The 288358-nt window shown below is 38.7% G+C and overlaps 1 protein-coding gene, 2 long non-coding RNA genes, 1 other non-coding gene and 1 pseudogene across 5 annotated transcripts; 4 read left to right on the forward strand and 1 right to left on the reverse strand.

Annotated features, from left to right (window-relative positions):
* The first annotated feature begins 3652 nt into the window (after positions 1-3652).
* Positions 3653-31988, forward strand: LOC125964330 (uncharacterized). The gene is made up of 5 exons (XR_007477268.1): positions 3653-3868; positions 4507-4601; positions 5546-5619; positions 10801-10892; positions 31053-31988. It is a non-coding gene; the product is annotated as an uncharacterized LOC125964330 (long non-coding RNA).
* Positions 27814-234358, reverse strand: PRDM5 (PR/SET domain 5). 2 transcript variants are annotated; one of them, XM_004265090.4, is made up of 16 exons: positions 233827-234358; positions 215665-215748; positions 167089-167211; positions 142051-142225; positions 139471-139645; positions 138210-138302; positions 137828-137949; positions 133882-133961; positions 129474-129558; positions 128072-128229; positions 113832-113925; positions 110291-110451; positions 107018-107111; positions 74013-74098; positions 42243-42347; positions 27814-28312 (listed from the first exon to the last, which is right to left on the reverse strand). In XM_004265090.4, the coding sequence occupies exons 1-16, from the start codon at positions 233917-233919 to the stop codon at positions 28148-28150; spliced, it is 1893 nt and encodes a 630-aa protein (XP_004265138.1). In that variant the 5' UTR covers positions 233920-234358; the 3' UTR covers positions 27814-28147. The 2 variants fall into 2 exon arrangements, with proteins under 2 accessions (XP_004265138.1, XP_004265139.1); XM_004265091.3 differs by lacking the exon at positions 138210-138302.
* LOC117199590 (uncharacterized) lies at positions 65474-65556 on the forward strand (annotated as a pseudogene).
* Positions 81416-82378, forward strand: LOC125964336 (uncharacterized). Its single transcript, XR_007477273.1, has 3 exons — positions 81416-81442; positions 81963-82025; positions 82278-82378. It is a non-coding gene; the product is annotated as an uncharacterized LOC125964336 (long non-coding RNA).
* Positions 132287-132393, forward strand: LOC117199592 (U6 spliceosomal RNA). The gene has a single exon (XR_004480867.1). It is a non-coding gene; the product is annotated as a U6 spliceosomal RNA (small nuclear RNA).
* Positions 234359-288358: the final 54000 nt, after the last annotated feature.

Genomic DNA, 288358 nt, shown 5'->3' on the forward strand with positions numbered 1-288358 from the left:
TACATTTGTTTTTATTATACTGAGTGTTTTAAATGTGCTTTTTCTTTAAATCTTCACAACAGTCCTATATGAATAAATAATTATTCGTACTTATCAGTGAGAAAACTGAAGGATAAGTAACCTGCCTAGAATCAGGATGCAAATCCTAGACAGTTCAGAACTTATGCTCCCTCCACAGGACTCTGGGCCATATTCAGAGGCCATAAGAATTGAACAAAAACAAAAACCACCACCATAATATGTAACTCGAGTAAAAGAGTATTTTAAAAAATATCACAAGAGTACAATGTAAGCCAAAATTGAAAATACTTAATTCTAGATCTCTGTAAATTCGTGGATAAAATTCACTGAATGTGGGCCTTTCAGACTGTTTCCATTTAGTTCCCGTTTGCTGGTGCCCCGAGGGAGCGCATGGCAGCCTGCTGGGGAGTCTGGCACTGACTTTTCCATGTTGCTGCCTTAGAGGAAGATGTCTTAATATGCCATTTATAAGACAAACACTTCTGAGCCTCGGATGCTCTCACTGCTGTTTTAGCCTAAAGAGTCAGTGGAAGTCACATTTGGTGTGCTTATTTTGATGCTCACCCAGATCCCTGTGGAGCTTAAAAAGATTAAGCCCTTCTGATACCCAGATTGTTGGTATTTAATGCTCCACTACTCACCATTCTGCGGGGGCTCAGAAGGCAGGCTGACAGCAAGTTATGCAGACACAGTCCAGTTGTGATGCTCTCCAGTGTCAAGTGTGTCAGAGTGACTCCTGAATAGGAAACGTGCTTTCCAGCAAATGTGATGTGGAAAAGTCCATACATTCGCTTTGTCTTAATGTTATGTTTGGCCATTACTGGATCAAAGGCCAGATGATTTTCAAAAGCACTGCACCACGTACCCTTTCTCAAACCAAATGCTGGCAGTAAGTATTTCTGGTGGTGTTGGCAGGCAATTCTCCATGCATCTCCTGCATTTCCACATGTCTTATGAACAGAGGCACTGACTCCCTTTGTTCTGGAATATCTCTTCAAGGATATTAGTGTAGCAAACAGCCTTGGAAGAGAGAAATTGTGCTCCCTCCTGAGGAAAGGGCAGGGTTTTGATTACTGTCCGGTACAATAAAAACAATGTTACTGCCTGTTGTGAAAGATTTGGTTCCCCTAAACTCAGGGATCCTCTTTCCTAATACAGCTTAGTGCACATGCAGAAGAAGGTGTCATCTGGCCTTCTTCGCATTGTCCCATATGACTTGGGGGTCAGGAATTGGTGCAAAAATTGTGATACTTTGGCTATCGCTATTACTATGAGTAATAAACTATCTTTTGTTTCTGACCCAGGAGTCTTGGCTCTTCTGCCAGCATCCATGAAACTGGTAGGTTAATTTGTTACCTTGCAAGTAGAGTAAAATTTTAGAGCCCTCGAAGTTCTTGACAGATAGTTTTTAGTCCTTATGATTTTATAAAGGCATATGTGTTACATGTTTGAATGTGTGTATATATTATGTATTAACCTACCTGTATGTATGTGTAATAAAACTATACTGTTATGTATAAATGTGTATAGAAAAATCTTGTATAATTTTTAATATGACAACTGCATCCTCATAACTTGAAAAAAAGTGCCTACTTTTTTAGAGCTATTTATAAAGGCAGAACACAGAATCACATTCAGTCCTTTAACAAATGTCTTTACCTGCTCTAGGTGCCTTTATTCCTAATTATCATGGCAATAACTAGTTCCTGAGCTTCAAAGAGAAGGAAACAATGAACTTTTTTGTCAAAACTACATAGCAAATGAATACCCTTTTAAATTGTGAATTAGCCAATCCATTATCATTTTGTCTTAGGCTATTTTTGTATATTGGTGTGAGTGGTTATAATAATAAATATAATAATAAACATAATCCCCCTTAGCTCCAGAAAACTTTGAAGCTTCAAAAAAGGTTTTGTGGGATAAAATTATAGTATCATAGAGTGAGGACAGTGAAAACAACATCTATTCCTCAGCCCCATCCAACATCTGAATCCCCCTCTAGAAAAATCACTAAATAGAAATTATCCATCACATCCATCCCTAGAAAGAAAAAAGTCATTCTCTGGGAGCACCCCCATTCGAATATTAGACAAAGTTCTTTTGAACTCTGTCATATTGAAGGAATATTTGTTTCCCTGAATTTCACATCTGCTTCTGCTTCTGATGGAACGAAATTTCTAATAATGGATTCCAATATTTTGCTGACATTTATTGGCTTGTGAAATCTATCATTTTAACATCAGTTTCTTCATTCTTCATCTGTATAATGCACTCAGTAGTGGCCACTTCCTTGTCTAATGTGAGGGTAAAATGAGCTTTAACATTAGAAAGTGCCCAGGAGGTAGAGGTTACAGCTACCACTCACCTTCACTTTATGGCATGCTTGCAGGTGACAGCATTGTTATTTCCCAGTGATGAAGTTAGGGTGATAGTTTGGTCCAGTGGACACCACGTTACAATGTATCTCACTCCATTCCTAGATCACATCCACCCAAGTTCACATTAAAAGGCTTGGTTTTAATATTCTGTTGATTATAGATTTTGGTTTAGTTTTGGTTTGAAGATAGTATGAAGTTTCTGTGTGGAAAATGGGGTCCTTCCTCTACTCTTAGATAAGTTATTAAGTTAATGTTAAGACCCTCCACTAGTGATTACCTGTGTTCAATCTGACTATCCTTATAAAGTATCTTAGGTTTCCAAGCTTGAAAAAAAGAAAAACCACTTAATTGTAATTAGGTTTAAATTTTTACTAAAAAAAAAATATAACTTTAGAACTATACACCTTGAGTAATTAGAATCTCACCAATTTTTCATACTTGACTACACTTTATTTTGAATATGAAAAAAATCTATATTGAATGTGCCCTCAATCTCTTAAACTTTTTTTTTTTTTTTTTTGCGGTTCGCGGGCCTCTCACTGTTGTGGCCTCTCCCGTTGTCGAGCACAGGCTCCGGACACGCAGGCTCAGCGGCCATGGCTCACGGGCCCCGCCGCTCTGCGGCATGTGGGATCTTCCTGGAACGGGGCACGAAACCGTGTCCCCTGCATCGGCAGGTGGACTCTCAACCACTGTGCCACCAGGGAAGCCCCCTCTCTTAAACATTTTTAATATGTATACTCAATACACTTTCATTCATTCACAAAACACATACATATCCTACCATATTAATATATATATTATAAAACATATGAAAATATGAATCTTAAAAAGTTTGAAATATAGTATTTAAACTTTAATTTATTAACTATAGTTAATGACAGTAGATGTAAATCCTGATTTCAAATAGTCTTCTTGAATATTTCAAATTGCTGTGGCCACTATCTCAGATCTGATTAGATAATCATTGTTCTTATCTTGTTATGTGGTTGACAAAGATAATAGTAGAAATAGGCATTAGCATTCCTGTTTCCTTGTTGGTTGTTTCTACTTGCATTATTGATATTATTGTTAATCCGTGATTTATTTATAGAACTTTTTTAAGGCACGTGTTTATTTTGTGAAGTACAGTAATCAAAACTAGGTAATCCATCGATCTGTTTAACTACAATGCCTGGCAATATGCTAAAAGCAAATGTGTGAGAATCCAAGGATAATCTCTCCAGGATGTGGAACTCTCACCTTACCTACTTTATGTGATGGGACTTGCCCATATATGAACAGAGTAAGGAGACTAGTGTCAGCCTCTGTACTGAAAATGAATTAGGCTTTTTCTTTTTTACAGTTAAGATCAGCTATCAATAGAAATCGTAATATTTTCTTGCAACCCCAGTGAATCATGTTTCTTACATTTGTGCTTGCTCTGGAGATCTTGTACTGCATTACACAGGGCTCTCTGCCTTACTGAGGTAAGGAACGTGGAGGTGTACTGTCTACGTATAAGCTCCCACCTTTTATGGGAAGGAAAATGCCTGACCAATAGTTACACCATCATTCGAGGGGAGGCCACACGTCAAAGAGCAGAGGCTTCCAGTCCTATGGCTGCAGAGCCAGTGAAAGGAATACATACGCCATCAGATTTTTCTAAGACAGGCAACTAGTTTAGACATTTCAACCTAACAAATAAACCTCCTAGAGATCTAATTGATTTATGAAGGCTGTCTACGTTGGCAAAATGCACTGCATTGGCACGATCATCTTTTATTTGGAGACCGTGCTTATTACAGTAGGTGATACAACCCTGCATGTGGTGAGAAGCCAGAATAATGGATTTGGGGGATGTCTTATGGTATGGGATTTGTCCTGGAAACTCTGACTGTGAAGTGCCCTTCTGAGTAGCAATTTATAACATACATTAATTCAGTAGTAGCTGGGCAAAAATGAAAAAGATTTCCCAGGGCGCTGAAGTTCCAGATTGTTTCTCTAAGGGCCACATAAATTATTGTCATTTTTTGTCAGCTGTGAACCATGATTAATTAGAGCAATCCAAATTTCTGCATGTCTTATGTTACACACTTCTTTGCTTTTCCGTCTGTTTTGTCCAAAGTGTTGACCGACCAACAAGCCTCACTGGCTGTACCTCATCAAAGCTAGAGTAAACGTCTCACCATGGGCTGGAAAGAAACACCGAAGATGGCAGAAGTATGACATATAAGCAAGTGGCAAAAACAGTGATTTAGTAAAGAGACAAGCTGTGAAGCATGCGAAAGGGAGACCTAATTAAGTTCTGTTCTCTTCAGTAGTATATAAAATGCAAAGATCTACTAGCTCGAACCTATTTACATGTCAATGCTGAATCCTGTACCCACCAGAATCAGAAGAATGTAGATTGCTTTACCTTTAAAAGAAACTGACAACTAATAGACAAAATAAGATAAAAACATCAGTGGAAATTAAAAATTGATGTATGGAGGAGAATAATGGGAGTTTATTCACTGACGGGAAGCCTCTTAGAATGGAACCTTTTTATTTGCATCTTTTTGAAACAAGAAAAGCCCACATTATCCAGCAGATGTTGCATGCAGAATTATTGTCCATCCCAGGCTTTTTGAGGTTTCAAGTCACTTAATACTCTTAACTAACTTCCGTCAAACATTTCCACAGATGAAATCCTTTCTAAGCCACCTAAATTCTTGTTGGAAAATGGAAGGTTTATAAAAAATAGATAAAGATCTTATACTTTGCAGCCCGGTGTAGATGTTTACTGTTGCCAACGTGAGTATCCAGAGCCCTCCAAGACCACCCCATGGCCTAGGCATGGGTGACTTCACGCTATAGGGAACCTTTGTGTTTTGCTAGGTGTTTGTGCTATTTTCAGAACTGGTGGTGCCCCCTTAAGATGCAACAAATGTCCTTCTCAGCAATAAAACTTATTTCTCAGGATTTTTGTGGATTTGGTTTGATTGAATCTGGTTATTGTACTGAAATGACAAAGAAATAGTGAAAATGGTTCTCAAAGATTTTTCAGGATGGAAAATAAGGTAATCAGAATAATTATAGTTGATATTCAAGCTGATACAGTTGCTATTCTAGGGGAAATTTTATTTGAAACACACAAGTTTGTTAATGATTCTGACTTCCTGCAGTAGGCAGCTGGACAAATTGCAACTGACCATGGGCTTGTAGCAGGAAGAGGCTGAGGACAAACTCTCCACAACATGTGAGTAGATGAATTACAATGAAAGCTAGTAAATCAAATTTAATAAGGCTCTACATCTTAGTCGTACGAAGCCTTCCCGTTATTTTGAAATGTGCTGTCTTTAGTGGAAGAGAGAAATACTGTCTCCCTGCAGTTTTCCTGCAGGGAGATTAACCCAGAGCTATGGCTCAGGATCAGCAATAATTTCTCCTACAGCTTATATTTTAGAGGAGAGGTAAGTTTGGGGAGTCTTGGATATTTAGTTGAATCTCCCAGAGCAAAATATACCCCTGAATAAATGGATGAGATTTGAAGCATTTCACCCTTTCCTTTGAGAAAGTTTAAAATTAAAAATGGAAAGGGTGTGACAAGAGGTTAAAATTCAAAAGCAGCCCTTATTTAGTTCATTCAATAACTCTTTATTGAATGTACATTATGGACCAGACACTATTCTAACTGAGCCTAATTTCATCTCATATATAAATATAAATCGTTTTGCATAGTTTTAATACATACTGAATTTTCCAGGAACATAGCTGCTACCATTTGAGATATGATTGTTTCATTTTGTTCTTTGTTCTGAAGTTTTCCAGGAGTTGCTCACCATTTCTCAAAATCAGATTGAAGATGGCAGTGCTGTTCATGGCCTTTCAGTCACCAGCACAGCACATCTCTGGCCCGGGCTGCATTTGTGCTCCCACTCAACATGAGTCTATGTGGGTATCCAATTGTTCTAGTGCTATTTGATGAAAAGACAACCCTTTCTTCGCTGAATTTCCTTTTCACCTTTATTGGAAAGCAATTGTCCATATATTTGTGCCCTTTCTTTTTTCTGTTGATCTAACACTTACGTCAAAACTGTACTGTCTTAACTACTATAGCTTGAAATTAGGGTAAGTCTTCCATTTTTTAACTTTTTTTTCAAGAATATTCCAACTATTCTTGATCATTTGCATTTCTATATGAATTTTAGAATCACCTTATTGACTTCTAAAAAAAACCCTACTGAAACTTTTGTATGGATTGTGTTGAATCTATAGATCAATTTAGGAAGAACTGCCATTTTAGCAATGTTGAGCCTTCCAACTCATGAACAAAGCATATTTCTTCATTTATTGGGGTATTTAAGATTTCTCTAGCAGTGTTTCAGTTTTCAGATCTTGCACATCTTTTATTAGGTTTATCCCAAAGTACTTTGTATTTTTGATACTGTTTTAAATGATTTTGTTTAGTTTTATTTCAGTTTCTGGTTATTCGTTCTTAGTGTGTGGAAATAGAATTGATTTTTGTGTAATGATCTTGTATCCTACAACCTTGCTAAGCGCACTTATTAGTGAGTTGTTTTTTTGTAGATTCTATCAGATTTTCTATATAGATGACCATACTGTCCGCGAATAACACTGACTAGAACCTCCAATACAGTGTTGACTAGAAGCGTTTAGACATTCTATCTTCTTGCTAATCTCAGGGGAAAGCATTCTGTCTTTCACCATGAAGTATGATGCTAGCTGTTGATTTTTGCTTATGATCTGTAACAGGTTGAGGAACTCTCCTTCTCTTTCTAGTTTGCCAAGAATTTTATCAGATATTGATGTTGAATTTTGTCAGATGCTTTGCTGTGTCTACTGAAATGATCATATCATTTTTTTTTACTTGTTAATATTGTGAATTTCATTGATTTTCGAATGTTAAGCCAAACTTGCATCCTTGGCACCAGTCCCACCACTGACTCTGAGGTCTGAGAGACAGAAGAGAAAAAGCATCCATCATTTGAGACATGTTTCAGCAAAATTGGAAGGTGAAGTAAACACTCAGAGAAAACTGGATGCTACAGGAGAGCATGCTGACAACAAAGAGGCAGTGTCAGAAGATATAGGAGAAAGGTTAGGGCAGTACACGGCAGAGCCTAGGGGTGGTTGTTGGTGAGTGACATGGACTGTATTAGGAAAAAGAAAGTTGAGAGCACCTTAGGGATGAAAATATCGTAGAGTATTTAGTTGTTTGGAAAACTTGCACCAGGGGCATTGTCTAAAAATGCATGACACGGATGCTCTGAGGGTCCATGAACCAAAAGAATCATCCCTTGGAAGGTGTCAGTTGCAGCAACTGCAGTATCTACAACATTTGACAGCTGAATGTTCTGAACAACAGTTCAGACACTGGTCTCCACGTGTGCAAGTTCTTAGGATGTAGCAGGTCCCAGAGACTGTGATATCTGGCATGTCCTAGGCTAGAGATTAGCACAGAGTCTCAAGCCTGATATGATATCTGTTGAATCTAAAGTAGTGAACTCCTGTTCTTGTCTCATTTTAGCAGGACATTGTCTACACGACCTTACAGTCCTTGCTACCTTAGCTGCTGATATCCCATCCCTGAACCTTAACTCAGCATCTGGGGATCTGCTCCTTCCATTCCCACTGAAGTTAATTTTGCTGTATCCAATTGCATCCAAAGATAGAAATTTACATTGCAAAACGTAAAGGTCTTTTTTTGGTTAAATTTGTTTTTTAACATCTTTATTGGGGTATAATTGCTTTACAATGGTGTGTTTGTTAGTTTCTGCTTTATAACAAAGTGAATCAGTTATACATATACATATGTTCCCATTATCTCTTCCCTCTTGCGTCTCCCTCCCTCCCACCCTCCCTATCCCACCCCTCCAGGCGGTCACAAAGCACCTAGCTGATCTCCCTGTGCTATGCGGCTGCTTCCCACTACCTATCTACCTTACGTTTGGTAGTGTATATATGTCCATGCCTCTCTCTCGCTTTGTCACAGCTCACCCTTCCCCCTCCCCATATCCTCAAGTCCGTTCTCCACTAGGTCTGTGTCTTTATTCCTGTCTTACCCCTAGGTTCTTCATGACATTTTTTTTCCCCTTAAATTCCATATATATGTGTTAGCATACGGTATTTGTCTTTCTCTTTCTGACTTACTTCATTCTGTATGACAGAATCTAGGTCTATCCACCTCATTACAAATAGCTCAATTTCGTTTCTTTTTATGGCTGAGTAATATTCCATTGTATATATGTGCCACACCTTCTTTATTCATTCATCCTGATGATGGGCACTTAGGTTGTTTCCACCTCCGGGCTATTGTAAATAGAGCTGCAATGAACATTTTGGTACATGACTCTTTTTGAATTATGGTTTCCTCAGGGTATATGCCCAGTAGTGGGATTGCTGGGTCATATGGTAGTTCTATTTGTAGTTTTTTAAGGAACTTCCGTACTGTTCTCCATAGTGGCTGTACCAATTCACATTCCCACCAGCAGTGCAGGAGTGTTCCCTTTTCTCCACACCCTCTCCAGCATTTATTGTTTCTAGATTTTTTGATGATGGCCATTCTGACTGGTGTGAGATGATATCTCATTGTAGTTTTGATTTGCATTTCCCTAATGATTAATGATGTTGAGCATTCTTTCATGTGTTTGTTGGCAATCTGTATGTCTTCTTTGGAGAAATGTCTATTTAGGTCTTCTGCCCATTTTTGGATTGGGTTGTTTGTTTTTTTGTTATTGAGCTGCATGAACTGCTTGTAAATTAATCCTTTGTCAGTTGCTTCATTTGCAAATATTTTCTCCCAATCATCTGAGGGTTGTCTTTTGGTCTTGTTTATGGTTTCCTTTGCTGTGCAAATCTTTGACGTTTCATTAGGTCCCATTTGTTTATTTTTGTTTTTATTTCCGTTTCTCTAGGAGGTGGGTCAAACAGGATCTTGCTGTGATTTATGTCATAGAGTGTTCTGCCTATGTTTTCCTCTTAAGAGTTTGATAGTTTCTGGCCTTACATCTTGGTTAAATTTTTATTGGAGTATAGTTGCTTTACAATGTTGTGTTAGTTTCTACTGTACAGCAAAGTGAATCAGCTATACATATACATATATCCCTCTTTTTTGGATTTTCTTCCCATTTGGGTCACCACAGAGCACTGAGTAAAGTTCCCTGTGCTATACGGTAGGTTCTCATTAGTTATCTGTTTTATACATAGTATCAATAGTGTATATATGTCTATCCCAATCTCCCAATTCATCCTACCCTGCCTTTCCCCCTTGGGATCCATACGTTTGTTCTCTACATCTGCATCTCTATTTCTGCTTTGTAAATAAGATCATCTATAACAATTTTTTTCAGATTCCATATATATGTGTTAGCGTACGGTATTTGTTCTTTCTCTTTCTTACTTCACTCTGTATGACTCTCTCTAGGTCCACCCACATCTCTACAAATGACCCAATTTTGTTCCTTTTTATGGCTGAGTAATATTCCATTGTATATATGTACCACATCTTCTTTATCCATTCCTCTGTTCATGGACATTTAGATTGTTTCCATGTCCTTGCTATTGTAAATAGTGCTGCAGTGAACATTAGGGTCCATTTATCTATTTTGAATTATGGTTTTCTCTGGGTATATGCCCAGGAGTGGGATTGCTGGGTCATATGGTAGTTCTATTTTTAGTTTTTTAAGGAACCTCCATGCTGTTCTCCATAGTGGCTGTATCAATCAACATTCCCACCAACAGTGCAAGAGGGTTCCCATTTCTCCACACCCTCTCCAGCATTTATTGTTTGTAGATTTTTTGATGATGGCCATTCTGACCATTGTGAGGTGATATCTCATTATAGTTTTGATTTGCATTTCTCTAATAATTAGTGATGTTGAGCATTTTTTTCATGTGGCAAAATGTAAAGGTCTTTTTGAATTTATTATTTTGGAAATCTCTGCCACTGCTCTCTCCCATTGTTAACACTGCATACCTATATGATAATAACATTATACTCATTCACACGTATATCTAAATAGATATATTTAAGTCACACTTGAGGAATTAAGGTTAGTCCAGAGTAAAATGGAACTAGTTTAACTTCCATTTTGGTCACAACCAGGTCTTTGGCACATAAAGGAAAGTAGAGAAAGAGAAATATAAGCACTAATGAGTATGATCCATTTCAGCATCAAATGCCAAGTCCAGATGGGACACAACTGGAGCACTACACACTATAGCTCTGCACTAGGCAAAACCTCCATGGCTAACAGACCATTTGGGATTTCTTGACTTCTTCAAACTGCAGGTTATCCCCCAAACTGCCAGTCATACTTGCAAGGATCTCTTAGTCACTAATTAAATAGTTATTGTTTAAAAACTATAAAACTTACAAATGGAGTATCACAGAAGTTTGTAATTTGTGTATATTCAGGTTGATAGATCAGCAGGAAGTCTTGGACAAGTCTGTGCTGAAGATTATCCTGTGGACATGGGGATAAAGCAATTGCTCAACTCACAGGCAAGGTGAGCTGCATGGCGCTAGTTGCTCTAGAACTTAGTATGTTTTCTTTGGAACCTCCATATTAGAAGTCAGTGATTCCCTGAAGACCTCTTTCTCTTTACTAATTAATTGGTAAATTAAGTAAAACATTTTGACTTTAGCATTTGGAATTTTCTTGGTGAGAAACAGTTAAGGGCTTCCTCTTTTAAACATCGCAAGATAAATTTTCCTTACCCAAATTCTCACAAGCTGTAAAATCTACTGTCATATAGCACATGGAAAGGATATTAAAAATAGTTTGAGCCAGCCTCTTTAGGCTGGGCCTCATCAGTTGTTTTAAAAGATACTTTTAAACCTTCAGTTCTCTGAAATAACAGTAAGTGAAATTCATTTTGAGAATATTATAATTTTTCCAGGGATAAGAACCTAAGAAAATGGTTATACTTATTTAAAACTCTCTTAGGACATGTCTGTATAAAACTTTCCAAGTGCACACACACATACACACACAGTCACACACATGCACAGCTAGAGGACATACCTCCAGACTGAAGTCCAGCTGTGGAGTCACCTTTGTAAATTTTCAATAAAATAATAAAGACTTAAACACTCACTGGAGGATAAAAATTTTGGAAAACCCGTAATACGTTTTGTTCTTACTTTATATTTGTGGTTCTTCTCAATGTTGTCAAGGGGACAGTGTTGGTCATCTATTGCTGCATAACACACCACCCAAAACAGAATATCTTAAAAAAAAGAAACTACTGTTTATTATTTCTGACAATTTTGTGGTTAGTCTGAGGTGTTTCTGCCGCTGGACTTGTGTGGGCTCAACCATGTGACCACCAGTAGCTGACAGGTTGGCTAGGGGTTGGATTCATCTGAGTCAGTTGGGTCTCTCTACATGTTTTCATTTTTTAATTTTATATTATAGTTGATTTACAATTTTGTGTTAATTTCAGTTGTACAGCAAAGTGATGTAGTTATACATATACACATATCCATTCTTTTCCCATAGATTATAACAGAATATTGAGTAGAGTTCCCTGTGCTACACAGTAGTCCCTTGTTGATTATCTATTTTATATAAAGTAGTGTGTACATGTTAATACCAAACTCCTAATTTATCCCTCCCTATCCCATTTCCCTTTGGTAACCATAAGTTTGTTTTCAACGTCCGTGAGTCTGTTTCTGTTTTGTAAATAAGTTCATTTGTATCATTTTTTTTTCTTGGCCATGCCATGTGGCCTGTGGGATCTTAGTTCCCCAACCAGAGACTGAACCCAGGCCCTCAGCACTGGAAGCACAGAGTCCTAACCACTAGACAGCCAGGGAATTCCCATTTGTGTCATTTTTCTAGATTCCACGTATAAGAGGTATCATATGAAATTTCCTTTCTCTGTCTGACTTACTTCCACTTAGTATGGTAATCTCTAGGTCCATCCATGTTGCTGCAAATGGCATTATTTCATTCTTTTTTATGGCTGAGTAATATTCCATTGTATATATGTACCATATCTTCTTTATCCATTCATCTGTTGATGGCCATTTAGGTTGTATCCATGTCTTTGCTATTGTAAATAGTGCTGCAATCAACATTGGGGTGCATGTATTTTTCCGAATTATGGTTTTCTCCACAGATATGCCCAGGAATGGGATTGCTGAATCATATGGTAGTTCTGTTTTTAGTTTCTTGAGAAACCTCCATACTGTTTTCCAAAATGGTCGTACCAATTTACATTCCCACCAACAATGTAGTAGGGTTCCCTATTCTACACACCCTCTCCAGAATTTATTGTTTGTAGACTTTTTCATGATGACCATTCTGACCAGTGTGAGGTGATACCTCATTGTGGTTTTGGTTTGCATTTCTCTAATAATTAGCGATCTTGAGCGTCTTTTCATGGGCTTTTTGGTCATCTGTATGTCTTCTTTGTAGAAATGTGTATTTAGAACTTCTGCCCATTTTTTGATTGAGTTGTTTTGTTGATATTAAGCTGCATGAACTGTTAGTATATTTTGGAGATTAATCCCTTGGTTGCTTCATTTGCAAGTGTTTTCTCTCATTCGGTGGGCTGTCTTTTCATTTATTTTATGGTTTCCTTTGCTGTGCAAAAGCTTTTAAATATAATTAGGTCCCATTTGTTTATTTTTGTTTTTATTTCCATTACTCTAGGAGACTGATCAAAAAAGATAATGCTGTGATTTATGTCAGGGAGTGTTCTGCCTATGTTTTCCTCTAAGAGTTTTATAGTACCTCGTCTTAGATTTAGGTCTTTAATCTATTTTGAGTTTATGTTTGTGTACGGTGTTAGGAGTGTTCTAATGTCATTCTTTTACATGTAGCTGTCTAGTTTTCCTAGCACCACTTATTGAAGAGACTGTCTTCTCCATTGTGTATTCTTGCCTCCTTTGTCATAGATTAATTGACCATAGGTGCTTGGGTTATTTTTGGGCTTTCTATCCTGTTCTATTAATTTATATTTGTTTTTGTGCCACTACCATACTGTTTTGATGACTGTAGTTTGTGGTACAGTCTGAAGTCAGGGAGCCTAATTCCTCCAGCTCCATTTTTCATCCTCAGGATTGCTTTGGCTATTCAGGGTCTTTTGTGCTTCCATACAAATATAACAATTTTTTGTTCTAGTCCTGTGAAAAATGCCCTTGGTAATTTAATAGGGATTGCACTGAATCTGTAGATTGCCTTGGGTAGTATAGTCATTTTGACAATACTGATTCTTCCAATACAAAAACATGGTATATCTTTCCATCTATTTGTGTCATCTTTGATTTTTTTCATCAGCATCTTAAAGTTTTCAGAGTACAGGTCTTTTGCCTCCTTAGGTAGGTTTATACCTAGGTATTTTATTCTTTTTGATGTGATGGTAAATGAGATTGTTTCCTAAATTTCTCTTTCTGATCTTTCATTGTTAGTGTATAGAAATGCAAGAGATTTCTGTGTATTTATTTTCTATCCTGCAGCATTACTGAGTTTATTGATGAGCTCTAGTAGTTTTCTGGTGGCATCTTTAGGATTTTCTATGTATAGGATCATGTCATCTGCAAACAGTGACAGTTTTACTTCTTTTTCAATTTGAATTCTTTTTATTTCTTTTTCTTCTCTGATTGCTGTGGCTAGGACTTCCAAAACTATGTTGAATAATAGTGGCAAGGGTGCACATCCTTGTCTTGTTCCTGTTCTTGGAGGAAATGCTTTCAGGCTTTCACCATTGAGTATGATGTTAGCTGTGGGTTTGTCATATATGGCCTTTATTATGTTGATGTATGCTCCCTCTATGCCAACTTTCTGGAGAGTTTTTATCATAAATAAATGGTGTTGAATTTTGTCAAAAGCTTTTTCTGTATCTATTGAGATGATCATATGGTTTTAATTCTTCAGTTTGTTAATGTGGTATATCACACTGATGGATTTGCAGTTATTGAAAAATCCTTGCATTTCTAGGATAAATCCCATTTGATCATGTTGTATGAGCATTTTAATATATTGTTGGATTCCGTTTGCTAGTATTTTGTTCAGGATTTTTGCAACTATGTTCATCAGTGATACTGGCCTGTAATTTTCTTTTTTTGTGTGGTATTTTGTCTAGTTTGGTATCAGGGTGATGGTGGCCTCACAGAATGAGTTTGGGAGTTTTATTTCCTCTGCAATTTTTTGGAACTGTTTCAGAAGGATAGGCATTAGCTATTCTCTAAATATTTGATAAAAATTCACCTGTGAAGCCATCTGGTCCTGGACTTTTGTTTATTGGGAGTTTTTAAATCACAGTTTCAGTCTCATACTTGTGATTGGTTTGTTCATATTTTCTGTTTCTTTCTGATTCAGTCTTAGGAGATTGTACCTTTCTAAGAATTTGTCCGTTTCTTCCAGGTTGTCCATTTTATTGGCATATAGTTGCTTGTAGTAATCTCTTATGATCCTTTGTGTTGTCAATTGTAAGTTCTTTATTCATTTCTAATTTTATTGATTTGAGTCGTCTCCCTTTTTTTCTTGATTGAGTCTGCCTGAAGGTTTATCAATTTTGCTTATCTTCTCAAAGAACCAGTTTTTAGTTTCATTGATCTTTTCTATTATTTGTTTCATTTATTTCTGCTCTGATCTTTATGATTTCTTTCCTTCTGCTAAGTTTGGGTTTTGCTTGTACTTCTTTCTCTAGGTGCTTTAGGTGTAGTAAGGTTGAGATTTTTCTTTCCTGAGGGAAGAAAGACTGTATTGCTGTAAACTTCCCTCTTAGGACTGCTTTTGCTGCATCCCGTAGGTTTAGGATCCATCGTGTTTTCGTTTTCATTTGTCTCTAGGTATTTTTTGATTTCCTCTTTGATTTCTTTGGTGATCCATTGGTTGTTTAGTAACATATTGTTTATCCTCCACGTGTTTGTGTTTTTTTACATACAGTTATTTTTTCCTTGTAGTTGATTTCCAACCTCATAGGGTTGTGGTCAGAAAAGATGTTTGATACGTTTTGTTTTCTTAAATTTACTGAGGCTTGATTTGTGGCCCAGTGTGTGAGCAATCCTGGAGAATGTTCCATGTGCACTTGAGAAGAATGTGTACTCTGCTGCTTTTGGTCTATAAATATCAAAGTCCATCTGGTCTAAGGTGTCATTTAAGGCCTGTGTTTCCTTATTGATTTTTCTGTTTGGATGATCTGTCCTTTGATGATAGTGGGGTGTTAAATTCCCCAACCATTATTGTGTTACTGTCGACTTTTCCTTTTAATTTCCACCTGCATGGAATAGCTTTTTCCATCCCCTCACTTTCCGTCTGTATCTGTCCCTAGATCTGAAGTGGGTCTCTTGTAGACAGCATATATGCATGGAAATCAAAAGATAGCTGGAGTAACAATACTCATATCAGACAAAATAGAGTTTAAAATAAAGACTGTTACAACAAAGAAGGACACTACATAATGATCAAGGGATTAATCCAAAAAGAAGGTACAACTGTAAATACATATGGACCCAACATAGAAGCACTTCAATATATGAGGCAAATACTATAACAGGCTAACAAGGAGAAAGAGTCAGACAGTAACGCAATAATAGTTGGGGAATTTAACACCCCACTATCATCAATGGACAGATCGTCCAGACAGAAAAATCGATAAGGAAACACAGGCCTTAAACGACACATTAGATGGACTTCACTGCTATTTATAGAGCATTCCATCCCAAAGCAGCAGAGTACACATTCTTCTCAAGTGCACATGGAACATTCTACAGAATTGCTCACATGCTGGGCCACAAATCAAGCCTCGGTAATTTAAGAAAACTGAAATCATATGAAGCTTTTTTTTTTTTTTTTTTTGGCAGTATGTGGGCCTCTCACTGTTGTGGCCTCTCCCATTGCGGAGCACAGGCTCTGAACGCGCAGGCTCAGCGGCCATGGCTCACAGGCCCAGCTGCTCCGCGGCATGTGGGATCCTCCCGAACCGGGGCACGAACTCATGTCCCCTGCATCGGCAGGTGGATTCTCAACCACTGCGCCACCAGGGAAGCCCTGAAGCATCTTTTTTGACCACAACCCTATGAGGTTAGGAATCAACTGCAAGAAAAAAAAAACTGTAAAAAACACAAACACATGGAGGGTAAACAATATGTTACTAAACTAAACAACCAATGGATCACCAAAGAAATCAAAGAGGAAATCAAAAAAATACCTAGAGACAAATGAAAATGAAAACACGAAGATCCTAAACCTATAGGATACAGCAAAAGCAGTTCTAAGAGGGAAGTATATAACAATACATTTGAACCTCAGGAAACAAACAAGAATAATCTCAAATAATCAACCTAACCTTACAGCTAAAGCAAATAGAGAAAGAAGAACAAACAAAACCCAAAGTTAATAGAAGGAAATCATAAGATCAGAGCAGAAATAAATGAAATAGAAATAAAACAATAGAAAAGATCAATGAAACTAAAAGCTGGTTCATTGAAAAGATAAACAAAATTGATAACCCTTTAGCCAGACTCAAAACCTTCTGCACAGCAAAGCAAACCATAAATAAAATGAAAAGACAACCCACAGAATGGGAGAAAATATTTGCAAGCAAACAATGTAACCAACAAGGGATTAATCTCCAAAATTAAAAAGAAAAAAACAGCTCATGTGGCTCAATATAAAAAAAAGAAAAAACCCAATCAAAAAATGTGCAGAAGACCTGTATAGCCATTTTATCCAAAGAAGACATACAGATGGCCAACAGGCACATGAAAAGATGCTCAACATCGCTAACTAACTATTAGAGAAATGCAACTCAAAACTACACACCAGTCAGATGGCTATCATCAAAAAGTCTACAAACAGTAAATGTTAGAGAGGGTGTGGAGAAAAAGGAAACCTCCTACACTGTTGGTGGTAATGTAAATTGGTATAGTCACTATGGAGTAGTTCGGAGGTTCCTTAAGAAACTAAAAATAAAGCTACCATATGATCCAGCAATCCCACTGTTGGGCATGTATACAGAGAAAAAGATAGTTGGAAAGGACACATGCACCCTAATATTCATTGCAGCACTGTTTACAGTAGCCAAGACATGGAAGCAACCTAAATGTCCATCGATGGATGAATGGATAAAGAATATGTGGTACATATATACAATGGAATATTACTCAGCCATTTTTTAAAAAATGAAATAATGCCATTTGCAGCAACATGGATGGACCTGGAGATTATCATACTAAGTGAAATAAGTCTGACAGAGAAAGATAAATATCATATGATATTATTTATATGCAGAATCTTAAAAAAATGATACAAATGAACTTATTTATAAAACAAAAAGAGACTCAACAGATACAGAGGATGAACTTTTAGTTACCTGGGGGGAAGGGTGGGGGGAGGGACAGATTTGGAATTTGGGATTGACATGTACACACTGCTATATTTAAAACAGATTACCAACAGGGAACTAGTGTATAGCACAGGGAACTTTGCTCAATACTCTGTTATAACCTAAATGGGAAAGAATTTGAAAAAGAATAGATAAATGTGTATGTATAACTGAATCACTTTAGTGTACACCTGTAAGTTACATATTGTTAATCAACTATACTCCATTATAACATAAAAATAAAAAATACACAGAGTGGCAGATTGCATTAAAAAACAAGAGCATATGATATGCTGCCTACAAGAGACACACTTTAGGGTGAAGGACACAGGTTGAAAGTGACAGGTTGGAAAAAGACAGTTCATGCAAATGGAAATAACAAGAAAGCAGGGCACAATACTCAGACAAAACAGACTTTGAAACAAAGGCCATAAAGAAGGACACTACATAATGATAAAAGGATCAACACAAGAGGAGGATTTTACAATCTTCAACATATATGCACCTAATATTGGAGCACCCAAATACAAAAAACAAATACTAACAGACATAAAGGGAGAAATTGAGAGGAATACAATAATAGTAGGAGGCTTTAACACCACACTCACATCAACGGACAGATCTTGTAGACAGAAAATCAACAAGGCAACAGAGATCCTAAATGATACAATAGAACAGACTTAATTGATATTTTCAGGACATTACATCCCAAAAAGAACAACAAAAAAAAAAAACCCCAAAATACACATTCTTTTCAAGTGCACATGGAATGTTCTCTAAGACTGACCACATACCAGGGAACAAAACAGGACTCAACAAATTTAAGAGTACAGAAATTATCTCAAGCATCTTTTCTGAACACAACCACAGAACAAGAAATGAGAAAAAAAAAGTTACCTGGAGACTAAACAACATGCTACTGAAAAACCAATGGGTCAACAATGAAATCAAAGAAGAAATTAAAAGATACCTTGAGACAAATGACAATGAAAACACAACCATACAAAATCTATGGGATGCAGCGCAAGCAGTTCTTGGAAGTTCATAGCAATAGAGGCCTTCCTCAAAAAACAAGAAAAATCTCAAGTAAACAACCTAACCTACCACTTAAAAGAATTAGAAAAAGAAGAACAAACAAAACCTAAAATCAGAAAAGAGGAAATAAATAAAATAGATTTTAAAAAATAGAAAAAAATCAATAAAGCCAAGAGCTGGTTCTTTGAAAGAGTAAAGAAGATTGACAAACTCTGGCCATGCTCACCAAGAAAAGAGAGAGAATCCAAATAAAATAAGAAATGAAAAAGGAACATAATAACTGATAACGAGAGATAGAAAACATAAGGGACTACTATGAACAATTTATATGCCAACAAATTTGACAACCTAGAAGAAATGGACAGGTTTCTGGAAACACAGAGCCCACCAAAATTGAATCAGGAAGAAACAGATACTTTTTGTTTTTCTTTTTGCGGTACACGGGCCTCTCCCGTTGTGGAGCACAGGCTCCAGACACGCAGGCTCAGCGGCCATGGCTCACAGGCCCAGCCGCTCCGCGGCATGTGGGATCTTCCTGGACCGGGGCACGAACCGTGTCCCCTGCATCGGCAGGTGGACTCTCAACCACTGCACCACCTGGGAAGCCCCAGATACAGGTATTTTGAACAGACCAATCACTAGAAGTGAAATAGAATCTGTAATTTAAAAATTATCTACAAACAAAACTCCAGGACCAGATGGCTTCACAGATGAATTCTACCAAACATAGAAAGAACTTGTACCAATCCTTCTCAAACTCTTCCAAAAAACTGAAGAGGAGGGAACACTCCCAAAGACATTCTATGAAGCCACCATCACCCTGATACCAAAACCAAAGACACCACCAAAAAAATTAGAGGCCAATATCTTTGATGAATATAGATGCAAAAATTCTCAACAAAATATTAGGAAACCGAATCCAACAACACATAAAAAATATCATACACCATGATCAAGTGGGATTCATCCCACATTCACAAGGATGGTTCAACATCTGCAAATCAGTCAATGTGATACACCACATAAACAAAAGACAAAAATCACATGTTCATCTCAATAGGTGCAGAAAAAGCATTTGATAGAACTCAACATCTATTCATGATAAAAATTCTTACCAAAGGAAGTATAGAGAGACCATATCTCAACATAATAAAAGCTATTTATGACAAACCCACAGCTAACATCACAGTCAATGGTGAAAAGCTGACAGCCTTCTTACTAAAATCTGGAACAAGACAAGGATGCCCAGTCTCATCACTTCCATTCAACATAGTATTGGAAGTCCTAGCCACAGCAATCAGACAAGAGAAAGAAAAAATGGTATTCAAATTGGAAGGGAAGAGATAAAATTGTCATTTTATACAGATGACATGATACTATATAGAGAGAACCCCAAAAACTCCACACAAAAACTACTAGAACTGATAAATTCAACAGGGTAGCAGGACACAAGATTAACATGCAGAAATTGGTTGACTTTCTTTACACTAACAATGAGATATCAGAAAGGGAATGTAAAAAACAATACCTTTTAAAATCCCACCCCTGTAAGTAAAATACTTAGGAGTAAAGCTGACTAAGGAGGTGAAAGACTTATACACTGAGAACTATAAAACATTAATAAAGGAAACTGAAGATGACTCAAAGAAATGGAAAGATATCCCATGCTCTTGGACTGGAAGAATATTGTTAAAATGGCCATACTACTGAAAGCAATCTACAGATTTAATGTGATTCTTATCAAATTACTCATGGTATTTTTCACAGAACTAGAACAAATAATCCTAAAATTTATATGGAATCAGCCAGTTTTTGTCACTTGATATTATAGCAGAGTTTCATTTTGATGTGCACTATGGCATTTAAAATATGAACAATATAATAGGGTTGTTCCCCTTTGAACACTTGGGTACTACTACTTTGTTAGTGGAGAGGTAGGTAGCTCAAGTATAAAATCAAAATTATTGATTAGATTGTGCTTTAAGGCAATAGTAAAATGTAGTTTAAGCAGAATAAAAAAACCCCTGATAATCCAGGAATTAACAAAAATCTTATTTTTATGCTTAAGTTAAAAGAACAGGTCACTTCTAAAAGTATGATATTCTAAACTGGCATAGTATTTAAGAATTTTCGAAAACATTCCTAAATGAAATGCTTCTGTCACCATAATTATGTCAGTGATACACAATTTAAAACTTGTCTAATTTGGCTCGTGACAAGTTTGCTTCAAGGTATGAGCTGGAATGTTGGGGAGTAGTGGAAGTTTCTGAATAGCATATATATAAGGGATTTACCTGGAGGAATACTAGGGTAATATTATTTATTTGAACTCCAGTTAGGATGCCAGGCACCCTTTGCAGAAATATATGCATTTTCTGACTTACTTCTCACAACAAAACCAACAAGCAGATACTAATAAAGCCATTTTACTGTTAAGGAAATTGACATAATTCAGCTGATAAATGTTAGTTTATCATCTTTCCAAATTTATGATCCTTCAACCCTTTTTCTTATGTCCATCCTTCCCTTTCAAATGGGAAAACAGTTGTTTTCACCTCTTGATTTTTTTCCTTGTCTAAAATAGGTTTAATCCCTTTCTATCCTTTCTCCCTTCCCTTCTCCTTTCCTCTTTCCTTCCCTCTTTTTAAGTATGAGAGAATTATGGATTTATATAACTTCGAATTTCAGGTAAAATATATTTTGTAACTAAATTCTCAGTGATTTGTTACACCATACCTTTGTTAAAGTACTTCCTCACTCAAAGCAGGAGTGTATAGGGTATTTTGTGGCTGTAACTTATCTTATTGTCTGATTAAAACATGAAATTTGGTTATGTACTGTTCATTTCAATTTCGTATGTGTATTTTAAATTCCCATGATATGTGTGTGCATTTGCAATAGACCATCCAGGAAACAAGCTAAAAATATTACTGATAAAGAAGGTGAAATATACATGAAATGTGGAAATATGCTATTAATTTAATACTTAAATAAGCTGTGGAAAATTTGTCTCTAATTATTAACTATATGTAACACTCATCTCAAATTCAATGACTTTTGTCCCCCTCCCCAAAATATATTTTCCTTATTTTTCTGACTCAGCTAATTTTGGTCTAACTGAACATTGGTTTTAACTTACTCATTGAATATCAATATAAATATGCACCATCATAGGTATGTACATAAGTTATAAATAACTCCTTTAAAGGAGTACTTAAATGTGTCAGGCGTTTAGAAGATCCCATCTTTTTCTACATATGTGTAAAACTCAGACTCAGAGTGGTGTTGTGTAAGTGTGATGTGATTGATCTTCAGTAAGAGAAGAAAGAGAAGGCATGAGATGGAGGGTTGATCTAAACTTTATCATATATAAGCCTTAGGAAAGACATTTGAGTTCTTACATTGCAATACTCTTACCTGAAATTTTATTTCGAACCTACCCATTTTTAGAAGGGGATTGTTGTACTCCCGTCTGTAGGACATACATGTGGAATTCCTCTTTTATCCTCATGACTCTCTCTCAGTATCTGTAGTCGAAACAAGACGCATGCCCTTTACAGAGCCGGCACAATTAGGGGTAACATCTGCAACTTAGCAAACTATGGAATAGTGTTTCTCAGTATAAAGCCAATTGGCTCAATTCACATACTTAGTCTAATAATACCTTAATCAACTAAATTCGTCTGCCCCAATTTCATATTTTATAGTCAGGACAGAAAGGATACAACTTAATATCCTAAATATCATAATTTGAGTCTGGGAACAATACCAACTTGTCACTCTCAGGACCCAGCTGACGGTGAAACTGGAGACTACACGAAGTTATGCAGCAGCTGAAACTGCACAAGAAATGGATTCCACGTGAGAAGAGCAGAAAAGGCTGAAAGTGACACTGAAGGGTGTTGCACTGGACACTGCTTTACTTTGTTACATTCTGGAGAAAGTGGTGTATTTACCGGGTAGAACGGGACCTGCCAACAGTTATTATGTGCTAAACCTGACTACCAGAAAGTAACGTCAGAAGATTTCCTACATTTCAATAATAAAACTAGATTTAAGACAGTCAAAAGTAGTGACTGGTTAATTTCCACAAAATTTAATTTTTCAGAATTTCTAATTACTATATGTAATATTCCATAAAAGACTCATCAATTTGCCAATTTAAATAAAAGTTTTAGAATCAATTAAGTGTGATTTTGTTCCCCATGCTTTTATGTTCCTACTTAGCATAGGAAACTGTACGGTTTGCTTCAATTTCATAAAAATTAGTTTCAGACTTTCTTTTGTTCATCAAAGACAGTTTCAGCTCTCCAGGTGCTAATACTTACTTTAGAAAGGAAAAACAAATATCGAGTTGGAGGTCAACGTACTTCCCTTTTGATGGGTTGCTTTATCAAAGATTAAAAAATGAACAAAGGACGTATTGTTTCAACAACTAAATCCCAATAATGGTGGTGTATTCATTCAGATTTCAGCAGTATACTTGTGTCCATGGTATCAAAGCCCCAGGAATACTTTTTCAGGAATCTCTTTTGTTGCAAGTTGTGCATCAGCAGCTACCATGGGTCAGCAAGAACCATACAAAGGAGGGTCTTGAATTATGTCTACAATGTCAGGCTTTTATCAGATTTACACATTGGTGATGATGAATTTCATATGTTAGGTGTAAAGAACAAACTTCTCCCTAAGTACAGACTCCAATACAAGCCCAGTGTGCCATATGAAGGCTAGATGAGACTAGAAAAGGCAGGACAGATTCATCATCACAGAATGAAAAGCACACAGCAATTTCAGAGGATAAAAATGTGAAATCTTACCGTAAGTCCTTTATTAGAAACACATCCAAAATGTACATATACTCTAAGAATAGTCTGTAGTAGAAGAATGGGGGGAAAAGGTATGCCAGTCAAAACATTATGTAAAAGATGTCACATGAAATTAACTTTAAGGAATAGAGCATTATTCGATGTTCTCCAAGAAGACAAAATTTTAAAATGAGGTGTCCACGACAAGCTGGAATTCTTTTCATTTCTATATTATTTTGCAGAGGCAAATGCGTGTTGTGTGTGTGTGCTTACTACGTAATTAATTCCTAGTAAGTCTACAGTGTTTCTTGTCAGAAACAGTGATATTCTATATAAACTCCTTTACGTTAATTTAGATCAAGTTTCAGTGGTCCCATGTCCCTTCTCAATTTTCAGCACAAGAATGGTCAATATTACCTAAAATCTTAGTTTCCTTTTGCTATGGAATATGCCAAGGTGGCATAAAAACTTACTCTAAGTGTCTAAATGTTTGCAGGGTTAGGAAGTTAATTAAATATACCAAGTATTTAGGAAGCCTATTTTGTAACAAATATAAACATTTTTATATATGCTGTTTTACAGTATTGTGTTAAGCATTTTTTTTTAAAAACGTAGAAAGTAAACTTTGACACTGGAACAGCAGCACCATTCTGGGATAAGATCCCCTTTGCATTCTGTACTAGTCCATGGGCCTAGGAAATCTAGAATATTCTCACATGGCCCAGACTGAAGGCTCCAAAGTTAGTTTTTTATTCTGTCATACAACAAATTAACAACCAGCAGTGATAACACAGTTTTGAGCCCAAGATAGTTAAGGCTATGAAAATTCCAAAGAACTAGTACCTCAGCTAGTTAAATGAATTCTGACAGATCAAAGTTAAATGAATGTATCATTTCTAAATCTGCTACTTGGAGAATCACCATGATGATGATGATTTTTTTTGTATCAGGGAAACCTCACAAGATTGAGACAACACCAAAATGATGAAACACCACTTTTAAAAAAAGGAACACCTAAAACATTAGCCATAACTTTAATCATCCTTAAATTATATTTGTGAATATCAGAAATAATATTATAAGTCAAGTTTCTTTTATTAGTAGTAATGTTGCTTTTCACACGGTGTTTACGTTTGACCAAGAATAAGATGAGAATTAAAGACAGTGGTCTCTCTTGTGGCCCTGAAATCAACTCGGCTTAACTGTAGAGATACTTTCCAGATCTAGAAACGCTTAGAAATAAACTATAAAACAGGAGGTCTGGGCGTAATGGAAATTATGTTTTCTTCCTCAGAAACAACTTTAAAATGTTCATTTGGATTTTACGACAGAACTCTGCTAGTTACAGTCCTGTAGTAAAAGACAATGCTAACACCAACTGTGGTAGTGATTATATAGCTTACAGACATAATAAAATAAAAGTGCTATTGAAGTTCTGCTATATTCACAAATACTGCATTTATATATGTACATGCAAATAAACCTCATCATTAATGATAAAATCTTAGGGTTTTAAATAGACACATTTCCTCCTACCTACCCATCTCCATATATTCACAACCCCAAGATGAGTTTTCACAAGCAACATTTAGATTTGTGAAGGAAAAAGTGAATATTTCCAGTACCTATCCTCTTTTCCTCCCTCCCTTTCAGCTTTGGGAGAGGCAGCAGCACATAAAATTGAATGCAAAACCTAAGGTTATAAGACCTTCTGTGATCCATATTCACACTTATCCAATGAGTTGGCTGCCAAATAGGTCAGAAGAGTTTTGAACAAAGTAATGTATTTGCATATAAGCATTTCATAAAAGTGGTCCTCTGCACACACACACACACACACACACACAACGGATATAGAAAATGTTTCTTAGAAGTAGCATTTTAACTATCCTGTGTAAACCCAAGAATGAATCACCAATGAATACATTTATGCTGCAACTGTTAATCATGATTAATCAACAAAGTGTTCGGTATAGCCAACAACTACCTCCCCCTACCAAAAAAAAAAAAAAAAAGGGAATGGAAAAAAATATAATAGAAGCCAGTGATTGTAAAGCAAAAAGAAATTCTAGATATACAAATATCTTGAATGTTAATATACAAAGATATAAAAGCATATCTGAACCTACCTGTATTATTGAATACCTTTCAAAATTATTTAGGCCTGACTTCAGGGTAAGAGTTTGGCCTTTTCCCAGGATAGTACAGGAGCCATAACCTTCTACAGCAGAAAAGAAGAGAAAGATACTTCCAAGTGAGTACCTGCACTCCAGCTTGCCTCTTAAGTCTTTCCCTCTATGATTGTCTTATTCATGCTCTTAATTTCTCAATTAAACCAAATCACTTCTTATCTTTTTGTTATTGCTAAGGGATTTAAAAGTTCCAGGATACAAATACTAATATATCTGAAATGCTTATAAATAATCAATCATCTTTTGGATAAAAGGTGACAGCACGCAAAGAGTCTTTTAAGGACCTGTTTTGGTTTCAGTGCTTTCAAAAGAAAGGATGATGTACCAGTAGGTCTCTCCACACCATTTTCTAAAGTTTCGCTTGACTACAAACCTTCAGCCTGATCAGGTCCAGCACCTCATCGTCATCAGCTCACTCCGCAGCATGGACATGACATGGTTTTGAGGGTAATTTCCTCAGCAGCCCTGTAAATTGTGAGTCACTGAGATTATACAAAATTGGTATTTGGCTTCCTTTCAAGTTTCACATTCATCACATAATCGGGCTATGAAGCATCCCATACAGAGAAGGCGGCATCCAAAGCAATGAGCAGATCGTGTTTAAATAATACACACTACTAAATTTTACAGCTGTCCTTTTATAGTCAAATGATATTAAGCACACTGTCATGTTAAATTGAAAACACTTTAGATCTAAAAATATACTACTGAAACAAATGACACAGTGAGAAGAAACAAGACCAAAATCTATTTGTATAAAATACAGTCTATAATTTCAGAACAGATGCTACATATAGCCATACTTATTAGATATCTTCTAAATTATCATCTGGGCATTTATATCTTTTAAAATTGTCTCTGGCGAGTCTCAAATTTAGTATTTTCACAGAGTTTAAAACATCTATAACGAATCTTTATGTTTCTTTTTAAAACTGCAACTGAGCATAAATATAATTCTAAAACAAGATTCCTGACTTCAAAGAACTGTCTTCAGGTAACCTTTCTCCAGAAATCAGTAAAACTAAAAATCTTCCTTAAAATTATACTTCCTCTCTCTTTTGAATGGTCTCCAAATAGGAAAGTTCATGAATTGGACTTCATTTTAATTTTTTTCTGGTTTTTGGATTCTTCTACACTGCTTTGACAACACTATTACATTTTATCTTCTCTTCTCCCAAAACAAGCTGTTCATTGTATGTTGCTCTCAAGTATTTAATTGAAATATAACCTAAAGGAAGAAATTATGCTTCTTGCTTCAATTCCCCTTAAGCATCAGTGATAATTTCAATCATAACAATTGCCAGGTTTATGTTTTTTATTCTGGATTCCTAATTATATAGGATTGAGAGTAATTCAGAAGTGTTTCAGAATCATCTACTGCCAAGATTCTGAAAAATGTCTTTTGTGAAACAGAATGTTAATGCTCTGAGGACTCTGTTATGTCTGCACTAATATGTTCTGTGCACTTTGATGAAATGAGAGGGTAAAGGTCCAGGTGTATCATGACTAATATTGTAATACACCTACTGTCCTGTTACCCTGTCAGTCAACAGATAATGAGAACCTATTTTGTTTCCATTTTTCGTTATATATATTTATATATTGTTAATTTCTAAAGCTCGCTAGTATAAATTCAGGAGGATCAGCCTGATAAATATTTAAGTGTTATGGTCATTTTTTGTGTTGATCTTATCTAGACCATGAATGTCAGCATATGACTGATGAGAGGAAATAATGTTTCCTGAGAATTGTCTAAAATGCGCAACATTTCAATCAATGTTTCAGTTCTTAAATACCTCTTTATTTTAAACTGATCTGTTATAAGGAGCTATTTATTAACTAAGATCAACTTTTGGCCTGTTTTAGCAAGTTTTAGCAAGTTTTATCCCGTTATCATGCTTGAGACTTTGCAAACTCTTGCCCCTTATCCTTTATCTGCAGTGAAATATCTTGGAAATCTTAATCTCTTTCTGGCTAAACTAGTAATAACCAGTTGCAATAACCAGCATCACAAATGCACACACACACACACACACACACAAGGATAACAATAAAATAAAAAATGCCTAATACGGAGCATGTTAATAAACTTCACTATAGAGAGATGGCCAAGCAGAGCCATGGCTCCTTTTTCCACTTTTATAAGACACAACACAAGTAGTATTTTGGGAGGCTACAAAGTTATTTTTTTCCATTTGTACCACTTCTTGACAGAAGTAGGATTTTTTTTTTTTTTTTTGCATATGTATCTACAGACTCTAAAGGTAGGCAAATAAGAACTATGAGACCAGTGAATTACTTTTCGCTACTTCTGCTATGCTAATCAGCTGAGAGAAATCTGGGTTTCGTATTAGGAGCCCTTCTGAATGGCTTAATTCCTTTACAGCTACCATTAGCTGTCAGCCTCTCCGTGGATATTGTCCATGTGCACTTTGAGGTAGTCATTCCTTGTAAACTTCTTATGGCAAAACTGGCATTCTGCCAGTGGACGATTAGGATTATGAGTCATCTTGTGTCGGATCAGCATTTTCTTCAGGCTAAAAGCCAAGTCACAAACCTAGAGAAGACCCAAAGATACCAATCACATTATATTGAAAAATCTGAAGATATACCAAGTTATCACTTACACAAAATACAATATGCAAATTCCTATTATCAAGTATATACTGACAGGCTTAAGAACAAAAGTGCTCTGGAAATAAATGGAACTTAACATCCAAGGTAAAAGGTAAAGAAAATTAATTATAGTTCCAAGAGTTGTTTGCATTTAATGTGTGTCCTCTGCATCCCAACCACTCTCCCTTCCCCCAGCTACTATATTTTTAAACATCTCTAAAGACACAACTCCCTGGAAACAGTATCTTTCTCCCCATAATTCAGTGTATTAACAATTTCACGTTAAACCTCTTAAAACAAAATGCCTTGATCTAGAGGGCATCTTTTTAGTATATGGCATAAATAGCACAAGACATGTCTCACCAGTGATCCCTTCAATCTGGACCCATGTGTGAAGTAAAAGGTTAACACTGCTTTAAGCATCCTAAGCAGAAGTTCGTTATCCACTATTCCAGTTCTTTATTTCCAATTAAAAATACTTCACATTTTCTTCATGTAAGCTCTGCGACATTGCCACCTGACTCAACAGACATTAAACAGCCCAATAATTTAAAATATTAAATTAACCCAGAAGATGTGAGGCATAGTTATTCAAAAGTAAAACTGAAATGGAATTCTTTTATAATACCAAATTTTCATTCAAAGTTTGCTGTTATTCACAAAAATTCCATTTACATGAAATTCTTCAAAAGCACATGCACGATAAAATAAAATACTTAAATAATGTGAAAATTCCCTGAAAAACATAGTGAATATAATGGGAGAGGTAAAGCCTTGTAAAAATACTGGAAAGAAAGCTGAAGTTCTGAATGAGGTGAAGCATGTGAAAATACAAAAGCAAATAAAAAATTCACTCTCTCTTTATGAGAGAAGCAGGATTTTACATGCTCAGCAACAAGAAACACAGAAGGGCAAGCCCCCAGTTTGGTGACGAGAGGGAGTAATCCAATAATAATGTATTTTGAATTACACATTAGTAGCATAGTGTGACATAAAATAAGTTTTAGAGTTTGCTATGGACTGAATGTTTGTGTCCTTTGCTATGGACTGAATGTTTGTGTCCCCTCAAAATTCATGAGTTAAAGCCCTAATCCTTAATGTGATGGTGTTTGAGGTGCAGCCACTGTGAGATAATTAGGGTTAGATGAGCTCATGAGGATGGAGTGATGGGATTAATGCCCTTATAAAAACGGGAAGAGACACAGATTCTCTCTCTCTCTCTCTCTCTGCATGCACACACCAAGGCAGGCCATGTGAGGCATAACCAGGAAGAAGGCCCTCACTAAAGACCCAACTACTCTGGCACCCTGACCTCAGATCCATGAAGGCAGAGAATCTTCATATATTTTATTCACTCACATATCCTAAGGGATAAGACAGTGCCTATAGAGTAGCACTAAATAAGTATTTGTTGAATTAACTAACCAAGTTTCAACCTGATTCTATCACTTCCTAAGGAAGTTTAAATGAACAAACTATGCCTTTTAACTTCAGTTCCCTCACCTATAAGATGATCACAATGATCATTATCTCACAGAATTAATACTAAGATTAAATGAGGTAATCTATGCAAATGGATGTTGTACTGAAGACACTCAATAAATGTTAGTGCCTAGTTTTTCTCTTTCATCTTCTCTGGCAAAAAGAATCATCAGCAGGTTGGAAAGAAGAGACTACAACAGCTACCACATGTGGGGTCCGAGAGAGAACACAGCTACTATAAAGAGTAGCAGCTCCCTGCAATATACAAATGATTTTAAAGCAAACAATAATTTTCCATGATAAACATAATGCTTCCAATCAATCTGAGGAAAGGACGTTCTTCTTATGAAATACCTTTGTAAACGTAAGTTTTACAATCACAATTTAAAACAGACTATATACCTTTAAAGTCACTGAAAAACAAAGCCAGGTAAGTTCATGTCATGCAGTAAAAATCGGGATAAAAAAGAAAGACCCAGGAACATGAAAGAGCATAAAATACAATGACAGACTATATAATACATGAGTTATGATAAGTGATATAAAATACTGAGTACCCTTAAAGGCTCTGAAATTAGGGTAAAATGGAAAATGCAAACACATGCTATTTTCAAGAAATGTACTTAAAACAACACACACACCCAAACATAATTTTACAAGGGGGATTGGAATGTGCCTAAGTGTAGAAAATGGTGCTGATGACAGTGCAACCGTACTGAGTAGCCCTTCCTCAAAAGCACCTTGGACGGACAGAGGTTATTAGTATTAGTATTTTCACAAGCCTTAAAAGAGCCAGGAGTACTACCAGTATGATAGCTCCTAGTCAAAGATGTATATATAAGATGTTCATCCCAGAATTATTTATAAAAGTGGAGTATTACAAATAACTTATTTGCCCAAAGCTAATGAGTATATTCATTTTGATATAACGAGAAGAAGAGATACTTCTCAGCTGTTAAAAAAAGATCATACTTCAAAAAATATGTAAAAAAAGGCAAGGGAAAATGTAAAGGGAAGAAAACAATAAAATTAATGCACAATTTACAATACTGAAATAAAGATGGTAACTGTATCTGTATAAATAAGTATTGGAAGAAAATATCAAGAGATTAATGTTAATATTAGTTGACATCAGTTGAGAAATTTGGAATCATTTCATTTCTGTCTTTATTCCCTTCTGTATTTCCTAATTTTTCTAGAACAAAAAAGGAAACAAACTTCCAAATGTTACTTTGGAATGCAAAATATACCGCTGGCTGAGTGAAGGTTCTACATCCTCATCTTCCATGCGTGCCTCAAGCCCACTGCCATCACACTGATACGTCAAGTGCTGTAACTCCCTAAACAGCTTTGATAGGTCACCAACCACCTCCACATGGCTAAATGGAATGGGGACTCCTGGATCCTCATTTTACATGAAGTTTCAGTATCATTTGACATACCTGGCCACTTCCCTCCTGCCTTTCATTTAGTTTCCATTAGGACCTGTTCTCCTTGTTTTCCTTCTATTTTTCTGGCCTTTCCCCCCCCCCCCATTTTCCTGTACAGGCTCCTCCTCCACCCTAACCTTGAAGTCTGGATCTCAGTACCTGTTCCTTAGCCCACTTCTTCATTCATTAGGTGTTTTCTCCCCTGGCGACCTTAATCATAGTCATGCTCTTTGTTACTGTTTATATGGAGATACTCGCCAATATCTTATCTCTGATCCAAGTCCTCTCTCCTGATCTGCACAGTGGAGGATCTAAATGCCTGCTGGATAGCTCACTGGTGCTGCAAACTCAGTAAGTCTAAAGTTGAACTGGAATTGAAAAAATACAACAAACTAGTGAATATGACGAAAGAGAAGCAGACTCACAGAGAACAAACTACTGGTTACCAGTGGGGAGAGGGAAGGAGAGAGGGGCAATATAGTGGTAAGGGATTAAGAGGTACAAATTATAGGGTATAAATTAAGCTACAGGGCTTCCCTGGTGGCGCAGTGGCTGAGAGTCCACCTGCCGATGCGGGGGACGCGGGTTTGTGCCCCGGTCCGGGAAGATCCCACATGTCGTGGAGCGGCTGGGCCCGTGAGCCATGGCCGCTGAGCCTGCGCGTCCGGAGCCTGTGCTCCGCAACGGGAGAGGCCACAACGGTGAGAGGCCCGCGTACCGCAAAAAAAAAAAAAAAAAAAGCTACAAAGATATTCTATACAACACAGGAAATATCGCAAATATTTTTATAATAACTACAAATGTAATATAAGCTTTAAAAATTGTGAATCACTGTATTGTACACCTGTAACTTATATAACATTGTATATCAACTATACTTCAATTAAAAAAAAGACTCTTTGTCTCCCAAATCTAATTCTCAAAACAAAAATGTGCCATCCATCTGACACTTGCTGGAAATCTGGCAGTCAGCCTTAATCCAATGTCTCCCTCATCCCCACCTCATTTAGTCAATTACCACTTCTTCCCTGTACACATTTCTAGAAGACATTTAATTGTCGCCATCTGTGCTGCCACAACCCGAGTGAAAACCATTACCTGCCTAGACCAGTGATTCTCCAGCAATAAGAAAACGTTTCCGCATGCACCTATTATCTGTATTTTTAAATAAAATATACCAAGTGTACTAAGGTATTTATAAATGATATTATTAGAGACAAACTTTTAAGAGAATTTGAAAAAAGATGAAATAAACGTTTTTGTATTAATAATTATGACTTCATATTTTCATTAGGCAACATCTAAGATATGATATTTAGGGTCATTTTTAAGAAAAATGTAGACAAAAACATATTTCAAATGTCTTCTGGATAATTTCAGTGTTTTGGTTTACTTTTTTCCAGATATGATGGTGTCATTTGTTTAATCTAAATTTGCTGCTGACTGGTAATATTAACTCTGTTGTTTTCTTTTTGTTGCCTTGTGCCTGTATTATTAATATTATTTTCAATCTGTAGTTTCTGTAGAGGACTCTTTTGTACAAGATTATTTTGTTTAAAAACAGATAACAGAATCCATATCTCCACTTAACTGGGAACACATAAATCGCAATCCTTGCAAGCACGGAAAACAAACAAGTGACAACCTGCATCACCATGGAATTGCCACTCTTGCCTCAGATCACATTTAGTACTGTACCTCACAAGAAACCAGCCGTTAACAAGGGCACCAAAGTAACAAAGGGCACCAAAGTCAAGCCCCGCTATTCAATGATAATAAAGTTTAATTTCTTGTTTTAAGTTCTTTGAAGTTCTTTGTTTTAAAATACACAATAAGCAGGGATCACAACTGTAATCTTTCCTTCCCGTTTCCCAATGGATGTCTCCTAGGCCTCCTGGGATATGCAGCTCCTCACTCTGGAAACCAAAGCCTAGATTATTGCAATAGCCAGTGTCAGTGGTTCTCAAAGAGGTGGTACAGTTTCCCCTCCCCTCAGGAAATGTTTGGAACTAGAGGAGGTGTGTAACTGTCCTGAAGAATGGGGGTTGCTCCATGCATTTTATATAGGAGAGGAGATGCAAATTCCCTGTAATGTATGGACAATTTTACACTGTCAAAAGGACCCAGGTGATAAATACTATCTGAATCTCTCTGCATCCATCCTTATCCCCTTCTGTCCATGCTCCACCCAGCAGGTGGAGGGATTTTTAAAACTATAAATGTCATTTTACTACATAAAACTGTTCCATGGGTCCTTACTGGATCCTTACTTACTTTAAGGGAAACTCCTAAACTCTAGCCCAACTAATCAGCTTTAGTGTAGGCTGTTGAAGACACCACAGCCTTCCTGCCTCAGTACTTTCTCACTTCTCTTTTTCTAGCTGCCTCCTATGCATTCCTCAGGGAGGCCTGTATGATCTTTCTGACAGAAGTCTTCTGTTAAATGCTCTCATAGTAGCCTTTACTTTTCCTTTATAACACTTACCTCGAGTGTAATTAATTATTTGTGTGCTTTTTAATGTCTCTCCTTACTAGTCCTAAGGAACAGGAAGGCAAGAGTAGTCATTCCATTAATATTTGTTGAACTGAAGAAAGAAAGAAAGGGAAAGGTAGATAGGTGATTGATAGATACCATCCCTGTGAGCAACATAAGCAACCCAAAGGCTGTGGAATAATTCTGGAGAAACCAAAGAAGGTGTCTTTAGAAATTATTTTCAAGTAAAAGAAACTCTAAATTGTTTTTATAAGTATAAATGAACATTTGTGATCGTACGTAAGACAGAATTAAAACTGATTCCCTATTTTCTATTTCCCTGGCTCCTTCTCTAAACCTCACGTCAAAAGAACAATAGATACCACTCTTCAATGGCTTCCTGTTGAAATCAGATTCAAAATAAATTCCTTAATGTGGCTGAAAGGCTACCAGTTTGCTCTCCAACTTCACCTTGCACCCCCCTCTTCCTCTCTCCCCAGGCTCCAGCTCCCCCTGCCTTTTTACTTCCCCTAACACTGCATGCTCTTTCCCACTCACAAGCCTTGATTTATTCTGTTCCCTGAGCCTAGAATGCTCTTTCCCCCATGGCTACTCTTCATCTTCTAGGTTACTCAGAGACACTTTCTCAGAGAATTCTTCCCTAACTACTCTTTCACAGCCCACCCCATTTTTTCCTTTCCCAACCTTTTTCATAAAATGCAATGAGACATCTATTCAGGTTTATTTGTTTAAGTCTGTACTCCACAAGAATGTGAGTTCTATGAGGGCAGGGGACATGGCGTCTTGTTCACTGTTTTATTACAGTTATTTATTTCTGGCACAGGGACTAGGTTTAAGGGCTGACATCAGATTTCACCGTGTGCCGGGAATGACCCTTGGCAATTTCTAACCATTAGCTGGTTCAAACTTCACAAACCACCCTTTTAGGTATCATCCCCATTTCACAGAAGGAAACTGACACACACACTTCTGTCTCAAGCAGGTTACCCAAGGTCACAGAATGAGGAAGTGGTTTCCAGCATTTAAACCCAGACAGTCTGGGTTCAGAGTCTATACCACCCCCCAAGGGCCAACTATTAAAAAAGTCTCTCACTTCAAACAGAGACATGTGAGCCCACTACACTTTCTTCCATTTGCCTGGCTGACACCATTTTTAAGGAATAAACATCTCTTTGAAAAAATAAAGGAGGTTCTCAGACAGTTCAGCTCACCAGTGTGTTGTGAGGGATACGAAGTTCAAGTCCATTTACATAGTCACCATGGGAAAATTACGGCAGCGGCAAGCTGGAGAAATGGAAAGGAAGTTGGGCAGGATGCCCAAGTCATTGATGACGGCTCAGAATTAAGGAGTTCGAGAAGCTCCAATAGGACACGGGATTGGAACAATCCAACAGACTGCTGAACGAGGGGCCAAGGCAGAGGATTAAATGTCAGCAGAGAGTAGCTGATGTCACGGTTGTGAAACTGACTACCTAGACATTAAAAGCTGTGTTCTCATGAACTTAAATGCAGTCATTAAGAGACTTCAAACTGATGCTCTGTATAAATCAGCCAAATGTAAGGTCTTTTATAGTCATTTTAAAAATAGGGAAGAGCAAGGAGTTCCAACAGTGCAACAGAGATGCTTCCTTTTCTTTCTTTCCACATGTGATTCTCATACAATCCTTCAGCCTACTCCAACTTAGTATTAATTCACATTCCCCAAAAATGGGAAAATATTTTATTCCTTCTCTAGGCTAGAGGTAAACTGATTTTGTCTTAAGATAAAGGGAAACAGCATGTTTAATAGAAAGTCCTTGGAGATAATGTTAGAATTGTATACAGACATCTTCAGTTAACAAATATTTATCGCATACAACGTGTCTACCACTTCAGTAAGGAGAACAGTGACAAAGAGCAGCTCTGCCCCGCCTCAGTGGAGTCCACAGCGTTAGGAGAAATACTTGCAATGCCATGAACATAATGCCAAGAGAGGCACACGGGAGGGTGCGATGACTCTTCCTGGATGCACAGGGGTTATCACGTCCTAAGTTGGGGAGTGACGTTCCAGGGAGAAGGAAGGAGATGTACAAAGGTACAGAGGAGTGAACAGCAAGGCTCAGGTGGGGAACGAAAACTGTTCACTAAGGCTGAAGATGAGACACTGTTAGGGGAACAACTTGAAAAGGAAGTTAGAAGGCTGGAACCAAATCCTAGAGACCCTGATAATCGTAAGAAACTGGAAGGATGTATATTCTGCAAGCGGTGGGACTTGAAGAAGAGACTGAAACTGAAGTATAATTTAGTTAGCAAGCTAGAGAGTACACAACTGGAATCAGGGAGGCCAAAACAATGTTCCACACCAAGCCAGAAATGATTTGGACATAAACTAAGACAGTGGTCATTGATGCATTTGTTCATTCCTTTAAAATATTCTTTGACTGCTTCTCATACGCCAAGCATTGTTCTAGGGCTGGGAATACAGCAATAAACAATAACGAAAAACTCTGTTGTCATGGAGCTTATAATAAATGATAAATAATTAAACAAACAAATACGTAATATTTCAGGTGGATGTAAGTACAGTGAAGGAGAAGGTGACTATGGGGTGAGGGTTAAGAAAGTAATGGAAGTAAGAGAGAAAGAAATTTGAGCAGAGAACTGACAGAAGCACAGGAACAGATCATAAAGATACCTGAGAAGGGCGTTCCAGGCTGGGGAAACGGCAAATACAAAGACCTATTCACAGGAGTGAGCTCAGTGCGTCTGAAAGAACAGCAAAGAAGCCATGTGGCTGGAGTGAGGCAGAGGGGGCGGTGAAGCCAGAGAGGCTGGGGCACAAGGGCGGGGGGTGCAGGTCACGTGGCCACTTCCAGACTCTGGTACAGCTCTGGTTTTCACTCTAAATGAGATGTACGGTCGTTGAGGGTTTGAGCCAATGAGAGTAATGTAACACGTATGTAATCTACACACACATACAGTAAAATCTGACTCGGGTTTTAGAAAGATCACTGTGGGTGGCCAGTTGAGGACAGACTGTAAAGAGCAAAGATGGAAGGAGGGAGATCAATTAAAAAGCGATTGTGTTGTTCCAGGAGACTAGGTTGTTAGTTGTGGAGGTGTAAGAAGTGTTCACATTCTCAACTTACATACAAAGCCAATCAGATTTGCTACTGCACTGGATGCAGGGGGTGACAGAAAGAAGTGAAGGTGGCAATGGAAACTTAGACAAGGTGATAGGTTTGAGAAATACAGACAAGCAAAGAGGGTCAGGAATTACTGGGGCTGAAAGGAAGCTGCATGGGTTTGATCCCTGGAATCCTGATTTGGCCAGTTATAAGCAGTGAATGATAGGCAAGTCATTCAACCCCAGGGAGCCTCAATTGCTTCCTATAAGTGGAAACAGCACCTACATATTTCTGGACTGTAGTGAAATCAGAGACTATATACAAACCATGGATCACTGTGTCTTTCTAACTACAGAAGCTCAACTAGATGATGCTATTGGTCACGGCTCAGGGAAAGAGAGGTGTCTGGCATGAGGCTCCGACCTTTGGCTTGGGCTATTTGGAGACAGTGGAGTTCTCAGAGAGATGGGTAGTTAAAGGAAACATGCTGAGAGCTTGAGAAGGCTGGGAGATCATGATTTCAGTCTGGAATACAGGGGAGATGTCTCACAGGCACCTCACAATATCTGTCCAGAGTTCAAAGAGAAATCTAGGCAGGGAAAGAAAGATTTGGAAGTCATCTACCATATGTGTAGTAGCTAAAGATATTCAAAGTTGAATAGGTATGGCATGCTGGGGGAGCTGCAGAGCATGGAACGACTGGGCCTAAGGTGTTAGAGTGGTGTTGATGAGTGAGGTGGCATTTGAGCGAAATTGTAAAGAACTGAAGTGGATACGTATCAGTTTCTTCTTTACAATTTTGCTCAGATGCCACTCAAATGTCATATATATATGGTAGACAGTGGGAACGGGAGCAGAAAAAGACTTTCTAGGCAGAGGGAACAGTGTATGCAAGGTACCTGGAACAAGAGACAGATATGAAACAGTATCACTGCTTCAGGAAACTCTAAGTGTTAGTGCAAAGAAACTGCAGAATACTGACAGATAAGATTATTAAGACATAAAATAGTAAAATTGAGAAAGACCATAATAATCTTTCAGTCAAGCAGGAAGGCAGATTTTACCTTATAGGTTGTGAGAAGCCGTCATAGAGAAGCACATGACTGAGTTTACATTAAAAATGTCACATTTTGATATTACTACCAAACCCAAAGAAATAAAAACGATTATAAGAGAATACTATGAACTGTATGCCAACAAATTAGATAACCTAGTTGTCATGGATAAATTCCTAGAAATCACAAATTACCAAAACAGACTCAAGAAGAAACAGAAAAATTCAGAAGACCTATAACAAGTACAGAAATTGAATCAAAAAACCTCCCAACAAAGAAAAGTCCAGAACTCAATGGTTTCATTGATGAATTCTAACAAACATTTAAAGAAGAATTAACACCAATCCTCTCAAACTCTTCCCAAAAATAGAAAAGGAGGGAACACTTCCTAATTCTGTGATGCCAGCACGGCCTTGATACCAAAGCCAGACAAAGATATTACAATGAAAGAAAACTACAGACTAATACCCCTATGAATATATAGGAAAAAATCTTCAAATGAACAAACAAAAAAAAAACAAGACAAAACAAAACAAAAAACTCTAACAGGGGGTTCCCTGGTGGCGCAGTGATCTAGAGTCCGCCTGCCGATGCAGGGGATACGGGTTCATGCCCCGGTCCGGGAAGATCCCACATGCCACGGAGCGGCTGGGCCCGTGAGCCATGGCCGCTGAGCTTGCGCATCCGGAGCCTGTTGCTCTGCAACGGGAGAGGCCACAACAGCGAGAGGCCTGCGTACCGCAAAAAAAAAAAAAAAAAAAAAAAAAACCTCTAACAAGCTGAATCCAAGATCATGTTAAGAGGATTATAAGCCATGAACAAGTGGCTGTATCCCAGGACTGTAACAGTAGTTCAACATAAAAAGAAATCAAACGATGTACCACACCACATTAACAGGACAAAAGGGAAAAAATGATAATTTCAAGTGATTCAGAAAAGCATTTGACAAGATTCAGAACCCTGTCTTGATAAAAATATTCAGAGAACTAGAAGAGAACCTCCTCAACACAATAAAGGACATTCATAAAAAACTCACACCTACCATCATATTCAATGGTGAAAGACTGAAAAAATGCAAAAGAATGGACCTCTAACTCACACCATATACAAAAATTCAACTCAAAAAGGATCAAAGGCCTAAATGTAAGAGCTAAAACTATAAAGCTCTTAGAAAAAAATATAAGGGTAAATCTTTATGACCTCGAATTTGGCAATAGATTCTTAGATATGACACCAAATGCATGAAGAGAAGGAGAAAATGGGTAAATTAAACTTCATCAAGACTGAAAAGTTTTGTGCATCAAAGGACATTATCAAGAAAGCAAAAAGAGAACATATAGAATGAAAGAAAATATTTGCAATCATATCTGATAAGGGTCTAGTATCCAGTATCTCACACTCAACAACAGAGACAATCAACACAATTTTAAAATGGGCAAAGGACTTGAATAGACATTTCTCCAAAGCTGATACACAAATGGCTGACAAACAAGTACATGGAGAGATGTTCAACATCACTAATCCTGTGGGAAATGTAAATCAAAATGACAATGATATACCACTTCATGTCCATTAAGATGACTATAATTTTAAAAAAACAGAAAATAATAAGTGTTTACAAGGATGAGGAGAAATTGGAATCCTTGTGCATTCCTGGTGGGAATATAAAATGGTACAGCTACTGTGAAAAGCAGTATGGCAGTTCCTCAAAAAGTCAAACATAGGGCTTCCCTGGTGGCACAGTGGTTGAGAGTCCACCTGTCAATGCAGAGGATACGGGTTCGTGCCCTGGTCCGGGAAGATCCCACATTCCGCAGAGCGGCTAGGCCCGTGAGCCATGGCCGCTGAGCCTGCGCGTCTGGGAGCCTGTGCTCCGCCACAGGAGAGGCCACAACAGTGAGAGGCCCGCATACCGCAAAAAAAAAGAAAAAAAAAAAGTTAAACATAGAATCACTATATGGGCACAGCAATTCCACTCCTAGGTATATACCCAAAAGAACTGAAAACTGGTACTTAAAACTTGTATACACACGTTTGTCTCAGCACTGTTCACAACAGCCACGAGGTAGAAACAACCCAAATGTTCATCAGCTGATGAACAGATAAACTGTGTTGTATACATAAAATGGAGTATCATTCAGCCATGAAAAGTAATGGTGCACTGATACAAGCTGCAATGTAGATTATCCTTGAAAACGCTGTGCTAAGTGAAAGAAGCCAGTCACAAAAGGTCACATATTGTATGATTCATTTATATTAAATATCCAGAGTAGGTAAACCTACAGAAATGAAAGCAGGCTGGTGCCCGCCAGGGTCTGGGGAGAGCGAGGGGTAACTGTTTAACGGGTATGGACTTTATTTGGGGGTGACAAAAATGTTCTGGAATCAGAGGTGATGGCTGCACATCACCGTCAATGTACTAAAGGCCACTGAATTGTTCACTTGAAAATGGTTAATTTTATGTTGTGTGAATTTCATTTCGATTTTTAAAAAATCACCTTGGTGGGGGATTATTACCTCTATAGGAGGTAATAAGAAACGTAATAAGATAGGATGTGATAAGAAATAGTAAGGTGAGGGTCCAGGCTACGCATTGCTAGTGGGAATGGAAACTGAGAGTAAGTAATGGATCTGAGAACCATTTAGGAAGGAGATAGACTGGAAGTGGGGTGAGAAAGGAGGACTTCTATCTGGATAGGTTAAGAGAATAAGATTTTGGAACAGACAGCCAGTTCCCTGACCAGGCTGCATTTCAGGGAAGTTTTGGAGGCATTAAACTTGGATCTCTCCTCAACAGACCAGTCCGGACTGCAGAAAAGGCTCAGAGAGATTTGAACATCTGACAGAAGTAAATGGGATAGAAGTAGATAGAAAAAATCATGCTTGTAACATAATTTTTAAAAAATAACATCATGGTCCAGTCTGTGTAAGGAAGCAGTCCACAAAAATATTCAGCATAAATAAAAGTCAGGTAGAGCGTGATAGAAGGAAGATGTCCATACACAGTTAATATTTAATTTCTATTTTCCATCACTTATTTGTGTAGTTGTGCAATTAAATAATCCAAAAAAAGTTTTGCTTTTATGAAAATGCTTCCAATAAAAGCACCAATGGATTGAACGTTCAATCCATTAAATTATGAAACTGGCTGTACCTCCAGTCCAGGATAGAGCTCTCCATGTGTACATTTCTTTCTCTACAAGTAGTTCTCTCCTTAAAGAAGTTCACTGTTGATAAAGGTATTTTTATGAGTAGGTCCACTGGGAGTACGTTGTTGCCTTAACCTTACCACCAAAGTTTCATGGAAAGACAAGGAAAACATCTTATGTTTGTGAGTTTCCTTTCATATGGACTGCTTACTCCATCCTTTATCCTTTGGGATATGCCAAGGGGACTGAGTACTCAAGTTTCCCTCAACATTTAAAGAGAACTATGTACTGTGCAATTTCACAGATTACAACTTTAATGTTTCTTCTTACATTGAGCTACATTAATACTTTTTTTTTTTTTTGCTATTTTTGTGTTAGAAATAAGAACAAGAAGTAAGTGCTTTCCCTAACACCTGTGTCGATTTTCTGTCAACTGTCAATCTTACACAGAATGGTGATGCTGTTCATCGATGAACCATTTTTCTCTAGATTAATCAATGATCCAATTAATTTTACTGACAATGGTAGTATTTCTGTCCTTTCATTAATAATGTGAACTATGTCGATAATTTCATTTCACTTCAAATGTCATAAGCAGAAAATCTAAACAATTGGCAGTGGCGTTTTTTAAACAAAGGAGTTTATGCATGTTTTAGAAATTGTTTGGCTTTAACAAAATAAATAATATCTATAACCAGTTAAATTTCTGGTTTAACTATCATTAACCTGTCAAAGACTTGGACAGACACATGAAAGCTGTCTTGAATCATCATGTATTTATACCTTGGAAGAACAACTCAATTGCATTAAAACAGGGTACAGGCATGTCTTAAAGAAAATCAGAGTTCATTTGCTGCCAGTAAACTAGGATAAAAAACATTGCTACAACGTGGTTACATGGATTATGCAATCAAAAGGTATAAAGAGCACAAGACATTAATAGACACAGATCAGCACTGTAAAGCGCGCGCACACACACACACACACACACACACACACACTCTCTCTCTCTCTCTCTCTCTCTCTCTCTCTCTCTCTCTCTCTCTCATACATGCACAAATAGATGCATGGATACACCCACACACACATACATATCTCCTGTTACCGGAGGTTACTGGAGGACACTAGGGAAAGAAAAGGGAAGCCAAACTCACATCACACTGAAAAGGCTTTTCTCCGGTGTGCGTCCTCTTGTGCTCATCCAGGCCTCGCTTCTGGCTGAAGGCCTTGCTGCAGTCTGAGCACTTGTATGGTTTCTCCTGCAGTCAGTGAAAAGAGACCATGAATTTGAGTGAATGCAGAGCCCTCCTTTTGAAGGTGTACGTGGGAGGGTGTTTTATCTAGTTCTGCAAGGTGCTGGCAGCACATTCATAGTGGTGTCATGAATTATTTTAAATTTTCAGGGGAAAACAGGAGTACTCAAAATCTCTTGGGCAGTCTTAAAACTACCAGGTGGTTCACAGTTCCAACACTAGATCGCACAACATTTCTTTCGATGCAGTCCTATCTGTGCAAAGGAAGATTCTGCATGATTGCTGTGATCTAACTACTTACTGAACTGAACTTACGTTTTCTTTTGGTTTCGGAGTGCATGCCACAAAGGTTTCGTGGAGCAAGACAGTTTGGGACCCCTGGTTTACATGGTGCAAACTGTTCACTGTCTCAAAGGGATTCCTGGGAATGAAAGCTCAGAACCAAATGCTCAACAGATTTTGGGGGTAAATTTAAGAAGTTAGAGCTCAACTGTGCTTTAAGTATTTTCATTTCCTTTTTTTTTTTAACATCTTTATTGGAGTGTAATTGCTTTACAATGGTGTGTTAGTTTCTGCTTTATAACAAAGTGAATCAGCTATACATATACATATATCCCCATATCTCCTCCCTCTTGCATCTCCCTCCCTCCCACCCTCCCTATCCCACCCCTCTAGGTGGTCACAAAGCACTGAGGTGGTCTCCCTGTGCCTTGTGGCTGCTTCCCACTAGCTATCTATTTTACATTTGGTAGTGTATATATGTCCATGCCACTCTCTCACTTCGTCCCAGCTTCCCCTTCCCCCTCCCCGTGTCCTCAAGTCCATTCTCTACCTCTGCGTCTTTATTCCTGTCCTGCCCCTAGGTTCTTCAGAAACTTTTTTTTTTTTAGATTCCATATATATGTGTTAGCATTTCTATCGTCCAATCTTTTTTCCTAGGTAGGAGATGTTCTTTTATAAAATCGAAATTACTTTTTAAAATGAGGCATTTTTTTACAGCTGGTCATAGACTCTTAAGGAAAAGAAATATATCCATAGACAAAGGAAAAAATTATCCACATTCCTTAGCCATCTTTGATACCAGGAACTTACATCACCATCTTTTTAGCTTGGAATAAATTGCAAAATAAATTAATTAACATTGTTTCATCAAAACAGCAGGCCACTAATTACTAAATAGTGCACTGATAAACAGATTTGTTTAAAGTAAAATTGCAGTGTTTTTTCAAATATAGCTTCAAAAATACTGTTACAGACACTTTTTGAATTGAGGTAGTGTGTATATATGTTTTCTATTTCATGTTAATGTAGACAAGTTCTATCTATATTTTCTCCTTGGTATTTAAAAGACATTATGAAAATTTTCAGGCCTACAAAACGGTATGTAAACAATCGCACACACACATGTGTACCCATCGGCCAGCTTAAGACATGGAACATTCTTGTGAACGTGAGCGCCGGTTCATTCATTCTTAGTGAGTATAGTATTACATTCAATGGCTACATTCTCCAGTGATGGATAGTTACGTTTTTCCCAAGTTTTCACTCTTACAAATAATGTTGTTCTGAATATTCTTGTAAATGTATACTTGAACACAGATGAGCATAATTCCCTACGGCATGTATATCTAGAAGTGGAACTGCACCTTCAACTTTTCTAGGAATGGCCAAGTAGCTCTACAAAGTGAATAAACCATTTTACACTCCAATATCCAGTATATCCTTATAATTTTATCACTGTAGTTTACAAATTTTGAAACTCTCATTAGGTACACGGTGAGTATATGTAAGTTTAAAACTATTCTACTCCTGGAAAATAGGACTTTTTATCATTTTGAAATGACCTTCTTCTTCTGTAATCATCCTTTTTACCTTAAAATTAATTTGGTATTAATATAGCTATAAAAGCTTTTTAAAATTAGTATCTGCTGGAGTTTGGGAGACTTGTTGAGATGTTGGTCAAAGGGTACAAATTTGCAGTTAGAAGATGAGTGAGTTCTGGAGATCTAATGCACAGCATTGTGAATATAGTCAACTGCACTGTAGTATGCAGTTGCTAAAAGTTGCTAAAAGCCTAGATCCTAAATGTTCTCACTGCAAAAAAAGAAATGATAATTACATGACATGATGAAGGTGTTAGCTAACACTATGATGTAATCATACTATAATATACAAATGTATCAAATCAACAGGTTGCATGCCTTAAACTTATACAGTGTTATATGTCAACTATATGTCAGTTTAAAAAAAGAGGCAAAAAATAAAATTAGGATTTGCATGTTATATTCATCTTTTTACTTTCAAACAGTCTATATATCCTTAGGTATGATAAGCGTCTGTTGTAAACAGCATATGACTCAATTTTTTTAACCCAAACCAATGGCACTTTTCTTAAGATAGTGAACTTTGCTTTTTAATATTTATTATCATTTAAAAATTATATTGTTATAATAGAATTTAATTGCCATTATAATAAATAAAATACAATAGTATCATATTTATCATTATTAATAATATATTTAAATATATTTCTAACATTTAATTTTGTGTACATAAATTTCTAACATTTTATTTTGTGTACTGCTTTTATCTTGCTTGTTTTCTAAGGTTTTTCCCCCTATATTTTCTTTCATGTTTTGGATTTCCTTTCCCCCCCTGCATTATTATAGAACTTACAAACTCTATTTCTATCCTTTTACTGGTTATCCTTAAAATTTCTTTTACCATGTGCATTTAACACAATTAAAGTTATTTATTTTACCTCGTATTAATTAACATGCCCTGTAGAATGCTCTGTCTTACATGTTATATGTAGCAGTATTTCATTTGTATCTTGATTTTTAATGCCCGGTATGGAATCATTATTATTTTATACAATCAGTGTGGTTTAGCCCGACACACTTTAACAATTTCTTTACTTTTCATGCTTTCTGACATATTTGAATTTCCAAGGATCTGTTGATAGTAAATTCTGATTTTGATTGAAAGTGGCTTTGCTTCTCATTTGTCATTGAATGAAAGCCTACAACCCCAATTAGATCTTTCTATTTTTCATGTCTCTTAACCTGCCTTTGCCATTTCCATCTCTTTGTATTGCACTCTATGTAATTTCTTTAGGATCAGTTGATCAATTCAATTCAGGTATGAATAACTTGCTACCTAATAGGATCACTTTGAGTTTTTAATTTCCTATACTGTAGTTTTAATTTCTAGAACTTTTTATTTGGTTCAATTATGCTTAAATTTTTGATACAATCTTACTTTCTATTCATGCTGCTTATGCCTATTTAAAAATATTCTAGGCATTTATACAACTTTCTTCATCTGATAAATCATTATCTTATGTGCTCTGTGGAAGTCTAGTTCTGCTATTTGTGGTTTCTCCTGTCTCGTGCTCATGGCTCTTGTTTCCTTGGGTGTTTCTGGAATTTGAAATCATGAACTCATGTTTGGTGGTCTTTATCTGTTAAACTCCTGTGACCCCCAGGTTGAGGGTAAGTCCCTCCAGACAGCATTTGTGTTTGCTTCTGCCAGGCACTCCAGGATGCTATCAATCAGAGACCATTTTAGGTTTACTTCTTGCCCGAGGGTTTTCTGGTCAGGCAAGCATTTTAAGGCTGAACTCCAAACACACTTGAGGGAAGGACTGTGGTTACAAACTCTAAGGAGAACTCTTTCTCTAGCCAGCAATTACTTCAAGACAGTTAAACATCCCGAGCATTTCTGTTTGCCAAAAGTAGATTATTTCTAGCCTCTGATTTCATTTTGAGCATAGTCTTTCTGGGGTCCCAGAATTATGGGGGGATGTGGTTCCATCTTGCCCTTTAACCTGAACCCAGAGCTTGTCCCTTTTCCATCACCATTAAAAACCAAGTCTTGAGTTTACCGAAACTGTAAACACCCTGCAAGGTGCTGCATCCTCAACTTGACCTCACCACTCTGGAGTTGGGTTTCAGTTTTGTTTGTTGGGTCCTGGAGATCACTTTTACTTTTTTTTTTTTTTACACAATCAGATATTTGCTGTTTGCTTTATTTTATCCAGCATTTGATAGCATTGTACAGGGTATCTTTTCCAGGAAATGGAGTCTACCATATTGCCAGAAATGGAAGTAACCATATGTATAATTTTCAGGACATGAAAAATGTATTTTAATTTGACTGTTCACAATCAACAGGAAAAAAGTAACTGCGTTTTACTGGCAGTCTACGAAATACGATGTTTATGGCCTTTCCCTCTAGTCTGAATAAACACAACCTCTTTTCACATGTTGCATTATTCTTAGCCTCTATTATTTCTTCAAATACTGCCTAGTTAAAAAAAAAATCTTTAAAAGGAAAATGTAGTTCTAAGTATTTAGATCAGGAATTTTCTGGGAATTCCTGTGACTGTTTATTAGCTTTTATTATATCCAAATGTTTCATGTAACTTAATGTTTTAAAGCATATAAAACATATCAATACAATGTATATGAGAAGGAAAAAAAAAGGAAAGCTTTTCTCCCTGCAATTTATCTGTAAAATGAGATCTTGTAAAGGAGTGAGAGGCACATCACTGTGGCAGCTGCCAATGACAGGTAAATGTCTGGCAGAGAACAACCTAAGACAGGACCAACTAGCTGAATGACATCCTAAGAGAAGTTTCAGGGAAGAGAAGGCAGTGAAAAGCAAGTTCTGAGCATCACTGATTAAGACCATCCCTCCCACTCATTCCTAAATTTCCTCATAGGAGATACTGTCTAGGTCAGCATCCTAGAGGCGGCCCTATGGATACTGAGAGGTTCCCAGCCAGTATATGGAGATTCTGGTGGGTCACAGGGGCTTTGCAGTTATCACCAGAGGTTTGAAGTCTCAAATATGTTATGCATTGGCTTGGATTGAATAAATAATGTCTTATACACACACATACACTCACCCACATAGTGATATTTTCAAATGTTTACAGATCCTACTGGTGATTAACTCAATATATTCATTTACGAATGCCACTGAATTATATCACTTTCACTTAATTCTTTTCTCCTGTAAGACACTAAAAGTGCAACAGCCATCATGTGTTTCTATGTGTATGCTGGCAGGAAAGTGGGGGGTGAAATTTATAATGTCAGAAAGGTCCCTCCACTTCAGAAAGTTTGAGAATCACCGTTGGAAGAGGGACCCGTTTGATTAAGTAGCTCTGTATTCGCCTGGACTCTCTCTTCTTTACCGAGAACCATTTGTAGCCAGGAATTCCCTGGGGTTTTTGCTCTCAGATAAGCTCACAAAGGACCCCAAAATCACATTTCCCTGTCAGTCTAGAAAGAAGCGTTCTCCGAGTGCTTAGGCCATAGCAAAGAAGAAACTATGTTTATCCCTCAAAGGCCTGTCTGTCTCCTTCATTCCTAGTTCTTATTCAAAGAGTCCATACTTTCCCTGAAGATCCTGAAAGGAGGAGTATAATTCGTGACACGTATTGGTCAGACTGCCTTGCAGTGCTTCTTGGGAGGACCTTTAATGCCCACCCTGGAAGGGATTCCGATTTACAGTGAATGTTGCCAAATCAAGTATTAGAGAATTCCTGCTCCAGAAAAAGCTTTTATGCCAGAGGAAGAGCCAGGAGGTCACGGGTCACTCATCTCAAGTTTAAGAATATCAAATGAACTGAAATAGGAGGAAATACATGCATTTTCTTTCTCAGAACAGAAACTCTCATCCCCCTTCCTTACTAATTTCTTCCATTACTCCTAATCAGCCATGTTAAAGAAATAGCACCCTTCACATGGTAAACACAGTCGGGCACAGAGAGTAAGCTGAGTGGTACAGAGCATATTATTACAAAGACACCTGCACCTGTTCCTGTTCCTTTCTCTGAAAATTGTGAAAAAATCTTTGCTGCCTCTAGAACATTCCTGAGTATACTCAGTCATAACTTAGCAATCCAGAAGAATCCATGCTTGTGCACAAGGGTTCACGAGAGCTTCAGCTCTGATCTTCACTGCCTATCCTTGCATTAAGGTTCACTGAAGATGACGGTGGTTAGGTAATTAGTGACTGACACAGCAAGGGACCACGTGACAGAGAAAGCTCCGGAAGCCATATAGACTTCTTACTGCGGCTGAGCTATCGACTACCTTCCCAAGGACACACTGGGAAACAGCCTGCAGGCCGCTGTGGCTGGACTGCAAGCATGTCTGGATACTGCTGGACTTCCAAAGCCTCAACACCCCTCCTCCACAAAGAGCACAACAATATCGTCATCTTAACATGAATCGCATCCTAACTTCATTACTTCTCTTCTGCTATCTTTCCCTCCATTATGAAATCTTTAAACTGGGCACAAAATCTGTTTCAATGAAGTATCATGGAAATTGTCTGTAACTGTTTCAGATGGAATGCATAGTATAAATTACACATTTTAACTCATTAGCTGGATTTAACTAGAGACAAAATGATTAGGTTCTTGATGAATTCTGTTTCTGAATGATTATACAGTTTAACTGACAAATAGCTTGTCCTTTGTCATCATAACTGGGGAGCCATTACGGAATGGAGGCAATCTATTTGTCAGTTAAACTGTGTAATCTACCAAAGGCAGAATTCATCAGCAGTCTAATCAGCCTAGCTTTAATCAAACAGCGTTTGGCAGAATTCATTCAGAAGGTAGGATTTATAGAGCTCTTATGCCCTGCACCTTGTGATGTAGCTAATAAAAAGTCATATTTTTGTGCTAGCGCCCATCTATTAAAGGAACAGAAACTTCAAATGTTATATTTCTTGCCAACATAAACTGAATAACTAAATTTCAAAATCATTTCAGAGGGCTCTATAGAAAAAAAATCACATTGTTTATAAATCTTGGAGGGGTCTAAATGTTGAAATTCTATGAAATAGAAATGTATTGGAGGCTTTCTCGTAGTCTAGTTAAGAATTGCTTGCCAGGAGGTAAAGAAGCACGTCCCCCGTTACACAGACTCCCAAAGACAAGGATGGATCATGGGCAGATTATCCACATGCTGTGGACACATGATCCACAGATTCCCTATGAGGGTTAAAGGACATTGCCCAAAATCCTTTAAAAATATAAAAATATAATGTAGCCCTTTTAGTTACAAGTTACCCATTTCACCTCTGCCAAAGTCTACAGTATGTCCAACAGGAGAAAGTCAACCACTACTGTAGCAGCTGAGAAAATGGGAAACTGAGAAAATGAGTGTTTTCGTGCTAGGCCACAATCAAATAGAAAAAGAAAATATCACAAATGAGCATTTTCCCGTGTAGTCAGAGGTCAGTGTAAATGGTGTCAGGAAGTCATGGAATGATGGTTAATAAATGTTCTTTCACGGCAGTGGTAGCCTGGCCTCAATACAGTTAAGAAAGGAAAATTAGTAAAGCAATTAAAAGAACACAGGCAGGCTAGTGAGTATGGTAATAAAGACTGTCAGAGCCTGTGGTATTCTGAATATACATAGACACGGTTTGCTTATGAGTGGGTTCAACCTGTGAGTGAAACACTTGGCTATTATAACTTAAATGAAAGTTTGTTCACTTGATGGACAAACCTTTTTTCTATTTGTCTTGCTCAAAGCTGTAACGAGACCAAGAGTGTCTGTGCTGTTAATGAAATAATTTCCATGTGAGCAACCTGGGTATCAAGTACAATTTGAGAGAAGAAACTCACTAAAGAGGAAACAGATGTAGACACAAGTGTCTCTGACACTCCCTCTCTCACACACACACAAGTGTGTTAGCATTAAAAGTTATCTTTTGGTACAAATTAATTTCACTTGATTATGTTTTCTAGATTAAGGTTATTTTATAGCTATTAATATTTACCCTATTAGAGTTCAGAAAAACAAAGCCTTTTACTAGATAATCATTTCCTATTTCTAAGGTTAAAAGAAAATCCAAAACACCTCATGAAGCAGAGGTTCATGAATTTCTTAAACACGAGCTATGAGTCTCTTAAATGCATGAATTTCATTTTGTTAAGTTATACATTTCTTAAATATGAAATTTCTAAATAAACAAAAATTTTGTAAGGTTTCAGTTTCCCATTTTCTCAGCTGCTACAGTAGTGGTTGACTTTCTCCTGTTGGACCTACTACAAACTTCGGCAGAGATGAAATGGGCAACTTGTAACTTAAAAGGGCTACATTATATTTTTCCGTTTTTAAAGGATTGGGGCAATGTCCTTTAACCCTCGGACTTTTCCATCTGCAGAGTGTCTCACTAATTTCCAAAGTGGACTATGGCACGTCAAGTGCAAGGCAAGATCATATACAGACAGTCTTAGCCTCTTTCTAGTCTGCACCTCGGCAAGACTCATTTGCCAAACGTCCCTGAGACAAGGCACAGAGCTCCGCTGTGACCCGGAGCAGGGTTCCTCAGCCTCAGTACTACGATATCTAGGGCCAGATCATTCTTTGTCTGGTTGGGAGGGGGGCTATCCCGTGCACCCAGTAGGTATCGATAGCACCTCCACTCAAGCTGTGACTACTCAAAATATCTCCGCATGTTACCAAATGTACCCTGAGTGGCAAAACGGCAAAAGCACTGTACAGAAGAGTGCTTCTGGAACCATCTGTAGTGAAAGACTGTGTTTTTCTCAATGTGCTGCTGACTGATGCTTTTCTAAAATATATTTAAAATGAATTACTAAAAAAAAAAAATGGTCGTGCATTTAGATGTGCAGCAAAGTCAGAATGCTATAAAAGTTCTAAACACTTCCTCACAATTTTCATACTTATTTCATCACAGACCAGAAACAAAGAGTCTGTGGGCTGGTACTGTTTTTTCAGCCATACTTTGAATAGCACTGGTCTAGAATAAAAATGTCTGATCACAGGATGTCCATGATTCAGTTTCATCATCATCTAGGTGAACAAATTCTAAAATATAATTACACCTAAACCTTGAATTAAATATCATTTTAATATTACATATAAAAATTCCAAGTTTCATGGCTGGGAGGTAGGGAGGTTATAAATGGAGGAAGAATGAATACTTGTTTGAACCTGGGTGAGGGTACATGGAGATTCATTATCCTATTCTCTCTGCTTCTGTAGGTTTGAAATTTTTTTAATAAAAAGTAAAAAGATTTTTTAAAAATTGCTTTGTTATTATTATTTTTTTTTTGCTTTCATGTTATTTTAAAACTTAAAACATCACCATTCTGCTTGAAAGATCCTGTCTTTCTTTTAGAGGGGCCCTTTTTGATATCAGGACGATGGACTTGGTAAAAATTAAGCCATCTCAGATGTCAGAAACACTGTCTCAGAAATGGCTTCTCAGAGGTGACCCGGGGCTCCTGGGACCGGCCCTGCTGTAAGCCCCGAGATGCGGCCTGGCCAGCAGCAGAGTCCCGAAACCCAGCTCCTCTCTCCCAGCCCAGCATGCCCAGCTTGTTCACTCAAATGTGCCTCCAGAGAAGAGGGTGTCTTGTGTAACTGGGTTAGCATCTGACCTCACGTGGGACTCCACATGACAGATCCTCTGAGAGAAAAAGAAAGCTCCAGGCAGTGTCGTGCAGTGGCCCTGACCACTGACCAGGGCTCAGCCTTGACGTGTGCTTCTCAGTGTGGCAGAGACTGTGAAGCCCATGCTGAAATTTCCAGATTTTTCCTAGGAGCCAACTAATTCTCTTGGTAACGTTGGCTTTGTGACCAAAAGATGGCAACCTGTTTCTAGAAAGCATCCACTTGGCAACAGAATTCCGGGTGGCATTTAGAGGAGGGCTTGTGAGGGTGGCCCCATGGGCTGCTGTTACACACAGCCCAGCGGACAGATCTACGGCCCACAGGACGGCAGGCCATATATCTGACAGCTCCCCCTAATGGCCCCATTTCTGAAAGTGCACGTGCCACCAGCTGCACACCATCAAAAGGCACTGAGTTTCCCTCTGACGAGCAGCCTCGCCTAGAAAACTTCTTTTACAGATGTTTATAGCTTTTATGGCTTTTTATTCACCGTCTTATTTTTATAGCCGGTGTGATCTTTCAACATATGACAAAACATACCCAAGGCCTAGTAAACAACGCACCTAAAAATTCTAACTCTTAGGGAAGCCTACAGAAAGCTAGGAGAAAATTTAGAGCAGGTTTCTACACAAGACGTCCATAAATGGTCTTGCATTGTAGCTAATGCAAAACACACATTGTGTAAACTAGGAAAATGTACTGCACAATTCACATTCAGAAAACTAAAAGCAAGCCCAGTAAATAGAATTTTTAAATTTAAGGGATGTATACAGACTTTAAATAGAAACAAGGAAGCACTCAGTCACTTGTTAGTTAATCCACTCTTGAGGCCCATAGAATAATGTGTGTAAGTGGCATGGCTGGAAGAAAGTCCTATCACTGAGAGCACAGAGGTGATAGAAGAGCCTGTCTGGCATAAACCAAGCAAAGAATTGCCCAAACTAGCTCAAAAACCTTGTTTTCTTGCGGCCACAGGAGTGACACAAACTGGTCCATTTGGAACAGTCAGATAAACCAACCTAACTAAAATCTTCCTCATACTTTCACTCTCCTAAGCTCTAGCCCAGTGGATTTCATACCTGCCTGCACATTCAAATCACCTGGGAATCTTTTTAAAAATATTGATGATAGGTCCCACCCCACAGAGACTGATTTATCTGGTCTAGGTGTGGCCAGGCATTGGTGTTTCTTAAAAGCTCCCAAGGTGCTTCTTCTAATGTACAACCAGAACAGATCAGTAAGAACTTATGATCTGGTCCACCATCCTCTCAAGTAATAACTGCAATAGTAATAATTACGACAACAGCAGCAATAACTTCTATCTCCCCTTCTCTTACTATTACTTATGCTTTACCACCAGGGCACTCTGGTGCATGTTTACAGACTGCCTACTTCATGGCTGGCAAAGTGCTAGGAACTTTTAAGGATTTTTTTTTTCCCCATTTAATTGTTAAGCAATGCTGCAAATTGGTATGGTTATTCTCACTTAGCAGACGAAGAAACATTAATTTAAAAATATTTCCAAGGTTTATACAATCAGGTAGAGAGGGCAGAACTCAAAATAAGGCACTCGTACTCCAGGGCTGGGGTCTGTGGTGACCTATGGCTTCCTCCCCATGCACACCCCTCCCTTGGTCAAGCACTCTGGAACAGGTGACTCCAGAGCCCAGACAAGAGAGGGAACCTTGATCAGGCCCAGCCTTGGCCTCCAAACCTGCCTGCCCATGGAATCACCTGGGGAGCTTCAGAAACTGCTCATGCCGGTGACCCAGCCCCCAGAGAGTGTCACTGCACTGCTCTGGGGTGTGGCCTGGGATTCTCCAGGAGATTCTAATATGCAGACCCATTTAGAAACTGCTAGGCTAAGCCAATGATGGAAACTCCATTTCTTCTGCAGTGGTGGGTTTAGACTGGAGCACATGACATGTCTGTGGTTACTGAAGAGAAAGTAAGTCCACAGGGCATTCGGGAAAAGGCCTCCTCTGCCTGGTGAGGCCGACCACGGACAGAGGTGATGCCCGAGCGGCGGCCGAGGAGCTGACTGAGGACCGCAGGAGAGATGAAAGGACCTGGGCCACGGAAGACCCCGTTGAGCCACTGCATAACCAACCCCAGGCTGGCCCTACCTCTGAAAGTCCTGTTATGGGACTTAATAAATACCACAGTTTAAGCCCTTTTAAGTTAGGCTTTCAGTTACGGAGAGTGAAAGCATTCTGCTTTCTACATCTTCCCGACCATCACGTCATATTCCGGCAGCTCTATTCTAGTGACAGAGAGTACGTCTAGCTCAGACTGAAGCATAACACTATATAACTACATAATAATGAACAAGAAACTCGAAGTCAGTGGCTGGCTATTAAAAATGATACTGTTCAACACAGTCTAAGAACCCCCAGCTCTAAAAATGGAAGTGAGTGTTCTTTTAGACAGCAGTGTTTTTCTTATGCACATGAAGGGAGCTCAAAAGGAGCTGAAAATATATTTGCTGATAAGAATTCTGAGAACAATATGAGATCTGTGCATTGTAAGAATCTTTAGAAGAAAAGAATGCTGGTTAAGTGAAAGAGTGTTATTGTTTAAATTATCTAAAGGGAAACTCTTTCTCTGCATAATAACTGTTTAGCTTTTTTCCCCTCAAAAATCATGTAAAAGAAGACTAATCGTATGAACAGGAAAATTTTATAATAAGGAAAAACTTATAAACTTTAAGATTATAATGCAAAAATAAAGGAAAGAAATAGAAGAGAAATAAATATGATAAAAAATATAGGGGATATATATACATACATACACACACACAGACAAGTCATAAATACAATGTCCAAGGCAAAAATGCTGAGTTTTAAATAACAATCCAAATGGAAGCCAATTATGAGAAACAAATTGTCAGTTATGAGAGCACAGGCTGGTAATGCAACTGCCTTACTCGTTTGTCACATATTGTCTTCAACATTTTTGTTTGTTTGTATCCCAAAAATTTGCTACTGAAAATCAAAGTAAGTCTTACAAGTCTAAGACAGCCTAATTCTGTTTTTGCATGTTCCAGGGATCTCTATTTACCAATGTTCCTAAGAAACGTGGGGTCTCAGACACAGTAATCCACCACCAAAGGCAAATTTAGGAAGAAAAATATTCACCACTTCCTCTCAAAAGGTCCTTTCCTACATCTGAACTAGTATTTTAAGCTTACAAACCAATTAATTTAAATGTTTCAAGCTCTATTTACAAGTGAGCTGACAGCAATCAAGACAATTCCCATGATTAGATGATGATGTAATTGAGGGTGAATTTATCAGCAAAAGTCCCCATGCATATTGAGCAAGACATTGTGTTAGGAACTGTGGGAAACACAACAAGGTTTAAAATGCGGTCTTTATCCTCAAGAAGATTCCAACAGGTCGGCAAAGCAAAGACAGGGCAGATGGAGTAGACGGAGTTGAGGTGTACTTGTCCATCAACCTGAGCTTTTGTGGCTACACAACTTGAAATATGGTATTCAGCACATACCAAATATCCCTGTCGATTTAGGGGGCATAACATAGGGGTAAAGAGAATGATGTGAATGAGAACTCAATACAGTCACAGACTACATTTAAGAGGCAGATCCAATCAGTCCACAGAGAATTGATTTAATTCAACTTTCCTACTTCCAAAAATAACAAGCATGCTTTCTGATATACGTGATGGTGGCAAGTGTAATCCATCTTGAATAAAAACCATAAAGTTTATTCAGAGGTCTCTAGAAGAAAGGAATTACATAAATGCAGAGCCTTAGAAAAAGGTATCTAATTCTAAAGGAATAACATACTTATCCCATTACACAATTTTGAAAATAATAAGAACACAGCAGAAAGGTGCTATCACACATGCAACTAATTCACCCATTTCAATAGCCAACAGAGCAGTCATTTCAGCCAAGTTCATGTCAACGGGTGAAACAAACCCAGCAAGGAGTGGGCAGAAGTCAGAGGAAATCATATCATCAATAGAAATTACATCTCTGAATCAACACACTGCACAGATGGCAAGGAGCTAGTAGCATAAACCTGCCCCTTTCAAACCTCAAAGATGCTGGAAAAAACAGCCTGTCTATTTGCACAGGTGAGAATTCCACAGTTGTCCTGGCAGAGATCTTGCTATATCTGAATGTGCTCAAGTCATAAAATGTTTTGACAAAAAGTAGGTCAGCCTAAAATGTTAAAAAAGGAAGAAATTCATAAAATTAGCATCTCCACTCTTTACCCTTTTCATCTGATATAGTTTTGTTCAGTGAGTAAATCTGAGCTCAATCTTCTTTTACAAATGGGTGAGGTTTTTTTGGGGAAAACTTTTTGTCATCTCTGGTGCTACTACATAGACTCCAGCAGGCTGATGTATACTTCATAGCTTCTGCAAAATACCATTCCTACCCCTAAAAATAATAACCTACAGTCATCAACAGTAGTGAGTAACAAATCAGATTCTGCTTTTTTTTGGTAGTAGTGGTGAACTTTGTAACTAATAGTAGCTTCTGATTGTTTTAGGTTCATATGTTCCTTGTGAAGAGACTTCTCAATAACTGATCTCAAGAACCGTGACTAGTATGACCAACTGTCCCCATTTACCCCTGATTAGCCTGGTTTTAGCCCTAAAAGTCCCACATTCCAGGAAACCCCTCACTGTGGGGCAAAGAGCAAGATAATGCCAAGTTGGTTTCTCTATTAACCAGCACCACCTGCATTTAGGAATAACAGCCCATTGTAATGTCCCACTTAGATACCATCTAGGCAACTATATGCATCGTCCCTGTACATTCGCTCAGCCATCACTTGAGAGAGCAACAGACTAAATAGGAAAGAGACTGCTAACACAAGCCCTGCCTAACTCCCCCTCATCCTCTCTCCTGTTCTCTCACCCCATGTATAAAGAGCCACAGTCTACACTCTCATTGGCAGGATGAACTCAGCTACCAGGAAAAGTACTGATGACCCCCACCAAGAAGAGTGGCTTCCATCCCAGCAGGCGTAAGTTAAGGGTACTGGAGGCACAAGGACGAAGAAAAGCAGTACTTCAGGGTGAAGTGCCAAGTTTTTGCTCTGGCCAAACAAAATGCTCTTCCCTCAAGAAGGTAGTTTTTGCTTTATTGTTTTGTTAAAGGAAGAACATTTTGACAGAGATGAACTGTTACTCAGAAATTGTCCAAATCATTCTCTCCGAATATATTAGGTAAAAGAAAAGACTTAATTGAGGCCATTTCCTTGTTTTTACTAAATTCCAAGACACAAGGAACCTGATGGAATCACAGATCTCAATTCTGAGCCATTCTGTTGCATATTGATCTTGCTTTACCGATTTAATTCTTTACATTTACCTCTTGATTTAGAGATACCAGTCCCTTCAGAATATACTGACATGTAAGAACAGAATTGCCAGTCCAATTTCTTAGAAATCTGTTCACTCTCTTAGTGCGGTGGCAATGGTTTTTCTACAGTAGCCAGATATTGTCTAAGTCAAATCAACATAAATAACACACTTGGCAGAAGAGTCAGTTAACATAATTCTTAGTTTGCACAGAAAGGACCTAGGCCACAATGAGGTCCACATGCTCAGGGAGAGTTCAGTGAGTGCATGTGTTTCTTTCCTATCAAATAAAGTACACAACCAATCTCCAAAGACCTCTTTTCAGAAAGGGATGAAAACATACACTGGTCATCCCAAGACACAAAAATGAGGTTGGGGATGGGTAGTAGAGTAGATCCCTGGGGCTCTAAGCCCCGTATTGCATAAGAAGGAACAGACATCTCAGCTCTTAAAATGACAGATGTTGGAGAACTCACTTATGTCCTGCCAATGGGGAAATATAAACAGAATTTAATATTTAAAAAATTCAAAATTCAGGCATTCAGTCATATATCACTTGGTGATAAACTGTCCCGCATGTTGAAGACTGTAGCATAGATGGAATGTCATTTTTTTGGCAATGACTTGGTACACTGCTTGCATGTCTAAAAACACATGTTAATTTTAGTTCCTTCACTTCTGTTGCCTCTACAAAGCCAAATATACACATATAAGATCCAAAGCAGTCAGGCACATCCATTCTAGCAAAATGTTCATTTTAACTTATCCTGGCACAGTGAACCAAATATGTTCCTTCACTGCATACAAGAAGTAGCTGCAACAGCAAACTACATGCATAGGAAAGGTATATGTATATGTGTATAGATACATGATATGTATACATATAGACATGATGTATACGGTAATAACAAAAGTTTGAGTTAAGTGGAATTCAAATTAATACACTGTAATGCTTACTGAGACTAGTCCTGGGAAAACCTCTAGAATTTCCCCCACTGATGTGCTGAGTTTTGGGGCTGGGATCCAGCCTGCCTCTGGTATGAATACTCTGGGATATTTGAGACCTGGGTCAAGTCCAGTACCATAGGCTTTAGGGCTCAGCGTCCAGGCACTCAGAGAGCCTCAAGGGTAGTGCTAAAGCTTAAGAAGGTTCTCAAATGTCTTCACTTTTTGCTGAGGCAGAAAGTACTTTATACTCTGAAAGTACCACTGAGGAACCTCAGACCATCGGTTTTCCATCATTATAAGGATCCGTCCTCAGACGAGTGGTTTATGTCACTCACAACTTGCCCTAGCTCAGCCACTGACCCTGGAGTCAAAGGTTTCAGATCTGATTACCAGTCCCCAAAGCCTCTTGCCCATTCCTCCTGCTTCATGATTTCCAGAACACCAAATCTCAAATCAGTAATCTACACTACGCATCTGTTACAATCCAGCATCAGGGCCACAGGCAATCAGCACCACCATCATCACTATAAATCAGAGTTCTACAAAAGAAAACTTAGGAACATAATCCATTTGTCTGATATGTCTTTACAATCTTATACTATAAACATTAACATATAAACAACATTTAGTGACAAAATTGTACTTGAGAAACTTCTCTCAATTCTGGTTCCTGTTATTTCTATTTACAATCTTGAGCATATAATTATAGAGGAACCTCAATTGAAAAAATATGATATGTTTTTAGGTATCTTATAGATTTCTAGAATTATAAATACCCTATATTTATTTTTATGCATTTATAAAATTATAAAAATTATGTATAATTTATATTTTTATGGATAAGTTATATATTATACAATTATGTAATTATATATTTATATCACATGTAATGTTAAATATATATATTCTTTCTGATTCTGTTTCCATACAATAAAGATTTCAGAGAACACTGAGTTACATTTAATAATGTCCAAATATTCAGAAAAATGAAACAGACCAATTGGCTTTTTTCTTTGAGTTAATGCCTGCTTTCATTTTGCAAGGACATGATATCATAGAACTTGGTAGAGTCACTTCTTTTGTACAAATTCCTCTTTCACTTTCTCACCAAGCAAGATCCACCACCACATACATACTCTGCTCAGTGTTGCATTACAGGCATGGCATTAACCTTTTAATATTTGTACTTAAATACTTCCTAGAAGAACTGAGGTCACAAGAAAGGGAAGCACCCACATTAGACAGATTTCCCATAACAAGGAGATCAACTAAATAGAAGACAGACACAAGAAATAAGATTTGACTGGAAAATAGCCAAATCTGTGACAAAAAATAATTTACAATTGAGAACAGAACTAAAAATGAGATGGGAATTGAAGGGAAAGAATGGAATTTTACATGTTTAAATTAATGTTAAAATGTTCAATAAACAAATGTTAAAGTAGCACATCCAAAGAGTCCTCAAAAGCAGTGGAGCAAAAGCCCACCTAGAAGCTATGCATCTAGGACCCCACAAGGAGGTGATTTTCTCTCTCATGAACCATGATTTATACAGAGCGTAAGGACTCAGTCTTGGGAAAGTGAAAAAGGAGATAGCCAGAGCCTCAATGTTTCTCAGGATAAGCAGGTTTTCACTTGAACATAAATATGGTCTGGGTTAGTCAAATTGTAAATGATGTGTTCTTAGAACCACTAACTGCCTCTTTTAGAGGGAAAAACATCAAAGAACAAAGCTTCTTTTAGGGAGAAAAAGGGAACATACACATGATAATTTAAACTGAATCAAAACCAATAGACTTCTATCCTAAATACTGAAATCAAAGCATTTAAAAAATATTCATAACCTCCTGGAGATGAAAGCAGCACGACTGACCAGCCTGACGGGTCCTCCAAAGCCACAGTTCACATGTCCTGACCGCTGATCTTGTTATCAACTTGCTATATGACCTTGTGAGTCGTTCTTGGCTGAGATGTATCTTCCTGGAAAAATATTATACCTAAAATAGCCATCTTCAAAGATCTGAAAGGTTCTGACATTGAAAATGCTGTTTTAATTTCCAATGATGCAGAGAAACTGCAACATGAGGGATTTACATAAGACGTGAGGAGTAAATCTCCCTACACTAAAATTTCACTTATTTAAATGGATTACGAGGCACGTGAAATATCTCTCCCTGGTGGCTTTCAAAATATTAACAATACTTTCTTGAACATAGTTTAAAATGCAAGTGAAGGGAAAACGCCTATAGAGGTCATACTGGTACTGTTGAATAATTTTCTATGAGGGGTGCCTTTGTGACAGTCATCGTGGAGCATTCTCCAGCAAGACACTATAGCATGAATCCTGGGGACCTTGCAAGGGGGGCTGGGAGGGGAGGAGTCCAGTGGACTTAGGAGCAGCCATGAGTTTTTTCTGAACTGGAGAAGTCAACACCACTATTCTTAGAATTTTTGTAAAAGACTGGTTCATGGAATATGGAACATAATCCTTTAGAACATCTTGGTAGCTATATACGTAGTAATAAAGAATAAGGTCTTTAGCAATAAAGAGATCTGAGTTCCAATCTTCATGCTGCCCACTATTAGTCGTATGACTCTGGACGAGCTGCCTAATCTCTCAAGCCTCACCTCCCACATTTGTAACATGAGATACTATACCTGTTTCATAGGATTTTGCTTATCATAATGCTTAGGAATTCAATGAGGGTATTTTATATATTATATCAACCTGCTTTCTTCTATGTATTATCAAAATATGCTTATGAATAATGTAATTCAAAATTGAAAAAGGCACACAAACCATGACAATATAAATGAGGTGATTTTATAAAGAAAGGAAATTATGTACGAGCCTCAATATGGCATTGTTCTTGAACTCCATTAATGGAACCTTCATATAAATAGACAGTCCTTTATTTCAAGATTCTTATGATACTTTAGTAACTAAAACTCCCTGAATAGAGTGCAAGATGAATATAAAATTCTCTTTCACAGAGAAAACAGTATAGAAATATATTACTTTTCTAAAACCAATGGCCTCATTTCTTTTAAAAATTAATTGTATACTGTCTATCCTAAAAACAAAGAAAAATTTTCTTTACACATTTCTGACAGTATGTACTTTCCTTTAACTCCTGAAGTATGTTATTGAAGTCTAAAGATAATATAGTGGTGGCAAAGCAGCCATCAGCCTAAATGCTAAATATTTATAGAGTTTTATTTTAGCTAAATCTGCAAACTGCTCTACATACACCCCTTGTTGATATACCGAGTTCATGAAGGAGTTCAGCAGACATCCCTGAAACAACTGCATTATTATTACAGAGATGACATTCTCTGACAGCACTCTGCCCCAGCCCAGCCCTCCCAGGCACAGTTCAGGAGGATCCAGGAGCCCTTAGCCAACGTGTCGGGTTTCCACCGTGGGTGCCAGGGGAGAGGAAGAGACAGTTGGACTAAAACGCCACTGACTTAAAGCCCCATGACTTACACTTATGATTAGCTGACACGTAATGATCAGTTCAACAAGTATCTAATGAGTTCCTACTATTTAGAAAGTTTCCCTTTTTACAGAAAAGATATATAAACACCAATAAGGATAAGTAGAAAATTAAAAGACATACAGTTACATTGCTGAATTACTGAATGAATAAATGAACGGCGCGCTAAGGAAAAAAGAAGAAAAGGAAAACTATGACATGAAAGTGAAAAAAACTGATTTAATATAGTATATTAATGTATCAGTAAAGTACGTCCATGGCAGGGGTGGCAGGGAAGGCTGTGGAGAAACTGATGCCTGATCAGGAGTTTTAAGGAGAGCTAAGATCTCCACAGGAAGGGGGGAGAGGCCAGAGGACAGGATTATTTTATTTGTACCCTCAAGAAATATTGAAGCAGATGCAGAAAAACATGGTGAGCTGAGGGAGAAGGACATGCTCTCAATACTGTGTGTCTGTGTACTCAAGGAAAGTGGGGCTGGACAAAGGGCAGGGGGCGCCATGGCCAGGAGGGCACAGGACACCTCAGGCCAGTCTGGGTGCCAGTCTATAGGCAATGAGGAGCCACTGTCGGTTTGTTTTCTTTAGTAACTGAGAAACATCGAAGTTGACCTTTGTAAGTATTACTGTGGCAGCCAATCATGGGATGAATTAGACCAAGATTTCCTAAATAGTGTTTTGTAGAACACAACCCTCCGTGAGATGTAACACACACACACACACACACACACACACACACTCACTGACTCTGCTCAAATTATATTGGTAAATGCTAGGTTAAACAAACAATACATGAAATATCTTTATTGCTGGACTTTCCAACCTGTAGTATGCTGATAGGTCATGGAACTCCAAGGGGAAGATAGGACATGTGATTTCTCCCTGAAATGCTAAATCTCTTCCTCTCCTGGAGCTCTGGTGTCACCTCTTTTCCCCTGGTTCTCCTTCAGCCTCTCTGGCTGCTCCTTCTTGGTTTCCGTTCGGAGAATCTTCTATTGCTCTGCCTTTTTTTTTCATTCCATGGAGTCTTCGTGAGTGAGCTTTCTAGTCCTGCAGACTAAACTCTCATCGATGTTTCTCCTGACACCTTTCCTTGCCCGTACCCTTCTTCCCTGGTGAAGCAGGTACTCCTCCTCTGTGTGTTTATAACACCCTTGGAATACTTCTCTTACAGGGCTTCTTATGCTCTAGCTGATCATCTTTTCCCCCAGAATACTTAAGAGCTAACCCTTTTTCTTAACCCTTCCTTGAATATACAGCACATAACTTAAAAGGGCAACTGAGACTAAATGTATGCTCTTCTAAATCTTAAGAGTTACAATATGAAACATACCACATCTGTCAAAAATTTCTTATTTAATTAGAAGTTCTCTATGCAACAACTGTTTGAAGTCATTGTTAAGAAAAGTTAAATAGAAACTGTCATAGAGTGCTCCAAGATAAATTCTTTTGTTTTCAAGTTTTAAGACATTATGTGAGATAATCAAGAAAGGCCATATGTCATCGTAAGTCTTTGCAACTTAAAACGCAGAGATCTGATTTTACTCCTACTGTTCAGGATAACAGCATTATAAATCAGTTAACCAAATATTCCATAAATAATCCCTTCAGGGCTTCCCTGGTGGCTCAGTGGTTAAGAACCCGCCTGCCAATGCAGGGGACACGGGTTCGAGCCCTGATCTAGGAAGATCCCACATGCCATGGAGCAACTAAGCCCGTGTGCCACAACTACTGAGCCTGTGCTCTAGAGCCCGCGAGCCACAACTACTGAGCCCACGTGCCAGAACTACTGAAGCCCACGTGCCTAGAGCCTGTGCTCTGCCACTGCAAGAGAAGCCACTGCAATGAGAAGCCCACGCACTGCAACGAAGAGCAGCCCTCGCCCGTGCGCAGCAAAAAAGACCCAACATAGCTAAAGATAAAAACAAATAAATAAATTTATTAAAAAAAAATAATAATCCCTTCAAATGAAATTCTGCCTGAATTTTACATTACCCATAAGCTCAAATGATAATGAACTCAAAGCCTCACCAATACCTCAGTTAAAATATCATGTTGATCCTAGCTGTGTTAATAGTCCCTCAGGGTTGGTTATGTGACAGATGGGGGAAAAAAGGCACTCACGTGATATATGTATTTGTGTTACTTTACCCTACTGGAGCAGAAAAGAGTGGATCACTTAAAATGCTGAAAACAGCTCTCCTGTCAGGTTTGGAGGGGGGGGATGGGTGGTAGAGTCATTTGATTTTAGGCAGATGTTTTACTCCTTACTCTAAAGCAGTGGGAAAAAAGGAAGACCAAACGCAGACTCGAAAAAGGTCACTGGAAAAGGCTTTTACTGTTTCTCCAAGGATGGCTTGCCTGGAAGCACCCCCCTGTCCCTGCCCAAAACTCCCTGGGCAAAGTAGTCAAAAGGGATCAGCAGGCTAAGCAGAGTCCCAGGAACCATGACCATGGAACAGAGACCTCGCACATTTAAGACCAAGGGCACCTGACAGTCAGAGCAGGGCTGGTTACTGGCTGGTAATCAGCTATAAACAAAGTACTCAGAAGGGCCTGAAAAAGCCAAAACTCTGAGGCCCTGACCTTTCAGGACTTCTCAACAGCCCTGAGGGTAAATTCTAAATACTTTCATCAAGCATCCAGAGGACCTTCATCATCTGTCCTCTGCTCACGCTGGAAGCCTCTTTTTTTATGACACCCTCTCTATATACCACGATCCATCGCATGAAAGGACCTGAAACTCCTCGGCACCTTGTACTAGACAGTCAACCATGTTATCCCAGGGACCTAGTACAGTCCTGGCACACAGTAGGATTAATAAAGAGTTGCAGAATAAATGAATTATCCTGTATCCTCGGCTCTAAAAGGGACAATCTTTAGATCAACTGGCACAACCTCAAAGCCTTGGCACAGTGATATACTATAGAGAGCGGTAAAGTGATTTCTCATTAATAGTAAAGTACTACAGTTTACAAGTGATCTACTTCCTTTTCTACAAATGAGATGAATTGTAATGTCATCCCCTAATCATGTGATCATTCGTGTCCATACCAGATGCTGTCTTCAGTGAGCAAATAAGCAGCAGGGGCTCAGGCTGGAGCCTGAAGCACTGTACGTAGCCCACACTACGGCCTGAGGTGCACAGCCCACCTGAGCTTCCTCTGCTTCCTCAGGTGTGTCAGGGCAGATAAAAAGGGTGGGAATGGCTCCATCACAGGACCACAGACCTCCAGCTTCCCTCTTCGGCAGACAGACCTCTCAGAATAAAGTCTTTAAAGCCAGATGACAAGGACAGTCCAAGAAGGCAGGCAGGGCAAAGTGGGCCCAGTATACACACAAACAAGGTATGTCAAGCACAGAGCAAAAGGTATACAGGGGTCCATTCCTGCCTAGACAGAGAGAACTGGCTTTTACTCACTGTAATGTGAGCAAACGTGGAGATGCACATGTAACAGAAGAAAACCAACACAATGAAGGAGGACTGCCGTGAGGCAGGAAAGCGCCACACCAAAGATGCCAGGATCTCAGGACCAGGCTTAGCGCCTGCTTACACCCTTGGGACCCAGTATTTCCCTCTCCACCACTTTGCACACTTAACTTTATTAATTCCTTAAAATAAGGTTTTCAGCGTTCATCCTTCCTGATGGACACAGACAGGGCCTGTGACACAGCGGTTTCTGGCACACGATGGGCACATCACAAATATCTGCTGAAGACACTCTTGTCTTCTCGGACCTTCTGAGCATGAGAAGGCATTGCAGATTAAGTAAGAATTACTCTTACTACGATAAACAGACTTCAAGCTCCACTGAGGGTAGGGACAATGTCTAATCTGTTTATTGCTATAGTCTCAGTTTACAGCATGCTGTAGTCACTTAGTAAATATTTGTCGATCGCTTCTCGGCCTTTTGGCTAAGATCAAGTGTAGTAAATGAATGAATGTATTCATATATAATATTTACCTATATATTTTCTGAGTTAATTTGGTAAATTTAATATAGTTTACTATTGCTATAATTTAACTGCATTCATTCAAAAAATTCGATAACCCACTAGCTGTCAGGCACACACAGATGCTGAGGAAAAAGAGGTGTAAGATTCCTGTCCACATGAAAGTGAAGGTCTAGAAAGGAGAAGCGTATAAACAAATTATAACAGTCAATTTGTTAAAACTCAAAAACAGAGGTTTGTGTATTTTAAACAGCTGCAATCAGAAAGTAGCCAAATCAAATAGAAAGTCCTAAACAGGAAATGACGCAAGTAACAGTCTACTCAAGATCATTACCTCTGAACGGAGACCACCCCTAATCGAGTTTGCCAGACCCCAGCCCCAAAGGCAAGAATTACACACCAAAGGCCCCGAAACACGGATCATTCCTGCTTGTAATACGGATAGATAACCTAGTTTTAGACTCTTTGGCTGTCCATTTACCTTTCTAAAAAGTATGGAAGAGAAAATGTTATAATGGCAATGGGTCTCATCACTTCAGCCATCCCACTGCCACACCAATTATAAGGCCTATTAACTGAAAAGAAACCTCTTAATTTAGCTCACTTATACATATTTCAGGGTTACATAAGCAAACTTGCCACCAGACTTTGGATCTATGAATTAAATAGCACATAAGTATCATGAGAGCCTTACAGTTCATGTTTCTAGGTCTCTCAAATCCTTTTTCAGAACAGTGTGTGCCCTTCTGAACAACTGTATCATCTTTTAAACTGAATTTTAAGAATTATATTTTTCCAATTACAAAACATGGCTCCCATTGCTAAATGATGATATTGTGATACAACAGCTAACCTCTGCAAGTGCTCATTTTAACACTTTGTCCAGAAATGTCAATGACCTTAAAATATAGAAGCATACTTCACAATTAAAATTGTACTTATTCAGCATTATGTAATATTTAGCCCTCGCCCAGTTATCTACTGCTGCATAATAAGCTACCTCAAAACTTAAGTGACCCGAAACAAGCTATTATTTCTTATGGCTTTATGGACTGACGGGGGGGTATTTTCTTGTGGGAGTGACTGGGTTTGTGGATTGACTGTTACACAAGCAAAGTTCTCTCTTAGAATCTTTCTTGAAGTTGCGGTCAGTTGGGTGCAGCTGAAGTCACCTAGGTTTCCAAAATGGCTTACTCACATGGCTGGCAGTTCCTGTCGGCTGTTTGCGGAGCGCCCTTCTGTGGCGTCTCCACGTGACCTCGGGTCCTCACAGCATGGTGGTTGGTTCCAAGAGACGTAGGCAAAAACTGCAAGGTTTCTTACCACCTAGTCTCAGAAGTCCTAGAATATCACCTCTGCTGCATTCTATTAGTCAAGCAAGTCATTGTGGCCAACCCAGATTCAAAGGAAGGGAAGTTAGGCTCTACCTGTCGACGTAAAGAGCAGCACATACATATGGGGAGGGAAGAAACTGAGGATAACCATCTCAGAGGCTACCTTACCACACCATTATTCCAACTCATGCACATTATGCTTTAGATGGATAGTCCCAGCTTTTTTTTTTCCTTCTAAAAATCAAGTTAGGCACAAAAATACTCAATGAAAATGTAAGCACTATTAAAAAAAACTCTGCAGAAAAATCACACTTGATGCCTAGGTCCAGTTCAATTCCACACATCAGCGGAACTCTACTCTTATAACCCTAAATACAGTGAAACAGGATTTCATTCCACACAAGACTTTTGTCTATTTTCCTATAGGATAATGTACCCACCCAATAAATGTGTCAAGCGTATGAGATCCAACTTATTTTAAGTTTTCACCTCTTACTCTCAAAACCTAGCGAAATTCAGGGAACCACTCCTCAGATCCTAGAATGCCTGGACCCGAAGTCCTACTTTTAGGACCATCATTTGGCATGCCGAAACAGTATTCCTAACCAAGAAGCTGAAAACGTTCTTTGCTGGTGATTTTAAGAGAGCTGACTAGCTCAAGAGCAGAGCTGCACAGAGAGTAAGAAGGGGAGGCACTCTGCCAAGGGAGTTGATGGCCATCAGGAAGAATTTCCACAGAGAAAAAGGGGAAAGAAAGGGCGAAAAGGACGATGTCAGTCCCTGGAAAGAAAGTTATTTTTCAAATGGTCTGATTTTCCCTTTTACAGAGAAAAGGGAGTTTACTGCGATAGAATAAGCATGTTCCATTTCATGCAGGTATGTCTTCTGAGCCAAAGAAAATACAATGGTATCTTAAAGCCATTTATCTTAAACGATTCATTTGCAGGCCATACAAAATCCCCCAAGCAATATGTGGGTTCTAAAAACAATAAAAGATTTATTAATTCCAAAACAAAATTAAAGATGTTTTCAAATAATGGCAATGCGCCAGATCCTCTTGTCCCTACATCACAAAAGCTGATGAAGTTTAGAAAAACAAAAATGTAAAAAATTCAGTTTTCTCTAAAATTGTAATAAACTTAAAAATTATTGAATTTTTAAAAATCTCTTCCTCTTACCTAGATATAAAAACAGAAATAGCTGAGCATGTTCTTCACATACTTAGCCTGCCCAAGTGTGAACCGGCAACACCTTCCTCTCCTCCACTTGCTCTCTCTAAATCGACTACCTACCCTTCCTGTCTGTGGGAACTCCCCATCCCCCAAAGCGCCCCTTCTAGGATCTCAGGTTCAGCGCCCTCCCTACTTTTCACCACCTACGTGTACTACACGCCCAGACTTTGTCAAGACTCTTTCAAAGCTGTCTCTCATACAAGTTCCCTACTTTCAAATCCCAAGGCTGCCTGGTGTGGGTGCTCTGTCTCGTTCAGCCGCTTCCGGCATGCCTGCGTCGGGGCCCCCGCCTCCAGTCCTGCCTCAATTCACTCTCAAGGATGACTTCAGAGCAACCTTTCCAAAAGAGAGCCGACCATGTGACCCACCCCTCAAAGTAAGACACACAACTCAAAACAAGATATGTTTCCAGGATTCAGACCAACTCCTTGGTCCTAGCCTGTCTCAGCTGCAGTCAGACTTCAATGTGCATCCTCGGACTTGGTCCCAGGGGACAGGCCACCCTACCTGGGTCTGTACGTACTGCTCTCACTTTGTCCATGTGGTTACATGTGCCCAGCATACCCTCCTCCACCATCCTCAGAGCTCAGCTCAAACGCCACCCTCTCTCTCCAGCATTTCTGGAATCAACTCGCCTACCCGCTACCTGATTCAGCAGACTTGCTTCTGCATCTGTCACCTAAGTTTTTTAGGCATGCCTCATAATGTGTTCATGAGGATTCCAAGCTGGCTCTCTTCCTTAAAAGACCTCGTTCTGTTCTTAACCAAGGCTACCTTGAGAATTCTATCCCATGCTCCTGGAGCTAGGGGGCTCCTTCTTGCCTCTTCTTCCCCTTGACATCCGCTGCTCAATCCCCCTCCTCCAACATCTTCACCCATAAGAAATTAACGCTCTTCTTTTTCCTTCAACATCAAGCTTACCTTGCGCCCACATGATTCACCAGCTGGATGCTGTGGTCTGAATTTTTGCATACTTTACAAGTTGCTACAACGCTGTACCACCCCGAAGCCTCCAGATAAATCCAGAACTGCCTGATGCCAAGACACCCACTCCAGTCTGGCCTTGGAGACCCAGGGTCTCACTACAAGGTGTCTAAAGGAAGTGCAATGTGCACACATTTGTAAACCTGCCAAACATCTGAACTGCCTAAGGATCAGGGACAGGAAGCTTCACGAAAGAAAATTAACAAAATATAAAATGACATAAGAGACTGGCCATTAGTTTTAACCACTGGCAATTAATTCCATTTTAATATGTTTAATAACTAATCTGGTTGTTCCTACAAACAAGGCTGGAGACTCAGCTGTCATCCTAGAACCCTGAAACCTGTGTAAGCCAACTGGGTGTTTTAACTGGTGTTCCAAAGGCAAGGTTTCTGGAATAACTTTCTAATTGGTCCAGGTGTTTTCCATGTTGAACATCAAAAGTGATTAAACGAGACATGAAGCTTTCTGTGGTAAAAGGTTACAAAAAACAATTTCTTTGAACTTAATGTTTACAAAACGGATACTTATGAGCACTTATGTTAACTCACTGACAGTCAGTGTTTTGGCTCAATGTGTCTTAACAATATAAACCTGAGGTCCATGATTTTCAGGTGATCTATAGTTCCTAAGTATAATGTACTAAAATGGACTTGAGATATTACACATAAAGAGTTAAGAAATGACATTTATACCTCAGATATAGTTTAGGGTGGTCAAGAAGACCTTTTAGACAAAAGACAACAGAGATGGGGTGGGGGGCGGTGGTCCTGGAACTATGTCTGGAGCATCTCCAAGCCTAAAAGTCCCGGGAAAATTAATATTATCACTGAGGCTGTTTTATAAGTCTTGGTTGAAGCCACAGTGTCCAAACTAAGACAACTGTCCAACCCCAGCCTAAAGAGGCCCTACGCCTTCCCCAAAGCTGTTTCCTTTATCACCCAAGCGAGAAGGTGGTTGAGGAGAGAACCTACAGAGAGAGAAAAGGAACTGCTCACAAGGCCAACACCCTCACTGCAGCTCACCAAGCCCACCCCCTACCCCACTCAGGTCTAGTGCCGAGTAACAAGCACCAGCTGACAGGCAAAGGCAAAGAGCACTTCTGTGGCAAAGACATGCAGGGTCTGCTAAAACCTGATGATGGAGCAGAACTACTGTGGAATCCCCTGGCCCTCCAGGTCTCCCACTGAGATCATGGAAATGGCAGACCACCGGGGGAGGAGATGAAAGCCTACGGTAACTATAGCAACAGCATAACCCAAAGCCAGCGTAACTACTTACTGGATTAGCTCAACCTCTCGTATTAAGGGCCTGACAGAAGAAGAGGTATGCCCACTTCCAGGCATAAACAGTATTTACCTCAGTCTATACTATTCTTTCACGTGCAATAATAGGCACTCAATCAAAATTCTGTGTGACACACAAAAAGCAAACCCTCCCCCAACCCGTTACCAAGAGACAGAATGGAGGACACAATGAGACTGGAAGATGGCCCAGATGGTGGAACCACCTGAGGATTTAAATAACTGTAATTAATACTGTCGAAGAATCCAGTGATAAGGTGAACAACGTGCATGAACAAATGGACAACTGGAACACAGACATGGAAGCTATTTTTAAAAAGCCAAATGGAAATATTAGAAATGAAAAACATGATGATATCAAAGATGAAATCCTTCAATGTGCAGACTGAGCACAGTAGAGGAAAGAATCAGTGAAACTGAAAACACTCCAAGAGAAATTAGAAACACAAAGATACAAAGAGACAAACAGAACAGAACTACCAAGAGCTATGGGACAATATCAAACATTCCAACGTATGTAACTGGCACCTTATTAGAAAAAGAGAAATAGAAAGGGACCAAAGAAATATTTGGGGGAAAAAAGCTGAGAAGTTTCCCCAATTTAGTAATAATAAACCAGAAATATAAGCAGGATGAATGAAGAAGGACATATCTAGTACATCATAGTCTAAGTGCTGGAAACCAAAAATAAAGAGAATATATTGTAGGAAATGAATAAATTACCTGCCCTCGCCTTGAGTCCTGGCCTCTCCGTGAAAGACTAACGATTGTTTAGCCTTTGAGCAAAATTTAGATTTTAGCAAAATCATCTCCCACGCTTGGGGCCCTGCTGGACCCAATAAATAATTCCCAAAGTGAAGGACTTTGTGTTCCTTCCCTAAGGCGTCTGTGCGGTTTCACAGAATGCAAATGGGGGGGGGGGGGGCTGGCGTGGCGTGCAATTTTGCGTTGTCTCACCAAAACTTCTCAAAGACTCAACCTGCTGAATGATACAGTTGTTGTTGTAATGGAATTAAAAGCTTTTGATATAAGGACAAATAAAAATGTCTGGAGCTAGAGCTATCTAAACACTAAATGTAAGGTGAATAAAAGATTGAAACTGAAAAGTGTTACAATCCAAACGTAACGTCATCTTTTGAATTGAGTCTTACAAACCCAAATAATATTGGAAAAATATAAGCTTTCAGAGACTTCCTCTACAATGCTTTTTAAAAAGTCTCTTTTGGTTCTGATGTTAACTTGATTGCATTAGCTAATAACCTTAACTAGCTTTTGAAAAGTTGCTGATATGCTAAGAACATCTGTAATGCTTAGGAAATAGGATTTCAAAATGATGCAGTCTGTATAAATAATGAGTGAAAAAGAAAAATTTAAAAAGGGTTTGAAGCAAAACCCCAAAGGCCTCTTTGTCCCTCTTTACCCTCTTCCTTTGCGAGTACTCTCTACTAATTGTATGGGATTCTGTCTAAAATCTTGGGGCTTCTAGTCGAGGCCTTCTCTGGTGTTCCCTTAGTCACAGGCTGGGATTTGTTTTCTTTTTGTGAAGTCAGTGCCTGAGAGCTGCTAAAAAGATACCATCAGCACCTGGACACCCTGAGGCATTCCGGGATCCTGGACTCAAGGCCCAAATAGTCAAAGGAACATGAGACTTTTAAATAAATTTTAAATGAACTTCTGGGTTCATTACTGCAGTTTGCTTAGTTTGAAAATATACAGGAAAGTATATCAGAGTCAGTGGAATGAGGAAATATTTAGTTGAATAAAAGGCATTGTCGTGTGTGCACAGTAGGTGAGTGGGTGGTCTCTGAAGCCAGACTACCTGGGTTCCAATCTCGACTCTGCTCCTCACTTGCCTGTGCCTCAGTTTCTCATTTTTAAAGAAGAGACCATAATAATACCCACCTCGTAGAGGCTTAAGGGAATTGTTAAATGCATTAACGAATTGTTGTTAGGCTTACATGAATTAATAAATGTGAACTTCTAGAATATAGTACCTGGCATGTGATCAGTGGTCTTTGTATTTAACTATTAGTATTATTCTTATTAATAAACTTTATGTTAAAACAAAGTAAAAGCCAAAATAGGTGAACTGGAAATATCATATCACCCTTTCTTGAGAAAACACAAAAGGTAATTTTTTTCTCTGCAGTAATTTGAACAGCCTCTTCTGAGGTATAATTATAGAGTACCAGATTTTGGTTAACCTCATGAGGTTTGATAAGAGAAACCAGGGCTCCTTTGCCTGTTGGTTGATATCTTCAAAACACATTACTGGCACTACTGTGACAACGGCACACACATAAAACAACCTCCTAAACTAAACTAGCTTAAACCTCTTTAATAGGGCTCGCTGTGAAATAAATATTTTGAGTATGTACATTCAAGTCATGTTGTGAACAGTAACATTTGTCTAATCCTTTATGGTCTATGAAGGAATTTTATATTTAGCCATTACTCCAGTTCCTAATACCCATATACTATGAATATGACATTTTATATCATATGAGAAGCTCAATGTGGACTTGCTCTAATGAGCACAGAAGCCTCCTCTCTCCTCCACCACAAAGAGGAGTATTTTCTTAACAGGACCTCAGAGGTTATCTTTTACGGCCTACAGAACTGAAGTGGAAAGCTAGCATATTATTACACTGGAAAGGTATTATTATTATGTGTTTTCTCTCAAGTTTCATTTTACAGCTCAGGTAAAAAGCGAAATCCAGGAGAAGCCTAAATTAGAATTGCTCTTAAGGGGATTAGGCATGTCTCTTAAAATTTGAAAAAAATATGGCATTTACATACAGACCATAAGGACTTTTAAAAGACCAAGCTGAACAGAGCTGTGTGAAAGGTAATGCGGTGAAAAGAGGGGACAGAGCAAAATCAAGAAGAGCTATTTAAAAACAACATCAAATTTTCAAGTGGAAAGTTCATGTAAAGTATCTAATTGTGTCCTAAACTGAACAGTGAGCTAAGCAATGTAGCTGCATGGAAGGTGAGCCGCTCATTTATTTTTATAACATGTGAGGCAGATGCTTGAGTCTGAAAAAGCCATAAGTAACAGAATGACAAGAGTCCAGCGAGAGGTGCTGACAGCAGAGGCACAAGGGGCATCCTCGGAAAAAAAGAATGAAAGACAGCACCGGGCACGCCCCGTAGAGCAAGAAGCTGTCCTTCCTTGTTTGCCACCTCCCATGATAATTCAAATTATTTTCAACGTCTTTCTTGCAAATATACTTGCTCATATGCATTAATTAATGGTCACATGCTGACAGGCGCACCTCTGTTCAAGAAGTGCTGGCATCTGCATTACTGGCAAACACTCTGCAGACAGCACCCTTATATTTTTCAGTATGAAAATGCTACAGTCTATTTACTTGGCAGTGGTCATTTATAACTCCTATTACTCCTAAAAACTGGTTCACAATTCAAAGAATGGGGATGCTTTGGGAGTTTCAATTTCTGTTTCTTTCATTGTTGTGTCTAAAAAAATTATTCCCAAATGTTCATCATAAATATAAACGTATGATTTTGGATATACCACCTTTCTTTTCTCAGGTAAAGTTAAAACTTTTTAAAATAAGTATGGATTTTATAATAAATATTAAGGAGAGAGAATATAATCTTACCCTGGTGTGAGTACGAATGTGCATCTTCAGCCCGTCATTTTTACTGAATCCTTTTTCACAGTAAGGGCATTGATAGGGACGCTCACCTACAAGATAAAGGAAAGCTTCCCGTCAGAAAAATCGAAAGCAGCAAAGCAGGCACATACCGTCACTCCTCCCGCACCAGATCCTGCCCACCACAACCTCTCCTGCACTGCCAAGAAAAGGCTCAGGCACGGCAGGGCCAACACCTGCGGCAGTTCAGGGTGGCAGACGAGGCTTTCCCTCCTGCAGAGAGGCTGCGAGCCCAGAGCAATTCCAGCGCTCAGAAACAAGCAACGTTCAGGCTCGCTCCATTTTCCTTTTAATATTTGAGCCCAAATTAAATCTAATTTTAAGAACCTGTTAAAAAGATTTCATATCAGTCAATTCGTTCTGTCACTATACTGCACGTTATAGGGATCACTGTTTCACTGATACTTTGTTTTTTAAAAAAGATTTCAGAGGCTAAAGGCTCTTTGGTGGGGCTAATGGCAGACTCCCAGAGGGCTCATGCCAAGGAGTACGTCCCAGAACTTCTGCTGCCAGTGTCCTTGTCCCTGCAGTGAGCCACAGCCATCCCCTGCCTCTGCAGGAGGTCTACCAACACTAGCAGATCACCACGGAGCCCCGAGAAGAGTTCCCTGTGCTATACACCATGTGGCTGACAGGGTCTTGGTGCTCCAGCCAGGTGTCAGGCCTGAGCCTCTGAGGTGGAAGAGCCGAGTTCAGGACACTGGTCCACCAGAGACCTCTCAGATCCACGTAATATAAAACGGTGAAAGCTCTCCCAGAGATCTCCATCTCAATGCTAACAGCCAGCTCCACTCAACGACCAAAAGCTACAGTATTGGATACCCTATGCCAAACAACTAGCAAGACAAGAACACAACACCACCCATTAGCAGAGAGGCTGCCTAAAATCATAATAAGGTCACAGACACCCCAAAACACATCGCCGGACGTGGTTCTGCCCACCAGAAAGACAAGATCCAGCCTCATCCTCCAGAACACAGGCACTAGTCCCCTCCACCAGGAAGCCTACACAACCTACTAAACCAACCTTAGCCACTGGGGACAGACACCAAAAACAATGGGAACTACGAACCTGCAGCCTGTGAAAAGGAGACACCAAACACAGTACGTTAAGCAAAATGAGAAGACAGAAAAACACACAGCAGATGAAGGAGCAAGGTAAAAACCCACCAGACCAAACAAATGAAGAGGAAATAGGCAGTCTACCTGAAAAAGAATTCAGAGTAATGATACTAAAGATGATCCGAAATCTTGGAAACAGAATGGAGAAAATACAAGAAACGTTTAACAAGGACCTAGAAGAACTAAAGAGCAAACAAACAAAGATGAACAACACAATGAATGAAATTAAAAACTCTCCTGAAGGAATCAATAGCAGAATGACTGAGGCAGAAGAATGGATAAGTGACCTGGAAGATAAAATAGTGAAAATAACTATCGCAGAGCAGAATAAAGAAAAAAGAATGAAAAGAACTGAGGACAGTCTCAGAGACCTCTGGGACAACATTAAATGCACCAACATTTGAATTATAGGGGTCCCAGAAGAACAGGGAAAAAAAAAGGAACTGAGAAAATATTTGAAGAGATTATAGTTGAAAACTTCGCCATTATGGGAAATGAAATAGTCAATCAAGTCTAGGAAGCGTAGAGAGTCCCATAGAGGATAAATCCAAAGAGAAACACGCCAAGACATACACTAATCAAACGATCAAAAATTAAATACAAAGAAAAAATATTACAAGCAGCAAGGGAAAAGAAACAAATAATATACAAGGGAATCCCCATTAGGTTAGAGCTGATCTTTGAGGAAAAACTCTGCAAGTCAGGAGGAAGTGGTAGGACATATTTAAAGTGATGAAAGGAGAAAACCTACAACTAACATTACTCTACCCAGCAAGGATCTCATTCAGATCCGATGGAGAAATTAAAACCATTACAGACAAGCAAAAGCAATGAGAATTCAGCACCACCAAACCAGCTTTACACCAAATGCTAAAGGAACTACTCTAAGTGGGAAACACAAGAGAAGGAAAAGACCTACAATAACAAACCCAAAACAATTAAGAAAATGGTAATAGGAACATACATATCAATAACTACCTTAAATGTAAATGGATTAAATGTTCCCACCAAAAGACACAGACTAGCTGAATGGATACAAAAACAAGACCTGTATATATGCTGTCTATAGGAGACCCACTTCAACCTAGGGACACATACAGACAGAAAGTGAGGGGATGAAAAAAGATACTCTATGCAAATGGAAATCAAAAGAAAGCTGGAGCAGCAATTCTCATATTAGACAAAACAGACTTTAAAATAAAGACTATTACAAGAGACAAAGAAGGACACTACATAATGATCAACAGATCAATCCAAGAAGAAGATATAACAATTGTAAATATTTATGAACCCAACATAGGAGCACCTCAATACATAAGCCAAATGTTAACAGCCAAAAAAGGGGAAATCGACAGTAACACAATCATAGTAGGGGACTTTAACACCCCACTTTCACCAATGGACAGATCATTCAAAATGAAAAATAAATAAGGAAACACAAGATTTAAATGATACATTAAACAAGATGGACTTAATTGAGAGTTATAGGATATTCCATTCAAAAACAACAGAATACACTTGCTTCTCAAGTGCTCACGGAACATTCTCCAGGATACATCATATCCTGGGACACAAATCAAGACTAGGTAAATTTAATAATATTGAAATCATATCAAGTATCTTTTCTGACCACAATGCTATGAGACTAGAGATCAATTACAGGAAAAAAACTGTAAAAAATACAAACACATGGACGCCAAACAATACACTACTAAATAACCAAGAGATCACTGAAGAAATCAAAGATGAAATCAAAAAAATACCTAGAAAAAATTAACAATGGAAACATGACAACCCAAAATCTATGGGATGCTGCGAAAGAAGTCTAAGAGGGAAGTTTATAGCAATACAGTCCTACCTCAAGAAACAAGAAACATCACAAATAAACAACCTAACCTTACAGCTAAAGCAGTTAGAGAAAGAAGAATAAGAAAAAACCCCAAAGTTAGCAGAAGGAAAGAAATCATAAAGATCAGATCAGAATTAAATGAAAAATAAATGAAGGAAACGATAGCAAAGATCAATAAAACTAAAAGCTGGGTCTTTGAGAAGATAAACAAAATTGATAACCCATTAGCCAGACTCATCAAGAAAAAGGGAGAAGACTCAAATCAATAGAATGAGAAATGAAAAAGGAGAAGTAACAACTGACACTGCAGAAATATAAAGGATCATGAGAGATTACTACAAGCAACTATATGCCAATAAAATGGACAACCTGGACGAAATGGGCACATTCTTAGAAAAGCACAACCTTCCGAGACTGAACCAGGAAGAAATAGAAAATATAAACAGACCAATCAGAAGCACTGAAATTGAAACTGTGATTAAAAATCTTCCAGCAAACAAAAGCCCAGGACCAGAAGGCTTCACAGGTGAATTCTATCGAACAGTTACAGAAGAGCTGACACTTATCCTTCTCAAACTCTTCCAAATATAGCAGAGGGAAGAACACTCCCAAACTCATTCTATGAGGCCACCATCACCCTGATACCAAAACCAGACAAGGACGTCACAAAGAAAGAAAACTACAGGCCAATATCACTGATGAACATAGATGAAAAAGTCCTCAACAAAATACTAGCAAACAGAATCCAACAGCACATTAAAAGGATCATACACCATGATCAAGTGGGGTTTTTCCCAGGAATACAAGGATTCTTCAATATATGCAAATGAACCAACGTGATATGCCATATTAACAAACTGAAGGAGAAAAACCATATGATAATCTCAATAGATGCAGAAAAACATTTCGACAAAATTCAACATCCATTTATGATAAAAACGAAAAACGGAGCTGGAGGAATCAGGCTGTCTTCAGACTATACTACAAAGCTACAGTAATCAAGACAGTATGGTACTGGCACAAAAACAGAAATGCAGATCAATGGAACAGGATAGAAAGCCCAGAGATAAACCCACGCACATATGGTTACCTTATCTTTGGTAAAGGAGGCAAGAATATCCAATGGAGAAAAGACAGCCTCTTCAGTAAGTGGTGCTGGGAGAACTGGACAGTTACATGTAAAATAATGAAATGAGAACACTCCCTAACACCATACACAAAAATAAACTCCAAATGGATTAAAGACCTAAATGTAAGGCCAGACACTGTAAAACTCTTAGAGGAAAACATAGGCAGAACGCTCTATGACAAAAATCACAGCAAGATCCTTTTTGACCCACCTCTTAGAGGAATGGAAATAAAAACAAATATAAACAAATGGGACCCAACGAAACTTAAAAGCTTTTGCACAGCAAAGGAAACCATGAACAAGACGCAAAGACAACCCTCAGAATGGGAGAAAATATTTGCGAACAAAGCAACTGACAAAGGATTAACCTCCAAAATTTACAAGCAGCTCATGCAGCTCTATGTTAAAAAAACAAATAACCCAATCCAAAAATGGGCAGAGGACCTAAATAGACATTTCTCCAAAGAAGATATACAGATTGCCAACAAATATATGTAAGGATGCTCAACATCACTAATCATTAGAGAAATGCAAATCAAAACTACAATGAGGTATCACTTCACACCGGTCAGAATGGCCATCATCAAAAAAATCTAGAAACAATAAATGCTGGAGAGGGTGTGGAGAAAAGGGAACCCTCTTGCACTGCTGGTGGGAGTGTAAATTGATACAGCCACTATGGAGGACAGTATGGAGGTTCCTTAATATCTAAAAACAGAACTACGATATGACCCAGCAATCCCACTACTGGGCATATACCCTGAGAAAACCATAATTCAAAAAGAGTCATGTACCACATTTTTCATTGTAGCACTAATTACAATAGCCAGGATATGGAAGCAACCTAAGTGTCCATTGACAGATGAATGGATAAAGAAGATGTGGCACATATATACAATGGAATATTACTCAGCCATAAAAAGCAACAAAATGAGTTATTTGTAGTGAGGTGGATGGACCTAGAGCCTGTCACACAGAGTGAAGTAAGTCAGAGAAAAACAAATACCATATGCTAACGCATATATATGGAATCTAAAAAAAAAAAAAAAGGTTCTGAAGAACCTCAGGGCAGGACAGGAATAAAGACGTAGATGTATAGAATGGACTTGAGGACACGGGGAGGGGGAAGGGTAAGCTGGGACGAAGTGAGAAAGTAACATGGACATATATACACTACCACGTGTAAAATAGACAGCTAGTGGGAAGCAGCCGCATAGCACAGGGAGATCAGCTCGGTTCTTTGTGTCCACCTAGAGGGAGATGCAAGAGGGAGGGGATATATGGATATATGTTTACGTATAGCTGATTCTCTTTGTTATACAGTAGAAACTAACACACCACTGTAAAGCAATTAGACTCCAATAAAGACGTTAAAAAAAAAAAGCCATCATCCTAAGTGAAAGAAGCCAGACTCAAAAGGCCACATATTATATGATCCCAATCATATGGAAGTCCAGAATAGGGACAGAAAGTAGATTAGTGGTTGTCTAGGGCTGGGGGTGGAGATGGGAAACACAGGAGTGATAGCTAACGGGTAACGTGTTTCTTTTTAGGGAGATGAAAATGTCCTAAAATTGACTGTAGGGACGGCTGCACATATCTATGAATATACTAAAAACAATATATTACACACTTTAGGTAGATTGTATGATATGTGAATTATACCTCAAAAAAGCTGTTTAAAAAAAAAAGATTTCATAGTCTATCTCAGTTAAGGAGATGAGTTTGAAAAGAACTTCATAAAATTGGTGTATGTTAAACAGAACCATCTTCTGTTATAACTGAGTCGAGGTTATATCTAGAGATTCTTATTTAGAAAACAGCCAAACCATTTTTTTAAAACAAGCAAGCATACTCACACGCGTCACACTTTCTAAAACATTCTACTGTAAGCTGACAAAGATATGACAAAATTTAATCTCCAGGAGGAATCTGAAGCTTCCCACTGGTCAAAGCCTAATTATTCAGAACGGACAGTAACTCAGAATCACTCACTTCCTGACTTTCATTTATTCATTGTTTCATTTATTGGTTCTTTCATTTCCTTCTCCTCAGAGACAGGCCTTTTGACAAGTAGTGTGCCGATCCTCTGTTCTCTCACATCCCATTTGATTCTCATTCTCGTTCAATCACGTATTACTTGAGTTATGCCAGCGAACGCCCCCATCAGGTCAGCAATGAACTCCTAGTGGCTCAATCCAATGGTCACTTTTCATCATGGCCTTCCCTGACCTCTCCCCAGTTGCTTCACAAAATGTCCAGCCACGTTCCTGGGCCTGGAGGCTGCATGGCACAGGGGGCCTTGCCCTGTTCTCTGAACCCTGTGTTGCTGGCAGTAACATCACATGGAAGCAACTGGGGCAGAGCTCCCAGCTCAGCAACTTACCCAGCTGCTCCTTGAGGAACATCCAGGTCACTCCCTTTGAACTCTGTCTGAAGTGGGCACTGTGAGAGAATGACAACCACCCAAGATAGAAAAAACAAAAACCTAAAAATAACAATGGTAACACTAACGAGAACAGGACTCTAATGAATTATCCAGACTTGCCAATTTCTTCTGTGAGACAAAATCAACTTTTGCACTAAGTAAATCAACCTGGATTCTTTACCTTATGGTTGTGAACTGGGAAGGTGTGGCTTTTCACACACACGCAAAATAAAGGCTTAGAGTCCAATTTATTTGAAAAACTATGAAAAGATTTTATTTTAACCTTAAGTCGATAATATGTGTTTATCTTCATTCCAGATCTCTCTGTTGAACCTCTGCCTTGAGATATCCATACACCCACCCGGTATCTTCATTTGGGTATCTCACAAACAACTCAAATTCAGCATTCCTGAGCTTCAGACTCTGATCCTATGTGTCCTGTACATCCTGTCCTGATTAGTTAGACCACGATCATCCAGCTGTCAAAAAAGACACTTAAACAGCCATTCAAGATGCCCTTTATTTTACTCACTTCTCCCTACATCTAACCTCTGAAGTCATATTAATTTCACTTCTCTGATCTTTCTAGAACTTTTTTCCTTGAAGGTGATGGCAAGAATGAAAATAATATTCATAGCATCAGCAGCAGGAGTAGTAGCAGGAACGGTTATTAATTGATTTCTTAATCATTAACCTTCAACCATGCACACACAGAGAAAAAGAACTGGAAGAAAACAGCAAGATGCTAATGCTCATGGGGCTAACTCCTGCATCATCGAAGTCCAGATAATGTTTTATTTTCTTCTTCATAAAGTATGAAAAGCAAAGTAATTTTTTAGATTTTCAAAGTAAGTGTTTTACATTAGTGATAAGAAGGCTAAAATGTTTAATTCCTATTTATCTATTAACAATCTAATCAATCTAGATAATAGATAAAGCATGATAAACAGTAAAGTGGTGGACAGGAAAAGTCGTTTCACAAATTTTTAGCAATCATAAATTAATTTAATATTCACAGCTATTCTCTTTGTATCACAGAGCTTTATATGTGGTATTACTCTCCAAAGACCAATAGAATAGCCAGCACACACAAAAAAATCAAAGATTTACAGTCATCAGATTAGTTATATGTTAATTAAACCTAATGTAGTATATTGAATTATTATTTTCTTTCATGATAGCCAAAATTGATTGAGCAAGGAACGAAATATAGATAATACTAAGGAATTTTAGAGAAGGGAGCATAACAAATTCATTCCCCATTTTACCTGGTGTCGTAATACAGAAATTTCCACTACAGACATGAGCTTTTTCTCCTCTTTTAGAATCTGATTGTTCTGAGTTTGAATAATGCTCATCCTCTCCTAGGTGTAACTCTGGGGAAGTCATGCAACCTCACTGAACCTCTGAAAAATGGGACCAAACATTCAGGTTTGTTTAAAGCAGTCTCTATGCCAGTTACCACACGACAAGTAGCACTCCCTTTCACTTACACGAGTGACCCAACTGGGACAATAAAAACATATGGTCACCTATTATGGATTGAATTGTGTCCCCCAAATTCACATGTTGCAGTCCTAACCCCAGTACCTGAGCATATGACTCTATCTGGAAATAAGGCTGTTGGAAATGTTCCTAGAGTAGTCTGGGTCCCTAATCTTATATGGCTGGTGTCCTTTTAAGAACATGGCCTTGTAGAGACAGACAAACACAGGGAGAATGCCAGGTGAAGAGTGGAGTTATGCTGCCACAGCAAGGAACTACCAGAAGCCGGAAGAAAAGCCTGGAACAGATCCTTCCCTGGAGACTTCAGAGGGAGCACAGTCCTGCTCACACCTAGCGTCCAGAACCGCGGGACAACAAATTTTTGTTGTTTAAGCCACTCTGTGGTACTTTGTTACAGTCCTAGCACACTCATACAATCACCCTGCTCATAATGGAGGCGATTATTATCTTCACTGATAATATCTTCACAGACTGTCTGTCTGTCTGCTGTCTGCGAGGCCTGTGTAGACTGCTCAGGAGAGAAACTGGTGCTCTAGACGGCCAGTGTTTCCACCCCATCCCCACTCCAAGCCTGAGATCCAGCGATACTGAGGTGATAGGTTTGGGAAACTTGCGTTAAGTCCCACTCCACTCATTCATTCCACTACCCCAGGATGTAACTCCAGTTTTAAAGGATGTCACTGGGTAAATGGCTTTAATAAACAGAAGTTATTTGAAAACTAGAGTATGAGGTTTGCAAATCAGCCTAGGCTACATGAAGCTGCTACCCTCTCTACCCTTTTGGCTGGAGCATGTTTAGGGCAAGCCTGCCTCTCTTAGACTCTGAGGACAAAGCTACCTGCTGTCCCACACAATCTAAAGCTGAAGGTTACGTGTATAAGTCAACATGCTGATAAACAGTAAAGTTATTTGTCTAATTTGCATATTAAAGACAAGCTGATATTCTTAGGGTTTTTTTTTTCACATTATGCATGTGATATTTTCCCTCATTAGTGCAAGGTATTGTGATGAGTAAGTTTCCAGGAAATATTTTTGTCTACATATAAAATTATCCTGGTATGAACAGGAATTTTCTTGAGTTAACTCTAAGAACACAGATCTTTTTTCTTGCTTGAACACTGCCAGTACATAGGTTCTGATGTACAATATGGTGCAAATCCAAGTAATGATTACTTTTAAATATCTGGTAGATTTAGATACTGACCGTTTACATTTTGCATAGGCTCATAGCAATGTTCAAATTCTGACTAACATGAAAATTAATCTTAAAATTAGCTTAAAAAATTGAGCTTAAAAACCAATGTAAATGGAAATAATGTAATAGCTGAAACACACAGAGCCTACTAGTAGGCTCTGTTCTATGGTTCAGAATACTTAAGGTATATTAGTAATTTTGTTTCTTGTAACAACATTATGATCTAGGAATTCATATCTCTAGATTACAAATGAGGAAAGCAGGCACAGAAAAGATAAGTGATTTGCTCAAGATGACATAGCTATTAAATAGTGGAATCAGAATTTTAACCCTTAATCTTTAACTCTTATACCATAACATAAATTAGTAATATGGCTAGTATTTTATATAAATTAGGTTAGACTTCCTAAAGTTACTGACAAAAACTCTGCTTCTTGCAATTACAGCTGACATTAACCAGACCTTTCTGACTGGTATACCGAGGCATTCTTTTAGTTACCAAAGCTCATCAGGAAAAAGTCAGGGGCAGGTTAGCAATGTATGTTATATCTCAAAGCAGATCCCAAGCGGATGCAAATACTGACATAATATTAAACTATGCCTTGAGAACTACATACAGGTAACCACCTTCAACATTCAGAAGGGAAAAACAGTACTGCCAAATATCCCATACTACACTATGAGATTTAGCTACCAGTAGTTAGATTCAATAAGCATAGTAACATAAATAATATTGAAGTGTACTTAACAGCAAAATATTTCTCATTTAAGGAAAATAGATGAGTTCTTCACATCTGCTTCTTTCTTTAAATTATGTTCTGACACTGAATATCATTAAAGTCCGCTTGTGTTTTCTTCAAAAACATCAAGGAACATACAGAAACATGATGACAACTGTAAAAGGTTGATTTTAAGCTGACGTTACAAGGTGCCACAAAGTAGGCAGTCCATGAAGCTAATTTATTCATTCATTAAATAGATATTTTTTGGGCACATACCATCTTCTAGTTACTGTCCTGGGCTTTGGGAATGCAGTTGCGAATAGATTCACAAAATCACTGCCTCTTCAATTTTACTAGTGTAAATGAGAAAGACAAGTAAACATTAAGAAAAAAACATAAGATAATTCCAGATACTGACATTGTAGGAAGAAAATAAAACAAGGAGACAGGTTTAAGAAAGACGTCTGGTGGGAGTGCACAGAAGTTTAAGAAAGACCTCTGGTGGGAGTGCACAGGAAAAGGACTTAGGAAAAGGTCATTAGGAAAGGCAAAAGAATTGAATGAATGTAGTACCTAGATGCCAATTCAAGCACACTTTTTTGTAACCCTTAATCATTGAATTGGAAGCATTTTAGCTTTACTGGACTTGAAATAGGTGCCTCCAAATTCTCACTGCGGGCACACCTGAGACAGAAGAAGCTTAGAAGTATCTGAAATATGCAAGAGGGGCTGTGTGGATATTCAGAAAAGAGCTTCAGAAAATTGCAGATGGCCTTCCAAAGGCAGCTGGTGGTAATGAAAGGGGACATCTGGGTGCCACATGTAAGACTTCACCAGAGTCTAGCCTGGTCCCCAAATAAGTTACCTTGAGTCTTTTACAAAGAAAATGCATTATGACCACAACCATCCACTGGCAAGTATGGGCAAAAACAATAGGAAAAAAATCTGATTCTAGTTTAATATATGCCATTAGTATTATAATTTATTGACTTTACCATTATTTTGTGCAATATAATTAAACACATCAGAAGAATTCCAGGCCTCACTAAAGGATTAACATACTAATATTAAAACAATATCTTAAAATGTGTGAAGGGAATTCAGGTTAGCATGAATCTTCAGGATAAAAGGAAAGATCTTAAAGCCACTCAACCACTGAACATCCATCTATTGCCATGTAATCACCCCAACGTCCATCTTGAACAAATCCTTTCTAAAGATCTATGTTTACACAACATGAAATTACTAAAGAAAATATTGCAAACTTTGATATACCTATGTTAGATATCTTGATATTCTTAAATTTAGACCATGGATTTAATTTTAGATATGAACTTGATCACTCTATTAGAAGCTCAGAAATCAAATATCATTTCATACCACTAAACACACTGAATGCAAAAAACTTAGTAATATTGACTGTAATCAATTTTTTAAAGTTTTTTTTGATGTGGTCCATTTTTAAAGTCTTTATTGAATCTGTTACAATATTGCTTCTGTTTTATGTTTTGGTTTTTTGGCCATGAGGCATATGGGATCTTAGCTCCCCGACCAGGGATCGAACCCATACCCCCTGCACTGGAAAGCGAAGTCTTAACCACTGAACCGCCAGGGAAGTCCCTTTACCACAATTTTTTAAAAAGCGTATGGCCAATGAGCCCTATACTTTGAGAGATTTTTAAACAAGTGGAAAAGTTTACTACATAATGTATGTTTTAAGACATTTTGATTAAAATAAAAACAGATTATTTCCAGAAAGCATTTTAATAATTTTAACTTTTATTCTGTTAGTATATTTTTAAAAACCTATATAGATTTCAGGGAACTCCCATAAATCTCTGAAAATATGAAAAAATGTACATACAGAGAAAATGCAATTTAAGATGGAATAAGGTCAAACTCTTATTTTCGATGAATCCAAATTAAATAATGTTTAAATAGTTAAATTACATAATGTTTAAGGATTTTGGAGCCATAGTTCTAATTTTTACTTTGACTTTTCTAAAATTAAGTTTTGGACACGGCCACTTTCAAATGAAAAAGCAAACCTCAGAAGTGTATGTTTCATGAAAAATACTCTAAGATGCTTCCATATGGTTGAACTTCAAAATATATATATTATACGGGAATTGCTTAGAACTTTATATTTGATTTTCACAAATATCATGGGACTGGCTTATTCTGCTATTGTGGACTAAGGAAACTGTTATAAAACATCAAAGTCACTCATTCTAAGTGAAAATTAAACCAAAAATATAATTGTGTAAGCACTACCCAATCATTTTTTCCAATTCCACCATTCCAGACCCCTCAACCTATGGAGCGTCTAATAAATTAGCAGCGCACCACAGAGAGAAGTGAAATGCCATGCTGGCTAATGGGAGCAGCTCAAGTTCATTCTTGGCAACTTGCTATGAAATACTTTTCCTCTGCAGCAAAGAGAGTCACGACACCCCACTGACCTCACTGAACCCCACGTTGTTAGTCTTGGAATACCATTCATCAAATCCTGTGGCATTTCACTTGCCATCTTCAAAAAAGAAAGACAACACAATCTGAACTTTACATTTGATATTCTACTTTTAGAAGTTTAAAGAGTTTACTACTGTAAGGAAGTGGACCATAAAATGTAAAAATCAAAAGGTGACTGAGGGGACCTTTGCTTTGGCCACCTGAATCAAAACAAATTGAGTCTTTTTTAAAAAATGCATGTTTCTATGGAGCTCCAAAACAGTAAAAGATGCATTGTTTTCCTTAAGAGTCTTCAGTTACGGGATCCCACCCTCCTCTCTGAAAAGATGCCACATCAAGTGAGGTGAGGTTCCCTGGGAAGAAGAAAAATAGGAGAGCCACGTGCCCACTAACTTTCTAGTCTGAAATAATAAAGAGCCAGACCTACTTATGGGTGGAGGGCAAAACAAAAAACAGTTTCACTGATGCAGACAAAACAGGATATGAGATGCAGAAAACGAAAGGACAACAGTTAACTAGGAAGAGAAAGTAAAAGTTTTCCTACTCAGGATGCCCTGGCTTGGGCCAACCAGGTATGTAAATGACACCCATTACATGTCATTTTGTCTGAAGGGAGCAAGACATCTTCCTCAGGTCCTTGATATGGGTGCTGATAGAAGCAAAGTGGATTGTTTAATAGGAGAAACCTCAGCACAATCCAGACACTGAGGAAGTTTCAAAGGTTCTGACCAGGAAGAAAAACTCCTACATGAGTTCTCCACACTGCTATGTGAAGAGACACTTCACAGTAAGGTTGGGAAGTAAAATAAGGTAATCACTGATCTGGTTTTGCTGTTAGGGAGTCAGATTTTGGTGGGAAAATCATTAATCTTTTCACCCAGTAGTTTTCCATTTTTAGGAATTTCTACCAGAAGTTTTATTTAACCCAGTATTTACGAGCACAGTTTGTGAAGAGTGGTCATGCAGTGATGAAGCAGTTAAACCTTAGGTGCCTGCACACAGAGGGGTTTTCCTGCTCACAGGGCCAGCAAGGGAGAATCAGAGTATAAAACCGGGAGCAGCAAGAAACCCAGAAAACTAGTTTCTTATCCAAAACCTAGAAAAGCTATAAAACCTTCCCCAGGCCTGAGGCACAATTCAGAACTACAGAAAAACAACACACAGAGAAGCTGTTCTTGGAGGGAAACATGGTAGCAATGGTAGGAGAAAGCACATATCAGAGGCAATCAAACCTCCTTCGGTTTTCCTAAACTAAAAAAAAAAAATTGCTGTGTTCCAGATTTAACAGAGGCAGCTATTGATAATATTAGCTAATAATTTACCAATAAAGCTGCTGAAATACAGTTTCAATAATGAAAATCATTGCACAGGCCACTTCTGTTTTTGAGGATCCCAGCGGATCAAAAAAAGAAATGATAAAAATAGTTACATAAATGATGATATATTTTAAATGATCCATCTTATCATGGTCCCTGTGACTGTACTATTAATTCACTTGATGATTGTTCATCACACTATATTCCAAGACAATGTCACTCCCTCACTCTTCCTTATGTGCCCCATATCCCAGCCTATGACTAACCTTGACATAAGCATTATAATTTTTATATTAAAAAACTAGGGCCTTTGATATTTTCGAAAAAAGTAAAAAAAAAAAAAAAAAGATAATCACATTACCAATGAAAGTCAAAATGAATGTCTCTCCCTCTTAAGTTGTTAAATATGCTTGTTACTAGCCCAAAATCAACCAGGGAAGAGATAAATACAGAAAAGAGGAAAAGATGGTTTATTCCACTGATGTGGTTGATCAGAAATTATCTGAAGTATCAAAATCACACTGAGAAAATAAGAATCATACATAGAGCTCAAGACTCTACCCACGAGTAAGACTTCTTAGGGAAAATCTGAGCTCTCAATCTCAATCTCTGAAGTATGATGCGGGGGTAGAGGAAATCTTTTATTTCTATGCAGATTCTATACTCAACTATTCTGTTAACTCTTAGGATTACCTGTGGGTAAAAGAATATGTGATTTGACCTAACGTTAGTAATTAACCACTTAGAAAATAAAGATAGCAAAATAAATTCCCTCTCAAAATATAGGGGTTATCTAATTATAAAAATGTGAAAAGACATGTTTAAATTTTCATTTGTGTTTACAATGACTGTTAATTGTTTATTTTTGTTTATGACTAATTGTAATTGTTGCCTTATAGTTACTTAGCTACTGTTTTTATTAACTTTGGACAAATATTCTACAAAGAATGAAAAAATTCCTTTAGAAAAACTATTAGAGAAGGAAGAAAAACAGTGGCTAAAATCCAAGTATCATCAAACCATGATATACCAATTCTTTATTTCTAAGATGATCACAGGTAGTTACCAAAAAATTAAATATTTCCTAGGACAGTGATTTATTACTACATTCAAATAACAGTGTGCAAGCAGGCCTAGAACAGAAGGGCCAACACAGCCGGTATCTATTAACACGGAAAGTTGGTTGGAACTGTAGGCAAGTAATTAACCTTCTGGCCCAGAGCTTTAAAACCCCAAAAGCAGTTCCTAGAATTTCTTTCATAATTTATGAACGACTGATGGAATTCATGTCACAGTCCATGGATTCCCTTGTGGAATTAACCCCAGCTCTCACTGACCCTAAGAAGCTATAAACCAACGGGAGAACATGCTCTACTATTTCAGCTGACCCGCAGAGTGCCATCTCTGTCATTCCAACGTAGGAAACTGGATGATAAATTACAGAGCTGCCTGCCAGGCACAGACCTAAACATTCACCTTTACTAACGATGATGGCAACATACAGTCCACGCACCCTCACTCACCCCAGACCAGCCTATTTGACAGCAAACCCTCATCAGTGTTCTAGAGATGATCTACATGCTGCTGCTAAAGGTTATAAAGAAGATGATGATGACGACACTGGGACTAGAGGGTCAGACCTTATATTAAGGGAGTATGAATACCTGTGATTAAATACAAGTAGGAATAACAAAAACAAAACACACAGCACAGCTGGCAGCAACAGCTCACATGATAGCACGCTTACACCATGCTAGGCACCGTGCAGAGTTCTTTGCCTACACTTCAGTTGTTCCTTGAAACAAGGCTACGAAGTTGTTGCTTTTATTACACCTGTTTTTCAGGTGAGGAAACTAAGCCTTGAAGAGGTTAAGCAATTTATGATAGCTCATACAAGGAGGAAATCAATAAAATGGAACTTGAAAACCTGTAATCTGACTCTAGGATCTGACTCTGGATATAAACCAGGTATAAAATAATATGGTATCATAGACGGTTGATCCTGTGGTACAGAAGTTTCTCCATACCTAGAGTTAAAGACCTCAGTTAGACCATAAGTAACAAACTACCTACCCTCAAGCTTCCAAGTCGAGATTATTATCCTCAACTGGTTGTTTATCAACATGATAATATCATCTAACGTTACGCATTATGGAAGGAATTTACAAAATTCTAGGGTGAGTTCGAGAGTAACAGTAAAGGTTAGGAGGCATGGTAAAGAAGAAGAAACAAAAATACCAGCAATGTGATATACTGGAAAAAGTTTAAGCCTTAGTTTAGTTCTAGAAGAACCACATATAAATTATGTAACCTTAGCAAATCATTGTATTTTTCTGGGCATTAGTTCAATTAAAAGGCTTGAACTAGAAAACTTCTGAAGTTCCTTTCTTTTCTAAAAGTGAAGACTATTATATTTTAATAATCTATACAAGCAGATGTCTTGGGCACACTTGCCATGCATGTCCTTATTCTAATCACCTAGTTATGAAGAATGAGTGGACTTTAGAAGGTAGATACAAGGTTTGTGCCAAATAATATTTTCAATGTTAATGGAAAAACCAGAGTTTTGCCATACTTCACCCTTAGCAGTACGATATGGCAGCAATGGGAATAGAAGACAGAGAGGCAGTAGACAAAGAAGAAAGAGGGTGAACCAAGGATACAACTGGTTGGTTATTTAAAGTAGTAAAGGAAAAAAATCAATCAAAACATGAAAGAATTGGAGAGATTTTAAAAATGTAGTTTTTAAACACTATTAACAAAAAAAGACAACAGAAACATAAATAGGAAGATCCCTCCCAGCACTAAAAAACGGGTAGTAATCCAACAGCTAAGTGATCACGCCTTACAGAATGACCACAGCCATGAACCAATAAAATAAAGCCTGCTGTAAGAAAGTTAACACGAAGAAAAGAAAAACACATTTAACACTACACAAAGCAATACTGTCACTATACCAAATAGGACATGATGAGAGATACCAAATGGCAAACTGGAAGAAAGAAACATAAACTGAAATCATATTTCTTCTTCATAAAGCTTAGTGTTATTTGATGTCACAAAAAAGAAAACTGACATCCCCAGATATTGATGTACAGTTTGAATACCATGAAAACAAAGTGAAACTGACTCCTTCAACATAATGGGAAAATGATGAAAAGACTATTTATTACCTCTATAAAAATCTCATCACATTGCAGTGTATTCAAATGTACATCCACCTCACTGAAAGGCTCAACTATCAATTAATAATCATTTCTCAGAAATAAAAGAAGTAATCTGTCCAACCATATGACATTCTGGAAAACAAAAAATTATGCAGAAAGTAAAAAGATCAGTGGTTGCCAGGGGTTGAGAATTGTGAGATGAACACACAAAGCAAAGTGGATTTTTAAAGCAGTGAAAATACTCTGGATGACATAGTAATGGTGGATACATGTCATTACACATTTGTCCAAACCCACAGCATGTGCAACACCAACACTGAACCATAAGGTAAACTATGGACTTTGGGTGATTATAATGTGTCAATGTAGGTTCATCAATTATAGCAAATATACCAGTCTGGTTAGGAATATTGATAGTAGGGGAAATTACACATGCATAGGGGGAGGAAGTAGATGGGGAAAACTCTGTACCTTCCTCTCAATTTTGCCGTGAACCTAAAACTTCCCTAAAAACAAAGTCAATTAAAAAAAAAAAAAGAATCTGGTGAAACTAAACTTAATCATCATTTTCTCTGTATTATTGCCCACTATTAAAATGAGTCAGAAGTAAATGACCAAGTAAATGCTGCTTTAAAAAAAAAAAATCAAAACACCTTTCATTTGGCTCTAAAGCATAAAATTTTCATACTACAGAAATAATATAATACTTTCAGAATTTCACTCATCTTTTATACTGGAAAAGTTATAAAATTTTTGTAATTTTTGTGGTACTAATAATAACTGTGTAGCAGCTATGTAACCATGTAGCAAAAAAAAAAAAAAAAAGAAGAGAACACAAAAATAAAACAGAATTTGAAGTAAAAAGATTTGGATCTTATTACTTTGGATAGGTCATTTGCTTCTCTGAATCTCAGCTTCTTCACCTAGAAAATGAGAATGATATTGGAAACCCATCACACTGACTATGAAAGGATTAACTTAGAAAATATTTGAGAAAGGTTCCCTCCTTCGATTAACGTGATTAAAAACCTGAGCCAGATCTGCCCTGCCCTTCAGCTTAGAATCTAGTGAAGGAACAGATAAAGTAAGTATAATATAACTGAGAAGAGACATTCATATATACCAGACAATGGGAACCCTCAAAATCTCTAGTAGATGAGAGGCTACATAGCGCAAGAGACTATAATATACCACACAACTGTTTGTAATCGTTCTAGTTCCTATAGAATTGATTCATCAGACAAAATGGATGGGCAATTTGTCAGGGCTAGTATTCCTCTCTGTTTTTTCTAATGACAATTTAAAAAACTAGGCAATTCCAAGCTAAAAGGAGTCACAAAGAATGGAAAGAAAAGCAAAAGCTTACTACATTGTGAGTAGGCCCAGCTGATAGATTGGGGAGTTTAGCAATTTTATTCTTTGATGCTAACATTTCTCGAAGTGAATTCCACAAACTCTTGTGGGTATTATATGAAAAAATGGTTCTATTGTCAATTAAATTTGGATTCAGATCTGGGACTTCTCACTATGAAGCCAGTATCCTTCCCACTATCCTACAGGTACTGCAATCTACTTGTAGATACTTTTACTTATTCAAGAAACATTCACTCAGTTCTTTCTCTATGCCAGGTAGTGCTCTGAATAGGATCAGATATGGGCACAGCTCTAAGGAAGCAAGAATCTACAAACTACTGAAGAAGGGCCAGCATCTGAAGGGTGCTGTGTGGAGAGAGGTACACCATAGAGCATGCCAACCTAGTAAGAGGGGAGTGAAGCGATGGGCGGGTAACACATCAGGGAGAAAGTAACATTTAATTGGAGACTGGAGGGGAGTGAAAGAAGCCCAGTAAAGGAGCCTGGGATGTCAAGTGCAAGGGATATTCATTTGCACAAGGTAAGGGGAAACCACTGAAAAGTTTTAAGTAGGAAAATAGCTTGACTAGGTGAGCCTCATCAATTCTTTACACCTTCTTTTATAAAATAATACATACGCTTTCCAAAGTATTTCAAAGAAAACTTCTGAATAATCCATGAGAACTGCAAATTTCATGGAATTCCTTTTTCAAGATGGCTAAGCATGAAGTAACGATACTCTGCTTCTCCAAAAGAATCTGAGTTCTCTCTGAACAGTATAACTGTAAGCAAAAACCAAAACAACAAAAGTCTGTTTTGTTTAAAGAATATAGTCTTCCCTGCTGAAAGAACTAGGCTCTGAGGGAGATGTACACAAGACGTGAGCTATGAAGCTGGATGTTCAGGAGACAGAGCTCAGCTGCACTTGGTTGGCATGTGTGTCCATTCCATTGTTCTTATTGAAATAATACACTCCCACTTTTAATTATGAAAAATTTCAAACATGAAGAAAAATTAGAAAGCTAGTGCAATGAACACTATATACCCTCACTTGGGTTTAATATTACCATACTATTACCATATTGCTTTCTTATTCTCATTTCTCTCTCTTCAACATATATTTTTCTACGTACTTCTTGCTGGCCCATTTGACAGTAAGATGCAAAGACATGTCACACCTAAGTAATTTAGCAGGAAGGTTCTGACAGTAACAGTTACCTGCATAATCATAATATAAGATTAATATACTTTAAATATTTTTATTGTACAAGAAAATTATTATAGAAAAATTAGAAAACAGAAAATCATGAAGAAAATTCAAACTATCCATATTCACAATACACAGAGATAACCAGTTACTAATTTAGTATTTAACCTTTAAGACCTTAATATAACAATGTTTTATCCTTATAAAAATATACTATTTTATTTTTTAACTTATCATTCTCATTTCTTTTCATATTTATATTTATACAATCATTTTTATTGTCTATACAATATCCCAATTTATAGATATACCATAATTTATATAACCAATCTCCTGAATGTTGGATATGCAGGCTCAATCTCCAATTTTTTGCTATTTATAAACAGTTCTTCAAGAAACAGGACAATCTTTTTTAAACAAACCTTACTGCCTTTTTGGACTTAGTAATCAAGCATACTTAGGGTTTATGTCTAATAAAGAAGGTAGTAATAATTTTAAAAGCCAAGGACAAGTTTTCATGTCATATGGTCAATTAATTTGTGAAAGATTATTCTGGAGGTCATTAGGGTTTAATTTCAATAAAGAAAGTAGTGACGCATACAATAGTTCAGATTTTAAAATGCCACCAAAAATAATTTTTCCAACTGAGTTCCCCTTTATTAAATACTTATTAAAAAGAAAGGCTTAATCAGGAACATACCCCTCTACAGTGCATTTTTCCAAAGGTAATATGCTAAGAAAATTCCATGATTATGCCAGACATCATGATGTTAACTTAGTTCCTTATCAACAGTTAATCCAGATTATGTTTATAAACTAAGTTATTAAAGTTCCAGCATATTCAACAATTTAAGATCTTGATAAAGTTGAAAGAAAGAAAAGGAAAGATATTGAACATAAAATTCTCAGTACGATGTCCTGTAAGAAAGAAAAACCAAAGAAAAGGAGGAAGAGATAATATAAGAAACTACATCTTTCAATAAAGCCTTGCCACCCAATGTTAATGAATACAATTCAATGATTCATTTAATTTTGGAAAAGTAGTCTTCAGTGGGAATATTACAGAAGACTTTCAGAGATTATACTTATGACAATTAACTGACCATCTATTAATACTATGAACCAGCAGCACTAAGTATTTTACAGACACGATTCAATTTATTCTCCACAAAGGACTTATGAGGTAAAGTGGATTCAGAGAGGTTAAGTAGTTTGCTCAAAACTGCACAGCTAGTAAGTGGCAGAGGTCAGGATTCGAATTCAAATTAGTTGTTTCTGAAGTGCTGCCCTTTCCATTACCCGAAGCAGACTCCCATGGCAGAGGAAGGTAGAGAAGGAGACACATTGGGACCTGCTTCTACTGAGCAGGACAACTCTCTAGGTGGGGAAAGTTGTACAATCTCACTATCACTCAGATTCCTCCAAACCCCAACTAAAGGATTTCACATAGCAGGAAATAGCTTACTGGTAGGATAACCTTTTAGAAAGGTTCTATCTGCAGGCAAATTTGAGAGGTAACGTCTGCAGTATACCTATAAATATGCCCAAAGTTGGAAAGCTTTAAATGGTTTTCTGTTTACAATCATAAACATATCAACCCAACAGCAAACGGTACCTATAAAAGTGCACCGTTGGCACACCTCCTACTCATCACCTGCCCTTTTAAAATCCAGATTCCAGCAAAGGCAATGACAATGGACATTAACATGTTTCAGTAGCAGTAGCAGTAGAAGCAGCAGCAGCAGCTTAAGAATTTATCTCAAAAGACAGAGTGACAGTTGGAACCAAACCAGTCTGAGCAATCAAATGAGAGAAATGGTGTCAGTTAAATAGGATGGCCTCTGTCAGTTGGATCCTTACCTGCACAGGCAACACATTCTTCTCTGCAACTTCTACCTCACCTGACCCCAAAACACACACACACACACACACACACACACACACACACACTCCTATTTTCCTAGGCATTTATCATTGGCTAGGTGGTCCTTCTAGAGCATTATTTCCCCAAATATGGTCTGTGCACTCCTGGGGATCCCCAAGATTCTTTCACGAGGTCTTCGTGGTCAAAACTACTTTCACAATAATATTATTATGCTATTTTCCTTTTTCACTGTGTTGATTTTGCACTAATGGTACACAAGTAACAGTGGGTAAAACTGCTGGGCCTTGGTGCAGATCAAGACAGTGGCATCTGATGGTACTAGTCATCACTGCATCTTCACAGACACACACTCATAACAGAAATACATGCTGGTTTCATAAACAGAATGTCCTTGATGAAGTAAAAATTATTAATTTTATTAAACCCTAACTCTTGAGTAAGATATTTTAATATTCTTAGTTATAAAATGGGAAATAAGTACTTGTAATGCATATTGATATATTAAAGTTGTCTCAAGGAAAAGCACTTGTGTGATTGAGTCATGAGCTCACCTAACAGCTTTTTCTCATGGAACACCATTTTTACTTGAAACAAAATGATTGACATATAAAATATGGTTATTCAGATTTGGTATCTGGTAAACATTTGGTTTTTGAAAATAAAAGAAGCCTGTCGTTTCAAAAGAAAGAAGGAACGAAGGAAGGGAGGGAGGGAGGGAAGAGTTTCTTACCAAACATAAGCATTAGAGCAGTCAAAGCAAAATTTAGAATTCTGGAAAATCTGTACATGCTACCATGTGCTTGAAGGCTTCCGAATACTTAAGACTTGCCTAATGAGATCGGTGATGACACTAACACATGCGGAGGATCCACGTAACTCAGTGAGCCACTATTTTCCAAGTGATCTGTGCATCATGTTACAGAATCACATATGGGTAAAAGATCATTCAAAGTGCGAGACACACCAATGGATTTTAATGCGACAGAATAAGAGAAGTTCACCGAGATGATTTTAAGTTCCACAACACAAGCCTTAAAAAAAAAACAACCACTTTTTGAGTTTTACTGTAGTAACAAATAATATCTAGAATTATTTACAAAGGCTATTAAGAACTCTCCTCTTCTAACTGCACACCTATGTGAGGCCAGATTTTCTTCAAATTCAGCAATCAAAAGAACATGTTGCAGCAGGATGAATGAAGAAACAGACATGAGAAACTGTCTCCTCTTGAACCAGACATTAAAGAGAGTTTCAGAAATGTAAAACAATGTCTCCCGTCTCACAATATTATTTCTGATTAGAAAAATGTAGCTACTTTCTATAAAAATATGTTGTTTATGTTAACATGTAATGGGTTTCTTATTGTTATTTTTAACAAATTAATAAATATTGTTAAATGTTCTCAGCTTTAATTTCTAATATAGTAAATAGCTATAGACACAACCCACACAAACGAAAGCTTCCCAGGGTCCTCAATTATTTTTGAGATGCTATGGAGTGTTGAGGCCAAAACGTGAGCACCAATGATCCAAAGGGCCCTGTTCCTCAGAGGCCGCATCAGCTGTCTGTCCTGACCCTTCCCACCCCACCTTCACTCAGGGTCCTCGCCACTTCACTGCGTGCTCCCTAACAGTATATAACTAAATGTTTCCTACAGAATAGGCTGTGACCCCATACCTGTGTTACCCTATAGCACAAACACAAATCACTAAACCTAGTGTGGGAAAGGGCTGAATTAAATCACGTGATTTAGAGACGGGCGCGAGTCGCGGCTAAAAGCGCGGACCCCAGAGACGGGCGGGAGACGCTAAGGCTGCTGCTGCCGCCACCAAGGGGCCTGTGTGCGAGCACAGGTCACTCTCCACACCCCTCTTCCGCGGAGCCTCTGCAGCCCGCCACTGCCAGGGTCCCGGGATCCAGGGACAACTTCCCCGGGAGAACGCACGGCGCGCCTCAGGCTGGTGCAACGTAATGCCGGCCTCTGCCGCCGCAGGCTCGCCCCGCACGCAGTGCCCCTCCCTCCTCCTGGCCTGAGTGTGCCAGAGCCCCCCAATCAGCGGCTCCTTTAACCCCGTCCTGTCTGAGCGAAGAACAGACGCCCTCCGGCGACCTACACGCAGAGGCGGGGCCAAATCCAAAGCTGAGCCCCTGGGAGCTGTGAGAACAAAGAAGAGAAAGGGAAATCTCTCCCAGCAGCCTCAGAAGCAGCGGATTAAAGCTCCACAGTCAACTTGATGTACCCTGCATCTGTGGAATGCCTCAATAGACAACGAGTCATCCCAAATTGAGGAGGTGGACTTCGAGAGCAAGATCTATGATTTTTTCCCCTTTTCCTCTTTTTGTGAATGTGTATGTGTATGCTTCTGTGTGAGATCTTGTATGTATAGCTTTGCTTCCACCATTTGTCCTAGGGTTCTATCCGTCCATGGTTTTTTTTAAAATTTTTTTTCTTAATAATTAATTTTGATTTTAATAATTTTATTATACTTTTCTTTCTTTCTTTCTTTCTTTCTTTCTTTCTTTCTTTCCTTCCTTCCTTCCTTTAGACAACGAATCATCCCAAATTGAGGAGGTGGTCTCTCAGAGCAAGATTTATGATTTTTTCCCCTTTACTTCTTTTTGTGACGGTGTATGTGTATGCTTCTGTGTAAGATTTTGTCTGTATAGCTTTGCTTCCAACATTTGTCCTAAGGTTCTATCTGTCCCTTTTTTTTTCTAAATAATTATTTTTTAATTCAATAACTTTATTATACTTTATTTTATTTTACTGTATCTTCTTTCTTTCTGTCATTTTTCCTTCCTTCCCTCCTTCCTTCCTTCCTCCCTCCCTCCTTTCTTTCCTTCTTGCCTTCTTTCCTTCTTTGCTTCTTTCTTTCTTCCTTCCTTCCTTCCCTCCTTTCTTTCTTTCTTCCTTCCTTCCCTCTGTTCTTTCCTTCTTTCTTTCTTTCTTTCTTTCTTTCTCTCTCTCTTTCTTTCTTCATACTTCTACTAATTCTCTCTACTTTTTCTCCCTTTCATGCTGAGCCGTGTGGATGAAAGGCTCTTGGTGCTCCAGCCAGGAGTCAGGGCTCTGCCTCTGAGGTGGGAGACCCAACTTCAGGACACTGGTCAACAAGAGACCTCCCAGCTCCACATAATATCAAACGGTGAAAATCTCCCAGAGACCTCCATCTTAACACCAGCACCCAGCTTCACTCAACGACCAGCAAGCTACAGTGCTGGACAACCTATGCCAAACAACTAGCAAAACAGGAACACAACCCCATCCATTAGCAGAGAGGCTGCCTAAAATCATAATAAGGCCACAGACACCCCAAAACACACCACCAGACGTGAACCTGCCCACTAGAGAGACAAGATCCAGCCTCATCCACCACAACACAGGCACTAATCCCCTCCACCACGAAGCCTACACAACCCACTGAACCAACCTTAGCCACTGGAGACAGACATCAAAAACAGCGGGAACTACGAACCTGCAGCCCGCAAAAAGGAGACCCCAAACACAGTAATATAAGCAAAATGAGAAGACAGAAAAACACACAGCAGATGAAGGAGCAAGATAAAAACCCACCAGACCTAACAAATGAAGAGGAAATAGGCAGTCTACCTGAAAAAGAATTCAGAATAATGATAGTAAGGATGATCCAAAATCTTGGAAATAGAATGGACAAAATGCAAGAAAGAGTTAACAAGGACCTAGAAGAAATAAAGATGAAACAAGCAACGATGAACAACACAATAAATGAAATTAAAAGTACTCTAGATGGGATCAATAGCAGAATAACTGAGGCAGAAGAACGGGTAAGTGACCTGGAAGATAAAATAGTGTAAATAACTACTGCAGAGCAGAATGAAGAAAAAAGGATGAAAAGAACTGAGGACAGTCTCAAAGACATCTGGGACAACATTAAACGCACCAACATTCGAATTATAGGGGTTCCAGAAGAAGAAGACAAAAAGAAAGGGACTGAGAAAATATTTGAAGAGATTATAGTTGAAAACTTCCCTAATATGGGAAAGGAAATAGTTAATCAAGTCCAGGAAGCACAGAGAGTCCCATACAGGATAAATCCAAGGAGAAATATGCCAAGACACATATTAATCAAACTGTCAAAAATTAAACACAAAGAAAGCATATTAAAAGCAGCAAGGGAAAAACAACAAATAACACACAAGGGAATCCCCACAAGGTTAACAGCTGATCTCTCAGCAGAAACCCTACAAGCCAGAAGGGAGTGGCAGGACATACTGAAAGTGATGAAGGAGAAAAACCTGCAACCAAGATTACTGTACCCAGCAAGGATCTCATTCAGATTTGATGGAGAAATTAAAACCTTTACAGACAAGCAAAAGCTGAGGGAGTTCAGCACCACCAAACCAGCTTTACAACAAATGCTAAAGGAACTTCTCTAGACAAGAAACACAAGAGAAGGAAAAGACCTATAATAACGAACCCAAAACAATTTAGAAAATGGGAATAGGAACATACATATCAATAATTACCTTAAATATAAATGGACTAAATGCTCCCACCAAAAGACACAGATTGGCTGAATGGATACAAAAACAAGACCCTTATATATGCTGCCTACAAGAGACCCACTTCAGACCTAGAGACACATACAGACTGAAAGTAAGGGGATGGAAAAAGATATTCCATGCAAATGGAAACCAAAAGAAAGCTGGAGTAGCAATTCTCATATCAGACAAAATAGACTTTAAAATAAAGACTATTAGAAGAGACAAAGAAGGACACCACATAATGATCAAGGGATCGATCCAAGAAGAAGATATAACAATTGTAAATATTTATGAACCCAACATAGGAGCACCTCAATACATAAGGCAAAAACCAACAGCCATAAAAGGGGAAATCAACAGTAACACATTCATAGCAGGGGACTTTAACACCCCACTTTCACCCATGGACAGATCATCCAAAATGAAAATAAATAAGGAAACACAAGCTTTAAATGATACATTAAAAAAGATGGACTTAATTGATATTTATAGGACACTCCATCCAAAAACAACAGAATACACATTTTTCTCAAGTGCTCATGGAACATTCTCCAGGATAGATCATATCTTGGGTCACAAATCAAGCCTTGGTAAATTTAAGAAAATTGAAATTGTATCAAGTATCTTTTCCGACCACAACGCCATGAGACTAGAGATCAATTACAGGAAAAGATCTGTAAAAAATACAAACACATGGAGGCTAAACAATACACTACTTAATAATGAAGTGATCACTGAAGAAATCAAAGAGGAAATAAAAAAAATACCTAGAAACAAATGACAATGGAGACACAACGACCCAAAACCTATGGGATGCAGCAAAAGCAGTTCTAAGGGGGAAGTTTATAGCAATACAAGCCCACTTTAAGAAGCAGGAAACATCTCGAATAAACAACCTAACCTTGCACCTCAAGCAATTAGAGAAAGAAGAACAAGAAAACCACAAAGCTAGCAGAAGGAAAGAAATCATAAAAATCAGATCAGAAATAAATGAAAAAGAAATGAAGGAAACAATAGCAAAGATCAATAAAACTAAAAGCTGGGTCTTTGAGAAGAAAAACAAAATAGATAAACCACTAGCCAGACTCATCAAGAAAAAAATGGAGAAGACTCAAATCAATAGAAAGAGAAATGAAAAAGGAGAAGTAACAACTGACACTGCAGAAATACAAAAGATCATGAGAGATTACTACAAGCAACTATATGCCAATAAAATGGACAACCTGGAAGAAATGGACAAATTCTTAGAAATGCACAACCTGCCAAGACTGAATCAGGAAGAAATAGAAAATATGAACAGACCAATCACAAGCACTGAAATTGAAACTGTGATTAAAAATCTTCCAAAGAACAAAAGCCCAGGACCAGATGGCTTCACAGGTGAATTCTATCGAACAGTTACAGAAGAGCTGACACTTATCCTTCTCAAACTCTTCCAAACTATAGCAGAGGGAGGAACACTCCCAAATTCCTTCTACGAGGCCACCATCACCTTGATACCAAAACCAGACAAGGATGTCACAAAGAAAGAAAACTACAGGCCAATATCACTGATGAACATAGATGCAAAAATCCTCAACAAAATACTAGCAAACAGAATCCAACAGCACATTAAAAGGATCACACACCATGATCAAGTGGGGTTTATTCCAGGAATGCAAGGATTCTTCAATATACGCAAATCTATCAATGTGATAAACCATATTAACAAATTGAAGGAGAAAAACCATATGATCATCTCAATAGATGCAGAGAAAGCTTTTGACAAAATTCAACACCCATTTATGATAAAAACCCTGCAGAAAGTAGGCATAGAGGGAACTTTCCTCAACATAATAAACGCCATATATGACAAGCCCACAGCAAACATCATCCTCAATGGTGAAAAACTGAAAGCATTTCCACGAAGATCAGGAACAAGACAAGGTTGCCCACTCTCACCACTCTTATTCAACATAGTTTTGGAAGTTTTAGGCACAGCAATCAGAGAAAAAAAGGAAATAAAAGGAATCCAAATCGGAAAAGAAGAAGTAAAGCTGTCACTGTCTGCAGATGACATGATATTATACATAGAGAATCCTAAAGATGCTACCAGAAAACTACTGGAGCTAATCAATGAATTTGGTAAAGTAGCAGGATACAAAATTAATGCACAGAAATCTCTGGCATTCCTATATACTAATGATGAAAAATCTGAAAGTGAAATCAAGAAAACACTCCCATTTACCACTGCAACAAAAAGAATAAAATATCTAGGAATAAACCTACCTAAGGAGACAAAAGACCTGTATGCAGAAAATTATAAGACACTGATGAAAGAAATTAAAGATGATACAAATAGATGGAGAGATATACCATGTTCTTGGATTGGAAGAATCAACATTGTGAAAATGACTCTACTACCCAAAGCAATGTACAGATTCAATGCAATCCCTATCAAACTACCACTGGCCTTTTTCACAGAACTAGAACAAAATTTTTCACATTTTGTATGGAACCACAAAAGACCCCAAACAGCCAAAGCAATCTTGAGAAAGAAAAATGGAGCTGGAGGAATCAGGCTCCCTGACTTCAGACTATACTACAAAGCTACAGTAATCAAGACAGTATGGTACTGGCACAAAAACAGAAAAATAGATCAATGGGACAGGATAGAAAGCCCAGAGATAAACCCACACACATATGGACACCTTATCTTTGATAAAGGTGGCAGGAATGTACAGTGGAGAAAGGACAGCCTCTTCAGTAAGTGGTGCTGGGAATACTGGACAGGTACATGTAAAAGTATGAGATTAGATCACTCCCTAACACCATACACAAAAATAAGCTCAAAATGGATTAAAGACCTAAATGTAAGGCCAGAAACTATCAAACTCTTAGAGGAAAACATAGGCAGAACACTGTATGACATAAATCACAGCAGGATCCTTTCTGACCCACCTCCTAGAGAAATGGAAATAAAAACAAAAATAAACAAATGGGACCTAATGAAACTTCAAAGCTTTTGAACAGCAAAGGAAACCATAAACAAGACCAAAAGACAACCCTCAGAATGGGAGAAAATATTTGCAAATGAAGCAACTGATAAAGGATTAATCTCCAAAATTTACAAGCAGCTCATGCAGCTCAATAACAAAAAAACAAACAACCCAATCCAAAAATGGGCAGGAAACCTAAATAGACATTTCTCCAAAGAAGATATACAGACTGCCAACAAACACATGAAAGAATGCTCAACATCATTAATCATTAGAGAAATGCAAATCAAAACTACAATGAGATATCATCTCACACCAGTCAGAATGGCCATCATCAAAAAATCTAGAAACAATAAATGCTGGAGAGGGTGTCGATAAAAGGGAACACTCTTGCACTGCTGGTGGGAATATGAACTGGTAAAGCCACTATGGAGAACAGTATGGAGGTTCCTTAAAAAACTACAAATGGAACTACCATATGACCCAGCAATCCCACTACTGGGCATATACCCTGAGAAAACCATAATTCAAAAAGAGTCATGTACCAAAATGTTCAATGCAGCTCTATTCACAATAGCCCGGAGATGGAAACAACCTAAGTGCCCATCATCGGATGAATGGATAAAGAAGATGTGGCACATATATACAATGGAATATTACTCAGCCATAAAAAGAAACGAAATTGAGCTATTTGTAATGAGGTGGATGGACCTAGAGTCTGTCATACAGAGTGAAGTAAGTCAGAAAGAAAAAGACAAATACCGTATGCTAACACATATATATGGAATCTAAGGAAAAAAATGTCATGAAGGACCTAGGGGTAAGACAGGAATAAAGACACAGACCTACTGGAGAACGGATTTGAGGATATGGGGAGGGGGAAGGGTGAGCTGTGACAGGGCGAGAGAGAGTGATGGACATATATACACTAACAAATGTAAGGTAGATAGCTAGTGGGAAGCAGCCGCATGGCACAGGGATATCGGCTCGGTACTTTGTGACCGCCTGGAGGGGTGTGATAGGGATGGTGGGAGGGAGGGAGACGCAAGAGGGAAGAGATATGGGAACATATGTATATGTATAACTGATTCACTTTGTTATAAAGCAGAAACTAACACACCATTGTAAAGCAATTATACCTCAATACAGATGTTAAAAAAAAGAAGAAAAATGGAACCAGACTGAACATTAAAATATTATAAAGCACAAAAAAAAAAATCACGTGATTTCATAAGAAAAAATAAAGAGAGAAAAAGTGAATGTATAGATCTCAAAATGCGAGCTTTATCATCATAGAAGCAAAAGAAGTACATAAACCCATTTGGTCACTGAGCCAGGTTCCAGCTTGGAAGGGAAAATGGATGCACGTGATTTGGAGGACAGGACAAAGCGAATAAAAGAGAAGCAGGGCTTCCTTGGTGGCGCAGTGCTTGAGAGTCCGCCTGCCGATGCAGGGGACACGGGCTTGTGCCCCGGTCCGGGAAGATCCCACATGCCACGGAGCGGTTAGGCCCGTGAGCCATGGCTGCTGAGCCTGCGCATCCGGAGCCTGTGCTCCGCAACGGGAGAGGCCACAACAGTGAGAGGCCCACGTACCGAAAAAAAAAAAAAAAAAAAAAAAAAAAAAGAGAGGCAAAAGCAGCATTAGTCCATGCAGGAAAAGAAATCCACGCCAGGACTGTTACGGAAGCCCAGATACTGCCAACCCGCCAGGTCTCCGCAGCCACCTCTGTTGCTTGACACCGACCACTTCAAATACAGCCCCAGCCATGCTGCCAGGCAACTGTCACCAAAAACATAGGCTTCACATCAAAATAACTCAAAGAAGAATTGTAAAATGTGAAAATGAAATCAGTCTGATTTTAAACAGAAAAATCCAGTTATAAGTAAATAATAATTGTAAATAAATAATTATACAACTATTTGTGTGGACATACATAAACACATAGGCCACCTTTATATATTTTTACTTTACTTATTTAAATGTATATGCTGGCTGACTGTGCCTTAGCACTGTTGTCTGAATTTAGGTGGCCAGTTTTCTTGATCAGAAACCAATAAACCAGAACCTGTACAACATTTAAATAACCAAATCATATAAAAAAGATTTGAATTTTTAAAAATATTCTTTAGATTACAGATACTATAGAACATAACATGACAACAAAAAAAACTACAAATATTTTTATCACAGAGAATTCTTGGAGCTCAAAAAATCTTATTATTATTGCAACTTTGTAGCAGATAATAATTAAAATTTTAGAAGACATTACTAGTTTAAGTTTATTCTTCTCCACTGCCCTTCCTCTACAAGTAAAATAAAATGTAGGCACATGGAATTCTCAAGGATGGAATTATTTTGAATCATCAAGTGTTCTATGATTGGATTCCTCTTTTCTATGCTGAAATACATGTTTTAATGCATTCTGAACAATAATCACTGCCTTTTGAAAACACACTATATCAACCATAATTCAATTACATGACAATGTCTCAGGGCATTACTCTAAACTTATTACTATGATACACAGAAATAATACACTTTCCCCATCTCCTAGTTGCCCTCCTTCCACATACAAATATACACACAAGCACACACATACAGACATAAAATCTGCGGAGCAAATTATAAGTTACATTTTCAGGGTGGCACAAAGACGTCTTCTAAGAACTACGGATCCAGAATGGAAGGCTGCTGATTTCACTCTCGCCTTTAACCATGTCTGCCACAATTCCGCATGGCCCCCAAAACACAGAAGAGAGTGGTACCCACTGACGTCAAAGACTACACTGTTAGGTTCCGGGGCTGGCCTGGGACTTCAGAGCTCTCTCTCCTCTCTCTTCATCATTTACTTGCCTCGTCTGTACAATCAGGACATGGTGCTAACAGTCTCTGGCACTATTTTAAGTCCACCTGTCCTCAGCATGATTCTCTGCTGCCCTTTTCTTTTTGCTTCTCTCTACTTTTCTTTTTGTTGTGTTCTGTTTCTGCTACACATATTGGACTGTGTCCTGAAAGCCTCACTTTCTGTAGATATTTCTACTCAAGAAGATCTCCTTTCCTTCTTTAGGGCGCCCATTATTCCACAGCCATCATGTATAATGCTTGATCTGTTCTTGGTTATATGTTTCATTTGAAAGCATTTAAGAGGCTATTCTAAGATGACAACTACTAAGTTGACCTACGCTTTTCAGCTTTAGCCAGAAAATTTCCAAAATAAGAAATTATGCTGCATGGCTGTCCTTTTTTTTTTCCACCTTTGTATAATAATCACAGTATTATTCTTTGACCTGCTTAAACTAACATTTCTTCATTCACAACACAGTTATTGTGCTAAACACGGAGCTAGGAGCTAGGGACACAATGATAAAGACAGTCAAATACTACGGCTCTTGAATAAAAAGCTTCAGCAATTTAATCCAGTTACACAGTTTACCAAACACAGTCCAGCTACTGAGAACCACTTAAGATTCACACACAATAATCTGGCTATCAAAATTAAGAGTATTCTTTCAAGTCTTTTCAAGAACTTCTCTACATGACAGATAAAACCCAAACAAAGTTCTTTGAAGAATATTTAGCTGTTCATTCACTAGGGCACAGCCCTCCCTCATGGGAGAAATTACACAGGAAGTTGTAAGAAATGAAGAAAATCCTTTAGGAAGCAATTCATGGCATAACAGATACTATGGTCACATCGCCCTTGCATCCAATAAAATCTTATAGCATTCAAGCCACATTCCAAGGACTTTTTACATTTTAAAAGGCCACATTTGATGCGAGTTACAGGAGGGATTTTTAAGAGGAGGCCCTTAGCCTTCTGTAAAACTGCTACACTCGATTCCATCTATTAGAATAGTATATAAAGTAAATCACAGTTATTTCACAACCAATCAGTTGCCACTTTAGATATTTAACTTAGTTTGGGAAAGTGTACTTATTCAAAATTTTTCTAGAGTAAGAAACCAAATGCTATAAAACTTTACAAGAGAGGAAACAGTCAAGATTAATTCTTAATCTTGGGAGTCATTTTGTAAAATTATAAACTCCTTCTCTTGGAAGAATTTGATTTCTCTATGTTGTTTTTATCTACATACCTGTGTGGCTACGGATATGAACTCTCAGTGTACCACTGCTGGCAAACTTCTGGCCACAATATGGGCAGATTTTCTCCTTTTCTCCTGTATGTGTCTAAACGGAAAGGAATAAAAAAGGTTGAGGACAAATATAAAGAATGAGGTTAAAATGATTAAGTGCCTCTGACAACAGTAAATCCTTTTTTTCCCAGGATTATGTTCCTTTAAAATGATTTAATATCACAATGAGATTTTAAACAATTTATCATGGTTATTCCCACTGGTTCAAAAAAACCTCTTAGAATCATGTGTTAGTGTTAATTTGAAAATAACTCTGCACTTTACATTTTAAGCCTTTATGGAGCCCCCATGTAAAGATGATTAAGTTATACAAAGCCAGTATATGTTAACAAAACCGCATAATCAAAATGGGGCTACAGCTGCCCTTGACTGCTGCCAAGAAACACTTCCTTAGAAGCACTTTTCACATTCTTTGTGTGTTTTTAGTGCTTGAGGACAGAATTAATCTCAATAAAGTAATCTGTTACTTGCATTATGTTTGTCAGACTGGATTGATTTTACTGCAAAGCAAAAAGGAATATAAATCTGATTTGATCTTTAAATTCAGCAGGTGTTAACTGAACAGTCAATTTGAAAGATCACTGCTGCCTTCAATACCTTTAACCTGGACATAAAACCACCACACAAGAAAAGGTGAATGAGTATCACCAAAGCCAGTTTCAATACAATGTTAAGAGAGTTCAAAGAAAAAAAGAGTGACCTCTCCCAAAAAAGGAGGCAGATGAGGTGTTTTAAACTTGTCTCACAATCTCATCAGGCGAGCAGTGTTTCTACCAACATCAAAATAGGTCATTCCAATAAATGAGGTGACAGAGCTACTTTTCAAGTCCCATTGGTTTTCAAACTTAGGAGAAGGGAAAAGGAGAAGGAAGCCATTACTTCAGATACCTGCACATTCTCTCAGACCCTTTTTAGAATTGTTAACTTCAATGATAACCTGAATATGAACAAAAGCATATAGTGGATCATCCGGGTTACCACCACCGTCACAAAACAGAACTTCCAGGGCCTGTGTCTGCCTTTGTTTTTACGCAAATTACTGGCAAATATTATTATTGGAATTGCCATGAGCTAATGTAGAAAGAACAGGAAAGGTTTTTTAAAAGGTGTTTTAAAAAGGTTTTTTAAAAATGATGTGTTCCCAGAAAGGAAAGACAGGCTAGCTGGGATAGAGAAAAAAGGGTGGGGTAATTATGTCAGAACCTGACAACCTCGAGGAAACACTAACTTAGCAAAACATTCTCATCTTCCATATTAAATCAATTGTTAACTTTAATATAATTGGTTTATAACCTTATTGGTTGATATTTAATTTATAAATTTTCATATTTGAATTATAATCTATATTTGGATACACACTATCATATTTGTAATTTTTAAGAGTTATAAATGAAATATCTTAGTCAACTTCAGTGTCCTCTAGATGTTTTTCCCTTGAAAAAGATTTATATTACATTCAAGTTTGAGGAATACAGTCTAGTCAACAGCCCCACTAGCCAATGATACTGTCTACAACAAACATCTCCTTGATTCTTCAATTGGCAGCACTTAACTTTCCATTTTCATTACAAGTTCTTATACAAAACAGTTATACATTCTTTACACCTCAGTAAGAGCTGTTACTCCCATGGTCCACATTATGGTTCAATTTAAAGGAAATGGTATAACATTTTAACATATAACAGATCTGTGTTCTTCTCACTCCCTGACAGAAGGGACAAAATATGGCAATTCTTTCCTGATTAATGTAACGTTGTTTGGGAATGGTATACATCTATTACTACAACATGGGATTATTCCAAACAGGAAGCTACCAAGTTCTTTGAGGTACGTTTATAAAATCCACAGGATTTCTTTTGCTGCTACATAAGTATTTCATTGTTCACCTACTTATATTCAGTTACTTATAGTACTTCAGTAATGTAAGTTTCAAACTAAAGGATACTACGGCAATATTAATTAAAATAATTAAAGTGTTCTTTTTGGCTTAATTCAAAAATATATATTATTATTAGGTACAGAAATTTGACTGGTTGGTATTATAAGATATTGAAAGTATAACACTACAAAATCTTAAATATGGTTAGAAAGCATGGAAACATCACTATGAGAACAATATTGGATAAATGTATGAGACAAAAATGAACAATGCACCACAAAATATATTCTATGATAATCTGTTATTGCAGACAAACAACTATATCTTTCTGGAAAATTCACTATACTTTCCCTCATTGATTAAAACATAATAAAATCTATTAAATTCATGAAAAAGTAATCCAATCAAAGAAAGTTGAAAGATTATTCTATTCAGAGCTTTGAAAAGAGAAGACAGTATCATTATTAATCAGCATTAAAGATACAAGAAAAGAAAGTTACTCAGTCCAGTCCTTTTGAAACAGCTGTATTAAAGACAGGTACCAAAATAAAAGTCATAATGACACAGAATCCACTTCACATTCACTAGGCAGGACACGCTGAGCAGCAGAGACTACCACACTTCAACAGTCATTTCTGAAGTCAACATTAAAACTTTCAACTGCATTAGTTATAATATGAATTTTGCTATTTAAAAAATATACTTAGAATGTATTTAATCAACAAGTAAAAATAACCTGTTGATTCGCTGGAGGTAATTAGCATAACACAAATAAGATAATCTCCAAATCACCATCAGTATGAACATCATTTTATTCAAGTTGAGCAAATACTTATCAAGTCCCTGTTCTGTACCAGGAATTTCCCTGGGTCCTAGGGATGCAAGATAAAGAAGGACCACTCTAATCCTAGAAGAAGTCAGTCTAATAACTTGTCAATAGACAGCTGAGCTAGCTTTGAAAAATAAAACTATTAAAGCTCTACTCAGTATCTTTAAAAAAAGGAACCTATGTTAATCCAAAAATGTATAAAGTCGAAAAGCTCCCGTTCATCGAGTACACTGTAAGACCCACCTATCAGCATCGTTTAGGACTGTGTAGCATCCATACCTGAATCTAGGTTTGCTTTCATATGACAAATATATTCTCTTCTGATAAAATGAAGAAAACAGACATTTGCTAAAGAGCTGCTATCACTCATGGGTTTCGTATTTGTCATTTTGAGTAAATATGTTGATAAATTCATATAAAATTGATTATCACATGATAATTAACATACACGCCTGTATGGTTAAAATACGTAATCCATTCAAACTCACGGAAGGCTTCTACTTACTTTCTTATGACTTCTAAGCACTGAAGGTGTAACAAATGCCTTATTACACAGCTCACATCTGTACTTCTTGTGTCTTTCATGAACCACCTGGACATGAACATTTAAGGTGTCCTTCCTTTTAAAGGTAGCATCACAGTGATGACACTTGAAAGTCCTCTCACCTTAGAAATGAAAAAGCCAGATAAGAGAAACACAGACACAACAGCAGGGTGCTGTTAACTCCCCCTCACATGTACTAGATTTACGGCTGTTTTCTCCAAAAACCCAGCTTTACAGCTCTAACAATTTATCATAACCATAAAAGGTCACTTTTCCAACAACTGTTCAGTTCCATATTTGCTCATTCCCTGTGTGAATCATGTGGGGGGGAGGGAGAGTCCTTTAACCTTCGTAGATTCTCAGTGCCTTTAACTGGAAAATGTGGGGACTGAATTTGCTAATTTTCTGAAGGTCCTATGAATTTTCTTAAAAGTATGTATTTCTAAGGCAGGGGCTTGAGTTTGACAAAAGGTCTCTGTTCTGCAGAGTGAGTTGCCTTTGGGGCCCCTCCTGAACTCCCCTCACCCCACCATTCTCCCTCTGGCCTTCAGGGGCAGAGGCAGAACTGGCTCCCAGGCAGTAAACTGGAGGGAAGCCCCTGAAGGCGGCCGTCAGAGCAGATCCTTCACCCCGGGACAGGAGAGGGCTACAACTCCACTATCTCAGGAACTTGGCCTGGAGGCCCCCTAATGCAGTCCTTGGTCTGCTGTGAAATGGCTAGGGAAGGGCTTCAACTTCCAGGCTCTCAGACTGTTTGGGGGCTGCCTCTCAAAGAGGCAGCTGGATTGGGGCAGGGGGACCCAGAGTGGCAACTGCCCTTTTCTACCCTAGAGCCCCTCAAAGGGCCCCCCAGCTCTAGGGCTGGGGTCTAGGGCTGTACCCTAGAGTCCAGCGGGGGGCCTCCACCACCTGGCCCCTGGCAGTGCCCTCAGGCCCCTTTTCTTTCCTGGGCAGGGGACCCGTGGTGGGACACAGCGTCTTCCGAATGCGTCCCGGAGAGGGTACCTGGGAGGGTTTTCACCTTCCCATCAAATAGCCTCGGCTTGCAGGAAAGCAACTCCAGAAGCTATGTTTAGGGAGTTTATGGGACTTTTTAAACTTTCATACCATGCTATGTCTAAAGTCCATTTTAAATACATTTTAAGTGATCAATGTACACAATTAGAAGATAGTGAATCTCCCAGAAAGATATAAAACATATGTAGCGTGTATAAAGACAGACTAGTATTTGCATATATTTTCCCTTTTTACAGAACAATTATAATAGCACAGATTCAAAAAGTATATTCACTATGAGATAAAATATGCAGGTAACTGTCTACATCTAAAGAAGAGATTACCTCAATTTCAACCAAGCTCTTCTACCTGCCCTCCATCTAACTAACATAAATTTAGAAATGTGAAGATCCTATTATTTCGTCACACCAAATTTAAGGAAGGAATGACAAGAAGAACGAAAATAAAAAGGAAAAGGCAAATTACCCTCCCTTTGTCTTTTCAAACAGAAGTATGGCTCTTTAAATTCTCTTAAAGTCTCTAAGGAAGTTGTTGAGTTGCTGAAATTCGATACTTGAAACCAAGTCACACCAAACCATGCATGAACCGTATAGATTCTGAGAGCTGTGTTTATAGGCTGCCTTTGTGCTTTTTTGTTGCAGGGTGTTATTGTTGTCACCTAGTTTGTCTTCATATATCTTTCTAGATTTATTTAAAATTTTATTGATATTTGTATAAAATGTATAACCAATGAGAGTAAAAGGACAAGTGACATAAAATTGTAAATGTTAATAATACCAAATCTATTCAGGCACTGGAAAAAAATACTCCACGATTGCTCCTATCAAAGTATTTCCATTAAATTATTAAGTGAATCAAAGTATTGGTTCCTGTACAAAAATCTTATTCAAGCTATACCAAGGAAGTCCATACCTTTCCTTTCATATTTTAATTCCAGATTTTTTTGTTTTAAGTTTATCAGAACTTTAAAATTCTGATACGAGATTTTATCAGATTTCTTTACCTTAAATTTATCAGGATTTTTCCCTATCTTAAAAGCAAGAAGCTAGCTAGTAACCTGCCTTTTGGTTTTCAGTGTATTAGGAAATAACAATAATTTCCAAAATAATTATGACATCTTACTTTTCATATTTGGAGACACAGTGCTGATGTAAGTTTCTAAAACAATCCTCATGTTTTGAAGTTAAATGGGTTTTAACTTTCCTATTGTATAAGACAAGATCTAGTCTTTTGTCCTCTCTATTTTAGCCATTTTCTTTATCAAATGACAGTGAAATGGGATGGAAATTCCTGCTGTTACATGACATATTTTATTTCTTAAATGCATAGCTCTTCTTTATAAGGAAAATGGAAAATGGTGCTAACAGCTTCTCCAGAGCTGTAAGGTGAATACAGAATGACATGAGATCTCAGCACTGTCTTTCCTATAGGAAAAGACGCATTTCATCACAATCATTACCACTCAATAAATATAAGAACTTTAGTATCTTTATTATTTTGCATTTTAGATACTTTGACTTGACCAGAGAAAATTTCTTCCAAGATCTGTACAATCAAATGTCAAGACTGTTTTGCTTTTCTCAGATATATTAAAAATTTAATAAGCATTAGAAACTACATGTTAGAGGATGTTCTACTGATTAAACAAGTCAAATTAAAAGGAAGTTATTACTTATGTTATACCATTTTTATTTAACTTTAGATACAGTAAAGTAGTAAATCTCTGGTTGCTTCAACATCTGAACACAGAACCCACTTTAAAACTCTGTTTAGCAATAACAATGTCTTCTCTGAATAAAGTGACATGGCTAAAAACTGTGGTATTCTAAAATCAGCTCTCAGTGTAACTGCTAGACAGACTTCACGGTACGTAGGTGAATAACTTAATTCCCCCCTACCCCCACCAAAAATTCCCTTGCCAAAAGAAGTAAGAAGTCAGAGGCAGTGGAGTAGGCAGGAAAAACACAGGACTAACAGGTTTGGATGCTACCCCCAGTGCTGTGCAACCCTTCTCTGAGTCTCAATTTTCTCAATTCCCCTCCAATGAAGAGGTTAAATTAGATGTTTACTCTGATCCTTTCCAATTTTAAAAGCCTGTGAGCTAATAAAATCATGCCAGATATCTGCATGTTTTAAAGAGTGAGGCATGTTTCCTTAATCATTACATTTAAAAGGGAACAAAAACGTCTGTTTCAGAACAAATTTCAAAGACACTTTACTGAACATGTTTTTATACACAGCTTTTAATAGTGGGAAAAATGATATAAAATAAAATGTCTCATAAAATGATTAATCTTACTGTGGGAAAATAAATCAAGGATAAAGGATGAAAAGGGGAAAGGCAGTTATCGGTCCTTTTTAAGTTTAAAAGCACATTACATAACTACTTATAGGTCCGCTTCTGTGATGCCTACATTCTCAAAGGTTATAAGAACAAAATATGATATAATTCCTTTGGTCCTCAACTGCCTGGATTGTGACTTACTGTTATGTATAAGCAGGTGTCTCTGCAAAGAAAATGGGGTCCGGAACAAAGCTTTACATTCCTCACATTGGAAAGGCCTCTCTTCAGAGTGGGTCTGCAGATGAAAGAAACAGTGAGTCAGGACTCTCTAGAATCAACTAGTCATTACAATAATTGGAGCCTGGATTCATGATGGCGACCAGGAAAGACAGGAAGGTGGACAATATCCTGTTCCTTCTGGTGACATTCTTCCCCCGTAAAATTGGGAACACAAATAGGCTGTGTTCATGGGGAAAAAAATGACTGTATTTTTAACTTCTCAAATTAATTAACTATAAACTTGATAAACAATAAAGGAAACTGCTCCTATAATCTCAAATGCTAATCTCAATACACACTGGGATTTCTCAGAATCTAGTTTGCAGAGTGAAATGATACGCAATTTCTCTAAAGACTAAACCTCCTTTATCAATGGACAAACTTTATGCTGGTACAACATTTTCAACACAGGCAAAGGAAACTGTATAAGGGAGACTGTTTCCACCCTTTTCCTTCAACTTCACTGACTAACTTCAAATAATTTTCAGTCCTAGGTGCTGCTTTTCCCCTAAATTAAACTAGAACATTTACTCATGTTATAATTAACACCAGGTATCATTAATTAAATATTTATTTTGGATCAAATGCTATGCTAAACACTTCACATGAATTATTTCACTTAATTCTAATAGCAATTTGATAAATAAAATACCATTAGTGTCTCCATTTTATAGATGAGAAAACTAAGGCTCAAAAAGTTTCAGTAACTTGCCCAATGTCAAGCGGCATAGATGTAGGAAGCACTATTAATCCGTGACAGACAAAAATATATGTGTAAACAAGAAACAACAGAAATCCACCTGCTAGATCTAAAAATCAAAAACAAAAAACAACAGTAAAAACAGCTTACTCACTTCACCTGTTTTCCATTACACATCAGTATTAACGCATTGGGCACAACTCAGTAAATAAAATTCTATTCTACCAAGGATGGCGAGATAACAATGCTCATAAATGCTAACATGTAAAAAACTGAACTATGTTCTCTTATTAAAATAAAGCAAATCATATAATTGATGGTTATGTTATGATAACTGTGGTATAAAAATAAAAGGAATTATTTAAAGAAAAGTCACTTTATTCACAGCATACAGATTTATACATTTTCTTTGTCTAATGGACACTATAATATTAAAGATATAAATATTACCTATTAACATAATGTTAGTGAGAAAGGGATTATCATGACTGTTTTCAACTGTGAAAAATATAGAAAAAGGATGGGAGGAACAAATATTTAAAACTCAGGATAAACTACAGATATTCAAATGTGTTATTTAGAGATATTAAAATGATAGGTGGGAATAAACATATCAATAAAATAGAACAAAGAGTAGGTTTCTTTCATTACCAAAGATATATGAACATTTAGTATAGGAAAATATGGCATTTCAAATTGGTATAAGAACAGTGGACTGTTTAGTAAATGGTTGTGAGGCAACTGTATCGATATTCAGGAAAAATTAAGTTGTGTCTATTCCCCACCCATTACAAGAGATAAATCCCATTTCAATTCAGCTATATTTTTTTTAATGTGAAGAATAAGACACTAAATATACAAGAAAATATGAGTAAATATTTAAATAATTTTTGAGTAGGAAAAGGCTTTCTAGGCATGGCAGAAAACCGGGTACTCAGATGAGAGAATTAAATTTAAAACTGCAAGGCAAAAATATTCGGTGACACAGAAAATATTTGCAACATACACCAAAAGTTTAAAATTACTAATATAAAGAGTTATAGCAAATTAATAATATAAAAATTCCCCCAAAAGGGCAAAAGGACTCTCCTCCAAATAGCACTCTTAAAATTTCATTGATTATTTATTTTGCGCCAAGTCTATGATATGCACTTCATGCCGCTACATGCCAGTCCTATTTTATATTCTGGGGATATAGTTGTGGGGAAAAAAAGGCAAATGTCTCTGCTATTGTGGAGCTCTTACTCTAGCAGAGAGAGAGGAACAATCAACAAATGATAAAATATCAGATACATGCTACAGAGAAAAATAAAGCAGGGAAAGAGGACAGCAAATGTTTCAGAGAACGGGGTAGCAATTTTATTTTTTATTTATTTATTTTTTGCTGTACGCGGGCCTCTCACTGCTGTGGCCTCTCCCGTTGCGGAGCACAGACTCTGGACGCGCAGGCTCAGCGGCCATGGCTCACGGGCCCAGCCGCTCCGCGGCATGTGGGATCCTCCCAGACCAGGGCACGAACCCGTGTCCCCTGCACTGGCAGGCGGACTCTCAACCACTGTGCCACCAGGGAAGCCCGGGTAGCAATTTTAAACAGGTGGTCAAGGAAATTCTGGCTGAGAAGGTGACAGTTGAGAGAAGATCTGATTGCACTGGGGCAACAAGGGCAGGTTTCCCTCTGGGTGATCTAGGCAGGAAACTCCACGGAGGCCAGTGTGATAGGAACTAAGTGGAAGAGTGGCACAGAAATGGGAGAAGGTGGAGAAATGGGAGAAGCAAATCATGTAGGGCTTGGTTAGCCACTGCAGGAATTTTGTCTTTTACTGAGAGAAATATAAAATCTCCCTAATGGGTTTTAAGCAGATAAGAGGCATGATTCACTTGGCATTTAACAGGACGCTAAGGTGGCTGTGTTGAGAACAGGATATAGGGAGACAAGGGAAAGCAGAGAAACTGAGAAGTAATAGCAATAAACCAAGCAAGAGATGATTAAGACCTATACCAGGGTGGGAGCCACTAATGTGAAGGAAAGTCAGAGGCTTCTGGATCTATTATGAAAGTGAACAGGTTTTGCAGAGAGACCTGGATATGAAGCATAAGACACAGAAAGAAGGAAGCAAGCATGCCTCCAAAATTGTGACCTGAGTAACGGTAGGATGGATTAGCCATTAACTAGTATATGAAAGAGCAAGCAAGAAACAAGTCTGGGTAAAAGATAAGGGCTTCAATTTTGGGCAAGTTCAGATGACTATTAAGAGATGTCAACAGGCAGTTGAATATTTCAAGTCTGGATTACTGGCTCTAAAACTTGGGGATGTCAGATTACGTACAGTATTAATACTTCCAGCCATGAATGCAATTAAAGAATGAAAAATTTAAAACAAAATACTATCTATGGTCTATCAGACTGGCAGAAGTGAAGAAAACAGATATCATTCTGTGTTGTCTGAAGGGTAAGAACATGCAAGCTCACATCTGGTAATTGGGAATGTAAATTTTCTGAGGGCCATGTGGCTCTATATACCAAAATGATAACTGTGCATAGACCTCTTGACTAACCAATTCCTTTTATAGAAATATATCGGACAAATTTTTGCACTTTTTTTTTTTGGTAGCGCTGCACGGCATGTGGGATCTTAGTTCCCCGACCAGGGACTGAACCATGCCCTTGGCAGTGAGAGCATGGAGTCCTAACCACTGGACTGCCAGGGAATTCCCTTGCACAATTTTTTTTAAAAAGTAAAGAATTTTTTTTTTAATTCCCATTGACAGTTATAAACCTAGTTAACTAAATTCTAGCGACTATTAAATATATTTTTTCTTTGATATGGAAAAGTCTCCATAACATATTTTGAGTGTCAAAAGCCGAATGCAAAGCGCTATACAGTAGAATACCATTTATGGCACATTCATACTCACACAGAACAGGGTCTAGGAAGATGTTCTACAAAACACTGAGAAGGGTTTTCACAGTAAAGTGGACAGTGGTATTTGACAGAGTTTTTGCTTTGTTCTCTAGAACTTTCTTTGATGTTTTAATTTCCTACAATTAGTAGATAATATTATAAAAAGAAAGAAACTCTTTCATTTTTAGAGCATCCAAATTGGAACACAGGGTTGCTTTAATCTTCCAAATATATATTCCACCCTAACCCATTCTTTCTCTTTTTCCAAATCTAGGACAAAACAACTTGTGGATATGATTTAGTGGCTTGATGATTAAAGAACTTGGGACAGCATAATGCCTTAGACCTATGTTAACCAAACCAAAGCCACAACTTCTAGATACTGACCTGAAGTCAGTAGCACGTTTCAAGCAGTAAGCTGTTAGTTAGTACATAGCCAGGTGAATAAATACTTTGTCAAAAAGGTTCCAATGCCCAACACCACGGAGGTGTGATGGCATGACCTGTGAAAGTCTCAGCATTCAATCTCATTTAAGTAAGGTGGTAGTGAAATACCTGCAAGTTGTGGATAGAGGACTTCTGTCTCCAAGATATATTTTACAAATACCAAATAAAATTAACCCTCTTAAAGGGTTTCTTATCCTTCCATTTTTCATCTCTACAGGGTTCCAAACTTTCCACTGACTTATTCATCACATTATCCTTGAGCTCCAGAACACCCTCCTTTTAAATGCCAGGCGCTGAGACACCAATATCTGCTGATGTAACAAATGGGCTAGTCCACGAACTGGCACTATGAAATATATCATTTTATGCACCATGTCTGATTATTGTTGCAGATGTAGAAAATACGTAAGAAAATGTGTTGCACTACCTGTAACACCTAGGAAAATGTCTCAAGAATGCTTCAGAAAGTTTACAACATAATTTTTATACAATAGTTAACAAATTATCACATTTCTAGCCAACCAAACCAAATACTAATTTCATGAGAGCAGATTAGCATTTTCCTCAGGCCCATTCACAATTAAAAATAACTTTGACTATCAGTAATATATACAGCTCCACAGTTAGCAATATTACTTGAAATGACATTTCTTCTTTCAGTCATGTGCAAAACAAGAAAACTATGACAAATTCAGGGGAAATAAGTAGAGATAAAATAAAACTGGAAAAATTATTCCAGAGATACATGTGTTAGAACTATTCTTAAAAAAAAAAAATCTCATTATTGAAGTCTGTATAAAAGTATATTGCTATCCCACAGGGTCACATAATAAACCTAAGGTTTTATAAAATGTGTGTCATCTGGCTGTTTACAAGGTCTGTGGATTAAATTTTTACTGTCAGACTTACAACTGGCTTCCTTAAAAGGACTCACAAAAATGAATAGAAACTGGAGAAATACCGAAGAAATCAGTTTCTTTAAGCTCAGTACAGAAAAAGGTAGCTCATGCTACACAGAGAAGTGAAGATGGAGTACAGCCTTGAGTAGCCAGTCCAACCTTTCCATTGCTTGAAAGCCACAACTCATTAGTACAAAACCATAATCTCAAGGGGCCAACTACTGAAGTCCCCACAGCCCTAAGGACACTCCTCCTCCATATCTGTGGGAGACTGGTTTCAGGACCTCAGAGGCTACCAAAATCCAAGGATGCTCTCAGCTAGTGGGAACATACTACAAAGCACACGAGGCTCAGTTCAGTGCTCTGTAACGACCGAGATGAGTGGGATAGGAGGGGGTGGGAGGGAGGTCCAAGAGGGAGGGGATATAGGTATACATATAGCTGATTTACTTCATTATACAACAGAAAATAATACACCATTGTAAAGCAATTATACTCCAAAAACAAAAAAATGGCATAGTATTTGCATATAACCTATGCACATCCTCTCGTATATTTTAAATCACCTCTAGATTACTTATAATACCTAATGCAATGTAAATGGTTGCCAGTGCACAGCAAATTCAAGTTCTGCTGTTTGGAACTTTCTGGAATTTTTCTTCCAAATACTTTGCATTCGCGGTTGGTTGAGTCTGTGGACGTGGAACCCGCAGACACAAAGGGCCAACTGTAATACCCTGATCAAGGCAAAGGGAATTTGCTAAGAGAAGAAATAATCACAGGCTTTCAGATGAAGTCTTCCTTGGAAGGCAACTCAGGGGGCTTTCCCCTCTTCTATACTGCTGAGAGACGGTATCTCATATTTGTAACCAAGGATACCTGTAGCAAACTGTGCTTTCAACACATGACTCTTCAGGCTAGCTGATTTGACCATTAATTTAAAAGTTCTGCCTCTGCATGGCCACTATTTACTACAGCTAGTCTAGAGCCATACAGAACAAGTTTATTCTCGCTTCCAAATGAAGCTCTTTGAATATCTGGAAACAGCAACCATGTCCCCTCACAAACTGTCCAGATAACAGAAACTTGTAGCTTCACTACTGAAGATAAAAGTTTTCAGATGCATCATAATAATGTGAAGCAGAATATTCTGCATAGAAGTAGGCCTCCTAATTTTTATAAGTCATATGTAACACACCATAGCAGCTATACTAGCTCCTTTAGTGGATAACTTGTTTGCTAGGCAAGATGGCGAAATAAATTGGTAATCTTGCAATGAACTTTATGTGCCATCCAAAGAGAAACAAGTGCAGATTCCTAAACTACAAACAGACAAACAAACAACAATGGATCAATTCCAGTCCTATCCAAAAATTACTCTAAAAATTAATACCAGTCCTTCAACAGGAAATAGTTTTCTTATAGTATAAATCCCTAGTAATTAACAGATAATAGGAAATAGGATGAGAATAGGATTCCAAATATTTGGAATAGATAGATATAAAGTAAAATGTCTGTGTATGTATGTGTGTGTGTGTGTATTTAAACCACTACCCAATTATCTAAGTGTCAACATGGCCAGAGGATATTTTCTCAATTGAAACCCTTATAAAAACTAATCTATTTTCAACATAATACAGATGCAAACAAAGTCAAAAGATCAGTCTGATTCTAAACTGATTCTAGTTTCTAATTTTAAATATAAAACACTCAATATGGGATATTAGGTTCAAAGCTTATTTTTTACTGAAAATACTGCACGTCAGCATATTTTAATTATAACATACAATTCTCATTTGTACAGTTCTAGTTTTCATTGGTTCAAGTTTGTGGCATTTTCTAGTTTGATACAAATTGTTATAGAAGAGAGAAGAGTGTCTCTTTTTAAAAAAGTAATAGTTTTCCATTTATTTTAACTTAGCTTCCAAATTTATACTACCTATTCACTAAGGCTGTCAACATCATTTAAAATTCATTACCCTGTCTATTGCGGGTTCACATAAGTACACTTCCTGCCCTCATGCTAAATCTCCCCCATTTGCCATGCTCTATGAGTCACAGTTTATTTCTAAAGTTTTTTGTCTTCTCTGGGTGAAACAAACCATCACCAAGTCTTCTGGCTACAGCTAACCTGAGTTTTTTTTTTTTTTTTTCCCCCCAATCCTCTTTCACTTAGTCTTCTTCTAATAGATCCTCTGGGCTGAGAAACGAGTCAACCAAACTTGGTAGAATTTCAGGTAGAATAGAAATGAAAGGGACAAGGGAAGGATCTCCATGTTATACTAAATACTATGTTTTAATACATGAAAAAAATAAGAAATATACTGATAATGGAGAATTAATTTAATGATAATAGAGGAAAATAAACTGTGTTTATTTCCTGCTTTTTCTATCCTGAACATATCTGAACCAAACCATTCAGAAGAACAAGGGTATATTTGAAGAATTTTTGTGAAGAGGAGCTGTTTTTTAATATATGACACTGATTTCCAGGAAGATAAAAAGGAAGCATTGGGGCGCAGTGGTTGAGAGTCCGCCTGCTGATGCAGGGTATGCGGGTTTGTGCCCCGGTCCGGGAAGATCCCACATGCCGTGGAGCGGCTGGGCCCGTGAGGCATGGCCGCCAAGCCTGCGTGTCTGGAGCCTGTGCTCCGCAATGAGAGAGGCCACAACAGTGAGAGGCCCGCCTACCGCAAAAAAAGGAAAAAAATAAAAAAAGGAAGCAGTGATAAGACATCTGCTTATTAACATTAATCTTCCCAAAACACCATGTGAAAGAATTTTGAAAAAGGAAAACTACAAAGGAGCCCTTGTCCAACAGATATTAAAAAACATTATAAATCGCAACTATTAAAATAGTCTGATATTGCAAGGGAATACAGATTAAATGGAACAGAATGGAGTCCAAAAATAGATTTATACAACTGGCGTTCAATAATGTGATAGCAGTGGTATGAATCAATATTTCAATCCATACCTAAAAATAAATTATTGATGGATTAAAATACCAATTAAAAAAGAAATATAACTTTTAAAAGCATTGACGAGTATTTGCATAATCTTGGAATAAGAAAGTTTTCTAAATAAGACTTAAAACTCAGAAGCTATAAATACTCAGAAGCCATAAAACTCATAATCCATGTCATACTTGAAAACATAAAAATGTAAAACTTCTTTACTCAAAAGATGCAAGTTGATAGATGGGGACAAATATTAGAAACAAAAACAGCAAAGTATTGATATTCATAATATCTATAGAGCTCCTAGAAATCAATAAGAAAACAGCCAAATAGGCCAGCAGAAAAAGGACAAAGAGTACCTACAAGCATTTCTCAGAAGAAAAATGGAAAAAAAAAAACATAAAAAGAATTTCACCCACCATTGCTAAAATGCAATGAAACATCACCTTTCACTTCTCAGACTGAAAAAAAAAAAAAAAAAAGGCTGATAACATAGATGTTTGTGATGGCACGGAGCACTTTCATCACTACTAAGTGAAAATAAGAGCTTTTTCAGAAGGCAGTTGGGCAGGAGCAATCAAAATTTAAAGTGAACTTAATATCTGACCCATAAATTCCATACCTAAGATCTAGTTGCATAAATACTCTTGGCAAAGTTACAAAGTTTTATGTAAAAGGATGTTCACTGAAGTATCAAAATAGTAATGGTCATAAAAAATGAGTAGCTTTATATGAACCTACCTGAAATGCTCTCCAAGTCATAATGTCAAGGCAAAGAAGTAAGTTCCTGAATGACATCTGTGTCATAAAACCATTTACATTTAAATATACTTTTCTCCCAGATGGGTAGCCGAGACCTTGTGTTTTTCTCCAAGCTCCACCCAAAAAGCACATCCTCTTACACACAAACATCAGTGTGGAACGTGGAAGTTCCTGACGATTTACTAGGGTGACTAAGGAGGTGCTCTGTACTTACAGCATTTGAAAGCGCCCCTCCCAACCTAACACTCTGGAGTCTCTTATTACACTCTCTTCTCCATTCCAATGGTCACCATTCCCACCTTCTACCCCCCACCTTCCCAGCTCTGCCACCCAACCACCTCCAGCTCGCACCTTCCCATTTCTAATCTTCCCTATTCCAGCCCATTACAGTGACTTAAAGTATGTCAACGGCATTATGCTGAGGATAAAAACTGAATTTTACTCAGTCTACAAAATATCCTCCAGTTACTAGGATCACCCGCCTTTGAATATAGTAGTAGATGTGGTAATAATGAACAAATAATTTGTACAACAACGTGTACAGTTGTTAATATACTTGGGAAAGCCCAGAGGCTATTCACTGGGAAGGGGCCTAGAAACGTGGTAGGCAGAAGGGAGGGTGGTTGGTGCCGGGGATTCTAACCTAAGCTGCATAACTGACTACCCATGCATTCATGTATGATTTTAGGGATTTGTTTTCATAAGATGTCTACTACAAAGGAAAAAAAAGGAAAACAAAATTAATTAAAAAATAAAGAACATTTCCCTTTGCGGTTTTAAGAAGGCTTACGGTGTGCACTTGATCAGGCGCGTCAAGTAAAGTGAGCTCAACCCCTGGGTTGGGCTGGGCTGGTAAAGAGCAAAGAACAAAGGCAGTATTCTGGAGGTGAGAGCCAGTCTGAGCCTTTAAGTGCAAGGCAAGAGTCAGAGGCTAGAGACCTGGAAGGCAAGGCCCTGTGCCCACAGGAACCGGGGTGAAGAAAGCTCTGAAGAGCAGCAGCAATGCTGTGGTTCAGGGAAACACCAAGGCACAGTCTTTAGTTGACGGCTCTTCAATCATAATCTGGGGAAGCAGAAGCAAGCTGGGAGGCAGGTTCTTCTATTAAAGTTTCTCAGGGGACAAAGGGCCATCACTGATTTGGGAGTAAGTGAGCTACGTGTGAAATATCTAACTCAGAGCCAGGAAAGGGTTCAGAAAATTAGAACTGTGCAGTGTCTTCAAATGAAAGGTTTAAAGAGTTCTTAGCTATCTCGGGCTGATAAACCCAGTGCAGAAGGAACACAACCATGATTTTTCAGTGGATCACTAGATCACTGATATGCTCATAAAGTCAAGAAAGGGAGTGCTCAGAAAGGGAAAAATGCTGCAATACATATGGCAAATAGAGATTTAGAGAAATCGCTCCTTGTATCATAACTACCATTTAACTAAGAACATTAAATCATTTATTTGGGATAATTTTTTCATGCATTTTTATTCATTCGGAAAATGTCTGCCACATTCAAAGCACAATGTGGTCAACAGGTGCCGTGAATTAAAGTACAGCATCTATCTTCAAAGCTTACTGTCTAGTACGAGAAATAAGGTGCTTACATTAGAAACTGTACGATGCCATCCCATCATCCACCGAAGAAAAATAACTGAAACAGGGTAAGCAATTTGCCATTAACTAAATGAGCTTCAGAGGAACATCTGTATCTGTTCCTTTCCTCTGTCAGGTTCAATTCCTACATGCATGCCCCCCTTAGTGCATCTCATCCTTGTGAATGTGCTGCTAGAACACAAAAATAGGCAATTCTGGACGTACAACACCTTAAATGAACCACCCACTACTTCACCTACAACCCACCTGAAGAAGAGAAATCTGATGCAAAGTTGAAGGAAAAAGTGGTTGTGATGGAATTACTGAGCCACTGTCTTTCAATCTACAACTTGGCACCTTTCTTAGAGACTGACAAAGATTTCTTTTATTACGTAAAATTTATGCCATATATTATGGTCTTAGAACCTAATCCCTGATTTCTTTATAGAGAGACCTGTCCTTTTCTTTAAGGTCTAATAAAATCTCACCTGCACAAAGTCTGACCTGCAGTGTCTTTCAAACTGTCTGATCATGACCGAAAAGATAATTTTTATATCAAAATCTAACACATACACACAGACACACACACACGTGTATTATTTCATTAAATGACCCTTACTCTCATACTTTCTATTGTATTTTTTATTCTATTCTATTCTGTTCTGTTCTATTCTATTCTATTCATGACCCAGTTAATTACTTCAAGACCCACAAGGTGGTCATGGCCCAGAATTTGGAAATCACTGGATGAGGTGTTAGTAGAGGACACCCAATGGAATTATTTTAGGAGAGGTTATGACCAGAGTTCCTCATCGGCTTCTAATGTTCATCCCTTGAAGGTCATATAAAGGTCAGGAAAACAGGTCTCTCATTTGAATAGACACAGCTCTTTCCCCCAGGAGCTTGTCTGTGACTTAATCAGGACAAAACCTCTCTGTACTCATTCCCATCATCAAGCAAGTAGTGCCAGCTCCAGGATCCAAGATGGCTCAGCCCATCTAGATACCACACCCGTCACAGGAGTAGAAAGCACTATACACATCTCAGTTTGGCTTTGCTTTAAATCTGACAGGGAGCAAAATGGAGGGTGAAGACTAATTAACTAATTTCTGTTTCCTGCGGTTCTGAAATGTCTGTCCAATTGTGATTTAAAGGATCACAGAATATAGGTGGATCCAGACGAACAATCTTTATTTAACTAGATCCTAAAAATACAACTATGAATCAGGTTAAATGACTCTCAGGAAGGGTTAGGGAAAAGAAAAACTAATTTTGACCAGTTGAGCTTGTATAACTGGCAGGATGACGAAACAAGTAATTAAGTTTAAGAAACAGAAATCACTCCTTCAAAATTTCACGCCCTATTGTCCATCACAATGAAAACATTTCCTTTTCAAGCAAATTTAAATGTTAAAAGAATTGACCCCAAAATAAACCAAAGAAGTATAATAGAAATACGCAAGTTACATAATCAAAAACCCCAAAGAATAATTTATTTAAAATAACAACCTTTGGTCATGCTACATGATGAAGATGGGTGTGACTTTTAGCGGGGTTTTTTCCTGCTTTCCTTGCATATCCTTACTTTTTGGGTTTGGAACTGGCCACTAATGAATAATGAAGGAAGAAAAAGTTGATTTGCTTTTTTCACCATAACTCTTGGAAAATATTTTAAACATTTTCATGTAACCATACCAAATACACGCTAGGATCATAACACAGTGAGAAGCACAACTGTCCACGGCAGAAGGATTGAATGTGCTTTCCATTTTGGAAATTACAGGCATCGTTGTTTCTATCCTTCCCAAGGCATCATTATTACTTTCATATGATTTATGATTAAAGGTATGAGAGATGGTGCAAAGATCCTGTGTCAAATTCCCATATGGCATATAACATAAGTCAAACTGTGAAAAACTCGTAAATGTGGGTAGATCAGTTTCATCAAAGAAAGGAGCAAGAGGGTTCCAGAGACTTAGCAGGAAACTAGCCAGATAATTTTTTATAGGCATGTAATTCCAATGCAGCAGTAATGAATGTGGTCCTGCCTCTGAACATATAATGCCTGAGTTAAACATAAGGGCGGTCAGCAAGAAATCAGGCAGAGATGATTTGGTACACCATCAATCAATCCTGTTTACTCTTTCGTAAATCTGCCTTTTCTTTTCTTTTTAGACTGAAGCTGAAACTGATATCGTAACTTCTTAAATGATTTAAAGAGATAAAATGATGTGTTTGTAAAGTCCCAATAAATACTGAAATAATTATAATTCCAATGGAATATTGCAAATAAAAAGGTAACAAGTTATTTGAAAATGCATTATTTATACGTTGTTTAATAGCATCCTACAATATACCAAAATCAATAAGCAAATATGTATCACATCACAAATTTAAACATACACTTCTAAGACAATGAATATCTTTGCACACATTTTCTGAATTCAATTCAAACATTATTTATTACCTACACAAAGTAGATTAGATAAAACTTTCTTTCTTTCTTTTTTTTTTTTTTTTTGCGGTACGCGGGCCTCTCACTGTTGTGGCCTCTCCCCTTGCGGAGCACAGGCTCCGGACGCCCAGGCCCAGCGGCCATGGCTCACGGGCCCAGCCGCTCTGCGGCATGTGGGATCTTCCCGGACCGGGGCACGAACTCGCGTCCCCTGCATCGGCAGGCGGACTCTCAACCACTGCGCCACCAGAGAAGCCCAAAACTAACTTTCTGATACAAGAACTTGAGTAAAGTGTAGGAAATGCAAACAAAAATCAATAGACGAAACTAAGAGATTGTAACTTGAAGAGAGTCCTGCTAGAAAGGAGGGACGGGAGAAGTTAGAGAGGTCATGCTGAGTTGTTTTTGATATGTCTCATGCAGAAAATAGGAGGATACAAAGCTGGAAAAGGAAGCTGAGGTCATGGTGTAGAGAACTCCGAGTGACAGGGTAAAGCATCATATGTTAATAGGTGCTGGAAATCTACTTATAATATTAGAGTACAAGAGTGATAGAGCTGTGCTTTGGGATGATTTATCTAGTTAGCTGAATAAGTGGGAAGTGATAAGTAACAAGAAGCTGAATGAGATGGGTATTAAAGTGATGAAGATGAGCCATGATCGGGATGTGGAAATGGTAAAGCAATGGATGATTGTGACGGTGATAAGGCAACGTAGAGGGTACAATCTTTAAGAATTAGCTTCTAATTCTAAAAAGGGGCTAATATTACAGAAAGAGACTGGGATATTTAGATGCTTTTGTCCTTAACAGAAACTTCCAAAAGTGAAGTTATCTGGAGCGTGCTAAATTCATTAGGTCAAAAGGTGCCCAGTTATGTATCACACGAGCAGTGGCAAATGTGTGTCTGAGAGCTGGGATTAACAAAATAAATCACTTGGAAATCATCAGTACAGAGTTTGTACCAGAATTCATGGATATAGCGGACATTGAGAACATAGAAGAGGCCTACAGTCAAAGCAGCCGGGATAACCCCCTGGGGGAGGGTTCAGAGAACAAAGAAGCCCTCAGAGAAACTGGCAGAAGACCTAGCAGAGTCACTAAAATGGCGCGATAGATGAAGAGGATTTCCAAAAGGTAACAAGAGCAAGAGTGTCAAACTTTATAGAAAGAAAGAAGAGAAGACTTTGCAGTTACTGCAACGCTGGAAAACACAGGATGACACTCTGCTTGTGAGGAGAACAGTGTCAGTAGAGAATACAGATAGGAAACAAGGCCACAGGGGTTACGGCCTGAGTGAGTGGTTAGAAAACAGAAGCAAGATCTTCTCCAATTATTTCATATGTACAGCATGACTCGGATATCCAGAAACTTCTTTGAAGGTAAACAATTGGTAATTATATCAGGAAATCAGCAAAAATACGTATGTTTATAACAATATTAATAAGCTTTTACCTTCTTGTGATTCTTGTAAACATTTCTGTGGGCAAATCCCTTTCCACAAAGCTTGCATTTGTAAGGTTTGTCTTCACTGTGTATTACTTTGTGAGCACCCACTTGATCGAGCCTCTTGAAAGATTTATTACAAATCTCACAATTATAGGGTCGTTTTTCTGTGAAAAATGAGTGGAGACAATCTCATATCTATATAAAGGTAAAGGATAAAAAGGAAAACAGCCTTACCTTGTATTACTTCTTATGGATAAGTCAACTAAAACATGATCCAAACAACTGAAACCATCTATTACCCAATCCATCTGTTAGATATGTGAGCCTATTCACAAAAGAAACATCAGTTTGTTCTTTTATTGATCTATTTGCAAGCTAAATGTATAAAGTAGCTTAGATATAAAGATGAAGTTTCAATTCAAGGAAGAAATCCTACTTCTAGATGAAAAATCTGCTGATCGGTATGAGTTCAAGTCAGGGTCACAACTCCGAATGCAAAGGGTGAGTGGCCTGACAGTGATGAAGGTAAAGGACAGACCTGCCTCCTGCTGGGCCAACAGACCCCACACAGGCCGAGCTTCCAATTCTCAGCAGAAACTACACATTTAGGTTGCTGGGTAAAATTCACATTTATACAATATTCATGTAATGATGACAACTTTTTCAAGCAAAGCATATCTGAAGGCCACCAGATCTTCTATTTTCGATCCACCATTTTTGATCTTCCATTTTCATTTGCCAAAATATCTATATCTGTCTCCAAATGAAGTAGCTATTCAAAAACATTCTGACTTAAATGGTCTCAAAGTACAGACATTCTAAACTCTAGAAAAGAGACTTCATAAAGCAAAAGTTATTTTCAGAGCTGAATTTTACTAAGTCTGTGTAACTGACCTGTTACTCAAACTTGCTTAAAATGAAACTATAGCTTTAAAAACTTACATTCTCAAAATGTATTTATAAATTTCTCACTAACATTTATTAGTTCCTTAGTTAGAATGTGAAAACACCTAGAAATGTCGGAACTATAATTGCTGAATCGCTCCTAAATATCAGACACTCTGCTAGTGTGGTACATAGATGACTTTGTTTAACCTGAACAGCAATTTTGAAAGGTAGGATATCTTTTCACAGATGAAGAATATAGAAACAGAGGCTCAAGGAGGATTAGGTAACAAATTAAATGGTGAGTTTGAAGATCTTCAATTTCATTTAGTCCAACCACATATGCTTCAGAAACAAACTAAGGTCGAGAAGCTAAGTAACTTGTTCAAAATCACATGGCCGGTCAATGGCCAACCTGGAACTAATAACCAGGTCTCCTGATTACCACTCTCAGAGCTCCTGAAAATGACGAGGTGAATCTTTTGTAGAGATTTCAATACGAATGGAAAAATATGTATTTCACCTGAGTGCGTGATCATATGACGTTTTAGCTGATTAGCTGAAATGAATTTCTTCATACATTCTTGACAATCAAATACCTCATGAATCTGCAAAACGTTAAATTGACAGTTAAGTCAACTATCAAAGCCAAAAACTGTACAGAGCTCAAGTAAAAGTATAAACATGTGGACAGTTGCTACTGCAATATCCAAACTATATATTATAATTCAGCCCTAATTTGTTCACACTATCCTACATAAATTGAAAATGCAATGAACATGTTACCTAGTAGAAACATATTATTAAAAAAATGTAAGACTGCACGTTATTTAAATATGTAAAACAGCTGATCTATTTTTAAAGTGCATAATAAATTTACACTCTCTGTAAAAAATTATACCTAGTATATATTAAGTCTCTGTTATGCACAAATTTAGACTTGGAAATACGTAACTTGCCAGTAAAAATATCCCCTTTATAGTAGTCAACACTCCTTTAAACTTAAATATATGTAGTACAGAACAACACATTAATTAATGTTAGAGACAAGGAGATACATGATTCTGAAAAGCATTTAGCTCACTGCAAAACTCTCACAGGATAGGACGACCACAATAAAAAGCTTTATTAGTTTTATTTTTAAAAAATTATAATAAGGGGGAGGAGCATAACTTTAGCAAACAACCGGCTAAATAAATATTACAGTTTAATATTAAATTTAGTTCTTTCCCTCCCAGAGACTTAATCAGAGAAATTGAATAGGCGGTATGAAAAGCAGAAGCTTAGTTTATTACCAGTAACAATGTACAAAGTTCTAAGAGGAATGTGTTGCAGGAAGCCTTATATTAGAAATGTTGATCACCCCAATGAATAAGAGCATCATACCATTTTGCTGAAGATTCAAAAATGGTTTGGGTGAGGTCCTGTTTTTGTTTCAACGTCATTAAAGGTAGTGCTCACAAAACTAAACCCCAGACAAGCAAAGGTCCTTCTGCAGGAAGCCAAGATACTGTGGTGATCCTTGCAGGATATCTAGCGCCACTACAGAGTGAAAGCCAAGGCAGAAGACCCTGAACTGGTACAGCAATGAGTAAAGAGTGGAGGACTGGTAAACGGCTCCCCTGACCTAAGTGACCGCAGAGGAACTCAAGGCAGGAATGGTGAAAAGACGTCACCAGGAAGGAAAACGGAAGCTGGGGCAAGGCTCACAGATCCCTGGTCTGTAGTCTGTGCCTTAAGCCTATGTCCAGCCACATGACAGGTCTGAGGAAGGCAAGTACCACATAGTACAGCAGGAAAACTTTCAGCCTAAGAAATTTTAAAGGCAACATCTTCAATCATCAAAGACCCTCACAGCAATTATATGAGGTGTAATGTTTATTTAAAGATAATAAGAACAGATTTATATTCTTAAACTCTGTTTCTGTAACATATATCTTTTATAATAAGCTACTCTAAAAAATGATGATGTGCCTTCTGAGACATACATAAATGAAAACATATTTATTTTCATTTTTAATGTTAAATTTTAATTAGTATATACAAATTTTAAATTATCCATATGAAAGTGGCAGCTGTTAAATAAATTACTGCAAAATATATTTGTTCACTTAACTCTCATGGCTTCTGAAACATGAAACATTTTTATTTATTTATTTATTTTTTTTGCGGTACGCGGGCCTCTCACTGTTGTGGCCTCTCCCGTTGTGGAGCACAGGCTCCGGACGCGCAGGCTCAGCGGCCATGGCTCACGGGCCCAGCTGCTCCGCGGCATGTGGGATCTTCCCCGACCGGGGCACGAAGCCGTGTCCCCTGCATCGGCAGGCGGATTCTCAACCACTGCGCCACCAGGGAAGCCCCATGAAACATTTTTAAAGGTTGAATTGAATTGATATTATCAAAATTATAAAAAAGAATATTTACTGCACATGAAAGCATTTTTGTATTGACTATCTTATAGTGGAAAATTCAATCCAAAGCTATTCTCAAAACTCCTAAAAAAGTTTTAATAGAACAATCAGATTTAAAGTGAAAATGACACTAATTAATGCCTAATGCTAAGTAAAGCACCTTTTGTAAAATGTCCAGCTTATTAAATTGACATGGATGGTAATAACTTATCATTTGCAGTCCCAAATTAAATAATTTTCAGGAGGATCATAATATATCTTATTGTAATACAGGGCAGTACACAGTAATGTAAGACACTGTTCTAGACTATAATATAAATTTGACCTATTCATACAGCACCATCTACTGGCAAGGTGCAATACTACAACCAAACTCTATTAGACATTAGACATACCCATCTATAAGAACAGTCAAAAATGGAGTCAGTAAAAGCTGCCTGTGGCTTCAGAAAGGCTGAGTCAGAGGAGTTATGCTGTAATGAAGAGCTGCACTGAGCTACTAAGTTATTAACATTTGCAGAAACAGAATGGCTGTATTCCACCACCACCAGGTAGGATTTACATCTACCAAGATATTCCCTGGGGGAAAAGTTCTTATGTTATGAAGAAAATAAATGGAAAAGAGAACACTTTTCAGAAATATGCCCCACTACCAACTTTGTTGAAATAGTCTATTTGGGAAAATCTGAAATTTGGTAAGATATCTTAAATTTCAACTTCTTAAGATCAGGGAAGGAAATCAAAGAATTATAAAAGTATGAGGATTTTTTTTTTAATGTTTATTCAACTGGATTTAATCTTTTTGTCTCAGACTAGGTTCTGCTTCAGAAACCTTAAGGGTGATGAGAAGGGAGGAAGAGAGACGTAAAAGCAGCAGCATCTGGAATGGAGTTCTGTGCAAAACTTCCCTTAAAAGGTAGCTTCAGTGCTTGCTTCAGCAGCACGTGCACTAAATTTGGGATGATACAGAGAAGATTAGCATGGCCCCTGAACAGGAATTATATGCAAATTCTTGAAGTACTCCATATTTTTAAACAATCTGATAAAATAACCACATGGAAACTGAAAAGAAATAAAAAGTAGTTTCATGGCACTTAAGAGAAGTAATTAAAAGACACTGATCAGTTCAAAAGTCACACTTCATAAATGAGAGAACACAGGCCCAGTGTTACATGGGGGGTTAGGGACAGAAGAAGGTGACATCCACTGTCTTCACTCCTGTCCAGTGCTGTTGCATTATTTCTCCCTAAGGATCATAATCATTCAACATGCAGGATATAACCTCAGACATCTTAACAATTCAACTGTCTTATATGTTACAGGTTAAATCCACAGCACATGCTTGGAGCTACAGCATTGAATATCATATGAGTTTTAAGGCCTGTCAAGTTATTTTGGAATACAGACACACACACAGAGACAAAATTCAACTTACAAACCATAACAAAAGTAAAATTTTACTTTCACTAGTATCATCTCCTCTCTTCTTTAGTATTAAATTACTAAAAGACAATATTATATGCTCCTAGATATTCTGAAAAAATAATATATGAACACAGGAAATAATCATTTATATCTTTGTTATTATAATATAACATAAAATATATTTTTGGACTCTGCCATGATATGAACAAAATCTAAATTTTAATTTAATTCTATTCTGTCGAAAATTCTATTACCTAGTGCTAATGTTGTTAGGGTTAAGAACTGTCATTTACTTTTCAGGATAACTTTCACATTAAGATAGCAACTTAGTAAGTTGAATGCTTATTGCAAAATGTATTAAATTTATTTTCTCCTAACACAGTTGGCCCTTGAGCAACACGGGGGTTTGGGGGTTGGACCCACTGCACCCCACTCCCACCCCCCAACCTCTCCCTGCAGTGAAAAAATCGTGTAACTTTACAGCGGGCCCTCCGCATCTGCATAGTCAACCAACCCCTGATCGTGTAGTACTGGAGTATGTATTTACTGGAAAAATCTGCTAAAAGTGGACCAGCACAGTTCAAACCTCTGTTGTTCAAGGGTCAACAGCATAATCGTTTCTGCTAACAACACTCTGACATTCTTCTACATTATTTTTAGCTCTTCAAAATAATAGAGCTCTTTGTCTTCGTTTTGCCACACTTAACTATAATATGCATCCATTTTAAGCTAAATGTCACTGCAGAGCATATCATAAATACACAAAAATATATGGTTTCCTCAAATATATAGTATTTCCTGAGCAAACAGCAACTGGGAAAGCTTGAAACCAGTATGAGGTGTCAGTCAGACACAATACTGTGTTGGAGAAATATTTCTACTAATTCCGAACAACAATAAACAACTCAAAATATTCTTTTGCGAGAGTTCACTCTTTTGCATATCAGTCTTGCATTTTAGAATATGTTAGTAGTTAAATTAATGACAAAACTCTGTCTTTACAATATAAAAATCAGCTAAAAATTTTCATGGCCGACACTATAAATGACTAAAAGATCTTACACTATGATGAGCATTAGTCTTTATCTTACTGACCTTCCTATGTTCCTGCAGGCTTGATGCTGAAGAACACTTTTTATTGCACACTGAACATACGAGTTTTTTCTTAGGATCCCCTAAACAAAAACAACAAACAAAATAAAATAAAATACCACCATGATTTATATGAGAATATTAAGAGGAGTATTAGATACAGTGTTTCTAGGTGATTTATCATTTCTAAACAGGTATTTCATCTTCTTAACTTACAACTCCAAAATTTTCAGTGTTGCAGATATATCCATTAAACTCAGATAAAGAAGAGGCTACATTTTAAACGCTTTCAAAATCTGAGAAATATTCAGCTTGGTATACCACTTTCTACATATATAAAATGGGCCTTTCACCTTTCCACGTTCTAATTTAGTATTAAAAGAGAAAAGCACACTTCCGTGAAAAATTAAAATTAATCAAATGTGTACATAAAAGAAAACTATTTATTAACTCGTAAGTTGATTTTGCTACTTGCTTTAAATTTTAACAGAATATTTGATTTAATCAGCTGGATTTTTAAAAATGGAATTCAGAGATTATTCTTTTCAGCACTAGACTTGATCAGCCTGCAAGATCTGAGAGTATATGATTTATCATATTAATGTTAAAAACCAGAATAAGGTAAAATCAAGAACAATGAAACATTATATTGGCATTCATATTATTTTACAAATCAAAACAAAGCTCAGTTTTGTCTTCTTATAGAGTGATTATAATTATAGTAGACCATTTCAAATTTCAAATTTCACAGTGGTTATAAAAAACAAAAGACTCAACAAAACAAGATTTTCAAATACGATATAATAACAATATCATCTGCACGATCGTAAGTAACCACAGAATGGTTTTTCAATTTTTAATTGATTGACTACAAATACTCAAAAAGTAAACAAATAATAAAAGGAACCACCATGCAGCCACTGCCTGGCCCCCACATGACTAATCCATGGCTATTCCTGCCAAAACCTCAACCTCATCCACGACCTCACTCCTCTGTTTTCTTGAAAGAAATCTAAAACCAGTAGAAAACACGATTACAAAATAACTTGATTAAAAGACTGTGTTTACAAGACAGCAACACTTTCAGAAAAAGGAAAAGATTAATTTTTGTCTTATCATTCAAGATACGGATTTCATATAATGCACTATTTTTAGCATGCCAAATAGTATAGCCAAGAAAAATTTTCTTGGTGATTGACAAGTAATATGGCTACTAAAGGAGAAAATTCTCCCGAGGAAAATGAATATCCGACAGCATGCATTTGGTCATCAATTCTCCATCCATATCTATTATACATGAGGGGCCACTGAGAAAGAATATTCCCTCTTTTCCAGCTTGCACCAGCAGGCATGTCCCTCCTTTAACCCACAATCCTTTATTTCCCTAGCTTATCCCTCAACTCAGCTGCTCTCTGAGACTAGACCTTATTCTTTCCCAGAAGGTAGGTCAGGCTTGAGGGAGAGAAGAGAAAGAGAAGTGACATTTCCACAACCACCTGTTTCACCTTATCCCAATACTCCTGCCATGGCTCCTCCAGCTAGAATCACAGGCAATACACCAAACCCCCATCCCTACTCTTCAATCTCTTCTCTCCTCCTATAGCTTCTGTTCTTCATCCTAGGACTGGAATCCTAGTTCCTCAGAGAAGAAACATGGGAAAAGTTTATGACTGTTTGCCTGACAATGTAGATAAATGTTATTTCCCATATATACAAAATCTCTATGTCAGCATCTGCAGAATCGAAATCAAAAGAGAAAGATGGTTAAGGTGAATTAAGGAAGTTAGACCCTTCACTGTTTCCTCTTGAGTAACTGGGAAGGTCACCCTACAAGCTTCCCCAGGTTCAAGGACAAGAGCATCTACAAAGCCACAGCTAGACTTTATACCATTTTAGTTTTACTATATTCAGGTTAAGTCTGACATTTGACTTTCTGATTCAGCTTTCAAAAAGACTCAGGAACACATTACTTACAAAGGTAGGAGATGCACTGAAAATTAATACAACTGTACTGAATACGTAGTCACTTAAGTACTGCGAGTTTCAGCACTATGTGCGTTAAGTGTGCTTCTAGGAACTAGTCTGAGAACCTACCCACCATATGTTACAGTTTCTATGGAAAAATGTGATCCATATTTAAAAATTCAGCTTCTCTCTTCTCAGCATCTTCAATTCATATCGTCTAATGAGGAACATTTGTCATTGTTGGTGGTAAAAGCTGCAAGATCTTCTCTTTCCTTGAATACCTTTGTCTTTCTACAGTAAAGCGTTCTACGACCATGTGTAGGAACACTGCTTTTTTCGCTATTCTGAATATGGAATATTCTTTCCCCCAATGTCTGTGTAGCTAACAGATGCAAGGGAAGAAGCAAGAGAGGGGCTATGAATGACCGATTGAGCACCAATTCCAGCAAAAAGTATGCATGGTGGCCTCTGGCTGAAATACAGTAAGTTTCATATTTTATGTGATCCAAACACAGAAAAATAAAAAACTTCCTTTTACGTTATTTCCTACAAAATCACCGTAAGTTTTCAGAATCAGTAACATTTTAATATCCAAGACCAACTACAAGAAGCCTCAAAGAAATTATGCTTCTAGCACAGTCTGAAGACCACATGCCCAATAACAAGAATGCAAGTTTCCAGAGTTTCAGTGTGCATCTGTTTTTTTACTTAGTTCAGCAAAGTTAACTTTAAAAATGACATGAAAGATTTGTTATAATACATTGCAGACAAAGATGGAGAAAATTAAGAACAGCATTTTAAACGTAACAGCTTTAAAAAAACAAAAACTAGGAAGAGACAGGTCTATCAAAAAGTTATGATTGCCTTTTGCAAAGACAGGAAAGGCCCAAGTAGAAAGAATTCAGAAAAATGTCATCTTCTCTATATCCTTCAAAAGGAAAGAAAGAAATCAGAACACTGTGAAGTCCAAGTGATGTGCACCATTCTGAAGCCACATTTCACAAGCCCATACCTTCAGCCACCCTGAGCTTTCAAATATGGCTTGTACTGAGCGTGCAGCCCAAACTGGTGGTGCGAAGTTGTAACTAGCATTAAAAGAGACACTTTTTGGACAATGAACAAGTATAGGAAACAGAAACCCAGTACCGGTTATTATTTTCTCCTGAATGTGAGAATAAACAGGATAGGAGAAAAGAAATAACACTTTCCTCATTTGCAGAAAGACATTTCCACCCAGAAGCCAACGGCAAAAGTAAACACATGAGAAAAATGTAAGTATAGAAGGATAAGAGGAGTGCCATGAACCTCAGCCTCCTTTAAGGAAAAGACACTGAAGAAAGAAAACATTAACTCTGACGATAATCATCTGCTCTACTTAGTGCAACAGATTCAATCCCTAAAGTCAAAATACATTTACCATGTGCAAAGCAGATGAAATCTAAGTGACAAATTTTCTATTTGTCTTATTGTTTAGCTAGCCATTAGGAGGAATTCAAATAGTATCTACTTTATAAATCCAAATATATTCAATTAGCATGTCAAAATGTAGCCAGTAATTTTCTCCAATATAGAAGAAATATAAGGATTTTTAAAAATGGAATTTTACTGTAAAAATATTAAGGCAGAAGGGCATCACTTAACAGTTTTAAAATATATCTACTAAAAGAGAAATTTCACATGCTAAAATATTACAATTATTATTTAAAACATTAATTCTTAATGCGCCTGGCTACCAAGCACAACTAGATTCTAGCTTAGGTTTCCAGTTATGATTAATTCAGAGATAAGAAAAATGACGAATATTGCTGAAATCAAAAAGAAATAGTGCTCAGTGGAAGAAAAAAATGCCATTTCCAGAGCTCTACATCTGTGTGAAATACAATGGAAAAGCAAGCTCTCTCCTCAAGAGTGAGAATTAAAAACAGATCGCTGTGGCCTGGGGAGAGGAAGCCCCTTTAAAAACAACCCTCTGATGAGTTCTCACCGGCGTGGATGTTTTCTTGGTGTCTTCTCAGGGCATCCTTGCTCTTCAGTCTCTTTCCACAGCTGTCAGCCTTACACACAAACCTGGCATCTCCCCGGCAAGTCTCCTGGTGCTGCTCAAAACTACAAGACAACCAGGAATGGGAAACAGGGAGAAGAAATGGTGAAGACACCTACAAACTTCTAACATCCAGGCTGGCTTTTGTAATGCATGCTCCCCAGTAGAGTTTCAGGGCCATTACAAGTGTTACCTAGGCAGGTAGGAAGGAAAGCACTGAAATTCTGCAGCCATATGATACTAAATCACTAAGAAGCATGAAAGCATGCACGCCTACGATGACCCGCAACTATATAACAGCCACCTGACAACTCAGATACAAAACCTTGATGCTGAACTGAAGGAAGAATTGCAAATAGAGCACTGAAAACTTCGTGAAGAATCCTTCAGACTGCTTTTCGCTGAGCACTGAAGAACACTGAGGGGAAATGGACAAAAAACAAACACTGGAAGTCTAAGACAAAGACTTATGAAAATATCTCTACTTTGAATGAAGTCACATTCATGATCTCTCCTTTCATTCTGCCTTTTGCCCTTTAAACTTTTAAGTAGCACCTGCAGTTGAACTATAAGACTCAGCTCAGCAAAAGTATGTTTGGTGTAGAATATGTAATACTAAATTGAATAAAAGCTGACTAGAATGCAGTTTTAAAATCTATTCATTAAAAACTATATAGCCCTTGCTTGGTTTTTTAAAGAGTGTATAAGAGAATTTCCAAGTTTTAAGTTTAAGTTTTGAACAGAAATATTTCATCTGAAATTTCATAAGCAAAAGTGGATGCATATATGAAAACTGTCTTAATATGAAATACAGCATGTTTCAGAATTTTACTTTAATGAATTAAAAAATGAAACATTAAGCCTATGTTAAAGATTTCTTGCTCATATGCAAAGTGACATTCTGTTAAAAATAAGTTTATAAATATATGTATCCACTTTCTCATTTTTAATAATTCACGATACTGTACAATACTTAAGTAAAAGGATAACTTAATATGCTGTTAATATATTTAAAATAATAAAGGGTGCAGAGCAATGATTGGGACCATTTAATTCATTTCATCATCATATCTTGTACATATTCATCTTTAAATTATTTCTCCAACATCGCTAGGAAATAAACAGTGCTTCCCAAAATGGCCCTGTATTCTTCATACTCTGAACTCTCTCCATTTCTTAAACTATTTCTTTTCTTTTTTTTTTTTTTTTTTACAGATTTCAGAGGGAATATCGAATGCAGACCGCTGAAACTTGATCTGCCACCTCAAAGCACTAGCTAAATTATGCATATCAGATTTCAAATTAGTACACCAATGAGCTTAATATTTAATGGCAAGTTATTAAATGGACAAAGATTGATTAGCATAAACAATGTTTACTTGTTAAACTTCATAATCAGAATGTTTCAAAAACCAATGTACTACATATAGTAAGAGAAGTTTATGACAGTGACAATAGAGAATGCTTAATTTCTACACACACACCATCACACACGCACACAGGTTAGAAACTATAAGACAAACGGAATGAAACAGTTAAACAACGTGTCAGCTTATAATTTTAGATATACTCTTGAATGTACGCACTGTCTTTGCAAAGCCTGTTTAACTGGGAATTTCTTCCCACAGCTCTTGCACTTAAATTCTTTCTCCTCTGTGGGTTTCTGGTGCAATGTCTGAAGATGCTCAGCAAGAATTTCCTCACTGGTAAAACTCGATTCACACTGGGGACAGGCATAGTCCTCTTTACAGCCAAAGCGACCTGCGAAGAGCCAAGAACTGCTCAGTTTTGCCCTCATTTTAAAATCAAAATTAATGGTGCTTAATGGTACCAGATTAGTAAATTTTTATTATCTCTATGAGTATGAATAGGTTGCCCATGAAAAATAATAGGAAGTGTTACTAGAATACATTATTTTTTAAATCATTTAACTTGTGTTTCACCAAATTAATACAAATCAAAATCAATTTTTAATTCACCCTGTAACATTAACTTTTCACATCAAAGAGTTATAACAAATGTTGAATTGCAACGGCAAAGTCTTCCCTGAAACGGGTTATCCTGAGTTCACTTTTAGCTGCAAAAAGAGAAAAACTCAACCAAGGGGAACTATGTTGAATTACCAAGGGGAATCTCACATATATATGAAAAAAGGCCAAGGTCATAAAAACAGCACTCATTACAGGAGGCGGAGTGAGGCTCCACTGTCTCTCTGGCTGTCAGTCCTACATGGACTCTCATGGCTCTACCCAAATTTTTCAAAGTGTGCTTCTTAAATTACATATGTTTTCTGGTTATCAAATAAGATTAATTTTTTTAAGATTTTTTTTGGATGTGGACCATTTTTAAAGTCTTTATTGAATTTGTTACCATATTGCTTCTGTTTCACGTTTTAGTTTTTTGGCTGTGAAGCAGATGGGATCTTAGCTCCCCAACCAGGGATTGAACCCGCACCCCCTGTGCTGCAAGGAGAAGTCTTAACCACTGGACCACCAGGGAAGTCCCAAGGTTAGATTTAGATAAAATGCAGAAAATATGAAGAGAATAAAAATCACCAATAACCCCACCATGAAGAGACAACTGCTGTAATCTATTTCCATGCCTGAGTTGTCTTTTGTGCATTCATATTTCATGTGCAGTCTAAGAACCTTTATGATCATACTTTTTATGCAATTTCATGTATTGCTCTTTTTTCCATTTAATATTTTCTCAAGTCAAATTTTTTTTAAACTTAAGGTACCATAATTTACTTATTTAACCAAACTCTCCATTGTTTGACATTTGAGTGGATTCTTTGTTTCTTTTGATCACTGTTTGGTTGGTTTTGCTTCTGTTTTGGGGGGGTTTTGTTTGTTTGTTTTTTGGGTTTTATATTTTGATTTTATAAACAAAACTGAATTCTAAACTGAAAATATCAACAATATCAACAATATAAGCAATATAAGCATTCTTAGAACATATGTTCTAAGAATCTGTGTTTCTGTTGATTCTTCTTACCAAAGTAATAGAAATTGATATTTTGTTAACTAAATAAAGAAAAATCAGGGTAGTAATAAGTAGGAGACTTATTTTTAAGGTAAAATAGTGGACACAGTAATACCGTACCCTGGGGGCAACGCTGAAAATAAATACAAAAATAAAGAAAACACAGAATAGTACAGAAATAATTCCCATCACCCCAAATCTGACATTCCAAACAGCATAATGCATATTTGGAAAGACAAAACAGATAGCCTGTCCTCATCTTCCTTTTAAATACTCCAAATAAAATAAAGAAACAGAAGCATAATCTGGCAATACTGGGAATACTCATACTTTTTCAGCCAATGACATACAGTTAGAATAGAAAATTCATAAAAAAGACATTAATACCACAGTGACTAAAGAAACCAGTGTCACTTCTGAAGTGGCTTTGTTAAGCAAAATGGAAAAATTCTCTATAGTAAGTATCAACCCTTTACAAAATGTGAACACCCTTAACACCATTCAAATTTCCCTCAAAGCCCATCAGGAGTAAAACACAACAAAACAGAAACAAGCCCTAATAACAATTGATTATTCCCTGGCAGATGACAAACAAGTGACATCTATCTCCTAGATTGCAGGGCTGATTTAAGCAAGTCTACCTATGGTCATCATACATTTTTGGTTACCCTACTAGAACAACCCAGCAATGCTGTAGGCCTCTATGATCAGAACAAAGAAAGATCTCCAGATGCTCCAGATTCTCAAAGGATCTTAAGAGTGAAGCCCAGGAATAATCCCACAGGGCCCAGCAGGACCCCTGCACTCACCTTTCCCCATGTGCAGATGAGAAAGTAAAGTCTCAGAGTTAGTGACTTGCCTGGTTATAACATGCATGAATGGCAGACTCGGGGCTGGAGTACAAAAATCCTCCTTACTGGCTACCCACCAGTGAGAGCAGTGAAAGCTGGGAGCTGCCGCTGACCTTGGCAGTCCTACAGGGCACGTCCATCACCCACCCCAGCCCATCATTCCCTTCCTGCTGGAAGAGAGGCACACAACTGAATATCCTCCGAGAGTTCTGACAACAACTAACTTTATTTTGAGAACACCCTATTATATTGCAATTATAATCAAGCACAGTTCAAACTTTATTTCTCCTACAATTTTCATTCTCTCGGACCATCAATTAGAGGTAATACCTTTTCTGCCAGCTGTTGATTGTCCTTTAGAATTTTTACCTTCCTCTTCTTTGATCATTGTCATAATTTGCTGTTCTTCTTCATCGGCCTCCATGTCACTATCCAGGTAGCCAATCAGAAGCTCTGTATCTGTTTCTATATCTTCAATTGCCAAATAGAAAATGTTTTCTCCTTCCTGAGACAAAATTAAAAATATGTGTTGTTATATGACCAATATATCTCAATAATAAAAAAAGCTAAATCATTCATTTTTGATAGTAACTAAGAAAATCATTTTTAAGATACACTGAGTATCATGGGCTCATGAAAAGTTACTGCTCCGTTTTTTATATCTCCACTTGATCTGAACACTGAAAAAGGAAACTGACAATATTTAGTCACCTGGCAAATAAACTACAAATATATATTAAAGATACTGATATTTATACCTACCAAATGAAATAAGGATAATTATTTAAATTTCTAAAAGTTAAATTTTGCATCATTAATTGGCTTTATGCAGTAACACCTTGTGGAGGTCCATAAATGCAGTAGAAAATAAATTTGTTAAGTAATGGTGTCATTTCTGAACCCAAACAGAGAGCAATGAGATATCAATGACTTAATTATGATTAATATAAAATGCAAAACTGAAAGAAGAAAACTTTCAAGTTATAACACAAACCAGAAGAACTGCAAATGAACCCTGAAAGAATTTCCAAGAAGCTGGACCGGGAATAGAAAAAACACTAGGTACCTGGGAGGTTCAAAACATTGACTGGGTCATCACATGTACCTAAATCCCACTAAAATGACAGAAGAAAGAAGAAAGCAAGTTCCACCCTTAACATACCACCATTTTTTAGAAAATTCTAGAAGAAGAAATTAGCCAGGGTTGCTAACGCAGAAGAAATCTCAACCCATAACAGACTGAGAAGAGGAATGCAGCAAAGAATAACCCAAGGAAACCCCAGAGAAACTTCATACTTGGAACCAACGATACAAAAAGCCCCTCTGGGGCTTCCCTGGTGGCGCAGTGATTGAGAGTCCGCCTGCCGATGCAGGGGACACGGGTTCGTGCCCCGGTCCAGGAAGATCCCACATGCCGCGGAGCGGCTGGGCCCGTGAGCCATGGCCACTGAGCCTGCGCGTCCGGAGCCTGTGCTCCGCAACGGGAGAGGCCACAACAGTGAGAGGCCCGCATACCGAAGGAAAAAAAAAAAAAGCCCCTCTAGGCCTGGGGCCAATTACCAGGGAAGCCAGAATTGGGGCTGCTTAGCCGGCAGTCCCCAGGAGAAACACCCTGAATTGATGTCTTTTACACAGCTGAGGATTTGTTCTGGGAGGGCTCCTAGCTTGGCTGCTGAGGATAAAGAGAAGCAAAGCATAACCTGAATTGCGGTGGGCAAGTGAGGGAAAGAAGAAGGACAATAAGCTCCACCCAGGAGTGAAATCCAATAAAGCGAAGAACACAGAACAAAGCCTCCTCTCCTCTGGCAATACCATAGCACCTAGGTGAGGGAGGGGGAGACAGAGGAGGAGGAGAAATCTGTAATGAATGTATGCGTGTATATATATGTATGGATATACAAGCAGAACCCCATGAACAACTGGAAAATATGCATCAAACTGTTATGAAGTTATCATTTTGAGGCTGGGAGAAGTAGGAGTCTATATTGAATACTGTTTTAGTTTCTTCTTACAACAAAGATTACTTTGCAATTTAAAAATGCAATTTTAAAAACAATAAATATTAGAAAATTCCATGGATGAGGCAGAAATTATGATCACATTTATCAAATACTGTGTAAGGGAGGACTGACTCAGAAGTTCAAAGCAATGAAGCACATTAACCATTAGCTGCAGTTGATTAAATGAAGTTCCTGTAATATTTTACAGCATTCTTGGAAGTTCATGAATTTCATACCTCCAGAAACACAGAAAGTTATTTCTAATTAAGAACACAGTTAACTTCTATACAACTGTTACTTTTAATGCAACAAAAACAAACAAAAACTAATGTGGACACTCAGCAAAAGAAAGATTTCTTTTTCAATTAACTCAGAAGCGGCACTTTCCAGGTTTTGGAAACTACTTGCTAAAAGAGTCACCAAAGCAACAAAGGGCTCACCTAATGAAGATTTCAGAAAATAATCATAAACCTTAGTGGTTATCTGATCAATATCCAAGAAAGTTAACTGAAATGTCTTTCCAGCATATTAGTCATTCATTTTATAATGAATGACCTTCATAGCACCAAGAGAAGATAATCATTTTTAATTGTAAAACATGATAGCATTAACTTAAACAGCAATCGTAAGACACAACATGCCTATTTAGGGGTTCTGTAATAAAAGAAAATTTTAACATACCAGTTAAAACTTCAATTTAACAAAAGTAATGGCTGCATTACAAGCTCCAAGGATCAAGTACATGTTCTATCTGTATGCCAAACATGTGATAAGAGGAATGTCATGACAGGTATTGCTCCAATCTATTTATTTAATGCAGATAGATATCTAGATATCTCTCTACATATAATTCCTACCACTACCCAGACCAAGAGCCTCTTCCTTTTCATTTGCCACCACAATAAAATTATTGTAAGAAGTATCCTGTTAAATTGCTTCCTTACTGATTTAATCACTCAACAACCTTTCATTATATTATTCTCCTTCTTCAAAACCTCTGATTGTTAGAACCTACCAGATTTCTAATCCCTGGAGCGCTCTCAAACTCTCTGGGGTGATTTTCCCCACCTGTAGGTTCATCCCAGGCCCAATCTCCGGCCCTTTGGCAAGAAGGATTTAAACAGCGTTGACCTAACACTACGGGACTGAGCATCAACTCCCAGTGGTCATCAGGCTGGCCATGACCTCCAGCTTTGATAACTGTTTTAATATTCTGATCCTTAAATTTACTTCTCTTTATTTCAGCTATGGTTTCTGGTCACTGGGTTTGTGGCTTATTCCCCTGAACACAGTTCCTCCTAGCAGAGTCACTCCTTGCATTTACATTTTAGGGATTAAGCGCCTGCCTGGGACTTTGCCTGGGGGCTGGGGTCCTGCTTATGGTTCCTGTCATGAGCTCTAGGTGACTTCGCTGAAAATTCAACTTTAATTGAAAGAAAGCTGTTCAACATCATGGTGTGTTCAGAAGCAAATATTCCTTAGTCACTGGTTTTCCCTGTATTGGTGATCCGGATACAACAGAGAGAGCGATTTTACAACTGTTATGCATCTCCTGCATTATTGTCCATCATTATGAATTTTTTGTGTTCTTCAGTCTTGTTTCATTTTGCTTTATTTTATTTGTATAACGTCTTCAGCTAATTATGTCTACTATAAGCTGTCTGTAATATCAAAAAGTTACAACAGCCTAAACATCCAACAAAATAAGTTGAAAAAGAATAAATGTCTAACAATTGGCTTTAAAAGATTTATCAAATGCCATTTGTATAGAAAAAAACATATATCAATGTGCCCCCCAAAAAAAAGATATGAACAAAGGTGTCAACAGACTTTGTTTCTAAACAGAGGAAACTGTATTTTGCATAGTCTCCTGCTAGCCCACATGTTTCAATTTTTCTAGAGTTAACAAGTATTACTTTTGTAGTAAAAGGAAAAAGTAAATAATAAACAAACCGGGTTCCTTGACACCAGGAATTGGTACTAAATAGTAACTAAGAGCTTTGGGATGGCCACGGTTCAAGTCTCCTTCTATGACTAATGAGCTGTGGAACTGAGCAAACAGCTTCATCTCTCAAACCACCAGTTTCCTCATCTATAAAATGGAGAAAATAATGCTGCCTATCTCATAGGCTGGTTGTGAGGATTAAAGGTGAGAATATTTGTAAAATCTAGCAAGGTGCCTGGCACAAGTTAAGTATTCATTAATGATAAGTATTGCTATCATTATTAGTATTACTATTAAACAAAACTTGAAAGTCAGTGATTAAAATATTTATTTTTCAAAATTTGTGTCCATTAGACTGTCACATAAGCTAAGTTGCTATGACGATGCTCAATTTCATTTGGCTGAAATGGTGTCAGCCAACATATAATTCAACTCCACGGCCTGCCTACCAGAGCTCTGAACTGCTCTGGATTTCTGATTGTCATGCTCTGTTCACTTGCTAACGTGCTAATGTTTTACTCTGGTTTGGACCTCAGGTACCAATTGCTCGTCTGATCTATACTATACCTTAAGTGACCAACCATCTACTTTCCCTGAGGGGTTTCCATGACATGCGGTTTTCAGTGCTGAAACTGAGAGAGTCCTGGGCAGGCCAGGACAGTGAGTCACTCTAGCTACACCCATCATGCTCTCCAAAGCACACTCTAAGCTCTCCTTAAGATTTCCTGGGACTTCCCTGGTGGCGCAGTGGTTGGGAATCCGCCTGTCAGTGCAGGGGACACGGGTTCCTGGTCTGGGAGGATCCCACATGCCGCGGAGCAACTGAGCCCGTGCACCACAACTACTGAAGCCTGTGGCGCCTAGAGTCTGTGCTCCGCGGCGGGGGAGGCCACTGCAATGAGAAGCCTGCAACAAAGAGTGGTCCCCACTCACCACAACTAGAAAAAGCCTGTGTGCAGCAACAAAGACCCAATGCAACCAAAACAAACAAATAAATAAAAACAAACAAACAAACAGATTTCCTGGGACTTCTCTGGCGTCCAGTGGTTAAAACTCCGTGCTTCCACTGCAGGGGGCACGGGTTCAAACCCTGGTTGGGGAACTAAGATCCCACAGGGCACGTGGTGCAGCCAAAAAAAAAAAAGATTTCCTGACAATAATATTTGCTGCTCCCCCCACAGTATCCAACAGCTCAGAATTCTCAATATGTGGTACCAGTCCTGTCCCAAATACGGCTCCAATGGCTTACCAATTGGTAATCTAAACCCACACTTCATCCTTTCATCCCCAACTATCCTTCAAGTTAACCTGCCTTCTGTTCTTCAGTCCAACTGGAACACCTCCTCTCAGAAAACACTGAACTCATTCCTCCTCAGTACAACTGCAAAGATGCCACCTGGCCTCCCGGCTACGACTTCTCAACAGCGTCTGAGCCACAGCTCACGTTCACCCTCCATGAAACCTTTTCTAATCTACTAAATTCATGTAGGTTCCAGGAGTTCTTCAACTGGACACTTACCTGTAATTTATTTCTGTGGTTTTCATCATTTAATTCATGTGATCAACGACATTCATGTGTTCCTCTTGTCTCCCTAAACAAAGATGGTTTCCTCAAGGAAGTGAACAAGAATTGCCATGTATCCCCACAGCACAAGCTATACTCATAAGAGTTGCTCAATATGTTACAAATATGCATAGTAAAAGAGAACACTAATATGCTTGTGTCTACAGAAGAAAAGCACTTGCTAGTAAAAAGTTCAGTGATATCTGCCTTCATTTACTTTTGGTGGGAGGCTATTACAGTAGTCCAGGTCACGGACAGGGGTGACATGGGAGGATTATGGCAGGGAAACGGTGGCGATGGTGAGAAGTAATCAGATTCTGAGTATGATCTGAAAAGAAGCTGACAGCATTTCCTGACAGACTGTATATGGAGTGTGGGAGGAGGAGAAGGGTCAAGGAGGAGAACAAGGTGATGAAGTTTTCCCTCAAGAGTTCACAGATGTTACTCCATTTAATAATAATTCTTCCTAAGGATTCAAACTAAAACACCAACTACACATTTTTGCTTTAAACATGTATCTTCTCTGTATGTATAAATGTATTTTCATGTGGTCCTTCACTCAGGGGCCTAAGAGTATTAGTCAATTCAGCCGTTTTAAAGCTAATTACTATTCTTTCTTTCTTTCTTTTCTTTTGTGGCCATACCGCTCAGCCTGCGGGATCCTAGCTCCCAGACCAGGGATCGAACCCAGGCCCTCGGCAGTGAAAGCGCACAGTCCCAACCACTGGACCGCCAGGGAATTCCCTAAAGTTAATTTCTATTCTTCGACAAGTCTGCAAAGTAAGAGTCATTCAAAATCCCCAATGGAAAAAAATTTATTTTAGATAATAAACTACTTGCAAAGCTCTTCCTCTGGACAGCCAATGCATTCTGATAACAAAAGCATAGAATTCTGATGTTTCTTAGGAAAGCTGAAAAAAATAGTGGTGGCTTGGATTTTATTAGTCATCACTGTGATAACATCACATATTATGGAATTCAGATTTACATGCAAATTTACACACACAAAAACGTCTCTGAGAATTCTGAGTGTCAGAGTTTCCGAAACAAACTTATGTAATGAAGACAAACAAATCCAGAAAAAAGCAATAATCTGACTGGGATGATTCAACAGGAAAGTCAGAGGTAGTGCCATGTGGTACGGCCACTACAGAGCATTCTCTTGAGGCAGGGGGCTCCACCGAAGTTTGTATGCACTGAAAGAATCATTTCTGAATTCAGAAATTATAGGAGAATAGCCCTACGAACAGACGTATTCAACTGTCATGAATTCTGAATGTGTTAACTTAGTGTAAATAAAAATACTGTCATCAGGGCTTCCCTGGTGGCGCAGTGGTTGAGAGTCTGCCTGCCGATGCGGGGGGCGCGGGTTCGTGCCCCGGTCCGGGAGGATCCCACATGCCGCGGAGCGGCTGGGCCCGTGAGCCGTGGCCGCTGGGCCTGCGCGTCCAGAGCCTGCGCTCCGCAACAGGAGAGGCCACAACAGTGAAAGGCCCGAGTACCGCAAAAAAAAAAAAATACTATCATCAATACCAATATCTCATACCACACTAGGAACCTATTCTTCGCTTACCAGGGTACCTGAGCACACTGACAGGGAAGTTCCACCACAGGAATCAGTCCGTGGGCAAAGGAATCCCAGCCCCCGCTCCAGAGCAAGAACCCAGGCCTAGGGAGGAGGCCGAGGATAGTGGGATCTAGGAACTGATCCTATTCTGCCACTCTCCGGCTATGCGGGCATCTCCCTTATCCCTGTGGGCCTCAACTTCCTCAACCATAAAGCAGAAAAAAATAATACCCCGTCAAAAGACAGCTTTGGCTTTCACTCTTGGGCTCTTTCCCCTTAGGCAAGTCTCCTATTATGTCTGGAAAATGACTGAGGTGAACTTTATTCTCTCATTCCTTCCAGAGCTGGATTCAAGCACAAGTGAAATAAACTCATCTTCATGAGAACCGAGTTAATGAATATGAAGGGAAAAGTACGCCTATGTGCTAATGTGATCACGGCTTTTCCTCTCGGGCCTCACTCCACCGGAAGGAATGGAATGGAGAGACCCATTTAACTGGGCTGTCAAGGAAAAGCTGGAATATACAACCTTGTGAGGTCAGAGGGCCCCTCCTTGGAAATTACATCAGATAATGTAAGCCACCACTTGGTAAGATTTTGTCAATGTGACTGCTTCTGTACTGTGACCACAGTTAGGACCAAATAAACTAAACATGCCTTCCAGTCTCATCCTTTCTGATTCTACCACTATTTCAAAACATTTACTCCTGGATATCTAGGAGATGTAACTAAATTTCCTATCTCCCTTCGACATCCGACATTATGTATAAACCTCAACTTTCTCTGACAATTTGCCCATTGTCCCTTCTGAAGTACCACACCTCACTAGGATAGATTTCCTGAACTCATGCATTTGAGGTTCAGTTCTGCTATTTCTAAACAGCAAAAGTAACTGTCTCTTGTTTTGCAAAGAAATACTAATCCTCACTGTGTGCAAATAAACATAACTCCAGAAGAGGCCATGGGTGACTTGGTATTTCAGCTGCATCTGTCTGTAACTTAACTTGGTATTTGTTTATTTTTTTGGCAGACTGCTGTCCACATGTGGACTATGTAAGAAAAACCACGATTTTTAAATTGGCAAAGGCCCAATTCACTGTACTGAAAAGGTAGTAAGCTGCGAAAATCCAGATTATCTAGCTAAGACGACTAATGGGTAATCAGCACAAAAGGAAGTATCTTCAAAACAATGCTTGGTCTTACAAATTCAAACAATCTATACCCGTGTGGGGCGGGGGAAGTTTGGACTTCTACTCAATAATCAATAGAAGTAGGAGACAAGTGACGAAGGTGGAGAAAAGAAAATATAATGAAATAGTGAAAATTCCGTATTTAATACGCTGTCACTTAACTTCTCCTTACTAAAATCCTGAATCAGTCTCAACATCACGTCTATAGAGCTCCATACACAAAACTAAAACAATCAGGAAAAAAAAATCATTTCCGCAGCAAAGTTCACCGACTGTATCTATTAATTTTGAACTAACAATAAAACCCAAAATCCTTAAAATGAGACATAACTATGACAGATCATAGCACTCCAGTTTATCCACCACTCCCCTCCCAGTAGGAGGACGGTGGTAAGCAGCCATGTGGCTCAGAGTGCAGCAGGTGGGGGGCATGCTGTATCAGGTTTGACCAGGTGACTTGCACTGACCCATGAGATGTGATTAGAAGCAAAGTGAACCATGTCCAAGGGAAAGCTTTCAGAGCCATCACATGTTTGGGTCACCGCTCTTTCCCCTCTGTCAGGAAAATGCATGTCCCTGATAAGGGCTGTTCCTTCAGACATCAAGTGGAATGGAGCTGTGGACAGAATCGCAGCTTCCAGCAGCCCATACTTGTGTGCACAAGAAATAAATCTTCACTGCTATAAACCACTAAGAGTTTAAGGTTGTTTGTTAGAGCAGTCTTCTTGGCAAAAGTGAACTGATACAATAATTTAAGCAAAATAACATTTTTAAAAATTATTTTGAGAGTAAGAAGAAAACATCTCGCAATCAAGGAAAACAGTATTTAAAACAGTGAAGAGTGCAGGATAAGCTAATTTCATGTTTAAAGTGCATTCAAGTTCCTGTAAGAAAAATGAAGACAAATGCAAATAACATTGTCTCTTTTCTAATCACAACTCATAATTAGCCACATAGCAAGAAAAAAATTCAATATGATTCCTAGGAACGGGATACTATATGAAACAAAAAGTCAAATCTATAAGCAAAGAATATCAATTACAAATCACTAACACATATACGTATCTCTCTTTGAGGAGTTCAAGCAAAGATAGTAATGTCTGAAGCATCATAAGAAACAAATCTGACATCATAGAGAAAAAAGTCAAGAGAAAAAATGAGAAGAATAAAAAGAAAAATTTGCTATATAGAAAAGAAGTGATGTGATCCTAAGAAACTGGCTCTTCACAGAAAAAAAAAAAAACTACTATACCTCAGCTACTTTATTTAAAGGTAAGTTACCAATAATGACAGGCCAAAAAATTCTAGAATAAGATAATGCTATGGAGAATAGGGTAGCTATTTTATATACAAGGGATTAGAAGGCATATTGTGTTCCTACAGTACGGTTGCTCTATTTTTTATATACAATGTTTAAAGGTTACTTTCCATTTACAGTTATTATAAAATATTGGCTATATTTCCCATGTTGTACAATACATCCTGGAGCCAATCTTACACCCAACAGTTTATACTTCCTAATCCCCCATCCCTCCCCTTCTCTCCCCACCGGTAACCACCAGGTTTGTGGTTTATCTGTTGAGTCTGCTTCTTTTTTGTTATATTCACTGGTTTGTTGTATTTTTTTTCAATTCCACGTATAAGTGATAACATGCAGTGTCTGTCTTTCTCTGCCTGACTTATTTCACTTAGCATAATGCCCTCCAAGTCCACCCATGTTACTGCAAATGGCAACATTTCATTCCCTTTTTTGCTCTATTTTATATTGGAAATGATTTTTTTTTTTTTTTTTTTTTTTTTTTTTTTTTTTGCAGTACGCGGGCCTCCCACTGTTGTGGCCTCTCCCGTTGCGGAGCACAGGCTCCGGACGCGCAGGCTCAGCGGCCATGGCTCACGGGCCCAGCCGCTCCGCAGCACGTGGGATCTTCCCAGACCGGGGCACGAACCCGTGTCCCCTGCATCAGCAGGCGGATTCTCAACCACTGCGCCACCAGGGAAGCCCTGGAAATGCTTTTAACTGACCTTCAATTAACTGATTCCCAGATTTACCTGACATATCCTAAAATCTGCCGAATGACGGCCAAGGCCACATACTCTCAGTCAGCAGCCTGCTCCCTGGTTTGCCTGCACACTCCTGTCCTCATCACTTGACTTGCTTGCTTGAGTCCCAAGGGTCAGCTGTGTTTGTTCCCACACCGGTTTATGCCACTGGTACAAGTTACTGTAATTATGTAACTTAGCTAAACACTACATAAAGCAAAAATATATGAGTCAGAAAAAATTCAGTAGTTTCTAAGAAGATCAACTGAAGGTTTTGGAAAGACTTGCAAAGCAACCTGAGGGTAGAATCCTTCTATTTTTATGATTTCCTCCCACCTTTTATAATTGCTTTGCTTTGTGTAATTTGACAGCTTTTTTAAAGCCTTACCTTTGTGTCTTTTAGTAAAACTGGATACTAATACTGGTTATGAAAAAAAATACGGTAGCAAACTCTAGTGAGAGAACCTAAATGCAGAATCAAAAAGAATTTGGTCACAGATCAAAAACTTGGCAAATAAATGTATATTTCTAAAACAAGTTAAAATGCAATGGTTGAAATATCAATTCTATGATAATTCTTTTTCTATTAATTGACCAACTACTGGTCCATATCACATCAGAAAACAGGGTCTCACCCAAATTATTATATAAGCAAGCCAGAGCTATAGGTCCCCCAAACGTTCCTCCCTAACCATCTGGCTGGTCCTCTCAAAGTATTTACCCTTGATCTGTATTTATTTAGCTGTAGCCCCAAATGGGCTGTAAAGTGCACGGGGAAGGGTCTATTTACCTGTATTATATATAAATTATCATTCACCAAACAGTCATCATTCTAAACTGCATAAGCCTTAGCTAAGCACACTCCCTTCTCCTGTCTCCTCCCTTCCCCAAAGACTCCCAGCTCCCTGAGGGCAGGCACTCTAGTATATTCCTCTTTGTATGAATCTCAATACTGATGCAACACCTTGCTCACGGAAGGGTGTCAACCAAGGATCCGCTGAATTGAACTAAGTAAGAGGGAAACAAATGCAATTTCCTTTTGAATTAATAAGACAGTAAAAGCAAGAATGTCATTCAGGGAAGTGAAACTCACTACAAAAAGAGTTCTAGAATCCATTTCCCAACCCTAACAAATTCTTAAGAATTCAAATGTTAGCCAACACTTGGGAATACTTCAACCAACTGGAAATAAGGGAACAAATTAGACAAGCAGATGTGCTCCCTAGAAAGAAGACCAGAGTCAGGCCAAGCACACCCCACTCAACATACCTAGAGTTAATTCAAACACCTGTTAAAGAAACTGAATATTCATTCAACACATTTATTGTAGCACATAATGTGCACAGTACTGCAGAATACTCACATTCACAAGAATACCCATATCTGTTCCTGTCCTGAAGCACTTGAAATGCTCTCAGTGGAAACAGAACAAAATGGTTAAATTACAATAAAGTGCAAACAGGGTCAAGACAGTTGCACAGAGAGTAGCAGCTGTAGAATTTTGGGAGGTAATTTCACAACAGTGGTTGAAATTCACAAGCTGGATGGGTTTTGCACAAGATAAGATCATGAGAAAATGGGTTTATTAAAGTAGGGAGAACGACATCAGCAAAGTCACAGCATCACAGAGGGTATATTTGCCCTATGAAAAGAACAAACCTAGCTAGAACATTGGGCATTACAGAAAAGTTGCAGAAAACTAGACAGAAAAAGCAGCTTCAACACATGGAAGTACTGAAAAGTTAGGCATAGATTAAACATGCCCTGTGAATTACAGCATTTGAGGAAAATTACAAGGCAACCACAAGAGGCTGACGTGACAGAAAAAAGACTGAAAGTAGAAAACTGTAAGATATTTTTAAATTTGATCAATGTGATGGTATAGTTCATGTGTCAACTTGGCTGGACCACAGGGTTTCCAGATATGTGGTCAAACATTATTCTGGGTGTGTCAGTGTGAGTGTTGCTGGATGACCTTAACATGTGAGTCAGTAGACTGAGTAAAGCAGACTGCCCTGCACAGCGTGGGTGGGCCTCATCTAATCAGTTGAAGGCTTGAACAGAATAAAGGCTGACCTGTCAGGGAGTAAAAGCAATTTCCTTCTGCCTGACTGCCTTCAAAGTGGGACATTGGCTTTTTCCCGACTTTGGACTCAAGCTGAAACATCGGCTCTTCCTGTGTCTCAAGCCTAAGGGCCTTCAGACTTGAACTACACCACTGATTATCCTGGTTCTCAGACCTTCAGACTTAGACCGGAACTAGGTCTCCAGCTTGCTGACTCATCCTGCAGCTCTTGGGACTTGTCAGCCTCCACAATCACGTAAGCCAGTTCCTTATAAGGAATCTCTTTATGTATATATACACACATACACACACATACATCCTATTCATTGTTTCCCTGGAGAACCCTAGCTAATAAAATCAAACTTAAAATTTAAGATGTTTGTTATACTGTTACAATAGAATCTATATGCAAAACTAAAGTACATTTGAAATACCTTCTGGTGAAAGAAAACATATTAACCTAGATATGAGTTCTTATTTTAACTAAAATGAAACTTCTGATAGAGATAAGTAATTCATTTGAAAAAAGAATTTTTTGAGCACTTTACGTACCAAGAACTATGCAAGGACTAAGTATAATGTAGTGAAATAAAACAGATACAGTGCCTACCTTCAAAGAGCTTACAGACTGGGAGTGGAGTCTGCCATGAATCAACCACCAGAGAAATGGAAAATGACTTGATAAGTTTGAGAGCAGAGAGGGACACGGTGCTACTGGAGCATGTAGCGGAGAAAGCTCACCTCCTCCAGCATTAAGGGACGGCTTCCTGGTAATGTGATAACTTAGCTTGGATTCCAAGGACACAAATAAGAAGAACCCAGCAAAGGGAAAATGCATGTGCGAAGCAATGGAAGGGACTCAGACATTTAATAGCTGGCAAAAAGTATAAGGTGCAAAAAAAAAAAGAAAGAAAGAAAGAAAAAGGCTGGCTAGGATGGTAGGTGGATTCGGAGAAGCCAAAGGAAGAGATGTTTCAGGACGGAGGCACTTGTCAGCAACACCTAATGCTGCTGCAAAGATCTAGCAAAAAGCCTTGAGTGGCTTAGTGACCTGGAGAGCAGTGGTGACCTGAGAGAGAACAACTGGAAGGCTGAGGGAGGAAGAAGCCTGGTCAGTGTGGGCACTGGTGGTGAGAAAAATGGAGCATATGGACAACTCAGGGAAGGAGAAAGGGTCCCTGCTGGAAAGGAATATGGAATCAAGAGGGAAAGACTTTGAATAGAAAGAGAAACTTGATGTTTAAAACCAATGAAAAGAATCCTGTTGAGTGTGAGAGGGTAAATATCAAACGGAGAAAAGGGATAACCTACATTGTAAGTGTCCACCAGGAGGAGATACACGGGTGGAAGGCCTGCTCTTAGGAAAGAGGAGGGACCCTTCTCTGTGTGGGAGAAAGGAGAGAGAAGAGGTGCGGCTGTAAGTAGGTGTGCATGTTTGATGTCAGAAGTTGCAGAATCTGTAAGTATTATTTTTATCACTTTTCTTAACATTCACCAAAATAAATGAAAAATGTATCTTCTTAGAACATCTTTTTAATTTTCAAGTATTTACACACATTAAAACAGGCTACTTATATTCTTTTATAGAAGCATACTCCTGACTACTGAACCCCCAAATCAAGTGTACCCAAATAACTTTTGCCTGTGATTTCTCCTGTAAGTCTCACAGTTACATATTTCACTAATTTTGGCAATAGGTCAATTGTAAACATCTCTGCAATTTCATTTATTAAAAATGTATTTAATGACTAAATGGGTAAAGGTGGTCAAAAGGTATGAACTTCCAGTTACGAAATAAGTCTTAGGGATATAATGTACAGCACGGTGAACAAAAAGAAATACTATTTGAAGTATATATTCATCACTGCTTTAAAATGTACATGTATTCCTCTGAGTCTTCTAGATAAAAATTGGGCTCAGCGTCCCTCTCTCTCTGGGAGAACCTGGATACCAAAATGGCATGTCCGACTAACGGGGTCAGAAAGCTCTGCTCTACCACTTCTAGGCTTTATAAACTTGAGCTCAGCTTTTTCATCTACAGAATGGGTATAATACTACTACTTTTGGGGGGAACTGTTGGAATTAAATGAAATAATGCTGATGCAAAAATTCTACAAATTTTTATAATGGGCCAAAGTCGCACAGTTTGAAATCTCATTTCATAAGCATGGATAATCTGTTTTCATTTGTTTTGTTTTCACTTACTGATTGACTTTCTAGAGGTAAAAATATCGTGGGGTTTCCTATGGGTTTTAGATGATGTCAAGAGAGTATTAACATATGTGTTACCTGACAGCAAGGTGCAAAGTATTTCAAGGGATTATTATGAATCTCCCTTATGTACAACATGATATTGGTCCTACTGAATTGAAACAAAGCAGTATATATTTATAGAAGTTTAACAGAAGCATATAAATGCTTGATAATAAGCATTTTAAATCTGAAAAAGTAGAAAAATAAAAGCTACATATAAGCACACTACATTCCAAAGTCTAGAAGTGGGCACAGAATTAAGTCACAAAGGGAAAGCTCTCAAAAGCCGAGCTGGCTATACATGCTATTGCTTGAAGAAAAGTAGGGTAAATTCTCAGCAAGAATGACCATGTGCCTTTTTGTTCCTGTCTCCTGTCTGAAAAACTAATAGAACAGACAGATGTGTAAACCACCATAAAGTGTACACAACTATATCTCAAAGGACTTACTTAACCACAGGAAAAGAAACCAGGAAATGCTGCTTTAATCTCTGCGCACTGAGGTGAATTTAATAAAAATGTTCACTAAATACCAACTTAAGAAATCACAGACACATTAGTCAATTGATTACCCATTTAATTAAGTACAGTAGGCCCTCCGTATCCCACATCCATGGGTTCTGCACCTGAGGATACACAGAGCTGACTATACTACACCATTTTATACATAAGGGATTTGAGCACCCACAGATTTCAGTATATATAAGGGTCCTGGAACCAATCTCCCACGGATACTGAAGGATGACCCTGTAATAAAAAGTGTGTATAGTTTTGACATAAATCAGTCATGATAATGATACATTTAATTACTTTCTAGACTCCTGTTAAACAAAGTTCCAAGTGAAAGGAAAGGCCATACTCAAGCTCAGAACTCCTCCTCCACTGGACTCTGCTCCTTCTTGATGCAATGAAGCACCACAGACAGTGGCCTACAACCCAGTAAGCAGTCGTCCTTTCTCCTTTCCCCAACCTGTCTTTTTTGAATCATGTGAGATTTCCAAAGAGGACTAAGACACAGTTATTGAAGATTAGATTCGGTTCTAAGGTAACATTTCTCCTAAGGCTTTGTGAGCCAATTTCCTCAAAAACTTGAATTTAACATACTTAGCTGAATACAGTGTAACTTGGTTGTGCAGCTTACATCAATTGAAAGACACATAAATTGTAAGAGAAATGGTACACCTTCTTTTGAATACTTTATCAGTTCAATGATGGAATGTGGAACTTCACATTTTACTATTTATTGCCTAGTAGTGGCTGAACCTTTTATGAGAATCTGTTCATGAAATGGATAGAGTCGTTTTCTCTAAATAGAAATTTCCATAGAAAACCCAACTGTCACTGATAAATAAATAAATGTGGCTAATTCTAGTGTTTTCTGTTATATGCATTACATTGATTGCACTTTGAAGTTTATTACCTATTTTAATACCAATCATTAAAAACTAAATCTAAAACGCATCATAAAATATATCTCCAATTTTGAAAAACAAAAACAAATCATTTCCTTCTTTATGTTCACACACAAAAAAATCTTGCCTGGCAACAAGTAGTATGTATACTTAATTTTAGGTGTCTAGATTTTAGTTTTAACACTTAAAAATAAATTTCATACATAATATATATGTAATATATATATAATATATATATTTATTAGTTTAATTTCTTCCTCTGATAAATGGGGTATTCATGTTGCTTGCTTCACTGCATCAATAACAACTGTCTCTTCTTTTCACTATATTTTTTAGCAACTAAAAGATTTTAAACTTTCTTCTTTTTAATTTCTACCATACCTCTTCTTAAACTTCGTAATGGCATAGGCTGGTTCCAGTGTATTTAATGCAATGTTGATTAATTCTCAAATACTAATCTTTCATTATTACATTTGTTAAATGTAATTTGAAAGAACCCTACCACTTCACAGCAAAGACCTCCTATCCCATTAACCTTTGCTATTTCATTCCTCTATATCCCAGGTTTCTGAGTCCAGACTGGACTGTCTAGCTATTACTCAACAGAGTACCTGAATTTAAGACTCGGATTGTCTGTGGTTATGTCTGTAAAAGGACTTGACATAATGATGAGGTGCTATTGGCCACACAGTCGTCTGGCTAAGAGATAAAAATGGCTACACTGTAGACTGAGATGTGTACACATGTACCATACATACTCAGCAGGGACAGAGTGAAAGTGTCCCTGCCTGACCAAATACTCACATGCACGCAAACTGCAGGCCAGAGTTCAAGTGGAAGCATTTGCTCTCGGTCATTTCAAAGGAAATAGACATAAGGGTTTTCCAAGTTGACAAGGCGCATGCAACTAGGTGTACCAGTTCCGGAAAAAGTCAGCAGAGGAGTCACGTGAGCAAGCACCCACTGGGCCCCACGAGACGCATCCATGCAGGGTGGGCAGTGTGAAAACCAACAAAACTGACACAGACTGTTCTTGAGGAACTCCGACTAGTGACAGAAATTCATAGGTAAATAAATCATTTCTCTAAGTGAGACCATCGATATATTACGTGGTTTGGGTTTCTGCTGTGGTGGTGTGGGGAATATTTTTAATTAAATATTTTTTAAGTTTTAAATTTTAAGTTTTAAATCCAATATTAAATAGAATTTAATTCTAAATGAAAATAATAAATTTAAATTCAATATTAAAAGACTCAGCACCTTTTCCTCCACAAAGAATCATTTCACAGAATTTCTATTTTCAATTCTATTTCATACATTCACTATCTCTAACACCCTGTTACCAAAGGCCCCAAATCAATTAGGAAACACACACTCTTCAGCCCTCTGGCTTCCTTTCGGTTAATGCTTTGCTGGGTTACAAAATGATGAGCCTTTGAAGTGATTTCTAGGGATGCGCCCCACTAGTACCCAGCATTCACTGAAAGACAGCTGAGAGCAGGCAGAATGTAGACATGTTCTTTAGGAAACAACCAACCTGCACAAAACCTGCTTCTTTGAAAAAGCTGAAAAGTGGCTTAGCACAAACATCACAATGATCCCAAACCTATCTCTAAGGTTGCCAAACCACTGCCTCTAGTAAAGGTCTCTGCACAGCACAAGACATCATCTACGTCAGGACATTTCTTGCGTCTACAAAGTCCTAATTATCTTTCCAGAGGGAAGATAGGCCACACAGCCACAGCCAGCAAAGTCACGGTAAACAGTGGTCAAGTGCCCTGAGCAGTCGCCTGTGTCCCTGTGCATCCAACAACCGAGGTGCCCAGGGGCCGGGATCCAGGCGTCTGCAGCCACAGTCAGGGGTGGGCCCCTTATGGTTCCATCATTCCATCCAGCAGGTTGTCCTGTCAGTGGTGAATGTTTACTGAGAAGTCTTCTACATGCTTAGAATTATATTAGCTACCTTGAGAGGAATTTAGAGGAAATAAAACAGATTTCGTTCTGTTTTACATAGAGACAAAACTATAAAGACAACAACTATGGACATGGCAGGGGTAGTGATAATGCAAATACTTGCTAACATATATTGGCACATACAGGGGTCAGGGGTTTTGCATATGTTATCTCATTTAATATAATCCTCACAAAAATCCAGTGAGGTAGGTATTATTACCACTAATTCACAAAGAGGAACAGAGTTTTAAAGATTATTTTTACTGCTATGAAAACAGGAACTAGATCATCTTTTTAACTATAATATCTCCAATGTTGAGCACAGGCCCTGGCACACAGCAGATGCTTGGGAGCTATCGGTTGACTGAACGAGTTAAATAAATTGCTCAGCCAGTGAGGTTAAGGGTCAGGAACCTACTGCTTGAAATGGCCTTCCTTAACAGTATCCGAAATGGGCTGGGTTCTGCATTCCTTCTGATTCTATATCAAGGCCTCGTTTTGTCACTGATTCTAACCTTACCCCATCCTTCTATAAAGCGCATTCCCCCCACTGATCACTGCTGTAGCCAGCCTTGAAGACAGCCTCCGGTGACGACCCACCTCCTGGTATCCACACTCCTGTGAAGTCTCCTCCTGCACTGTGCCATGCTGGTCTGCATCTGTGTGACTAACAGCACGCTACAGAAATGATGGTATGGTAGGTCATTTCCAAAATTAGGTTATAAAAGACTGCTGCTTTCTCTCTCTCACATCACTCTCAGAGAAGCAAGCTGTTTCTCTCTGTCGTGAGGAGTCCTAGGGAAGGTTTACACCGTGAAGAACTGAAGCCTCCTGCTGATAGCTATGTGAGTGAACTTGGAAGTGGAATCTAATAAAGTCTTCCGAGACCAAACAGCCCCAGCTGACTACCTGACTGCAACCTCGTGACAGTCCTGGAGCCAGAACTCCAGAACCACCCAGCTAAGTTGCTCCTGAATTCCTGACCCTCAGCAAAGGTATGAATGATAAATGTTTGTTGTTTTAAGCTGTTAAAATGTGGGTGAAATTTGTTACACAGCAAATATGTAACTAACGTAACCACAAATACATAGAGATAATATAGGCTAGATAAAAATCGTTCTGAAAAATATCATATGATATCACTTACATGTGGAATCTTAAAAAAAAAAAGGGTACAAATGAACTTATTTACAAAACAGAAGTAGAGGCATGGATGTAGAAGACAAACTTACGGTTACCAGGGGACAGCGGGCGGGGTGGGGGAGGATAAATTGGGAGTTTGGGACTGACATAGACACATTACTATATATAAAATAGATAACTAATAAGAACCTGCTGTAGAGCACAGGGAATTCCACTCAATACTCTGTAATGGCCTATATGGGAAAAGAATCTAAAAAAAATAAAAGAGTGGATACATGTATATGTCTAACTGATTCACTTTGCTGTACATGTGAAAACTAACACAACATTGTAAATCAACTATACTCCAATAAAAATTTTTAAAATAAGAAATGAAATAAATGTTTGTCAATGCAAAAAAAAAATAGCTCAAAAGTCAAGCTCCAATAAAACTCTAAAGTGATTCATAGAACCCTTGGATGAGTCAAAAGGCAACAACACATCCTACTTTATTGCTGGGTGACACAAGGACACTGGGAAGCAGGATGGTCTTCAATTGAGGTAGTTGAGAAAACTACCTGTATGGTTTCTGGATTGACAGACAAAGAAAATCCTACCTACTCGAAAATTTCCCCTCTACCTAACCTGACATGCTCTGATTCTGAAATTTTACTTTTTTTAATTTCAAGAGATCTAAATGTTAACTTTATCTCATTTTTAACACATTAGCTAGCAGCTGAGACAAAAAGAAAGGAACCAAAGGGGAAAAGAGGTCAGGACAGATATTGCCTAGACATCACCTTTATATGAAAAGAAGAAAGTGCAATGCTTTGTAATGAATTATGGGTAGTTGGGGAACTTAAAAAAGATCAAGGAGTATGTGATGTAAATAACTTTAAAATATATTTTTAAAAATTAAATTGTTCTGCAAATTTTCAGCAGTTTCAAAATATGTAAATAGCAAGTTCAGACATATGGAAGTTTTTTTTTTTTAATTGTTATTGGAGTATAGTTAGTTGATTTACAATGTTGTGTTATAGTTTCAGGTGTACAGCAAAGTGAATCAGTTATACATATACATAGACCTACTCTTTTTTAGATTCTTTTCCCATATAGGTCATTGCAGAGTATTGAGTAGCGTTCCCTGTGCTATGCAGTTGGGCCTTATTAGTTAACTATTTTATATATAGCAGTGTGTACATGTCAATCGCAATCTCCCAATTTATCCCTCCCCCGGAAGGTTTTTAAATCTGACTTTACTCCTTTATAATTTATCTCAACTCTAAGGTATTAGAGCACAGAGGTTCAGAGAGTAGACAGGGGAGATAACTCACCAGGGTTCAAATCCTATCCAGCTACCCCCAGGCTGTGTGGCTCAGACAAGTCACTTAGAGTCTCTGTGTGCTAGTATCCTCATGTGACAAAGGGAAATGATAATTATAGTGTCACAGTAAGTATTAAGGTTTTAATACATATCACCATTTACTGGCGTATAGTAAGCATGCAGAAAGGGTTAGCTGCCAACATCATCATTATTAAGGATTAACTCATCCTTCAAGGTATCACTATGTATCTTAAAGATCTCTCTATACATATTCATTTTTCCTACCAATAAACTACAACCTCATTGAAAATAATAAACTGATAAATAATAAAATTCCCCCACTCCCTGTAGGAACATACGGCAACAGTAGGGTTGGTATTTAAAACCTCATAGGACCAATTACTTGTGATTTTAATTTAGTTTAAATTTTTACCCTAGTGAAAGACAAATATGTACCTTACTGGAAGATAACCCATTAAAAGACAGACCTGCAAGTTATTTAACTGATATTTTATTGAAGGAAATCGCCAGAGAGCTGCACCTTACAATTCTGTAACATACAAAGTCTAGAAAATATTGTAGAAATACCATTTGTATAAATCTGATAGGAAAAAAATAGAAATAGGGAAGAAACAGAATTAGAGGAAACTATGTATAATTTTGGCTATAAGTGATAAATCCTTTTAATATTTCTTTTGGTTGGCTGCTTGGCTGGTACCATTCTGCATCAACACTATTTGATAAGCCTGTTGACCTTGGTGGCTTGATGACAATGGAGAAAGTACTATTTGGGCTCTAAAAACACGCAAGTTGCTGCTCTCCTTGGAGAGCCACATTTGATCTCCCACTTCTTCATACTGAAATGCCATGTGTCACCAGAAAAGACTCTGGGATAAACTGTCTAAGATTGTCCATCCTCTCACAAGGCACAGGTAGGAGAGCAAATAATATGTAATAAAATAGCTTTCCCGGTAATGGGGAAACCAAACTGACATCGGAATCGGGGTGGAGCTGTTTTGATACCACAAGCTCAGCTCAAAGCCCAGTGCCCTCTAGACTTAGTTAGACCACCCCATCCCCTGGCACCCCTCACGGAGTAGTGGACCAAGACCCAAATATTCTTCCATATGCTCCTTTTTTTTTTTTTTTTTTTTAGAACAACAAGCCATCTTTCATTACGTTGATAAGATAATATACTGTGAAAAGTCCCAGGAAAGGTATGTCTGGACACATGTCTTAAGAACATGAGATACAATACTCTAGCTCTGAAATGACTAAAGAATTCCAAGTTTTAACTTTAAATGACATAATTCTGTATTTAAACAAATAGTTTTCTACCAAAAGATCAGAAATTTTCAAAAGCCTGCAAAACACTAAGTAGTTCAATTACTTTTCAAATATTACATATTTTTTTCCTTTAGTATAATAAAATTAGCATTTAATAAGAATCACCCGTTCCTTACGGAGCTTAAGAATTCTCTTGGTTAATTTTAAGCCAAATCTTTCATGTTTAGAATTTTCTGGTTTAGTTAGAAATAGTTTTCACGGGTCTGAACATCCAGTTCAACTGATTATTCTGAAATGTGCGCATGTGGGAGGAATTGTTAGCCTATGAGACCCTTCTTCAGTAATTCAGATATTTAAATCATCATTTCCAAAGCAAGTCTTCCAAAATCCAATAAATTGCAAAACTAGAAGTATAACTGAGTCTCCAAAAAAGAGTTCCCATCCTCTGCCAAAACAGACCTTGAATTCTTAATCCCTTGTCCAAAAAAACTGGACCAAGTATTGACGTTTTCCACCAAGCAAGCCACATAGCCACAAATGTTTCTCATTTACTTCACTCCTGGGACACACAGCTCAAATAAAAAATTTCCTGAATACCCTGAATTTCAGATGCAACTTGGAAGGCAAGTGATTCATAACGCTTTGCAGGAAACATTATGATCTTCTCTTACCAATTCAGTGTTTCTGGAACGCAGTCCTCAGGAGATAATCCCAACTAATCAGAAGGATGATATCACTGTCAGCCATGTGACCCAAATATTAAGCTCTCTGCCTCTAGCTCAGATGTGATTTTGAACCCTGAGCAATCCACTTCTCCAGCTACTGTTCAAGTAAGAAAGACGTTACCTCAAGGGAGCTAGCAAAGATGCATACTGTGCTCCATGGCAAGAAACATGGTAGCACCGCACTCAACCCCCCCTTAGGAAAGGCCAAAACCACGTTAAAAGGAATTAAAGGCACTGTCATCACTTCTGCACCCAAAGACTCTCACAGTGGCCTCTGAACAGTCATAGATTCTAATTAAATTCAAGTGTGAAACTTCACATAGCCTCCAGCTAGTTTATGAGTCCTACTCTACTGCCACTCCCACTTCACCCCCTATTAGCAAGTCAAACAATAACATCTTGGAGTACCAAAGTTGCAACAGTCATCTTTTGTAGATTCCTATTTGCTTTCAAGGAAAGAAACACAGTTGAAATAGAGGAAGAAAAGTACTGCACTGAATACACCGAATTAACATGAAAACTGTGTAAGTCTTAGAAATCCTGGTTACCAAAAAGGAGAGAAGTGTAGGTGGCTACAATATGATGAAATAAACAGGGCATAGAGTAGCAAATCTGGGTAGTGAAAGATGGAGACAAACACTTACTGACAGTAATCCGTTAACTAAAGCATTCAGTATAAGCAAAATGTACAGCTGAAGGGAACCCTTCAACAAGGATAAACCTGATGAGAGATTCTGGGGCAAAACTCAAAGCTGAGCATATTACACCTTGAAAATTTGGGCAAATGGAGAGAGCTACTGATGCTACAGAAATAACAGCCAATAGGAAGAAATGCCCAAAAAGGAATTTGAGAACAGCTTAAAATCATTATTTAAGCATAAGAAGAAAAGAATCTAGTTTAAACAGAATAATATTCTCTAAAACACAATAATGAAGAACCTACAAAACAATGGGTTTGCCTAAATTAGGTTTCATGGTTCCACAGGCAATTTTGATATTGTTAACATTTACAAAGGAACACTTAAACTGAGTCTGTAAATTAAAATTAGGATATAACTGAAGATCCCGTGAGATAAGTATGCCTCAGAAAACCATAAAAAAATATAAAATACTTGAAAAAAAATAATGTCTACAAATTAAAAAAAAGAGATCAACTTCAATGTGTGATTGGATCAACGCATGTCATGAACAATCTAAAAAGTGGCTTGAATACAGCTGGCTGCCAAAACATCCTATTTTGCATCCCCCACGTGGCCCTTTGGTAAGTCATCACTCATTTATCCATACCAAAAGAAACAGTAATCACACTGGTGATCCACTACTTTTTACTGAAGAAATCTGGTGAGCTAATAACATCAGGAAATGAAATATTCTAAATGACTGTGTTTTCTGGTTACTTTAAAACCTAATTCTGTGCATTTTCCCCTCTTGCTCCTGTTGGTTTTAGACTTGGAATTGAGTGAAATCAGCATAAGCTCTCAGAGTTTTGAATAAATGACATAATATATATGAAGCTTCTAGAATAGTGCACATGGGTAAATACTCAAAGCACTGTTAGTTCCCTTATTCTTTCCCCTTCCCTCTTGCTTCTGCCAACCATAGCTTTGCTTCCTCTTCTGCAGTTTAGGATTCAGAAGCTGAGTTTTCACAAGTGATAAGTTAATTCCCCAACAGAATGTAATGTTTCTTTATTCTCTTAATGATCTGTCCAGTGAGTTTTAATTATAGAGCCCCTCTAAAAACTCCTTGCCTTGACCTTTTCTCTTCTTCCCTTAATTTCCACCGAGGGATCACTGAAGTTCAACTCACAGTCTGTATTAGAGACTAATGTTGTGTGTAGCACTATACTAAGATATAGGGATACAGAATTCAGGAAAACATTGATCCCACCTGGCAGAGTTAATTTTATGTGCCAGCTTGACTGGGCCACAGGGCACCCAGTCTTTCAAACACTACTCTGGGTTTTTCTGTGAGGGTGCTTTTGAATGAGATTAACGTTTTAATGCATGAATTTGAGTAAAGGAGATTGCCCTCCACAATGTAGGTGGGTCTCAGCCAATCAGCTGAAGTCCTGACAAGAACAAAAGGGTCTCCTTCCCCCAGGTAAAAGAGAATTCTTTTGCCTGATGGCCTTTAAACTGGAATATCCACGCTTCAGGCCTGACAGCCTTTCAAGTGGGACACTAGCTCTTGCTGATTCTACAGCAGCCTTCCAGTCAGCAGACTTGAACTAGACCATCCATCAGCTGTTCCTTGTTCTACAGCAGCCTGTTGCCTCTGGACTCAAAGTGGGACATCGGCTCTGCAGATTTTGGACTTGCCAGCCTCCAATTCCTTACAATGAGCCTCTTTCTCAGTCTCTTTCTTTCTCTCTCTGGATGGATGGATGGATGGGCTGACAGGTAGATAGCTATACATCATAGATATAGATATACAGATATAGATACACAGATCCTATTGGTTCTGTTTCTCTGAAAACCCTGAGTAATACAATACCCTCAAGAAGCTCAGAGTACAGTCACAGGGATATACCCAAATAAACTTTCTCCATGAAGCCTTTCCCAAACAATAACACAGAATATGGTGCTATGAGCCAAATAAACCATCAAACAGAAAAACTATCAATAAACATTCACTGAGTGAATTAAAAGTACTTGAAAGCAGAATCCGCCAAGGACAATATCAGCCCATGTAATTCATTCCCTCAAGGATTCTCATAAAGTGAGTGATCTGGTGTCAATTTACAGCTAGGCTTGCCCTTTCCTGCACATGCTGCCTAGATAAGATTTCTCTGCTTTTATGAGTTAGTTACTGTTATTTGAAGTAGGTCATTGGGAAATAAATTTAAAACAGGGAGTACAGTTATAAATTAGTTCATTCCCCTCGCAGTACAGAGTACAAATAAGAAGCAAATAAGCTCACCTGAATGGCAGCCAAGTTCTTCTGCTCCTGAGATGGTGCCTCATGGACAAAGCGAAGCCAGTTGGAGTGCCGTGGGTTGGTAGCATCCAATATGTACAGAACTTCTCCCTTACTCCCACGAACCTGAAACATAAAAGCTCCTGAATTTGTACTTGAAGTTAATACTAACCATACTAAATAGATTACCCATACTAAAAATAACATGATATTTTTTATAAGTATTACCTTTCTTATTAACAGGTGTTGAATAGATGCTGGATTAACATCCGTTCTTCCCTTTAAACATATGTACAAACAGAGCCTACTTTAATTTGGCAGATGTCTAGATGACTCACAATTGCAATCAACTCTCAGAAACATCCTGTGTTGATAGCTCTTTTCTGGTCAAGATTATTTATTTGTAGGTGTATTTCAATATATGTGTCACAAATGCAATTGTTCAGGGGATAACTATAATTGCAAACCATCCCCTTTCTTTCCACCCAAGACGGCAGGGCTGCTTGGTTCCCCAAGTGGGAGGGGTGGAGCTGGATAAATCCTTTCAATTTCTCTCTCCACCTGCCTACGGAATCATTTCCATATGCGGAGAATTTGCTAATCTAACCAGTGGAATCTGACATCCCCTGGGCCACAATTCACATTTTTAACTAGTGGATGAATAAAACAAGTTCAATTTTGTCTTTTCATGGCCTGCTCATGTCTTGCTGAGAACGACGGTGGGCTCTCTGTTTTTTGTTTCCTGCCATATACCCTCCCGGTCAGATTTACTCAACTCTCAATCAGGGGAGGAGGGTAACTGCCAAAGGAGCAAGTACTCCACTGGGCATTCTTGAATCCAAGTTGCTTCGAATCTAGCTTCTCAAAACCTCTGCATTGTAGGGTACTGGGCACTTGTTCAGTTTAATAAAACATATACCAATCTCTACCCAATGTTCATTGTGTGTTTATATTCAACTGGAATTGAGGAGAGGAGAGGGGAAGCAATGAGTGATTAGCACTCCACATCTCTAACACCAAGTAACACAAATATAAACACTATACCTTCACTGACTTGGAGTGGGAAAAAACAAATTCCAGACCTCCAAACTTTTATAAAGTAAAGCACAACTAGCCTAATAAGGTACGTATTTTCATGATACATTTGGACAATCATTCATTCACTGAACAAATACTGACTGAGTCCCTACCATGGTGCCAAGTACTGCTAATGCACTGGGAATCTTTCAGTGAACAAGACAGATAGATGAAGCCTGACCTCACAGCACTTAAGAGCAAACAAGCACAGAATATAACTTCAGGTAAAGGTAAGTGCTATGAAGACAACTAAAGGATAAGAGGAGGATACAGAGTGAGGGGAGAAGGGCTCTTCCAGATGAGCTGGTCAGGCAAAGCCTCTCTGATGAGATGACCTGAAAAGAGTCCTAAATGAAGGGAGAGCGCAGCCCAGGGGAGAGCTCAGGAGAGTGAGGTTCCAGGCTAGAGGGAACAGCAAGTAAAGGGCAAACAGAAAGGCCCTGAGTTGGAAACAAATTAAGAACAGCAAGAAGGTCATGAGGCTGGAACAGAAGGAGCACTAAGACAATGGTGGGCGTTGAGATCAGACAGGCTGCCATAGGCCATGGTGGGCGTTGAGATCAGACAGGCTGGCATAGGCCATGGTGGGCGTTGAGATCAGACAGGCTGCCATAGGCCAGATCGTGCACTGACCTGGAAACCAAGAAGCCACCCCTACAGGTCAAGTTACCCAAAAGCTGCTGTGTAAGAACATCTGCTGCATGCACTGCAAGGACTGATATTCAAGATTCTAATACATGTTGTCTGGGAAAAACTACAGTTAGCCTGCCCCTGGTATCTTATATCTGCCATGTTTCTCAAACAATCCCTGTTTTCTTAAGGGCCCAAGGATCCTCAATAATCATTTAAAAATCTCTCTAATAAATGGCAGACCCTCACTGGAAAGCAGGGATTTAATTTTCAATACTGTAATCGCTAAAAGAACGTAAGACTATAAATACATCATATTTACATCTCGTATGTTTAGGTGTGAAGCTATGGGAATTTCTCACTAAATAACAATCTCACGCTGAGATCTGCTTTGGGAGGCCCTTGAAAACTGTCCTGCCTTCCTGCTTACCCGTTAACTCAGAACCCTCACTGCCCACTGGGTGATGCCAAAAATGTCCAGCCACACTGCTGGGAAAAATAGGACACTCTACAACCCCTCTTCAAAGAGGACACCAGTTCACATGTGTTTAAGTAGAGTAAAAAGGTAATTCTAAATATCTGGGTATAAAATCTCCTTTCCAGGCTCCTCCACAGCTACAGTAACAAAACTGTTTATATTGACAAACAACTAAATTAAGCAGAACAGGTAGCATCGCCACTAGATACCTGAAAGATAAATTTTCTCAGAACTGAAATCTAAAACCTACAACTGTTGTTGAAATCCACACAGTCCAACTGATTCTATGTAGGGAAACACCAGCGTGCTCGCCCATGGCAGACCGCATTTGAGAGGAGAAAACTACCTACAGAAACCGGTTAATGGCTCTTCTTAGCTATACATTTGTTACCCAGTATTAAGTACAATATATATCAGATGTGTTTGACATTTGAAATTCTTTCTTCAAAGATGTGAAACACAACAAAGATTTCTCTGTGACTTATTATAATAAGCCCATTTTACCAGGGGCATTGTTTGTTCCTTATTTTTTCAGCTTTTTCCCAGGCCCTTTGGCTCCAGCTATGTTGAATGACTCAGCAACTCAATTCCAGTCCATTAGATGTATGCACTTTCTGGTTGTCTATTACCTTCTCACATCATATTCTGGCTTAAGAGACATGCACAATTTAATTTTTTATTAAAATTCTTACAAGATTTGTCACATTCAATAATCTAAATTTATATATTATCACTTATACTCTCATAACAACACTATAATGATATACTATAGTGGCCTACACATTCATATTTGAGATAATTTGTTTTGTTCATTAACAGAGCCATTGCCCATTTGTTTCACTCTAAACATCCTTACCCAAGTGACTCTTAAGTCCCTGCACAGTCTTTGCAGGCTACCTGTTTTCTCCAGCTTTCGAGTGGCTGGTCCTTTCCTCGTTCCTCCATTCCAGTCCTCAACACTTCACTGCAAGCTGCTGGATTATCTGCTCACGTGACTTTTCTCTTCCTACCCTAACCCCGGCATTCTCCTCACTGAAATATCTAAGAGACATCCAAGGATAATCTAATCCATCTTTCCTCTTCCCAGAGAAACCAAATCAAAAAAACTCTAGACAGATGGCTATTATTAAAGTCTCCATTTATCTATTTTAATTTGATACTGAACCCTGAGGGAATAAATTGAACATTTTTTTAAAGACTAATGAATAAAGAAGATCCAAAATTCCTCTTAGTACCATGTTCCAGCATCGAACTGACCTTTGCAGCCAATGTGTATTGTTTTTCCTTTCAAAACTAGTCTTCCAAATGCCACCTTATTCTATTTGAATTTTCATGGAAATGAAGTGTATTGGTTACTGTCTTGAGGGTCATCTTCTGAATACCTGGGGCCTACAAAGAAGTCAAATTCTCATCTTGCAGTAAAAACCATCTCAATCCCAAACTCTGATCTGCACAGTCTTCCTAAGCCAGTTACACAAAAATAAGTTAGCTAAAGTAGGAAAGGGAAAGAAACCCTCATGTGAACATGAAAACCTTCCCCCTTTAATCCAGTCATTCGTATCTCTAGGACTCTGTCACTGTATATTAAATGAAAATTATCACTGCGCAGGAACTTGGCAGGTTCTCCGCTCTGTCAAATGCTACCGACGTCCTTTTGCAAGGTCCAAGACAATGTGCTACAACGGATCTGTCTTTTTTCCAGATTAAAGATCAGCAGCATTAAATATGTCACAGTTTGTCTTCCCACCCAGCAAAGGACAGAAGAAATCACAGAAAGATTCAGCTCAACAAAAGTAAACCCTAACATGTAAATGAAAGAAATGGAAATATGTAATCAAATAAAATATATAAGAATTTTTCTTTCCTTAAATTTAAATATTTTCCCTGTTAAATTGTGTCAACTATAGACAGAAAAGCTTATTTATTACTTGGATGGTTCATTTTTACAGCAGAAGGGTCGACAACGTTACTCTATTATTTTCCTTCAATTATTCTGAATGCCTGAGGAATCTTTCACTCAACACATACAGGACATCAGGGTTCCCAGAGCAAAGCTAATCAGCCAGATTGGTCCCCAGACATGGCAAAACGTACCCGATGGAATTTTATTTAACATATGGTAAAATTTAATGGCAGTGAAATATAGTCAGTTCCAAAAATATACAAATAATATCCTTAATTAGAAGTCACAATATGTTATGTTGATTTATTAAAGAAAATATATTTTCCTTTCTGTCTTTCAACAAGCCTTTCAAAGAAGGTAGTTTTAAGAACTAAGATTTAGAGTATGGATGTCTTTAGAGGATAAAATGTCATCATATTTTTGTATTTAAATTACAGGCATTCTTTCGGCAATTGTTTTTAACTGAAGGCCAGATGCCCTGCCTTCAGTATTTAATTACCCAGGCTTCATGATATCTTTAGGACCACAAAAAACTAAGTGTGCTCAAATAATCAATTCTGACAGCACACTGTTGTCAGATTTAAACTAAAGAGACACACTTTCAGAAATCAGCAAAGATCATCCCTAGGAAATGCTAATGATTTACAGTTTCTAAGCAAAGGGATGGTTTTTTCCTGTTGATTTTTTTTTTTTTTTTTCTTTTTTTTGCGGTACGCGGGCCTCTCACTGTTGTGGCCTCTCCCGTTGCGGAGCACAGGCTCCGGACGCGCAGGCTCAGCGGCCATGGCTCACGGGCCCAGCCGCTTTGCGGCATGTGGGATCCTCCCGGACCGGGGCACGAACCCGTGTCCCCTGCATCGGCAGGCGGACTCTCAACCACTGCGCCACCAGGGATGCCCTTTCCTGTTGATTTTTCGAAGTATTCAGTCTAAAATTCTTCCCAGCTTTGGTGCCTTTAAACACACACACACGTATCACCGTAGCGTATCTACTTATATCTCCCCCACATAGTGTCTCATGGTCCTAATCCCCAGAACCCCCGTCCTCAGACGGCAAAGCACACAGAGGGAAAACACAGGCTGTTACAGATGACTCTTTACTGAATAACATCCATAATATAATACACACAAAATTAAATAACTTAAAAAGACTGATGAGAAAAATAAAGTCTCTTTTTCATTATAAATAATTAGTGCCCTAAATATTTCAAGCTGGAAGGAACCTCAAGAAGGCATTCTAGAGTGGTAAAAAATGGTAAAAATGCTGGACCAGGAATCAAAAGGCCAGATGTGATCCAAGCTCTGACTGTATGTATCGCATAGGGTGAGTCATTTCCTCTAGCTGAGCTGAGCCATGGTCTCCCGACCTCTAAAATGGGGATGACAGTCCCTGCCCTGTGACCTCACAGACACTGCGTGAGCCTCAAAGGAATAAGATGCATGACTTCTTTATACCAATGAATATTTTGCAATCACAAAGTTATCAGTACACTGAGGAAAGTGAGGCTCACAGCAACTAACAGACATTCTTAAAGACGAACACTGCTTTCAACAGCACAGCTGGGCACGTATGTACCATTTTTCTGCCATGTCAGCTTTCTCAAGGAACAAACGTGAAGGATATCCTAAAAACCCCTATTCAAACCCAAATACATACAAGTAGCCTCTGCTTGGACACCTGAAGTAAGAACAGGTGCCATTACTAGGTAGTAGCAAACCCAGGTGTAGTTTCAGCTGAGTTGACACTCTTCCTTATGCCAAATTCAAACACGTTGCTCTGTGCCAACTGCATTCAGTCCCAGCTCTGTCCTTTCAGTAGTTTTAATTTCTCTCCTACATACATACAGCCCTTCAAATTTCTGAAGGCTGGAGTCCCTCCTTCTCTACACTTTCTCTTCTACAAGAAAATAACTCTTTCCTTGTCTGATGTGATAAACGTTCCTTCACCATCCTGGTTGTCCCCATATAGATGCACACTAATCTGTCAAAACTCTCTTAACACGGGACAGAAGTCAGCACACAAAGGACTATTATGATCTGGGCACTGTCTCTACTGACGCAATTTAAAATCACAAAAGCTTTTTTGGTTGCCACGTCTTAGCTGAGGTTGCCTTTTTAATCACGTAAGCTGTATCAAGGAAGTTCTCCTGATACCGTCAAAGGCAAGTTTAACTGAGGAACTCGGTTAGGTTTCTGTAGGTAAGCAAATCCTGTACTTGGGCACCTGTACAGATTGTTTCAGAGATGGAAACCTTTTATTTGGTACTGTCTCAATAAATATTTTATTCACTAAAAGCTCAGCTAATGTGTCTTTTTTTAAACTGTCTTGCCTTTATTTCCTTTAAAAGTTCAAAAATAATTTATAAGAGGTAATGAGAGACTTACTTGAAAAGCACTCCATAACTTGCTTTTCAAAGTACTTTTTAAATTGGGCTAATTTTTTAAAAGAAGAAATAACTGACATGACAACGTGAAAGACACAGTGAAAAGCATATCATCTTTTCCATGGTAAATTTACGAGAGAGCCTTAGCAGTGTAGCCACTGTCCCTTTCTACAGTTTTACAAACATGTTCAGACAGTCAGATTTCAGTGACATTTTTGGATAGACTAGTTTTTTACTGCATACAGAATAAAGTAAATTTAGCTGGCATTAGCTTATTATACCCACCGCTTTAGGGGTTTTCTGTAAAGAACATGCAAAAGATAGTGTATAAATACTGTGGCATCCATTTGGACTGCTTAGTGGCTTTTTTTTTTACATTTGATTTTGTCAATATCATAAGACAGGTAACTTCTCTATAAGTAAAGTATTATTTCACCAAAGAATCAGAAAACCACATTAATAAAGTCAGCATGTCTTTTGACAATTTGGTGTGATCCATCAGATCCATTAGAAATGATTCGCAAAACTTTAAATCTGGTTAAAGTTTTATGAGCCTATAGCGTTGCTCAATTTTTAATACAGATTTGAGACTTAGACAAAGCCATGAAGTCAGCTTTTGGAGAACGCTCCCTACGGTATATTAAAAGGGCACAGAAAATATGGCAAAAATATGAAAATTTTAGTAGCAAAATTCTACTTATCAGACATGAAAGCATTTCAAAGAGTTGGTCATATAAAAAAACAATGATAACCTCCAAGATCCAGAGATCATAGTTTTGATATTGTTTTTAAAAGATGATGCTTTGTATCTGAATGTTTCTGGGCAAGGGTTATAGAAACACTGAATAACAAAGAGCACTGTGCAGTCCACAGGGAGAAAAAATGAAAGAAAAAGAAAGATCCGTTTTTCCTTTGATTCTTATCTCCTAACCCAAATTCCACTGGTGCAGTCACTGTTTTTAGATTTTTCCTAAATACATAGCTTTTCTACAGCTATTAAAGTTGAACCTGCCCAGCCCATTTAAATTAACTGTACTCTCTCCATGCACGTCTTCAAAATATACGCAACTTCCTCGATAAAGAAACAAATGAATTATCTTATTATAAGAATACACCTAAGGCAATCAAGTATTTCCCAATCACTAAGGTTCATCCTTTCCCTTCTTATAATCATCCAACAACCACAGTTCTGTGCTGAAGAATTCTAAAAGGTAACATTGGTTATCGGTAAGCAACATTTATTTAACAACATCTACTGTGCAGTTCTTTATCAGTTATTTTAAAACATGCCATGAGAAGCAACAAATGAAATTCTAGAATATAGTTCCTTTATTCAACATCTTCAGTATTAATAAAGAAACAAAACATGATTTAAACAAAAAACCCACAGAGCAATGCCTGGTTATTATAAAGTAGATGTACAAATAAACTTCATTCATTTCAAAAACATTTAGTACATACAGATGTAAAGTAACACACAGTTCCAAGTCCTGAGGATGGACCAAAGTGAAAATAGAATATTAGAAAAGAGTATGTTATGAAAATCTTTCAGTAGACAAGGTTTGCGAAAGGAGTAAACCCAGCAGGCCTCAGAGGCCTGCTTGTAAGATTGGCCTTTGACTGGCAATGGGAACTTGTGTTCTCAGGGTGCCCCCAGTAAATAGTTAATGGGTAAGGGTGGTTCACTGTTCCTGGACAGTGTAAACACTACGGTTTATGCTGAACACCTGCTTTTCTTCTGGGAATCTGGAATTTGGGTGCATGCTAAGGCAGAAGGTGCCTACAAGCCCCCAGGAAAAATCTTGGGTACTGAATTTCTAATGGGTCTCCCTGTACAGAAACATCACATGTGTGTGGCTGCTTCTTCATGACTGGGAGAAGAGTGAGCTCTGTGTGACCCCTCATGGGAGGGAGAAAGCGTAAGGAAATCTATACATGGGTTCCTCCAGACTCTACCTGAGCCTTCTTCCCTTATGATCCAGCTGTACCGCCTCGCGACATCACTGAAATAAATCTTACCCATGAGTACAACTATATACTGAGTCCCAGGAGTCCTTCTAGTGAATCTCTGAATGTGGGGTAGTCTTGGGAATCCCCAACACACAAGATGAGGCTAGTTCCAGTTGCTGAATGAATGGCATACAAATTTGTCAACAGAAGAGGTAGAAAATCATTTCAAGATCAACAGTTTTATCATACTCATATTTAAATTACACAAATTAAACTACATCCATTCAATGAAAGGAAAAAATAAATAAGAAAAAAATCAAAGAAAGAAAATAAATATTATAGTTAGGACCATTCCTTTTCATGGTCCATAATTTTAATGACATGAGATTGTTGCCATATGAACTGGTTTCAGAACCTAAGCCCTGCATAAGCTGTGATTCCACTGCAGGGAATGTTATCCCAGTGAAAGAATGGTAGAGCAGCTGAGGCATTTTGCACAGAGGAAGCAAGATGAATGACACTGGTTGGGAAGACACAGCTAGTAAAGAACAAGGGGACTCAAACGTGGTGGTTCAGGCAGCAAATTCAGAGAAATAACAAGAAATAAGCGGGAAATGTGTCAATTAGGAAGTTTTGTGCTTCACCTAACAGAAAGTGCAAAGGCTAATCAGGATGCGGCCCAGCAGGAATCATCTTCTTGGTAATAATGTGCTACTACATGGAGGGAGAGTGGAAAGTAAGAAAGGATTCAACTGGGAAGGATGAAGGAGAATGGATGACGGGTAGGCATCCAACAACTCTAATACACAGGATGGACTGCGTGTGGAGGGAAAATTTTATGAAAGGAAAAAGAATTAAATAGGCTATTACCATGAGCTAGATGTGAAATAATAAGGCTCTGGAAAGAGGTACGGGTAGGAAGTTTAGAAGCCTTGAAAGTTGGCACCTAATACCTGAAAAATAGAGTATAGAAGAAGGAAAATCAGACAGACCATTCCCCTAGAAGGTCTGAATCCAAAGCAGACGAAACAAGATAGACAGGCATATTTAAGGTAGCTACAGGAAGGAATACAAACACAGAATGTAAATAATATTTATGTCATATGCAAGCAGAGAAGAAAGTAGAAAATTCTTCTCAAATCCTCCTCCCACACATCTAGCCCTTCAGGAGGGTTGGCCAAGGATTCCCTACTCTCTATAGTTGTCATGATACAGTGGAAAGATGCTGGAATATGACCCTCGCATACAATTCATAGAAGGCCCTTGAGTATCACAGGACAGTATCAGTAAGGGTAATTAACAGTATATCCTCCGAATTAAGGAGTGTTCAGAAAAAGAAGTCTTCTTCAAGGAGTGGATCTTCACCTGCTCCTGAAAGATTTAGGTTTCTCACTCAAAATTTACAGAGAAAGTTCTTACTTCCTATCTTGCAAATGTGAACAGAAGGACAGCCTCAGAAGGGGCCACAACAACCATGTTGTACATAATTCTCTCTTACTGTAGCTCATTTTCTAGAATTCTGCTAAAAGGCTCATGTTGCCCGGAAGCAGGGTCACTGAAACAGGAGTGTCTCCCTGCTACAGACCAAGCTGTGTCTGGCATCCATCATGCTCTGGCAACAAAAGGGCTGGCAAGGAATGCCATCCAAACCTGGAACACAAACAGCGCAGCAGAGGATGTTTTCTGATAAAGAAAGCTGGGGCTTTCCCCTTGATCTGATTTCTTTGCAGCTGGCCATATACGCCCAGGCCTAGGGAGTCAACGGAAATGAGAAATCCTCCTAGGAAAGAGCCCTTGAGAAAAAGAATCTTGGAGAATCCAAGGGACTCTTCCAGAGTGTGGTCCCTTCCAAAGACCCGGGGCTTACTGGGCTATCTTTGTGGGCCCTCTGACTCTACCACTCAGGCCACTTAACCCTCACTCTCAAATCCCTGCACCTCTGAGACCAGCTCATGGCCTGCTTGAGAAGAATATGGGCAGACACTGAGATTATTCAGTCCCTGCTATTGCTAAATCAGCCCTGCTATCAATCCTGCTCCAACTCTGGTACTACAAAATCCTAAAACTGCATTCTTGACTTGTTCTCTCATGGGATAATCTGCTCTCTCATTCCCAACCAAGTCCCTAAGTGACTGGGATCCCACCCAGCTTGCTTCACATACAACTACTCACTCTATTCACTGGATTCCTTTCCCTCAAGCCCGACTTTTTTTTAACAGGGCACAGTCATGCGCTGTTGGATTCGTCCAAGGCCAGATGAAGGTCAGCCCAGGTCCCTGCCAGTCGGTGCTCTTTGGTCCCCTACATGCCAGCAGTCCCACTCCTCGGGGATGGGTAACCCAGATGGCAGATTATAGTTGCTGGGCAGCAGCTCAGATGCTCCTCCAAGACTGATCTCCTAGATTCTTATCTACCCTTGGACTCAAATCCCACACCTGGACCTGCTTCTGGATCAGACGCTCTGCCTCTTTCTGACCAAGAGCATACACCAGGACTGACCAGCCTCACCTCCATCAGAGCATCCTAAACTTTTCTTGTTAAGATGTCAAGGAAAACTACTGGATTTGGGGTATGTTCTGGCAATGATCTACTATCTGAACATAAAGAGCATTTTCCTAATTGAGTATTTTTCCACAGTGACTCAAAATCTATCTTCAAATCTATGCTCCACACTCTCCTCAGAGTTCTCTCTGTAATTCACCCATCTCCTCATGCTAACACCTATTTAGAAGCTGCCTATTTTCTGCCAGAAGTCCTTGGCATGACATAGGAGGCCCTTCACACGCTGATTTGTCTTGTCTCAGCCCAGGTCACTCTACCCATCTCCCACGGCACTACACACAGGTACACACCTACACACACCTGGCCCAAGCAATCTAAGAACACACACCTTCTGCCTGGAAGAGGGGAAAAGTGCTCACACTTCCACCTGAGGGATGCTCACATGAGTCAGATCCCGTGACAAAAGGCTCTCATTTGGGTATCATGTCACTCTTACCGAAAATATGCCTTTGATTCAGTCAAATTCACTCTATGAAAACCAAAACATAAAAGAAAATGATACTGCTTTAAATAACAAATAATAATAATAGAAACAGCTGTTAGTTGAGTGTTTATTATGTATCTGGCACTTTGCTAAGCACCTTTACAGGTGTTGTATACTTTACTCCTTGAAATAACCTATGAGGTAGGTGTTACATATTAACTACATTTAGCAGATGATGAAACTGAGGCACAAAGAGAATAAATAATTTGTCCAAGCTTTCACAGTTAGTTAAGTACTAGAGCTAGAGTCTGAGCCAGACGATCTAATTCCTGAGCCCACCACATTACACTACCTCAATATACTTACAACCTTGGTCACCAGCCGCTGACCGATATGCAGAATTCTAAGAATAACTCCTCAGGACCCTCACCCTTGTAGCATGTCCTCCTGTTGGAGTGTGAGTGGAACCTTGAGTACGATGAGATACCACTATGATTATGTTGTACTGCAGATAGAAGACTATCCTTGGGGACAGCCTAATCCAATCACACAAGATGCTTAGAAGCAGAGTTTCCTCTGGCTGATAGCAGAAAAGAAGTCAGAGAGCTAGAAAGCATCAGAGGAATTTGACATGAGGGAGATTCTCCACTCCTCAGATGGACAAGCCACCAGGCAGTCTGACAGCAACCCCAAAGAAACCTAGGGACTGAAAACAAACCCAGCAATAGAACAAAGAACTCAGTCCAACAACCTCAAGGAACTGAATTCAACCAATAACCTCAATGAGCTTGGAAGCAAACTGATTCTCAAAGCCTCCAGATAAGATTACTCAGCCCTGCCAACACCCTGATATGACCTTGTAAGACCCTTGAGCAGAGAAGCCGCCTAGACTTCTCACCAATAAAACTGTATGATTAAAAAAAGGATGTTGTTTTAAGCCACTAAGTTTGTAGTGATTTGTTACAGGCAAAAGCAGAAAACTAACAACCCTCTCCTGGCACCAAAACTCTACATTAGTTTTCTATCACTGCACAACAATCACCACCAACAGCTTGAAATGATACCCATGTCTTGTCTCACAGTTCTAGAGGTAAGAAGGCTGGATGAGCTCCATGGGATTATCTGTGTCGGGTTTGTGAAGAAGGCTCTGTGCGGGAGCGCCTTCCAAGTTCACTCGGGGGTTGGACAAATTCCAGGCCCTGGAAGCTGTGGGAGCAAGAGGCTCGCTTCTTTCACTTTAGATGACATAACAGGTGACGATTTATAATCCACAAATAATGCTAATTATGTGAAAAAGCATGCGAATGCCTTTAAACATAACATGAACTTATGTGTAATGTAAGGGATTTAGTCTTACAGCAAACGAAAGGAGGGGAGAGAAAAAATAGGGAAGGGACCTAACATGTATTCTTTTCAAATTTTAATTCTAATTCTTAGGTTACAGAAACAATCAGTTCCTCTTAAAAAAAATTAAAAGTAGATGCTGCTGCATTTCCCATTTCATCCGTTCTCTCCAAATCTTGAACTTTAAATTATGGGGTTTTTTACATTTATTATGGAGCTGCCTGAGCACATTTTCACTGGTGTATATAGAGACATCAAACTTGTGTCAAGAACTTCACACATAAGGAAACTACTGACCATAAATATTTTTCTATTACTTTCTCACCTCATAAAGACATATTAAACCATTAAAAACACAGATGTAGAACACACTGAAGAGAAGAAGTTGGGGAAATTGAAAATCAAAAGGTATTATATAACACTGGTTTGAGTTTTTAAAAGTGTGCTTACAAATCTAGGGCTTTCCCCAAGGGAGTGTTTTTAATTTTGCAACAAACTACCTTTTAAGATAAGTCATCTAAAATTACAAAGTGACAAAAACACCTTCTTTGCCCAGAGATATCTCATTTTACTGCCGGCTGTTAGCTCAAAAATGAGAAAAACCTGTCTTATGCACAAACAAAAATCCTAATACTAAACTCCAATGACCAGCTCACTAGACCCAGGACCTTACCTTCCAAATGTGTTCACAGGGTGAAACGGAAACAACATTGGAAAGTTGCCTGCAATGAACTCCTGCAAGTCAGAACAACTTAGACATGTGGGTATTATTACCATGTTCTGTAACATGAATACAAAGATTTTACTTTTATTAACAGTCCCTTACTGACTCTAAAACTGACTGCTTTACTCATCTATTATTACCCAATTATATTTACCTTTAATAGGTCTCTACTACAGAAATATCTACAGTTCTTAGGCTTTTACCTGAACAAGAATTGGCAATGACCCTATACAACATCACAATACCATATATATTTTTTTTCATCTTTATTGGACTATCATTGCTTTACAATGCTATGTTAGTTTCTGCTGTACAACAAAGTGAATCAGCTATATGTATACATATATCCCCATATCCCCTCCCTCTTGAGCCTCCCTCCCAGCCCCTCTGTCCCACCCCTCTAGGTCATCACAAAGCACCGAGCTGATCTCCCTGTGCTATGCAGTAGCTTCCCACTAGCCATCCATTTTACATTTTACCGTATGTTTTTGAAAGCTGATTTTTTTAAAGTTTATTTTAGAAAAGTAATATGGTGCATACACTGTATTTATGTAATGTTTTCTACAGGGTTTGGAACACCATCCCATAGTCAAACATATTCATGTTTCTGCAACTAAAAGTATGAATAGTCATCTAAGTAGGATAAAAACAAAAGGCTACAAATGGCCTCACATAAGTTCAAGTCAGATTCTGCTGCTAAACATGTTATTAAAAAAGAAAAAAAGAAATTTGGTTTTCAGAGCTTTTTAGATTTCCGACTTCCAGGTAAAGGTCTATGGACCTAGAGGTTAAAATGAGAAATTAACCCGTTAGAGTACTTTTTCTCCACAGAGGTGACATAAATATATTAGAATGATAACAGGTGCTCTGGCAATAGTACAGCGCTACAGAATTAAAGAAAAACATGCTAATTTACCTGGGAACAGAGATCCTTATTGTGCTAAATGTGTAAAAGGTTGCATGGACAGTAGGCAGTCTATAAAAGGGCTAAAAAAACAGATTTCTTTGTGGAGAACTACCCCGACACTGTCATTGACCTGGAAGTGAAGCCCATAGATTAAAAACTAGGCACAGGGGCTTCCCTGGTGGCGCAGTGGTTGAGAGTCCGCCTGCCGATGCAGGGGACACAGGTTCGTGCCCCGGCCCAGGAGGATCCCACATGCCGCGGAGCGGCTGGGCCCGTGAGCCATGGCTGCTGAGCCTGCGCGTCCGGAGCCTGTGCTCCGCAACGGGAGAGGCCACAACAGTGAGAGGCCCGCGTACCGCAAAAAAAAAAAAACCTAGGCACAATATGAAGATCTACAGTCTCTACGTAAGAACGCATTCCTCTTTGATCACCTGCAATCTACTTATTAATATGCAAAGTGGAGACAACATGCAAGGTGCCCTCCTTTGGGCTTTGAAAGGTCTGACATTTGTAAAATACAGAATTACCATCTTCAATACGGACAAAGGACTATGTATGCGTTTCAACTGATCTCTGGGGCCTGACAGAAGAAAAAGTGTTTTAAAAACATGATTCGGGGACTTTCCTGGTGGTGCAGTGGTTAAGAATCCGCCTGTCAATGCAGGGGACACAGGTCCAATCCCTGGTCCGGGAAGATCCCAGATGCCGCGGAGCAACTGCTACAGAGCCTGCACTCTAGAGCCCGTGAGCCACAACTACTGAGCTCGTGTGCTGCAGCTACTGAAGCCCACACGCCTAGAGCCCATGCTCTGCAACAAGAGAAACCACCGCAATGAGAAGCCCGTGCACCTCAATGAAGAGTAGCCCCCGCTCGCCGCAACTAGAGAAAGCCCGCGTGCAGCAACGAAGACCCAATGCAGATTTAAAAAAAAGTGATTCGTTAATCAAAAGTTAAAAAATAACAAATATGCACATCAAAATGTTAATTATCTAAGCTGCCCTAAAAATTCTGCTAAGAACAATGTACTTTCAGAGTAGTAATTTATCATACGGTAAGGAAATTACAGGCCACATCATTAACTGGAATGTATTCAAGTCCATGAGCATTAATCTTCCTTATATAAAAAGAAAACACAAAATTTCTCAGGTAGAATTTTATGCAAACTTTCAGTAGTGTTTGGAGAGCCTCCACTGTGTGCAGAGTAGTTACATACATGTTGGTGTTTCTGACTTACAGAAACACCATACCTATCCTTAGAAAAAATTCATTAAACCCACTTTTTTATATTCAACATAAATTAGAGCTAAAATCTGTTACTAAAACAGACCAAAAACTAAGTAACCTGGTTACACATTTTCTATACTCAGATGCAAATAAATCAAGCTGTTCATAAAGAGAATTCTAGTGACTTCCCTGGTGGTGCAGTGGTTAAAAATCCACCTGCCAATGCAGGGGACATGGGTTCGAGCCCCGGTCCGGGAAGATCCCACATGCTGTGGAGCAACTAAGCCTGTGCGCCACAACTACTGAGCCTGCGCTCTAAAGCCCGTGAGCCACAACTACTGAGCCCACGTGCCACAATCACTGAGCCTGCGCTCTTAGAGCCTGTGCTCCACAACAAGAGAAGCCACCGCTTGATGCAACTAAAGAAAGCCCACGCACAGCAATGAAGACCCAACGCAGCCAAAATTAATAAATTAATTTTTTTTAAGTTTAAAAGAAAAAGAGAATTCTAGCCTGCCTGTTGTTCTCACATTTTACTACATAATAACAGCAAAAGGTCTTGGCAAACATAAAAATGTAAACTGCACTGAATACAAACAGAGCCTGTGTTGCTATAATATTAAAGAATCCACAGATGGTTGGCGTCGGGAGACTGGCACAAATACAAAAAATCTAGAAAGACAAGTAAATAAAAAGATAAATGTGTAGAAACTGAACAAGGTATGTGTGAACCTCATTTGCCATATTGGAAATAAAAACACACAGGTGATCTGGAATCTCTGTTATGATCTATGATCTGAGGTCTTGGGAAAAACTCAGGCTCAGTTAACTGATACATGAACTACAGGGTAAAAAGCCTGCCGAACTGCATGAGAACACTGTGTAAGGAGGCTGCATGGCCTCCATGGCAGGGAGGGGTAGTAGCAGGAAAAGGGAGGAAATGGAGGAAGAAGAGGAAAAGAGGGAGGAAGGAGGGAGGAGGCTGAGGAAGGGGCGGGGAGGGGCAGGAGAAAGGAAAAGGAAGAGGGAGAGAAGCAGGAAAGAAGACGGAAGAGAAGGGCCTGCGAGATGCCCACTCTGAGATTCCGCCTACACGTCCCAACCAGATTAAGGTTTCTAGAACTATATGAAGATGTTATGACCTAAACTGAAAAAACATGTATTCAACTCTTGCATTGTTCCAAAGTGATAAGCAAGTACGGTGTGTCAAGCACTGGACTAGGCACTGGGACACACGGATAACGACTCTGCCCCTTTTCATGTCATTCAATAAACGTGGTTCGTTTGCACTACGAAATCCAAGATCGACAACATTTAATCCCTGTGAGCGAGCTCATGGCCCAGCGAGCAGGGACAGACACCCCAATGTGCAGTAAATGCCAACACAGTGACCTGCCTCACTATTCCGAGAGCAGTGAGGAGAGGCCCCCTTGCCCCCGGTCAGCCCGGCAGGAATAAGAAGGCACGGCATGGGCAAAAAAGTAAAGGGGGGCTTCCCTGGTGGCGCTGTGGTTGAGAGCCCGCCTGCCGATGCAGGGGACACGGGTTCGTGCCCCGGTCCGGGAAGAGCCCACATGCCACAGAGAGGCTGGGCCCGTGAGCCATGGCCTGCGCGTCCGGAGCCTGTGCTCCGCAACGGGAGAGGCCACAACAGTGAGAGGCCCGCGTACCAAAAAAAAAAAAAAAAAAAATGTAAAGGGACTGGCAAAAGCAAAGGCACGTGTGCAGGCGAATGAAACGTAAAACTGAAGAGTTCTGTGTGAAGCGGGAAATATCAAGAACAAACGCAGAGAGGTCAGCAGTGGGTCAGGGCTCCGGAAAGAGAGTATAACTCTTCACCGCCCCTGGGTGGATGCCCAGCAGTCAGGACACCTAAGAGTTCCAGACTCTTCTTAAGGGGAGATTCATTCCCTCAGTCCAGGTAGGATTAACCTCGGGCAGGCAAAACTGGACACCTACTCTGTTTTAGGCTTTTGTGTACGGAACTATTTTTTGTCCAGAGTCTCACACTCTCTTGTGCATGGAAGAAGGCACAGAACCGCTTTTACACAGTCCACTGTGCCAGGTTCCCATGTGGGAGAGGAATATCCTTCCCAGCAGAGCTCCTACTTTCATGCAGCTTGACTCCAACACTTTCCACCACAGGAACTCTCTGTCCTCCTGATGCCAGAAAGGTTTTCCTCATGTTGGTTAGGAACACGTCTGTCTCTACTTCCACATTGTTCTTTTTGTTTTCTTTTGTCAGTTCTGTCCTCAAACGAGAAAGCTAAGCCCGCACAGTCTCCACACGGCAAGACTTTAAATCATATGAAGACAGCTATGATTCTGCCCCTCCTCTTCTCCAGGTTAAGAACCCCAGCTCCCTCCTGACTGACTGACAGCTCACAGTTTCCAAACCCTTTCTGTGTATGGCTGCTCTCTGTTGAACGTCCCCTGTTTACCAATTTCCAGATTCATATCTAATACCCAGAACTTGACATGACTCTCCTGATGTGGTCTGACCAGTAGGCAGTATAATGGCACATTTCTCTCCATGGTCACAAGATTCTATTTCTTTATTTGCAGTCTGGGTTTTTGATCTAGCCACCAAGTAATACTGCTAACCAAAATGCCCACATTAACCACGTAAACCTTAAGACATTTGCATATGAGTCAGTATCAAGTCTGGTATGCCTCATCTTGAACTTGGAAAACTGACTTTACATTGATCCATGTTTAATTCCGTCATGTAAGTATTTGGTCCATCACTCTACTTACTAACAGTTTTTGAATATTGACTATATATCTTAAAATATTTTCTATCCTTCATATCCATTAGGATGGCTACTATGAAATAGTAATGGGGGGGGGCTATTCAAGATGGCAGCATAGGAAGAACCTGAACTTAGCTCTTCCCAATACAGCTACATATGGATCAACCCCCTTGGAAAGAACCTGAGAACTAGCTGAACAGCTGCTCCACAGCAAAGGATAAAAAGGATCACATCGAGACAGGTAGGACAGGCCAAGAAGCACTACTGCCAAAATTCCCACCCCCAGCTTGAGGTCACATGATAGGGAGGCATCTCACCAGGTGGGCCTTCTCCTAGAGGACTGAGGGGTTGGTGCCCCACATAGGGCACCCTGGTCCCTGGGATATACACTGGAAGGACAAGCCCCCAAAACATCTCACTTAGAGAACCAGAAGGGTTGACATACAAGGGTCCCAAAGTGCTACAGGAAACTAAGACTCCCCTCTTGAAGGGCTCTCAGGTGGTCTCACTCGGTGGAAACACAGCAAAATAACAGCAGTTTGAAAAATGCCAAGACTCTGTGCGATGGAGAGTCATTTGTGAATCTAAAAGCATCAGCTGAATGGGTGGGGAATGGTGGAAATGCTCCCCCAGACGCAGGGAGGCACTAGCAGACACTAATGTGCTCCCTACTCAGGGAGAGTGATTACTGCAGCACGAACCAGCCACTTTGCTGAAGCCAGAGAGCTCAGGCGGCTGCTCTCTGGCTGGGACTGGCAGGGGCGGCAGTCACGGTATTCTCACACTCGTGGCTTGGGCCGACATTCTCGCGCAGACTAGGCACTCTCTGGCTGCAGTGCTGAAGCCCACAGGCTGGTGTACTCACATCATTTTCCCGCTGCCTTCCAGAAGCAAGAATGCACGCTCCGCCCTTCACTCTCCAGCTGCCTCGCCAAAGCCAGGAAAGGTACAATCCACACAGGGGACACCCCATGATCACCTGGCTCTGCTGGCATTCCTGAGCCCAAAGGACCACAACAATGGAAAACAACAGCTCTTGACAGGCCAACAGTTCTTGACCACCAGGCACACTGCACAGACAGCAGACTACAACACAACCCCAGTCTTCCTATGACAAATGTGTTTATACTGAGCCTGGAGCTTCACCCTGAGCAACAGAATTCAGGTTTCCCACATGTCTAGAGGATAGGCAGAGACCCCCAGGGAATCTAAGTAGGGAAACACCATCCTGCACATGCCGTGGCCTCACAACAGCACAATGAGACTCCCCAGAAAGCTACTCAAACACTTGTCAAAAGCCTTGATTTTTAGAACTGTCGCCCAGGGGACAACTCTAGTTCTCCTGGTCTGGAGGTCAGCAGGGATTATAACTGTAGCTACACAGAACTGTATATACCTGTATATTTTAAAAGCTGCTGCCTGGGGGTCCGGCTTCTAATCAGCCTGAAACTAGGCGTTAAATGAGATTGCACCCTTTGGAACAGACAGGTTTTGAACAGTGGCATATCAAGAATAAATCTGGTGGAGACTCACCTTTGTGACCACCTAGAGGGGTGGGATAGGGAGGGTGGGAGGGAGACGCAAGAGGGAGGGGATGTGGGGATATACAGTATATGTGTAGCTGATTCACTTTCTTATACAGCAGAAACTAACACACCATTGTAAAGCAATTATACTCCAATAAAGATGTGAAAGAAAGAAGGAAAGAAAGAAAGAAAAAAAGAAAGGATCATAGAACCATCTTCACTCCTCTCCCCCCCAAAAAAAGAATAAATCAGGTGGTATGTACAACCACAAAGAATCAAAAGACAACCAAGAGCTAGGGCAGGATTAACAAGAAGGATGATCACTTACACGAGGACACTCATCCAACACCAAGGAAGGTAGTTTTGCCTAATACATAGAAACAATGACAGAGAGCCAAGCAAAATGAGGAAACAGAAAAATATGTTCCAAATAAACACACAAGACAAAATCTCAGAAAAAGACCTTAGTGATATGAAAATAAGTAATATACCTGATAAAGAATTCAAAGTAGTAGTCATAAAAATGCTCACCAAACTCAGGAGAGTTTGGATGAACACAGTGAGAACTTCAAAAAAGAAACAGAGGGACTTCCCTGGTGGTCCAGTGGTTAAGACTCTGCACTGCCACTGTGGGGGCATGTGTTCAATCCCAGGTCAGGGAACTAAGATCCCACATGCCACATGGCATGGCCAAAAAAAAGAGAGAGATAATAGAAAATATGAGAAAGAACCAAACAGGGCTGAAGAATACAATAACTGAAATGAAAAATACACTAAAGGAAATCAACAGTGAATTAGATGATACAAAAGAACAGATCACCAATATGGAAGACACGGTAATGGAAATCACCCAATCAGAACAGCAAAATAGAGAAAAGAATATTTTAAAAGGAGGACAGTTTAAGGGACCTCTAAGGCAACGTCAACCATACTAACATTTGCATTATAGAGGTCCCAGAAGAGGAAGAGAGAGAGAAATGGACAGAAAACCTATTTGAAGAAATAAAAGCTGAAAACTTCCCTAACCTGGGGAAGGAAATAGGCATTCAGGTCCAGGAAGGACAGAGAATCCCAAACAAGATGAACCCAAGGAGATTCTCACCAAGACACATTATAATTAGAATGTCAAAAGTTAAAGATAAAGACAGAATTTAAAAAAAAAAACAAGAGAACACCAACTAGTTACATATAAGGGAACACCCATAAGACTATCAGTGGATTTCTCAGCAGAAACTGTACAAACCAGAAGGGAATGACATGATATGTTCAAAGTGTGGAAAGGAAAAAAACTTACAACTAAGAATACATGACAAGTTTATCATTCAGAATTGAAGGACAGAGCAGGAGATTTTTGGACAAGCAAAAACTAAATGAGTACTCACCACTAAAAGGGCCTTACAGGAAATGTTAAACAGAATTCTTTAACTGCAAAATGAAAGGCTATAACTAGAAATAAGAAAACATATGAAAGAAAAAACTCTCACTGGTAAGGGCAAATGTACAGTAAAAGTAGTGAAATCAACCACTTATAAAGCTAGTATGAAGAGTAAAAGACAAAAATAGTAAAATCAACTGTAACAATAAGTAGTTAAGGGATGAACAAAATAAAGAGATATAAAACATGACCTAAAAAACATAAAATGTGGTCTGGGGAGTTAAAATGTAGTGGTTTTAGAATGCAGTTGAACTTAAGCAAATATCAGCTTAAAACTGACTGCTTTATATGTAGATTGTTATACATGAACTTCATTGTAACATAAATCAAAAGCCTATAATGGATACACAAAAAAAAAAAATAAGAGAAAGGAATCCAAACATAACACTAAAGAAAATCATCAAATCACAAGGGAAGAGACCAAGAGAAGAAGGTAACAGAAAAATACCAAAACAACCAGAAAGCAGTTAACAAAAGGGAAGTAAGTGCATACCTACCAATAATTACTTTAAGTGTAAATGGTCCAAATTCTTCAATCAAAAATCACAGGATGGCTGGATGGATTAAAAAAAAAGACCTACCTATATGCTGCCTACAAGAGACTCACCAACACAGAGGCTGAAAATGAAGGAACAGAAACAGATATTCCATGTACATGTAATGAAAAGAAACCTGGGGTAGCAATACTTATATAAAATAAACTTTAAAATAGAGACTATAATAAAAGATATTAAAACTCTTGCTCTGTCCTTCAATTCTGAATGATAAGAGCATTACACAATCATAAAGGGGTCAATCCAACAAGAAAATATAACATTTGTAAATATTTATACACCCAACATAGGAGCAACTAAGTACATAATGCAAGTATTAACAGACATAAAGAAGTTCTCAGTAATACCATAATAGTAGAGGACTTTAATACCCCACTTACATAAACGGACGGATCATCTAGACAGCCAGTCAACAAGGAAACACTGGCCTTAAATGACACACTAGATCAGATAAACTTGATATATATAAACATTCCATCCAAAATCTGCAGATTACACATTCTTTTCAAGTGCACATATAACATCCTCCAGAATAGATCATATGTTAGGCCACAAAACAAGTCTCAATAAACTTAGAAGACTGAGATCATATCAAGCGTCTTTTTTTTTTTTTTTTTTTTTTTTTGCAGTACACGGGCCTCCCACTGTTGTGGCCTCTCCCATTGCGGAGCACAGGCTCCAGACACGCAGGCTTAGCAGCCATGGCTCACAGTCCTAGCCACTCCACGGCATGTGGGATCTTCCTGGACCGGGGCACAAACCCGTGTCCCCTGCATCAGCAGGCAGACTCTCAACCACTGCGCCACCACGGAAGCCCCTCAAGCGTCTTTATGGATCACAAAAGTATGAAACAAGTAATCAATTATAATAAGAAAACTGGGAAAAAAAATGCAGACACTAAACAGCATGCTACTAAACAACCAAAGGGTCAATGAAGAAATGAGAGAAAATTTTTAAATACTTTGAAACAAACACAACTTTCCCAAATTGAGGGGATGATGCAAAAGCAGTTCTAAGAGGGAAGTTCATAGTGATACAGGTCTACCTCAAAAAAACAAGAAAAATCTCAAATAATCTAACTATATACCTAAAGGAACTAGAAAAAGAAGAACAAATGAATCCTAAAGTTAATACAAGGAGGAAGAAAGGTCAGAGTCAAAATACATAAAACAGAGATTAAAAAAATAGAAAAGATCAATGAAGCTAAGAAACAATTTTTCAAAAAGATAAAATTTACAAAACTTTAGCTAGATTCATTAAGTAAAAAAGAAAAAGGGCTCAAATAAATAAAATCAGAAAAGAAAGAGAAGTCAGAACTGATACCAAAAAAATACAGTGGATCATAAGAGACTACTATGAACAGTTATACACCAACAAATTCAACAATCTACACGAAATGGATAAATTCCTAGGAACATATGCTCTCCCAAGACTGAATCATGATGAAACAGAAAATCTGAACAAATTGCTTACAGGTAAGGAGATTAAACCAGTAATCAAAAGCTTCCCAACAGGGACTTCCCTGGTAGTCCAGTGGTTGGGACTCCATGCTTCCAATGGTGGTGGGGGTGGGCAGGGCAGATTCTATCCCTGGTCAGGGAGCTAGGATCCCACATGTCTCATGGCAAAAAAAAAAAAAAAAAAAAAAAGCTTCCCAACAAACAACAGCCAGGGATCAGAAGCCTTCACTGATGAATTCTACCAAACATTCGAAAAATACCAATCCTTCTCAAAGTCTTCCAAAAAATTAAAGAGGAAGGAATTCTTCCAAACTCATTTTATGAGGCCAGCATTACACTGATGCCAAAACCAGACAAGGATGCCACAAGAAAAGAAAATTACAGGCCAATATCTCTGATGAATATAAATGCAAAAATCCTCAACAAAATATTAACAAACCAAGCTCAACAACACATTCAAAGGGTCATATACCATGATCAAGTGGAATTTATTCCAGGGATGCAGGGATGATTCAACATCCACAAATCAATCAATGTGATACATAACACTAACAAAATAAAGGATAAAAATCATATAATTACCTCAAAAGATACAGAAAAAGCATTTGACAAAATTCAACACTCATTTATGATAAAAACTCTCAACAAAGTGGGTATAAACAGAACATACCAAAACATAATACAGGTCACATATGAGAAGTCCACAGCTGACATCATACTCAAAGGAGAAAAGCTGAGAGCTTTTCTTTCAAGAACAAGACAAGCATGCCCATTCTCACCACTTTTATTCAACATAGTATTGCAAGTCCCAGACATAGCAATTAGGCAGGAAATAAGACATCCAAATTTGAAAGGAAAAAGTAAAACTGTCACTATTTGTGGATGACAGAACTTTATATATAGAAAACCCTAAAGACTCCACAAAAAGTGTTAGAATAAATAAATTCAGTAGAGCTGTAGGGTACAAAATCAATATACAATATCTGTTATATTTTCATACATTAACAACAAACTATCAGAAAGAGAAATTAAGAAAAGAATCCCATTTACAATTGCATCGAAAAGAATAAAATACTCAAGAATAAATTTAATCACGGAGGTAAAAGACCTGTACACTGGAAACTATAAGACACTGATGAAATAAATCAAAGACACAAATAAATGGAAAGGTATTCCACACTCATGAATTGGAAGAATTAATATTGTTAAAATGTCCATATTCCCCAAAGCAATAAATAGATTCAACTCAATCCTTTTCAAAATTCCAATGGCATTCCTCACAGAAACAGATAATAAAATCTGTATGGAACCACAAAAGATTCCAAATAGCCAAAGCAATCTTAAGAAGAACAAAACTGGAGGCATCATGCTCCCTGATTTTAAACTATATTACAAAGATATAGTAATCAAAACAGTATGCTATTGGCATAAAAACAAAAACATAAATCAGTGGAACAGAATAGAGTCCAGAAGTAAACCCACACATTTGGTCAATTAATACGATAAAGGAGGCAAGAATACACATGGGCAAAGGACAGTCTATTCAATAAGTGGTGTTGGGGAAACTGGACAGCCACATGCACAAGAATGAACCTGGCCTACTCCCTTACACCACACACAGAAAGTAACTCAAAATGGATTAAAGATGTGGATGTAAGACCAGAAACCATAAAACTCCTAGAAGAAAACACAGGTGTTACCTTGACATTGGTGTTAGAGATATTTTTTGGATCTGACTCCAAAAGCAATGGCAACAAAAGCAAAAATAAACAAATGGAACTATATCAAACTAAAAAGGTTCTGCACAGTGAAGGAAACCAGCAACAAAATAAAAATACAACCTCTGAAAGGGAGAAGGTATTTGCAAATCATATATCTGATAAGGAGTTAATATCCAAAATATAAGGAGTTGTATGAACTCATACAACTCCTTAACAAAAATACAAACAACACAATTTAAAAATGGGCAGAGGATCTGAATAAACAGCTTTCCAAAGAAGACATACACATGGCCAACAGATATGTGAAAAAATGCTCTACACCATTACTCATCAAGAAAATGCAAATCGGAACCACAATGAGATATCACCTCATAGGTGTTAGAATGGACAGCATCAAAAAGACGAGATGACAAATGCTGTCATAGATGTGGAGAAAAAGGAACCCTTGTGCAGTGTTGGTGGGAATGTAAATTGGTGCAGCCACTATGGAAAACAGTATGGAGTCTCCTCAAAAAACTGAAAAATAGAACTACCATAAGATTCAGCAATTCCACTTCTGGGCATTTATCCAAAGAAAACAAAAACACTAAATCAAAATGATATATGCACTCCTATGTTCATTTGAGCATTATTCACAATAGTCAAGACATGGAGACAACCTAAGTGTCCACTGATTCTCTCTCTCTCACATGCACGCATGCATGCAGACACACACACACACACACACACACACACACACACACACACACACACACAATGGAATACTACTCAGCCATTAAAAAGAAAAAATCTTACCATTATGACAATATGGATGGACCTTGAGGGCATAATTCTAAGTTAAATAAGTCAGAAAGACAAACACCATCTGATCTCACTTACGTGTGGAATCTTATAAACAACACTCAAAGATTCAGAGAACAGATTGGTGGTTGCCAGAGGCGGGGTTGGAGGGTAGGCAAATGGGTGAAGAAAGTCAAGAGGTACAAAATTCCAGTCATGAAATAAGTCAGTCATGGGGATGTAATGTACAGCATGATGACCAGAGTCAGTAATGTTGTGTTGCACATTTTGTAACTTTGTATGGTGACTAGGGAAAACTAGACTTACCATGGTGATCACTTCACAGTATATACAAAGAGCAAATAATTATTTTGTACACCTGAAACTAATGTTATATGTCAATTAAACTCAAAAAAGAAAGAAAGAAAATGTCAATTGGTTCCAAAGTGACTAATATATTAGGGAACAATTTGAGCATAACACATTTTGCATTTGCTTGTTCACAATTCTGTCTCCCAGAAACCGTAGGTGAATAAAGAAAGCTGCACCCAGTTGAAATGAGCCACAGAAATACACAAAACACCTCCATCTCAAATATCTACCACCTTCTTCAGTTTACCATATGTGCTATGAGACACACCCATCCACTTCAGGTGTTCCAACCTTCTATCCAATTCCAGAAAACCCTCTTTCCACCATTTCATAAGCACTCAGAAGGTGCAAACCTTCTGATGTACACATCCACAAGCAAACTTCAGGTCTTTTTAAAGGTAAATTGACCTATTTATCCAGTTATTTATGTATTCCTTAACTATTTAACATGTGTAAAACTATGCTACCATTTTTATTAGATTCCTATCTTTTATTTTGTGTCACTGACAAAGTTTTTGAATATCATGTTCCTGACCCTATTTTTCCCATAAGCCTTATGGTTTTTAATTGAACAATTTTGCATAGCACACTGATTTTTAAGAACATGCATGTCACCTTATAGCAGAACTAACTGTATAGCCAAACAGCTGAAGAGAAACAAGGTCAAAAACATACAGACCTCACAGAGTGAAAAGAGTTGAAAACACTTAAGACCACAAAATAAATTCCAGGTCTGATATATATTCCAGGATAAGATTAATTTTTGTCAGTGTTATTTACTGGAGATACATTTGATGAAAAATTCAAGGATTCTATTTACTACAAATCTAGAATCCCCAGGACATGAAGGAATGCACGCAAAAATTTAGAAAAATAAAAGCCGCCTTCATTCCCTATTGCTATAGTAACTAGGAAGTATTCTGCTTTACGTAACTTAAGTAAAATACTGACAGAAACTTACAATGCCATGTGGGAGCAGTCGAATTCAGAGGAATCCTTAAAAACAAAACAGAACAAACTCTTATAGGACATTCTCTTGCAAAACTCAAAATACTTGTTATCAAGACCTATCCAGAAAAACAATCATCTGAGAAATACCACATACAATTTATTATAAACGGAAAAAAACATTTATTTTCCTGAGAAAAAGAGTAGCCTGCTGAAAATGACTCCAATGTTAACTTTGAGTCAAAGTACGTTCGTAAGAGAACATGAAGCAAGTTCAGCTTTATTTTTTAAGTCACCGAAAAAACAGAAGACTCTGTTCCTGAAACACAAGTGACCTTTACAAGTAGCAAATAGTTTCCTCCTCAATCACCCGTACTTCTGACCATGGTTACTTTCATGTACCACATCTTTCAAGTTGGAATTGCCAGTGAAGTAATCAAGGTAACATTTGTTTAACCTAGCAATCATTTACTGGCCAGCTGCTGTGTCAACCACATTCTGTCTCTGGGATAACTTTCCAATTTACCAATTCAGTTGCTTTTCCACTGCTGGTACCAATTTTTCACTCCAGGCTGTTTAAAGAACAATTTCAATTAAAACGACATTATCTTTAGACCAACTTCATGTTTACTGCCCAGGAAATCATAAAATGTGGTATGCAAAAATTTCTGGCCACATGACAAAGATGAAAGAAGAATAAAATAAGTAACTAGCTTCTGATTATCAAAAAAAAAAAAACTAACCACCTTGTTTTCAGATTGGATGTCAATTAAGTCACTCAATTATATTTTAAATCCCTAATAAATAAATATTATGCGTCCATATGGTAACTAACAATTCCAGAGAGAATAATACAATTTTTGAGCAGCTAACTTCTGTAGACTTTCATTTCTGTGCTTTACTATAATTCCCTAAGAAACAAGCTCACTGAAGTCACCGCTTGATTAAAAAGCAATCTGCAAGAACTTTCAATAAAAAAAATAAGCTGGTTAACAAAGTAAAAGCAATTCGATGTAGAAAAGACAGTCTGTTCAACAAATGGTGCTGGAAAAACTGGACATCCATGCACAAAAACTAAACCAGATATAGACCTTAAAACTTTCAAAATTAACTTCTCCAAACGCATAATAGACCTAAATGTAAAATGCAAAACTATGAAACTCCTAGAAGATAACATGGAAGAAAACCTAGACAGACCTTAGATTTGGTGATGGCTTTTTCAGCTACAATACCAAAAGCACCAATCCATGAAAGGAAAGTTAGGTAATTTTGACTTCATTAAAATTTAAAATTCTGCTCAGCAAAAGATACATAAGAAGAATGAAAGACAAGCACACACAGAGGGAGAAAATCTTTGCTGGTATCTAATAGATAAAAAGAACTCTTAAAAGTCAACAATAAGAAAACAAAATGGGCAGGAGGGGAAACTGGAGGAAGGTGGTCAAAAGGTACAATATATGTATCTTCCAGTTATAAGATAAACAAGTACTAGGGATGTAATGTACAATTAAAATCATCTACATATTTCTTCATTTTTAAAAATGTGTAAAGACATTTTTACTGATTTGTATTATTAAAAGTTTTAACTTCAAAAACAAGCTAAGTTACAAAACTCTTCTCCTTTCCTTGGAGCTCCATTTAGCTAATGCAGTGTAATACTGGTAAGAAAATGTAAATCATATTGAATTTTTTTTTTGTCTTTATTGAGCATTTGACAAGCATTCCTCTTTCAGGAAAACCTTGGAGTTAGCAGTACAGTGATCCTTGTAAAACTCTTCCACAACTGAGCCATTGATTATTGGCAAAGATCATTAAATTCGTTGTCTTCTACTACTTTTAATAGTTCCATAAACTGGCAATGATTAAAATCATTCACACATAAATGAATGAACTTAACAACTGAATCCATAACACTTTTCATAGAGTCTACGCAGAGAACTGAATGCAAATATTTTCAATATGTATCATGAAATAGAATTAAGCAATATTAGAGAAAGAGAATTAGGGAAACATTAGTCTCTCTTTTAAAATATTCCATAAATCTTGATTTTTTTTACCTTCCATACCATGCAAACTTTTTTTAAAAAATCTACACTAAAAGTTCATTTATTTGGGCCATGTATTGACAGTTCTTTGTAAATCTGTAAGTCCTTTGAAACAAACTATGCAGAAAGTATTAATTCTGTGGTGTCTCGTGTCACATGACTCATCTAAAGCCAAAGAAACAGACTTGCAATGTTTCAAACTTTGGCTCAATTGATCTTTATTATTAGAACAGCCACGTACTCTACAGACAATTATTTGACCTTTCAGTTTATGGTTTTTCCTCATAATTTTCAATAACTAAAATAATTTCTCCTGTAATCTCTCCAACTTAAAAGGTTTTTTTTCCTTGGAGCAAGAACCAAGATGGCCAAAATTACACTCTCAGCTACTGCTGAAATCATATGCAATTCTTTAATAGTACATTTACTTCTGAATTTTGGCAACCAATTTCATACTTCTTTGAATTGTGAAAGGAAAGTTATCAAATTTACTCTGTATCTGCTGAAAATCTCTCTTCATACTGTAATCTTTATTACTTTTAATTTAACGTTTTTATTTTAAAAAATAGATTTTGTTTTACTCAGCTGCAGAAAACACAATTGCCATTATTGTGAAATCTGTGGCATACGTTCTTCCATTCTCATTTTATCCTTTATTGTTCCGGTTGTGGTGCTAGCTTCTGCAATCCACCCAATTCTGCATCAGTTGTATACTTTATATACTATTTTTCCGTACTTCATTTTTATATTAGAAAGCTAATATAATGACATAGTAATTAAAATAACCATGTTATAATAAATAAAAATATACATAAAAACACTATATATAAAGACACATATAATACTTCTATATAATTACTAATCATAAAGGTATCATTGCAACTCATTCTGTCTGAATAAAATATTCAAATACACATTACAATGTTATATAGGTGTACAGAAAAAATCATTTGATTTATCTTCAGAAAACTCATTTAAATCATTCCACTGACATGTATTAAGTCAGTGGCATGTTTCTATAAAATACTGAAAACAATGCACATGGCTGACACACACCTATAATACAACAATATCTCACATGATGTAATGGAAAAGTAAAATGTTATCCTAGCAAAGAATAAAACCGTACTTAACAGAAAAAATATTTTACACTGCTTTAGCTTTTTTTAGTTAAATTTTAATAAATAAAATTAAATAAAAATTTAAATTCAGTTTCCTCAGTCATACTAGCCAGATTTCAGGTGCTCATAGCCACATGTAGCTAGCTGCTATAATACTACACAGTGGAGGTCTGTACACTTAAGGTTAAATAAGGTTATTTTAAAGTGCTTTTTTAAATTCAGAAAGAGTCATGTACCACAATGTTCACTGCAGCTCTATTTACAATAGCCAGGATGCGGAAGCAACCTAAGCGTCCATCGACAGATGAATGGATAAAGAATTGTATATATGTGGCACATATATACAATGAAATATTACTCAGCCATAAAAAGAAACGAAATTGAGTTATTTGTAGTGAGGTGGATGGACCTAGAGTCTGTCATACAGAGTGAAGTAAGTCATAAAGAGAAAAAAGAATACTGTATGCTAGTGCATATATATGGAATGTAAAAAAAAAGTGGTTCTGAAAAACCTAGGGGCAGGACAGGAATAAAGACGCAGATGTAGAGAACGGACTTGAGGACACAGGGAGGGGGAAGGGTAAGCTGGGATGAAGTGAGAGAGTGGCGTGGACTGATATATACTACGAAATGTAAAATGGATAGCTAGTGGGAAGCAGCTGCATAGCACAGGGAGATCAGCTCGGTGCTTTGTGACCACCTAGAGGGGTGGGATATGGATGGTGGGAGGGAGATGCAAGAGGGAGGAGATATGGGGATATATGTATATGTATAGCTGATTCACTGTGTTATAAAGCAGAAACTAACACACCATTATAAAGCAATTATACTCCAATAAAGATGTTAAAAAATTTTAATTAAAAAAAAGTGCTCTTTTAAAAGAGATATGGAAGATTTGATTGCAAGTAAGTTACTTAGATTTCCCCCCCCTTGGCCCTCATTTTTTTAAGTTCTCAATGTAAAGAAAATAGAATTATTAATTATTATAGGGCTAGAAGGTAATAAAGACCAGTTACTGTAATCCTCCTAGCACTGCACTTTAATTTTTTCTTGTTTTACTAAATGTCTTCTTTTTCTGTTATATAATTAGAAATCTAAAAATATAAGTAAACTGATTCCACTAACTTCATGGAACTCTTTTTTATGCAATAACACCAAAACTTATACCAATCCCCACTAAAATTTCCTGCATTGCTGGAGTGCATAATGCATACAACCACTGCTCAGAGAACTCTCTAGGGATCTGAAATCTTTTCTCTGAAACTAGGCCTAAAGCATTAACTGAACTTTCAGTGTAAGAACTTAACACCTTCAGAAAACTATTTAGAGAAACATGGCACTTTAAAATTTAATTTTACACGTGATATTGATGGGTACATAAAATATTCAAAAACAATCGCTAATAGGTACAGGGTTTCTTTAGGGGGTGATGAAAATATTCTTAGAGAGTGGTGATAACTTCACATTCTATGAATATACTGAAAACTACTGATACATATTAAATGGTGACTTTTATGGTATGTGAATTGTATCTCAATAGAGCTGCTATAAAAATAGTTCACAAATGCCTCCTACATTTATGCACAAACTATCAGTGAAAAGACAAGTCTCTCTCAGTGACCACATATCAGATATGCGATATTACTGTTTCATATATTGAAATAGGATATACAAAAAAACTCATATAATTCCTGTTGGTCTTAAATATATCATGGAAATGCATACAAAATGATCTGTAAGAGTAGATACACACAAAAGAGATAATGTAAAACTTTAACTTCATGTATTTTGCTCTAATTTTTCCATCATGTTGTCATGTGTTACTTGTGTAATGAAAAATAAATGTTATGAAAACCTAATAACTTGGTTGATATACGTATCTCCCTTCATTTACACTTTCCCTCTACTGGAAATACTTTCCCCAACCTACAGAAGCACTGTTTTCTTTTGTTTTCTTTTTTTTAATAAATTTGTTTATTTTATTTATTTTTGGCTGTTTGGGTCTTCGTTGCTGTGCGCAGGCTTTCTCTAGTTGTGGAGAGCAGGGGCTACTCTTCATTGCAATGCGCGGGCTTCTCATTACTGTGGCTTCTCTTGCTGCGGAGCATGAGCTCTAGGCACACAGGCTTCAGTAGTTGCAGCACGCGGGCTCAGTAGTCGTGGCTCGCAGGCTCTAGGGCACAGGCTCAATAGTTGTGGCGCACGGGCTTAGCTGCTCCGTGCAGGTGGGATCTTCCTGGACCAGGGCTCGAACCCTGGTCCCCTGCAACCATCCCTGAAGCCTGCTAGACTGTTGAATTTCCTCTTATTTAACATATTGTCCTTTTTATTTAAATGAATTGGAGCTGCTGCTGTTTGTTGCCAAATGCATCTATTTCATAAAATTTCTATGGAGCTGTTGTGATCAGAAGCACAAGGATGATGAAAGTACTCCAACAATATAAATATTGTCTGTTTGACTGTTTCTTTTTTAACCAAACTACTCAGCCTGGATTCCCAACGTTCTTCTAATCACACCTCTGGTTTGGCTGAATGGCCAGAAGTTGGCTGACATACTCAGGCAGGAGCCATCTTGTGATGAGCAGACAAACCACCACCACAAAACAAATGCAGAACTTCTGGAAGACATGTAACATTGAATCGCTTTGATTTATCCCAAACTAGAGGACTAGGGTCAGGAAGAATGTACCATGACATCTGCTCTAGGATTCCCAGCATTCTACAAGGCTTCTTAGGTGGTATTTTTCCACTAACATCTACACTAAGTGGTTCCATTTGGAATCTAAAACAAAATGTTATCATCCACAAAAGAAAAACATTTGGTAAAGAAACTTTCTTGTTCCAAACACCTAAAAGGACTTCCATAAACAATAAAGAAAAATAACAGATTTTAAACAATTGAAAACATTTCTTCCAAAAACTAAAACACATTGGAAACCTGGTGCTGAATCAAATTCCCAAACAGCAGAACAGCTGTAATCACAAAATAACTGCAAAGAAAGAGAAAAACATCTAAACAAAGTGTCCAGTTTAATATCTAACCAATCGGCTTCTTTAAAAGCTGTATTTCACTCAAATCACCATATTCATGACAAAAGAAAAAAAAAATGTCTACAAGGTAGGCAAACCCAAGGTAGTAAAATACCAAGGGATCAACAGTTGTTTTTTTAACCCTTAAATTACATATTTTCTAAGAAGGCCAATGGTGAAAATAACTTATACACTTATTCAACATGTTCACTGAATGTGAATGATTAAATACTGACTACAAAACGAATCAAACTTTTAGCTAACTATATTTATGTTCCAGATACTCTGCTAAGACCTGGGGAGTAAAGATTAATAAGACAATGCACTGTCTTTGAAAGTTTACAGTGTAGTAGACGACCCCATCCTCCCAGCCCCTTCACTCTCACTCTCCAACTGTCCTACCTCAGAAATGCTGTCCTGTCTCAGAAATGTCACCAACTTCCACCCATATGGCACAAGCCAAATATTTAAAAGTCATTCTGGACTTTTCTCTTTCAACACACAATTCATCAGAGTTAAGCCCTATCGGTGTTAGCTACCCCCAATCTCCAATAACATACAACCAGAAGCCGACCACTTCTCACCAAATCCACTGCTAAGGCCCAAGTCCAGGTCACCATCAGATCACTCCTCCACTATAGCAACAGACTCCTGCCTGGTGTGTCTGCTCCCTCAAGCCTGTTCTCCACACAGCAGACACACTGCTCTTCTCAAGGCATGAACAGAATCACATCATTCTCCTAACTAAATCTTTTCTGTGACTTCCTACTGCTGCTGTAATTAACCTCATAATCTGACCTGTAACCACCTCTCTAATGCCATGCCCTACCACTGGCCCATCATCATTAACCACTAGCTTCCCTGGCTTTGCTCTTGTCCTTTGAAATTCGTTGCCACCTCTGCTACTCCCTGGGCTCTTATCCAGGTCTTCTTCATATGGCTGCACCCTTGTTGTGTAGGTCTCGGTACAACCTGACAGCCCAGCTAGATTGCTAAAGTAGAAACTCATGGCCAAGGCATTTTATCCCACTGTTCTGTTCCATTTTTTTAAGTAAGTTTTTTGTGGAAGTATGATACAACAACAACAACAACAACAAAAGAGAAACTGTAAGTGCACAGCTCAATGAATTCTCACAAAGTAAACACAACAAACTCACAAACTAGCACACAAAGAAACAGCACCCCAGAAGTCTGCCCAGGTCCCTACTTCCAGTCACTAAGTAACCACAACCCTGATTTATAAATTACCTTTACCTGGTTTTGAACTTTACATAAACAAAATCACACAATACGAATTCATTTGTCTCCAGCTTCTTTCACTCAGTCTTATGTTTCTGAGATTCACCCATGTTGCTAAGCATAGCTGTAATACATTCATTATCATAAAGCTTTATAATCTTCCATTTCATGAATATGCATTTGTACAGTTTGAGACAACTTCCCATGGTGTTGCTATGAAAGTTCTTGTACAAATCTTTTAGTAAATATATGAACGCAATTCTACTAGGAATATGTCTAATGGAATTGCTGTATTGCATCACATGCACATACTCAGCTCTAGTTTTCCAAAGTGCCTGTACCGATTTAAAAACCCAGCATTCGCATATGAGAGTTTCAGATAATTCTTGTAAATATTTGACATTATCTGTCTTTTCAATTTTAGTCATTCTGGTGACTATATCATGGTTTGCATTTCCAAGATGACTAATGAAGATGACCATCTTTTCACAGTTACTGACCATTTAGATAACTTCTTGTGTGAAGTGCCCGTTCAAGTGTTTGGCCCATTTTTTTTTTAATCGATTTGTAGTTTTTAATATATTCTGGATACAAATTCTTTTTGAGACAAATACATTACCAATATCTTCTCCCCCTCAGTTATTTGCTTTTTCATTCCCTTTATGGTATTTACTGTTCTCCAATTTATCATTTTGCCCTTCACACAGTGCTTATTATTTCTTATTTAAGAAACCTCCACCTAACCTAAGATTATGGCATTCAACATTTTCCTCTAAAGGTTTACTGTTTTTACCTGACATATTTACATTTATAATCATATTAAACTGACCTTTTTATATATGATGTGAGTTAGGGATAAAGTACCTTTTTTCCATAAGAAAATTATTTTGACCTGACACTATTATTGAACATGCCATCCTTTTCCCACCATGTTGTTAATGCCATTTTTGTCAAAAGTAATGTCTTTTTGTCTATCCTTGTGCCAGTATAACAGTATTAAATTATAATTCCTTTATAATATGCCTAAGTCCTCCAGTTCTGTTCTTTCACTTTAAGGCTGCCTTGGTAATTCATGACCCCTCGGATTTTCGCATAAATTTTAGAATCAGTTTCCACCAAAAGATGAAAATAAAAATAAAAACTTGCTAGAATTTTTAATGAGATTGCACCTTTTCGTTTTCTGTGTTTTTTTGCGGTACGCGGGCCTCTCACTGTTGTGGCCTCTCCCGTCGTGGAGCACAGGCTCCGGACACGCAGGCTCAGTGGCCATGGCTCGTGGGCCCAGCCGCTCCGCGGCATGTGGGATCTTCCCAGACCGCGGCACGAACCCGTGTCCCCTGTATCGGCAGGCGGATTCTCAACCACTGCGCCACCAGGGAAGCCCGAGATTGCACCTTTTGAAATCAACTGACTTGTGCTTTATGACTCAGCATATGGTTAATTTTGGTAAGTGTTCCATGTGCATTATTTGATGAACTATCATTGGTTACTATGTTCTATATATGTCAATTAGACCATGTATGTTAATTATATTGATCAGGTTATCTTTCTATCCTTTCCAGTTTTATCTTCCTGCTTACTCCATCAGCAGTTGAGAAAGATGTGCTTAAGTCTTCCATCTGGATTGCTTTCACAGTTGGAACATGTACATCGTCTAGTGTATAGACCATCTTTATTTTTAGTAATGCCTTTTCCTTAAAGTCCACTTTGTCAAATACTAGTAAGGTTACACCTGATTTCTTTCCATTTGTACTGGCACAATATATCTTTTTCCATCTTCTATTTTCAGGCTTTCTTTGTCTTTATATTTTAAAATTGCCTGTTGAGGGACATTGGTTGGTTCGGGGATCCAATCCATTAATAACAGTGTTTTAATGGAAGCACTTAACCCACTTAAATTTTATATAAATATTAATCTAGTTGGATGTATAGATACAATTTTGGTATTTACTTTCTATATGACCCAGTTCTTTTTTCCTCACTTCTTGCCTGGCTTTTTTCATTAATAAAATTATCTTATCAATTATCTCATTTTCCTTTTCTTGTTAGTTACAACAATCTTCTACTATTATTTTAGATAATTTAGTTAGATAAATTTACCTGATAATGCTAGAACCTCGAAACGCCTTAATTCCATTTGCTTCCCTCCTGCCTTTCAAATTGTTCTACCATTATATAAACTGTGTATGTTCTTAAACTCACGAATCATTACTATAATTGTTTGGTACAATCAATATTTATGTTTACTCACCCATATATTTACCCTTTGTTGATCTTTGCCCTGTTCTGAATTTCTGAGTTTCCATCAGGATTCATTTTTCTTCTCCCAGAAGAGCTACCTTTACTTTAGTATTTCTTTTGGGGCAGGTCTGCTGGGTTTCGCTTGTCTGAAAACATCTTTAATTTTTTTTTAACAGTATGACTTATTAAACAAATTTGTAAGGTCTGAAATTTATGTTGTCAAAATACACACTTTAATGCCATTATCTTTTCAAATTTGTTTCTGCCCCATTCTCTCTCTCCTCTCCTACCAACACTCAAATGCCCTAACATCTCAAACCCATCCTCTCCTCACTCAATTCCATTTTATTAGATTTTTTTTAACAAAGTGCATGTACATGGTGATAATGTTAAATGCCCATATTACATAGAGTCACAATGTAATCTCTGAGCACTTTAAAGAAGTAAAAATCAAGAATTTTAAGCACAAGGAAGATGAAGCACCTTCCAGCTTCTGGCAGAACAAAGGGAGAAAATTTTCTTCTTCCCCACAGTGCATGGTGATGTGTTAACTCCACATCCCTACTTTCACATTTTTTGAGACAAGAAGGGATAAAAAGGAACTTGAATCAGAAATGTGCAGAGGGACTTCCCTGGAGGTCCAGTGGTTAAGACTTCGCCTTCCAATGCAGGGGGTATGGGTTCAACCAGGGATCTGGGAGCTAAGATCCCACATGCCTCGTGGCCAAAAACCAAAACATAAAACAGCAGCAATATTGTAACAAATTCAATAAAGACTTTAAAAACGGTCCACATCAAAAAAAAAAAATCTTAAAAAAAAAAAGAAATGTGTAGAGATTTTTCCCCACTGTATTTTGCTCAAGACAATCTCCCACAAAATAAGTGGGCAATCTCTTTATTATATGAGACAAAAAAAAATAAAGAAACCTCATTAGGACAAGAGAACTAAGCATAAGAGGGAAAAAACTGGAAATGGCACCTTGATCAAGAGAATATAAAAAATTTTTAAATAAAAGGAACATTGGAGTCTATTAGTATTCTTTTAGTCATCTTCCTCTTCAACCTTTCTTCTTCTTCCACATCATCACCATCTTCATCTTCTCTTTCACCTTCATCCTCTTCATCATCAACATGTACCAAGTCTCCATCATTATGAACATCAGCTGCTTCTCCTTCTCCTTCTTTATCATCAATAGGTTCAATAGATATGGTCAAATATCATCTTTGATGAACTCTCTTAATTTGCATGCACCTGCACCCATATCATCAGTGAACAAGGTGAAGAATGTCTGAGATTTTTTTCATGCTACCTCTTCAAGACAGCTTTATTTTGTGTCTGACATAAACATTTCATCAGGTCCTTCCCAGATTCCCATTTGATTTCAGTCAACATTGAAGATGGGTCGCCACTCTTACTGAGATAAAATGAGTTGCAAAGAAGCTTATTTTAAAGCAAGGATTTTTAGCAAAATTAAAACATGTCTGTAATATGATTTAATATCTTCAAATTCTGTCACTTCAGTTGAGAAGATAATTCAGCATCTCTTCATTCTCATCCCCAAGCCAGGGAGTCATCTGCACATGGTCAGCAAACATTGCCCGTAAATTTGGGATCTGGGAGATCAATTATGACCTCCTTTGAAGGGTTTGCAGAGTTTGTTAACACTTTTGTTATATTTGAAAATTTCCTCACTGGTTGTTTGTAAAGTCTGTCAATTTCAATTTATACAATATCTGTGTATCTAAATGCTTCCTATTGTTCTTTCCCTCCCTTCAGCGAATCCAGAGTAGCAAATTTTTCTTCTGGCTGGGATCTGGACATAGTCTTTGTTTCCAAATTTGAAGAGTGAGTGAAGACACGGTTGAGGCTAACACTGTGAAGCAAATCCAAAGCACAGTCACACAGGGAGATGATCACATTTGAAGAGGCCCAGAGAACTATACCTTCATTTTAAAATATTTTTGCTGGGTATAGAATTCTAGATTGGCAACTATTTTCTATTACCTTAAAGATATATTTCAGTTGTTGACTATCTTTACTACCTTTTTTTTTATCTTTTCTGTTAAAAGGCAGCTATCAGTCTTATTGTTTCATTTTTGAAGGTACTGTCTCTTTTTTTTCTGCCTGCTTTAAAGATTGTCTTGGTTTTCCATAGTTGTACTAAGATATACCTGAGTGTGGCTTTCTTTATAGGAGTGCTGCTTGAGGCTCACAGAGCTTCAATTCATCAGGTAATGTTTTTTAACAGTTCTGGAAAATTCTCAGCCATTATTGCATCGAATTTGCTTCTTCCCCATTTTCTCCCTCTTCTCCTTCAAATGCTAAATGATCCTAATGTTACAGATACATGAGATGTATTCACTGTCTCACATATTTATTTTTAGTCTCTGTGCTTCATTTTCAATATTTTCTATTGACTTCTTTTCCTCTTCACTAATCCTGTCTTTTGCTTGTCATATCTAGTATCTAATTCAAACACTGAGCTCTCAATTTCAGTTCATATATTTTTCTTGTCTAGAATCTCCATTTGGCATTTATACCTCCCAATTTTTTAATAAAATTCTCCATCTTTTCATCTGTTTGGTTCATTTTTTTCTTCCATTTGCTAGAACGTATCAATCATGTTCATTTTAGAGTCCTCATCAGCTAACTCCAATCAATATCTGAATCCTAGGTCAGTTTCCGTTGCCCAGCTTTTCTCATGGTTTTAGTCACATGGTCCTATCTCTTAGCATCTAGTCAATTTCTATTAAATGCTGGACGCTGTGTAGTAAAAGAACTTTAGAGGACCCAGATATTATATTTCTCCAGGGTAGGCTCACCCCAACCTCTGCCTGGCAGAGTGGAATCTGTTCACTGCAAGCTAATCAAGCAGTGAGCTGATTCAACGCTGGCTGCAGCTGTGGCAGACTTCGGCGGGCCTCAGTTGATCCTACTCCTACAGCACCACCCTACAGTGCTTCCACATGAAAAGCAGGATGTGCACTGAGAGGCCCTCCACAGCAACATGAGCCTGTAGAACACTCTGCCTTTCAGAAGTTTGTGGTTTAACTTTACGGCAGCCTCTCATGCAGCTTCATAACTCCGCAAATGTCTCGAGTAGGAGACAGCAATGTTTTTGAGTTCCTTTGGGTCTCCAGTATTGTCACTCCAACTTCTCAAGACTGCCAAAAGCTCTACCTGTTTCTCTGTGCTCAAACACTAACCTCTACTTGGGCTGAGGTCAAATGTTCAGCCTCTTGCCCGTATCCAGAATCAGCAAAGCTCTGACCACTTCCTCAAGAAAAAAAGAGGCTACAGATGATTGATTCATCTGTTCAAAGTTTTCTCCTCTCTGGAATCACAGTACTCTAGTACTCTGCTTTAACAGCTCTCTGATGGCCTTACACAAATCACTTTTATGTTTAACCTGTCTTTTGTAGCTGCTCTCAGCAGTAGTATCAGTGTGTTCAAGTTCTTATCTGAGATAAGTTTTCTTGCCCTGTTTTATTTTCTTTATACCCATATCACTATCTTTCTTTATAGTACTCACTAAAGGTGTTTTATGTCTATCTTTCCCTGCTGAAACATAAACTCCAAGACAGCAAAAGCTTTACTGGATCCTCAGGGCGAAATCAGACTAAAGATTGTCCAACCCTGGTATCCTTCCTCTTTCTATCATGTTTGACTTACCCTGCCTATTTCTGTTTCGTAAAGAATTCCAGGGCTTCCCTGGTGGTGCAGTGGTTGAGAGTCCGCCTGCCGATGCAGGGGACACGGGTTCGTGCCCCGATCTGCGAAGATCCCACATGCCGCGGAGCGGCTGGGCCCATGAGCAATGGCCGCTGAGCCTGCGCATCCGGAGCCTGTACTCCGCAACGGGAGAGGCCACAACAGTGAGAGGCCCGCGCACCGCAAAAAAAAAAAAAAAGAAAAAGAAAAAAAGAATTCCAAAGAGCCTCATCATTTCTCAGTATGAGAAACGAGAAAGGCTAATTCTACACATATATATTCTCAGCAAAGAACTATTACTCCACCTTTCCATGTGTCCTCACTTTTTCCTCCATGAGAGAGAGAAATTAGAGTAAATATACTTTGGGTTTCTCTCCTTCATGGTTCCTTCTCTTTATCTAATTGTTAAGACCCTGACAGTCACTCCTTTCCATGCCCAGCCCCCTGCTGTGCATTAAGCAGACCCGCCATCAGGCTCAGGGCGTGCCTTCCACAGCAGACTGCAGACCTGTCTCTGTCTCCCATGCTCTCTGAGATGCTGCAAACTGAACCTGTGAGTCAGGCCACAATTCTCCGATGGCTGATGGACAAATATACTCGGAACTCCTCTGCAGGCCCAACTCCTGCCACAAAGACCAAGATTTAAGAAGCAGAGTATCAAGTACCCACTCTGTACACTCCTGGTACAAAGGGAAAGATTCAAGCAGCGGGGTATGGGCAGCGATCCAGCTGGTGGTGCAGTAGGACGTGAAGCTCACCCTCTCCCCCAAACACATCGAAGATATGTCTACGTGTGGAACAATTCCCACAGAATATCCAACTCAACACTGGCAGAAGACCTCAGACTACTGAAAGGGCAAGAAAATCTCCGTGTAACTGGGCAGGAAAAAAAAAAAAAGAGAGAGAGCGAGAAAGGAATCAGAACAGGACCTGCACCCTTGGGAGGGAGCTGTGAAAGAGGAAAGGTTCCTTCACCTTGGGAAGCCCCCTCACTGGCAGGTAGATCAGCCGGGACAGAAGGGGAGAATCAGGCCCTCGGAGGAGAACTTCAGCAGCCGGTTTGCGGCAGCCAGAGCAGAGGGAGAACTGCACAGACGGTCAGTGCCGCAGTCCTGCACCCCCCAGCCTGACACGTGCTGGCAAGGGCTGGGTGCTGGAACTCGGGCTTTGGAGATCAGAACTGGGGAGAGTACTGGGGATGGCTGTGTGGAAACAGCCACGGGGGTGGGGAATCCAGTGCGACTGCAACGAAGGGTTTATGCGGAGAAAGCCTGGGTCACCTTATCGGCCAGTCGCCATGGTTTGGAGGGTGCAGGAGAGAAGCGGATGAACCCGGGTTGCAGCCTTTCTCCCCGTGCACATGCTCGCAGCGGGCAGGACACTGCCAACACGGGCTCCGGGGGCAGTCGCAAGCCACCACTGCTGCCCGCCCAGATGCCAGGAGTGGTTACGAGACCCCCGCCACCGCCCTCGCAGACTCCAGGAGTGTCGGGGAGCCGCCTCGGCTCCCATCGTGTGTTCCAGGGACACGCCCGAGCCTCCACTGCCACCCCCTGCCCACCTCCCCCCCACCCCGGACTGAAAATCACCCGCGCGTCTGCACTTCCCCATCAAGGGGGTATCAACCAGCACACACTGAGGAAAGAGGCGACAGGCATTCACACTAAGAACAGCCCTTGGGCCAAATATAGTAACCCACACAAGCTACAGGGGGACGCCCAGACGTATGAACAGCCCTCCAGGACCACAGGAGACAACTGTTCCTCCTAAACTCACAGAGTAAGAGAAATATATAAGTAAAACGAAAAAACAGAGGAACCACTCCTAGTTAAAAGACCAAGATTCCCCTGAAGGAACAAACAATGAAACAGACCTCTTCAGTCTAATAGACACTGATTTCCAAAAGCAGAGAATGAAAATACTGAAGGAATTAAGAAAGGCCATTCATGGAAATGCAGAGTTCTGGCAAAAGGAACTACAAACTATAAAGAGGAACCAAGACAAATTAGAAAAGTCACTTGCAGAGACGGAAACTGAGCTAAAGGCAATGAATAGCAGAATGAATAATGCCGAAGAATGAATAAGCGACCTGGAAGATAGAATAACAGAAATCCCCCAATCAGGACAGCAGACAGAAAGCCAAATTAAAAAAAAAAAAAAAAAAAGAAAGCAATATGAGAGACTTATGGGATAATATAAAGTATGCCAATCTATGCAAAATAGGGATCCAGAAGGGGAAAAAAGAGAAACGGGGATCAAAAATGTATTGGAAGAAATTATGGCTGAAAACTTCCCAAACCTGAAGAAGGAAACAGATATCCAGGTACAGGAAGCACAGAGGGTCCAAACAAGATAAACCCAAACAGACCTACACCAAGACATATTATAATAAAAATGATGAAGGTTAAAGACAAAGAGAAGACGCTAAAGGCAGCAAGAGAAAAACAAAGAGTTAGTTACAAAGGAACCCCCAGAAGGCTATTAGCTGATTTCTCTACAGAAATGTTGCAGGCCAGAATGGACTGGCAAGATACAGTCAAAGTCCTGAAAGAGAAAAATCTGCAACCTAGGATACTCTACCCAGTAAGATCATCATTTAGAATAGAAGGAGATATAAAGAATTTCTCAGACAAGCAAAAACCAAAAGAATATAGCAGGACTTCCCTGGTGGTCCAGTGGTTAAGACTCCGCACTCCCAATGCAGGGGGCCTGGGTTTGATCCCTGGTCAGGGAACTAGATCCCACCTGCCGCAATGAAGATCCCGTGTGCCGCAACTAAAGGTCCTGCATGCCACAACAAAGATCACACGTGAGGCAATGAAGATCCTGCGTGCTGCAACTAAGACCTGGCACAGCCAAATAATAAATGCTTCTTTAAACATAAAAAACATAAAGAAAAGAATATAGCGATACTATGCCTATCCTAAAGGAAATGGTGAAAGGTCTTCTCTAAACAGAGAAGAAGAATCTATAGGAAAGAGAAAATCACAATTGCAAAGTAAATCACTTAAATAAGCTAGTACACAGATTATAAAAGAAAAATAGAAATTAAAAAATTTCTGTGAAAGTTATGACAACCACAGTGAACAGCAAAAGGATGAAACTGAAGATGTAAAAAAGGACATCAAAATCATAAATGTGGGGGAGGAGAGTAAGAAAATGTAGACTTTTTTTTTTTCCCTAGAATATATTTGAGCCTATATGACCACCAGTCTAAGGCAAATAGAGATAGGAAGGGGTTAAACATACTTGAAAAACAGGGTAACCACAAATCAAAAACATAAAATAGATTCACAGAAACCAAAAAGAAGAGAACATAAGTATAATACAAAAGAAAACCATCAAACCACAAAAGGAAAAACAAAGAGAAAAAGAAAGGGACAAAGAAGAACTATAAAATCAACAGGAAAACAAGGTTTAAAATGGCAATAAATACATATCTATCAATAATTACTTTAAATGTCAATGGACTAAATGCTCCAATCAAAAGACACAGAGTGGCAGACTCTGTGTCTTTTGATTGGATAAAAGAACAAGATAAAATACAAGAGATATTTGATAGATAGATACACAAAAGTGGATTAAAAAAACAAGAGCTTACACAATATGCTGCCTACAAGAGACCCACTTTAGGGCAAAGGACACACACAGGTTGAAAGTGAGGGGAGGGAAAAAGATATTTCATGCTACCGGAAATAACAAGAAAGCAGAGGTAGCAATACTCATATCAGACAAAATAGCCTTTAAAACAAAGGCCATAAAGAAAGATAAAGAAGGACACTACATAATGATAAAGGGATCAATAAAAGGATTTTACACTCAGCACCCAAATACATAAAACAAATACTAACAGACGTACAGGAAGAAATCAACAGGAATACAATAACAGTAGTAGGAGACTGTAACACCCCACTCACATAGATGGACACAGCTTCCGGACAAAGAATTAATAAGGCAACAGAGATCCTAAATGACACAACAGAACAGTTAGATCTAATTTTTTCATGACATTACATCCAAAAAGAAACAGAATACATATTCTTTTCAAGTACACATGGAACATTCTCTAGGACTGATGACATACTCGGGCACAAAACAAGCCTCAACAAATTTAAGAGTATAGAAATGATCTCAAGCATCTTTTCTGACCACAACAGCATGAAACTAGAAAGGCCAAGTTCTGAGAACTTACCAGGCCAGTTTCCACACAAAAACCTCTTGCAGACAATGCAAGAGGATGCTCTGGGAAAAGAAGGGAAGAGGCACTGCCAACAGAGCAGAGCCATTTGGAGCGTTCAAGAAAAGACTGGATTCATCAACAGCCCCTTTGGAATACTTGAATAATAGGCTGAGCAGGTGGCGATGAAAATGTACAATCTGTGCTGCAATCTACAGGTACCAAAACGTAAAGGTATGTGCTAGAATAAGAGCCAGTGCCTGCAGAGGTGGTATTTGAACTGTGGTTTGAAATACCGAAGAAAATATTATAGAAAGAGAAGATGTTGGAGATTTAAAAACAAAGGGTTGTTGAGAGCTTTAGCAACATTACATGAACGGATTTTGGTCTTAGAGCAAGTCTGAGCAGGTAGACAGTGCAAGGAAATGTATCTCAAGCTCCAAACCATCTGGGAAAATACGCAAAAAGACTTCTAACTAAGGGAAGAATAGACTACGATACAAACAACTGGGCACGTTCCATCAAATTATCAATGGGAAGCATTTACAGTGGAGCAGTGGTTTCCAAACTCAAGCTCTATAACTGGCCTGAGAAATCCAGAATTCTTTTGCTAATGCAGTTTATTTTAAAATAAAAGTAAAAATCTGAAGTATCAAGAAGGCTTAAGGACAGAGGAGACTGAGTCTCTTCAGACCCCAATCTCAAATCCTGGTGGCCAACACAGAACGAGGTTGAGGTGCTGTTTAATGCTCTGAACCAGTGGGCATCGGTGAGTGCCAAGCTGCACCTCTGGGGGGACGGGGGAGGATGCAACAGACGATGATAGCGCTCCCCAATGAAACCCTCAGGTGCCTCTATACCCCGTCCCAAACTAACAGGGGCTCACACACACCAATAGGTGCAATCCTCACTGGTACCTCCAAGTTCTTTGGTGTTAAATGGCCACCTAGGGGCCCTTGGCCTTGTCCACCAGGACTACTGGCACCACAAGTGCAAATATAAACTGAGAAAGAGCTATGCCATGTGCTCTCTCACAGGCATCGTTTTCCAAACACTACCCCCAGTACCCAGCTTATGTTCCATAACCATAAACATAGGTAACCACTGGCTTGAGGAGAAGGACCACACATTTGAGAGCTGCAGGTAGTTCGCTCTGGAGCTATGGGGCATATTAGAAATGACTTAACTAACTGGTCCCAATTTACCCACAGAGGAGGGAAGGCTCGTTATCTCCATTTGAGAAGGCTCAAAAGTTTCCAAGAAGAGAAGACTGTGGTAAGACCAGTCAACCTCCTTTCTCTGTGCACCTTCTGAATCCTGGCACCTCCAAAGTTAAAATAATAAAAAGGGACTTTAAGAATATAATTCAAGGCTGGGAAGCAGCTCTCCCAGTTTAACATAACAAGGAACAGGACCAAAGCCAGCAAGCGGTAAATCTTTGCCATTCGAAAGGTATTGACTGTTTTTCAAGTGCTCCCCCAGGAAGATATACCACTGAGAGTGTCTTCCCCTGCCCTGCCCGGCAGCACAACTGGACAGAGCAGAGACCGGCCGACAATCCACCCTGAAGACCAGACTCAGAGAAGGAAGAACTACAGGAGGGAGGGAAAAGGTGCATGAACTAAGGGGTTAAAGGGATCAAAGGTCTTAGGTGAAAAGAGCAGGCTTATAGGGGACAAGGAGACCTTCATCAATACCCTTCTGAATTGTGTCAAAAGTACAACTATTACTTATTCAAAACACAAGCATAACATAAGAAGTAAAAGAAAATAAAGAATGGCAATCATTATGTGAATGTAACATTACCTGAACATAAAATGTATAAAATCAATAGCACTTTGGGTGGTAAAGTGAGAGGACTAGGTATACTGGTATGTAAAAACAAATAATGTAAAGACATCAAAGAACCACAGGAATACATAATGCAAAACTGGATGAGCTATGGTAGCACTGTCAGCCTCTTTACGTTTCCTATATGCAAGTCTTTTTTTCAAAATAAAAATTATAATCATCATCTGCTTAGCAATAAGCAGCTGTGCAAGACATTAACCTGACCACTACACTAAAATTTTCAGAGATAACAAAACAAATATCAAAAGTCATTAACAACCCCTTAAAAATTGTTATTTTTATCATTTTCAACTTATTTAGGTTATCTTTTTTGTCACATAAATGTTTGGCTTTTGAAAACCTTCACGGTAAAAAAAAAAATTAACTGCTGAGAAAATTAAGATCTTACAGAAAAATAGTAAAAGCCGTTAAAAATATTTTCAGGTTTATAAAAATAATTAAAACAATTAAAATAAGGCAAATCAATAACATTTTCCACTTAAACTGTAGTGAAGACTATATTATGAATTTCCATTTTCCATCACCTGCACTTCAGAAATCTTTCAAGAACCTCAAGCAACCCCACTCCCTACATCAAGCAGTTTCAGCAATGTGGTGATGCTTAAAAATGTATTTTGCTTGCAGATAATACATTATGATATGTTTCACGTGTCAATCTGGCTCGATGGTAGTACCCAGCTATTTAATCAAATAGTAATCTAGGTGTTGCTGTGACGGTGTTTTATAGACGTGGGTAACATCTACAATCAGTTGACTTTAAATAAAGGAGATTACTGTCAAAGCTGTGTGTGGCCTTCATCCAAACAAAGGCCTTAACGGCAAAAACTGAGGTTTGCCTGAGCAGTTCTGCCTCAAGACTGAAGCATCATCAGCTCCTGTCTGAGTTTCCAGCCTACAGATTCCAACCCGCCACCCACACAATCCTGTGAGCCAATTCCTTGAAAACACACACACACACACATCCACTGGTTCTGTTTCTCTGGAGATCCTAACCGATAAATGCACATTCAGAGAGACATTTTATGTGTAGTTCTCTGTTTCAGTATTCTTTATCTTTCTGACTTTATGATCCTACTTCCCTTAGGCCCACCTATACCATCTCAGCTCCCACCCTCCTCATGGAACCCACCAAATAAAATTCTTGGGACTGAGTTTCCTTTTCCAAGTTTTTGTTTAACAATATCTACACCTCTGCTTTTCTATTTCCATCCCTCGGGCCCTTCTTTTTCTAAAGATTATGAAAGAACAGTAATGAAAACAACTGGCATAAAATAGGATGAAAATTCTCATAATATATAGATATACATTTGCATATACAAATTCCTGCAGCAAAGAGACTTCAGATTGCAAAAGACTATCTACAGTGTCATAGCTGCTTAACTATATGTTTTTAAAGGTAAGGTACATTTTAAGCTGGGATTTTCATTCCAACACAGAGCTCAGAAATGTTTCTGTGTGGGAGATCAGTTCAGTGCTTTGTGACCACCTAGAGGGGTGGGATAGGGAGGGTAAGACGGAGATGCAAGAGGGAGGGGATACGGGGATATATGTATACATACAGCTGATTCACGTTGTACAGCAGCAACTAACACACCACTGTAAAGCAATTATACTCCAATAAAGGTGTTAAAAAAAAAAGAAATGTTTCTGGGCAATTAGCACTGCAATTGGGAAATAAAAGTTAAAGTATAATTTCATTTACAGAAATCAAATTCTAAATCCATAAAAAGAATGTGCTTATTTTGAAATCCAAACATCCTTGTTCATGGATAACTTCTTTTTTAATGATGAAGTATATAAACTTCAGACTTACAGAAGAATTGTCTAGTTAGATATTTCAACAGTATTTTAATGCTAAACTTTCAAGGTATTCAGGTTCCTTAAAATTCAAACATTTCAATGCTTTGTCAACTGGAATCAATATCTATTAACTTAGCTTTATACATGCCTTAAATAGTACAAAGAAAAACATATTTTAAATATTTAAAACAACAATCACATGCTCACCTCCCACATCAACCTGTAATCCATATTTTCGTCCAAGTCTTCGGGCATTCTCTTCTCTCCAGCAAACGGTCCAAACTTCTCACCCTGAGTAGTAATGATTACATTGAAAAAGGATTAGTACAATAATCAATAATCAAGTTACTAAAATAAACTATTATTTCTCTTCTGGAAAAATTTTTTTCTCCAAAGCCTTATGCCCAATGATTGAGACGCATTAAAATATTAATTAACCCAACACAAGATATTTACATATTTAAAATCTAACTTAATCTATTTTAGCCAAAGAGCCTAAATCCACAACACAGGAGCCAACAAGAAAGGGTTAAATCGCTCAACGTTTAAATTCGGACAAGGCTTGAACACTATACTTACATGTTTCAAACCTCTGCAGCCACTGGCAAGTGGTCTTAAAATGGGAAGCACTGAGTCTTGCCTGACTTCAGACAAGCCCACCAGGCAGAAAACCACCTGGTTTCCATAAAAATCATAAATTCGTCCCAATCATGAACAAGAAAGAAGTAGACTTGCCATCCTCAGAGGAAGACTGTTCATAAACAAAGTTTAAATTCTCCCGCCAATCTTTCAAACAACCAAGGGGGCACTCTACAAACCAGGGCTTCTCAAAGTGCGTACTTGAATCACCAGCATGAGAGTCACCAGCGTCGCTTATTGCAAATTCAGAATCCTGTGCTTATTAAAATCAGAATCTCTGGGAGTGGGATGTGTGGAGCTGCATTTGGACAAGTTCCCAGGTGAGAGCTGCTGGCGGACACCAGGAGTGGCCCCGGCAGGGAAGGACCCGTGAGGCAGGGTGAAAGGGTAAGCAAAACTGTTCTCACAACTAAGGCAACCAAAGCAGGACTGGAGAGACAGAGAGGGTGGGATCACGCTTGTCCAGCCAGACGATCCACAGACGTGTGTGCAGAGAGGGTACGGGGTCACGCGTGCCCTCGCGAGCCTCCTCCAAACCTGCCTGTGACTATTCTACAGAAGAACCCTTCTCTTCGTTGGGAGGCGGACGAACTTTTTTTTTTTAATATTTTTTTTTACATCTTTATTAGAGTATAATTGCTTTACAATGGTGTGTTAGTTTCTGCTTTATAACAAAGTGAATCAGTTATACATATACATATGTTCCCATATCTCTTCCCTCTTGCGTCTCCCTCCCTCCCACCCTCCCTATCCCACCCCTCTAGGTGGTCACAAAGCACCGAACTGATCTCCCTGTGCTATGCGGCTGCTTCCCACTAGCTATCTACCTTACGTTTGGTAGTGTATATATGTCCATGCCACTCTCTCACTTTATCACAGCTTATTCTTTCCCCTCTCCAAATCCTCAAGTCCATTCTCTAGTAGGTCTGTGTCTTTATTCCCGTCTTACCCCTAGGTTCTTCATGACCTTTTTTTTCTTAGATTCCATATATATGTGTTAGCATACGGTATTTTGATGAACATTGTTAGGGGGAAAAATAACCACCAAAACAATGTTTCAAGGCATATAAATGACTTAATGAACAACAGAAAACCCAACTCCAGGCAACAGTCAAATGTTAAAACTTACAGGAATTACAACTAGCCCCTCATGTTACAGACAAAGAAAAGAGGTTCTGAAAAGCCACAAGTAATGGCAAAGCTTTGAAGACCTACTGTTTAATGTTAACTTGGAGGCAGAAAATGCTACAGAGATCCCTGAAATCAAGACGATAATCCTAAATAAACCAAAAACAAGTACACCAAAGAGACAGGGAGACTGCTTGGCTATTTCAGGCAACCTGGAAGACAGACCAAATATTAAGGTGTGTTTTTGGTAATACATTTGAGGATTTGGTATTAATGCATATATAGTCCAACTTTCACTCCACTTTGTCATGTATTGAGCCTTTACCGACTACCGCAGAAGGAAATCATCTGAGTACATGCTTTCCAATGCAAGAGATCTACCCATGCCAGTCAGTTCCTCTCTGCAGTACAAATTTGCAGGAAATATAAAATTGTATCAATCAATTCAGCAGCATTCAAAGGACTGAAAAGAACGGGATGGAAACCCAAGTAAATGCACTGGGCTTGGGGAAAAAAGCCTGCTTGTATGCAGGCCTAGGAAGATTATAAAAGGACTTACAGCTTTGAAAATTCAAAACAAGAATCAGGACTGTGAGTTTAAAGCCTTGCTATTAATAGTGAGCAATCACTCTATCATAAACTCTAACTATAATAAATACGGCTTTCAATTGTTTTTTCCTCAGCCAAGAAATCCATTCTGCATCTCAGCCCAGCACCTTCACATCTATGCAGCTGACAACACGGTGTGAACTGCGTGGGTCCACTTAAATGCAGGTATCTTAGTTACACCATCCCGGTCGGCTGAATGCACCAGTGTGGAAGAACCACAGGTGTGGAGGGCCAACTATAAGTTCTGTGTGCATTTACCCCCATGTTGTTCAAACGTCAAGTGTACACAGAAACACACATAAAACTAACACGCAAATTTTTAAAAATAATACTACCCTTCCTCTGTACAATGTATTCCATACCGTCTACTCTATTTTACTTCACTGTTGAAAAAATACTAGTTTTGACCAATAAAGTTAATTTCACAACTCACCAATGGGTTGCAATCCAATTTGAAAAACACTGACATAAAAACACAGATGGAGGAGATAAATTTCTAAGTATATCTGGCTTTCTCGATTTGGTAAAATTGCCTTCAGAGTACAACTAGTGAGTATACTGGGATGATGTGGCCAAATAAACTTGAGCTTCTGTGGCTGCAAGATTACAACAATATAAATAGTCAACTCTTAGTTATCCATACACTTGTGGTAAGAAACACTGCAGATAATTAAAACAATTTATATTTGGTTGTTGATGAGGATTTTATAATTACTTGACCCACTCCAGGCCTTCCCCTAAAGATCCCAGCACCTACTACCCACCCCCTTCTCTCTTTGTTCACTGTCATTTCTACTATACAAACAGCACTTTCTTATCATCACAGTTTTAATGTATACACTGCTTTGTTCACTAACCACTTCGTATGATATTTCTAACCTAAGCGTAAGCCTCTGCTCTGCTGCCTCAGTAGGCTTCAAACCTGCTCGAATAACATACCCATGAAAGGAAGATTTAGGGCACTCACCCATGGGTAATTGTTTTCTTTTAGATGAACCATATGATATTGCCAGTATTTGACCATTTTTGAGCTATAAAAATTAAAATTTTTCATAGGATTCATTATAATATAAGTTACATATACATATGCATGAGCATATTAAATACCTAAAGTGAGGTTCATAATTAATGGTAGGAAGGAAACTAACGTTTCAAACTATCTTCTTGAAAATTTCAAAAATTTCTAGTTGACTTCCTATCATCATTGGTTTTCTTTTTTGTGATTTAGCTGCTGAAGATCTCATACTAGCAGCAGAAAAACTATCAACTCTACCATTTCCTTGCTGTTAATGCACGTCAGCATCATTATTATTACCTTCAACCTGTGACTACGTTACAAAACACCTTCCAAGAATTCTTCACTTCTAACAATCTGAACAGTCACTATCTCAAATGCTTACAAGGTGAGGCAGGAAAGCAGCACAACATTAGACAACAAACATGCGAAGGACGCATTAGGGAGTGGCCAGGAGGCGAGTTGGAGGGGCATGCCCTTTTAAAAAGCTTTTTAACTCCAACTGCCTGTTGCTGTATCACAGGGGGAGCCCAATGTTGCCAGATACCTGCAAATATTTTAGTGAGGCTGACAACTCAAAAATTTGTTTGTGAAATCACTACTATTCTACATTGGCAATGAATTTCAAGTTTTCAAAATTCTGCGCAGATCCAATAAAATGAGATTGTAAGATAAATTCAACCTGTAGATACCAAATGTCCAAGTCAAACTCACTTCTCAGACTGGCCCAAGGCCGAGCCTACAGTGGTGCTTCTTTGCTGTTTCTAAAAAATGCAGATAAATATCCATTCAATTTGGGACCCACTGGACTAGACAATAACTTTTAATAAAAAATGTACGATTGCAAACATGTGGGCCATTTTCTCTCATTTTGATTAATATTATTAGCAGGAATTTGAAACCAAGAGTTACTGCAGATCTCTCTCTTAGAATAATGGGAAAAGCACTACCTGAGCACTCCAGGGATCTGGATCCTAATCCTGGCTCTGCCACTAATTATCTGTGACACATTAGGATGTCACAAACTTGTGAGCTTCAGTTTCCTCACCTATAGAACTGAGAAATTTGGATTAGCTGATTTCTAAGATTCCTTCCAGCTCTCAAATCCTATTAGAGAGAGCTTCCACAGACCAAATTTAGAACAATTTGGGGATCAAAGAGAACAAGAGTATAATTGATCGAAACACATTAACAAATTCTTAAGGCCACAATGATTGCTAGAGAGAGGGAAAAAAAGAAATTTTTAAATGTCTCATTTGCTGGCATAACAGCTTACTGAAATTAATAAAGAGAAAGAACTAAGCATCTTGTCCTATCTTTCAACAATTACGCTACTTCGGGATAAGCAGACAGCAGCAAACAATGAAGGACAGCTCTTCTTTACAGAGGAATGCTAACTTATAAATAAAGGAGGAACATTCAAGTGAAATCCCCATTTTGAAATCCCTAATAATGTAAGTGATTCAGGGAAGGATTATCAATGGATGCTAAAACCATCAGGTAAAAGGTTGATAGTAAAATAGGTATTCATACACTATCAGCTCACAGATACCAGTTAAGCACAAATTATCTTTACAATGGAAAAGTTACGTTAACCCTGTGCTGGTATTACTCAGGGAAAAACCAGATATTATATGCCCTCTGCTAAAACGCAGTATGAAGTAAATCATTCTAGCCCTTCATTCCCTAGTGTCTGCCATAGGGAAGTGACAGGAGTGTTTGCTAAACTCTCCAGGCACCTCCAGAGGCCAAAGGGCGAGTGAATGTGCACAGAACTCTTCCCGCTTGTCCTGCCTCTCACCCAGCGCCTGGGGAGATCCTGCTACCTAGGAAGAGCACACATGGATAAAACACATTGAGAGAGGGAGGGGGAGGCTTCCTATGTTCCCTCCTGTCTCCCACTGCCAAAACTGCACTATCTTCTGCAACATAAAGAGTATCCAGAGGGTAGAGAGAAGCGTTTAATACACAATGTCAGTGTGTTTCCAAAAAAAAAAAAAGTAAAATAATCTCTATCTAACTCTTCAGATGACAAGAAATACATAAGATAGAGGAACATTAAATAATGTGCCTTGGAAAACCATCAGATAAATCCAGATTGTGAGATACACCACAAACAATTAGCTTGATCTCTTCAGAAAGTAACTGTTATTTGTTTTAAAAAAACGGTATGGAAACAGGGAAACTGTTAAAGAGAGATTTAACAGACATAACCAAGTATAATAGGTGGTCCTTGAGGATCCTGGTTCGAAAATAAACAGCTATGAAAGCATTCTGGGGCTTCCCTCGTGGCGCAGTGGTTGAGAGTCCGCCTGCCGATGCAGGGGACATGGGTTCGTGCCCCGGTCCGGGAAGATCCCACATGCCGTGGAGCGGCTGGGCCCGTGAGCCATGGCCGCTTGGCCTGCGCGTCCGGAGCCTGTGCTCCGCGGCGGGGGAGGGCCACGGCGGTGAGAGGCCTGCGTACCGCAAAAAAAAAACAAACAAAAAAAAACATTCTGGAGGCACGTGGAGTAATTTTAATATGGGCTGGAATTAAAAGACATTAGGAAATCAGTATTATTTTTGTTGGATGTTAAAATGACAGTATGGCTACTTAAGAAAATGTCCTTATGCTAAAATATGGAGGAATGAATTGTCATAATATCTATAATTTACTTTGACATGGTTCAGCAAATAAAAAATATATACATATAGATGAAATAAGTTATATTCAAGTGAATCAATCTGCAGTTGAATCATTTATATGTAAAATAATGATGTTTTTCACAGAAGGAGTCTAGAGTCCTCACTTAGAACGTAATTATATTTCAGTGCTAAGGTACTATGCTGTGTGTGCTCTTGCAATACAAGTAGGCCATCAATAAAGTACATTTCCAAAAAGTTCAATATGAAAAATATCCAATCTTCTTTCCCTACTAAGACTGCCCAGGTAGAGACAAGTTGCTTCCCTATATCCATCCTCCTTAGTACTAGAATGCTGACCTTGTTGCGGGTACTAATGTATCCAGGTAGAAAAACGACATTACCAGTTCCCCATTTAGACAGAGAAGACAGCTAACAACATGGAAGCAGAAATCACTGTATGAAATTACTACAAAAGCTCTTAAATGAGAGCTAAGTCAGAAGGTACACCCTAATGCCTTGGTTACTTCCTCTTTCTCCTCACCGGGAATCAAAGCATGATAGCTGGGGCTAAAGGAGCCATTTTGAGGCCGAGAGAACTGCAAAGACTTCCACCCTGACATTTTGAGCCACTGAACTGATAGCAGCAAATGCCCACCTTGTTACAGAGAGAATATAACCCCCAAGCTTTAGGTTACTACAGTAGCCTCTGTTACTCTGAGCTGATACAGCAAATATCAGGCAAAAGAAATGCACTAGTGCCCAGGATATAGCAGAATTATTCTTTATGAAATTCATCAGTTATAATATGAATATGAAATGGGAAATGCAGGAGAGTTTTGAAGGAGAAGTGATTCTGGAATATGGTGACCTGAATGCAGCACCTTTTCCTTTAACCCCAACTCTAAGCCACTTGCTTCTCTTGAGCAAAACGACTTCTATTAGCATGTATGGGTAACTGTGTATAAGCGAAGCCTTAGGTTCTGGCACAGAACTGGTGTGAGGCATTCTCTAAAGTGGGCTGAGTAATTAACTGAAAAACAGCAGAAGAGTGCTGAGGACGGGCAACTAGGGGATCCTGAGAAGAACCTGAAAGGCAGAGAAGGCTGGGGCCATAGCCCACAGTCCTTCCCATCCTTGCCGCCCAGGAAAGTGCAAGCAGACCAGAAAGCCAACAGGGAATTGACAGTCTATCTGTCACTGCAGGCCTATGATAATAGAGACCCCTTTGCCTACGGGGAAGGACTGATACCACAGAATGTTCTTCAATAACCAGTCTTGAGCTTCGATAAAACAACCAAGGCAAATTGCCTGTAAAAGGGGGCCCAGCTGCCTATGAAGGAGACCAAGCAGAAAAATAATATCCATACTCTGTAAAACAGAACATCTGTAGGAGACAGAGTACTTTAATTAAAAGGAATTACGTCGGGAATTCCCTGGCGGTCCATTGGTTAGGACTCCACGCTCTCACTGCCGAGGGCCCAGGTTCAATCCCTGGTCGGGGAACTAAAATCCCACAAGCCATGCAGTGTGGCCAAAAAAAAAATTAATTAATTAATTAATTGGAATATGTCAATTACATATGAGAATTTAAGGAGATTCAAGTACAGCACTCAAAAAAAAAAACCTTTTAAAAGTGAAAAAAACATAATTTCCTAGTTAAATATTTTTAGAGAATAAATTGAAAGAGAAATACAACAACCTGAGAGTCACTTACCCAGTCAGGAAATCCTTTACAGTCAGATGGGAAGGAGAGCTATTTGATGATATACACAGATTCAGAGAGAATATTATCCACATGATTTAATGAGAAAAAGAACCATAAAAAGTCTCTAACTAAACAAATTAACCAGAACAAAGGACAAAAATTAGAAGAAAATGAATAGCTGGTGTACATACACACCTGGGTATGCAGAATATACAAGTTAAGTAACAACTCTTGGGGCCTCCCTGGTGGCACAGTGGCTGAGAGTCCGCCTGCCGATGCAGGGGACACAGGTTCGTGCCCGCGTCCGGGAAGATGCCACATGCCGCGGAGTGGCTGGGCCCGTGAGCCATGGCCACTGAGCCTGCGCGTCCAGAGCCTGTGCTCCGCAATGGGAGAGGCCACATCAGTGAGAGGCCCGCGTACCGCAAAAAAAAAATAAAATAAAAAAATAACAACTCTTGAAACAAGGGATATATTTTTAAAAGAAATTCTATTAAGTAACACACCATTTCATCAAAACTTAGGAATCTGGGGGGAAGAAAGGCAGGAAGATAAAAGCATCCCCAAAGTTGCAGGGCAGGCAGAGGTTGGGGGGAGCGCTGAGTGGTGGCAGGAAGAAAGGAGAAGAGGGAACTAATAGAGAAATAAACATCTTGTGGAAGAAATCATATTTTTTGTGGAGAAAATGGTTGAGGCTCTAGCTATCAAATAAAAAAATCATGTGCATCTGATTATGAAAGAGGGGAAGAAGAAGTAAATCACTAAAGAAAAAGACGAGTAGAACTAATAAATTAAGAAGAGGGGGGAAAAAATGAACAGTGACTTGAACAGACAGCAAAAATAAGGAAAATTCAAAATAAGTTATAACAATATAAAATAAGTAATGAGTGTAAAGATGACAAGAATAAAAATCAATTGTATCAGTCATTACACTACATATGAAAAGGCTAAATTCTCTTATTAAATGAGATTGTAATACTGCATTATGAAATATAACCTAGCTAACATGATTACAAAAAGATAAAACAAAATGATAAACAGTAAATTAAAATGAGTAGACAAAGATATACAGATAAAAGCAAAGAAAAGAAAGGCAATAGTGTACCACACAAGGTTAAATTAACAGCTGAATGCACTAAACAGAATAAAGCATAACGTTATGTAATGATATAAAGCATATTTATGAAGAACATAGAACAGTGAGAAACCAGTAGCACAGAAATCTTAAAAACGCAAGAAGAACTAGAGAGGGAGATTTTAAAATACCTTTCAAAATTGAACAGATAGGTTAAGTAATAAAAAATAATAAATAAAAATATACAGAAAATGCCATCAATCTTAAAACTTTCAAAGTTCAATATCCATCAAAGATTTAGAAAGACTATCTAATAATAGATAATAATAAGAAGAAAGTCTAATAATAAGAAAGTCTGATAAACTATAAAATCATAACTTTTCTTGAAGAGTGCACTGGCTTACCTATGGTGGATCACAGAAGGAGGAGCTGCCGGCCACCACACAAGCAAGTAAGAAATCAATTAACATTTTAATAGTTTGCTAAGGAATGCATGTGAGACAGCTTGACTGTATAGAACCACCAGAAGCCCCAGACCCAAGGGGAGTTCACACACACTTACAGACTCTTTTCCAAGGGCCTCCCCATATAAGAAAGATTGGGGGACAGAAAGAAGGACAGAGAGACTCCTTCAGTAGTGCAGAAGGAGAACAGCAGCCGCTGCAAGAATGCACAACACCCCATACCTCCTGCCCTTATCTTTCTCTCATATTAGGAGAAGCCTTTAGCTACTACAAGAACGTAGCAAACTCTGTCATCTCCAGGATACAAATAAAGATCAACTGCTGCTGAAGGAAGCAGTACAGGCTCAGGAATTTATACCACAACCTCAAAGGACTCTTACCATTGGGTGAGGGACAGGAAACACTCTCCCACAAAAAAACCAATCACTGATACAAGACACAAGTTTGGCTCCTACGGGAAAGAGAGGTAGGAATGCTATGGAAACTCAACTCCCAGAGCTCAGGCTCATAAACCCCAGATAAGAGTGAAGCTGGACCAAGACAGAGAACAGAGAGAACACAGACCTCAAATAACACAGCGGTCTACTGTGGGGGAAGGACAAGGGCGTGGCAACTTGGTGAGAGAACCCCACTATGATGCAGGCACTCAGGGACAGGAGAAAGATGAGAGTAGAATAGAGACACTGAGAAAAACCTGGAGCACCCCGGCCACCACCCTAATCACAAGGCAACTCTAGAAGAATCTGAAGCCTGGGGTGCACTGAAAGTAACAAAAACAACAACATAATGCAAACCCACCTCATCTCCTAACTAGGTTGACCCAAACTCCCACACTAAACAGGATGACAAAATAAAACACGTGCATATTTCCAAACATAAATACTATTTACCACACTCTGATTGTTTCACACCTGACACTGGCATTACAATACTGACATTGTATTACTGGCAATACAAAAATAAAAACATACACGGAAACAAGGGAAAAAACAGCAAATTCTGAAGAAACAGAGCAATCAGCAGAATCAGATGCAGAAATGACACAGACATTAGAACTATCAGACAAGGACTTTAACAATAACTATGGTTAATTTGTTAAAGAATGTACTAGAAAAGGCAGATAACATGCAAGAACATAGGGGAAATATCAGCGAAGACATGGAACCTATAAGAGAGAATCCAGTGAAAATGCTAGATATAAAATCATGGTTTCAAAATTGAATTCCTTTGACAGACTCACCAGGTAACTTAACACAGCTGAGAAAAGCAGCAGTAAACTTGAAGGCAACAGAAATTACCTAAACAAACACAAAGTGGGAAAAGAAAAAAAAGAGAAAGAAAGCAGAACAAAGAATGTAAGAGCTGTGAGACAATATCACATCAACTGGTCTGACATACATGTAATTGGAGTCCCAGAAGAGAGAAAGCTTATGCCAGAAGTAATATTTGAAGAGAAAATGGCTAAGGATTTTCCAAAAATGATAAAAGACATCAAACCACATATAAAATAAAAAAGCAAGTTTTAAAAAAAATTTTAAAGACATCATATTCAAACTGTTAAAATGCAAAGAAAACGAGAAAAACCTTGAAAGTAGAGGAAAAAAGATTATGCGTGAAGAATGTAACTTACAGCAGACTTCTTGTCAGAAACTTTGTAAACTAAAAAAAGAACAAGTGATATCTTCAATGTAATGAGAAAAAAAAAAACCTGTCAACCTAGAGAAGATATCTTTCAAACAATAAAGCAAAATATTTTTTTTAGAAAAACAAAAGCTGAGAAAATTCACTGCCAGCAGACTTGTGATACAAGAACTGCTCAAAGAATATGATAGCAGACAGAAATATAACTCAAAACAGAGAAATGAAGAGCTCCAGAAATGGAAACAAAGGTAAAGAACGCAATTTGCCTTATTTTTTAATTGTTCTAGAAGATAACTGATAGTATAAAGGGCAAAGAGTAAAATGTACTGTAAGGTTTATAACACACAAAATCGATGAAAATGATGGCATAAAGGATGGGAAGGAGGAATTGCCGGTATAACAACTATATCTCACTGCCTTTTTGATATCTGTTGTCTAACAGACCTGTCAAAATCAACATGCCTTAAACCAAACTGCAGATCTTCCCCATTTAGAAGGGGAAGCCGCTGGCTGACAAACCAATCCTCCCAATTTCTCAGGCTGAAACCCTTGGAATCATCTTCCCTTTCTTCTACTTATCTCATCAGCATATTCTATCTTCAAACTACACTTCCAACACTGCCACTATCTTGGTCTAAGACACCATCACCTCTCACGTGGATTACTGCAAAAGAATCCTAATAAGTCTCCCAGTTTACACATTCACCCTTTGGTCAACTATTCTCCACACAGCAATCAGGGTGATCCTGATAAACTCAAGTCAGATCACGTAACTCCTCTGCTCAAAACCCTGCAGTGGCTCCCCATTTCACTCAAAGTAAAGCCAATGGCTTCACAATGCCCCAAAAGGCCCTAAGAAATGTAGGTCTGGTACCCTTCTCTTCACTATCTCTCTGACCTCCTCCCCTAGTACTCGGCCCCTCAGTTAAGTCCATTCCAGTCTCACCAGCCTCCTTACTCCTGGAACACAACAGGCAAACGCCCATCTTAGGGCCTTTACTCTAACTGCTGCCTAGAATGTTCTTGCCCTAGAAATGTTTGGCTACTTTCCTCCCATCCTTTAAGTCACTGCCCAAATTTCCCGGCTAGTGAGGATTAACTGGACCAACCACCTATGTAGGAAAACATCCTCCCACAAACACACACCGTCTGCCAAGTCAACAACACCCAGCTCTACTTTTTCTTTTCTACAGCACTTATCACATTTTAACACAGTATAAGACTTTTCTAATCGTTCCTTGTTAATTTTCTTCTCCTCTCACGAAAATACAAGCTCTGCAAGAACCAGAATTTCTATTTTGTTCACTACTGTATTCCAAACAGCTGGTACCAATCTTGGTAATAAACATTTACTTAATAACTGTGTAGAACAAGACCCAAAGAAATGAAAATAATGTCCTATCCTCCACATAGAATATGTTCAGTTATTAAAAATAACAAATTAGAGCCAAAGCAGATTACCTAGAGGGATTTCTACGAGATACTGCTGAATGATACTCTTTTCTCCTTTTTGTAAAATAACGTTTTAAAAGTGTGTGAATAGGTATGCGTCTGTACTCATGGAAATGAGCATGGATGAAGCATTTTATCAGTATATTGAAAAATAATTTTTGGTTTTCTTTTTTAAGTGAAAGAGATGTACGGAAGAATCTGAGTTCCAATTCTGACTAATCCCCTTGTGATAGAACCTTCTTCACAGTGTCCTCATCTATAAAACAAGGACAACAACGGCCACCTCGCAGACTTGTTGTAGGGCTTAAATACAAACTGTGTAACACATCCAGTAACTATTCTGTCACTAGCAACTAGCCCAGTGCCTAACAACTGCAATTGCTCAATAAATATTTGTTGAAAGAATTAACTGTAGCTGTTATAATCACACACAAAAACCAAAATCTGAATCTGTAATAACACCAGGAAATACAAAGCTGCATTGAGTCACTCTTGTAGAGTGTAAATGTGTGAACACAGAAAAGAGATAGCACATATGGCAGGCATCGATGGTGACTATTTTCCCTCTGATTATGTTTCCAGATTAGCTATCACCAGCCACCAGGAACCGTAAACAAACATCTACTGGCAGAATTGTAGCCAGAGCATAAAGACCCATTATTTCTCCAGGAGAGTCACCTTCTGAGTGGATCAACAAAACACCTTCTTCCACAAAAGCTAGTCTTCTTGCATTAAAATGTATGCATGGTGATTCTTCCTCCATGCTTTTACTTACTTCTCTTTGGGGGTTTTCTCTTTCCCATATGTTTTTCTAACCCTATACAACTTGCCTCATTTTTTTAGCTTCTTGTATTTTCACGAACTCAGATTCAAACCCTTATTTCAGTTATTTTTCTCTTGGGATTTTACCTCATCAAATGTCTTTGCTACAAATCCCTCAAAGAGAACCAAGGTGCCTGCCTTGGTGTGAAGGAGAGGGAGAGGGAGATGGTGCTGTGGAAGGAAGAGGAGCTTGCAATACAGCTGTGAGCAGCAAGGTTCCCAGCAAAGTTTCTCTGGGCTTCAGTGTCATCATCTGTAAGATGAGAAGGTATAAGATGAGAAGGTGCAAGCTGGATTCCCTCTGAAGTTCTTTTAAACGCCATCATTCCGAACACCATCAGAATCTATTATTTCCTATTCTACTTCTCCTGTACATATTTTCTCTTCCTCTTTATAAGGGAACCACTCACCCAGGCTTTACTGCATGAATGCCAACCTTGTTGACCTCTGCTAGAATCAACACTGAAAACAAGGCAGAAGAGTCATCAACATGGTAGATCTGCAATGCGTACATTTTATTGGGACCAGTATGTGAGGAAGGATGCACTGTAAAATGTTCCACGTAATGGAGACAAGGAAGAATTATACTTTGGAGCTGTGGTAGGATGTATAATGGCCCACGGAAAACGTTTACATCCTAACCCCTAGAATCTGTATGTTACCTTACATGGTAAAAGGGACTCTGCAGATGGGATTACGTTAGGGACCTTGAGCTGGGGAGATTACTCTGCGTTATCTGGGTGGACCCAATCTAATCACAAGGGACCTTGTAAGAGGAAGCAGGAGAGTCGGAGTCAGAGAAGGAGATGTGATGACAAAAGCTGAGGTCAGATTGATGTGGGGTCATGAGCCAGGGAACGTGGGCAGCCTCTAGAAAACTATAAGCCAAGAAACTAAACTCTCTTGAGAGCCTCCTGAAGGAACCAGCCCTGCCTGCCCATCTTAGGTTAATATTCTCCAGAACCATAAAATAATAAATCTGTATTGTTGTTGTTTTTCTTTTTTTTTCTTGTTTTTTTTTTTTTTTGCGGTACGCGGGCCTCTCACCGCTGTGGCCTCTCCCGTTGCGGAGCACAGGCTCCGGACGCGCAGGCTCAGTGGCCATGGCTCACGGGCCCAGCCGCTCCGCGGCATGTGGGATGTTCCCGGACCGGGGCACGAACCCGTGTCTCCTGCATCGGTAGGGGGACTCTCAACCACTGCACTACCAGGGAAGCCCAAATCTATATTGTTTTAAGCCACTAACTGTGTGATAGTTTGGAATCAGCAATAGGAAACTAATGCCTCCATGCGGCCAATAAGTTGTGTCCTGAAAAGAAGCTATGGATAAGATCCTAGGGTATTTGGCAAGTTTGAACTAGGAACCTGCATTTGTTCAAGAGAAGAGCAAAGTGTAATGGGAGACTGCCCTAGGGTTCAAGGGCACAGGATGCCACTCAGGAGTCCCTAAGGCAAAAAGGCACAGGGATGAGAGGGAGGGAAGCCAGGAACTGAGCTACCCCAGTGGGGTCAATTCACTTGGCTGGTGTGTATCAAGGGACCTGAGCCTCAACAATGCTCCACCAGGAGGCTCCACCTCCATTCACTCTCTAATGCATCACCCCGTTTCTTTCTTTCACTTAACACATGCTGCAACTGTCTTGGAAATCTTCCCTTCCTTTACCTGTTTGCTACGTCTCTCCCCACACAAGAACACAAGCTCCATGTGGACAAAGACCTTGTCTGTTTTGCACCCGTCTGTATCCCTAAGGCCTAGCACGGTACTGCCACACCTGAAAGACTAAAAGTCAGAGGGAAAGAAAAACCAACAGCCTACAACAAACCTCAAGGAAACGAAGAGTGGTAGTGGTATATCTGCCACCTTAACCCTTTCCATAAAATCACAGAATCTGAGAGCTCAAAGAAATCTTATGGTTTACCTCTCCACTTTCTGAGTTCAAACACAATGTCAAACACACCACCGCCTCGTTAATCATATAAGCCGGCAATGAAAAATATGGTCATGATATAAAAAAATGTAATGTAGTGAGATGTTTACATAACTTTTCATCGTATGTATACTTCCTATATTAGCTTTGAGTACCTAACATTAATTTTAATCTGCATAGTAACCTAGAATTCCACATCTTTTTTACAACATTAAACTGTGCTCATGAGATAACACATGGCAAGCACTTAGAACAGGGTCTGGCATGCTCAAGTGTTAAATCTACTATTTTGTATTATTTTTTATCTTATCCTTAGCAAATTGCAATGCGTATAAACGTGAATGAACTCAGGCCTCCTTTTTCTACTCTAGGGCTTTCCAGCAGATTCTCATCCATTCTTTCTCCAAGAATAATGGCTCACACAGAAATATCTACCAGATGACCCTCGCTTCGTGCAATCTCTAAATTTCCATAATGGCAAGAAAAGGAAAGGACTTTCCATAATGGCAAGAAAAGAAAAAGAAGTCTTTCCCATTTCTTCTTCTTGTCATTTTGTAGATTTTATACAAGGGAAAAAAAAAAAAAAGCAGCGGCGGCACCAGGCCTACAAAAAAGGACAACTGCCAAGGAAACACCGAGTGGGACTAAGGTGGAGCCAGGGAATTAGGTGACTCTGCTGCAGGGACTCCACTCCAGGAGACTCCACACAAAAAGGGGTGGGTCTAGAATGGGATTAGGGATCCCATTGGTAAGGGAATTGGTAAGGGAATCCCCAATCAATATGGTGAATGTAGCGCGGGTAGAGGGTCTAGCAAAATCCCCCAACCTCAGTACAGCTCTGGATTAGATTCTCTGAACTGAAATCAACAGATGACGTGAATTGCAACTGTTTTTGAAAAACAGAATTGTTAGACAAGCATACGTGTTATAAAAGTGTGATAAAACTTCTGTGATACATTCCAAAATTTGTTTAGAATAGAGAACATAAAAACTTTTAAGTAAGGTCCTTAATAGAGCTGCTGAAATACTTTTTCGCAGACCCTCTGATTAATGGCCAGAGTTAAAGCTAGTACAAGGTAACTTCAAAACTATTTAAGCATCGAGAAACTATATGCAAACTGGTAAGGGATGCACTGATATTCATATTAGCTTTACAGTACAGCTAAAATCTGCTGGAATAGCTAAAATCAGCTTCAGCTTTGTCCTCAGCTTCTGGAAGGCAAAGGAGCTGAAGCCTACTTCAAGGTCAGTTCTGGCATCAATGAACCTGTCAATGATCAATGACCTTATGATTATCTTGTGATCACCACTAACCTATATCACCAATAGTATGTCATTTGGATTTATTGCAAACATCTGCATATTCACTTGAACTATAGGTAAGCATTCTAGATGTGACCTGGATGAAACCATGCGTTTTACGTGTTGAAGTTACACAAACCAGGAAACGATAAGTATCTGTAAGTACTGCAATGATAAAATGCAATAATATATGATTTTGGAAGCTGTTCATTCTACACCCCAAAATAATTTAAAACTTCCAAGTAACTTATTTCATGGAAAAAGAATGTGGAATTAATAAAAATATCAAAAGAACATACATCGGCCAGCTGTTTCTAAAAACCTAAATAATATAAGGCAAAAAATAAGGATAATTTAATAATTCTAATATTTGTACCATTTTTACTATATTACTATTAAAAACATAAAACAAAATAATGTTTAAGAACTGTGTTTAACTTTTAAGTACTTATATTCAGTCCTGAGACCTTCAAGAAAAATCCATTTGGGAATTTTCATAGCTTGTGAGAAAATTAAAAGCAGAATCTCAACTTCTGCTTTGAAAGAACGTTGAATTTAACATTTACCCTTTTGGCAAAAACATCTATTCAGATCAAGTGTTTACACCTGCTTTTCTCCTTTGCGCATTCTCCCAAACTCCCATTTGAAGGAGTAAATACGGGGTTTATTGTTTCCAGTTTTACCCTGGGAGATACTTACAGACCCTGCTGTCACCTGTGCACCTTTCTTCACCTGCTCCTTAGGTGAGGGGGTGGGGAAAGACTCATACTCAGATGAAGGACATCCTGGTGTCTCCGGTGCATCTTGTGAACCTCTTGTTAGCCCACCGTAACTGAACAAGCCTGCTCCTGCCCAAACCTCACCCCTACACAGTGGGGGTGAGGGGTGCTGGGAAGCTGGCAGAAACAGATCTGGGAAGGACATGAGCTTTGGACTAAGAAGCGATGGGTCTGAAGCCTAACTCACTAACTCAGCAGGAAATTTAACCTCCAAGTACTTCTGCTTTCTCCTCTCCTACAAGAGGATTAAGACTGTTCTCACGGGAGTGCTGTGCCAGTGAAGTTACTAACAGAGGTAACGCAGCAAGCATGGGCCCTAGCACCAAGTATCTGCTCAGTAAACGCTGGCTCTCATGACCCTGGGCATTTCACCACTGCCTCCGTGATTTCTGATTTCACACATCCTTTGAAACGGCTATAACACAAGTCTCATCGAATCCAAAGACTTGGTATTGTCCAGTAATCTCTCTTCCTAGGCCTTTGCTTTCAACATCCAACATTCCCAGGCCGTTCCCTTAGGGCCACTGCCATGTGCTGGTCCTACTCACGTGTCTCTAAATCTCTGGAAGGAAAGATCCGAGGAAAATCCAGAAAAGCTGAGAAAAAAGTTCAACGATTCATGCATTATCTAGCTGGCACCTCCCAGGATTCACATTACACATTTTGGAAGGAAGGAAAGAACTGCGGGGTGTCTGAATGACATGCTAAGGCCTGCGTTGAGCTGCGCTCTGGGCAGCTCCCCGCAATCCCCACAGGGAAAGTGAGGCATTCCCTACAGGAAGAAAGGCGGCGATGGAGCTCGTGCGCGCCTGGGAAGACACCCGCCCACGCGTGCCTCTGCCCACTCCCGGAGCCGACGAAGAGGGAGGCTCCGTCCCGACTCACTTCCTGCAGGGGAGGAAAGACATCTTGCCGCAGGGCGGCCGGCGGCAGTTCCGCCTCTGGACCGGCCGGCTACAGAGCGCGCCCCGCCGACACCTACGTGGCGCTGCCCGCTCGCGAGGCGCGGCGGGCGAAGGCCACCCCCGCCGCCCTAGCCTCCCCGCGGGGCTCCCGGCCGGCCCGGCGAGGGACGACGCGAGTGAAGCCCGCGGAGCCCCCGGCCCGGCGGAGGGGCGAGCCCGGGAGGCGCAGGGCGCGCGGCGGGAGCAGAGGCGCGCAGGCCGCCGCCGGGTCACCCACCTTTCTTACTCTGCGGGCCGTGTAGAGCCCCATCCCGTCCTGAACCCGGGAGGACTTCAGGGAGAACCTGTCCGGCACGTACATGCCCAGCATTTTCCCAGCCGCTGCCGCCGCCTCGCTTAACACCGGCGGTCTGCGCCCGGGAGACGACACATGGAAATTTGGGGTGCCGGGGTGGAGGGGAGAGGCCGGCGGGGAAGGAGGAAATGGAGTTTTCCTCCCAGAATCCCCACCTCCCCGCCGATTCCAGGATCCCCCGCGGCTCAGCCCCTCCTTGTCCCGGGTCTAGCTCGGCCCGGAGCCGCCGAGGCCGCAGCTGCCATTGCTGGCGCGGGGGCGTGGGGGGCGCGGGCCCGGGCGCTGCGGGCGCCGGGACGCTGCGGGCGCGGGGACGCCGCGCGCTGATTGGCCCGAAGTTAGCGGCTCGGACCCGCTCCCGGGCGTGGAGCCCGGGGCAGGGCTGACCCCGGAGCTTCGAACCCGGAGGCCGTGGAGCCGAAGCGACCCGCCCGCACCGTGCGCCCTGCGCAGCCGCGTGCGGACCCGCCCTTGACCAGCTCTGGGTTTTGAGTCTCTGAGCTTGTACTCCCAGTCGGCGAATTTTGCACTCTTCAGATGCAAAACGAAATGGGCCTTGACCGAGCTGGGGCCATCCTCCAAAACAACTTTAGAAGTTCTAGTCCGAAGGCATACTTACTGCCTAACTACTGAGAGCAGTCCCCGGGGTCTAGGAAATTTTAGTCCTTTTACATCTGAGTTATGCATCTTTGGTTTATTTCATGCTTGTTTCAGAGGTTTGAACACATAGGGGACCAATAAATATGTAGATTAACGTTCAGAGAAAGCGGGTATAAGCAGCCTGCAGCTAATCCATTTCAAGTTAACTCAAAATTTGTCGTGAACAATTGAAGTAATATTTAAATCCAGCAGAACCTAGTTCTGTTCTGGTGTCCTAATCCCTGGGAAATTCTTACACTTCCAAAGATGAGCTATTCCTGAGTCCTCTCTACCTTGAAAATCACCAGACCAATTCCAGATTTTCAGACATAGAGCAGTGGAGATGGGGGAGATGGGGGAGATAAGAGGGAATGACCGAACGAATAGTGGAATCTGGAATCACGGCCGTGAAATAACACCATAAGTCTTCTTTTAGTGTTTTTGCGTTATACGGGCCTCCCTCTCACTGTTTTGGCCTCTCCCGCTGCGGAGCACAGGCTCCGGACGCGCAGGCTCAGCGGCCATGGCTCACGGGCCCAGCCGCTCCGCGACATATGGGATCCTCCCAGACCGGGGCACGAACCCGTGTCCTCCTGTATCGGCAGGCAGACTCTCAACCACTGCGCCACCAGGGAAGCCCCTTCTTTTAGTGTTTTTAATGAAGTTAGTAGGTATCGATCGCAGTGGCGCTCAGAAAGAACTTTAGAAGGATGTTTCATCTTTCAAGAAGAACTGGGTGCTCTCTACTCATTTCTCTTGATATTCTTGATAATTTTCTACTCTGGGTTCTTTTCTCAGGAACTATTTGATGTTTCCAATAAATATTTGATGTTTCTTATAAACTAATAGTAATAATAATAATTTTGACAAAATTAAAGGCCACACTTAAAAAAACTCAACTGAATACATTTTAAAGATCTTATTGGCTTTATGCAACAATTCGTGGTTTAGACAACATACAATCTGGCAGATAGGAGCTCTGAGGAGCTATACAAAGTGAAAGGCTTTCACGGGTAGAAAGAAGCAGGAACGAGGAAGTTATACCAGGCAAAAAGTGGATTGGCTATTGCAAGGTACCTTTCTCTTAGGGGATGGTGGAAGTCTGTTAGGCACATTACCTAACTAATGCTGAACAGGCACCTCCCAATTGGCTGGCTTAAGCTTCCATTTCTAGAAGAGCCGAAATTGTAATTAAGTCTCAGTTTGGTGATGGAGAGTTTAGCATAAGGGATTCCATTTGGGGCCTGTTGTCTTGTTTTCAGCAACACACATGGAAATGATTCCTTAGTCTTCTGGACTAAGAAAAGCTTTGGAACACAAACAGTTCCTAATCTCCTAAGTAGGAGAATTTTATTAAAGTTTAGAAAAAGGTTTTTGAAAAAGCATTATGAAGAAAATCATGTAATAGCAATATTTGGAGATTTTAAAAGAACAGAATAAATAAATGATCTTCTTCTTTTTTTTTTTAAAACTTAAGGGTAGGTAGCTTTGCCAGGGGTGAGAGGAACAATGCCTTAATCATTCTTTGAGTTTTGATCTCTTTGACCTAGCATTAAAGATATCTAACTTCCTGTAGGTGGATATGAATTAATAAATACAAAGTTTGTTTGGGGGAAATTTGAAATTAGATGGCCTTGAAACATGTAATAGGGATTCAATAAATATGTCTTGATTAGAAGTCTATTCTGAGGCTAATCTGAGATTTTCAAATTAGTCAACAGTGAGCCTACACTCCAACTGTTGTTCCTCAGACAACCTGGACTAAGTAGGTTTTCCTGGAATCCTTTAAGCCAGTGCTAAAATAAGGCCAGACCAGGTCCACTGGGCCCAGCTGGAACCAGACCACCATCCAGAGGGTGGCCATGGCACTTTCCCCAGGGCGCTCAGTCCTTTGTCACACACAGCTTTTCAGCCCTGGCCCTCAAGCCACCCTGGCTCCTCAGTAAAATGCTCTGCCATGTCTCTTTGGGCACAAAAGTTTCCACAGTTTTTGATCACTAGAGAGAAGAAGAAGTGCTTTCTGGACTTGGTCTGACGCAAGCCTCATTCGCTGATGACCTTGCTTTGGCATAGCTCCCTTTTCATTGCTGCTGTGTGTCTGGGGAACAAAGTTGTCAGCTCGAGAATGCTCATCTCTCTGAATGTAGGCATCTTTACTAATTAGGAAGCAGTAATAAAAATAAATTAGTTCGTGATGATAAATCTGAGATTAATAAAATGAAAAACTTTCTAGATCTTTTATGAATCTCTGTCAGAGATTTTGTTACAACTAATGCAAACAGTGTATTTCATTAAAGCATGCAATGTTCTGTTTATTTGTTGGAGTTTTCTGAAGATCTACCACCTAAAACATAGAGAACAGCAACAAAAAGCTCTTAATAATAATCTCTCTTACAACACATAAAAAAGGATATGTGCTTGCCCGATGAAAATGCACCATACTGACCGGAAATTTGATTTTGAAGCCTATAAGGCAGTAGTGGTACGATGAGTCATTTCTTAAAACTTTTAAAGCTAGAAAGTGACCTTTCAACATTGTCTTTGAAAACAGGGAAATTAAAATTCTGCTTTATATAAAGAGTTTAAATCCAGTCTTAAAAAAATAAGAAAATCAAAATATTGACATTAAAGTACTACCATGCACCTGATTTACTTATTATAGAAAACATTGCACTATCTTGAGACAAGAGAAATGACTCCAAATACATTTCTCCTTATTTTCAAATTTGCTTTTGGAGGAAACTTTTTTCATTGATATGCCTAAAGCAAGCTCTAGTTATTGAATTCAAACTTGTGTACTGGTGCAGTCCTTGTTTTTCATTACAGGGGAAGATTTAATTCTATAATTCTGTAATAAATATTTTACCACACATACTGTAAAATCTTTTGATTGTGTCTCAATTATTAATGACTGTTTCCAACTGTCATGGTGGAGTAAAAGCCTGATAGGAAAAAAATACTGAGGTTTATTTATCTTTAGTTTCCTGAGAGTCAGAAGGACTTGTAGTGAATGAATATAAAACCAAATTTCCCGAGCAGAAAAGAATAAAGATATATTGGTTTGGCCAAAAAGTGCCTTCAGTTTTTAAGTAAAATAAAAGACCCATTTTTCATTTTCACCAAGAACTTTATTGAACAACGTATTCACCGTTTTGTTCCACTACCTTCTGCCATTTTTCAGGCAACTTCATAATTCCATTTTCCCAAAACTTTTTGAGCAAAGAACTGTTCCAGGTGGGTGCCTTTTACTAGTCTTCCAGGGAATTGAAATTTTTTGCATTAAGAGAATTTTGTAAGGACCTAAATAAATGGAAATCCGAAGGTGCAATGTCTGGTGAATATGGTGAATGAATCAGAACTTCCCAGCCAAGCTGTAACAGTTTTTGCGTGGTCATCAAAGAAACATGCGGTCTTGTGTTATCCTGATGGAAGATTATGCGTTTTCTGTTGACTAATTCTGGATGCTTTTCGTCGAGTGCTGCTTTCAGTTGGTCTCATTGGGAGCAGTAGTGGTTGGAATTAATCGTTCGGTTTTCCGGAAGGAGCTCATAATAGAGGACTCCCTTCCAACCCCACCATATACACAACATCACCTTCTTTGGATGAAGACCGGCCTTTAGTGTGGTTGGTGGTTGTTCATTTCACTTGCCCCACGATCTCTTCCATTCCACATTGTTGTACAGTATCCACTTTTCATTGCCGGTCACAATTTGTTTTAAAAACAGAACGTTTTCATTTCATTTTAGTAGAGAATCGCATGCGGAAATACGGTCAAGAAGGTTTTTTTTGCTTAACGTATGTGGAACCCAAACATCAAAGCAATGAACATAACCAAGCTGGTGCAAATCATTTTCCATGCTTGATTTGGATATTTTGAGTATGTCGGCTATCTCTCGTGTGGTATAACGTTGATTGTTCTCAATTAATGTCTCGATTGATCGCTATCAACTTTAACTGGTCTATCCAACAGTGGAGCATCGTCCAGCAAGAAATCTCCAGCACGAAACTTCGCAAACCACTTTGGACACGTTTGATCAGTCACAGCACCTTCTCCACATACTGCACAAATCTTTTTGTGTGTTTCGGTTGTGTTTTTACCTTTCTTGAAATAATAAGGCATAATATGCTGAAAATGTTGCTTTTATTCTTCCATCTTCAATATTAAAATGGCTACACGAAAATTCATCAATTTTGATGTCTTTTTTTAAATGCACGCTGATATGACAGCTGTCTCATACAATCTAAGAAAACTGTTTTGAATGAAGTGAAAGACAACTAGGTGCTACTAGAGCCATCTTATGGAAAAAAAAGAATGAATCTTTTGGCCAACCCAATGTTTTCTGTGACTCAAAGAAAAAAGAAAAGAAAAAAATCCTTAAAAATAAAATCTGGGGTGGGGTTGTTGAAGTCTTGCACTGAAACCATCCTCTCCATAGCATTGATTCCACAGTAGCAATAGTGCCATGAAAGATGACGCTGAAACCTGAAAAAGTCTGCACATTAAATTTTCCTTAGTCTCTTTGTTTTGAATGACAACACCAAAGACTTGTATGCAGTACCAGAGAAAAATCATAAAATTCTTTAATTAGAAGAAAGCTGGAAGTTGTTGGGACTACAGTGAGTGATGTTATAAAAAGAAAAGCCAAAGAGTTAATCAGTGGTCCTCTCACCCCAAAAGTCAGATGCTGTTCATGGAGCAGTTATGGAAAAGTAACATGAAGCTGAAGTAAAGTAAGAGGAAGAAACCAAGAAGGATAATTATTTCTATGTATTGAGCCTAGTATATGCCAGAAACTGGACTGGATAGGTTCTTCCTATGCATTACCTTAAAGCCCTAACAGCCCTACCATAACAGCCCTGCAAAGCAAATGTCACTAACCCCACTTTACACACAAGAGAGAAGTGATTGATCTTAATCAATTTCATGAATCCATGAAGCGGTGGAGGTAAAAAAATTCAGGACTTTGTTTCCAATGTCCTTGATTCTACCTACAGCTGACTCAGTCAGGCTCACTCTCTAGTTCCACTTCCCATTAGGCTTAGCAGCACCTCCAGAACAAGCAGAACTCTCCGTCTTTCTCTCTCCTTCCCCTTCCCCTTCCCCTTCTTCTTCTCTTTCTCCTTTTACTTTTCTTTCATGTTCCCTCCCAATCCACCTCCACCTCCTCTAGAACTGGGCAGAAAATTTGACTGGCCAAGGTCAAGTAAATAGTTATCCCGAGGTCAGATGCTCCAGTTTGATCCAAATGACTGTGGAGTTATATGATTCTCCAAAGATATCCCCTCTGCAGAGAGGGCTATAAGATAAGACCCTGCTTTTACAGAACGTTTCTCTGAACCTGGCAGATATTTGGAGGCTTTGCCTATTTATAACCACAGCCTAGCTCATCGACAAATTTTTAATCCACAGAAATGATACTATTTAAAAGATTCAGTAATTAACCAAAAAGCAATACCAATGCTCTTGTTTGTCAGAACCACTCAATTTGTTCTACTAGTTTCCCTTTTCCCTCACTAAAATAAAATAGTTACTGAACTATTATTAAAAGGGGGGGAGGGGATCACCTTCTTAATATACCATTCCAAATGAGTAAGGAGGAGCTTAGTTTAAGTGATCATTTTCTATAAACTCTCTGATACTATGCAGAGTAAAAATCATGATAATAATAATAATAATTGTAATGTCTTACTAATTACTTAGCACAGAGGCAAGAACCAACTTTTTCCATAGAAAATGTTATTTCAAATAAACATCACAGTTGAGTGCTGATGTCTTGGTGACCTCTCAGTACAAAGGGAAGCATACACAACCAATGATGTAATTCCCTACTGAATTGGGGTCTCCATAAGGCCTCCTCTCCGCTGACTGTTTCTTTCTTCTTACATTTGGCAGATTGAAGTTTCACATAGTATTTCATCATCAGAAAGGTAAGTTTCTAACTGAGTATTAATGCAATCATAGCAAATTAATACTGTTTGAAGATATTCATTTTAAAATTTCCTCTGTAGTTTCCAATTGCAACCAAGTACCATATTAACATATGTTTACATATGAATGAAGAACATTATTTTTTACTTAGCCTTTTAGGTGAGTTCAGGAAAATAATGTACATCAACATTGGTTTACCTAGTTTCAAAGTCTTTGTAACTGGCAATGGTATATGGATGTCACTTATTTCTAACACATCAACAAAATTTTCTGTTGCTGAAATAGGTCTGCAGATCTTAAGCTTTTATATCCAAACCTAACTTGTGAAGTATAGTATTTAAATAGAATACGTGACTGAAATAAGAAACAATATATTATTCTGAAAGTTACTAATACTGCTTGCCCTGAAGGTAACTTAAATCCTGTGTTATAAGAAACTTGTCAACATATGGAAAACCAAATTGGAAGGCTTCTGGCTGTGTGACAGGTGTATTCTCTGGAGAAAAGATACCCCCCAAATTTTAAATAATCAAATATGGCAAAAATAACAGATTCTCTTATATCCTTGGGTCAAATGTTTCCTCCGTGAATTATAATCCAGCCAGCCTTTGCACTGCTGTTCTCTTTGCTTGAGGAATTCAGTTATTATAAGTCTCTCTTTATAAAAGGCCACTATGCAGCTGTGAAGAAAAAACTGGCATCACGCTGATTCCTCAAGTCATCATTTCTGAATGTTTCTGCAAAAATTTACCGCAAAGAACCTTAGACCAGAAGGAAGCAAAAAGACTTTGTAAAAAATCATACATATCGTGCCAGAGTCTGTGCTAAATTATACAGGCTACCCACAAAAATAGCTTCTGGAAACCTCTTCCTCCAGACATAACTGCCAGAAGAGTGTCCCTCCATTGCTCCTACCATGGGGAACTCCTTTCTATTAGGAGAGCTTCCCAGTCTCTCTGTTGGAGTGGCGAGGAGCCATGGAAACAGCAAGAATTTTGGAATCAGGAAATATGGAGTTCGAATCAAGTATTCAAGAAAAGTATTAACATGAGACCATAGGAAAGGTTAATAACCACTTGAGAACGCTATTTCCTTGTCTGTACAATGAGTAGGATAATGCCTATTTTGCAGAGCCCCAGGCACAAAATAGGTTCAAAATAAATGGAAGTTATTATTATTATTACCATGGACCAGATCTAAGTTTCATAGCTACATTGCAGCGTTCTTCACCAAGCCATCTGGAGTTTGCTATAATGACACAGAAGTGAATCCATTAACTTGTACTGAGGCACAGGGCAGCCCCCAGTCATCCTTCCAGGGCAAGAATGATGTCTTTAATATCTGTATAATGCGGGCTATAAGACAATGCTGCTTCCACAGAGACAAGCCATACCCTAAAAATTCCCAGTGAGAGCTTGTAGGAAACTCTTTTCTTCCCTGGGCTCATAGATCATTTGTGTCTCTCAAAGGGGAAGAAAAGAAACCTACCAGTAGTTATATTCTGTTAAACATATTTTGTTAGTTTGGAGTCCTTGATAATACTCCCAATTTATTTAAAACTTCGTAAGTCCTTCAATTTTTAACTCAAATTATGTGGCATACATTTAAAAAGTAAATCCTTAAGACCATTATATATTCCTGCAGCAAGTATTTCTAGAACTCCTAACTATGTGCCAAGCATAAGGAACAAGCAACACAAGTTCTCAGACTTTGCAAGCTTAAGAGCACATGAAAATTTCACTGTAACGCACACTACTTCAGGTTGGAATGAGGAAAGAAGGAGCCTCTTTAATGTGCTACAAGGGATGTCCCATGCAGTCCTTGTTGCTGTCCAGTTGGAGACAGAGAATTTGTGGGGAAATAAAGTCTTGCTGACAAGGAGGCTTCAACAGCATTTCTGTCACTATAGCCTTTATTTTACTAATAGAAAGGGAACAGAGAAATGGAGCAGTCACATTAGAGACAGAGCACTGTAGTCTTGCAGGGACACAGCAAGCATCCGGCAGAGTTCACAGGACAGAAGAAAGCCTTTCCTAAGCATCAACTGATAACAACAGCATTAATACCTTGTATTTGCGCAAGTGCCCAAGCAAAGAGGAGACTCGGCTGCAAAATTCCTGAAGGTGAAAGTTGATAGGACATTTTAACTGGAAAGAACAATTATGAGGTACATATTAGACATGATTGACACAGAAGAGGATTCACAAGGGCCGGAACTGATTCTTTCCACACTGGGAAATGGGAAGACATGGAACAAATACTAGAACCCAACAGGTACATAGCATATGTAGTAAATTGTATACACGGCACATGATATACTGGTGTGAGGAATAAACTGAAGATTGTTCTCATTGAGAGAATGAGCCCTATCACCTTAAATAGATCTTTCATTAGGTACTAAAAAAGTTCCTCCAAAATTAATTAACCATCAACACAGAACTGAATGACCTTTACCCATGCTTTGCCATAAAACTATGATGCCCAGAGTAAACAACACATGATCAGCAACACGCCTCGAAAAATTCTGTCTACATAGGACTTAAATTTTTCTGGATATGCTGTTACTTTGAGATTTAGAAAAGATAATTAAAGTCAACACCAAAGAAATGGAACCATTTGGAATCTTTGTAATAGTTTTCACACAATGAGAATGTGGAGATGAAATAATATGAGTTAATCGTAAAACTATTTGGTTCATTTATTTTGAATTCCTGGGTCCAGTTATTTCACATACATTCCCCTCTTCCACCCTCTATTTCCTTTCGCTTTTCCTGCCAGTCTCCTGGAGCTCCACTGTTATTATATGCTATAAAAAATATTTTACTCATGCAATTGAAATGCTCTTTAACTTTCAAGCTCAGTAGGAGAAAATGTAGAGGTGTTTAATTCTCCAATTTTTTTATTTTTTCATGGGAAATGAAAGTCAAAATCTGAAAAGTAGCAACCTGCAGTAAAACATTATTTTTCTTATTTTCCCAATATGTCAAAATGGCATCAATTTCAAATGCTTTATTACACTTAATCCTAGCTAATTTAAATGTCCAATTTCTCAATAAAACACGAATCAGGAAAGGTCAGTATCTTTGCAAATGTGATTCCAAATATTGCCCTCAGATAGTGTAACTAAATTTCCACTCACTTCACTGGGAGTTATAAAAAGTACATCTGAGGGGAGAATTTGGCCCATGAAATTTAAAATGATTGTAGAGTAAGTAAAATATTTCTTATGCTTACGATTATATAGTAGCTGTGGAAATTTCAAAAGGAAAACATTAAAAGCCTATAATATAGCAAAATTCAACTAAAAAGAACTTGTTAATTTATCTAGCTTTGAAGAGTTTTAACTCATTTTAAAGAAAACATCTAATAAAGAATGCTTTATTCATTCATTCAAAAATATTTATTCATACCAACATCAATTTTTTCAAAGGATAAGTATTTCCTAGCCCAATAATATTCCATATGGCAATTAGCTCTAATGTAAAATCTGAAAAAGCTCCAACTATTGCCTATATTAAGAAAGAAAAATTTGGTCCATGTAAGATATTTAGTTACAATCATATGATCCTCACACTTGTTCTAAGAAGACTAGAGATAAATATTGAATAACTAAAATAATTTTAAAATTACCAAAAAACTGGCTTTCATTATTTTTAATCATTTTCTTTACTGGATTCATAAGCCAAAGTTTATTTTAGACCTCTAGTGGTACAACCTCACTCTGTTTAATCACTCCAATTTTCCTACTTTAGAAATAGTCTGCCAGAAGGAAAGAAATCATAAAAATCAGATCAGAAATAAATGAAAAAGAAATGAAGGAAACGATAGTAAAGATCAATAAAACTAAAAGCTGGTTCTTTGAGAACATAAACAAAATTGATAAACCATTAGCCAGACTCATCAAGAAAAAAAGGGAGAACACTCAAATCAATAGAATTAGAAATGAAAAAGGAGAAGTAACAACTGACACTGCAGAAATACAAAAGATCATGAGAGATTACTACAAGCAACTCTATGCCAATAAAATGGACAACCTGGAAGAAATGGACAAATTCTTAGAAATGCACAACTGCCAAGACTGAATCAGGAAGAAATAGAAAATATGAACAGACCAATCACAAGCACTGAAATTGAAACTGAGATTAAAAATCTTCCAACAAACAAAAACCCAGGACCAGATGGCTTCACAGGCGAATTCTATCAAACATTTAGAGAAGAGCTAACACCTATCCTTCTCAAAGTCTTCCAAAATATAGCAGAGGGAGGAACACTCCCAAATTCCTTCTACGAGGCCACCATCACCCTGATACCAAAACCAGACAAGGATGTCACAAAGAAAGAAAACTACAGGCCAATATCACTGATGAACATAGATGCAAAAATCCTCAACAAAATACTAGCAAACAGAATCCAACAGCACATTAAAAGGATCATACACCATGATCAAGTGGGGTTTATTCCAGGAATGCAAGGATTCTTCAATATATGCAAATCAATCAACATGATACACCATATTAACAAACTGAAGGAGAAAAACCATATGATCATCTCAATAGATGCGGAGAAAGCTTTCGACAAAATTCAACACCCATTTATGATAAAAACCCTGCAGAAAGTAGGCATAGAGGGAACTTTCCCCAACATAATAAAGGCCATATATGACAAACCAACAGCCAACATCGTCCTCAATGGTGAAAAACTGAAAGCATTTCCACTAAGATCAGGAACAAGACAAGGTTGCCCACTCTCACCACTCATTCAACATAGTTTTGGAAGTTTTAGGTACAGCAATCAGAGAAGAAAAGGAAATAAAAGGAATCCAAATCGGAAAAGAAGTAAAGCTGTCACTGTTTGCAGATGACATGATACTACACATAGAGAATCCTAAAGATGCTACTAGAAAACTACTAGAGCTAATCAACGAATTTGGTAAAGTAGCAGGATACAAAATTAGTGCACAGAAATCTCTGGCATTCCTATATACTAATGATGAAAAATCTGGAAGTGAAATCAAGAAAACACTCCCATTTACCATTGCATCAAAAAGAATAAAATATCTAGGAGTAAACCTACCTAAGGAGACAAAAGACCTGTATGCAGAAAATTATAAGACACTGATGAAAGAAATTAAAGATGATACAAATAGATGGAGAGATATACCATGTTCTTGGATTGGAAGAATCAACATTGTGAAAATGACTCTACTACCCAAAGCAATCTATAGATTCAATGCAATCCCTATCAAACTACCACTGGCCTTTTTCACAGAACTAGAACAAAAAATTTCACAATTTGTATGGAAACACAAAAGACCATGAATAGCCAAAGCAACCTTGAGAAAGAAAAACGGAGCTGGAGGAATAAGGCTCCCTGACTTCAGACTATACTACAAAGCTACAGTAATCAAGACAGTATGGTACTGGCACAAAAAGAGAAAGATAGATCAATGGAACAGGATAGAAAGCCCAGAGATAAACCCCCGCACATATGGTCACCTTATCTTTGATAAAGAAGGCAGGAATGTACAGTGAAGAAAGGGCAGCCTCTTCAATAAATGGTGCTGGGAAAATTGGACAGCTACATGTAAGAGAATGAAATTAGAACACTCCCTTACACCATACACAAAAATAAGCTCAAAATGGATTAAAGACCTAAATGTAAGGCCAGAAACTATCAAACTCTTAGAGGAAAACATAGGCAGAACACTCTATGACATAAATCACAGCAAGATCATTTTTGACCCACCTCCTAGAGAAATGGAAATAAAAACAAAAATAAACAAATGGGACTTAATGAAACTTCAAAGCTTTTGCACAGCAAAGGAAACCATAAACAAGACCAAAAGACAACCCTCAGATGATTGGGAGAAAATATTTGCAAATGAAACAACTGACAAAGGATTAATCTCCAAAATTTATAAGCAGCTCATGCAGCTCAATAACAAAAAAAACAAACAATCCAATCCAAAAATGGGCAGAAGACCTAAATAGACATTTCTCCAAAGAAGATATACAGACTGCCAACAAACTCATGAAAGAATGCTCAACTTCATTAATCATTAGAGAAATGCAAATCAAAACTACAATGAGATATCATCTCACACCAGTCAGAATGACCATCACCAAAAAATCTAGAAACAATAAATGCTGGAGAGGGTGTGGAGAAGAGGGAACACTCTTGCACTGCTGGTGGGAATGTGAATTGGTACAGCCACTATGGAGAACAGAATGGAGGTTCCTTAAGAAACTACAAATAGAACTGCCATATGACCCAGCAATCCCACTACTGGGCATATACCCTGAGAAAACCATAATTCTAAAAGAGTCATGTACCAAAATGTTCATTGCAGCTCTATTTACAATAGCGAAGAGATGGAAACAACCTAAGTGTCCATCATCGGATGAATGGATAAAGAAGATGTGGCACATATATACAATGGAATATTACTCAGCCATAAAAAGAAACGAAATTGAGCTATTTGTAATGAGGTGGATGGACCTAGAGTCTGTCATACAGAGTGAAGTAAGTCAGAAAGAGAAAGACAAATACCATATGCTAACACAAATATATGGAATTTAAGAAAAAAAAATGTCATGAAGAACCTAGGGATAACACAGGAATAAAGACACATACCTACTAGAGAATGGACTTGAGGATATGGGGAGGGGGAAGGGTAAGCTGTGACAAAGCGAGAGAGAGGCATGGACATATATACACTACCAAACGTAAGGTAGATAGCTAGGGGGAAGCAGCCGCATAGCACAGGGAGATCAGCTTGGTGCTTTGTGACCACCTAGAGGGGTGGGATAGGGAGGGTGGGAGGGAGGGAGACACAAGAGGGAAGAGATATGGGAACATTTGTATATGTATAACTGATTCACTTAGTTATAAAGCAGAAACTAATACACCATTGTAAAGCAATTATACTCCAATAAAGATGTTAAAAAAAAAAAAAAAGAAAGAAAAAGATGGGCTTCCCTGGTGGCAGAGTGGTTGAGAGTCCGCCTGCCGATGCAGGGGACGCAGGTTCGTGCCCAGTCCGGGAAGATCCCACATGCCGCGGAGTGGCTGTGCCCATGAGCCATGGCCGCTGGGCCTGGGCCTGTGCTCCGCAACGGGAGAGGCCACAACAGTGAGAGGCCCGCGTACCGCAAAAAAAAAAAAAAGAAAAAGAAATAGTCTGCCAGCATCTCGGCTTGAAATACCAACTCCCTGTTTACCAGATATCTTGGATTTATTTATTTACCTATTTATCTTTTTTTTTTCTTTTTTTTATTGTTTGGCCATGCCACGCGGCATGCAGGATCTTAGTTCCCTGACCAGGGGCCGAACGTTTGCCCCCTTCAGTGGAAGCGCGGAGGCTAACCACTGGACAGCCAGGGAATTCCCCAGATGTCTTGGATTTAGATTCACTTTATTCCTATCTTGCCTCTTCCCATGTCACTGGCGCTCTCCATAGTTTAGACCCTCGAAGCTCCATATCTATTATAATATTTATATAACATCCTTACTCTAGCTTTTTTTTTTTTGCTTGAATGTACTGTAGACGTCACTGTTAGATTAATATTCCTTACATATTTTCTTGACACTCCTTTTCTCTAATAATTTGAATAAGTCCATATACCTCCTGGATATTTCAAATCCTTTTCCTGAAATCAAAAGGCTGTCCACAATATGGTTCCATCCTACCCTTCCAACCTTAACTCCCTCTACTCTTTTAGAATCCCCTATTCAATTAATTCCACTTATTCTCTCTTCTCTCAGACATTGTGACTGCTGGCTCAATGTTGTGCTTACATTTTTTCCATTGTCTGAAATGTCCTCTTTATTATTTTCTTCTCATTTAACTTCTACCACCCTTCACAGTCCAATCTGTGTTTCTGCTTTTCCATGAAACCATTTCTGATCATCATAGTTGGAAGTGATCTCTCCTGCTTTATATAGCCATGGTTTGTTTTGTTTATTCCTTCGTTTGGCACTTAACAATCATTGTCTTACATTGTTAGGTGTGTGTGTGTGCCTGTGCATGAGCATGTGTGTGTGTGTGTTTCTCTGTCATATTTACCTAATACTATTTTAAGGTCTTTGAAGGCAGATACTATGTCTTATATATTATATCCTTATTTATCTAGCATCTTACCATAAAGATAGTGCCACAGTCCAGAGTGAGGCAGGTCATGCATTACACAGCTCTAAGGGGCTTCAGTCACATCATAGTTAGTGTGAATGGCTCCATCTGGAGCTGTGCAGTGCACCACTGGCATGGTCATAAATGCCGACCTGCTTGCACATAATATGGCATCGACCTAATATTTACCCATGATTTCTACCTCTCTTGTGTCATTTCTCTAATGTTTTATAACAAAAAGTTCTCAATAGTTCACTAGCCCCAATCTACAGGGATGAGAACACAATGCTATATTTCTAAGCATATAGAACACTTTGTAGCAAGTACCCTTTCTTTCCAAATTCCCTCTCCTCTCTTTCATTGGTAAATGCTGTCAAAGCAAGTTAGCCCTATTGGCACCCAGGGTCAGACTAGGAATCTTATACCAAGGACCAGGCTCTCTTTGAACTTGACCTTGGAAAAATTAGAAACTTTGTTCTCAACGTAGATCTGTCTCTACTTTTAGCCTTACACTATCTGGTAATGTCAAAAGACAGGACAAATTTCAATCAATACTTCACACCATCCTCTAACATCACTATGTATAAAAATGAAAACTTTAACATTACTAGGAGAAAATATAGAATAACTCTATGACCCTGGAGTGAAGAAATCCTTCGTAAAGAATAATTTTTAATGCAAAAAATCAATACAATGGAGTACATTTGTTTAAAATTTCTGAACAATTCAAGAAATCATTACAAAATTAAAAGATAAACTATGGGCTAAGAAAAATATTTGCAATATGCATAACAGACAGTATGTCAGTAAGAAAAAAGACAAATACCTGAAAGAAAAATGGACAAAAATGAAAAAGTAATTAATAGGAGTAATAGGCCATTAACAGGATGGCTACCTTCTTTAGTAATCAGGGAAAAAGAAATTGAAGCAACAGTGAGATAATACTTTTTGTCTCATCAGTTAGGCAAAAACCTAAAAGCTGAGCACAGCCCCCAAAGTTGGTGAGGTATGGGGAAATGGGTGCTCTCATACTCTGTTTGTACAAAGAAAAACTGGGAGATCCACTTTGGGGAGAAATTGAGCAGTATCTATTAAACCTAAAAATGTACATACTCTTACCCAGCAGTTCTACTTATGGGTTCACCCTCTGACTGAAACACTAGCACATATGCTCAAGGAGAATTGTAACAGAATGTTGTCACAATATTCATCGCAATTGTAATTATAAATTCAAACATGATATAGTCACAGAGCTGTTAAACTAGATCTGTGGGTCTCAAGATAGGTAGATCTCAAATACATAATGTTGAGTGATAAAAAGTGACTTATACAATTATTTGTACACTATTATGTGAAAAATAACAAAACATACCAAACCATGCTATACATTTTTATGGGTACATATATGTGAGCAAAATATTTTAAAGTTCTGAAAAAATACACATTAAATTCATAAAATTGTTTATCTCAGCAGAGAGAAGAAAGAGACCAGAAGTAGAGATGGTTTTCCAAAGGCACTTAAATGTTAACCACAATATTCTAGTTTTTTACAAAGAGAATGGATTTTTGCATTACTTATTTAAATTTTGAAAGTAAAAATAAAGGAAAAAGAGAATAGACTTTGGAGCCAGAAAGATTAGGCTTTAGCTTTTAGCTTCTGGTTCCACATTGAAAAAATATTTAACGTCCGAAAATCAGTTTCCTCTTTTACTACAAAGATAAACTATATATAGATGTAGATATGTAGATAAATATGAGAAAATAGAAAGAGAGAGACTATTGAATGAGTTAATGTGTGTAACACACAGAGCACTCTGTCTGTTTATAATAGGTGCTCAAAAAATGCCAGTTTCCTTCCCCTCCATTCAATGAAAACAGAGCATGTGTAATGGTGCTTAAGCCTTTTATGAGGGTGCACCTAATTCGTGGGCCTACAGTCTATCTTCAATGTATCTGAGAAACACTTGACCACGAGGATGGGAAAGAGCCCAAATCCTAAATTCAGACATGATTCATTAACCTGTATGTAGTCTTGACTTCTCTTTAAAACTCATCTGACAGTTTTAAAACATATTCCTCACTCAAAGGAACTGAAACATTATTACACTAATTACCTTAGAAAACTAGAGGAAAGAGCCAAAAAAGTCTCTGAAAAAACTTTTTTTTTTGCCTCTTTGACAAATATTTCTAAGCACAGTAAAATTAAATATCCCATTGTAAAAAGATAAAGTGCCCCCAGTTGGGATATTACTTTCTGAATAATCCTGTAGATAGTCCCAGTTTGAGCACCAAACCGTAACTCACTCTTGGAGGTTTGTTAGAATCGTAACTGCCAGAGTACGGTTTTATGAAGGACAGAAGGACCTCAGACTGAACTTACCCAATTAAACAGATTACATTTAACTGTGAATTCGGGCCAGAGCCATGCATTATTGTTTTACCACAGAATAAACATAAATTTACCGATGCGGTGAAGCTTGCAGCTGGTGAAAGCCCTTTCCCCAATTTTCCCAATGGAAACGTTTATTTATTTAACTCCGATTATAACGTTAAAAAGGAATCAAATGCATCTAAGGCAGAAAGATGAAGAAAGAAAACATCTGTAACCTAGAGATAAACATTTGGGACTAAACTGTTTCTCAGTTATTTGGGAACTATTTTAATTTGAGTTAGATGCAAAGTACTTGAGGTGCCTAAATTCACGGAGCAATAAAATATACCTTACAAAACAACGTCCCAGCGTACAAGTTGCAATGAAGATAATTTGTCTAAAAAAGTATTTGGCCTTAAGAACTGTATGTCAAATATAATTATTGATGTAAGGTGAAATTTTTTGTTTTAAGTTGACCCATATATTTTTCTTACAATAAATAAAACTAGTCTGAAAAGAATGAGAATAAATTAATATTTGTAAAATCTTTAACAATTTGGGGTTTGCAGGACAGAAGTGCTGCTTATAAAGACTAAGTGTTATTCTTTTACCTTAAGCTTGATGAGTCCTTGATTTAAAAATTAGTCCTTTTCCTTACACAACAACTTGAGGTATCATCAAGTCATTAACACTTTATCCTGTGATAACCTGTATATATCTGAAAACATAAGGCACCATCATTCTGCAGTAATTGCTGCGTGATCCAAATGGCTTGTAGGAAATTCTTGCAAGGATAGTACACTAAATATAAAATTTGTACATTGACATTGCAAGAACTCAATGCATATGCAATTAAAATGGCTGTTAATGATTATTTGCACAATGTAAAACTTCCTTTAATATTTCTCCCTTTAGAGATGTACAGGGATAAATAGATATAACCCCCTTCGAGAACTGCTTGCCTCTTGGGAATACTGGAAGTTACAAACGTTCTGTGTCAAAAACATATGGCCTTAAGAACTATGGTTCACTTTCTCGTGCTGGTTTTCATGGCATTCTAATGCCCAGAAAGGCATGGTATCAGCTAGAATAGACTGACATTTTTGAACCAACGTGTACTAATTTGGGGCTTTGCATGGGGGCCTCTCTCTTGTGCACATACATATGTAAGCACACATGCATTCACTCAAATAACCAGGTTTGAGGAATCAGAAGCAGGCAGAACATTATAGTAGTTCCCAGATGCTGTTATAATCAAATCTGAATTACCCATTGGCAACTACCTCCTGCCAGGGAAAAGAGTAATGAATCTTGACAGATGGGACACCTGGGCCCCGAATCAAAGCAAATTTCCTTACCCAGCAAGGGTATGTTGCTATCCGTACAGCATGACCCTCCTTCCCCAGGCTCTGACTCTTAGTAGCGTGGTCTTTGCCACAATTCCAGTTTTATTTGCTACTAAACCTCCATTGGAGCCCTATCCAGCAATCAACTGATCCCTCACTTTTTCCAAACATAGCCAGTGTGTCCTGCCTCCACCTAGGATGTTCCTACCATCTCCAACTGAAATGTCCTCTTTTCACCACTCTGCCTACCAACTTGCCTACCATCCTTCAAACCTAAAAATTAAAACAAAACACAGACAAAACCACACACACACATTCTACATCCTCTTTGATGCCTTCCTTGATCTTCCCGGAAAAAATGGATCTTTGTCTGATCTGACTATCAAATACACTCATCTATATTGTCTATTTTACTTATGGTCTTTCTGGACTTTGGTTACAGGTACTCTTTCTCTGAACACGGTAAGCCATTGAGAAAAGAGGACCAGGAATAGGTATCTTATGGAATGGATCTGTCTTATGGAAATTCTACCTTACATGTGCTGCAAAGTTCTCGTTATAACTCAGTTTCCTCAGTTGCAGAACAAGGGAATTGGGCCAGTTAATCTTTTTTTCTTTACACCCCTGCCACTCCACGCAGCATGTGGGATCTTAGCTCCCAACCAGGGATTGAACCTGCACCCTCGGCAGTGAAAGCGCAGTCCTAACCACTGGACCGCCAGCAAATTCCCAGTTAATCTTTAAGATACCTTCGAATTCTAAAAATGATTAACTCTAGCATGTTACTGGAATTCATAACGTTTTTATTTCTTGATTTCTTATTTTTCACTCATTGTGTTAGTTTCCTAGGGCTGCCATAACAAAATGTCACAATTTTCTGCTACCTTTGACTTCTGGCAGTTGGCCGTAATCACCTGTCTCAAAAGAATATCATGAGAACGATACAATAAGAAAGATTTTAAAGCACATTGGGGGACCATTTATCGGGCCCTACCAATAAATAGGAGCTAAACTATTCTCATTTCAAAGACATATTAACTCTTTCAAGCCATAATAATGTGACTAGTAATATGGATCGTGATATTAAGCCTAACTCTAATTAATCAAAAAATCCCTTTGAAAATCTGATCCTCTATGAAAAACAAGTGTCAAATTATATTGCATTTCTTTCTCCTGTCTGATAACCCCCTTTTAATCTCTTGGAATTTGTAAAATGCAATATCTTTGTGAAGCTAATCTGGTGATGAAGATTTGAGAATGGATTTAAACCAAATATGAAGTACATTTCTCATGTAATAAATGTAACATTGATGGATTTTTAATAAACTTATTGTCAGAATACTGTGGTTTCTGTCTTTCAATTCTTTTCTGAATCATTCAAGCCCATCTCTAAGCTTGTGGATTTAATAAATCCACGTTACGTTCTGAACCTAGAGAAACCTAGCCAAGACTCATGCTGGTGGCTGCCAGTGTTCCTAGAGCCCTCAACCTTTGTAATGATGCAGGCGAATTTTGATGTCAAATTCAGGAAGTGGTGTGAAACTCTTGCTGAAGCCTGGACAGATTGTCAGTGTTTTCTTAGGAAGAAAATATGCATTCTGAATCATACAGTCAGATTCTGAAAATAAAGTTCCCCAGGAATTCTAAGGTGCCAGAGAAACTAGATGAAACCAGTAAAAGAAGTTGATGGGTTCCACCAGCAGGGAGTGCGGGTCCAGTGCCTCAGGGTTGCTCTTTCCTTGAGTCCCACCTCCTCCAACCCCACACATCCTGCCCCATTCCCCACTCCTACTCTTTACTTTTGCAGAGAAAACTTAAGAGGTGCTTCCTTGCCAAACTCCACACAAGTGGAGTCTGTCCTCTCAGCTGGTTGTCCAAGGTGCCCATATTCCTTCAGGCTGTCTTTATGAAATCATTCAGCTTGGATTCAAAGAAATTCATAAAAAGTAAAATATAGACTCTCACATGCACAAATATACAACTCAGCATTTCAGCTTTACTAACTAGGTAAATACATATTGATTTTTCTGGAATGGTGTAAAATTCAGCCATTATTTGAAAACTGTGCAAAAATGTATAAACTTTTATTCATATAGTTTCATTTCCAATAAATATATTTTATTACAAAACTAGATTTTATAAAGTACAGCACCAATGAAAGGTATCAACTAGACTTTTAAAAATCACTGTGGAGGCCTGTTTTCAAGTTCATAGTTAATGGCATACTTAACTTGCGGAAGACAATTTTGAGGCTGACTTTCTTCACTAATTAAAATATTGTAATATGTATAATGTGTAACCATTTAAAATTCACCTCCATTCTGCATTGGCAAAGAGATGACATAAAACTGATTGCCAATTCTAATAATTACATGTAAAGCTACTAATAACTTTTTTGCTTTCCTTTCTCCATTTGTTGTTACTAAAAGTGTTACAACACAAAATTGCAGCCTCACCTCCTAGAAAAAACACAAAAGTCAACTATTACCATTCAGCTAGAGAAATTGCACATCTCTAGATGAAGTAGTGCACTGTAGAGGTTAATTTTTTATAGATATGTGTTGTTCTATATTTACTTCAATAAAATAAATATTGCTTGGTAATGTAAAAAAGCAGTAGTTAAGGGGCTTCCCTGGTGGCTTGGTGGTTGGGAGTCTGCCTGCCGATGCGGGGGACGTGGGTTCGTGCCCCGGTCCGGCAGGATCCTGCGTGCCGTGGAGCGGCTGGGCCCGTGGGCCATGGCCGCTGAGCCTGCGCGTCCAGAGCCTGTGCTCCGCAACGGGAGAGGCCATGGCAGTGAGAGGCCCGCATACTGGAAAAAAAAAAAAAAAAGCAGTAGTTAAGTTTTTTGTTATGCTTGGTTCTATGGTGAGCAAGTGTGAATAATCTTTTAGAAGTAAGTCATTCATTAAGCTAGATCATTTAAACCAGACTCACACAAGAATTTATCACTTTTTAAAATGAAATTCTCCCTCATTTTCCCTCCAAGCAATAGGAAGCAATTTTGGTAAATACAGTATTTAACTGAATGGGTTTGCATGTAAACATCACCCAAGGGTTACTCTTATGGAGTACCAATCTAGGTTATTTCCCCTAGAAAGCACAGGTCTTCTAGAACTGTTCATTGCTTTCACATGCAATGATATTCAACAAACTTCCCAGAACCTGAGGAAAACAGAGTTTCCACACATTGGAGTTTAAGAATGTTGGGGAAAATGAACTGCAAAGGTGAACTCATCTGTTACATCACTCTCTTTATTCAATAAATGATAAACACCCATTCGATCCATCCTTCTTCAATTAAACTATTACAAACAATAATTATAAATACTAAATATGAATAACCTCTAAGGGATTCATGCATTAGTATGGTTGGAGGCATAGCCCTTCTATAATTGGTTCTAAGCCACCATTTTCTCCTGTTTTCCTTAGATGTATCTTCTCGAGTCTTCAATCTTTTCTTCTTCTTTTTTTTTTTTTTTTTTTTTTTTATGCGGTACGTGGGCCTCTCACTGCTGTGGCCTCTCCCGTAGCGGAGCACAGGCTCCGGAACGCAGGCTCAGCGGCCGCTCCGCGGCGTGTGGGATCTTCCCGACCGGGGCACGCCCTGCATCGGCAGGCGGACTCTCAACCACTGCGCCACCAGGGAAGCCCTCAATCTTTTCTTCTTGCTTCGCTCATCTAAATCCACCAATCTGGAACACTCTTTCCGTTTCTCTTTCCCAGTCCAAACCTTGAAGTCTTCCTTGATTCATAAGACCACATTGCCTTCTTTCTGTACAAGTAGTTTTAATATTTAAACAGCTGCTGAGATGTGAACATGGTATCACTACTCTAGTTCTCCTGCAGACAATCTATTTCCATGAACAAATAATATTCTGATTACAAGTATTTTTGTATTTATATAGATGTTGTACAATCTTTCAGAATTAAAGAACATTATAAAGATTTCTGAAAACCAGCTCATTCTAACCTAAAATTTCCTAATTTAGTTTCTGACCCTACTGTCTGCAAAGTCAGAGACTGGTTTATTGGTACAACATGATATTTATGTATGACATTTATTAATAGTTAAGAAAATTATCAAAAGGAACTCTTATCCCCCTTAAATACAGGCATATCTCTTTTTATTGTGCTTCACTTACTGCACTTTGCCAATAGTGCATTTCTTACAAATTGAAGGTTGTGGCAGCCCTGCCTCAAGTATCTTTTTGGCATATGCGTCATTTCTCCAGTAGCATTTGATCACTTCCTTTCTCTGTGTCATATTTTGGTAAGTCTCACAATATTTCAAATTGTTAACTATTATTATATTTGTCATGGTGATCTATTATCAGTGATTTTTGATGCTACTATTGCAAAATGATTATGACTTGCTGAAGGCTCAGACAATGTTTAGCACTATTTAGCAATAAAGTATTTTTAATGAAGATATGTCCATTGTATTTTTAGACACAATGCCATTGCACACTCAGTAGACTACAGTATAGTGTAAAAATAACTTTTATATGCACTGGGAAACCAACAAATTTGTGTGACTTGCTTTACCGTGGTGGTCTGGAACCAAACTTACGGTATCTCTGAAGGATGCCTGTACTGCATTTCTGTTCAAATTAACAGGCTCACATATTTTTCACATACCTTCCAAAAGGAAGTTCATAGCCATGTTTCACTGTGTAAGTTACTGGAGTATGTATACAATTTCTCAAATGTCTCCATATATTTAAAACCCAACAACATTTTGGGCCAGAATTTAAAAAGAGGAGGAAGTTTTACACCAGGTGCACTTATAACTATAAGGCACATAAATGGTAGACTATTGATGGTCAAGATTTGTCTTTCAACTAAGAATATATGACTGTGATGGTACTTATCCTCTTCAAAAGTGATTCACATCATTTACTTGACTTTGATCGTGGGCAGCCCATCACTTTACTCATGGTTGGTCCACTGCAGGTTATCCAGGGAAGGGGAGAGGAGTGTGATGGGCTGGAACTCATGGAGATATTGGCAAGTGTTAATAACCCACAAAAGTAAGTATGCAATTAAAATGAAAAATGTAAAACAGTGTGCAATTTTCCCTAAGAAAAATCAGTTTACTTAGGTGTGGATAAAAGTGTGATGTGCATATGCTAATCCTTCTTTTTCAGAAAACAAATAGAAGAAACATATAGCCTCCAAACCGTGGTCAAGTTTGACAAGTGTGCTCAGGATAGATTAGGCACCATACTTAATATTTGGCTTTAAACGGTGTTTCTTGAAGCTGAGTGTTTGGTGAAGAGCGTCAGACTCTCAACTCGCTTACCCTTTTATTATCTATGGCCAATGGCATGCATATATATATATATATATATACATACGATAATTAACATTAAGTGAATTAATAAGGTGGAGGCAAAGATTGCATTTTTAAACCAGTGAAAATAAGCTTTCTCCTCTTAAACTGGGAGACCTAATGTTAATGTCCTCTCTCTCTGGATTTCATTCAGGTAGCTGAACCATTATACCCCTTAACTTCCCAACCAACTTCTTTAGGGAGTTTATTAGTAAAGGAGAGTTAGTGATTTAAAAAAAAAAGTGTGAAGAATTTCCAGAGTTTAATTCAGCTTTAACTTTGTATTCAAATTCATTTGCTTATGCAAAACACATGAAAAACACTCTGAGAAAGATAAAACAGAAGTCTCAGAAGGTCAAGCTCTTTAGCATAAATGCCAAACTGTGGAAGACGTTAGGTTGTTAAAATACACATCATACTGTCAGCTACAAATTGGCCCTCGCCATCTACCTCTACAGGGATTAAATCATGTGCTGCTGCAGCTGCTGATTTTCAACACGCCCTGAAAGGAGTTCAGGGTGGAAAGCAGAAATGAGACACTCTGTGCTCTGGGAAAAACTGGCAGAACAGGTCTTCAGATAGATATTTTCAGGAGCCAATTTTATGAGCCCAATTCTTGCATCTCCTCAAAACTAGAAAAGCACTAAAATCCTTCATGGTGACGTCTGCTCTTGTGACTAGCAGTAACGTGCACGAGACTAGCAGAAACCTCTGCAAAAAATATGTGCTTGATTGCATGTATTTCCCCTTCACCAAAATCACATATATACTGACCTTCCCCACTGCCTCTTAGGAGCAATTTCTCAGAGCTATCTGAAATGCTGTCTCCGGGGCTGCAGTCCTCATTTTGCCCCAAATAAAACTTAACTCGCAACTCTCACGTTGTGCATTTTTTAAGTTGACAATACTGTACCCTAATATTATCCCATAACACTTAGTCTTTTACTATTATTAATACTCATTATATAATAATGACTGTTTACTGACTAACTGGCCAAAAATCTATACCCCAGAGACAAGGCCTTTAGTAGCAAGAACCATAAGAAATAATGATATCAAACTTTTTTCCCCATATTTAAACTTTCTTTTTATTTTAGTGATGGGGACATTGCTGACAGAGAAAATTAGACAAGGAGTATCTGATACATGTTCTTGAAACAGAGACAGAGATCCTCAGAAATGTGCACTTCTTTCACAATATAAGGAAAGCTACTGGTCCATGATTTTGAAAAACTGTGTTCTTTTCTGACATATCTAAAAGAGCAATGTATGGGGCTTCCCTGGTGGCACAGTGGTTAAGAATCCACCTGCCAATGCAGGGGACACGGGATCGAGCCATGGTCCGGGAAGATCCCCCATGCTGTGGAGCAACTAAGCCCGTGCGCCACAACTACTGAGCCCGCGTGCCACAACTACTGAAGCCCGTGCACCTAGAGCCCGTGCTCCGCAACAAGAGGAGCCACTGCAATGAGAAGCCCGCACACCGCAACGAAGAGTAGCCCCCGCTTGCTGCAACTAGAGAAAGCCCGTGTGCAGCACCGAAGACCCAACACAGCCAAAATAAATAAATAAATAAAATTTAAAAAATAAAAAAAGAGCAGTGTAAACAATTCCTTCAGCAAATATCTGAATAATACTTTCTAATTCTCAGTTGTTTCTGCTCCTTGTGAAAGTGGCAAAGCAAGTCAAGTAAGGTCAAGAAAATTATAAACCTGGAAGGAACTCCTGGAAGGTTTAAGCTAATGTTCAAAAGAACAAAATTAGAGCCAGAAGTTGCAAGACAAACCCTCACTAAGCCTTTATAATGGGCAGCAAGCTTCCTTGGGTGCAGGTGAGATTGTCTGAAACTGCTGGGCCCCGTTTGTGGCTGAGTCTCAGGGCTTGGGTCTGGAAGGTGACACCCTGCTTTATCAAATTGCTTTTGACAGCTCTTGTACTTCCCCAGCAATAGCTCAGCACGAGGGGAGTCCCCTTGCGAATTAGGAGGGATGAGGATTAAGGGGAGGATGTGGTATCACTGCAGGGCATGGGCAAGGTCATATAACATCCTATGTACTACATTCTGCTTCTGAAAGATCAAGCTTCATGACTCTTTTTTCCTTCACAGTCTGGTGTTAATAGGAATGGGACAGTTGGAGATATAAGACCTGGAACGAATCGCATTGACATGAACTCAACACAAACCACATGTTCACTACTGATTTCAAATTTGTGTTCCTCAAAAGAAATCAAAGACATAATCTACTTTCTTAAACAATTAAACAGGCCTTTTGTCAGTATTTAAGAGGGCCCTTCCACCCTTTGGGAAAATGCTACCCCTCCCCCTCCTCCATGTCATGTTGTTTTTTCTTTGCTTATACATTTGATGATGTAAAAAACATGTTTTTTTCCCTCCAATATATTTTGATTTGCTATGAGCAAATGATTTATAAAGATAAAAATTGGTAACATTTGCATCTAGAAGTGATTTCAAAACCATTTCACTTCAATCAGTATTTCAATCTAGGCCATTAATTTCTTCATTACACGAGTACCATCACCCCCAACTAAGTTAAGTTTGGGTTAATTCAGGTTTGGAGAATTTTATTTTTGATCAGCAGAAACATGCTTATTAAAGTGACATGATGCTGTCAATTTGCTACCTTATAAGGAAGAGGCTTTCATTATAATCATTTCTCAATTTTCTAGTGTTTTCCCCCATCCTATTCATATTTTAATTAATGTTGCAAAGAATATTGTCTTTCCTCTCATCTCAGATTCCCCAACTCCCAATCTGCCTCAAAAATACATACGTAAACAAAATTTTAAAAAGAACCAACTGTGTGGGTCCGGGGGAAAAGACACATAGTCTGATGTTTCCACCTGACTGTTATTTTCAAACATGCATGCTTTCATTCACCAAGCCCTTTTACCTCCATTCCAATCTTTTACTCTACACATTATTAAAAAGTTCTGTTTTCTTTTACTATAGGAACATAGACACTTAAGATAATTAATTACCATCCTCATGATTTCTTTAAATAATAGCAAAATTTACAAAGCAATTTAATACAGGAACCCATCTTTAAAACACTTTACAAACTTAAGCTAATTTGCCATTGTAATTCCCCAAGAATAGCTATTATCCTCTCTTAACAAAGGGTGAGCTAAAAGGTTAAGTGAAGAGCTTAAGGCTACTGAATAAGTTAATACTATTTCTGGGAGTTGATCACAGGAATGCCAGGTTCCTGACTTTAAGCTCCAATTAGAATACCACTTTCAAAAGAATGGCCCATTGAAAAGTCTGAATATAGGCACATTTTATTCAAGGCACTTTTTCTTCTTTAAAAATAACCAAATAAAATATATCTGATCTATTTAATTTTTTTAATTAATTTATTTATTTTTGGCTGCATTGGGTCTTTGCTGCTGTGCGCGGCCTTTCTCTCGTTGTGGCAGGGGCTTACTCTCCGTTGTGGTGCGCAGGCTTCTCATTGTGGTGGCTTCTCTTGTTGTGGAGCACGGGCTCTAGATGTGCAGACTTCAGTAGTTGTGGCTCGCGGGCTCTAGAGCACAGGCTCAGTAGTTGTGGCACACGGGCTTAGTTGCTCTGCAGCATGTGGGATCTTCCCAGACCAGGGCTCGAACCCGTGTCTCCTGCATTGGCAGGCGGATTCTTAACCACTGCGCCACCAGGGAAGCCTTGCTCTATTTAATTTTAAGTAATTTTTCTGAATAAATGTTTATTGTAGAACAGTTGGAATATACAGAAATATATAAAGAGTAAAATAATAACCACTCACCATTCAAAGTTAGCCATTAGTCAAATTGTACATAGATGTACATTTTCTGCACATAAGCTTACTTTTATTTTGCATAGTTGTGGGTATGCTTGAGTTGAGATTTGTAAACTTCTTTTCCACTGAAATATACATTATATACATAACACATTCTCATGTTAATTTTTTCCTAAATTATAGCAAAGGCAAAGCGTCAGTAGTGAATAGAAAATAGGCAGAATAGAACAAAGCATACAACTTGAGGACAACAGCAAATGTTCATGTAAGAGGTAGCGTAGAACCAGAAAAATGAAGGCTTTGTCTATTAAGCAAAGGAATCTGAGTTTGGTAAGTGAAACCATCACTCACAAACCTGAATGCCCCTATCTTTTAGTGCATGATTTCGCCAAAGCTAAGAAACGTAAAACATGAAGGACATCAATTACAGCGAATGTCAACTGAGACCTTCCTATGTGCCTGCCAAGTATTTCTCCCAAAGTGCCAGGGGCGGATCCAGGTTTTGTGGGTTCTAACGTGTATGCAGTTGCGGGGGGTCGTAACTTCAAGGAAAAAAATACAAAATTAAGACACAAAATTAGGTATGAAAGTGAGAATTTATTTAGATGAGAAAGAAATAATAAATTATAAATTTTAAATAGCTGAAAAAACAGATAAGTGCATTCTGTAGTATATAAATTGTACTTCAAACCAAAATTTTTCAATGAAACTACAAACATCCCAAAATCCAGGGGAAAAAATGCAATATGCTGGACACACTTCTGTAGGGCTTCTCTGGTGGCGCAGTGGTTGAGAGTCCGCCTGCCGATGCAGGGGACACGGGTCCGTGCCCCGGTCCTGGAAGATCCCACATGCCGCGGAGCGGCTGGGCCCGTGAGCCATGGCTGCTGAGCCTGCGCATCCAGAGCCTGTGCTCCGCAACGTGAGAGGCCAGAACAGTGAGAGGCCTGCGTACCGCAAAAAAAAAAAAAAAAAAAAAAAAATGCAATATGCTGGACACACTTCTGTAATAATTTCATTGCCTCATTTTTTTGTTGCACTCTTTTTGATTGCTATTTCTTATGACAAAGATTTAGTGATGTTGTTTTCCATAGAGAGAAGAGAAAGATAATTTAAAATTTCCTCTAGCATGATTACTTGAAATTTGTTTTAAGTGCTAACAGTTTGGAAAAAGTGTTTTGTAGCTTCACAAATTATTATTAGTAAAGTCACATAAACTTTTGTATTTTTTGTTAAGTTTGCTAAAGTCCCCTACTTTTTAAAAAACTTTATAAACTGTAGGACTTTGGGGCACTAAAGTTGTGTGTGTGTGTATGTGCGTGTATGTGTGTGGGTATATGTTCAGGAAGTGATCATACTCATTAAACTGATGATTAGGCAACTTTTAATTGGTATCTTTGGTTGTAACAGTGGTTATGAGTGTTTCATTTTATTTGTTACTGTCAGTATTTAATAGCCAATCATCAAGACAAGCAAATCTTTTTCCTGTGTGTATATAATTCACTTCTCTTCAGGAATTTTATTGTTAAACAATCCCAGGGCCTATTTATTATTATTTTCAAACCTTATCTCTTCCTTTTAATTAATTGCAACTTTTGAAATCATCTAAGGTATTTTTTATTACAATTTGCTTCTCAACATCAAATTAATTTATATAGATTTCATCACTCACCTTAACACTTCTGTTTCATATTTCATTAATTTTTATCTGAATTTTCAGTTCTTTAATAAGTAAATTTAAAGATAACAAAAGCTATGACCAAATCAAGTGAAGTTTATAAATTTTCCACTTACTTTATTGAAGTATTCCAAAACGTCTTTACAACTTCCAATTAAAATGGTGTACGAGAGCTTTATTGAATATGACATCAAAAATAAAATTAAAGTATTATGTATCTATAATTATATACTATGCATTATGGACTATATTCCTGACAGGAGAGAAATTTCCACAGATTGTCTTATACTATGCGTTTCAAACCTGGTTTCTCCACCATTATCCACATACTTCAGCACTGGGCGCTATAGAACGTGCTCATACTGTGACCTCTGGCCTTGCCATGCTCTGTCATGGCACAGATGGGGACGGGAATATTCCTGGAAATCATTTCTACACCAGGGACAGCTAGCAATAACTTAACTATGCACCTCCCCCAAAATGCCATGGGCCACTCCAACCTCACCCAACCAGAGAGAAACTGGGATGGAGGAGGTTGGAGTCTTTGGAAGTCTTAATCAAACGTAAGACATCTTATTTTTGGAAAGTTTATAAGAACATATAACCATATGAGTAGATTTCTAGCTACCTCCTCTACCCTCTGCCAAGGTCTTGGGGTCTTAGAAGGAGCCCATAGAAATGAGAGGCTTAGTTTCATGGTAAATCCACCTCAGATTAGTTCATCTATCCTTCATGGCAACCTTATGAAGTAAATACTATCATTACCTCTAGACGGGGGAATTCAGGATGGTTAAGTGACTTGCCCAAGGTCACATAGCTAGCAAGGGCTGGAACCAAGATTTAACTCCAAGTGGTTAAGTGTGGAGAACAAAACATGTAACTAAGTCCTTACCAGGAGTTACGTGAGTCAGGAGTTATGCTGAGCACTTTACATTCACTAGTTAATCCTCATAGCAATATCATATTATAGGTACTGTTATCATCCTCATTCAGTAGATGGGTATAATCAAAGAGCAAAAAGATTTTTATCTTCCCAAGGTCACCCAGTTGGTAAGGAGTAGGGTGGGCTTCAGATGCAGGTTTTGGAGTCCAAATACTTAACCACTTCAGCACCCATACCTCAATTCCCAAACATCATGACTATTATATGGATATATTATGAAGAAAACTGAAAAATCCACTTTAAAACATTTAAAAAGAATTTTTTCACTTGCAGACAGCCCCTTGGTCTAGGCTCCCAGATCTCTTGTAAGGGGTAAGCACACACTCTTTCTATCTATTAAATCTGCTTTGATGAAAGTTGACATTGACAATAAAAGCATTGTGAATTTTTACACAGGGAATGGCATGATAAAAATATTGTTTTAGAAAAGGCATAAAGAAGGTTTGGGTTAGGAAGAAAAAGGAGGCTAAATTAGGGCATAGCTGAAGTGGCAGAGGGGAGTAGCCCTCGGAATTGAAAAGATAGACAAGGTTTGAAGAGAGAAGTTGGTGAGAGATGTTATAAAAGACAGAAAAAAGTCAAAAGTAAAGTGCGACGGAAACTGGAGAGTAGGGTAAGAATAAGTGCTTTGAGGTAGAGAGAGATCAACTCAGATTTGGAAATAAATTAGCACGAAGTCTTTGGAATTCCATGAGACTTTTGAGATCATCTGGTCCAACCTCCTCATTCTATAATGGAGGGATAGTGAGACCTAGAGGGTGGCATGGCTTATTCAAAGTTATCAAGTGGTAGGAGTCGGCACCAGCATTTGAGCCATGGTGTTGTCCAGCTAATGCTGAGACTTTTCACAGGAGATGTCCTGTCCGCACTCAGGAAGTAGGGACCTGGAATGCAGGCAAAAGACAGGGAATATGATATTCATTTAGGAATTATCTGAAAAGGTGACAGTCGAAACCCTGCAATTGGATGAACTCAAGGTTGGGAACTTATAGAGAGAAGAACAGATGTACTCAGATAAAACTGGGTGCAAAAGCAGCATAGGAGGCCCAACCAGGGTTGCTGGGGAAGGAAGGAGGCAGTGTCAGTAAAAAGAATGAACCAGCAAGAGTCAGAGCAAAGGGCAAACTGAAACACTGAAGAGAGCTGGAAGGCAAGCCAAGGGAAGACAAAATTGAAGAAAGTCTGAGTGGTACAAAGAGGCCTAGGAAGAATCAGAGATGGGGATTGAGCAAGGGCCATTTCAATTTTTCAAGAAGTGGTCAGAGCTGTTGTAATTATGTTAGGTTTTTAAGAGTTGAGAATAAAGGGATTTGAGGATCTATTTGCCAGAAGTTACATCGGGGATGTTCATGCAAGCTTTTTTTCTTTTTTTTTTTTTTGCGGTATGCGGGCCTCTCACTGTTGTGGCCTCTCCCGTTGCAGAGCACAGGCTCCGGATGTGCAGGCTCAGTGGCCATGGCTCACGGACCCAGCCGCTCTGCGGCATGTGGGATCTTCCAGGACCGGGGCACGAACCCGTGTCCCCTGCATCGGCAGGCGGACTCTCAACCACTGCGCCACCAGGGAAGCCCCATGCAAGCTTTTAAATGCCCTCCTACTCTTTAAGTTTATTACCATCCTTTAGATATTTTTATTTGCTTCAATTGCAAGAGACACACAGAGGTGTGTAGGAAATATTTTCAATAGACATGCTAAATATGAAGCTATCAGTGGGAAGAACGCAAGCTTGGGTTCTTTGAGGGCAGGGACTGTTTCTTTTATCTTTGTAGTTTCTGTGCCCAGCACAGAACTTGTTACATATCGGGCGCCCAGAGAATGGCAAATAAATGAAACATGACTGGTCAGCAACAGAGTGGTTAGTAATTGGATCTTTGGTTTCTTAGTTTACTGTCTCCTGCACTTCACTCAGCTCCCTTAGGACAGCCACCAAAGCTGAAACTGGTATTTAAGTATTCTATATACAGAGTACCAGAAAATAATGTGAGGTTTGGGGGTGAAAATAGTCTGTTAAACCAAGTAATGAAACACATCAAGTCTCTCTCCCCAACCTCTCCTGTATGTAGTAACTATTCAGTTTGGAGGGCTGACCTCTAAACTCCAGAAGTGAACCTTGATTGATAACCAATCAGGTTAATTCCATCTTCTTTGCTATAAGACACGTGACTCATGCTTAGGCAGCTGAGTGCGAGACATTTGCCTGGCCACAGAGATTATTTCAAGGACTATGGGGACACGCACAACCTCTGTCATAGAAACCCTCGCTTTTTTTCCATTGACTTAAATTGGGGCAATAAAAGGTGAATAGCATAAAAATCAGGAAATTTTCTGGGGATCCTGGCATCTCTCTCTCTCCCCCTTTTGGGATTGTGTTTGATGTCATGTGGCAAAAAGCACAAATTGTCTGCTTGATGCTTTCTTTTGTGGCTTCATTTTCCCAAAGCTTGAGCCAGCAACTTGGAGAAGTACAGAGTAGAGAAAGTGACCCTTCTAGACTGGGGAAGGAATGGAGGTCTCTGGGGTGCAGGGGAACTGCATTCTGCTCTCTGACAGAGCCCTTGGAAGGAATAACCACACGGGACATTGAGACAGGCCAGTTTTGAGTGACTAAAACTTCCCCAAAATATCCGTGCCAAGGGTGACATCACAGGATCAGAATGGCCAGTCCTGTTGAGTCCCTTTAGGATATAACCCTCGGTGTCTTATCAGCAAAATGGGGAAAAATGACCAGCAGTGACCCAAAGAACCTTATGATGTGCTATAACATAAAACACATATATATGTTTACATAAAACTCTAAAGTATACATAAAACTCTAGAACCTTTCCACACGTTTGCGCAGGGGAGCTTGGTATTGACTGAAACTGAATTATCTTCCAGCTTGACAGAATGAGGGCTTTAAAAAAATAAATACAACTTTAAAAAATTTTGCTCACTTGAGTTTGTAAACTAAGAATCATACTCTCTTTAGCTATCTCCTACATTATGGTAAGCCCCTAACACCTAACACACAGTGATCTAAACATAAGAGGTGCCCACCAAATGTATGATGGATGGATGGCATTTTAAAACTAGATTTGAAAGTTAGTGCTCTAACAGATGCTTCTTACTCCCCATTGAATAACTTTGAGAACAATGAACAATGATCAGAGATCATCCACATCCTTAGTAAGTCTGTAAGAGTCAAGCCTAGGTGGGTTAACCTTTCAGCTGTACTGAGTATTATGAAAGTACATAAATGTGGTGTTACCCTACATCTGGGTCACTCGGGCCAAACAAAACTGAGTAGAAAAGGAAACAACAGAACTCCAAATTGCACAGAGTTCTTGATAATTTGAGTCAGAGAGGTCTGCTCTGGCATCCAAGCACAACAGAAGTGCAGGTGCAGGTGCGGGAAGAGAAGTCGCGAACAGAGCACATGTGATCTTGAAAGTCACAGAGTGTATTCACTTGCAGAAGAGCTAACCAAGTGATTGAGTGGCTCCAGTGTGTTTTAGAAGCCTTATTTTTCCCCGTGCAGGGATTGTCCTTTTGGAAAGCTCTATAAATTAGGTACTGATCAAGGGACTATTTTGGTCTATCAGTTAACTCTCTACATTTGGCAGTACAACTGTACAATAAAGTCATTATGAACTCTTGAAAGACCTTTAACAGTCTGAAGTGTTTCTGTAATGAATAGGACATGGAAGTTTAAATTCCATGTTGGGAATTTCCACGAGAAATAAGTCTATGCTAGAGCAGAAGCGCTCCTAATTGATAAATGCCAATTTACCTATGTTCAACGTGAAGTGTTAAGTATTCAGATCACCCCATCATTTATTAACTTATATTTGGAAGGTGATAAATAGCTACATAGCATAGATATAATTCTCAAGAGACTGTATTCAGTAACTGCCGGAGAGGTAATATTCGTATTGGCACAAGAATGGACACATTCTGAGTGTTTCCATGACTAACAGTACACTGGAAAAAACATTTCAAGGATGTACTGTATGTAAAAAAATTACCTCAAACCTTTACAGTTTCTTCTATACATGATGAAGAGTACCATGCAAAACTGACCCCAAGACAGATTTCTCCAGACGATGGATGAAGTGTAGAGTTGCTGCATACTGACAGAAAGAAATTCTTTGAAAATATGTAACTCCATAACAACCTTGGAGTGCTTGATAAGTCTAAAAAAGAATTGAAATTGAAAAGCAAGCTTACCAGTTGTATAGTCAGGACAGTTTTCCATTGTTCTGGGTCCATGGAGAATATCTGAAGAAAATATATCTGTCTTCAGTTGGGCCGGTATGTTTTTAAATCTTTGTCTAAACAAGTCTATTCTACTATTTGCCTCTAAACTGTCTTGCGCAGGTCTTATCCATTACTTATAAAGTTCAAATGATAGCGGTGGCAGAGCAAAAATGCAGGACAGGAAATATTGCATCATAGCAGTGTAACAAGTTTTAATGGGTCTTTTGGCAGGGATGCCCAGTCAATGTGCTTGCAGTGAGGACCTCAAAATCGTTAGTCAGTGGAAGGAGGTGTGAGGAGAAAGAAGAGATTGGGCAAATAGATACATTTTCCTGTTCTATCTTTGCTTACAACATTGATCAATGGCCAAGGGAGACTTAAGGTAACACGGCCTCTATTTTCCTTGGTGTCACTTTTTCTCCCTCTTTCCATGGTAATGAGGGAAAATTTTAACTTACCAAGAATGCTGTGAATGTCTCAGAATAGGGTAGAGTCATCTTGGTGGAATGGCAATAGTTCTTAATTTTCGAGGTTCCTTCTGCTGTGACCTGAGAGGTCATTGACCCTAAACATGTAGGGGCCCTGTATAAGTCACCCCAGTCCATCTTTCCTTCTACTCTTCTTTACTAGAGTCTTCCTTTTCAAAAGCACTTTAGGGGTTGTCACTTCACTGTTTGAGGAGGTAATCAAGAGGACGTTACTGCCAGTTGACCCTTGGGCTGGACCTAGGCAATCGGAGGCTGCTCACCCCCGCCCCTGTCCTTGGAATGTACGGTCTGCCTACCATTTCTACAGTGAGTGCTGTTCCAAGGATGTAGCCTTGAGAGAGTAAGGAGGACATCTGGATACTATACATGACCAAACCCAGTTAAGGCCTCTTTAGAAACTTTTAAGATTTGGCCATGGGTGCAGAAATTTCCTCGTCTTGTAACCACCCAGGACAGGCCTCTCATGTAAGTTCCCTTGCTCATTAAAACTTCATCAATCTGGAAGCCTTGCCTCTTTCTTAGGTCTCTCCCTGCCCTCCAGCTGGTTTCAGATCACCCAGGAAACTCCTCAGGTTATAACCCAACAATCACCTTAAATATTGTCCAATTTATTCCTGAAAGATGTACATTCACATGTGACAATAATATCAATACAACATAGCAAAAGACGGTCCTATCGTCATTAATATGTCCTAGTAGGGAGAGGATGAAAGGCTTCATGGACATCTCTAAGAGCCTCACTTTGTCATATACCTGGATTGGTCTCAAAGACCTAGGAAGAAATAGCTCTGCAATATACGCTCTTGTTTCACTGAATTCTCCTAAAGCGACTCCACTTTTCTATCCTACATCCTCTTACCTACTGATTGGCCAGTGCTTGGCAGATGTCTTGGGCAATTTTCTGAACCAAATTTGATCTAAGACAACTTCATTTGCATATTAGAGCCTCCAGGACATTGCAGTGAACTGAAGGGATACAAGAAGTCAATGGAACATGTTGAATCCTTTCAGAAGGATTTAGTTCAAATGTTTATTCAAAGGTTTGAAGAAAAAATGTTTCCATGTTAGAGACTGCAAAGAAATTTTACTACAAGCAAATTTGCATTTTTCCTTTGCTGGGCTGTGCAGAGTGGACATGAAGACTTACTTTTGTGAGGATGTAAATAAAGACAATGAACCTTAAAATTGGACATGAACAGCCTTTGTTTTTCAAACTCTCACTTTTCTTCCACTAATCTAAATTGAGAGTAATAAAATGGGATGTCAGGATGACTAAAATTGTTTCACGTCCAGGCTGACTCTTTACAGGGACTGAGAGAGGAATTAACCAAACAGACTCACACAGTAGGCAGCCTCGAGGACTGTACTTTGGAGAAGCCAATGAACTGTGGCCTCAAAGTTCATTACTGCCTTGTTAGCCTTGGGTTACTTTAGATGATTAAGCTGCGGAAGGTGCTGATCAAAATTGTTTGAACTCATGGGGAAATTTCCAGAGGTAGAAGAAAAGAGGACAAAAATCTTAAAGTAAATTAATTCATGGTTCATCTTAATGATAATTTTTAGCTCATTAAATGATTTAACATTAAAAAATATCTGTTGGTATATTACTTCATGAGGCAAGAGTGTTTCAATAAAAGTGAGGCTCAAATATCAGATAAAGAATATCGATTATAGGGAAGAAAATTTCTATTTTTTCAGTCATTTAAGAATCATTGGGCTTCCCTGGTGGTACAGGGGTTAAGAATCTGCCTGCCAATGCAGGGGACACGGGTTCGAGCCCTGGTCCGGGAAGATCCCACATGCCATGGAGCAACTAAGCCAGTGCACCCCAACTACTGAGTCTGCGCTCTAGAGCCTGTAAGCCACAACTACTGAAGCCTGTGTGCCTAGAGCCCGTGCTCCGCAACAAGAGAAGCCACTGCAATGAGAAGTCCATGCACTGCAATGAAGAGTAGCCCCCTCTCACCGCAACTAGAGAAAGCCCACGCTTAGCAGCAAAGACCCAACACAGCCAAAATAAATAAATTAATTAATTTTAAAAATCATTAAATTGTAAAATAAAAGCATATGTATTATGAAATAGAATGTAAAACTGACCTATATGTTTATAATGAATCAGATTTTAGGGCTTCCCTGGTGGCGCAGTGGTTGAGAGTCTGCCTGCCGATGCAGGGGACACGGGTTCGTGCCCCGGTCCGGGAAGACCCCACATGCCGCGGAGTGGCTGGGCCCATGAGCCATGGCCACTGAGCCTGCATGTCTGGAGCCTGTGCTGCGCAACGGGAGAGGCCACAGCAGTGAGAGGCCCGCGTACCGCAAAAAAACAAAAAAACAAAAAAACAAAAAAATGCATGCCACAAGCCAAAGAAATCCTTTGAACATTTGGATTATACCTAGAACTGTCTGAATTCAGCAAGAAATAGTTAATTTTCCTCTGCCTTTTGAATTAGTTTACCAGGGAGAGAAAGAGAATTGGGCCATTGAGCTTACTTAGTAGTAAATGACAGACAAATCCTAGCCCTGGGAGTAATTCCATTTCCATTTCCCAAGTCTGATACTAGAGTGATATGGCCTCCTTCCCACCCTATTGTATGAAAGCACCTTTGGGAGTTACCTTATCCAAGTTCACAATAGAACACCTCATTAGTCATGAGTAACACCTACTAAAAAGACAAAGATTCTTAGAATTCCTCTGTAAAATTATTCTTCTCAGAATTTTTATTTTTGACCTTCAAAACAGGTTTTCAGGAACTCAAATTCTAGGCCAGTACTAAATTCCCATGATTTGATTCATTTAACTCCCCAGGAAAATACACTCTAAGCTTCTTTGATTAGTTTAGTGGGAAATCACTGGCATGATGTTTGCTTCTCATGGCTCAGACTTCCCACTGGCAAGTGAGATGAATAATGATACAAGTTACTGCCCACAAAGGTATGCTTTGAGAAAGTATCAAAGTTTAAAACAAACATGGAGTAGTAAAGCATTTAATTTTATATGCTTTATAATTAGACACCTGAGAGAAAACCAGTTCCTAAGTGTGACAATTAGATGAGAAGAATGAGAGGTTTACATGCAAACGATAGCTGGTGCTATAAACTGCAATCCTGATGATCTGCTCTTCAAAACAGTCTGGTCAGCTTTTCATTTCACAGCAGGACGTGTTCAAATTACGAAGCTGTCTGCTAGGCAAGCCAAGGTCATATGAAAAAATGAAGGAAAATATCCTTAAATCTTATTTTTGGCTGCAGTAGGTCATTATTAATGTTGCTCTCAGTTTTAAGAAGAGTATTTTTTCCCCACTACAAATTCAGTTTTGTGTATTTAAAATTAGACTTCTGGATTTAAAACAAAATTTTAGTGACTAACCAGGAATGGAAAACTTACACTTAAATCTGAAGGAAGTATTCTAACCATCATTCTATATAAAACTCACTTTCCACCTTATATTGTTCTTATGTCAAAGACTTCTTTGGCTTATCCCTCGCTAGGTTCCAAATATGACAGAAATTAGAATAGAAATAGAATTATTATAAATCTATATTATGCTGAAATGAGCAATCTCATTTATTCCACTATGGACACCATAATGTACCTAACAGAAAAACTATATGAAATTTGAAAATAGGCAAAGGAGATGATATGGTGTCCTTTTAGTGTAGCACTGGGCTTGATGTTTGAATGACTGGGGTATATTACAATTCTGTAGGAGCAAAGGTTATATGAATAGTTTCGGTCTGGTGGAACAGATAACCACAAAAGTTAACCACCTTGGAAGATATTAACCAGTTTAGTACCTAATCTAGCAATTTTATCCTAACATTTTTTAAAAATTTCAGATAGATATTTCTTAAATGTTCTTTGAGCCAATTAAAACATCTTTCATTTATTAATGAGTTAAATAACATCTTTGATACACATTCATTTACACTTGCCTGATAGTCATAATTTTAAACTGATAATTATATTTAACATGCCCTAAGTTTTAAATAATAACAACCATAAATAATGAAGCTATTAATGCACAAACTTAACATTACAAATTTATGGAATTTTACAACTAAGAGCCCTCAAGGATCTCTGATTCATTGTTTCTAATTTCAGTTGATATTCCTGAGGCAAGGTAACTGGAAAGAAAAGTAAAATCCTTGATATCTTCTTTTCCTCTAATCCTCACATCAAATGAATCTATAAATTCTGGGGATCCTACTCCTTAATACGTCTTAAACTGCATTTCACTGAAGCCACCCAAGCCCAAGCTACCGTCATCACTTTCCATTACCAAAATAGCCTTCTATCTAGTCTTCTCATTTCCATTTATGTCTCCTTCTTTCTATATTGTACAGAGAATCCAGAGTGCTCTTTTAAAAATATTTACCTGGTGAGGACACTTCCTGTTTAAAACACTTCAGTGGCTTTCCATGGAACGTAATATAAAATCAAAAATAGTTTAACTATGATGTTAGCTGTGGGTTTGTCATATATGGCCTTTATTATGTTGAGCTTGGCTCTGTCTGTACCCACTTTTTTGAGAGTTTTTATAATAAATGATGCTGAAGTTTGTCATAAGTTATTTTCTGCATCTACCTAGATAATCTTACAATTGTTATCCTTTGTTTTGTTAGTGTGGTATATCATGTTGATTGAATTGTGGATATTGAACCATCCTTGCACCCTGAATATCTCACTTGATCATGGTGTATACCCCCTTCAATATAGTGTTGAATTTGGTTTGCTGATATTTTGTTGAGGATTTTTGCATCTACATTCATCAGGGATATCGGCCTATAATTTTCTTTTATCGTATTGTCTTTGTCTGGGTTTGGTATTAGGGTAATGCTGTCCTTGTAGAATGAATTTGGAGGTTGTCTTAAAATTCTCTCTTTAACTTTTGCCATTTTAATTATGATATATATTTTGGTATGGGTCTCTTTGGGTTCATCTTGTTTGGGAATTTCTGTGCTTCCTGGATATTTGTTTCCTTCCCCAGTTTAGAGACGTTTCCAGCCTTTATTTCTTCAAATAAGTTTTCTGCCCCTTCCTCTCTTTTCCTTCTGGGACCCTTATAATGCAAATGTTAGTATAGTTGTCTCAAAGGCCCCTTAAACTATTCTCATTTTTTAAAATACTTTTTCTTTTCGCCATTCTGGTGGGTGATTTCCACTATTCTGTCTTCCAGATCACTGATCCATTTTTCTGTATCATCTAATTTGCTGTTGATTCCCTCTAGTATATTTTTCATTTCAGTTATTGTGTTCGTCAACTCTGATTAGTTCCTTCTTATATGTTGTAACCTTTTGTTGATGTTTTCACTGTGTTCCTCCATTCTTCTCCTGAGTTTGGTGAGCATGTTTATGACCATTACTTTAAATTCTTTATCAGGTAAATTACTTATCTTGGTTTCATTAGGGTTTTTTTCTGAAGTTTTAAATGTTCTTTCATATGGAACAAATTCCTCTGTCTCTTCATTTTGTTTGACTTTCTGTATTTGTTTCTACGAATTAGATGAAACAGCTACCTCTCATTATCTTGAAGTCATGGCCTGTGTAGGAACTTCCCCTGTGGAGACTGCCTGTGCCGGGTGGCTTTGACAGGCTGGCTGGAGCAAGCGTGGACCAAAGGGTGCCCAGGAGGTGCCACATTGGGACAATCCTGATGGGATGTCTGGAGCTGGAGAGAGTGTGGACTGAAGGGGGGTGTCCTGGGGTGTGCCATGCTGGGGCTGCCTTGATGGGATGGCTGGAGTGGGCATGAGGGATCAGGGCTGCACTGTGCTGGAGCCACCTTCGTGGGACAGCTGGAGCTGAAGTGGACTGAGGTGAAGAGCCTGCGGCACACTACATCTAGGCCCCCTGGGTGGATGACTGGAGCTGGTGTGGGCCAGGGCCTGTGGGGATTTTGTTGAGGATTTTTGCATCTATGTTCATCAGTGATATTGGCCTATAGTTTTCTTTCTTTGTGACACATTTGTCTGGTTTTGGTATCAGGGTGATGCTGGCCTCGTAGAATGAGTTTGGGAGTGTTCCTCCCTCTGCTATATTTTGGAAGAGTTTGAGAAGGACAGGTGTCAGATCTTCTCTAAATGTTTGAAAGAATTCACCTGTGAAGCCATCTGGTCCTGGGCTTTTGTTTGTTGGAAGATTTTAAATCATAGTTTCAATTTCAGTGCTTGTGATTGGTCTGTTCACATTTTCTATTTCTTCCTGGTTCAGTCTCAGAAGGTTGTGCATTTCTAAGAATTTGTCCATTTCTTCCAGGTTGTCCATTTTACTGGCATAGAGTTGCTTGTAGTAATCTCTCATGATCCTTTGTATTTCTGCAGTGTCAGTTGTTACTTCTCCTTTTTCATCTCTAATTCTATTGATTTGAGTCTTCTCCCTTTTTTTCTTGATGAGTCTGGCTAATGGTTTATCAATTTTGTTTATGTTCTCAAAGAACCAGCTTTTAGTTTTATTGATCTTTGCTATCGTTTCCTTCATTTCTTTTTCATTTATTTCTGAACTAATCTTTATGATTTCCTTCCTTCTGCTAACTCTGGGGTATTTTTGTTCTTCTTTCTCTAATTGCTTTAGGTGTAAGGTTAGGTTATTTGAGATGTTTCTTTTTTCTTAAGGTAGGATTGTATTGCTATAAACTTCCCTCTTAGAACTGTTTTTGCTGCATCCCATAGGTTTTGGGTCCTTGTGTTTTCATTGTCATTTGTTTCTAAGTATTTTTTGATTTCCTCTTTGATTTTTTCAGTGATCACTTCATTATGAAATAGTGTATTGCTTAGCCTCCACGTATTTGTGTTTTTTACAGATTTTTTTTCCTGTAGTTGATATCTAGCCCCATAGCGTTGTGGTCGGAAAAGATACTTGATATGATGTCAATTTTCTTAAATTTACCAAGTCTTGATTTGTGACCCAAGATATGATCTATCCTGGAGAATGTTCCATGAGCACGTGAGAAGAATGTGTATTCTGTTGTTTTTGGATGGAATGTCCTATAAATATCAATTAAGTCCATCTTGTTTAATGTATCATTTAAAGCTTGTGTTTCCTTGTTTATTTTCATTTTGGATGATCTGTCCATTGGTGAACATGGGGTGTTAAAGTCCCCTACTATGATTGTGTTACTGTCTATTTCCCCTTTTATGGCTGTTAGTATTTGCCTTATGTATTGAGGTGCTCCTATGTTGGGTGCATAAATATTTACAATTGTTATATCTTCTGCTTGGATTGATCCCTTGATCATTATGCAGTGTCCTTCTTTGTCTCTTGTAAGAGTCTTTGTTTTAAAGTCTATTTTGTCTGATATGAGAATTGCTACTCCAGCTTTCTTTTGACTTCCATTTGCATGGAATATATTTTTCCATCCCCTCACTTTCAGTCTGTATGTGTCCCTAGGTCTGAAGTGGATCTCCTGTAGACAGCACATATACAGGTCTTATTTTTGTATCCATTCAGCCAGTCTATGTCTTTTGGTTGGAGCATTTAATACATTTACATTTAAGGTAATTATCAACATGTATGTTGCTATTACCATTTTCTTAATTGCTTTGGGTTTGTTATTGTAGGACTTTTCCTTCTCTTGTGTTTCCTGCCTAGAGAAATTCCTTTAGCATTTGTTGTAAAGCTGGTTTGGTGGTGCTGAATTCTTTTAGATTTTGCTTGTCTGTAAAGGTTTTAATTTCCCTGTCAAATCTGAATGAGACCCTTGCTGGGTAGAGTAATCTTGGTTGTAGGTTTTTCCCTTTCATCCCTTTAATTATGTCCTGCAACTCCCTTCTGGCTTGCAGAGTTTCTGCTGAAAGATCAGCCATTAACCTTATGGGGATTACCTTGTGTGTTATTTGTTGTTTTCCCCTTACTGCTTTTAATATTTTTTCTTTGTATTTCATTTTTGATAGTTTAATTAATATGTGTCTTGGCGTGTTTCTCCTTGGATTTCTCCTGTATGGGACTCTCTGTGCTTCCTGGACTTGATTAACTATTTCCTTTTTCATATTAGGGAAGTTTTCAACTATAATCTCTTCCAATATTTTCTCAGACCCTTTCTTTTTCTCTTCTTCTTCTGGGACCCCTATAATTTGAATGTTGGTGTGCTTAATGTTGTCCCAGAGGTCTCTGAGACTGTCCTCAGTTCTTTTCATTCTTCTTTCTTTATTCTGCTCTGCAGTAGTTATTTCCACTATTTTATCTTCCAAGTCACTTATCCGTTCTTCTGCCTCAGTTATTCTGCTATTGATCTGTTCTAGAGAATTTTTAAATTTCATTTATTGTGTTGTTCATCACTGTTCATTTGCTCTTTAGTTCTTCTAGGTCCTTGTTAAACGTTTCTTGTATTTTCTCCATTCTATTTCCAAGATTTTGGATCATCTTTACTATCATTATTCTGAATTCTTTTTCAGGTAGACTGCCTATTTCCTCTTCATTTGTTAGGTCTGTTGGGTTTTTGTCTTCCTCCTTCATCTGCTGTATGTTTCTCTGTCTTCTCATTTTGCTTAACTTACTGTGTTTGGGGTCTCCTTTTCACAGGCTGCAGGGTCATAGTTCCCATTGTTTTTGGTGTCTTTCCCCAGTAGCTAAGGTTTGTTCAGTGGGTTGTGTATGCTTCCTGGTGGAGGGGACTAGTGCCTGTGTTCTGGTGGATGAGGCTGGATCTTGTCTTTCTGGTGGGCAGGTCCAGGTCTGGTGGTGTGTTTTGGGGTGTCTGTGGCCTTATTATGATTTTAGGCAGCCTCTCTGCTAATGGATGGGGCTGTGTTCCTGTCTTGCTAGTTGTTTGGCATAGGGTGTCCAGCACTGTAGCTTGCTGGTCGTTAAGTGGAGCTGGGTCTTGGCGTTGAGATGGAGATCTCTGGGAGATTTTCTGTGTTTGATATTACGTGGAGTTGGGAGGTCTCTTGTGGACCAGTGTCCTGAATTTGGCTCTCCCACCTCAGAGGCACAGCCCTGATGCCTGGCTGGAGCACCAGAAGTCTGTCATCCACACGGCTCAGAATAAAAGGGAGAAAAGGAAGAAAGAAAGAAAGAAGATGAAAGAAAAAAGGTAAAATAAAATAAAATAGTTATTAAAATAAAAAACAATTATTAAAAAAAATTGACGTAATAAAAAAGAAGAAAGAAAGAAAGCATTCAAACCCAAAAACAAATCCACCAATGATAACAAGTGCTAAAAACTATACTAAAAAAAGAAAAAAAAAAAACAAACAAAATGGACAGACAAAACCCTAGGACAAATGGTAAAAGCAAAGCTATACAGACAAGATCCCACACAGAAGCATACACATACACACTCACAAAAAGAGAAAAAGGGGGAAAAAATATATATCATTGCTCCCAAAGCCCACCTCCTCAATTTGTGATGATTCCTTGTTTATGAGATGCAGGGTACATCAAGTTGATTGTGGAGATTTACTCCGCTGCTCCTGAGGCTGCTGGGAGAGATTTCCCTTTCCCTTGTTTGTTTGCACAGCTCCCAGGGTTCAGCTTTGGATTTGGACCTGCCTCTGCATGTAGGTCACCTGAATGCATCTGTTCTTCGCTCAGACAGGACGGGGTTAAAGGAGCCACTGATTCGGGGGCTCTGGCTCACTCAGGCCGGGGAGAGGGTGGGGTACAGATGCCGGGCGAGCCTTGTGCGGCAGAGGCAGGCATGACGTTGCAACAGGCTGAGGCGCGCTGTGTGTTCTCCCGTGGAAATTGTTCCTGGATCACCGGACCCTGGCAGTGGTGGGCTGCACAGGCTCCTGGAAAGGGGGTGTGGACAGTGACCTGTGCTCGCACACAGGCTTCTTGGTGGCGGCAGCAGCAGCCTTAGCATCTCATGCCCATCTCTGGGGTCCACGCTGATAGCCGCGGCTCGCACCCTTCTCTGGAGCTCCTTTAAGCAGTGCTCTTAATCCCCTCTCCTCGCGCACCAGGAAGCAAAGAGGGAAGAAAAACTCTCTTGCCTCTTCGGCAGCTCCAGACTTTTCCCCGGACTGCCTCCCAGCTAGCTGTTGCGCACTAACCCCCTGCAGGCTGTGTTCACGCAGCCAACCCCAGTCCTCTCCCTGCGCTCCGACCGAAGCCCGAGCCTCAGCTCTCAGCCCCGCCCGCCCAGGCAGGGGAACAGGCAAGCCTCTCGGGCTGGTGAGTGCGGGTCGGCCCTGATCCTCTGTGAGGGAATCTCTCTGCTTTGCCCTCCGCACCCCTGTTGCTGTGCTCTCCTCCGCGGCCCCGAAGCTTCCCCCTCCGCCACCTGCAGTCTCTGCCCGCGAAGGGGCTTCCTAGTGTGTGGAAACCTTCCTCCTTCACTGCTTCCTCCCACTGGTGCAGGTCCCGTCCCTATTCTTTTGTCTCTGTTTATTCTTTTTTCTTTTGCTGTACCCAGGTACGTGGGGGGGGGGGGTTCTTGCCTTTTGGGAGGTCTGAGGTCTTCTGCCAGTGCTCTAGAGGAACAGGAGTTTCCAGTGGAGGAAGGAATGAGCCAAGGTAGCATTCTAAAACTCACAGCTTAAGGTCTCCCTTTTCTGCTACTAGACCAGAGTTTCTCAACCTTGGTACCACTGACATTGAGAACTGATCGTTCATTATCATGGCGGCTGTCCTGTGCATTGTAGGATGCTCTCCAGGGTGAAAACCGAAATGTCTCCCGACATTGCCAAATGTCCTCTGTTTAGAGAAGAAAATTGCGCTGCGTCGAAAATCGCCGTGCTAGAGTGATAGACTGTTTCTTTTTCATCTGTGCCACTTCCTGTCATATCTGATTCAGCCTGTCATATCTGATTCAGGAGGGCTTTTGCCACCAGCCAAGGCTTCCCCCCATCTTCCCTCTCCATACCCTGGAGTCCTCCTCTTGCCCATCAGCAAAAGATATCAGTTTACCTCCCAAGGTGACAAATGCACACTATCCAATTTATATTTTGCTAAGATCTTTTAAAGGTCTGCCACCTCCAGGCTCCTTTGGCTACAGTCCTCACCATTTTCTTTCTCGGCCTCTCTGCCCATTCTTTTGCTCAGTATGAGCCTCCTTCAGCCTTGAGCTCTGTCTGATCTCAGCCCAGGTGTCTGCAGCTCCCTCTCAGGATGACGCTGTCTCCTTCTGGGAGTGATATTTTCAAGAGATCTCTGGAATTTGCTGCCACTAGCTTCCCAGCACTCTGTTCTTCTGTCTTGCAGTTTTCCTGCCTCTGCCTATGACACCTCCTGTACGTAATCTGTAGTTTTCTCTATTGCCTTGTGTAAGGCCAACTGGCCCGAGGCAGGGGAACACAATCAGATTCACAGGTTGCATCAGAACGAAATTCTCCGGACCACCCAGTTCCAGAAACTGCCCTGGAGACATTCCGGACCACCCAGTTCCAGGAACTGACCTGGGGACTTTGAAACCAGCCCAGCCTTCCCGCCTTTCGAGGGGCGGGACTAACGGTCCCCCAGGATACCCGAAAAGACCACCAAATAAGGAATACCCTGCGCCCTCCCAGATTCACCACACCCCTTTCCCTTCTTCCCCTATAAAATCTTGCCCAACCCTCGGCCGGGTGCGACTTCTCTGGCCCCTTTCTCTCGGACCAGTGAACCTCGCCCGGGAGCGCTCCCTAATAAAGCTCACTTGAAGCTTTCCTCTGTTTCGCGGTGCCGTTTGTTAAGATCCGACCTTACACCTTGTTTTACAGAAAGTGCAGTTTGTGGGAATTTTTTGTTTCCATTGTGCCTCTTCTTTGTCTGTATAGGTCTGAGGGGAAGTGGGATGATTCAGAACTATATATATTTTTAATTTATTTACTTTTTGCTGTGTTGGGTCTTCGTTGCTGCGTGCGGGCTTTCTCTAGTTGCGGCGAGCGGGGCGTACTCTTCGTTGTGGTGCAAGGGCTTCTCATTGTGGTGGCTTCTCTTGTTGTGGAGCATGGGCTCTAGGCACACAGGCTTCAGTAGTCGTGGCTCTCTTGGGCTCTAGAGCGCAGGCTCAGTAGTTGTGGCGCACGGGATTTGTTGCTCCACGGCATGCGGGATCTTCCCGGACCAGGGCTTGAACCCGTGTCCCCTGCACTGGCAGGCGGATTCTTAACCACTGTGCCACCAGGGAAGCCCCAGAACTATATTGCTTTTGCTCTTACTAGAACCAGAAGTCTTGAAAATGTACTTTAAATATTTTTTCTTTATAGAAAAGTATTTTTCTGTGGTGGATAGAGTGGATTGGCACTTGGCATCCGTTTAACCTCCTTCTGATGAATCTTCCTGTACTGCTTGCTAAAATGTCTGGAGGCTGGTTTGAGGTTGTGGCTATCAGAAATAGCCATATAGGGTTTCACAGGCCAGAGAGGCAGAGGCATTCTGCCTACTGTTCTGTTTTTCTACCAGGAAGCACAATCTTTGAGGCATGGGATTTTTCTTCATCAAACATCAGATATCCAGTCATTTACTATGTTACTGATAAGATGTGGTTATGGCGGTCACAGTGTCATGACCTCCTCCCTGGATCTCAGCTAAGGCTGTGTGCTTTTTCTTTTTAATTGTGGTAGAACACATGTAACATAAAATTTTACCATCTTAACCATTTCTAAGTGTACATTTCAGTAACGTTAAACATATTACCATTGTGTGCAACCAATCTCCAGGACTTTTTCATCTTGCAAAAACGCTATACCCATTAAATGCAACTCCCCATTTCCCTCTGCCCGCAGCCCCGAGCAACTACCATTCCAGTTGCAGCCTCTATGTACTTAACTACTCTAGGTAGATTGTAAGTAGACTCGTAGAGTGTTTGCCTTTTTGTGACTAGCTTATTTTACTTAGCATAATGTCCTCAAGATTCATCTTGTGCATGTGTCACAAGTTTTTTTCTTTGTAAGGCTGAATAATTCCATTGTGTATATATACCACATTTTGTTTATCCTTTCATCCGTCGATGGGCATTTTGGTTTCTTCCGCCGCTTGGCTATTGTGAATACTGCTGCTATGAACATGGGTGTAGGCAATGTGTTTTGAAGTCAACAGTTCACTTACAGCCTCCCGATTCCAATCTAGCCAATTAGAGCAGAGGTAGAAACTCCTTTGCAGTGTTATTCTGAAGTGTGCTTCTCTGACTCTTCTTAAGTTTTCTTTTTTTTTTTTTTTAAGATTTTTAAACAGCTAAATCCCTTTCTCTTCATGACTGCTAGAATAGTTTTGGTTTTCTGCAATTGGACCTTGTTTCATTCAGTCGTGAGTTTCAAAATAGTTGCAGGCAATTAAACCTCAAGTATGGTAAACTAAGTTTGGTTATCTGATTTATTTGGGTTTGCAGTGAGGACAATCCAGTTATCAGTGGAAAATGGGACACAGCAACAGCAAAATAGTTATTTAAATTGTCCCCTGGAATAAAGGCCTTTGAAGGCAAGGCTTGGGCAGGCTGAGAGGCTGCTGTGATGGGCTATTATGGATGGAATACAAGGACTGAGGGTGGGCTGGCTCCTCCTGATTTCTAGAGATTTAAGAAGTGTAAAACTCAGGGTTTTAAATTCTTACTCCAATTAAAAAGGCAGAGAATCAGGGACCTTCTATGAGTGTTTTAAAAAGGCATTATCTCCTGGTGCTTCTTTGCTGGAATAACCAAGATCAGATATAGAGTCCAACCTCACAAAGTAAATTGAATTCATAGTCTTTCCTGGTCTCTTATATGAAATTTAGAGTATTGGTTGGGAGAGAGGGGAGCTGAAAATTGGAATGGGAACACTTAGGGGGATTTAGATTACTTATAGCACCTGAGCCCAAGCTTCACTGCACCTTGCTTGTCAAAAGTGGAGGAAACTCCCTCTCCTTTTTCCTAGGGATGAAGTTAGAAAATATTGCTGTTGAAATGGGCTTGATGGTGGCAAAGGCTGAATGGCAACTCTCAGTCACCAGAGCTAAGACACACATGGTTATCACAGTAGGCATCAGGGTAAAAGTGGTAATCAGAAAGGTTTTACCTGCAAAAAACTTGGGCAATAGCTATTGGGTCAATGGGCGTCCTCAAACTGAAATAGAAAGGCAACTGACCCAAATCTTCTGCAATACTCTACACCTAACCAATACAGCAGCCTGACTTGAATTATCTCAGTAGAGAGGAATGGCTTCTCATGCAATTTGCAGAGCTTCATTAGTGAAGAGTACATTAAAGGCAAAGGACTGTAATAAGGCATAAAGTTTGTTTTGTAGATATTTTTGCTGTACTTCACTAAAAGAACCTGTGACTGTTTATTGAAGCTGTTTATCTAGACTTTTCAGGAATTACGGGGCTCTATTTGATTTATTTATTTATTTATTTTTGCTGTGTTGGATCTTCATTTCTGTGCGTAGGGCTTTCTCTAGTTGTGGCAAGCGGGGGCCTCTCACTATCGCGGCCTCTCTTGTTGCGGAGCACAGGCTCCAGACGCGCAGGCTCAGTAGTTGTGGTTCACGGGCCCAGTTGCTCCGTGGCATGTGGGATCCTCCCAGACCAGAGCTTGAACCCGTGTCCCCTGCATTAGCAGGCAGATTCTCAACCACTGCGCCACCAGGGAAGCCCCTGGGCTCTATTTGGATGCTGAGGCTTGCTGCTTAAATACCACTGCTTTCTACCAGTTACAGTTGGGGCTTACGGAGCTCAGGTGATAAACGGAGTTTTATCTTGACGCTGTCTCATAGTGGACATAATGGCTCCGCAAATATACCCTGGTTATTTCCCCCATTTATGAATATAGATTTTAAAATAGGAACATTTGGCAAGTAGCAAAATACATACATTGGCTCACTAACTTCTGAAGTAAAGCCTATTTTGATGTAAGTGCCAAGAGGAAGCATTTGTAATCACCCTTCCCTATCAAAAGGGTTAACCAAATGCAATATAGATTTTCTGGGTGATTACAGATGTTAATGTCATCGTTAAACACTTGAAATAAGTAGAAGTGGCTTTTCCTATCATGTTCCCTTTTAACTTGGGTTTTGTCTTAGAGAATAAAAAGGAATTTTTCTGAAATTAATAAGGCGGTGACTCAAATCATAATTGCTGTTCCAGATGTGCTCTATTGACAGCACTGCTGTTAACATATGGTATGCAGCCATTGATTTGGAAACTGCTTACACTGAACCAGCTGGAAAGACTTCTAATGCCCAGGGCCAGTCAAAGCTGGCAGCTTTATGGCTTATCTGAGAGAGAGTAACACACACACACACATATATATATATATATATATATATATATGCATATTATACACACACACACACACACACACACACTCACAAACATACATCACAAATGTGACGTATGCTTCTTTCAAAATCCAAATCCTTTATAAAGGCCTTTCAAGCCTTATGCTTCTTCTTATTGGTGGTAGTGTGGAGTGGGGCAAGATGCGGCACTTTGTTTCATATCTTCACTTTGGAGATCGTATTCTGATATGTCCCAGACTCCAAAAAAAAAAAAAAAAAAATCACTGAGATTGAAAGAATCTGCACTTTCCCAGGTTATATCTCTTTCTGGCACATGACTATTTTACTAAGGTGTTTAGGAAGTTACAGCTACATCCTACTCCTAATGGCCTATTGTAATGATATCATCAGTATAGCTGTTCAGAAGGATGTCCTGTGAGGTTGGTGATTCCATTAAAACGTGGCTACTGGGCTTCCCTGGTGGCGCAGTGGTTGAGGGTCCGCCTGCCGATGCAGGGGACGCGGGTTCGTGCCCCGGTCCGGGAAGATCCCACATGCCGTGGAGCGGCTGGGCCCGTGAGCCATGGCCACTGAGCCTGCGCGTCCGCTTCGCAACGGGAGAGGCCACAACAGTTAGAGGCCCGCGTACCGCAAAAAAAAAAAAAAAAAAAAAAAGTCAGAAATATCCCAATAACCATAAAATATAAAAATATAAATATTTTAAAATTTTACCCTCCCTACGCTTATCTTCTCTGCAGCTTTGGTCACTGTGAACCACTCCCCTTTCTGATCCTCTCTCTGCTATTTCTCTGTTCTTATGCTATAAATGCCCCCCTCTGAACATCTGCCATGACGTTCTGTAAGAATATCTATAACTTAGGTGTTTTCCTAGGGAGAAAGATGTAACTCTTTCTAAACCTTAAATATCTGAGAATTGGGATTCCTTGATCATATGCTCTGTTGTCATGATGAACGGCAGTAAGAGGCAGAGAATTTGTAGAAAATTTTTTAAAAAGCAAAATCTTTTGCACAACTGAATATGCATGAGTGAAATGTCCCACGTGGTAACACACTGTAGTTCAACTGCTGGGATGCAACCCATTAGACAGTCATCAATTTTGTGTGTTGCGTCCAGCATCTAAGATTCAGGGCAGGTTTCATAGGCTAACTTAAATACAGATGATTTCCAGAACAAAAATGATTATTATTTATCATACATGACTGAGAAGTCAGGAAACTAGATTATTGCATCCAAGCCATGAAAACAAAACCCCTAATACAGCTGGGTCCATTCTAGAGAAACAGGTTGAATTTTCCTTAATTCCAGTCACAGACTTTCCCACCTAACTAGTGGTATTTATACAGGTGCAACAAGAGTGTTAGTTATAACACACACTACCCCAGTCCTGCCAAGACAAATCAAGAGCTATAAAACTATCAGTGATAATCCTTGCTAGTAAATTTAAATAGTTTTGGGGGCACCTCAAGAGCACTTGCAATAGTACTAATAACTTCTTCCTGGGTTAGAAACAAATTCCATCCATATTTTCTAATTCAATTATGCCTACTGTTGGAATAACAGCCCATGCACTACACATGGAGTGGGAGCCTGACTCCCTCATGTGCCCCTTCATGTAGTTCTCCTGAGCAGTCCTTATTTTACTTATTTATTTTGGAGGTATCTAGGTATCCTCTGAAAGTCTCTAGCTATTATGCTATATACACAAGAGTATTTTGTGCATGGTAAGTAAATAAAGCTTGGTGTCCACATAATAAGTATTGATAGTATCTTAGTAGGGCACAGATGATCAGAAAAGGAGTAAGTCAATTACTGATCCTCTGCACTGGCTGGTAGATTTCTTAAGTGGAATTAAATAGGTACTACAAAGCTGGCTGGAGAATCTTAAAAAAAGTAATAATAATAACAGACTAACTACTACAGCCAAAATTATTGATCCAATACCTATTCTCAATCTGGTGAGGTCAATGCCACTGAAATGGAGGTACAGATTTCAGTAGAAGTATTTTGTTGGTTTGTGGTCTACATTCAATTTCCCTTAAGGCTGAAGATTGGCTCAATACTGTGAGGACACTGCAAGTACCTGAAGAGACCATTGAAAGGAAATACACTTTCTGATATTGCAGCCTAATAGTTATTAAAGTTTTGTTAGGGGCTTCCCTGGTGGCGCAGTGGTGGTGCAATCTGCCTGCCAATGCAGGGGACACGGGTTCGAGCCCTGGTCTGGGAAGATCCCACATGCCGCGGAGCAACTGGGCCTGTGAGCCACAACTACTGAGCCTGCGCGTCTGGAGCCTGTGCTCCACAACAAGAGAGGCCCCGACGGTGAGAGGCCCGCACACTGCGATGAAGAGTGGCCCCCGCTTGCCGCAACTAGAGAAAGCCCTCGCACAGAAACGAAGACCCAACACAGCCAAAAATAAATTTTAAAAAAATAATAAATTTTGTTAGCAGGATCAGATGGGAGAATAACAAATCCAGTAATCCATTAGATTCTCTCTCCTTTGCTGGTAGAGAAAAGTTATGGGAGGTCAAACTTCTGAAAATTATACGTATGTATAAAAACATATTGATAAACCATTTTGGGCAATTATAGGGGTTACCAGAGTACAATAGCAAGTAAGATTAACAATAAAGAAAGGATAAATAGGATAGGAATGCTATCAGAAAAATAATCTTGTTGCATCATTTAAGATGGAAGCTGTCCACTTTGTCTTATCCTCAGCTTGATCTAAAGATCTTGGGTTAACAAGCTTGTTAGGATTATCTGCAGTCTTCTGGATTCTCCAGAATCTTTGGTTTAAAGCGTCCTGATGAAACGGATGTCCAATGGTCCAGGGAAGATGATTTGTGTTTTTTAAATTAGAAAACAGGAATCCAAGGATTCCTAGGAGCTTACCATGGTACTATTATTAACAATATCTGATAAGTTCTTTTTAATCAAATTTTGAGGGCAATCTACTTCTAGAAGACTAAATCTCTGGATTTTAGATCATTCAGAGGCTGCTTAGTAGGACGGGGAATAATATGGGGAGGCTGCTTACACTTGCTGATGCTAAGACTGGGTATGTGAAGCCCCCAATAAGGAATTAACCTCCAAAATATACAAAGAGCTCGTGCAGTTCAATATCAAAAAAACAAACAACCCAATCAAAAAATGAGCAGAAGATCTAAATAGACATTTCTCCAAAGAAGACATACAGATGGCCAAAAAGCACATGAAAAGATATTCAACATCACTAATTATTAGAGAAATGCAAATCAAAAGAAACTACAATGAGGTATCACCTCACACCAGTCAGAACGGCCCTCATCAAAAAATCTACAAACAATACATGTTGGAGAGGGTGTGAAGAAAAGGGAACCCTCCTACACTGTTGGGAATGTAAATTGATACAGCCACTATGGAGAACAGTACAGAGGTTCCTTAAAAAACTAAAAATAGAACTACCATATGATCCAGCAATCCCACTCCTGGGCATATATCCGGAGAAAACCATAATTCGAAATGATACGTGCACTCCAATCTTCATCACAGCACTATGGAAGCACCTAAATGTCCATCGACAGAGGACTGGATAAAGAAGATGTAGTACATATATAATATGGAATATTACTCAGTCATTAAAAAGAATGAAATAATGCCATTTGCAGCAATATGGATGGACCTAGAGATTATCATACTAAGTGAAGTAAGTCAGACAGAGAATGACAAATATCATATGATATTGCTTATATGTGGAATCTAAAAAAATGGTACAAATGGGCTTATTTACAAAACAGAAATAGAGTCACAGATGTAGAAAACAAACGGTTACCAAGGGGGAAGGCTGGGGTAGGGGGGAGGGATAAATTGGGAGATTGGGATTGACATATACACACTACTATATATAAAATAGATAACTAATAAGGACCTATTGTGTAGCACAGGGAACTCTTCTCAATACTCTGTAATGACCTATATGGGAAAAGAATCTAATAAAAGTGTATATATGTGTATGTAAAACTGATTCACTTTGCTGTACAGCAGAAACTAACATAACATTGTAAATCAACTAAACTCCAATAAAAATTAAAAAAAAAAAAAGACTGGGTATGTGCAGGAGTCCATTGTAGTGCTTGGCTATATCAACTTGCAACAGGGATTGAAAGTGACATTCCTACACGCAACAGTCTCTTAAAAATGTAAAAGGACAAAGTTGATGAATCCTGCATGTAGTTGACTTCACTGGCATTAAAGCTAACGAAATACCTTCGGCCAAGGGAAGTTGACTACCTCGGAAAGCATTGCTAATGTTAGTCTGAGAATTTCATTTATTTGCTCTACTTTTCCTGAAGATTGAGGATAAAGTTTTTGTTAATAAAAGCCAAGGCTTTGCAAAGTTCATTAGTAAAAGCTCCAGTGAAATGTGTGCCCTGTCATGGAGAGATGGGTTATATTTCCCCATA

The sequence above is a fragment of the Orcinus orca genome, chromosome 4 (genome assembly GCF_937001465.1).
Source record: "Orcinus orca chromosome 4, mOrcOrc1.1, whole genome shotgun sequence".
Classification (NCBI taxonomy): Eukaryota; Metazoa; Chordata; class Mammalia; order Artiodactyla; family Delphinidae; genus Orcinus; species Orcinus orca.

Excerpts from the sequence above, each read along its gene's own strand:
- PRDM5 (XM_004265090.4), bottom strand. The coding sequence starts at position 233,919 with ATGCTGGGCATGTACGTGCCGGACAGGTTCTCCCTGAAGTCCTCCCGG. Across the intron at positions 137,950-138,209 it reads TCCTTCAGTTCAGCATCAAG|TTTTGAGCAGCACCAGGAGA; the intron begins GTTTTGTATCTG and ends GTTGTCTTGTAG. Across the intron at positions 107,112-110,290 it reads TGCTTAGAAGTCATAAGAAA|ACACATACAGGAGAAAAGGA; the intron begins GTAAGTAGAAGC and ends CTTTCCGTTTAG.